The sequence below is a fragment of the Colossoma macropomum genome, unplaced genomic scaffold, assembly GCF_904425465.1.
Source record: "Colossoma macropomum unplaced genomic scaffold, Colossoma_macropomum, whole genome shotgun sequence".
Taxonomy (NCBI): domain Eukaryota; kingdom Metazoa; phylum Chordata; class Actinopteri; order Characiformes; family Serrasalmidae; genus Colossoma; species Colossoma macropomum.
The window spans coordinates 24,215,943-24,484,272 of NW_023494796.1; the positions used below are offsets into that span (position 1 = coordinate 24,215,943).

At 38.7% G+C, this 268,330-nt stretch overlaps 4 protein-coding genes and 1 long non-coding RNA gene across 10 annotated transcripts in view; 2 read left to right on the plus strand and 3 right to left on the minus strand.

The window, feature by feature from the left end:
* Positions 1-42,600, minus strand: part of LOC118816661 (adhesion G protein-coupled receptor L3-like) — a 450,500-nt gene extending 407,900 nt beyond the window's left edge. Inside the window, exon 1 of the mRNA XM_036583171.1 lies at positions 42,301-42,600. The gene's annotated coding sequence lies outside the window, so the exon portion shown is untranslated. The remainder of the gene's footprint in view (positions 1-42,300) is intronic.
* Positions 42,601-73,562: 30,962 nt separating this feature from the next.
* Positions 73,563-148,659, plus strand: LOC118816662 (multiple PDZ domain protein). 5 transcript variants are annotated; one of them, XM_036583173.1, is made up of 48 exons: positions 73,563-73,650; positions 78,059-78,124; positions 83,332-83,501; positions 90,445-90,552; positions 91,828-91,967; positions 93,357-93,570; positions 94,224-94,352; positions 96,261-96,549; positions 97,311-97,399; positions 98,230-98,443; positions 99,839-99,922; positions 100,119-100,198; positions 101,018-101,164; positions 103,401-103,571; positions 104,176-104,349; positions 106,011-106,220; positions 107,247-107,357; positions 109,712-109,873; positions 113,100-113,444; positions 114,449-114,560; positions 115,193-115,391; positions 116,112-116,153; positions 118,845-118,940; positions 119,536-119,628; positions 120,477-120,654; positions 121,314-121,424; positions 126,061-126,123; positions 129,430-129,501; positions 133,217-133,385; positions 135,101-135,297; positions 135,878-135,969; positions 136,179-136,254; positions 137,037-137,117; positions 138,387-138,479; positions 138,676-138,750; positions 139,522-139,699; positions 140,564-140,709; positions 140,891-140,974; positions 141,554-141,747; positions 142,564-142,711; positions 143,027-143,113; positions 143,216-143,309; positions 143,403-143,440; positions 144,561-144,683; positions 145,477-145,581; positions 145,669-145,757; positions 146,036-146,159; positions 147,262-148,659. In XM_036583173.1, exons 2-48 carry the CDS (start codon positions 78,109-78,111, stop codon positions 147,406-147,408), a joined length of 6,159 nt encoding a protein of 2,052 aa, XP_036439066.1. In that variant the 5' UTR covers positions 73,563-73,650; positions 78,059-78,108; the 3' UTR covers positions 147,409-148,659. The 5 variants fall into 5 exon arrangements, with proteins under 5 accessions (XP_036439066.1, XP_036439067.1, XP_036439069.1 ...); XM_036583174.1 differs by having other exon boundaries at positions 99,842-99,922; XM_036583176.1 differs by lacking the exon at positions 129,430-129,501.
* A 51-nt stretch (positions 148,660-148,710) lies between these two features.
* On the minus strand, positions 148,711-177,448 carry LOC118816663 (equilibrative nucleoside transporter 2). Of its 2 annotated transcripts, none has more exons than XM_036583178.1 (13): positions 177,321-177,448; positions 167,744-167,796; positions 166,791-166,872; positions 165,438-165,583; positions 163,867-164,006; positions 162,443-162,577; positions 160,878-160,975; positions 160,215-160,293; positions 157,253-157,425; positions 156,930-157,032; positions 155,339-155,424; positions 154,609-154,808; positions 148,711-154,270 (listed from the first exon to the last, which is right to left on the minus strand). In XM_036583178.1, exons 2-13 carry the CDS (start codon positions 167,773-167,775, stop codon positions 154,159-154,161), a joined length of 1,386 nt encoding a protein of 461 aa, XP_036439071.1. In that variant the 5' UTR covers positions 167,776-167,796; positions 177,321-177,448; the 3' UTR covers positions 148,711-154,158. The 2 variants fall into 2 exon arrangements, with proteins under 2 accessions (XP_036439071.1, XP_036439072.1); XM_036583179.1 differs by lacking the exon at positions 177,321-177,448 and adding an exon at positions 171,116-171,218.
* A 1,819-nt stretch (positions 177,449-179,267) lies between these two features.
* LOC118816664 lies at positions 179,268-180,949 on the minus strand. Its single transcript, XR_005007893.1, has 3 exons — positions 180,907-180,949; positions 180,663-180,689; positions 179,268-179,488 (listed from the first exon to the last, which is right to left on the minus strand). It is a non-coding gene; the product is annotated as an uncharacterized LOC118816664 (long non-coding RNA).
* Positions 180,950-187,530: 6,581 nt separating this feature from the next.
* LOC118816665 (RAS guanyl-releasing protein 2-like) lies at positions 187,531-234,773 on the plus strand. The gene is made up of 17 exons (XM_036583180.1): positions 187,531-188,026; positions 209,707-209,867; positions 210,095-210,197; positions 210,769-210,825; positions 211,673-211,804; positions 213,330-213,480; positions 214,032-214,205; positions 218,928-219,044; positions 220,210-220,491; positions 225,458-225,538; positions 225,672-225,794; positions 226,152-226,267; positions 226,715-226,856; positions 228,218-228,254; positions 230,269-230,427; positions 232,860-232,923; positions 233,024-234,773. The coding sequence occupies exons 2-16, from the start codon at positions 209,801-209,803 to the stop codon at positions 232,916-232,918; spliced, it is 1,800 nt and encodes a 599-aa protein (XP_036439073.1). The 5' UTR covers positions 187,531-188,026; positions 209,707-209,800; the 3' UTR covers positions 232,919-232,923; positions 233,024-234,773.
* The last annotated feature ends 33,557 nt before the right edge of the window (positions 234,774-268,330 follow it).

The window sequence follows — 268,330 nt, forward strand, 5'->3', positions numbered from 1 at the left end:
CTAATCAGTTTTTTTTTTTTTTGTTTTTGCTTATTTTTGGCAACAATTTACTGTAGAGTACAATTCAAAAGGCTATAGGACACCTATATAAGCTTGTCATGACAACTGACATAACCATAAATGTTCAAAAATGCTTATGTCAATACGCAACATTTTTGTTGTATTTTATTTTTGTCCTTGAGGTCCATTTCTTATGTTTGTGTCGGTTTAGGTACCAAGTCAAAATTCCTTTTTATATGACCCCTTAGAATTTATCAGGCTGTAGCTGTTACTGTCTTTAAGACTGATATACATGTAAATGAGCTCTGTTCTGACAGGCTGCCTAATTTTATGTCTCAACATAAAATATATATTTATCTTATATATATATATATATATATATATATTTCAGAATAGGTTATTTAACATCAACATACACAGTATATATAATTTGCAGATGCCTACCTTGGCCTAATACAAAATCTGCCCACTGGCTTTTATTAGAATTGTATGTTCAGCCAATATGTCAGCTGTTATTTTCTGAGAAACTCAGTGAAGTTATTCTCTGTGGTAACTGACCGTCCACTACAGACGCATCAAACAGAGATTAGGTTGAAAAATGCTAAAGTATTCCTTTAAACGAACTTGACAAGAACAAGTCAAGGCCTTTAAGGGAGCTGATTCAATGAGTTCATTGGATTTAAATAATTCAATTAATTCAATGTGCAACTGAGGTGAACACAGTAAAGCTAAAAGTAGCTTTACAGAAGTAGCTTAATGAATAAAATAAAGAAAACCAGACTTCATTATACATCATGGGTTTCTCTGAGAACAATTTACAGCATTATCTGTGGGCAAGCGAGCTTTTTAGCCAAATCCTTGAAGAAGCACATCCTCCAAACTTACTGCTCTGAACTGCTCAAATCGGCACAGCTCAAATATACACAATATGACCTCCAATGCAATACAGGTGCTAATTAAAACTGTTGTTTTGCTGTCCAAACAAAGAAACTACCTCAACTTCCTCCAAATCTTGCTTTCTTCAGCTCAATCGTAACAAGATTCCCATCTGAGGTAGCCAAATTAGTAGCAGTCCATCAACCCCAGGGACCTCATTAGATCACTACGGAAGACTAAAGGGTCCTTCTGAGAAATATGCACTTGTTATACTCTTTAAAAACTTGGCCTTTTTGAATATATTCAAGTTTCAGAGTTACAGGGCAGATGCTGATTAAAACTTCTTCGCAGAGAGCCTATCATTTGGTCAGTTCATTGGGCATGAATGCTACTTTGTCCAGCTAGTCTTGGAGCTCAATCTCCCTCCCAACAGTTTCTATATTGATATCATTACATTATAAGAGCAAATAGCACATATTGGTTCATTTCATTTGATTTGTAATACTATAGCAGTGTTGTATATCCGTATATTCTACTTTTGCACACTTTACTGAACCTTGAGCTGTATTTCAATAGATGAAAAGTGCTGCACAACATGAATTAATATTGTTACTGTTGTTATTCTTCTATGAATGCCACAGTTTTTCCAAGACAAGCAACTTTTAAAGGGCTTGAATTGTGAAAAAAAAAAATTCCAGACTTTTTCACTGCATATGTATATGTCGACACATACATGGAAATTAAGCTTGTAAACAATAAAACCAGCTCATTTTGACTTCATGGTTTCAAAAAATCCAACAAATTTACATATCCGCCATTAGCCCTATTCTCACTGACATTATAAGGAGTGTTTCAGTACAGACTGTTTTTAAATGAGGCACAATACAGGCCTGCCAATCAGTCTTAAAGGAACAGCAAGAAAAACAACTTGTTTAATTCTGAAAAGGCTGGAAAATTATCATTCAAAAAAGTAGTTATGACTATTTTGAATTTATATTACACAATAGAATTTAAGGCCTTTAGTTAAAGGTAAAAAAAGTCAAATGCAAGAAAAAGTAGGATATGGGCCCTTTAAAGGAGAAGAAAAAATATTCTTAACAAAATGTTAATGCAACTTGCCAAAGTTTCTATTGATCCATTTGTTATGAAATGTCCCCACAATGCAAAGGGCAGCTGGTGATTTCAAATGGTGTAGAAATGTATCAAGTTCAGACTATCTACACTTATTTTGTCCTTGTGTTGACTGGAGTGGCCAGTTGTCAAGTGTTGTACCTGTTGAGTTGTATAGAGACTCTTCACTTTTTGCGTGATGTTTTGACAATGAATCAACCTGAATTGCTGTTTGCAACTATTATAATCACACCGATGTGTCCGGTCCGCTTCGGTGGAGATTTCCTGACTGAAGCGCTAAACTGTTCTCTCAGACAGCACTGAGAGATTTGAAGAGCGGAGCGTTAAGGATAAGAGAGCAATCTGTCGGAGTGTTGGAATGCCCTTTTTTCTTTTTTTTTCCCTCTCTGACATTTAGCTGGTGGAGGAGGTGAGAGGCTGCTCAGATCCCGCTGAGCTCCAGCTGCCTGCCGCCATACGCAGCACTGACAGGAGCAAAGCCCATCAACCTGCGACATTTCCTCATCTCTCTAACCCCTCACACTCCCATTCACACGCCATGCACTCTCTACTCACTTCACACACACAAAGGACGAAAAAAATACACAAATACGTTTACTTAAAAAAAACTTAAGGTGACAGTTTAGTGAAAATCTGTATCCCCCTTTAATGCAGTCGATTAGCTGAACCACAGTGGGCGTATAAAGTTTACCTCTTTGGTTATGCACTTCTACACTTAAGCTTCAAGGCTAAACAGAATCACCTTATTTTGCTGTTACACATATGCGGATTCTGTCTTAGTGAGTGCACACAAGTATGACATGTAACTAAGGTTGGGTGGTATAATGGTATATAATAAAATATACCACAGTATATTAAAAATGATGACTGTATTTCAATATTATGATATATCAAATTTCTATTTCACATCTGAACGGCCAAATAAACCCATTTATTTTTAGAGGGATCACTGACTGGTGGTGTGAGAGCTCACCAATAGGTTGGGCTGATAGAAAGAAGGGAAAACCAGGACCAGGGCCATAAAAAACCTCAGAAAAAACTAAGCATGACTGCAGCTCAACTTTACACACACCACTTAAACAGTTTAAGTTCAGCATTCTGTCACTCTAACAGCCGTCACCCGACTTCGCGCTCTCGGATATCCTCTAAACGGGTGTCACTTTAGCATTAGTTAGCTGGAACCAAGCCTGTGCTGTGGTATGTGGCACATCTGGCCTGCTAACTAAGCTCTCATTAGCTTAGCCAAAGCTCTACAGTCTCAAACACCACAGAATGGGTTTAATTTCAGCTTTCCGTCACTCTACCAACCAGTCACTCAACTTTTGCTCTCTCACACATCAGTCTTTAGCTCTCTAAACTTGTGTCAGCAGAAGCAGAACAGCAGGGCAGTCAGAGTCAAGCCTGTACAGTGGCATGGGGCAATGTTTGGGTCTGTAGCCTTATTGCTAAGCTAATGTAAGCATGGAACAGATCTAATTTATCCTTTCTGTCCCTTCAGCACCAGTTGCTTAACTTAACTCTCTCAGACTTGAATCGTTTTTGTTACTTTAGTTAGCCAGAATTGAAAATGTTCTGTGGTGAGCAGAGCTGTTTCTATGCTAGCTAGGCTAATGCTAACCAGCCCCTCTCTCCTAGTTATCAGCATTGTTTACAGCACTTTTAAGATGGATGGTTGGACATTTATTTAATGATAGCTTGAAAATCATGCACTGCGTTAACTTGTTTGGTGAGTGAATTAATTATTTTCATTTTTGAAATAATACAGGACAAGACAAAAAGTGACATAAATGCATAAATGCATCACTTAACTATCCTGATCAATATGTGTTGTTGATTTTCTAAGTGAAAATAAGTTAACACATGTACATTTAAATATCATCTGACCAGGGGTGTTCAAACTTGCATACAACTGTATATGAATATGTGCAAGATCTGAGGAAACATAAAAGCAAGTATTACTTACAATATATTAGGAATGACATCAACATTTTCACAGTTGTGCAAAGACACACAGGCACAGAGTGGAGCTACAGGCCACAATAAGTGCGCTTTGCAATGTTCCATTTATTGTGCGGGGTGTCCACTGTGGATAATGAGTGCCACAACCCCGGGGAAAAAGCTGTTAGCATGTCTAGTTGTGATGACCCTGAATCATCTACCAGAGGGAAGTGCTGGGAAGAGGTGCTGTCCATGTAGCTAACAAGTAGGTGCTGTTACAATTCATAATATTATGACACTGCAATGCAAAAATGTGACAGTGGACACTGTGGTGGTTGGACGTTGTATTTATTATGCCATCTAATGGCAATGTTCAGCTGCAATGTCTGAACACTAAAGTTTGTAAACAGTACATTCAATAATAACAACAACATCAATAAAGTCAACTTTCTTTTACAGTCTTCTTCACTCAAATTGTGCCCAAAATATTGTGAGAATGGTGGATCGTGAACCCAATATCGAAAATCAAATCGAATCGTGGGCAGAGTACATCGGTACACGTCTACTAACACAATGTAAGCTTACTGAAGACCATCAGCATGGTGCAAACTGCACACCTAAGGGGCTGTTTAAAAAAGATGCTTCTTAGGGGGCGGGTTATCCCATTTGATTGACAAGACAGCAGTCTGAGAGCAAATGGAAGACTGGTAATTTTGAAACTGCCACATATATAGTAATAAATAGAAAACCACTGTTCAGGTTCAGACTGTAGTATGTTTTATGTGGAGTGTTGTAAAGTGCTGGACAAACAACCTTTCCCCCATGTTAGATGAGTGTCTAGAGAGAAGGCATCTTTAATATTGACTGGTCAGCTGTGGTTGATGTTTGGCGCTCTACGTTGACGTTTTTTCAACTTAAACAGGCTGTTTAAAAATAGAAAGCTTGCTAGGCAGGCTAGATGAGTGCTTCTCAGATGCTTCAAACTGTGTCAGACCGACCCCTTAGCTCTGCCCGAAATGTGGTTTTCTTAGCAACTGTTGCTAGGTTGGACAAACATTACAGAACCTCTGCAAAAATCCCATTCTGCTTAAAGAGAAGCTCATTTGTTTGTCAAAATACCGAAATTCTAAATGGATATTTGTTTATATGATCATTTTGTAGGCATTTGGGAGATCACACTGTCAGGATAGACTGGCTTTTGCTGTTTTGTTGAGCTAATTTTAGCATACTAGCAACTTCACTGCTTCATTCTGCTTGCCTACAACACCACAGCTCTGCTCATTAGCGTAGCACTTTGAACTGGTATCTCAACATTAAACTCCAACCTCAAGGCTAAATGGAATTATTATGCTAAATTATGCTAAATGGAAATGTTTCCAGTGTTCTGAAAAGGTTTTCCAAACTCGCAAAAATCGCTAAAGAAAACATCTGTGAGTAGAGCATAGATAGGTCAGCTGTTAAGTAATGTCATAAACAATGGCTCATGCGGTTTCTGATGCTGACAGACGGGTAAAAGCAGAGACAAACTCAGGCTTCAAAACGTTCCAGTAAGTTCCAAACAACACAAAGATCAGACTGAACCCTCAGCTGAACAAACAGCATACGATCATACTATCAGTTAAAACACCTAATCATAGCACTGTATATGGACCTTTAAGGTAAATTCTGGCACTGTGTGTGTGTGTGTGTGTGTGTGTGTGTGTGGAGGACGAACACCCCACTGACACACTCTGTCAGGATCATGATGAATGAATGCAATATGGCACCAGTCACCCTACAGAGTCACTCAATAACACACAGAGAGAAAGTGTGGGGGGGGGGCAAGATGAAAAAGGAAGGGAAATAGAGAATAAAGAAAAAGAAAACCAAAAGTGAGAGAAGAGGTGAATATTCAAAGAAAATGTACAGAAACTACAGAAATGTAGAGAGAGAGAGAGAGAGAGAGAGAGCAGAAAGAAAAAGAAAGAAAAAAGAAAGAAAGAAAGAACAAAAGAAGAGTGAGCAAGAGAAAAGAGAGAGAGAAAGAAGGAAAAGAGAGGAAACAGAAAAAGAAGTGACAGCCAGATGAAGGAAAGGAGACAGAATAAACAAAGAGAAATGGAGGTGAAGATGCAGAGAAAAAAGAGGAGAGCGAGAGAGAGGTAAAGGATAAAAAAATAAAGAGCAAGAGATAAAAAGAGAGATTAGAGGCAGAGGGAGCAGAAATAACGAACGAAAGAAAATCAAGAGTGAGAGAAAGAGTGAAGAAACAACATAAAGAAAGAGAAAGAGAAAGAGAGAGATAGAAGAAAAGAAATCCAGAGAAAGAGAGGGAAAGAGAAACAGGGAGTCAGTGAACACTGGCGCAGATATGCAGCAGTAACAGTAACTGGATTCCCACTCATCCTCATCCTCACTGATGAAGAGTAACACAAGAACCAGTCTATACTTTTACGTCCACCATCCTTGAGACTCTACCACATAGTTATCAAGTAGAAATTAGGATTAAGACTGTTACAGACCGAATTTGTTTGCTGAAGGTTTTATGGCAGTTTCACACTGCACTGGGTAAAGTGCACCAAATTATGCTTATGGATGTTCTTGGATTGGTCAAACATTTTGAAAACAATGACTTCATTTTACTTACCATAAAGTCGCATGAAATGTGTCAAAATTAGAGCAGTCAACATAAAGCTTATTTGACCTCTATGACTGTTTAGTTCTAACTGACCTGTAATTAAACCAATCAGGGCGCTGATGCCTGGCCCCCATATCATAAATACATTCCATGGTCCACGTGACAAAATCAAATGCATCAATGGTCAGCGCCCCCGCTGGACCACCACAGAGCAGGTATTATTTGGATGGTGGGTGGTTCTCAGCACTGCAGTGACACTGACGTGGTGATGATATATTAGGAAGGGTTGCACTGGTATGAGACTACAAGTCTTTTTTTGGGATTTTCTAAGTGAAAATAATAATAAAAACACAACCTCTACAGAGAACCATGCACAACTACTGTTGCGTATTGGAAAAAATAAAACATAAAATGTGCCATAACGTTTGCACAGGCCACATGTTTTATGTTTTACATTTTTCCAATATGTTGCATTTAGCAAATAAATAGAAAGTGTGGACTACGTTTGTGACATCACAAAAACACTGAACTCACAACAGGCTGAGATTAGTCCATATATGGACTGAATGGACTGAGGAGGCAATGCTACGTTTTAAAATGTAAGCAATGTTTACGTAGTACTACGGAAGTCCAGAGAGGCCATAAGGTAGTTATAATTTTCTGGATTGTTTTCTTGAGATAACAAGTTAATTATCTTGTTATCTCAAGATAACAAAGTTGTTGTCTTGAAATAACAGGTTAGGTATCTTACTATCGCAGGATAACCAAAGTTGTTATCTTGAAATAATGAGTTAATTATCTTGTTATCTCAAATGATGAGTTAGTTATTTTGTTATGTCAAGATAAAAGTTATCTTGAGATAATTATCTTGTGACCTCAAGATAACAAAGTTGTTATCTTGAGATAAGAAGTTAATTAACTCATTATCTCAAGATAACAATCCAGAAAATTAAAGCAACAGCTAACGGCTTCTCTGGACTTCTGTATACTACAGCAAACTCTTATTTCAGAAAAGCAGGCAAAATTCTTTAATCAAAGATTTGGGCTCTTTACTGATGGCTTATACACACACACACACACACACACACACACACACACACACACACACACTCTCTCTCCCTGCCTGTTCCTGAGCTGATTGTAAGAGTGGCGTAGTCTCAGTGTGCGTGCTTCTGGGGTCCGTCCTGTATTCTGAAGGTGTGTCCGTCTTCCTGCCTGATCATTATTGACCCGAGCCTGCGACCAATCTGACATCATGACTGATTACCTTCTGTTGCCGCGGGAACCCTGCGAGGGCAGCTTGTCGCCAGGGGAGCGCCGAGACTGCCGTGCTCCAGCCCAATCACCACGGTAACCTGACACATGTGGCCCACATCGCCGCGGTTACCTGACAACTCGTCTGATGTCGGGGGCAACTGAGCGCTGAGTACAACTGAGGCAGGAAATGAGTGATCTATAGCAGAAATGTCTTCACTTCTCTCTCTCTCTCTCTCTCTTTCTATCTCCTCTTCCACTGCCCCGAAATCTGCCTTGCTCTCTTTCTGCCCCTTTCTCACCATCTTTTCTTTCGCTCTCTCTCTTCTTCCCTCACTCCTTGCTTTTCATTTTGAAAGTGCCCCTGTCCTTCCTTTCTTTGTTTTCCCTCCATCTCTTTCTCTATCCCACCATCCCCTTTGCTCTCTCGCTGAATTTGCCTTTTCCCATCCTATTAATGTCTCTCTCTCTCCCTTCCTTCTTTCCTTCTTCCTCCCCCTCAACCTGACTCTTTTTTCCCACTTTTTCTTTCCTCTCGCCCCCTTTCTCTCTCTCTCTCTCTCTCTCTCCCTCTCCCTCGCCCCCTTTCTCTCTCTCTCTCTCTCTCTCCCCCCTTTCTCTCTCTCTCTCTCTCTCTCTCTCTCTCTCTCTCTCTCTCCCTCTCCCCCTTTCTCTCTCTCTCCCTCTCCCCCTTTCTCTCTCTCTCCCTCTCCCCCTTTCTCTCTCTCTCTCTTCTCTTACCTCTTTCCCTCTCTTTTACTTTATATCTGACTTTCACTTCTGGACCTCTCTCTCTCTCTCTCTCTCTCTCTCTCTCTGGGCTGTAGACATTGAGAGATGAGTGCTGGTTCACTGTTCGTTTTATCAGAGCAGCTCATGGGGCATTTATGACTGTCACTCTGCTGACAACTGAACTAGCAAAGACAAATGGGCTTCTGAACACAGTGGACTGCGCCCGTGCGTTCTGTCGCTTCATACCCGCGTTTAGCCTAAACGCTCACAACAAGAGGACATTTATCTGAGCCTTCCGCGACATATCGAGTGTTCACTTACTTCCAGCTTCCATCACAACTGTCCGCTCTACCTTTCCTTAACCTTTACTGAAAACATGACAGCCCAATTCATTCATTCTCTCCGGGCTGGGAGAGGATGCAGCTCTTCGTCAGCCGCTTCCCTTCCTTCCCTTCCTTTAGTGATGGACACAATCCTTGCATGTCAGCGATTCTGAGTTGGCGTGAAGACAGTCAATTAAGTTCAAGGTGAAAGAAAGAGAGAGACACGTGTCATCGTTTTTAAACGCTCTCCGCCTCAGTGGACTGCCCCATCAATCCAAGCCTTGTTGGCCTGAGAAGCATTATTAGTGACTTTAAATGTCGCTGGCTGTGGAGGCGGCTACAAAGGCTGTAAACGGGGCAGATTTCTGAGGCCTATGCATTCTCTGTAGACCCCCTTCCATCTCCTGAAAATGTACGGACATAATTACAATAGCTACATATGAAGGTTGTAGCCTTATTGTAAGCCCCAATCAAAGTAAATTGCAGGAGATTCTAATTTAGTCATTTAAAGCTGCACGGTATCAGATTTGGGGATTTGGAGACCTCTCTGGTGGAAAAGTGTAACTGCATGTAAAAGCAAGCAGAAGAACTTTATGTAATGTGGGTTATGCTTCGAACCCCTTCAAGCAGCTAAATCTGATGCGAGCATGTTAAAATAGTGTTTTCAGAGAACTCTGTCATTAACCTGCTGGAGTTTTAATCAATTTGGAAAAATACTTTGAATGAAACAACACAGAGCACATTTTTAGTTGAGATGAAATAAGGCCATTTTAAAACCAATTCAAACCTCAAAACCACTTCAAATCAACTTCTGGCCTGTTTCACTTTTAACAAAGCATTGACTTCATCAGATTGGTGTTTTTATCCTGTATCAGTGCAGCAGGAAACAGCACGTCAAATTAGCACATGAACAAACTAGCACAGCTTTTTCCGCTGGCCACTGCCGTCCTTGCAGCTGTCAATGCTCAAAGTCCCTGTTGGCCAGGAGGGGGCTGAAGGGATTTAGCGAGGCAGATTATTGGTCGGTGATTTGGCCCGTTTTGGAGATCATTGGCCGTATCTGACCGATGATGGATTGAATTCGGATGCACCTTCCTTTAGCACATGCTAGAGCCTCCCTACGCAGATCCATCAGGCCGGGTGACTGCTCGGATCCTGCGGGACGAGCCGCTCGCTTTCCTGTTAATTCCAACTTCGCGCTATCGATTGGGCAAAAATCAATTGAGCCTAAGTCACTAAGCCAAGAGGGAGGCGGAGAGAGGTAAAAAAAAAAAATAAATAAATAAAAAAAATAGCGCACACAGAGACGCATCTCAGATTAAACGTCTACAATGAAGGAGGAAGAGACGGCTGCACCACTTTAATGCATACACAAGTGAGCATCTCTTAGATTACACCCTGAGATAGAAGGAGGAAGGTGGGAAGAAAAGGAAGAAGGGAGGAAAGAAAAAAGAAAGAAAAAGAAAGAGAAAGAAAGACAGAAGGAAATGAAGAAAGGAAAGAAAGATCTTTAGGGCAAAACTAAAGCACATAGATGAAATTCTTATATTCTTAGCCTTGTTTCATTCAGGTAATACTGAGCTCAATACCACCTGCACAAAAGCTACCACCTGCACTGTGGAAAAAATTATGGAAGCTCTAAACTGTACACAGCTTCAAACTTTCAAGAGCCAAGATTATTGTTTACAGTACTGGGCCAAAGCCAGAGACCACCATTTATTTTTTAATGTCCACTTAAAAAGGCTCTTAAGTGCATAAGTTAATTTTCAGAATCAAAAAAAGAAAAATCAAAAAACATTAACACAGAATTCCACAGAAGCCTCAACAAATAAACATCAACTTTTTCAGTATTTAGTGAGTTCACTGTTCTGCTTCAGATGTTTTGTTTTGGTTTAAATTTAGAGTTGTATGCAGTGTCTTTTTAAAGAACCCTTTACATTTTAGCCATACTTTGTTATTATTAATATTGATACCAGATTATTCATAATATCAGAATAATATTAATATTAGAAATGCTTATACAGAATGAAAATCAAATGTAAATGTAATTAATTACATAACTAACTATGTAATCATGTAATTGTATTTGGGAAATTCTAATTCATACTTAACGCATCACAAAACGACAATAACTCGACTTCTAAGGGTTAAAACCCAACTACACTCCTAATTTCACTTCGGAAAAAGAGCTAAAAGACATGAAGATTTGGGATTGTGATGTGATGGTCTGATTATAGAGGCTCAGAGCCTGCTGAGCCATTTCGGAGCGGCGTAATGCTTTATTTATGAGGATGTGCTTTGTTTAAACAGATAAATGATGAGGGGGAAGAATAGTGAGGCTTTGGAAATCTTTAGCATGCCAGAGACAGTGGAGGTGCAGCTGACCTCAACAGCCATCTCCACTCTCGAGCCTGTAATTGGAGAGTTAGCTGGTGCTGCGGCACTTCAGACTGTTCCCTCCGCAGCAGAGGCTGCTACAGACCTTGCAGTGCAGAGTGTTTAGGCCGTAGCAGCACGTCCAGTTCTTTGCCATCCATCCAGGTCATCCTTCCTTTTCCGAAGCGTTCAATAACACGGGACGGAAATAGAACTACTCGAGGAGCTAGAGGATCTAAACCGATTTGTCTCAAATTTCGCACAACAGTGCAGACCACTCTGTTCGATACGAGAGCTGAAGAGATCTAATGCGAAAAGAGGGAAAAAGAGGAAAATCGTTGTAAATCCCAGCACGGTCTAAAAACTATGCTACACTTGCTTTTAAAATGAATAGTTTGGCCAAAAAACTAGTTTACTGATCGGCGCTGCAGTCTACCGGCCTTGTCCACACAACCAGTTAAAGACCAACTGTCACTGACCGCGTGAATGACTAATATTTTCCAAATCTCAGTAGCACCTGACAGTAGATAGAACCATGATCTACACCCAAACTGTCACACATTTTTGACCATACCCTCTACTACTAGTCATGGGGTCATCAAAGGATGATACAGGGAACAACGAGGGGCCATTTTTTAAACACGAATGCGCTTGCTGTTGGCTAGGCCAGCCATAAACAGCTAATTAGCTAGCTAAGCCACCTGTGTAATGCAAACTTTTTTGAGAAGTCAGACTGTAGGATATATTTACTTTGTGAATAACTGCTTTGTCTGGTTTAAACGGGTCTCTGGTTTGAAACTGTCTTTCTTATTGTTGTTGCTAGCTGTGAAGCCCTTAGCAAACTAACTAGTAAGTTGTTAAAGCTACAAATCTACATCAGCAGGAATATGTAGATGAAGCACTTCACTACATCAAGCTGAGTTTGAAAATGGTCAATTAAGCATTATAGTTTTGAGGTATAACAGATTAAATGAGTGTTGCATCACATCACCATGATATCTGGGCAAGTTCTGGTCCTTAACAACTTGAAGAAACATGATTAAGGCAACAAGGTAACCATGTTCTGTTTCCCAGACTTCTCTTTCCAGAGCTCCTGTTACCTCTTCGTAATTTTGGAAAAAAACTCTTGTTCCCATGGCCCATCATGTTTCCTCAAGTTTTTCAGAAAATAAATGACCCTGGGAACATAGTTGTGACCCAGTTTTGACTATGCATCGTACTTTTGGTAATTTATATTGATAACAGCATGTCAGAAACAGTGTCAGAAACCACAAAAGCAAAGCTATTAGAGACTGCTTGGATGGAATCTGAGGCCAGTGTATGGTGATTTATGCATACACTTTGCACAATGCTAATCTGAATCTAAACGCGATATAAAAATTAATTACTTGTTAGCTACTTTTGTCTCACAAAAGTGAACAAAAGAAGCAGATTTGGTGACTCAGAAGGCTGGGTACTTTTGGGTAATTGGGGGAGGGGATGTGATTTTTCACTAAACTTGTCCTTTATAACAGAAATAACACTAGCTTATCTGAATGTGACATTGATTTAGTATTACAAACTCCCTGACATTTATCTTTACATTTACATCGAGGTGCACTGCTGATATTGGGTGCATTTACCGCCAATGGGTGCACGAGAAAAGCGCAGCAGACTGACATTTATATTCCAAGGTTTTAGGGGCTGGAGCTCACCACTGCAGTGGGGGACTGAGGACCAATTAGTGGTTCGATAGAGAGGCCTAGCAATGCTACTGTGTGTGTTAATCAGTATGCTACTGCAGGTGCATTGTTGCATTAGGTATTCAGGCTCGAACTCACTCTCCAAATGCGCCATAAATTAACTTCTCCAAGGCCTGCGACCCTCCGTGCACGGCCCTCTAAAAAGCAGCCTGCCTTGGAAAAGCAAAAAGGGTATGTTTAAAAAAAAAAAGGCAAAATAAAGCTGCATCTGTCAGAGAAAATCCAAAAAAAGACCTCTATAACTCAGAGCAAGAGTGGTGCAGGCATGAGGCGATAACTATAACCCAGCTGGACTGCAGCTTAGCTGGAACTCTATAAGCCAATCCGATTTCTGTCAGTAAATGCACTAAATTAGATCAACTATCCATAATAAACTCTCGAATTGGCATGAGTGCGGCTTAGCCAACTCTTTATACCTTCATTACGCGGAGCTGAACTGGCATGGCCACAGGCGGACGTGCCAAATCTCGTTCCTGCGGAGTTCGGACCGAGCGTGAGGTTGCGACTGGACCAAATGTCATTGGAAATAATGCGGGCACAGGTCACTACAACTGTTTTATTACGAGGGGCATAATTGCGAGGCTTGGCCGGGTACAGGCGAGTCCGCGACTGGCCACTGACTGAAGAGCGCTGTTAAATGAGCCATTGGCTAAGCCATCGCTGGTTTTACCGCAGTATCAATGAAGCATTGTGTCCCCAGCCCCTCACACAAACACACACACACACACACACACACACACACACACACACACACACAGTCTCTGTTTCTCTTTCACACTCAGGCACACAGTCTATCCCTCCATCTCTCTCACACATGCTCAACCATGCTATTAAAATCATGCCAAAGCAGCAAAAACCTGAAGGTAACTTTGTTTCCTTAGTTTTGCGCTGGAGCCACAAGCCTAATGTGGCTGACGAGTAATGGAAGCTTATACAAAACCGACTAGCATCGCACAAACTGCATGCATAAATCATCACACACTTCCCTCAAACTGTGTCGAGTTGTCAAAGGAGCCCAATATCACAGCTGAATGTTGTTCTAGCCTAAAACTACGGCTTAATATGTTATTTGTTGTACTGTTTTGCAGTACATTCTCATGCAGCATTGTGCCTCTCAGCCTCACTGGATCACAGAATTCACATTTTATTTTATTTTTTCCATGTTTTCATTCATCAACGTTCTCTCACTACAACACTCAACATGCATTACGCAAAACATCGTACATCCACTTCAGTGTTAAACAACTGCTAGCCAAGCCACTGATCTATAGGTTGCTAAATACAACCAAGCTAGCATTAGTGCAAGTCTTACCTCAGTCATCAAAGAAATTATTTAAGAAAGAGGTGACTCTTTATTTATCTAGCTCCACATTAAAGTTACCCCTTTTCAGCCAAAGAAAAGAAGAAAACTGAGGTGAGATATCAAGATAGTCAGGTAGCTTCCTTGCTAACTTTAGCTTTAAGCTTGCTGTCCTCCTCATCTCTCGAGTCATGTCCGCCATTTGAGTAATCCATTCTCTCCACTACCTTCAAGATTTGTCATCAGAAGGGGCTTTTGCCTTTTCCTGAAACCAGAATATCTCAATCTGGTGACTACTGCAGCACAGCTGTATGAGGAGAGTTAGCATGTTCACCACAGATGTAGGAGGAGAGTTAGCATGTTCACCACAGATGTAGGAGGAGAGTTAGCATGTTCACCACAGATGTAGGAGGAGAGTTAGCATGTTTACCTCAGATGTATCTATGGATTTTTTTTTACTTGCTTAAATGGTTTCTAACACTGTATGAGATACTGTTATCTATAAAAATAAATAAAAGCACATAGTTACTGTTTTTAGCTTTGCAATGTATGCAAAATTTGTCGATAAGACTGCCACAATGCTAATTAGTGGGATATAAGATTACTTGTTAGCTGCAGTGGCCTAGTACAAAACTAAAGAAGCAAACTACAGAAACATGTCTTGGCTGACTGACTGCATTTGGGGTAAGGAGCGAACTGTGCAAATTAGAATTTTTGCTGAACTATCGCTTCATGTCTCTAATATGGGTGCAACACATGGCCTTATTCCCTTCTGCATTCATATCACTGGTTTCAGCAACACATTTTGGCTAGAGCACAGTACTCTGTGCCAGCCTTTTCTCAATCCAGTCCTTGAGGACCCCAGGTGGTCCACGTTTTTACCTCAATTCCAGACTAACACACCTGGGGGGGTATTTCACAAAGCAGGATTTCTCAGTTAGCCAGTTAATTTAGGCCCAAAAGCCAAACCTGTCCACAAAAGGACGTTCCTGTTGGAGTCTTCACTTTTGGCTTAAGTTATGAAGCTAATTGACAAACACTGCTTAGGGAAATACCCACCAGAACCAAGAAATCAACAGTACAAAACAAAGAATACTTGGCACAGCTGTGCTGGAAGCAGATAGAGTCAACATGTGTACCAGCTGGTGGTCTCGGAGGCCTGTAAGATAAAACACTATCTAAACGAAGATCATTTCTTATTATGAAGTGGATTGCTCTGGTTCTAAAATCTGACTGGCTGAGCCACGTTCAAAACTGCTGTAGAATACTCTATATGCACACATAGAACCGCACATATCAGTTGAATTCGGTGTTAAAACAAGATAATGAAAACCACTGTGCTATTCTTGGAATAATCTTGTTATACTGGCAACTAAATATCTAAATCAAACCAAACCGTGTCAAAATTTCATGACAAACGGACCAACAGTAACGCTCCAAAAGCATCTGGAATAAAATCTTGTTACATTAAATTACATTAAAGGTTAAGATTGTGTCTTCCTTCTCCTGTAAATTTACTTTGTTCAAAAAAATAAATTTTGCGCCAATATTTGTGCCAATATGTGCCAAGATTTTGTTATTAATAAATGAAAAATAAAATGTACTGATGTGAAAATAAGTTTAGCATTTTTCTGTAAATTTTAGCACACAGTTTAACAAATTGGAAAAAGTTAAAAAATACAATGCACATTAATTTTTGCACATATTTTATGTTTTATTTTTTCCCCCAATATGTTAAATTCAGCAAGTAAACAGCAATTGTGCAGCTGTTTTCTATAGACGACGTATTTATTTTCACTTAAAAAAAATAAATGTATTTACAGCTGTAATCTATCACATAAAGGGGCATGTATAGCCATATATCAGGCATTCATATGAGAAATGGTGAATTTTATCACATTGTATTTTGTCTGTAAGAAACAAGCATCTTGTGATTTCACCAGGGTTAAGGGGTGTTCTTTGCCACAGAGTAGAGAAAACCCTTTTTTAACCACAAAAATCACTGTAATGCACGGCCTCACGATTACTTTATTATAATACTGTCTCTTTCAGGATGGTCACCGTGTTCCCCGTCTGTCATGCCATCCAGGCGATGTAATGTTCACTGATTCGGGTAAGATGAATGCTGAGATGCTAAGATGAATGGCGTGCTGGTCAGCCAATGACCGTATGGATCAGCGGAGGGGGTGGAGCCTATTATGGTGTATTTTTTGTGCTTTTTTGTTCAGTGTAGGTCAGCTCATAGAAAAACAATTACGACAGAAGAGCAGTGTAGTCTTTCATTCAAACGCTACACTGAGCAAACGACACAGTTTAAATGCATTAGAAAGAAAACAGCAGGGTCATAAAACACAAACACGCACACACACATAGACACACTCACCACAAGCTAAATGTTAGCCCCAAGCTAAAACACTAGCCCAAAGCTAAAATTCTAGTCACAATGCATTGCAATACAATACAATCACAATACTGTACGTTGCAATACAATTTGATACAGTACAGCAATGTATTGCTACGTCCCTGAGTCTGACTGATATGAGCATTTTGTGGCTGATATCACTACCAATTTTAAGGGGTTAAGACATTTTATATTTATATTTTAATTTTTTACTGTAATATTTGTATTTAAAAGCAGTGCTTTTCTGTCAGCTGTGAATTGTGAAATATGACAGTCAGTTCTCAATAGTCACACTTCATAAATAATCAGCAGAAATTTGGTTTTAATAATATTAAAGCACTGGGTGCAGGACTTCACAGTTTTGGTTTCTGTTATCGCTCGCTGCTCATTTTTCAGTTCTCTTCCTGCTAAAGGTCAGGTTTGGATACATTTCACATGCTTCTGTTATAAATGATTGTCTTTTATGTTTAAATTTCCCATGGCCCCGTTTCCCAAAAGCATCTTAACTGGTAGAGTATGTGTTTAGTGTGATGCTTGCTCTACCATTTAAGAATTTTCTTTGTGCTAAGATGCTTTTGGGAAACTCAGCCCAGTTCAGTCTGTACTGTGGTCATATAATTCAAAGGGGGCTGACTCTGTATTTTGGGGTCTGGTGATGCTGTGACAAAAGAAAAGTGCAGCAACATTTACGTTCATAGCGATAAAACAATGGGTTGTCAGTATCGTCCAGTGTTTCAGTTAGGGTTCTAACACACACACACACAGTCAAAAACCAAGCTGACAGCTGTGCACAAACACAAACTCAAACACACATGCATTTCCACCAACTATGGGAAAGGCACCTGGTCACTGAAACTAGTCATTGCTCGGGGTGCAGTACCCTTCCAGTATTTGCGCAAAGCTTGAGGAAAGTCGTGGCGTGAAACTGCAGAGTACAGTCTGCAAACAGCTGTTATATTAAAACTGCATTTAACAACTGGAAAACAGTAGGGATTTTAAGTATGCAAATGAAAAAAAAAATTTCATTTGAACATATCTTTCAAGGACACATGTCTAATTTAATCGTCCTCATTTTCCTGCTATATAGTATACTCAACATTACAAGAGACATTTTCCTTACTTTCTTGAAACAAAAGAGTCTGATGTAAACACTGTTAGAGTTTCAAAACATACCATTCACTGTCCTTATACTGAAACTAAACTGCCAAAACAGCCTATTACAAATTCACTGTTTCTGTGATGTCACAAAAACTCATTTACATATAGTCACCTATTTTAGCCTGAAACCATAAGGAGTGTTTCAGCCTACTAAACAAACCTGTTTGATTTAGGGGATGAAGAGAGTTTAGAAAATGACTGTTTTGGTGTATAAAACCACAAACATATTGGGCCTCAGGGGGAAAAAATAAAATACAAGACAAATGATGCTGTAATTGTGTAACTTTAGGTTAGTGTAGCATAATGAAAACAGAATCAATTGGTAATAGCTGAAATATATTCATGTCAGATGTCCAAAATCAAACCTTTTATTGAATTAGGACAGAAAAGTTCAGCTAACTTTCCCTTCATATATATGAATTTTGCATTTATCAGATTATACAAGAAGGAAAACAGTGCAGCTGTTTCTGTTATCCCGGGCCTGCTGTGCTCTCTAGCGCGTGCGTGTGCAGCAGCAGCAGTGTATAAGTGGTTTGACCCCGAGGGCCGTGTTAACGATGTGGGAATATGGAGGAAGCTCGGGGCGCATTAGGGAGAGTGTGTGTGAGTGTTTCTGTGAATGTACGCGAGGGTCTGAGAAGTGGCTGTGCGTGTTCGTTTTGGCGCGCAGCTCCTGTATCATGCCCTCTCAAGCTCTTATTCAAATTGGACGCATAAATTACAGAGTTAAACCTGTAATGACGCGGCTCAGGAAATGCCCTGCAGATTCCTTTTACAGCTATTGTTCTCCATCTGTCCATCTCCTGGGGCAACAGGCCCGAGTCGAATTGATTGATTAACTTGTGCCATTCAGACTAATTTTTAACAATTACAAACTCTTTGAATTTGTTGTAGTTGTTCCTTTTTATGCTGATGCAGGATTTGCAACAAAAAGGGTTCTGTGAGCGATGCCACAGAAGAACCATTTTCGGCTCCCTAGACAACTATGTTTGAAAATACACATTCATGAAAGTGAAGAATTTTCACAAGTAAATGTGTATACATTCTATACCAATTAACAGGTTCTTAATAGACCTACATTATATGTAAGTTACTTACAAACATGCTTTTTTAAAGAATCATTAATTGGAAGATATTTTAGGGAACCCTAAGAGTGTAGTTCTCAACATTAACCTTTAGAAGTCTTATTCCAGTTACTGTTGTTTTGCTATACTTTTTAACTATAAAATATTTGCATATTAATGATAGAGTGACATTTACATTTAATTTACATTCTGTATCGAGACAGTATTCTAACTTTTTTCCCCCCTTTCAATGTTGACAAACTGACAAACATGTGTCAGTAATTGTTTCTGGGAAACAAGACGATGCACAATAACTTTTCATCAAAGTCAGAATTTCTCCACTTGTTTCAGCGAGCTACATGTGAGAAATGACTAATCTAATTACAACACGCTTTGTTATCAACACAGAACTGTAAAGTGGGTTCCTTCCCACCATCATCCAGCTTCCGGACAGTGGAAGGACTCTTTGATCAGATAGTGGCCTGTTGCTATGGGAGACAGAGATATGGTGACACATCCCAACCCACTAGTTCCAGCTCCCAGTCTTAGAGACCCCATGCTCATTTTTCTCCAATCTAGCACATCTGAATGAACTGAAGGAGCAGAGAAATTATGACTTAAAAAAAAATACTTCTTGGAATAAGAGAGAACTGCAGCACAGAATTGGTTTGGTTTTATGGGCTCAGATGCCTTTTGCTTTTGCAGAGCTGAAAACATCATTCAAGCCTAAAATTGAGCATTAGGTAGTGCATATATGCATTTACATTAAGAAAAAAACAATAACTGTCTATATCCGTTGGTATAGCATATTGTGTAAAACTGCTGAGGTTTGATTCCCAGGAGCTCATCTGATTCCACAGTTTAATGAGTTGGTCTCGATCTGATCATGTGTGCTCCTGCTTTGTTGGAATGAAAACCCACAGCCGCATCAGATTAGACTGGACATGCTGGCTTTGCATCACATGGAGGCTCATTATATTTCAAAAAGGTTCTTCATACCCACACCTCATGGTTCTTTAAAGAATTATCATCGAAAGGTTTTTGGGGAACCAAAATTGGTTATTCTATGTTAGGAGCAGTGAAATAGATCAGTCAGGCACAGTTTGTTGATTTTCCTGCTCAAACAAATATATCTACTTAAGCAACTAACAAAGGTGTTGAATCAGGTGTGATGGAGCAGGGAAATCTCCAAATTGAGCTGGACACCAGCCCTCCAGGACCAGAGGACCTCTGTTTAATGGCATCGCTCCAAAGAATCCTTTTGAAGAGAAATCTGGCCACAGAGCAGCCTAAATTAACTGATTCCCATCAACCTTAGCCCTGCAAATAGCGGAAAGACGCTCCAGTCCCATTCAGGCCTGCCGCTATTAAAGATACAGCTAGCTCTGCAGCTAATAACAATTCTTAAAATCGATTATTAATTAAATACTTGACTAATCAAAATTATGATGCCATTTCTGTTTACTTCACCCAGTCACAGCACCCCCGTTGGTTAATGTTCTGACTGCACAACAAGCAATTTCTTCTTTTATGGTTCAACAAGACAACCAAAGATGTATCCCTCTCTACACTTCCTGACATCACAGTCTGTCATACTACTAGCATTTATCTGTTATTTGTCATATAATGTGCTGTTCTATAGCACAGCCTTATTGTTTTTGTCGAACTCCTGATTCTGCGTTTTTGTCCATGTTCTCTCACTACAATAACCAGCATGCACTGCTCAAAGATGTCAAATAAGTGCACGGATGTAGATATTCGGCTTCCTACCAGTAACGTTAGCCATCTGGCTACCTCCAGCATCAGCCAGCTAATTTTAAACAGCCCACCCTCAAAGAAACACCCCAAAGCACTTGCAGCTTTCAAAGTTCTTTTGACTTTCTAGTTACATAATTCGTCTTTAAGCTGTAAAATCTCATTTCTTAAGACTATGCGTATTTACAGATGAAGCACTGGTTAAATTTTCCACTTTGGTTGGAGTGCCCCTTTAAAGGGGATTTTCAAAAATTCAGAATATTTCAGTCCACGAGATGCAAACAGATTCATTCAGAGTGGTTTGATATGAGACGGTTCATTGTAGAGAATCTAAGACTCAGATTTGTTCACAGTGGTGGTGATAGGAACCAGGAGTCATGATGTCTACAACACTAATATAACTATTTTATTTACTATCCAAAACCACCAGTGAATTTACACGTGTTTGAGTTTTTATACGTAATGTCAAAGATGGTAAAATAAGTTCTCTTTGGGGACTACTTTGCCTTATAATGCCCTGCATGTACTCCTCCACCAAAAATGGATTATAATAAATAAATTAAAATATATTTAAGCCAAAACTTTATCACAAAACTATCATAACACAATGTATCAGGCACCAGGCAGTGTATTCATTACCATTTCCATGGTACCATTACCATGGAATAACTGTCTGTGAGGGACCTTTTAGAGGTATTAAACGTTTCAGAACAATTCTGACACGGCAAGTTTGTCTAGAACGGGGGATTTCAAACAAACCACTATGAATGACTGATAACATCTCAACCATTTAATTAGTTCGCTAATGGAGAGCTTTTGTTTTTAAGCAAATAAGTTGACTTCTTTACATTAAAATTAAAAGTGTAGTCACAGTCATTATCAACAATAAATCTAAAAAAAAAAAGTTGCTGACTAAAAGTTGCAGCCAAGTCATCCTAAGTTTGTTACAAATAAAACACAAAAACATTCAAGGACTGGAACAGTAAAGTGACAACCCCTAAAAGACTTTCCAAAACTGGTCTCAGAACAGGCCAGATGGGCTTCTTTCACCAGCATCCTCCAAACTCCTCACTAGATATGAGAGATTGACTCAGTGTTTGCCTAGCTGGGGCTCAGCAGGCACGGGCCTGGGCCCAGGCCCAGCCCGAATGTTTCCACCACGTCAGCCCTTTCTCTGCCTGTCGGCAAAACCGTAACGCCCCACGGCTGAGGGGGTAAATCCCCGTCTGGCAGTGCCGGCAGTGGGCCGAACCCCATCCCGGTGTAATTGGGGGCGGATGTGCGGTGAGCAAGCGGAGCTGGAATTGATTCGCTAATCCGCTTCATTATGGAGCGACAGCACGGGGGTTAGCACCTCACACAAAAGGGGGGTTAGAAAACGGGAGGGTCGGGGGGGATGAGTGTCGTCTTTCTTTTCATCCACGCGCTTCCACGCCAGGCCTTCTCTGCATTCCTCCCACGTGGTGTTATTCATCCCACCATCCCTCTCTACTACCCCCCGCCCAACCGAGACGAACAAACGACAGAGAAAAGATGACAGCGTGACTCACCCGGCCAAATGACTCTGGAGCGTCCTGCTGCTTTGGCTTCTTTTCCTTTTTATTTCTCCCTTTTCCCCGCCAATTTGGTTGAACCACTTAAAGGCTTAACTGCCTCTTCTTTCTTCTTTCTCTCTATTTCTTACTCTATTTCTCCTTCTTCCTCCTTTGTGGTGCTCAGCAAGGAGGGAAGAAGCACTCTACTTAAACCAAAACAAAACTCCACTTCTAGAAAAGACAAAAAAAATAAATAAAAATCTTCCATGACCTTCATACCAGAACAATAGAGTGGTACTTTAGCCTTGAGTAACTTCTGGCTTTGCCCCTGTAAGCAATACTCAGATATCCAGATATCCCTACTTGACCTCCCTCCTGGAGCGTTAGCATCTTTTTGTTTTTATGGTCCTCAGTTTATCTAAGGAAGTTGTAAAAAGCTGGCTCTGGCCCTGAGCTGACATTAGAAAGAGAGAGCTGAGCCGTTGGGTCCTTTAGCTGAACATTTGGTTGCTTTCGCAACCAGTTGTGTTCACTGACATGCTGATGCCACTGGACAAATTACAAAAACTATCTAGATAGTTAGCTAAGCTAGCTCTGTTCTGTTTAGTAGCCAGCGCATACTGCACCACACAAACTCACCAGTGTGCTGTTTTGGACAAAAAGGGGAAAAATTTAGTTTTTGTTTGAAGTCTATAGCCAGTATAAATCCAACAATACAATTTAAACCACTGCAGTAAGAACACACTTCTGCATCACTAGTTTCCTTTTGCACAGCAACATGCAACAGAAAACTAGAAGTCAGTTAGCTTGGCTAGCTAACAAAGTCATGTATAATAAGATACAAGCAAAGTGATTTCTTTTCTTGTAATAGCATAAAATAAACACTTATTCAACACTTTCTCCTTACAAATAATGCATACCCATGCTGGTTTAGCTGGTCACCCAGCACAGCCATACTGGTTGACCAGCATACCAGCATCCAAAACATAAAACATGCTAGTTTTGGTGGTGACCAGCCATGCTAGTCCATGCTGGTTTTTCTAGCAGGGTATTGTAAACATAGCCTAGGAATGCTGGTAAAGCTGATATACTTCAAACAATATATCTACAAAAAAAATCAACCCACTGCTGAACATGATAGTGTAAGTATTACTAAAAATGTACTCTGTGTACATCTTTGACATTCTGCAGCACTAGAAGCCTGCGCTGTGTTTGAAATAGCCTGCAACATATCACTGACTTACTGATTCTGCCCAGAAGTAGCAAGTAGTATGCAGTATGTGACCAACATGTATTTCCCCAATACATTAACAGATTCAATATTCTGTCCTGCTGGTCTTGAGGTGGGTTCACTTTGTCTATTTGATTAACTTACTGCATAGAGAATGTGGTTAAAACAGTAGGTTAACAGGAACTTTATAAAGTTTGTCTCAACCATACAATCCGCTCAGCGTCTGCTTTTCAGGCTCCTGTGAGTCGCTGCCTATTATTCAGTCAAATTAGCTCATATTGCCAACTACAAATGTAAAAAAATGAAATGACTCGCAAACAGAGGAAAACAGGTGTGACTGAAAACCACACAGGTTTACCACACAGACGAATCCAAAGCTGGATTTTTTTTAAAGTTTATCTGTGGCTTTGGAGATGAGTAGAAGGCAAAACCCTCTGCTCTGTCATGGTATCATTGTAAAATGGTTGCAAAATTCAGCAGGTGCATCTCTTCTCCAAAATACATCCACCTAAAAAGAACTGTAAAGCAGCAATGGCTGCTAAGGTGTGAAATAAGAGCTGTGGAAAAGAGAGCTGGGTTTTGAGATGGTCCTGAGTCCTGGTTAAGTCCCGGATCTTGGCCGTCTAGTCACGGCCCTTTCCTGTGGTTTGGTCGTGTACTGCATACTGTACTGTATACTACTGTGAAGAGTAGCGTGCAGTATGTAGTACAGTCATATGCCATTTCAAACACAGCCCCACTCTCTGCTGTCAGAGGACGGTCTCAACAATGAACAAACAGTGCGGTGATTAGGGCCAATCAGGAGTTGTGTTTAGCCGTCGGTACACACTGCAGCATAAAAATTCAAACTACTGCATCATTTTGAACAAAAAAGAAGCCATTTTAGCCACTTAAAGTATGCAGTCAAAGCACACTTCAACATCACTGCTTTCATTTTATGCAACAACATGTAGCAGGCATGGCTAGTAACTCAGCTAATGTAATGTGGCTAAACAAAACTTGCAGGGTCCCAGTATCACAGTACCATTTAGGGACTAGCAATGGGAGCCAGAATGCTACACAATAGCTAGCTAAGTATTTCTATCATTAAACTGGCTGTAGTCCTGGCCAGACTGCAGAAGAAGAGCGCTAGACCAGTGAGTTTTTAAGCTGAGCATTTGGTTGCCTCTACTGGGCTGCATGAGGGCTAAGCAGGCTAAACGAGAGCGTTTGATATGATCCTGAGAGAACTCGGAGAGATCGGATGGTCATTTGGCTGGGAGCGTGTTTAGCTCCCGAGATTTCTCTGATGCACCATCTCCACCACTTCAAGGTCTGTGTTCTCGGAGAGCCGCAGAGTGGAGTGGAGAGAGGAGGGAGAGAGCGAGTTTACTGAGTGTCAATCTAAAATTCATCTCCTCACAGACCTGCTCTCTTACTCAGACACATCATCTGCTGCTGTTGTGCATTTCTCGCTCTCTCTCCCTCTCTCTGTCTCTCTCTCTCTCTTTCTTGTTTTTCTGTTCTTTGCTCTCCCACTCCCCTTCACTCTTTCCTCCTCTCTGCCCAGCTCTCTTCCTTCTCTCTCTCTCTCTCCTTCTTTCTCTGTCCTCCCTTTCCCTTTCTGTTCTTCTCTCCCGCTTGCTCCCTTCACTGGTACTCTCTCTCTCACCCCCTTTCTCTTTCTCTCCTGCCTCTCTCTCTTTGTTCTCTCTCTCTTCCTTCTTCCCCACCTTATTTCTAACTCCCTCTTTCTCACCCTCTCCCTCACACCCTCCCTCGCACTCTATCCCTCGCTCTTTTTTGTCTTTATTTCTCCCACTCCCCTATCTCTCTCCCTTTCTCTCTTTTTCTTCCTCTCCCTCTCTACCTCCCTCCCCTCTCATTTTATCTACTTCTCTCTCTCTCTCCTTTCTCTCTTTTCTCCCTCTCCCTCCCTCCCTTTCTCCCCATTTTCTTCCTCTCCTTCTCTACCTCCGTGCCCTCATTCCATCTACCTCTATCTCTCTTCTCTTGCTCGCACACCTTTCTCTTTTCTCCTTATCCCTCCCTCCCTCCCTCCCTCTCTCTCTCTCTACCTCCCTCCCCTCTCATTCTATCTACTTCATTCTCTCTTCTCTCATTTGCTCTCCTTTCTCTCTCTTTTCTCCTCCCTCCCTTTCTCTTCCTCTTCCTCTCTTCCTCCACCCTTTCATTTTCTCTACCCCTCTCTCCCACCTCTTTCTCTCCCTCTTCTTCTCTCAGGCTCTCTCCTTTCTCTCCCTCTTTCTCTCTATCTCTCTCTCTTTCGATCGCTCTCTCCTTTCTCTCCCTTTTCTTCTGTCTTGCTCTCTTCTTTCTCTTTTCTCCCTCTCCCTCCTTCCCCTCTCTCTCCTTTTCTTCATCCCCTATCATTTTTTCTGCCTCTCCCTACTCCCTTTCTTTTCCCTTCTTTCTCTCCTCTTCTCTCCCTCTCCTTCCCTCCATTTTCCTCTCCCTCCCTCCCTTCTGCCCTTTGTCTCTCCCCTCCCTTTCTCCATCCCCTCTCATTTCTTCTACCTTTCCCTACTCCCTTTCTTTTCCCTTCTTTCTCTCCTTTTCTCTCTCCCTTCTCTTCCTCTCCCTCCCTCCATTTCCCCCCCCTCCCTCCCTTTCTCTCTCCCTCCTTCCTTCCCCTTTCTTTCTTTCCCTCATTTTTTCAACTCCTTCTCCCTCCCTCTCTCCCCTCTCATTTTCTTCCTCCTCTCACCCCTCATTTTTTTATACATTTTTATACCTTTTATACCTCTTCTTCCCTCTCTCCTTTCCTTCTCTCCCTCCTCTCTCATTTTTCTACCTCTACTCACTCCCTTTCTCTTCCTTTCTTCCTCTCCTCCTCTCTCTCTCCCTTCTCTCCCTTCCTCCATTTTCCTCTCCCTCCCTCCCTTGCTTCCTTTCTTCCTTTCTCTATCTCTCTCTCTCTCTCTCTCTCTCTGACTGTAGACAGGGGTACAGAGCTTTTCAGTCAGATAGTCAGGTACAAAGTGTTACAGCAATGGGACTGAAGCAATTTTATGCTAGGGAAAAACTCATATGTTGCTCTCCATCTAGAAGTCTCTCTCTCTCTCCCTCTCTCTTTCTATTTTATGTTCCTGTCACACACAAGCCCCCTTAGGGGTTCAGCATTGTCACCTTACAGGTGCGACTGCACTGATGCAGCCCTGGAGACTTCTAAAGCTATGGGCATCTCATGCAGAGAGAGAAACAGAGGGCGAGAGAGAAAGAGAGAGAGAACTCGAGAGAGAAAGGGAGATAGATTGCCGCACTGGGGCATCCAGATGGTATCTATCAGCAGTAGTTACAGTTGGTGCGTATGCTGGTGAGTAGTCAAGTAGGCTAAGGCCTGCATGCATCACACAGTGTAACAATGCTGACACAATCACAGCTTATATACTCATAAGACTATTATACTATGTACCTAATAACATCAACATCCATTACAGTAAATGCAGTACAGTGTACGTCAAAAAGTTTACAGAGGCCTACTCAAGGCTATTTACAGTGAGTTATTCCCCCTTTGCTGCAGCCTCTACTCTTCTGAGAAGCCTGTACAATAGATGCTGTGTGGATTTGATTGCACTCAGCCACAAGAACATTAGTGAGGTCAGGTACTGATGTTGGATAATTAATTCTGGATCACTCCAACTCATCTCAGTTTCATCACTTTAGAGAAGTGATGTTCCACAGCCCAATGCTGGAGGCTTTATATCCCTCTAAATGACACTGAGCACTGGGCACGGTGACCTTAGGCTGCTCCTGAGCGTCCCATTCTACTGTACTCGCAATGCTTTTCTATGGAAACGCCTGTGTCAGCAATGGGTGCACATTAAAATAGCTGAATGCACATCTTTATTGTACATTGGTGCCTCTGCATTCTGTACAAAACTGCACATAATCTTAAAAATGTTTAACTTCTAAAATTGTCACAGTCTGTTTTGAGTATAAACTGCAAATGGCAAGGACTATTACATTATCTTTGGTTTTTGAATGAAATTTTTAAAACAATTTCATCTTGACATTAAATTTAAATTTATTAGTTATAAGCACTACAGTAAGGACATGCACAAAATACAAAAATATGATATTTTCTTTGCTTTTCTGCAAATCCAGGAACGACTAGATTACGTTTTCCACACTTTTGTCCACATGCTCTTTAGCTAAGTTTCCATTCAAAGTGGTGCTAAATGTTATTTTGGTCAGTGCCATGGTCAGGACATATATGTGTGTTGGATATATTTATAGATAAAAATGACAAATGACAGACCAAAAACAGTGTTAATTTAAAAATGTTTCGATTTAATGTTTATACAATGCAAAGTTTCAACTAAAAGGGTTTTTTTGTATATTTGAAGACTGAAGTCACAGATGTGGACCATGAATAAAACTGGCATGTGGACCCAGGTATGCCTCATAAATAAACACGAATGTGACAGGAATAAAATATTTCAGTAACACTTAAATGAAGGGCAGTGTTCGAAAAGCTACATGGCACTTACATAAGGCTTCCATGACAACTGACCTCAACTCCTTATAAACGTTAACAAAGTCTTATTCCAACAAACATCAGCTGTCACAAGGTCTACTTTTGTCAGTTTGGTTTGTATGTTGTTTCATCTCAGCAAGTGTTATATATTTTCTACAAATGCTGGTCTCCTGATATTCACACACAACAGTCTCTAAAGTAAAGAAAGACATCCAGTGAGTGGCAGTTCTGTGGACACAAATGCCTTATTGATAAGACTACCTCCGTCCCCTCTCATTCTATCTAACTCCATCTCTCTTCTGTTGCTCTCCTTTCTCTTTTCTCCTTATCCCTCCCTCCAGACTAGTTCGAGCTGAACTACAGAAAGACAGAAAGGCTATGGCAACTCAGATAAACTCTCTCTACAATTGTGGTGAGCAGAAAATGCACAACGTCAACCTTGAGATGGATGGGCTACAACAGCAGAAGACCACGTCGGGTTCCAATTCTGTCAGACAAGAACTGAAAGCTGAGGCTGCAGAGGGCACAGGCTCGCCAACACTGGACAGTTGAAGGCTAGAAAAATTTAGCCTGGTCTGATAATTCTTGATTTCTGCTGAGACACACAGATAGTAGGGTCAGATATTAATGCCAACAGCATGAATCCATGGACCCAACCAGCCTTTGGTCAACGGTCCAGGGTGGTGGAGGTGGTGTAACAGTGTGGGGAACGTTTTTTTGGCACATTTCGGCATGTTTGAGTATTTTTGCTGACTGTGTGCATCCCTTCATCTTCTAATGGCTACTTCCAGCATGTTAATGCACCATGCCACAAAGCAAAAGTCTTCTCAAACTGGTTACATAAAACATGACACCAAGTTTAGTGATCTTCACTGGCCTTCCCAGCCACCAGATCCAAATCCAACACAACACCTTTAGGAAGTGGTGGAATGGGAGAGCCGCAGTGTGAAAGTGCACCTGAAAAATCTACAGGACTTGCAGGATACAATCATATCAATATGTATAAGAATCTTAAAGGAATGTTTCCAACATGTTGTGGAATCCAGGAATCTGGAATTGAGGCTGCTTTGAGAGCAAAGAGAAGCCCAGTATTAGTATAGTGTTCTTAATGAAGTGCTCAGTAAGTGTAGGTTTATGTCATGAAAGGCTTATGTAGGTGCTGTGTAGCCTAAGCATTATTTCCTATGCTTTATGCCAATTTCTGCACAGTTCCTAACCTGTTAACTGTTCCATAAAAATGCTTGCGTTTTAACCCAAAAAGACAGACATGAAACAACACAACAAAGCAAACAAAGGCTAATGGGTACACAGGAGCACCCCCACCAACACACACGCACAAACAAGTAGGTAGATGTGTGGGACACACACATTCACATTGCAATTTGCAGCAGGTGCTGCTGCTGGCGCCTCCTCCCTTCTCTAATTGTTTTCCTGGCTTGGGTAAGAAATTAATTTTGCTAATTAAACAGAATATATGTGGAAGGCGCCGTGAACAAATGGCTGCACTGCGCGCCAGAGCAGCTGAGCTGACGCCATTCGCGCCTAACGTTCCAGGCAATCTCGCTCATCCGTCAACGCGCAAACACACTCGGCCTGCAGCCACGCGGCTGCGTTCGCTGTGTACTAAATAGCGTGTCACCCTTTTTTGTAGAGAAGCTGTAATTTACAGTAAAATTCTCTGCCTATATATCTCGTTCCTAAAAGATCCAAAATGTGCTGCAAACTGTAGTGGCTATCAAGTTAGCTTGCTGACCACTGGCTAGCTAAAACACCCTAAAGCATTTTAGGATTGGAAGAACAAAGCAACACACTAGCTAAGCTAAGCATTCTGGTTAGTCACTTGGCTAACATCGATATTAACAAAAGAGCTACTTAAGCTGAAGTGACATAAGTCTGACTTTACAGAAAGGCAATATTTTACTGAAAGGCAGTGTTCATAAGGCTACATTACCTACATAAACATTTTTTGGAACTGGCTGGTGAAGGAAGATGCTATGCTACAAGCCAGGATGCACAAAGTAGGTAAAAGACGTTTTGTTCATTACGTCATGATTTGAAAACCATAAAGTTTGGTTAGTGCAGTCACAGCTTAAACCCAAACCCCGTTTACATCACAGCCATTGGCTTATAAAGCACCAAACGCTGCCATTTTATTGGCTACCTACTAAAACATCTGCATGAATTGGGAGCGGTTAATGTAAATAATATGGCAAAGAGGTACTGATGGGTTGCTGCTTGATCGCACACACTTAAGTAGATTCATCACTTGCGCTTAAATCTCCACTTGACAGTTTTATGAATGAGACACAGTAGTTTGTAGGTGACTGATGGTGTCATATCTGCACTCTTTTTTATGCATGTAAGTAACAGCTATTATGTAGCATTATGCAGCATTAATACAGCATTATGATTCTATAACATACACTGAGCTACAAAGTCAGTTGTCATAATATGCTGTGTCATTTACCCCAGAAATTGTCATGACAACCCAAAAAAAAAGATGACAAAGTTGACAAAAGCAGCTTTAATGACAGATGAATTTATGTTGATTTATGAGGGACTTATACAGGTGTCATGTAGCCTTAAGAACACTGCCTTAAAGTAATACATTACCAATTTATCTAATTTCAGGGATATAAATGGTGTCATTTACGCTTATTTTTATATAACAGGCCTTTAGCTATGCCAAAAATGTTACCACCTTTGTGCATCTCAGATTGTGGTGTCCCAATCAGCATCTTGCTTCATTGGCCAGTTCCCTACACAGATATTCCTGACTGAGCAATTATGAACACAGCCTAAGCCTAGGAGCTGCAAAGGTTCAGAAACAGAGCAATGTCCATGTTTACAGAGAAAACAGCTTTATAAAACACTTTCTAACTCCATCTCCTGCATCTTTAATGTCTCAACTTGAGAGCTAACAGTGTTTAAAATGAGCAAATAAGTGATGATTGAGACTCGTAGCTAAATCACTATGGCTTAGATTTGTCTTTTTGTACAGTGGGTGATTATGGTCTCCTGTAAATTAGCCTTAATGGACGATTTTTATCCATTTAATTGAACGGTACCAGTTTTTCCAGCTCAAATGGTGGAGAAGTTCATGAGTTCAAAAACGAAGAGCGACTAAGCCTTTATTTTAGGTAAGAAGATTTCAGTTCCTCCCCTGAAGAAGCAAGACTCTTTAATTTGAGTTTAAGAACGTGACTCACGCTGGATTTGCTCGCGATGCAGCTAAACTGAAAACTGACAAGGGCACGTTCCATTGTTTCAGAATAGTTTCATGAAAAATAAAGAAAATCACAAAGCTGTCTTAGTGCGGTGCAGAAACGAATGATGTGGAAAACCAGCCTATTATAAATTAAATCATTTTATTCCACCACTTCTGAGGGAGAAGAAGCTCTGGCTGAGGTTACAGCTTGAGTGTGGGAAAAACAGCACCATTGTTGTTGTCTCACTGTGTGGGAGAACATCATCGTGAGAAAGGATTTCTCACTTATATCAGCTAAACCGCGACCAGATTGAGGTTTCTGTCTTATAACAGAGAAGGTCAGGATATGAGTGTGGGAAGCTGACTCGGGATCAGCTGTTGTAACTCATGTATCTGTACGCGTGTGTCTTTGCAGGAGGAGAGTGTTTCACCTTCACGTCGTGCCACGGCCTTGAGCTGCAGCTGGTAGGAGGAGAGCAGATTGTAAACTTCATTATCGCTGACCTCAGACCAGCAGCAACACTAAACCGTAGCTGAACTGACCCTACGCACTCAAATCCTTGGAGAGTCAAGGATTGCTGACCCAGGATCAGCTTTCTGTATGACTATAGAAAAGGGCCCAGATTTGACATTTTTCTTGCAATGATATGCAAATTGGCCTTGTACTGTGCCTGGTTCTCAAAGCAGTCCAGGCTGAGACTTAAGTTCTGGTAGCTAACGATAGCATTGCATTGGGCTAGCTTGTTTTGCTTAGGTTGGACTAAACTGCATTAGGCTGAACTAACATATCTAAATATTTTGGTTTTTGTGACATCACAAAAACAACATAAACAGGCATTTTTGCAGAATGACTTCCATATAGACTGCATAGACTGAAACATTAACAGTGTTTGCATGCATATGGGTGGGCTAAACTGTTGTAGGCCGATCTGGCATATGTAAATATGTTGGTTTTTATGACATCACAAAAAAACAGCTCTCTCCGCAAGACTACACAACATTTGATTATTTTCCCCTGAGATTCCACTCCAATAACTCTTCTACAGACTGTCTGCAATAACTTCAACATGAGTGGATGGGACTAACCTGCTGTAGGCTTAATGGCTGGCGGTATAGAAATGTGTTCATTGTTGTGACATCATAACCCTGTTGAATTTCAACTGGGCTGTTTTTACAGCTCAGCTTCCATACATGGCACAGGTTGAAATGATGTTTACAGTTGTACACAAAACACAATAAAAAGCAAGGATATTTTTTGAGGATATGGGCTTTTTAAGTCTGATATGCTTGATATGCAGCCTGCGACCAGCGCAACAAACCTGCTATGAGAAACTTCAGGCAATGCTGCTCTAAAAACACTCCTGGCTATCTGTCTCATTAAAACAGACAGAGAGCCACTGCTTTATTAAATCAAGTTTCTCTGGAGGAAGGCTGACTGATTCCTCCCTCCTTCAGGCAGCAGTTCTGGTATTTTGAGAACTCACCCCAGACAGAATTAGTAAAATAAGAGAATAACACTGTTTCCTCTGCTCCAGGCCACGCTCTCACTCCCATTAGCTTTGGGACGGAGCTGGAGCCCGCCATGCTGACTTGATGAAGCTAATTGAGGAGCTACATGCTTCGTTTGATATTGGAAAGTGGGAAAGAAGTGAAAAAAATTCATCCTGTAGTGAAATAACGTCAGAGGATCAAAAAAAGGGAATATTTCTGGTTAGACTGCGGATAATGTGGCCATAGGTGAATAAATCCTAAGGACATGACCAATTCTTTCTTAATGCCTTTTTATATATTCTGGACAGAGTTACAGCCATATCTCTTTGTTGTTGGTTTATCTTTATTCCGGACTCAATAAACCCAAAGAAGACAACAACAGCTAAAAGGCCAGAGTAATCAAACATCAGCCACTCTGACAATCCTGAACCTTCTGCAAAATTTTAGGAATTAATAGTGTGTAAAAAAGTGTGATTCTGTCACACAGTGCCAATTAGGCCTGAGTATTAGCAGTAGCTTCTGTCAAAAAGCAGCAGAACAAGATGCGCAGAACAGCATAGTGGATATAACTGACAATATTTAATTAAAGGGCTCTTATCCTACTTTTTTCCCCTCTCAAGTCCACTCATAACTATGATTGTATGCACCAAAAATAGTTCTTATTGTGTGTGTGTGTGTGTGTGTGTACGTATGTATATGTGTGTGTGTACGTATGTATATGTGTATGTATACGTATATATATATATATATATATATATATATATATATATATATATATATATGTATATGTATGTGTATACATACACATATACATACATACACACATACATACATATATATATATATATATATATATGTACGTATGTACGTATGTATATATATATATATATATATATATATGTGCACACATATATATCTATCAACTCATATATATGTATATATATATATATATATATATATATATATATATATATATATATCCATCACAAAAGCAGTATGGGGGTTTCTACGCACTGTATAGACTGAGGAGCAAATGGCATGTTTTGAACTTTTAGTAATATTTACACATTACTTACATTTATTTTTAATTCCTTTTTTAATACACACTCAGGCCTAATTGGCACTGTGTGACAGAATCACATTTTTTACACACTATTAATTCCTAAAATTTTGCAGAAGGTTCAGGATTGTCAGAGGGGCTGATGTTTGATTACTCTGGCCTTTTAGCTGTTGTTGCTCTTCTTTTGATTTGTTGAGTATAAAAATGTATTAAAAATAAACAGTTTGTTGTCCATATAAAGCCTAGGTAAAAGTAGAATCACAAATATAGAATCACAATACAGATTCCACAAGATTTGATGCCATTTATAACAGACAATCTGATTGAACAGCTTGCTTTTAAGCTTAAACATATTAATTTAACGCTCTTTGATAATATGGTATGTTAGGATATTTAAGAATGTGTGTATTTTCACATGCCTGTATGACTATATTTGCGGTTCCAACTCAAATATTACTAAATAAAAGATGTTTAATATTAAACTTTTGCCATGCTTAAACAAATCTGTTTCCACATTAACACTACAAATATATATATTTAATTTAGAAACGTTCATTTTGAGAAAAAAAAGTAATAACCTTTGCTTTGCATTGAGATGTAAAAAAAGATGCAAGTTATTCATAGCGTTTTGAAGTGAAAGAGAACTGTAGTAATCTGATGGGAACCAGAGGTCACAATGTCCACACCAATTATAGCCATTTGATTTACTATCCAAAACCAAGTCTTCTGAGCTTGATATGTAATGTTGATGGTAAAATAGTGGTACATCTGAAACATTTTCTTTAGGCACAATTTTGCCTTACAGCACCGTGCATGTACCTCTCCACCATAAATGTATTTTTAATAAGCCAAAAACCTTATTACAAAAAAAAAAAAACAGGCAGTATATTCATAATCATTTTGTAGAAAAACTTTCTCTGATGTAGCTCTTAGAAACAATAAACACTTCAGATACGTGATTCCCATCGCCACCTAGAATGGAGAACTTCACATAAGAAAGATGTCTGAATGATTTTTTTTGCATTTCAATAATTAATGCAGACTTTCTTAAAAAATCCCCCTTAAGTAACATGATAAAGAGTAAATGGCATCATTTAAGATTTTGTTCAAAAGCTGGTAAGTTTTACTTCTATTTAACATCAATCTCATGTTTTCCACTGACAGGATCTGTCAATCGTAACATCCACCCCATCACAAAAATGTACAGAGAAATGTTTTTTGTTCTCAAAATTTTGTGATATTCACAGAAAAGTCAAGTAATTAACTGTTTAAACTAACTCAAAAGGATGTTAGAAGGTCTAACCTTGAGAACTGAGAGAGGGGTGCTAGTTTAGCCTGAAATGTTCCACCCCGTCACAACTTCACTATGATGGGGTTGTACTTCTTAGTGTTATTTGGAAAAGTTATCACAGAGGGAGAAACTGAGCAATATATTATTGAAACTATGGAGTCCTTTAGATGATATAATGTCAAAATAACGTGTATTTGGCACCAATCTCACAGAATGACGCTCAAATGAATGCAGACTGCTCTGTGTGGGCCACAAACACTGCAGGCCGAGAATAGAACTGTCAAGAAAGAAAGAAGGCCAATGAGAAGGCTCCATATGGAAACAGTCAGGACAGCTTTAACGAATCACGGCGCATGGTCTCCGAAGGTTTCAAATTAACCTGCACGGTTATAAATCGGCCTCATTAGGAGGGAAAATCGTGCGGCAGCCAATGGAAGCAGAGCTAAATCATGTGGCAGAGTGTGTGGGGGGTAAATGTAAACACACACTCGTGCGCGCACACACACACACACACACACACACACACACACACACACACACACACACACTCCCTGAAGACACGACCGGGACAGGGAATTCATCTTTAGCTCCTGGAGGATCTAGCAACCCTCTCCGGCATGTCATACAGGCCTAGAAGCTGAGCAGGAGAGACTATGTGCATTTTGCAGGGTGAGATTTCAGCTGACAACAAGACAAAAAAAAAAACAGATAAGGAAAAAAAGGCAATATCTCAACTGCCCTTCAGCGAGGCTTTCCACAAAGGAAAGCATCAGTTCAGATATTCAGGGGATTGGCAACAGGACACAGTGCTTAGAACACTTCAGCACACGGATATTGAAGCCCTCACTATCGATTTTTTTAGTAACATCTTAATTATTTTAATGATTACAGTAATTGGAGGTTTTAAAAAGGCCGAAGGATATAAATAGATTTAAAACTGCCCAAACCTAGCATTTACTTGTTATTTTGCAGTATTTTGTACAGTTTTTCATATCCCCACTATAGTACACCAGCATGCGTAACACAAATATATCATACACGCCCCGCTGCAGTAAAGAAATCCTGACTGCTAACATAGCCTGACATAGAGGCTAACAAGTACAGACATTATATTCAGCTTCCTAACAGCAAAATTTGCTATCTGGCTGCACTAGCCAGACAGTGGTGGTGGTGGGGGGGGGGATCAAACAGCCCAGCTTCAGGTATGCTCCCTAAGCAGTTTAGTTTTTCAACAGTTCCTCCCACCATCAAGATACGTCATCAGAAAGAGGTTTTCCTACTTTTCAAACCAGAAAGTCTCACTCTAGAGACTACTGCGGCACCACTGTAGAAGGTGAGTAGGCATGTTTACGACAGATGAAGCAATGGCTACATTTTGCATTTTGGTGAGAGTGCCTCTTTAACTCAACAATTCCAAATGTATGACCTTTAAAAGATGCAAAAACACTTATCTGGGAAAACTGTTTGGAAAAATATTTACCACGAAGCCTTCAAAAACACTGCATTTAAACTAAAACATCAAAACTGTGGCAAGAACTGTATATAATGCTCATCCGTCTTTAATTATTACTTTCATTGTTTACTTTAATTATTACTTACCACCCTGCAAACTGCCAACTAATAAATACAGGTGGTTTCCTAGCAGGAATCTGGCTTTTCCTGCATTAGTCAACTAGGGGGGATTTCACACAGCCTAGTTTCAAGCAACCACCCTAAAACAGCTGTAGCTGCATTTCCTCCCACCTTCAAGATACATCATCAGAAGGGGGGGGCTTCCTAGTCTTTTAACTAGAAAATCCCACTTTAGAGACTACTGGGGCACGGCCTTAGGAGGTGAATAAGCATGTCTAAAATACACACAAACACACAAATACAATGGTTACATGTATCATTTTGGCTGGCGTGTCCCTTTAACTGAACAATTACAAACATACGGCCTTTTTAAAAGATGCAAAAATACTGCAAGCTTTTAAACACATAAAATATAAAAAACCTTTTCCTCCATAGTTTTTGTCTATCAGGCTCTACTTTCTTTCCACTATGCAGATTACAAATTTGTCAACAATACAATCTGTAATCAGATCTTTTCTTTTTTAAATTGAATAATCAAGATTAACTGAGTAATCATGACAGCCCTCGCAGATACAGGCCCTGGCAGGTAGTGAGCGAGAGATTTTCTGCTGTATGTGGGGCATTCCTGTCTGGATGATTTCCGTAGAGCGCAATCTGTTCATCGGACTTTGGTCACAGTGTGACACTTCCTGATCTCTATTTCACTCTCACAGATACACACACTCACACACGCACGGCACAGGCGTCCACCTCCTCGGATAAGGCCCCCTGACCCAATAATCATTGATTAGTGCGACCCGCTGATTCAATTTGAGAGCAGATGGGGTCAAAGGGCCAATCAATCAGAACATGAAAAAAGCAGAGGCTGGGAAAAAATGAACCATGATGCGAGTGATTAGGAGCGTATTCATGCTCCAATACTGGGTTTATTTAAAACTAAACCAGCTACACAGTTACTCATTCCGAACACGATTTTCTTTCTAGCCGACAGATCAAGTGACTCAGTGCACGGCCCAAAAGAGGAATGGAAAAGGATCAATCACTTTACTGGCCACCTGCATGTATAACAGTGCTGTATGGAAAAAATACTAACATTTTGTTTACATTTCTACACACTGTGATACACCTGGTGGTAAAATGTTAAAAAGCACCAACAAAGTGACACGGTTAAAGAGTGTTTTGACCAGTGGGTGCAGAATGACTGGCCAAAGCCCACCCACTTTCATCACTGGCCAGTGTAAGACGTTTTGTTCATTTAACATTTTATTCTTTTCAGCGGTCGTAATTTGAACAGCATATGGTTTGGTCAGTGGGGCACTCACTGCTTGACCTCAAATTCTGCTTATGAGCCCAGTCATTGGCTGCCTAACACTTTCCTTAATGGGCTCCGTACTGAAACACCTGCATTAATTGGGGCGTGTTTCATGTACATGCTATGTAAATGAGATGCTGGTGGGTTGGCGCTTGATTTCATGCACTTAGGTTGATTCCTCATTTGCTCTCAAATCTCCGCTTGTTTCAACATCTGCACCAATGTTCATTAATCAGATCCAGAGTAGTTTGCACATCATTAAATGCAGGCCGATCTGCGCTCTTTTCGAACACATCTTTGATTCATTTTTTTGATTGATTAATAAGGGCCACTGTAATTGGGTAGAGGGCTCATTTGCATATTGCAGCCTTCAGTGTCAGAACTGCAAAGACCAACACTGCAATAATTGTGCTTCCCTATAATGATCCCTCAGCCTACACTGTAAAAATAGTTAGATCAACCTAATAAAATGACTTCAGTACAGTAACAAGCAATGAAACTAATTTAATTCGACTTGAATAAAATACTATGACTGAAATAATGATTCATTCAAAGCATTTGAGTTGACTGGAACTAGTTACATGCTGCCATATTAAGCTGTATTTTCAGGTTGAACTGACAAACCATTTTTACCAGCGTACAGATCAGGTGTGTGTCCCAAATACAGACGACAATCACTTTAATGGCCAAATGCCTGTATACATACAATACAGACAAAATACCTCTTATCCTTCTGCTTTATCAGTACTGCAAAGGTCAATATCGTGATAACAATTAGCAAGCCATATATACTGCAGCCCTATCAGCCCTATCCTATAGCCCCCAGCCCTATAGCCCTGTGATGTCCTGCATTACGGACCGGGTATAGTTTAACGGCTAAGATTCGGCGGTCATTTCTGAGAGGCATTAACAGCTCACACTCCGACAGTTAACCACTCAGTGCAGCAGGGCCGAGGTCAACAGCTCTCTACGCAATCAAAGGACACAAACCCACACAGACGCGTACACGCACACAGAAAGATATTATATCCGCCGTACGGGAACCAATATTGAGCGAGAAAAACAGCAGAGCGGACAAGTCACACTGGAAACAAAACATACGCTGACAGCCAATTAGAGAGAAAGCATGTTGCTCCAACCGCTCTCGGCCCCCGGCCTGGTTCGGTCTGTCAGAGACCAAGCTGGTGTGAGTTGAATCACTGTTTTCAGTAATACATAAATAACATAAAGCCATTTTAGATACAAGTATAAAATGACTAAAGGTGAAGTCCACCAATTTTTCTAAATTTCTGAATAAATAATGGTTAGACATAAAAGTCATTCGGAGTGGTTTAATGTGGAATGCTCTGTTCCAGAGAAGTGGTAGTTATAGGAACCAGACGTCTGAAGAATTTAGTACCTCTGAAAGCTCTCTCACACAAAGTTATGAAAATGGGTATGAAAAATGTACATTTTTAAACATATTAATGGTGGAGGGGTACATGATTTTCCACTATTTTACCATCATCAACTTTACATATAAAACTCAGAATAAACTGGTAATTAAAATGGCTATATTTGTGTTACATCATGATTTTAGTTGCTACGTTTCTCAACACTGAACCATTTCAACACAAACCACTCTGAATGATCTCAACCATGGAATCGTGCACAAATAAAAAAAAAATCCCCTTTAAAATGATGCCATTGCTAAATAAAGGAAGCAGTAAAAGGTTGCGCCCAGAATGATGAACAGGGCTGCGGATTCTAAAACGACTGAGAAAGCATAATCACATCATAAATGAAGTTATAATACAATCAATATCCAAAACGACTCATATTTGAAAAGCACTGGTCAAATCTCAAGGCAGATAACATCGCAAGAAACATATTATAACCCACATAACTGTTAGTTCTATGATGTGTTGCTGTTTCTGTGGTATTTCATTTATTTTATTGTTTTGTTTTATGTATTATGCCTTGCCCTTCAGCGTTAACAAATGTCCCATTGACTGTCTGAAGCTACTATGAAAATATAATTAGCATACATTATTTATCATTTAAAGTAGCCATATCCAATATTTCCCGTTTTTGTTCTCCAATGTCCACTTATAGCACTAGTGTGGTTTTATGAACCAAAAACAGCCATAATTCATTTTTACATTAACCTCTCTTTAGAAGTAAGCAGGCTGTTTTTGTTACTGATATGTAAATAGGTTCTGTTCTGATTGGCTGTACTGTGAAAGCTGTCCAGACTGAAACACTCCTTACAGCTTCAGGGTGAGTGGGCAGAGCTAAACTGCCATAGGCTGAGTAGCTGTATGTATAGAAATGTGTCGGTTTTTGTGACATCACAAAAACAAATAATTCAAAATGGGCACCTTAGCTTCCAAATAGGGGATGTATTGACTGGGGAGTGAATGGTATATTCTAAAACAGTGTTTACATCACACTCCTATTTCAAAATGTGAGAAAACGTTATTTTACCATGATATGGGCCCTTTAATCGCTTACTGAAGAACATACCAATTGACAAGTGTTTCCAAACTTTTGAATGACAGCTGAAAGTTACAAAACCCACAATGACACCCGGACATCTAGAGCCTTCTCCTCCCTTTCTGAGCCACATTCACGCATTCTCAATGACTGAAGAACGCTCTCGTTTGCAATTTCAAAGCTCCTGTTTCGTTAGATGAGTCTGATCAGCAATCTTATCTCAGCCTTCGCTTCTTTTGAACTTGAAGGAGCACCCCCCCTTTCCTCGTGGATTTGCTTTCTCTGGCATCTCGCAGAGGAATGAGTCTATGAAAAGCAATGAATGAATGAATATATGAATATCTGATCGCCTCCCTCCCTCCGCCTATCTGTCTCCCTCAGCAGTAAATATGTGGTAGCTGCACTTCAGACACATTGTTGTGCATTTAAAAAAACAACAACAGCAACGCAGGGACAGCGATTTCACCTTGAGAAGTCTCCAGGGAAAAGCTAGTCGTGGTAATGATTCATTTTTCTCCCCTCGGTGACACTAAATGTGCCCCGAATCCCAATAACATGAGGTTGGGTTGTACACACTTTAGTGAAAAATGATCCCAGGTGGCAATAAGAGATCTTGTCTGCCCACCTCTGGACGCGTACGGCACAGGATAAGAACGCTTCACGTGGTCGTGCGGACCAAGATTGCTCCACGCTGCGTCACTTACCTTCCATTCATCCAGTGAGATGCATCTGAATGCAACTCATCAGCATTTCCAATGGCCTCAATATCCAAATCCAATCCATTCAATTAGCCGCTAATAGGATTCTTTATTACTAAAATGAATTAGAGTGAAATTAATAATTTAGGGACAGCAGTCAGCCTCACTCGGAGAGCCGCTAACTAATCAATTAGGTTAATAAAAAGAGAGCCACTGCAATGTCCTACACTCATCTCCGTACATCCTCTGATGCATTATGTATGTGCTGTTTTGGAAAGCCAGTGCCTGCTTCCTTGGAAGAACATCCTTGGAAGAACAGACACTGTTAGCTTCCTCTCAGGGTGAATAGAACTGCCTTATAACACTGCAATGCAAGACTGCATTCAGACGAAGGCAAACCAGCCAGAGCCGCTCGATTCGAAACAGTGGCGGTCCTCACACGCTTCAGAGCTTCTCGCCTTGATGAATCGATTCACTGTTTCTGGCCGCTGGACCTGACCGGACTAGACTGGACCGGACCGTCCAGCTGCACGCGTGATGAAAATGAAGGACGCGATCTATGACTAATCGATGAATAATTAGTCATTAGAAGACAGGCATTAATTGCCTGTCACTCATATTAGCGATTATTCACACAGCAAATAATCATAGTACCTTAATTAATTGATGATTTATCAACCAATCACTATGGCACTAACACGAACTGATGACTAATCATATCACTGTGACACTGCTTAAGAGACGATATTAAGATTATAGAGATAGATCATTCTAAGAGTTCATTATCACACAACGATTAATCACTGATCACCTAGAGAGTCGATTAATCGGGTTAATCGATCACTGACACTCACATTAAATAATGAATAATCATGTCATTAAGACGCTGCTTAAGAGATGAGATCCAAGTTACACAGATTGATCATTCTAATAGTTAGTTACCACACCACGATTAATCGGTGCGCCCTAAAACTAACCACATCCTTAAGGGTCGATTAATCAGATTGATCGATCACTATGGCACTCATGTTAACTGATGAATAATCATATTAGTATGACACTACTTCACAGACAAGATCCAGATTATGCAGATCGATCATTCTAAGAGTTCATTATTGCCATAAAACTCCCCACATCCTCGAGAACCGATTAATCGGACTAATTGCCTCCCTTTTTTGCTGGAAACAGCCGCAACACCACAAACAACACAAACACTGCAAGAGGGGGAAAAAAAAGTCGATCAAAAATAAAACAATCGCCAGCGACAGTGATGCACCTACCGAGTGACCGTCGAGATCCAGCGGGGAAAAGCTCGCTCCACAGTCCCGCCGCCTCCTCCGCGCGCGCGCGCCACCGGCGATCCGGGGAGGCTAAAGCCAGTCTATCTGCCCCTGCTTCCAAATGCCACCTCGCGCTCCCGGAGGGTGCTGGGGGGTGATTTCTCCCTCAGTGCCCCCTGAGGGTGTAGGAAAGCGCGTCCGCGTATATCCCGTGCGTCCGTTTGTCTACGCGCGTCCTGGGGCAGATCCGCATCTCTCGCGCGCTCGCTCTCGTGCCATCACGCCTTCCTCTTCTGTCTCCTCTTTACCCCCCTCTTCCTTCCCACCCCCGGAGTCGGTGCACAGCGAGAAAGGAGGGAAAAAAAGAGAGGACAAAGAAAAACACGGTCGACAGTGAAGTAGCTGCTGTTCGTCCTTCTGCGTTTTTAAAGTGCAGGGAGAGCTCGAGCCATCGCTGCTGCTCGCTGACGATAAAAATACAGAAATGCCAGAGCAGCGCGAGCGCAGCGCAGGCTGAGGAACCGAGCGCAGGGTTGCCAGATGTTGCCTCCAGAGACACGCAAAAGTCTCTCGGCGGATTTTGTTGACTTCACGCCGCGTTGTCTTCGCTGTTCATGAATAAAACAGCGGTAGCACTGGTGGCTAAACCGTTTGAGGTCAGGATGAAAAAAATCATAGAAACCTTTAAAAGTTTCTGTAGGTGTCCAATTGTCAGTAACGGTATTTGTGGTTTCCTGATGTGTTTTCTTCAACAGGGAGCTCAGATGGAGCTCCTGGAGACTCCACCTCCAACCCCAAATCGTTAGCACCTGAAGATGATTGAAGGCCTTGATTAGCTAGGACAGGTGGGTTCTGAGTGCTGAGTGGATCTCCAAAAGTAGATTTGGTCCCACCTGATCTGTAGACCTCAAATGGTGGACATGTTCAACTTGTTTAATCTGTTTATTTGCCGTTTAAATGAGTTTGCATTGACACAATGCTAACGTGCGCTAACTCTTCATCTTCACAAATCACACATAACGCTACAAGCACAATATTTGTGTAACATTTACCTCTTTATTTGTGATCACAGCTTGAATTTGTATTAGCATTAGCTTAAACATGCCAGTTCTAACCTCTGGGTGAAAATGTTTGCATGAAAGCAATCAAAAGCGGCTACAGTTAAACTTCTTACGAACGTATGTGGCGTCAGACTCATGTACCACATCTATCGTGGAATCGTGTAATGACCAAATTGAATGAATTTGTTTCAAAAGAGTACAAAAAACATATTTCTGCTGGCGTTTGGCTCTCTGGACTTTGTGCCTCCTGCCCATATGTAGCTTACAAAAAGCCGCAGAAATCCAAAGGTTTACTTTCTGGGCCCAATCTGGCAACCCTGATTTGAAGCACAAGGTGGATTGAGCAGTAACTGCAGCAGCACTCACCACTGAAAGGTCACGAGTGCCCCCTAGCTGCAGTCAGTAGCATTGCTCTGCATTTCTGTCATGTTTAAGAGGCAGACAGTGAATCTTTAATCACTTTAAAATAAGTAGTTCTGCTGATATAGACAGGAGTTGTGATATGAGCCCCTAAATTAAAGTCACTTTTTATTTCCTTAGACTCAGACTCAAAGGATATTGGTGTCTGTCTAAGGAATAGGTAGAATTCTGGAGACCCTCCTTCGTGAAGAGTTGCAGTCATAGTCTACTACACCTGGTCCAGCTAGTTAATGACCTCAGAGGACCAGGACTGGTTAGACCAGGCAAGTTACTCATGGGGAAAAGGGTTGTGAAAGCTGTGTTCATTCCTTGTGAATATTCTTTTGTTTGTTTGTTTTTGATAAGCTAAAATAAAAAACACACAGAAAAGCATAGATTTTAGATACACGCATACTGAAATCGTCCTTAGTAGAGTGGTAATGGTAAAATAAGAAAGGGATGTAACGGAATACAAGTATTGGGAATATGTATTCAGAATACAGAAATTGTCTGGTTTCAGTCTAAGTTAGATTTTGTAAAAGCAGTATTTAGAATACAGTTATGTTATTTTTAAATAACACCTTTAGAATATTTACCTTCTAAATAAATAAAACAAACAGTATTTTAAAGAAATACCACTATTGCTTGTTTATTAACTTTGATCAGTTATTAATCTCAGTGTTACTAAGCTCTGCTAAAGCCTGAGTAGACTGATAAATCAATGTGAACAGTTATTAATCTCAGTGTTACTGAGCTCTGCTAAAGCCTGAGTAGACTGATAAATCTATGTGATGATCAGTTATTAATCTCAGTGTTACTGAGCTCTGCTAAAGCCTGAGTAGACTGATAAATCAATGTGATGATCAGCTATTAATCTCAGTGTTAATGAGCTCCGCTAAAGCCTGAGTAGACTGATAAATCAATGTGATGATCAGCTATTAATCTCAGTGTTAATGAGCTCTTTTAAGGAATAATTAATCTAATAATCTCCTCAGTAGTGGACAATGTTTGCGAGCAATAAGTTTAGCATCAGTGTTGTACCGGACAGTTCGGAGAATTGAGTGAGCAGCAGTGGACTGAAGCAGGCAGTAAGAAAAAAAATGTGAGGTTTCAGTTCTCACTTAAATTAGTGATTCCCAGTTAATTTTAATAGAAGCAATCATTACTAGTTTATTGTCATTGTCCAAACAAAACCTCATATTTCCAAAAAGGTAACTTTACAAGAGAAGGAATTAATATTTAATGGAAATGTCCAGGAAGGTTTTTCTTCAAGGGAACTTTTAGAGGCACTAAAGTCTTCAGACATCAGGTTTTCTTCAGACCTAATAGTGTTGGAATTCCCCTTCCACATAAAAATTATTTATGACAAGTAACGTTGGACTGTTTCTATTGGTTTATTCATCATAAAATTTTATTACAAAGGACAAATTAAAACATTGTCAAAAAATGAAACATTGACAAATGTAGACTCAAGGTTTTGTCTTGACAGCGATGAAATAGTACATTTTGAAAAGTCAAAATTCAATTTTCAAAAGGGCAAATAATATTTTGACATTTGAATTTCTTACAAATGAAAGTTTACTTAGCTAACATTTACATCCAACAATTTAATTCAATTCAAACAATGACCAACATTTTAAAAACTGAAAATTGAATTATCACTTTTGACCAAATTTATTTTAGACAGTAAAGAATGGTCCTTCTATTAAAATAAACTGGGAAAAGCTGTGAATCCTCAATAACGAGCGCTGTAATGTTGTGAATATTAGTCTTATTTTTTAGAATTGTTTGACTTTTATACATAAAATTTCAAAAATCTAATTTCACTGTATACTAGAAGTAATGGCACTTTTGCTTATTCAAATTAAATTTCTGATAAAATTGTGAATTAAAAGCTAAAACAGCTCTAGATACCACAAGAGTGTAAGTGTACCAGGTTTATGGTAAATATATCAGTGACACTTCGAGTTCTGTATTATGTTGTGCAAAAATGTTTGTAACTTTATGCCACTGAATAAATGTTACATAAAAGTAACATTTATGCTGGAAGTGGCTTGATTGGTCAGTCCCAGCAGATACAAACTGTTCACAGTGCTCTGAGTTAACGAGTTGACAAGGACCTTCAGACCGCACCTTGAGATCTGGATGAAGGTAGGAGGATTGGTGGATGGAGTAATCTCTTTTACAGTGATCTCGAGCCTGCCTCCTGGAGATATCTCCCTATAAAGTTTAATTCCAACCCTAATTAGCCATGCCTGCTCCAACTGTTTAATGTGTTCTCAGACGGTCTTTACAAGCTCGATTAGGAGAGCTGTTGTCTTTCGGAGTTTTGGAATAGACTAAACTTGGCAGCACAGTAGATCCCCAGGAGGAAGGTTGTTGACCCGTGCTCTATTGCATATAGTACAAGTAGATAAGAGTAGATTCTTACTGGGAAGAATTGCCATTGCAGACTCTGACAACAATCACAAAAACGAAACATCCTGAAGGGCATTTTCAGGGCTTCTGACTCCACTGCCAGAAGGGCAAAAAAGGTGTAGGACCCAGTAAGATCTCAGTGACCAAAATGGTCATGAATATTCACAATGGTATTGTTTCACAGTAGCACTGTCTCTACACTGAAAAGAAACGGTGTCTTGATTTTACACAATCCAAATGCATCAGTCGGTGAATAAAATGTGTCACATCAACACAATTCTCACCAAAAGCAAACTTGTTTTTGTGCAACTGATTCACACTTTGGTAGCAAAGCACCATTTTTTGTGGTGAACTTAAAGTGAGCTTATCTTGCATCCTCTATAGAGTGAAAGGTGCTAATTCGGCACACACTCAGCAGTTGCACCCACACAGATTTCATCCTTTTAGATGGGGTGAAATATTTCCAAAATGCTGTCACCTCCCTCTACATTGGAGTTTTTCACACTACAGTATATCATTAAAACTGATAACTGTCCCATCCCTACTGTAAAGCAGAAGCAGTACTGGGGTTATTATGCAAGTTTCCTATCAGTAATCCCTCACGGCAAGGGGAGGGTTACTGCATTAGGATCTAAACATGTAAATTTAGAGTTAGTTACAAATTTATTTTATTTTATTTTGTTTCTTTGTGAAGAGTCACATTGTTAGATTCAGCCTGCCAAGTGCTGAGTAGCCACAACAACAATTAGCTGTGGTGCAGCTCAATAGTGGAGCATTTTACACTTGAAACTTAATGTTACCAGTGTAAAGTTGTTGTCACAATTTCTCATTAGGTTAAATATGTTTAATTAGGCCCTGACAAAGTTCTGCAAAGCCATTCTGACGTAGAAACAGTTGAAAGAATGTATTTTGGTTTTGGAAAACGGATCGATTAGTTGCTAAGAACTTCTAATTACACAAATAAAGATCAGAAAGCATACATTTTAAGGCATCATGAAGCATCATGAAGGTGCACACACCATGTCTGATATTTGTCTTCAGTATGCGCTGCCACCTAGCGACTCCCCCAAATGTTTGTCTGCGCACCACAGTGTGGCACTCAGTGTTTTACTATTACTGCATTCAATTAAACCCAAAATGAGACCACAGAAATCAATGGTAGGTAACTTAAAATTTCCAGCAAGAATGGCAGTGAATCCAAAGTCAAATGCTAATGGTTACCTCAGCTAATGTTACCAGCTTATTCTTTTTCTTTGTTGTACATTTTGCTCAAAAGCAGTGATTTAGTGGTGAGTTAGTTTGCTGATACCAGACATGATAAATTCATTAAGTGATGTTGGAAGTTTTATTTGAGCTTGATGGACATTAGCCCTCACTCTGTGATGCCTTCCCTGTGGTATAACTGAGCTTTGTGCTATCTGCTACACGATAATATGCTAGCTTAGCGCAGCATGTCCGGTGTGCGACAGCCATTACTATTGAAGTTAGATACCAAATTTTGGTCAAAGTTCATCTTGATAGTCCCATGTAAGTACAAATGCTCAAATTGTTAAACTCTCTGGTGAAACGATTTTAGCATTAGGATTAGGTTTAGTTTTAGATTCAGTTTTGAGGTAAAATTAATGGAATCTTTTATGTTCATGTATAGATCATGTTTAACAGATATTTAATTGATTGTAAGTTAAAGTGGAATTTCACTGATTTGTCAGAATATCAGAATTCAGTCGCTGAGATGTAAACAAAATCATTGAGTGGTTTGTTGAGAAGTGGCTCATTGTAGAAAAACTCCTATATTATTTCCTTACAGAATTCTTCTGAGTGTTTAGATGTAACTTTTAGAGTGGTGAAATAGTGGTAAATCTGAAAAAATACATTTCACATACAATACATTTTGCCTTACAGTGCATCTCTACCATGAATGGATTTTGAAAAATATATTTGAGGCCAAATGCTTTTTGTAAACGTGTCAAAAACAGTGTCTCAGGCATCATGCAACTTATTTATAACAATTTTGTGTAATAACTTCCTGTGAGGGAGCTTTTAGAGGCGTTAAACTGTTGGTTCCTATCACCACCACTGTAAGTTGGTACGTTTCTCTAGAAGGGAGCATTTCACACCAAACCAGTTTGAATGACTTTGTTTACATCCTACTGAGTCAATTATGCAGACATTTTGAAAAAGTCATAGAAATCCACAAGTCAAGGTGAGTGTATAAATAAAGGACTCACAAAATAATGTGTTACCGAAATGCTTGGCAAAGTTCACCAGATGCAGAACTCCAGAGACGATGCTGGGGTCCTGGCTATTGGGGTCAAATGTCTCAAAGCCTCAGTCAGGACCATTCGAATATTGATTCTTTTCTGGGCTTTTGAAGTCATCGTAGGCCTTACTGTTCCTTCACACTTCATGTTTCTCGAAGCACATTTGTAACAGAAGCACTGTCATCTTGGGTTTCTTCAGAAGCTGACTGCCTCAGAGTTATTGGAATGAGCCAGGAGATTTTTTTGTTGCCATAGTGGATCTATTTTATTGATATTTGAAATCTGATAATGGTTCACAAAGGTCAGTTTAAATGGATCTAGGAATTTAATTGAGTAATAGACACTATCTACACTCTTAAAAAGGATGGTTCTTTAGTAAAGAAAGTGGTTCTATATAGAACCATGAACCATTAACCCTCTGTGCATGATTAAAAGGGTTCTTTGCATTGTGAGAGGGCTCTTCAGATTGATGAGTTGTAGATGGTTCTTTACAGAACCCTTATTTGAAAAGGGTTCTAAACAGCACCAAAAAGGGTTCTACTATTGTTACAAAGCCAAATAACCTTATTTGGGGACTATAAAGAATGAATTTTGCTAAGAGTGTATATATAAGAACATTTTATATTCTTGTTTTGTGAGTTAGTACCATGACTTCAATGGTTGTAGTATGAGAAGAAATTCTATGACTGTACGAGGGAAAAAAAACTTGGGCTGCAGTTCTTCTGCTTTAAGCTAGAAGGCCGGAACCCCTGATGAACATTGATAGGGGTGAGGAACAGAGAGAGGATGTGGTGAGTGTAAAATCTCACAGAGAACATAAGATTAAGATGAAAATTTATGAGAAAGTTAGAGAAGGAAGAGAATTCTCCTTCCAAACTTTATTTATCTCACAACTCCATTCCATACTTATGTTATTGAATGTTAATGCAGCTGATAATCAATATCACAAATGAGTCCACATGAGTAAAATGTATTACATTAAATGTAGTTATTCTATAACTGAAGTTTGAGGGGAGGAGCATGGCTGAAACCCCTCCTTCTTTTAATCTAATGCCCCATAAATTGACATCCTCACCTTCCGTTGGCGTGACGACGTGTTCGCAATCCTTCCTCATACTACCACCCCATGTTGAAGGCATGGTCTGAACTCACACACACAAAATTGTGCTTAAAAATGCTTCAACTGCTTCATATCCACATGTCCATATTCAAGGATTCAAGCATGAGGCCCAAGCATCACTTTAGACCTGAAAAACTTTATGAAACAGCTCACAGTAAGCTTTAAGCAGCACTGGAAAATATGTAAAATAAACAAAATCATTCAGTTTATGTAAAATAGCCTGTTGTTTCCTGCTCCAATACACATTTTGAGGGAAAAAAATAAAATTATGTATTGAAAATAAGTTAACATAACCTCTACAGGCAACAAACTTAAACATGGCATTTTTCTGCAGTTTTCAGTGTGAAATTTCTATTTGTTTGCTGAGTTTACCATAGTGGAAAAACTAGCACAGACCACGTCTATATTAATTTTTTTTCTCAGTGTGTTAAATGTGCAGAGGCATGTTCTCTGTAGAGGATGTGTTAACATATTTCCACTTAGAAAATAAAGAAAACATCAGCTTCCCAAACTTTTGCTTACAACTGTATGTCGTCACTTTTTGGCATTAGGGCTTTTAATTATTTTAAAATTGGCTGGGTGTGGGCTGATGGACTTTTATTTAATTTATTTAGTCATTGCATAATAGTCATTGTAAGGGCTCATTGTTCATCTCATTTTTGCATCTGCAGAGGGCTGTCCGCAGTCTTTGAGCCCCTCAGGCTTTGTGGTCTGAGGCCCCCTGAGGCCTCTGGCAGTCACAGGCCCCTGGGCGCTGTCCCCACTGGCCCGGTCAGTAATCCATCCCTGTCCGTATTGAGCTGAATAGTGTGCCTAGCCTTCCAAAAGCGATTCAATCAGACTCCTTGCTTTGTATGCCAAACATAGGCACATTGCAGTAGCTGAAACTAATGCAGAAGCCCAGTTGAGTTTGGGATAAGAGAAAAATTAGAGTAGATCGTAGATGACTTCATGAGGGTTGTGGAATTTTGAGATGGCTATGAACTGACATGCTCTCAAATGTCCTTGTAATTTCTTTTTTTCTTACGTTCTTTCTTTCTTTCTTTCTTTCTTAACAAAATCACTGTCACCCATTGAAGAAAGCAGTATATTATGCCCTTTCAGGCTCAAATTCTAATGCTGCGTTGGCATATTTTTGTTGAAAAAGCCATCATTCATGCTCCTTCACTCATAGTGGTATGCAACCAGTGGCGAGATGAAGCCATGCAATGCTGTTATAGTGACATTGTTACCAGCAAAAATGGAATATGCAATCCAGAGGTTTTCTGGAATTCAACACTGAGATGTTTGGCATCCATGGTTCCCTAAAAAATCAACACCTGGAGGTCAAAGACAAAAGTTGCTGAAACATTTTGCTTACTGTGATCTGCAAAGCACTGCAGCTGGTGGTGGCAGAATTTTCTGTCGCAGATCCATTGACAACAATGGAATATCTGGTTTGCTGTTGTCCATCTACCACAAACATATGAATGCAGCCTAAGTAGCACAGCTTAACATACACTACATAAAAACGTATGTAGACACTTATCCACCATGACTAAATGAGCTTGCTGGACATTCCATTCAAATCATGGGAATTAATGTGGAGTGTCACCCTCCCACCCTCCTACCCTTAACAGCCTCCACTTTTCTGGGAAGGCTTTACATAAGATTTTGAGCACGTCTGTGGGAATTTGTGGCCATTTAGTCAAGTGAGCATTTGTTACAGTCATGCTGGAACAAGAAAGAACCTTTCCCAAACTGTTGCCTCAAAGTGGAAAGCGTATACTTGTCTTAAATGTCTTTGCATGCTGTAGCATTAACATTAACCTTCATTGGAACCAAAGGGCTAAACTCAAACCCTGCAAAACAGCCCCAGCCCATTATCCCTACTCCACCAAACTTTGCTGTTGGCACTATGCATTCCAATAGGTAGAATTCTCCTGGCATCTGCCAAACCCTTCCCAAACCCAAACACTTATCCATCAGACTTCCTGATAGTGAAGCATAATTCATCTCTCCAGAGTTTCTCCTGCTTCAGTGGTGGCATGCTTTACACCACTCCATCCAACATTTGGCATTACACATAGTGATCTTAGGCTTTTCAGTCCCAGTCGTGAGGCCTCACCTGCACAGCCTTTTCCTGTGTTTGCGCTGCTCTATCACACCTCATTCATCTCATGAAGGATTTGGTATTTAACTTGCAAAAAATGTACCAGGCCCCAGGCCTCAGGCCTCCTCTCACTTTACGGCTAAGGACACATTTAAAATGGACCGCTGAGCAACCGAGTGCACAAAAAACGCCGGGGAGGGGGAAAAAAGTCTTTCCTCGCCGCAGCCGTTAGTCAATCACGCTGATTGATCCGTCTCCGGCAAAAGGTATTCTCAGGCTAATTGCGAGGGATTTAACAGAGATGGTGATACTTACGGGTTCAGGTCCGAGCGGTTAGGCTGTCATCTATCCATTAGCAGCCGATTATGTCCACGAAAACTGGCACTTTGACATCATATCCAAAATAATGGCACTACTTAAGCACTTATATCCAGAAACTCATTTTCTCGCGCCATCAGCGATGTGTCTTCCAATACCTTTAGGTGCTAAACTTGTGTGACAAAGGCACACAAGTGAATCTTTCCATGAAAGGGCAAAGAGACCACCCAAGTAGAGTCAACTTTTTTATTATAGACAGTGTATAATAGGGATGTATTTTAACTGTGATCACCATTTGTTGCTTCCTCGATTATTTAAACACAATCAACTGTGATATCGGTGACCTCAGCTAACGTTTGCTGAGTTAGATACTGTGTTTTACTGCCATTAAATCATATCGTACTGTATATGAGAACAATGTAATTGTCATTTCTGTCATTGGATGTGTACTGTGGTGATATGTTGTGATGGCCTTATTAAGAAGACCTTAAGGATCTTATTAGATTTATCCACTTGAAAAATATAGGCTTACAATGTATACTGGGAAAAACATTGTTTCTGATTCAGCTGAATGGTAAAGGGAAGTGTTGGTTTGGACTATTTGAATCCAGTCAGTTAATATTCTTTCTATTATTTTGAATCAGCTTGGGAATTGTGTCTACCAAGGTGACCTGCCCGCTTTTTCACAGGCCTACCCAAAAATCTTTTACTATGCCACTGATCTGTTTTGCAGGTTTAAAATGTGGCCTGTTTGGAACCAGGCAAAGCTCTTTCGACTTGCTTTTGTTCCATTGTTTTCTTTTAGTTCTTGTTTGTCTTCTGCAGTTCATGCTTCAGCTCTGCCTCTCGGGGGGTAATTCGGAGAGTTCAGGAAGCTGCAGAGTTTGCTGACCAACCCCAAAATTCTTTTTCTTTTCCTCTTTTATTGTTGAGGATGTTGCCTCACCATGCAGTTATGCTGCAAGCAGCTGAACACTTTTTGTACATTTGTTCTCCTATGGTGGCTGGACTGGTTGAATCAATTTAGAATTGCAATCCTAAATCCTTTTCTGCTGACCTGAGAGTTAGTTTGGGTTTTCTCTTCTGTTCGTTTTGTGTCTGTTACTGTACACTGCTACTTAGAACGTAGCTATACGCTCCTATGTTACATAGTTTTGACATTTTTAATGGAAATTTAATGGAAAAAGGGAATTTAGGTTATTTAAATCATAAGGATGCAAACAATGTCATTCAGAGTGGTTTGATGTTAAATACACCATTCTAGAGAAACTTAAAGAGTATGAATTGTTCACAGTGGTAGTGTTAGGAACCAGATGTCTAACGAGTTTAATGGCTAAAAACTATATCACAAAAGTTATTAGACATTGCTATGAATACACTATTTGATGTCTGAAACATTGTTTTGCAATTGTTTTAGGTAAGCTTTTGGTCGAAAACGCATATTTCTATCATTTCTTGAATCCATTCATGGCATTGCAGGATGTTATAAGGTAAAATTGTACACAAACTTAAAGAAGAACTAAAATTTTAATCAGAAGACACATGTAGGTACAGTGCTTTGTTATGAATAGTAAATAAAAGTGTTATATTAGCCTTATAACCATTGTGACTGCTGTTAATAAATCCAGGTCACTAACTTTCTTTACCACTTAATATGACTTTGTACAGACTTTAATGACTGAACTATGCTGGAATTTGAAAAAAGCTGTAAAAGCTTCTGATTCTGATTCTAAACTAAAATAAAGGTGCCAAAATAGGTTTTTTGGAGCAATGTCATAGAAGAACCACTTTTGGTTCCTTGGTCAATGGGCATCTCCTTAAAGAAGCATTTTTAAGATGTGCAAATGTGAAGAACCTTAGGAAACCACTACACAATGAACAGGTTCCATATCACACAAAGGCTTTTCCTAGAACTGTATGTCCAAGCCAAGAAACATTTATGAACCCTTAAAACCTTTATTTTTAAGAATGTAGAATATTTTGTTTGTGTAGCGAGAACTAATCCTAGAGCATATTTTGAACTTCTGCTTGAAGGTAAATCATCTCAGGGCCAACAACAATTGCCCCACTTGTTATCCAGCATGGCCTTGTAAACCGGCCTGCTCGGAATACATTTGGTTTCTTTGGTAAGATCATACTCATAGTTTAGCCTCATCTATTATATCCCCCAAGGTGTACTGTAAAAGAGAAATAAACACATCTGCCTTCCCCTTTCAGTGTTAAATGGAGGTGCTATCGCATTACTGAGAGGTATCAGGCATGAGCTCTGGACTGAAATAGTAAATAACAAGGTGATGCAGTATTACAGAGAAAAAAGGATTCGGAGCGCCAGCGCTATTAAGAGGCTGCAGGGAACATTCAGCCAGATTTGATACAATTTTGTGGAATAAAGCCCAAGTGTCGAGAGATTCTGGACAGAAAACGCTCATTATAACCAGTTTTTTTTTTTTTTTTATTTATCTGAGAATGAGGAATAGCATCTCTTATAGTCTTCTACTAAGTTTTGTTGACTTTATTTGATTCAGTGCAGTTTGATTCCTAACAGGTGAACAACTAATAATATGCAAACAGAGTGCTGTGCAAAAATCAGAGACCACCCACAAAACATATATATTTAACAGAAAATTACACACAAGTCTCAGTGATGAAATATATATAATACTATAATATTCACCCTTTGCCTTTATTACAGCTTCTATTCTTTTCGGGAGATATGCTTTCATTTTTTTGCATTTTCTGATTCTCACAATTCAAGTAATCCCAACTACAAATTTAGATTTATTATTCTATATCAGTCCATCTGCCTATGTACATAAATAGACAGACAATATATGCAGTGCTGTGAAAAAGAGTTTGCCCCTTTCCCAGTGTCTTCTTTGTTTCGATATTTGTCACACTTGAATCTTTCAGATTACCAAACTTCTTTTAATATTAGAAAAAGAAAACCCAAATAAACGTAAAACATTGTTTTTAAATGATGAATTCATTTATTTAAGGACAAATGCTGTTCAGCTCGACCTGGCCCTATGTGAAAAAGTAATTGACCCCTTAGGTACTAAAGCAACCCGTTAACCGAATTCAATTGACCATTGGGTTCAGTTTCACGAGCCACAGCCAGACATGATTTCTGTCAGACCTGTTGAATCTAAACATCAATTAAATACCACTTAAATATCACTGAAGCCTGTCTGGCGATGTGAAGCAGGCTAAAAGGTCTCAAAAAAGCAGCACATGAAGCGACTTGTCATAATTGATAAAACCATGAATTCTGCTGTCTAACAGAAAATTTAGAAGGAGAGTGTCCGCCTGTCGGTTTGTTACCTAAAGCTCAAGCGCATTTGGGTTATGCAGCAGAGCAATGATCTGAAGCACACAAGCAAGTCCACCTTTGAATGGCTCGAAAGAAACGAGATTCAGGTTTTGTAGTGGTCAAGTCAAAGTACTGTTTTAAACTACACTGAGATTCTGTAGCAAAAACCTTAGACAGGCAGTTCTTGCTCAGTAATTATCCAATTTAGTCAAATTAAAATAATTCTGCAACGAAGAGAGGGTCAGAATTCCTCCACAGCAATGCAAAAGACTCATCGCAAGATGTGTGTATATATATATATATATATATATATATATATATATACATATATATGCTGTGGTGCTGAACTGAAAAATAGTAACATGAGGCCAAATTTTATACGCTTTTTTATATAATTATTAATTATAAAATTATTAATGCTTGCTGTGCTAAGTCTGAGCTAGACTATTAATTTATTCATTATTACTGATTTGTGTAAATCTAGCTAGTCAAGCAACGTTAGTTAAAAACTACAGAGCGTTAATTAGCTAACGTATCTAGCTTACTCATTAGATTACCATTAGTGAGATATTAGCTGTGTTCACTACTGTGCCACGACTTCAAGACACTAAGATTATTTATGGGTGGCACAATTGCTCCTGCTTAAGACTGTTAGCCAAGACAAAAATATTATATAGAAAATCTCAACTATATGTTTTGAACATCATACTCTGTCACTGCTGAATCACTAATTGTATTGTACTGTTATAGACACTCAGATGCTTGCTCACTTGCTCTGCATATTCAAATCTCACAGAAAAAAGTGTGGCACTCTTTTAGGAAAGGTTGATATAATACATGAAAAAGTAATTTTGTTAAAGTTGTTCTCATTTCTGATGAGAATGAATTGAACAAGCTGAGTTGCGATGAGTTGAACCATTTAAAATGAAAGTCAAGTTTTTTTCTGTCTTTCTTTCCATGACCAAATTTCTCATGTGTGAAAACGTGATTGGCTAACAAAACAAAAATGACCATTTCCCTGCATTGTCTGTAACCATGCCTACTTTTCAGTCTATGCAATTACCCTCAATAAACAGAAGGGCTGGTGCGGAAGAGCTCAGGCCGTAATTGGAATTCTAGCACTGCAAGCTGGTGTTCACTACAGCATATTAAAATGTGCTGAAAGAAGAAGTTAGAAGCTGCGAGTTAAAGGATGTGAAGCTTTGTAGAGATGGCCTAGCGCTCATTCAGCCGCAGAACAACTGATCTCAGGCCCCAGATGGAGTTTTTTTATGAGGTACACTTGCAGTCACTTACGTGTAGCCTGCAATTGAGCAGCCGCCACTCTTAGAGACGTAGAAAACCTGGATCTAGTGCTGAAGGAGCAGAACGAGAAAGTCTGACACTTCTTTTTTCTCTCTCCTTTCTTTCCAGTTCCTCACACGCAATAGATCATCCAATTTTCGGCTTCTATGATGTCTTGCCCGGAGCCGATCGATATTTCCAGTCTTGTTCTCTGTGTTATATTGTCTTGAGGATGGACCTGGATGGACTTGGTCAAGCCTGTACTTGTTGTGCAGGCACCATATATCCAGGATATTTCACTCCTAAAGCATTGCAGAGAGCTCCTGATGTAACAGAGGTTTCTCAGCATATCAACACCTCTAATAAGCTGAACTGATGGAGGTGATGGAAGGTAACAATGCAGAGAAGTTACATGAAGGCTAACTCTGCAGAAATGGCTGATCTTTCTGCTAGGGTGTGATGGCTTCTGCAACACTAAGTGGGTCTGTTGCAATGGCTACTGTGGAACTTACTTACTATTGGAACTTACTCCTAGTCCTTAGTAAATGACTCACAGGTCCACTTGGATTAGAAGAAAATTTGGATTAGAAAAAAGAATACAATTAGAAATGGCACTGAGCTTTAAAATGAGCTACGTTCAATTGAAGCACTTCACTTAAAGCCCCATCAACATGGTTTCAAACGTTAAAAAAATAATGTTTCAATAGTTAAGATATGCTGTGGAAAAAGAATTCACAAAATATATATAAATTAATACAATTTAATGTTAGATTATCGCTGTCTGCTCACAACTGTGTGGGCATGTCAGAACATATAATCATTGACAATGATGTCTCCCTAGCGATGTGAACAACTTGGCGCCAGTGGCCGTGGTGTCAATTAGATCACGAACACATCAAATCCTTTATTTCAACTCTTGGCGTTAATGTTATATCCGTAACCTACAGATAGCATTTGATTGATGTTGCACCTGTCGCTGCCACCATACTGTTGACATACCACCGGTCAATGTGGCATTGACAGCGGCGCACGTAATCTAGCTATTTATATCTAGGCCTCTGTGTGCTTTTAACTCCTGCTAATGTAGACTGATGCAGTATTTACAAGGTATAGATGTCTGAATATGTTATCATGGGCAACAATGCATTATTAGGATTAAAAAATAATTTGCTGCAGATCAACAACCAAACTGACTGTTGCCAATACTGTCTATAGCTTGCTAGCTAACTGCTGGACTGTGCTGACACAGAGGTTCTGTTCTCAGGTGCCTTATACGCCATGCCTGTAAAGAACCATTGCAGGGAAATACTGTGAGCCTTGATGTTGGGAGTGTAGCTAACGCAATTCTAAGGTAACATACAGGGATGGGGGAGTAGCTAAGTAGCGCGCTACTTTTTGTAGCTAACTACAAATTTTTGTAGCTAATAGCTGTAGCACCTACAAATTTTTGTGCAGCTATAGCGATAATTTTCACTACAATTTCGCTACAGGCTTCTGGCAATCCATGCAAAATGTGAACCATAGAACGTGGTTGTTAACTAGGCTAGTGGCGATCCTGCAATCCTGACTGAGCCCGGACAGTGCGAGCAAATGGTCACGCGCTGGCCCCACGCAGTACTAGTAGGTGTAGCTCAGGGGTCGGCAACCCAAATGTTAAGAAGAGCCATTTCGTCCTTTCCGCAAAAATAAAAACAACTTGGGAGCCACAATATTTTATTTCCGTTCTACCATCTTGGCTGTAAGTATGTCTCAATGTGTGCTGATGTACTAGTACAGGCTAAAAATATAGCTAATATAAACACAAACGCAGACTTACTTTGCTCTGCTTGAAGCTTTAGCTTAGCTGTAGCTGCTTTTCTCACATCTCAGGAAACATTTCCGCAAAAATAGCTAGAGTTTCTTGTAAAATGTCTCTCAATTTTCGACTTTTTATGAGGCTGAAGTCGCTTCTCATTCTCCAGATCTTCGTTCGAATTTTCCCGTTCCACCTTAAATGGTGCTTGAGGCACCAGAATGTACTGCTGCGCCATTTAAAGTGGAACAGGAAATTCGAATGAGAAGCTAGGGAATGAGAAGCGACTTCAGCCTCGTGACTTTTTTCTTATACATGCAAATAAGTTCATTCATCTGCAAATTATCGATGTTTGTCTTAAATCTTTCTCTTTGCCTTTTCGTTACCGTTTCGCACATGACTAAATGCAGTGTCTTGTTCACACTTGGGCTTGTTTGGTGTGTCAGGTGGAGATTTACAAACATTGACAATCGTGCTTTGAAAGTAGCTAAAATGTAGTGCACTACTTTTCAAAAAGTAGCTAAAAAGTAGCCACTACTTTTTCTCTTTACACTGTGCATTTCCATGTGTCTCTAATGCGTCTCCAGTGACCACTTATTACCAAATGGGTACTGTGCACCTTTTTATTACATCAATCTCTCTCTGCATTTGCTGTCAGACTAAAATGTCCCATGAGTACATGTGCGAGCTGTTACAAAGGTTTGGACCACATGGACTAACATAACTTATTTAAAAAATAGGAAAGGAGATGAAGAAAGAAGCTTTGCGGCTGCTTTCGTCTCAGCTGTGTTGACACAGCGATTAGGCGGTACTTCATTGCTGTCAGAGATGCGTCAGACCCTTTATTGTTCACACTACAAATGTTATATCATATGCATCCTGACCACCTCAGAAAGTGGTTAAAATGATTCAATCACAATGCGTCTCCAAGACTCAGTGGTCCCCGTTCGCACCTGTGTTGGGTTACTCGAGACATATGTTAACGTCAGTTGTTACTTATTAGTTTAGCCAACAAAAGTCGCTAACTGTTTTGTCCCACTCACACTTGGGTCTTGTTCAAACAGGATTTTAGCAGGACAGATTTTCTGCAGTATGAACAGCAAAAAATCACAGGAAATCTGACATTCCTCAGTTGGATTCGAGACACATTAGCAGGTGGTTTCAGATCACATTCACATACATCCAATTTCTGTATTTGTGACTCAGTCACTTTTTTTTTGTCTGATGGACTTCCTGGTTGTATCCAGAAACCCTGAAAGTTACTGCTTCTTCCTACTGATTCTCCTTCTCTCCTTCATGACCTAGTGATGCCACCTTACCAGCTGTCTGAATACTGGAGGAGAGGAGAGAAGCTGTTTCCAATGGAGGATACACAAGAGTTCGCTACCTAGGAAGTTTTTCAAAGATTTTAGAGTGGCATGCAAGTGAGAAGAAAACCACAAATACAAATTAGCTGGCTCTGTGTAGCAGCTGTGATTAGATTTAGGGATGCACTATTGAGCAAACGTTGCGATAGGCTCAGTTCATCAATACTCAACTTCAAAATTAATGATATTAAAGGGAATCAGCTGCCCAATTTCTCCAATTTCTGCTCGTTCTCTCTATTCTTCTTGCTCCTTTCCTCTCCTCGATTCCCTCTTGTTCTTCCAGAGTAGGAGTAGTAGGAAAGGAGGGAGAGGAGAAGAGCAGTAGCAAAAGTTTCTGGATGCAGCCCATGTGTTTCTTTTTGGTCATTTAGGACGCAGCAGTTCATGATGTCAGAATGTGTGACAAGAAGATCAGTGGTGCATATTCACATATTACATCTTAAAAACAGAGTAGAAGCTTTTAAGGGCACTTTCACAACTACCTTGTTTGGTGTGAATCACTCAAACTCTTTAGTTTGGTCCATTCTGACAGGTGTGAACACTCCACCCATACTCGAGTGCGTACTAGAAAAATGAACCATGGTCTAGCAAAACATCACAGGTCTCGGTTCACTTCCAGTTGAGCCCTGACACTAACGTCTGACACTTGCTCATATCGTTCTGCTAATAATGGCAGATGAGCAATAAGATAACAGCAAAGCAATGCATTTGATTTTGGCACATCAATTATAGAATGTATGAGTGACTCGACTGATTCAATTCAAATCGACAAACGGATCATAAAGAGGCAGATATCAAGTAAGGTTTAGTTTTATTGCTTTGACTGTGACACATAAGCCATTAAACATCTCCATTTTCAGTCATAGTATGAGTTTTATGGCTCAAAAGGTAGCAAATGGAAGATGAAAGCCCTGTTATCCCTGTAAAATTTCTGGACTGTAAACAAGCCCTCAGTTTTTTGTTGCAGTCTGCGACCAAGCAAACCAAATAAAAATAATACAATATCACAAAAAAAACTCTTTTTCAGGACTTTAGTAAACAAACTAGGTGTGAAAACATCTCAACAGACATGTAGGTAACATATTTTTTACTTTGTACACTGTAGTTTATAGTGACTACTTCATTAAGAGGTTTAAACTTAAAGCCTGTCTCTCAACATTACTGCTACAGCCTATAGCCCCTATAGCTTATGTGAAATATATAGCATGATTTTTCTATTTTATTATTGTTGTTGGAAGAAAACCTCATATCTCCAAAATGGTAACTTTACAGAAGAAGGAAAAAACCTACTTTACTTTTAATGTACGTCAATGGAACCAGACATTTTTCCAAGGAATTTTGGGTCATTTCTTTTGATCAATTCTTCATGAAATTTTGAAATTTACCCACAATGTAAAGGGCAAGAGGTATGAGGAGCTACAAGGTTTTCCCCCAAAGGCAGAAATATATATATATATATATGTATATATATATATATATATATTAATGTGGAAATAATGCCTGCTAATGCTGTGAAGAAACCCTTTAGTGGACCATTAGGTCTGGGATTAAAAAACAAACAAATAAATAAACAACAACAAAAAATTAAAAAATTATTTCTGGTATTTTTTGGTCGTTGCCTAATTCCATATGTTATATATTTTAGTTCTGATCCTTTCAGGAGTGTTCTAAAATGTATAAGATGGCAAAAATATGGAAAAACCCTACTGTAAGAAGGACTGGCTGGTACTCATATATTAATGAAAAAAACAACCAAGAAAACAGAAGAAGACCCAAATGTACATTAAATCCAAAATAAAAGACAACAGCTATGCAAATATGGCTCAAACATGCACATACATCACACTTGATGATTATTGTTGAAAGACAACACACTCAAAACGATGGTTCTTCAAGGGCTCTTAAGTAAAGGGAATGGTTCTATTTAAAACAATGAGTTCTATACAGAATCATTTGCATGCTTAAATGGTTCTTTGCATAGTAAAATCATTCTTCAGATTGATAGAGAATGTGTTGTTCATGGTTCTATATAGAAGCCCTTTGAAAATGGTTCTATATAGCTCCAGAAAGGGTTCTTCTATTGTTACAAGTCTTACACCACAACAATAGCAGAACTCTCTTTGGTGCTATATAGAACCATTTTAAAATAGTTTCCATGAAGAACCATATACAACATATTATTCATCAATCTGAAGAAATATTTTACCATGCAAAGAACCATGAAATGGTTCTACATAGAACTCAGGGTTTAAATAGAACCATTCTCTTAGAACCATTGAAGGGCCTTCTTTTTTAAGAGTGTACCATCTTGCAAATAGTGATATTTCCTACATGAAAATATGTAGAAAACACGTTACATTTGGTTTTCAAATGAGATCACACATCAGAAGTGTTTCGTTAACATTACACGGTGAAGATCCACATGAATATTGCTTCATGTAGCAGAAACATTTCAGAAAATAAGGATTAGAGGAAATCTGTGGAAGGATATGATGATGAAAGAAGACATGTTTCTCCTTCTGCTCATCATTTCTGGCAACAGAAGCTGGTTTGCTGGGTTATGTCAAATCTGGCCTGCATGTTGCCTCATAGCTGTCAGTTCTAAGTTGTCTACTGTTACACAGATACTACATGGGACAGGGTAAATAGAAGAATATTGTGGTCTGCAAAGTTCACTATATTTAATCATTGTTCAAAAATGTTCTTATTTAGTTTTGATCGTATCCATTTCCATCATTTGACAAATGAAATGGGGCAATAAATCTGTTTTTGAGTGTAATATTTATGACTTCATATATAGAAATATAGCCATACTGTTAAATCATCACCAATCACTCATAAACCATTAAATTATCCCAACAGGTATAGTTTTTTAATTTAAATGGTATTTAACCACAGTGATGTAGTTTAGGTTCTAGTGTTTATGGTAGTTGTAGTCCATCAGGTAGTTCAAACACAATAGAACAAATTCAAATGTTGGTAAACAGCAGGTTTTGCGACATACAGATTTTGGCTGAAAGGCCTTATGTAAAGCCAGAAATAACTTTACTGCCTGATTTTATTCTTTGTCTGCTGAAAAAAGCAAGCCAGGCCAATGTCTTTGGACTTGGACACTGCAACTTTTCTAGCATCAGTGCTACCAGCTTGAAAAGTTTACATACAGCCCTCTGATATGCAATTATGTGGTTACAATACCCACAATAATATGCTCAGGAAAGCTTAATATGGCATAATTTATTGTCATAATTATATATCTTTTGGCATTTCACATTTCAGTTTGCATCATTTTTGCTGTGTTAAAATACCTACAGTGCAGGCTTTAAAATTAGACTTACAGTTCTTCCAGAAAGGAGTGCCTACAGCTTTAAAAAGCTGGTACTAATAGTTCAAATCAGTTTACAGCAGAAACAGAATTTCATTAAGGTGGATGGTTGCAAGTTGGGAAGGCCAGCTAGCAAGCATTATGAGAAACATCACTGTAGTGAGACTGACTATCGCCAACTAGCCTACTTTATTGTAGTCACTATAAAATTACCATAACCAGAAAAAATGAACTGTTTGTCTATTGTGGAGATGCTTTACTATGTCTGTACACCAACCTGATTTGCACAGGAGTGCAGGTACATTTCCCATGTTCATTTTTAGTAGACTCAGCAGTTAGTTGATTTATTGGGTGCTTAAGATGCAATGTTAATAATACAGATAGGCTATTAATAATAATATTATGTATGCATGCATGCATATCTGTAAAAGTGCATGATAAAGGGGCGAGAGAAAGAGAGAGAGAGAAAGAGAGAGAAAGCAATGTGTGACTTTATCACTAATGAGTCTATGGTAACTTACAAAGTCTGACAAACACTTTTTAATAAGTCTGAATATTAAATAAAAACTTCATAAAAGTGTTACAGTTCATATTTAGAGTCTCTATTTTAAGACCTGCTGCTAATTAACTCTAAAGGCCAAATTTCAGATTCAAGCTCATGTCCTTACCCTTTTAAAAATACAGATTCCTAGATTATTCACGGCTTGGATATACAGTTCTGCTGTGGTGCTGCTCTGAAGAGAGCTTTAAGAGTTTAGTGTTGAGTGTTATTTCTTGCTGGGACTGGAATCAATTATAAAATAAGTCTAAATGAGCATCGGCAGGTTGCTTCCTGCACCCTTCTCCCGCACCGTCCGCTTCAGTGATCGGCAAAAGCCTCCGAAATCCAATCTGCCCAGACGCAACACCCGCCGCATCAAAAACTGAACAAAGCCAGCAAATGTCACATCAATATTTTACAAAGCCAAGCCGCGCCTGTCAATAGAAGTCCCGCTGTAAATATTGACCATACAAACATCCACCACACACACACACACACATTCACACCTGCTATAGTCCAAGTGCCGTGTGTCGTTTATTCTGTTTTCTGTTCAGTGAATCAAAAATTACAAAGTGCAGCACAGTGTCAAAGCCAAACACTTTTTATTTATTATATCATCACTGTGATATATACATATACACATATATATATATATATATATATTTATATAAATATATATATATATATAGTTTAGTCATAGATCTCAAGAAATTTATCTGGTTATCTTAGGAGATTTTTTTGAGATGTTAAAGTTTTCATTAGTTTGAGATCTTAGGAAAATGATCCGGTTCTCTGGGGAGAACAAAGTTTTGTTCTTATTTTTTAGACATGAAATTATCTATCATGTTATCATGGGAAAACAAATTTATATTCTTTCAATCTCAAGAAAATTATCTGGTTATTTTGAAAAGACAGCATTTTTATATATAGAAATATTTATGTCATTGTCTTAGGAAAACAAATTTACGTCAGAACCATGAATGTAGCCGTTAGTTCTCTGAAGGTTGTGTGGTGGTCACATAATTTCTCAAGCGAAACAATAGCAAGAATAGGGGAGTTTCGAGTTCTTGTTGTCTTGTCAGAGCCAGATCATCAAGTTATCAGACCCTTGGCACAAATATCTGGTGGGCCCTATTGGCTACCTATGGGGATGGTCAGTTAATTGTTTTTTTATGATATCACCACAGGTAGTACAATGATGCCAGCATATGAAACGCACTGTTGGGCACATCTCCTCTATAAGCACTTTTTTTTTAAATCGAGGCAAAACAATAGCAAGATTACACATGAACGAGACCACAGACGAACATAAACCCAATAACAAATGCACACTTCCTTGTTAAACAAGCGTTCACTCTTCACAAGGAATACATTTACAACAATGAAAATGACACAAATAAAAATCTGTTTAAAGCATACTGCTGCTGCGGTCATGGAAATTGTTTTTACCATTTAGATGTTATCTCTGATAACAGTTTGCAGATCACTGCCGACAAGGCCAGTGCAATGTTTTTCTTTTACTCAGGCTGACATTTTAAAATTTGGCTTTGGAAATGGGCATCCTCTACTCTGTGGAAGCATCAGTCTCACCTTTACAGGTACATCTTTTGAATATTCTAGACCATCAAATTTAAATTTAGGGCATCCATACACAGTGTGTGAGGGGCACGGATTCAGATTTTTTGCATCCTGATCACCATGTCAGAACAGAGAATGTCAAACGTTTGATTATTACTATTAATTAATTAGTTATTATTTTTAAGTGACCCTTATTGGTCCCACAACGGGGGACCTCCGCATTTAACCCATCCTTGCAGTGAAACACCACATACACACTGGTGAACACACACACTAGGGGGGCAGTGAGCACATTTGCCTGGAGCAGTGGGCAGCCCTGTCCACGGCGCCAGAGTAGCAGTTGGGGGTTGGGTGCCTTGCTCAAGGGCACTTCAGTCACATACTATCAGCTCAGGGGATCGAATCGGTGACCTTTCAGTCACAGGGCTCGTTCTCGCTGTTTTCCACCCAACTCTGGGCATATTCTAGTAGAGTATACTGGACAGCAACTCAATCTGAATAGACTCCTCCAACAGCAAAGGAAAACTAATAGCGCCAAAGGATACAGAAAGTAAAACAAACAAAATGGCAAAACCATATTCCATATTCTTTGTAGCGATGTTTTTTTTAATGCATGAGCACAATCAAGTGCATATACATCTAAAACTCTAAACACTACCATACTTATCATATCCTTACAATCATGACTTTCACGTAAATATGTGACTGTCAAGCATCTTGGCTAAAGCATACTGCCACAGCAGATGTGGAAATGTTGTTTTTCCATTTATATCTTACCTCTGATGACAGTTTGCAGATCACTGCTGACAATACAATGCAACTTTTTGTTAACTCTTTTATTGACTAACGTTTTAGATTTGGCTTTGGGAGTTTGGAGTTTCAAATTCAAAGCACATTCACAGAAATGCTAGGTCACTTCTAATAACCCTGAAAACCTGACTGAGGTAATAGTGGATAGCGCAACAGTTGCTAAGCAGTTATTGGAGGATAAAATTAAGCGAATGTTTAGGAAAGATGTGGAGAGAGCTGTGTTGCTAGTAAAGTTCCCACTGCGAGTCAAAACAGCTGTTTGAATTTTCTCATAACTGCTAGTGGGGCCCCCTAGTGGCTCGGGCCTCTGGGCATGTAAACTGAACTTGTTATCATGAGAAACATAGTAAACAACTATAGTAAACCACTATGGCTTTTTAGGGTATCCATACAAGACTGTGTCTGTAACTGTGACTTAATAACAGCAGTGTTATGAAATGAATGAGTAAGTCTATTAGGGCCGTCTCTCTGTCACTGTCCCGCTGGCAGACTGACACGGGCTGACAGCACCTACGTGATTACTCCCCGTCGTCTGAGGCAGTAATAATGGTGATCATGGCTATAATACCCTCTGCTTTGTCTTACTCCCAGCCGCTTCATCTGACTGCCGCCTCGTTCTGCTTTTGTCATGAATGCAGCAGGAGTGAGACGTAAGATCCCACCAGACTGAGTCAGCAGCCCAAATGCGCTTCTTTAATCTGCTATCTCAGAAGGCAAGAGAGCGGCCCAATTTTCCCGCACATTTTCCCCGTCTCCCATGCTGATTATCAGACAGATTTTCTCTGACTTGCATTTTAAGAGGATGAACTTTCAAAGAGAGAGTTCAAGAATCAAACTCACACAATTTTCTCACCTTACTCTAAAGGTACTTAACTAGGTCTGTACTCAGCAACAGTAATCCAAGTTACCACAGTAACATTCCCCAGTGACGGTAAAAACCCATTTACCCCAATTATGTTCATTTATTGATTTATTTCATACAAACCGACAACAAGACACTAATATTCCCACACATCTACATAACTAAACTTTTGAACACTGGGTGAATTGATATCCTACATTAATATCATATTTAGCGTACATAAAGCTGGGGTCATGCTACACCACTTAGACCCCGATTTTAGCCCTGATTCTTAGTCAGAAGTCTGTGCTGGTTGGCTCTAGTCTGCAGATTTTGGAGCAGTTGGGATCGAAAAGAAACTCAAGTAGTTTCTGTTTCTGACTGGTCAGAGTATATCTAACATGTTATGCCCAACTCTGGGCATAATCTAGGAGTGTATACTGGTTAGCGACTTAATCTGAATGGACTTTTCCTATAGCCAATGGAAACTGAGAGCGCAAAAGAAGAAAATATAGCAAGTAAAACAAATAAAATACCATAAAAACAGCCAAGCTTTTTAATAAGTTTAAGGCACAAGCACAATCGAGTGCTGGCACATCTAAAACTCTAAAATTTACCACACTAATCACATCTTTACACCAATGACCCTCATTTATATATGTTTACCTGTTGCTTCTTTACTGTTTCAGTTCAAATGGCAGCAAAAAACAGCTGCAGCAAGCTACTTCACGTTTCTTCATTCGTGTCTCCTAGCAACAGGAGAGCGCATGTTCACACGAGTTTGGTCAGTTTGGTTCAGTTCAGCAAAAACTTAAAAGTTGTGTAGTGTGTGATCCCAAGTCTTTTTATAATCTGCTAGGACTTTAAAGGTTGTGTAGTGTTACCGAGGCTTAACACAGATGAGATTTTTCTGTAAATACGGCTGTTGAGCTGCACTGGTTGAACAGGCTCGGAGCTGCAGGTAAATATCATGCCTGTATAAAAAGCCACCTCTATTGTATGTTGTGCATTTTAGGATGTCCTCAGATCACAGGGTCAGTTTTGAGACTGAAAAACAATTTCAGGTCATGTCTTAGCTCTTGTACATCAGCCTCAGGTGAAGTGGCTTCAGAGGAGAAGGCATCAGGCTAAGCTAAACAGCCTCAGATGGTAAAGTTTGTGTGGCATTCACAATTCTGCTCTTTATAACTAGATTAATTACAGTTTTTAAGCCAATTTAAATATAACAAGCTATTTGTTAAGTTCTTTTATTTCACAAAGATTAAGCTTCAGCTCAAACCTTCTGTGTTTAACTTACTCATGTACTTCAGGGTCAGGAACGATCCTAAAATTTCTGGAGGAAAAAGTGTTGCTGTTGTTAATTTATATTTATATTTATATATACATATTTATATTTTGCCTTATTGTTGTTTAACTGTTTCTGTTATTATCATTGTTTACAAAGCCATGCACATAAAATATCCTTTGTGGACGTTAAAAATAAATATACCTCTGCGTCAATCATCCCCGTCCCCCTACCCAGTTAAACAACAGCCAAGACATGTTTGGTGTCTGAAGTCCTCTTCTAGTTCAGCATAGGAGCTAAGAGTCTAAAGTAAGGTAATGAAAGCTAATGCACATCAGTTGGGATCCCAAATCATCACACTTGCCTCAAACTGTGTTATTAGAGTTAAAACGGCGAAGCACAGACAAAACATATTTTAAAATTGGCTGCTACCACTGTATTTAGCTTTATAACATACTTTTATTCATTTTAATAGATAACAGTACATCACACGGTGTTAGAAACCATGCAAAGAAGTCTATTACAGATTCTCAACACAGTTTGAGACAAGAAGTGATGATTAGCCATGCAGTTTGCACAATGCTTGTTAACGGAATTTCAGCTTCCATTTCTTGTTAGCTACATTAGCCCTGTACCACCAACACAAAACTAAAGAAACTTCAGACTCCAAACATGTCTTAGCTGATTGACTACATTTGAAGTCAATGCATGAAGAAAGATGCATGAATGTGCGTAAATTTGATTTGTTGACGAATTATTGCTTTAAATAGATAGCAAGCAGTGTATAAACTAAATAGCTTTGTTTGCAGCAGAGCATGACATAGCTAAGAGGTGGTGAGGTGGCTGGTGGTGTTTGAGTGTGTGTGTGTGTGTGTGTGTGTGTGTGTGAGTGTGGGCATTAAAGGGGTTGAAAGTAAAGGTGAGTTCATCTCTGTGTCCCCCTGTCTGCTGCAGAGGCAGTTTTTAACCGGCGCAGAGGGAGCGGGTGGTCCCTGCAGGATTGTGATACGTTTAACTTTGAGCTGTGTCACCAGTGCTTTGGCTAAATCAGATTTGATCAGCGAGGCACATCTGGCTCAAAGAGGAGCTCCTAATCCTATAAAACAACACACGCCAGGAATATATCCATCTCAAAGAGCTCGCCAACACCCTTCTCAAGGCCTCTGTGTGTGTGTGCGTATGTGTGTAAGTGTGGGTCACACATGCGGCCTCCTCAAACACAAAGACATGATTGATTTATTGGGTGTTTATAGTGAGGGGTAATGAAGGTTTAATAGTCTTGGTTATGTAAAATTCCATTTTAGGTACTATTTGGGTGGTGGATCATTCTCAGCACTGCAGTGACACTGACGTGGGGGTGGTGTGTTAGTGTGTGTTGTGCTGGTCTGAGTGGATCAGACACAGCAGTGCTGCTGGAGTTTTTAAACACCTCAGTGTCACTGCTGGACTGAGAATAGTCCACCAAATAAAAATATCCAGCCAACAGCGTCCTGTGGGCGGTGTCCTGTGACCACTGATGAAGGACTAGAGGATGACCAACACAAACTGTGCAGCAGCAGATGAGCTATCGTCTCTGACTTTACATCTACAAGGTGGACTGACAAGGTAGGAGTGTCTAATAGAGTGGACAGTGAGTGGACACAGTGTTTAAAAAAAGAGACAAGGAAACATGGAGAGAAAATAAAACTTTCAGAATGAGAGAGAGAGATTGTGTGCTGATCAATAGTTTATCAATAGTGAATTTTGCTTGTGTAACTAACACAGTCTGACAAACAGTTAATATTAAAAATCTCTCGTGGCAGGACTGCACCGCTGCAGAATAGCACGAGTGCCAATCTGCCGCTATTAATTCATAATTACCACTTCATGGCTTAAAATGAAAACTTCACATGTCCCATTTACCTTTTCCACACAAATTAACTAAACCAACCTAGGCTATTAAATAGAGTGCACTACAGTTCTTCTCTTTAACGGATTAAACACTCTTTCACTTCACATTTTCAGTACAAAAGAAAATCCACAAATCCAGACGACTTTCCAATAAACAAATCTGATAAATGGTCATCATGCAAATGTTACTTAACACTTTAACTATTTAAAGTAATCCAGTGTAAGACCTAGTTGGTCTATTCTATTTGTTTCGTCTGGTCAACTCCTAAAGCTACGGTCGACACAGACACTGTCGTTGACTTTGTTCTCATAAATATGACCCAAAAAGTATGCATGCATAAGCATAAGCAAAGGTATGTTTAAAAAAGTGAATTTAATAGGACAACAGGTATTCATATCTCACAAATAAATAACATTAGCACAAAGGCGAAGCCGCTGTGGTCAATTACAGCTTTGAGACGTCTGCAGTAAGAAGCAATTATCTTTTTGCAGCATCGTGTTTCAGTTTTGACCCTTTCCTTTTGGCAAACCATTTTAAGTTCTCAAGGTTATGAGGTTCCCACTGCTGGATGTGCTATTGCAAAATCATCTGTTCTTTTCCATTATGAGGAAATTCTACATGAGCACCTTCATCTTTTTCAGAAACCAGTGCTGTTTGCAAAGAAGCAGCCCCATGTGATGATGCTCCCACCTTCATGCTTTACTGTGGGTGTGGTGTTCTTGGGCTCATATGTGCAGCCCGTCTTTCTCCAAACATTTTCGATTTTTCTTTTGTCTGACCAGAGTACATTGTTCCAGAAGAGTTCTGATTTATTGAAATGCATGTGTGCAAATTTTAGACATCTTTGACATTTAGATGTCTGGGCTTCTTTCTTGTGGAGTTGTGTGAAGGACATGAGATGATTTCAGAGCAGTTTATTGCTAAGTGTTATCCATAGATCTGATGTTGCTGCTGCTTTCAGGTCATCCTCCAACTCTTTTCAGGTGACTGCAGGCTTCTCTCTTACCTTCCTGGTCATCAGTCTGAGAGCATGGAGCACCTGTCCTGGGATAATTAGTCATGGTTCCATGAACTTTCCACTTGCATATTATCGAACCAGTTGTACTGACAGGGCGACAGGGATTTTTAAGGTCCCAGCTGTGGATCTGTCTTTTTTTTGCCATTTAATAATGTTCTTCATGAGAATTTTAACAATCTATCTTAAATTTTTACCATTTAATAATGTTCTTCATGAGAACTTTAATCATCTATCTATCTTTAATTTTTTTGCCATTTAATAATGTTCTTCCTGAGAACTTTAGGAAGCTCCTTAACCTTTAGCATGATTGCTACTTGTTGTGTGAATTCTTCCCTAACATTGGCAATATTTTTTATAATGACACCAGTTGCTACTTGCACTAGACCTTTTTTTCATTACATTTTTTATTTACTTTTTATCTAGTACCTTGATTAATGGTTATGAACACATTTTTTTGTTCATATTCATAAGCATGAAGTCAAGACATTAGGAGTGTACATAATTCATCTGTGAGATTCAAAGTGGTTCTTTGTGGAGAAACCTACTGAACTCCGATTTCTTTGCAGTGGTGGTGATAAGAACCAGGAGTCCTGATGTCTACAATGCAAATATAGCTATTTTATTTATATAAAATGACCAGTGAACGTATACATATCTTCTGAGTTTTTCATAAGTAATGTTGATGATGGTGAAATAGTGGTAAATTTGAAAAAAAGAAAGAAAAAGTTTTCTTTGGGTATCATATTGCCTTACAACATTGTACAACACTGTGTACATATTAACTGTGAAAGTACATTTTAAGCCAAAAACTGATTACAAAATTATCATAAAACAGTGCCTCATGCATCAGAAGGCATATCTATCTATCTATCTATCTATCTATCTATCTATCTATCTATCTATCAATCAGTCTGTCTGTCTGTCTGTCTGTCTGTCTGTCTATCTATCAATCTGTCTGTTTAAATCTGTCTGTCTGTCAATCAATCAATCTATCTATCTATCTATCTATCTATCTATCAATCAGTCTGTCTGTCTGTCTGTCTGTCTGTCTATCTATCAATCTGTCTGTTTAAATCTGTCTGTCAATCAAGCAATCTATCTATCTATCTATCTATCTATTTATCTAAATATCTATCTATCAGTCAATCAGTCTGTCTGTCTGTCTGTCAGTCTATCTGTCTGTCTGTCTGTCTGTCTATCTATCTATCTATCTATCCATCCTGTAGATCTGCTCCATGCTCGCGGCTCCGCTGCCGCGCTCTACTTCACCCCCTCCAGCCCACTTCACATTGCTAAGGACCTTCGAGGGTTAGTTGTCATGGCAGCCAGCAAGCGGCGCGTGAGCGTTCATCAGAGCTCGAGTTCGCTGCTTAGCGATGGACGGGCATCTTGACTCGCTTAACTGATTCGATTCGTTCGATTCTTTCTTTCGAAACTACTTAGTTCCGATTCGAAAGGTTCAACAGGTCCTAAGTCAAAGTCGTCAATGGATTTATAATGAATAAAAATAAGTAAGTACAAAGAAGTAAAAACAGCTCCCAAAAGCCAAACGTCAGTAAAGTGCCAGGTCCAAAAAATCCTCAAGTACTAATCCAAGGGATTAAAGGGAAATTCACCGGTTTTTCAAATTTTTTGCATAATTCCATTGTTACGATTAAAACCAAAAAATTCAGAGTTGTCTGGTGTAAAATGTACAGAAGTTACCAACTCAGATTTATCTACAGTGATATTGATAGGAACCGGGGGGTTGTCATGTCTACACCACAAATTATAGCCATTTTATTTATTATCCAAAACCACCAGCGAACCTATATGTGCCTTGTAAGTTTTATATGTAATATTTATTAAAATAGTGGAAAATCTGAAAAAAAAAAAGTTTTTTGATACTATTTTGCTTCCCCAACCCCCTGCATGTACCCCTCTGCATAAATGAATTAAAATAAATAGATTAACATTTTAAGCCACTTTATCACAAAAGTATCATAAAACATTGTCTCATTGTGACATTAGGCAGTGTATTTATAACCATTACATGTAATAACTGTCTGTGAGGGACCTTTTAGCGACGTTAGACTCTTCAGACGTCTGGTTCCTATCAACACCACTGTGAACAATTCTGACTCAGTGTGTATCTGTAACGGAGTAACGGAGTACTTTACACCAAACCACTCTGATTACTTTCTTAACCATTTAATTATGTAGACTTTTTGAAAAATTGGTGGAGCTCCCCTTTAAGCCAAAGGACGCGAGATGTGATTCATTTGATTCGCCACCCAAAGTGGTTGATGTACCCACAGCCCAAACAAACCGGAATCAAAATTGTGCTTTTGCGCGTACATTGAAAAAATAGTTCATGATTCAAGTGGCTGCACACAAATAAACGTAATCTCATTCTTTAAGTTTAGTTGTTTGGCAATAAATGTGTTTCTTATGATACATATTATATTCATTTGCACCTGCTTGACTCGTTTGGGGCCAATTTTTCACAGTGGAAGCAGTTACGATTCATTCACTTTCGTGAATCGATTCGCTCGGCTCATATGAACGATTCGTTCGACAATTCCTGACAGTATTCCGTTAAACGGGAGCAGCGGGGACGGTCCCGTAACGAGATAACACACGGGACCAAAATTGGATCACAAGTAAGTTATCCTTTAAGACATTAACGTTAAGTCTGAACCCTTTAAGGTGGGCTTTCGTTATTTTCGAAGCTCAGGCTGAGTTTTTTCAGTCACTTTGTTGTAAAAACCCGGCTCGGCGGGTAGGAGATGTAGGTTAGCTTAGCTACAGCTAACGTAAACGCACAGAGGGCTGGGACGGAGTAATGGCTTATCTTTCTGCGGTTATAAAAACTATTCACCAAACTACCACACAGTTTTAGTTGCTTTTGACACCATTTCAGCCGTTGTTTGGGCTTCTTTCGAGGCGTGTTTATGGTCTTAGGTTGTTGAAAGTCTCGGCTGAATCGCCTGTTGCTTCCCCAGCAGGAGAGCTCAGGAAAGCGGATTGATGGCAGTCCTGCTGCTCGACTGCGGCGAGGGGAAAAACACAGACTCGGTTTAACTAAAACAGTAATCTTGCCCGAGTTGGTTATTTAAAGATAAATGTTATCACACTGTATTTCGAACAATTACCAGATAATAAACGACTTTCTGAGGTAAAAAGGATGCTTAAAGCGACAGCATCCGAATAACAGGCTAGCCCGCAGCTAGGCTGCAGGTCCTTGTGATGAAGCTACCCAGATCAGACAATGATAGATTAGCAATCACACCGTTCAGCCTGTAACCGCTGTTATTTGTATTATTTTACATCTATATCAAGGTGGTTATTTTTAAACGTGTACAGAACATGCATTTCAGGTAGGTGTGGTTGGCTCCAGTACGAACTTTTCTGCACAGTTTTGTGCTGTTACTTTTCTTTTTCCAGACATATAAAGGCTTTAATAATGGCTCAAACTAGACTCTGCGTTTTCATGGACATACGATGCAAGCTACGTACTGTTAATCTGGTGTGTTATGTGGTGTGAAGTTAGCAGAGATGACTAGTTACTTCAGTAAAATTGTGATTAAATAATATTGTTTCGAATAATATGCTGAAAAGTTTTTTTTTGCAGACGGTAATGCTTTTGCCTGCTGAGATTTGTGAGGAAACAAATGTTTAATTTTCAGTCCCTCACCTTGTGTTCTTAAAGGGTAATTCCACCAATTCTTCAAAATTAGGATACTTCAGTCCCTGAGATGTAAAAAAGTAATTCAGAGTGGTTTGATGTGAAGTGGCTCATTGTAGAGCAACCTACAGATTTCTTTACAGTGGTAGTGATAAGAACCAGGGGTCACAATGTATACATCACAATGTGTACAACACAGCCATTTAACTTACTATTCAAAACTACTAGTGAACCTACATATGCTTTCTGTGTTTTAATATGTAATGTTGATGATGTTGTAATAGTCAGTAATCTGAAAAATATGTTTTCTCTGGGTACTATTATGCCTCGTAATGCCCTTCCTGTACCCCTCCGCCATGAATTAATTTAAAAAAAATGGATTAAAATAGTTTTTTTTTATCACAAAACTATCATAAAACAATGTGTCAGACATCAGGCAGCATATATCTAACAGTTACCTGTATTATGTTTCTGTGAGGGAGCTTTTAGAGGCGTTAAATTCTTCAGATGTCTGGTTCCTATCACCACCATTGTGAACAATTCTGACTCAGTACGTTTCTCTAGAACGGAGCGTTTCACACCAAACCACTCTGAATGACTCATCCATTTCATTATGTACAATTTTTTTATTAGTGGAGTTCCCCTTTAATCCCTTTTCAATTCTGTTTCATGTCATTCTGTTGTGTGTGACTCTGACCAGTACTTGAGGAGTTTTTGGACCTGATACTTTACTTATGTTTGGCTTTTGGGAGCTGTTTGTACTTATTTGTACTCATTATTCCATTAAAGACTTTTACTTGGCTATGGTTTTAGGGTATTCAAGCCACCCCTCTAGGAATTTGACGAAGTCTTCTGTTTTTTTTTGGTATCTTACGCTCTAATTAACTGCAGTGTTAATTGCTAGTTATTGAGTGTTCAGTAATAACTCCACAATGACCGCTTTTGATTGTTGCAGGATATTTGGCACAGCTTTTAAAAGCTAGAAGCTTCTAGACACTGCAGAAAAGCCCAGTGTTGTTTGTAATTAGGGGTTACGTGACTTTGTTATTAAGGCTAGCCAGAAGCTGTATTTGATGATTTTTATGCCTGTGCTCAAGCTATGTAGTAACTAGAGAGTTTGTAGCCTAGTTTTCAGTCTAGTTCTACAAATAGACCTGTTCCTTGACTTGAATGTTAAAATATTTTGTCATTTAATTAATTATTTAATTCTATTTGTGTCACGCCCCTTTGAAGAATCCATGTTAACTGTAAATGTTGACATGACTCTATCACATTATTGTTTTTAAGAAAAGATAGAGCAACATTCCACAAGTACATCTATATTACATTGACACAGTGTTGCCTTTCAGTTTGCTGACTTTTGGCGTACAGTCGTGTGCAAGGGTTTTGATGCCCTGGTCAAATTACAAAGAGTTTTTGATTTTTTGAGTAAAAATAAGTTAACACATCCTCTACAGAGAACATGCTCCTGCACATTTTAATGCACAATTACTGTTTATTTGCTGAGAAAATAAAACATAAAATATGGCTTGTGCAAAAGTTATTGCACATTACATATTTTATGTTTTATTTTTTTTCCTATATGTTAAACTCAGCATAAAAAGAGAAATTATGCACTTAAATTTGCAGAACATGCCATATGCAAGTTTATGTTGCTGAGTTTAATATATTGGGAAAAAATGAAACATAAGTATGTGAAATACTAGGCCATAATTATGTTAAATGTGCAGAACTGTGTTCCCTGTAACTTATTTTCACTTAGCAAATCAACAAAATGTAATTTAACAGGGGGTATTCAAACTTTTGCATACAACTGTATGAAACCTTTACTTAACACTTACAGATTCTCATTGAGCTTATATGGAGTTATACTGCAGTAATGGTTTAAAATAAGGCCCTATTCACACCTGGCATTAACGTTCGCTTTAAGGGATGCAGTTAGTGGACAGCACTATGTACAGGTGTAAATGGGGTCCAAAGCAATCACTCAAGCCATTTTCAGAGGTGGTCAGGGATGCTTATGACCACATAACATTTGTAGTGTGAATGCAAGAGCATCTTGACCAGCAATGAAGGACTGCCTAAACAACATTGTCATCACAGCAGAGAAACTGTGAAGCTTCTTTCTATGTTTCCTCTACTGTTTGTTGCGTTAGCAGGCCATGTGGTCTAAACATTTGTAAAAGCTCGTACATTCACACAATGGAGCATTTCTGTCAGAAACCAAATATTCTAAGAAACCAAACATTCTAAGATGGATGTTAATACAAGGTATAAACAAAGCCTAAACCAGATTCTCTGCATCGCAAATATTTTGTTACTTGGCAAAATCATTTCTTTAGGAACTTTACTTGACTATGTTTTTAACTGTTGTGCCCACCTTTATTTATAACTAGAAGAATGCTCTCTCTGTACGCGGAAGTCTGTGTTGTAGATGTGACCGTGCCAGGTGGCAAAGTCAATTATTGTAGTCCAGGCTGACCGTATGCAAATGACAATCCTTTAGTAAGAGCATTAGTCCAATACAAAAGCAACAACAGCCCTCCATTAACTCTTAGAAGTTAAGAGTTATTATTGTCATTGTGCTAAAAATTTAAATGTAATTACATAATTACATGAATAATTACATAGTTATGTCATGAATTTCACTCACGTTTGATTAAGGTTCTGTATTGACAGGTTTGCATCTGCTTTCACAACATCATTTATCTGTTTGTTTTGATGTCAGTAACAAAAATGAGCCACAATTATAAAGAATAGTTTTCTTTCTGCAAAACGAGACTGTATACACAGTAGTGTCTCATCATATTCAAATCATAATACAATATATCTTCTTCTACTTACTGACACAAGTGTGGTATGGGTTAAAAATTCAGAATCTGCTGTTTCTACAGAATTTCTCCACTTGTCTCACTGAACTAAGAGTGAGAAGTTATTTTACTAGGTAGTAATTTATACAGTATCAAACCATACTTTAGTCATTGCAGGCAGTAACTGTGACCTCTAAGGATTAAATTGCCAGTTTAGAGGTTGTACCGCTTTGCTGTTTCTTCCGGAAAGTGATGTGAAAGTAGACATTACCAGACATCAGTGTGAGTGAGATTTTTGACAGGGCTGTCAAACTGTATGCCTGGAGTGCTAAAGCATTGGTTTAATGTTTTGCTTGCTCTTGTCCATCAGCCTTAAGTCAAGAAGTCCTGAATTCACTCAGGTATATGAATAGTGGAACTGGCCAAAAAATTAATAAATGCTTATGAATGAATCATAATCTAATGAAATCTCTTTTAAGTCATGCGAACCAACTACAAAATGTTTGTCAATTGAACATAGTTGGCTTTCAAGTGATTATTTAATTACAGTATTTATTTATGTATTTTTTATAGGGGTCTTTTGTGAGTTAGAAGATCAGCGAAGAGTGAAGACCAGATAAAAGATGATTGAATCAGTTGGTAAGTCTTAAATCATTTATCCTGCCCTGACTTCTGATTTGCTGTGGTTTACAGATTTTTATGTTTGTAAGGGAAACTGTTTAGAATTTTTGCATACAATTACAATACTATACAAAAACAGTACCAGCTCCTATTCATCCTTTGGAGCTTTTAGCTTCGCCCCTTGTTCTCGTATAAGTCAAAGCTAAGTGGCTACAGCTCTCTAAAGTCAGATAGATTAGTGGATTGCTCAGATAACTGGTTAGCTCTGATGTTTAGAGCTTTGCTGGTATTCTGATATCCATGTTTACTGTTGTTAGACAGCTCAGTGATTTGCAGCACTCGTTTTGGGTAACTCTCTAATAATAATCATTTTTTAGCAGAATATGTTTTCTTATGTCGTCCTTATATTCTGTGCTTTGTCATCTTGGTATTTCTTTTTTTACTCAAAGCCTAAGACAGTTTACATGAGCTTCTGGAGTTCATTCCTTGACACTGAAGAAAGATAAGCTCTGACACTTTCCAGATTTCCTAGATTTGGAAGTGTCAGCCACATGCTACTGATGGCTTGGCACCATGCAGAGTCTATGTCAGTCCTTTGACCCATGATTGTCACACAGGCTCGGAATCTGTCTAACAAAGATGAAAATGTAGCAGAAAACTGCCTCATACAGTCAGTGAGGTGGGTTTAAAGTGATAGCATGTTACATTTAGGCCTGTGCAGAAAAGTAAAACAACAACTGTCATTATTGACATAAATTACGTCATGCTTTCCTGAGCACATTGCAGGTCTCGTCAGTATGTCTGTAACAGTAGCTATTTGCATGCTTTATAAAAAAATATTTAGACCAGTTAGGGCAGAATAGGTTTCACACTGTGAAAACTGTTTAGTAAAAAGGAATTGATTGGACGTCATCCCATTATGCCATTATCTTATTTATTACATATTTTTATACATTTTTTTCCTCCTGTAGCTTATGTTGAATAAAATAAAAAACTGTAGTACATACATCATTTTTTAATTATTACTATTTAGTTGTTACTACTATTTTGCTGTGCACTGTGTCTGTTCCAACATCTTAGGAAACAATAGAAAAGATATAATGCTACGTATATCGTGAAAATGTCTTTAAGTATCACAATAAAACATTTTCGCCATATCACCAACTCTTACCAGAAACACTCTTTATTCGTAGCAGCTTGTAAGGGTGGTGATATGCCGAAAATGTGCGTTAGAAGAGAAACACAGTATGAATATATAGCAAGATAGCGGAAACACATTTACACAAGGTCACGAGAAGCTATGAAAATACCATGTAATGTGTTACAAGTGATAGTGAATGTGTGTACCCTACCCAACCACAAGCTCCCTAACTCCAACACCCCATACAATGATTTCTTTAAATTCAAAATGCAATGTAAGAAGGAACAAGAGGAAAAAACAAAGAAATGATAAAAAGAAATGAATAAAACCAAAATGATAATGGGCTGTTATCCAGTCAACTAGTTGTTAATATGCAGATACCATACACAGGTGGTTGTTGTTTTTGTTTTTGTTTACAGGCTGGTCTAAAAACCCATCATTTGTTGATTTATTTCATGCAAATGATAGCAAGACACTAAGACGCACGCATATAAACATAACTGAACTTTTAAACATGCTGGGTTATGTAATATCCTACAATAATATCATATTTATTGCGCCTAATGTAGATGAGATTGCTCTAGAAATGCAGCTGTTGAGCTGCACTGGTTAAACACACTTGGTGTTACAGGCAGATATCATGCCTGTACAAAAAGCCTCTTAAATGGTGCATTGTACATTTTAGTACGTCCTCAGACCATGAAACAAAACAGATTCATCTCACTGTCATGTACAGTGAAGCTAAGCTATGTAGTTACAAACACCACAGCACTGGATTGTGGAGTTCGTCTGAGACTTGCAATTCTGCTCCTAATTACTAGATTAATGACACTTTCATGGCCAAATTAAAGGTGACAGTAACAACAACCACAACTTTTACTGAACTGCGAGTGTTGTTTTGACCCAGCCTGTAACTCACATGCTATCACTTTTTTGCTCCAGCAGGATTCGACAAAGGTAAAGCTTAGGGTACGTCTTAAAATTACTGGAAGAAAAAGTGGTGCTATTATTATTTTTATTGTTATTAGCATTAGTAGTATCTCTGCTCTGAAATATCATGAAGTGTCAGAAAGACATGATTACAAATAATAGCCTATTAAGTTCTGTCTTAATGGCTCAGACAATAAAAAAAAACAAAAAACGTCTTGAGGCCAGACTTGAGTGCTACAACTTTACCAACCATCCCACCTGGACCGCAGTTTAACAGTTTAGTGGTTATTTTCCAAAAGGTTATCCAAATATCAATATCAGTCTGTCTACAGTAACAATAACGTATCGGCATGTTGCCCATCCATAGAAGCATGCATGTGGGCCGTGTTAGCATCCAGCAGGATCTCAACACAGCTTTCGCTTGCATTGCCCAGTCTTAGATCAATGTTTGAGAGTTATTTCTATCAAACAGTGTGACACTCTAATTGTTTACTTGAAACACTTTGTGCAGACAAAAGTAGAGATCACAGAGGACTCCAGGTTTGTTCGAACTGTGCATGTCCTCTGAGACTGCAGAGAGAGTTGTTGTTTGTTATTGGATTTCCTGTCATTGCTTTGTGAAGAGGGACTGTTTGAGATCACTGTTAAAGAGGTGCACACACACACACACACACACACACACACACACACACACACGGTTTGGATTCAGTCACGCTCCATGAGCACAGAACCGACCTCCACTGGTCCAGACTCTCCTGCAGTGCTGCGCTCACAGCATCTGCACATCAGAGTCAAGATTGAGGGGCTTAGCCACACACACAGGTTTGTTTTGTGCTAAAAATACTACTAATAATATATCCTATATATAATCTATATAGGTAAGTGTCTACATGTAATACAAATATATTCCACATGTAATATCTAGTTATATGTATGTATACCTAAATGTAATATATCCAATGTGTATCACATGTGACACTTATGTAACACATGCTATGTTTCTTGTTTAACAAGTGTCATTCAATTCAGTGCATGCATTAGATAGCCCAACTTATGCAAGATAATAATAATAATGGTAATAATATTTGACCTGTAGAAGAAGAGAGTGACAACAGGTCCAGATCAAATTTCGAACCTTTTGTTGCTCCTAAGCAACATTTTTGCTCGGCAGCTGTGACAGAACAACTAAACAAACTGAGAAAAAGTTCAGCAAACAAGATGGGCTGTGAAATGCTTCACAGTCTGACTGCATTCAAGTTATTCTGACAAAAAATGGAAAAAGTTGAGCTGAACCTAGTACTGTGACAGCTTTGTGGCTCTATCCGTATATCTGTAACATAATAATTGGTCCCATAGGATCATTCTGTGTACAGTAGTAAGCAAACATTTGGGTTAACTAGTCAAATGACATATTTTGTTAATATTTGTATGTTGAAATAAGTGGATATACCCTCTTCAGAGTACACACTTCTGAGAACTGTAATGCACAATTAATGCTCACTTACTGGATTTAATGTATTAGGAAAATAAAACATAAAAATTGACCTGGGCAAATGTAATGGTATGTTATATTTATTGATTTGTTTTTTTCAAAACTTTAAACTTAGCTTAGAAATAGAAACTTTGTACTAAAAATTGCAGAAAAAATGGCATATTTTAGTTTGTTCTCTGAGGATGTGCTAACTTATTTTCACCTAGAAAATCAACAAGCATGTTATTTGATATAAACAAAATATAGAGTTGCGTACGACTATATATTGTAGCTGTCGCAACAAATCTTGTATTTCCCATACAGTATCTGAATGTTGTAGAATTCCCTAAGTTTAACCCTGAACCTAATTCTAAGCTTAATCTCAGAAACCAAAAAGAATTAGTTTTGCTCTTTCAGTTCTCTTTCACTCACTCATACACACACACACACACACACACACGCAAACTTCTTTCCACTCATGACTTATCTTCCCTCCATCTTTCTCCTTCACACACACACATTCACACTGTAAAACAGAATTTACATTCTGAGGTCTTTTTCATTTTTCATTTTTTCCTCTCTGCTCAGCCTTAGAGCTCTGCTCTGTGGTATAAGGTGAGCTCCATTGGGCAGTGTTAGAGCTAGCCTAAACCCATGTGCTGCATCTCTCTCTCTCTCTCTCTCTCTCTCCATCAATCATTCACTCCATTCTTAGCTAAAGCGGGGTGGGTCGTGTTACCCAGGAGGCATCTCAGATTCTATTACTCCAGTCTGGAACAGAGCGTTCAGCAGCTACTGCACAAAAAATAAAACAATGACAGGACGCAGTGTTATTGTTCTTTTGCCGTTATTACTGGTGCCGGTGTTTATGTAGACATACAAATATGATCCAGCCAAGCATGTTGTGTTCCGGTACAAAAGAAATTAAACATATTTTTTCATAAGTGATATTGGTAGCTGTTTAAACAGTGTTTACAGCTTTATGAGAATGTATAAAATGAAAAGAGGAACAAGGATATTTCTCAAACCTACTTCAGAGTGTCTGGGCCTTTTTCTTTTCTTTCTTTCTTTCTTTCTTTTTTAACAAACCATATAAAAAGTAAATGTTCTTCGTCTAATAAAGTTTCTTTCATTCTACTGTGAGTAAAGTTAGAGGAGCATGTCAGTGGGTGAAGAAAAAGTAAGTGTATTAAAGCTGTAGTAGCTAATCAGTTGTAGTGTTTGTGTCTGACTAAGATTCTAAGGCAGCTGAGTAGTTTATTTTTTCTTTATTTCTGTATTTACTTGTCCACTAGAAGTTAATTTTAGTTAAAGCTGTATATATTTCTGCAAATGGAAGTTTGGATGACGTAGCTAGGGAGTGTACGTAGAAGTTATGCACTGCTCTGTTTTACTGAACTGATTATTTACATGCAATACTCTGCAGCTACTGAAGAAGCTTTAAAGGGCCCGTATTGTGGAAAAATGACACATTTACTGCTTACTATGCAGCAAAACAGCCAGTTTTTAATTCATTGTTTTTGTGATGAAAACCAACACATTTTCAAATATCCATCTGTTCAGCTTACAGCAGTTTAGGCCTGAAGTTATAAGGAACATTTTCAGTGTACAGTATTATAGGCTAAAGAGAGTAAAGGTTTGATTTATAAATACTGTATTCCTGAAGTGTGTGTCTCTCCTCAGACACCCAGCGCTGTCTGCAGGCAGTGGAGCGACTGCAGGCCCGTCTGAAGGAGAAGGGGGGCGACGTGCCCTCCGATGAGAAGCTGAGCCTGCTCAAGTCTGTTCTGCAGAGCCCTCTGTTCCACCAGATTCTTGCCCTACAGAAATCCGTACAGCACCTGAAGGAACAGGTAGGATAATTACGAGACCCACATTCCATTTCAGATTATGACATCTGTGCAGGTTAGGCAAAACTAAATGACAGGTGTGTAAATACTCTCAAAATGATCCAATTTAGTTATGATTCTATAGGAAATGATTCAATACATCATTAAATGTCAGATTTCACCACAGTTAAATTCAATTAATTTTTTTTTACCTGATTTAGAATTCTTTTTTAAAACACATCAAATACAACAAATCATGCTGCTAAAAAAAAAATGGATTCTGCTGTTTTTCCACACCAGCTGAACTTTACATTGTGTGGACCAAATGAAGCTAGGAAAAAATCTTATTACATTACTGGCATTAACAGTAAAGAAGGTTTTTGCTTTTTCCTGTAAAGTTACCACTTTGGAGATTCTTGTTTTTCTTGGACAGCCATGGAATGTGACCACACTAAAAATGTTGTTTTAAATTTACTGGATTCAATCGAGTACATTGGTTCCACATGAATGAAATATATTGAGTCAAGACAAGACAACCAATGCAACATGCTTGTTATTTTGGCCAAAAAATTGAATATTATTAGAATAATAATTATCAATGCCTCACAATGCGCTAATGCTGAAACACTTTAATAATGAAGTCAGAATTTCAAAGAGAGCAATTTTAATTAAAGCTTACATTATCAACACTGTTGTCTTAACAAGTTTCATATGGAGAAATTTAACCTAATAACACTCAGCTTGTGAAATGCCTGTAGATAAGTTAGACCAATAAGAAGCAACCAAGCAGCCATGTGTTGTGCACTTGACAAGGCAATCACAATCAACTGGCAGTCTGGTGCACTACCTTAAATGTTCAGGAAAAAGCTGATACGCTGGTCTTTTTGTGCTGATGATAGGGCCAGCGCTTAGACGGTTGCACAAAAAACAGCCCTCATTTCATAAAAATAATCTCAATTTAAATCATGATATTGGTTAAAAATATTGCACAAAATCTTTCAGTCTTATGCTCCTCAGTAGTACCATGTTGAGTTTTGCCCTAGTCTTTAAAGCATCTGAAGAAACCGAAAAGACAGCATTACTAATTCGGGCTGTGTTGTTAATAACCTGAATAAAATTGCAATTGAGGCTCTTTTAGTTAAGTGAGTCATTACTCATTAGAGAAAGATAGCAATTAATACATTACATAATAATATGCTCAGTGAATCTGATTCCTGTAACTAATGCAAATTGCTGCAGAAATGTGTACTGAATCATAAATTACAGCTACACAGTCTAGCAGTGACTATAAATCTAGTACTCAGAATGCACTGCAGTGTACTCATGTTCCTTGGCATGACCCACAATTTTTATACCTGGGTGACTTTGGCATGCAAAGTCACTCATTTGCTCAATATGGGGCTTTGAGCCACAGTGTAAAGTGTTCCAGTCTTCTAGTGTTTGGAGAAGCTTGTTATGACTCACTGTTCTGACTTTGTAAAACTTTAATCATCTTTAACCACGTCAGCGGTTCGTTCTTCTGCTAAACCACAGAATGTAAGTCAGAGGTTACATTTGCCAACTCTTACCGTAAGAGTGCAGATTTAGGATCAGTATTTGTGTCTTATGTAATGAATACTGTTACAGAGGGTCCGTAAGTAAGGAGTTTATGGTGTTTTGGCCCTGCGCTCCAGCACATTGAATTTAAAATGAAACAGTCACTATTAGGTTAAAGCCCAGAGTGTCAGCTTTAGTTTTAGTGTATTTACATCTACATTGGCTGAATCATGGGAAAGTAGATTAACTCTTAGAAGTCAAACGTTCTAACTTTTGTTTTGTTATACTATTCAGTTGTAATTATGCATTTACAGTTCTAATTAGAAAGTAAGTTACTTGACAAATTAAATTTACATTCGCGACAGGGTTGAGTTTGCAGTTCTGATCTCATTTGTTTCAAATGTTAAGAAATGACACATGAAGATATTTAAATCATAATGAAATGTCTCTTCTTCGGCTCACAAACACACACGTGGTATGGATTGAAAGTTTGTCTGATATAATACGATATAACAACAGCTAATATATTATTAGTCGATGACCAAAATATCAGTTGTAGCTGATTATCGTTCTGAAATTGGAATTACTGCTGATAATTATTTGGGACAATAGGTAGCATACAAATAAAAACAAAAAACTGTGATTTATAAATCTACTTCGACCTGTATTTAAACATAAACAGTACAAAGACAAGATATGGAATGTTTTACTGTATCTGCTTCATTGTTTTTCAATGTAAATATGCACTTAACACAGAAACTGATGTCTGCAGCATGATTCAAAAATGTTGGGGCAGGGGCAGTTTAAGACTAAGAATGTTGGAAAATGCTCAAAAAAACCATCATAAACAGGTGGTGCAATTATGCTTGGGTATAAAAGGAGCATCCAGCAAAGGCCTAGTCCTTTATGAACAAGATGGGTGAAGACTTACCATCTACCCAAAAAGACATCAGCAAAATCCAACAGTTATTTCACCTTTTACAGCATATAATATAATCAAAGGATACAGGGAATCCAGAGTGTAGCCACAAATCAATGCCCATGACCTTCGAACCCCTCAGATGGCGCTGCTACAAAAATTGGCATGTTTCTGTGATGGATGTCACCACATGGGCTTGGGAATACTTTAAAAAATGTCAATAAACATTGTCCATTGCCTTATCCACAAATGCAAATTAAGCCTGTACTATGCACAGCAGAAGTTATATGTCATCAGCACCCATAAATGATACTGGCTTCTATAGGCTCGAGCTCATCTGAAATGGACTGATGCACAGTGGAAACGTGTGCTGTGGTCTGACGAGTCATCCCTTCAGATTGTTTGTGGAAGTAATGAACGTTGTGTTCTCATGGCCAAAGAAGAAAATGACCATCCCTGACTGCATTTCCACAAAAACATCTTTGAGCAACCACTGTAGTTACTGAATAATAAGCTTTAGTATGTAATAAGCCTGGGATTTTAAGAGGTTAAGAGGGTCTGATCCTGAATCAGCACTATAATATGATGAATGAATATTTGGTGATTTTACCTTATAGTTTTTCTTGAAGTGTTGAACTGGTCACTGCGGTTTTGGTATCTTGGGCGTCTGAGTTCAACCTGAGTGAGTTTGTGGTGAAACTATGTGAGCTATGCCGGGGGAGGCTGGGATAGTGTAGGAATGGAGATTATCAAACGCCTGCATTCTCTCTCTCTCTCTCTCTCTCTCTCTCTCTCACCACCTCTCTTTCTGTCTTTAGTTTTCTTCTCTTGCTCTCTTTCTCCCTTTCCCTCTCTCTCTTGCTTTCACTAATGATTCTCCTCACTAATGAGTCTTCCTTGTTTTTTTCTCCCTCTCTCTCTCTCTCTCTCTCTCTTTCCCTCTCCCTGTCTCTCTCTCTCCTGTCTCCCTCTCCCCTTCTCTCTCTCCTTCTTATTTTCTCTCTCTCCTATTTCATTCTCCATGTCTCTCTCTCCTATCTTCTTCTCCATGTCTCTCCTTCTCCTTGTCTTTCTCTCATATTTCCCTCTCTCTGTCTCTCTCTCTTTGTCTCACTCCCTCTCCCTTTCTCTCTCACCCTCTTTTCTCTCTCCTGTCTCCCTCTCCAGTTTTCTCTCTCCTTTCTCTCTATCTCTCTCCCCTGTCTCTTTACTCTCCTCTATCTTTCTCACTCCCTCTCTTACTCACTCTGTCCTCTCTCTCTGTTTTCATTATTTTTCTTCTTTTACCTTCTTTTTCTCTGTCTCTCTCCCTAATTTTTTTCTCCCCCCTCCCCTCTCACCCCTCCTGCCCAGTTCTGTTCTTATGAGCCTGTAATGTCACTAATGACTCAAAAGGAATGAAGGCTGCTTTATTCAGCCGTGATTTGCCAATCAGTCACTGTGATAAATGCTAAATGGAGCTTTGCCAGCTCATATTTATGAAAGTTACAATTTCAGCTCACAGTCGAAACAGCTAAATTGAGACGTATGAACCTTTATCCTCAGACAGGAAGTGGAGTGAGAGAACACTGAGCCGGTAGTTTTGTCCTGAGGCACTTGGCACTCACACTGCACCTGAACAAAAACATCATCAGGGCCTTTATTTGTTTGTCCCGGAGCCTCCATTGGACCCTGGCTGTTTACAGCAACCAGTGGGCCAGGCTTTGTCTTTGTCCCCATGGTGACCAGACTGCAGAGGTGATGTGGGGCAGAAGCAATTTCTTAAATGTGCAAGAACCAAACTGGAACGCTAATCCTCTTAGCAACGCAAGCTAACGAACAACACGCACACTTGGTGCTAACGTAGCTTAGTGCATTCAGAAAGCTGCTCGCACATGACTGCTCTTCTTCTGAATGGGCTAAGCTCGGGTTAAGCTACATTTACAGCGGAGAGCACTTCATAGGGATTTAACGTGTACTAAACCAAACAAATGACACTGCAGTACGTAATCATTTAATGCAAAGTTACCTTCTAAATGCAACCAGCATTTGCTCCAATTTGACTGTACCCTACAAAAAATGTATATATATATATATATATATATTTGTATGTGTGTGTGTGTGTGTGTGTATATATATTTATATGTAATCATGGATGCAGCGCTGCTGTGTCTGGCCCACTCGTACCAGCACAACACACTCTGACACACCACCACATCAGTGCTGAGAAGGATCCACCACCCAAATAATACCTGCTCTGTAATGGTCCTGTGGAAGAACAGGGTGAAAGGGGGCTAACACACACACACACACACACACACACACACACACACACACACACACACACATGTGTGTGTACATATAAATCTTTGTATAAAGCTAGTTCTGTGTTTAATTTAGTCAAATGTAAAAGTTGGAACAGACCTGGTCTAATTGCATTTTTTGTTGATGTTCTCTGCCACAGAGAAAACTCTTAAACATGGCAATTCTGCAAATTGTAGTTCACATTTTCTGTTTATTTGCTGAGTAATAAAACACACAGTACAATATGTGCTATAACTTTTGCACAGACCACATTTTGTCCTGTTAAATTAAGCGCATAAATAGTACTTGTGCATTCAGTATGCATAAGTGTGTTCTCTGTAGAGGATGTGGTCACTGATTTTCATTTAGAAAATCAACAAAAAGTAATTTGACCAGGGTTGTGGTTGTAGTATATTTGTAATATATTTAATTTGCCAAGTAAACTGTTATTAGTCTAGTAATAAAGCACAGTCTAGTAATAAAGCACAGCCAATGCCAATTTTACCATCTTAGACAGCTTATCTCAGCCTGATATCTTCGTCTTTGAAGCCACTGTGCCTGAGGCAGTTTAAAACAGCCTGTTTAGTTTATATGTGAGAGAAGAGATGTGACCTGAAGCAGATTTTTAGTCTAAAACATGATGCTGTGGTCTGAGGCTGTATTAAAATGTACACTGTACACTGTGTCTTGCTGTGGACATTGAAATATGTTTGCAGCACAGAGTGTGTTCAACCAGCCCAGCTCAACAGCTGTGTTTACAAAACAATCTTGTCTGTGCTAGGTATGATACATTTGATATTAAGTATGTTCCTAGGTGGGAATGTGTTTTGTTATGTTTTGCATGAAAGAGATCAATTAATGTATAGCCTGGTTTTAAATTCTCGCTCAGAAACTGTCACAATGCAGCCAACCTTAAAGGCAGCATGAAGATTCTTTATATAGTGATAAAAACAATAGCACAAAGAAAGCTCAGGTTCCTTGTGCTGATCCATTTACTATGATCAATGTGGAAGTGCATGCATGCCAGCTACTCTGGGGGCAGAGAGGTAAAAGAGGGGACGCACAAACACTCTGAATGCATTGCTGTTCAGTTTGAAAGGGTTGATGAGAACATAATAGTTTCTCTTTGAGAGGATCGTCATGTTTTGCATGTTCCTAGACATTTTTTATGTATTTTCACCCTTGTGAAAATGTCTAGCATTTTCTAGCAAAAAATAATGGCTGACATTATTGTCAATTTGCTAAACATTTTTTTTAATTTATATTATTTTTAAATGTGAGTGCATTATTAATGAAGTAGCACATAATACACATTCAATATACATTCTGTATTGACGAGTTTGAGTGTTTCTTTCGAGTCTTTTAATATTTTTTGTTTGTTTTAATGTCAAGCAATGACAGAAACATGGAAAAACATAGTTGTATCTTTTTCTGCAAAACAGGACTGTACACACAACTGTACATTTTTATTTCCTTTTCTACTTACAAACATGGCATAAAAGCTTAGAATCTGCACTTTCCACCCTGTTTCATCTCTACAACGAGCTACAAGTGAGAAATAATTTATTTAAAATTACACACATACCTTTATCATCAGCAATTGCGACTTCTAAGAGTTAGGTAATCTCACTGAGTGATATCTTTCTCTGCTAGCAGATATTTTCCTTCAGGCATTTATTTCTTAAATCCTTATTTTTTCTTTCTTCTGAGAGGCATTTGAAGCAGTAAATTGCCTTTTCCACAAATTAATGTTTTACAAAACGTGCAGTACATCATGGATAAGAAATATATTTCACAAAACATCTTGAAGAGTCAAGTAATCGAGGTTGTATGTATCACCAGAGGCATCATAAAGTTCAACTGCACAGCTGTTTTCTGAGTCATATTCTGTCTTGATAATTGATGCAAAACATTTTGTACTTTATCAAGATCAGGGCAGGTGGGTAAATATGGAAGTTAATTAGGCAGTTGTGAGGTTTAATGAAGAACACATGTGGCCATATGGACCGAGAGGAGAAATGATCCTGGAATTATTAAAACTAATGTGTTTTTCTCTGCTTCAGAGCGACTGTTTATATTCTCAGATGATGAATAAATAAAAAGACAATTAAAGCCACCCATTGATCAGAGGAGTATTTCATTTTATCTAAACATATTTTCTATCTGTTTCTCACTCCCTCAAACTGTCTCTCTCTCCCTCTTTGTCTCTCTGTCGCTATCTTTTCTCAGGCTCCGTGTGTAAACTCAGATTACAATGGGGGATATGTTGACTTGTCTCAGATTAACGGACAGCCCTCACCGGAAGAACATGAGCGCATCATTCGGGCCATGGCACAGGTGACACACAAACACACACACACACTTGTTTTTCTTTAGTGTCAGGGTGTAAGTTCATACATATGAAACAGTGCTCAGAAGAGTCACATATGTATTATATATGCTAATAAACATTACGACCACCTGCCCAATATGCTGTTGGCCCACTGAATGCCACCAAAACAGCTCCGATCCGCCGAGGCATGGTCTGACCTCTGAAGGTGCCCTGTGATATCTGGCACCCAGATCCAGAGATTATCAGCAGAACATTATCTAGAGTGTTACATTCCCTACGCCAGCTTGTTTTCTTCCCACAGTGCATCTTGGTTCCATCACTTGCCCACTTGGCTAGCCATGCTCCAAAGTCCAGTTCTGACACTTGAATGCACATATATGTGCTTATGTTGGTGGACAGGGTTAGCTTGGGCACTCTGACTGGTCTGACTGGCTACGTAGCCCCAGACACAGCATAACCGCCTTTAAAATTTCTGTGACTTGGGCCACAGTAGCCTTTCTCTCGATGGGATAGCCTTTGTTGTCCTTGTGCATTGATAAGCCTTTGGCGTCCAGTAGCCTGTCCATGGTTCTTGGTTTGTCTCTCATACTCACCACTACTGACTAGGAGCAAGCCTTTTCATTTCAGAGATGCTCTGACCCAGGCGTCTGACCATAATGCTTTGGCCCTTTCAGATTTTCATGTCTGCCCATTTATCCTGCATCCATGATGTTGACTGTGAGAACCAACTGTTTGCTTACTGTCTAAAACATCCCAGACCTTGATATGTGCTGTCGTTATAACATAATCAATGTTTTTTGCATCCTCTATGGCCAGTCCTAATGTTTTATATGTGTATATGTAAAAACCGAACCCTGATCTTAACCTCAGAAATGTAAGAAATGATTTTGTTACATTAAAACAATAAAAACATGGAGCTTTTGTAAAAAATGCACTTTACAAGGCCAGGAGCATTTTGGTTTTTGTCCTGTTTTTCTCTGATTTTCTACAAAGCCAGGACATTTTTATTGTGATAATATAAAATACACACACATACGTGCAAAAATCTGATTTCTTCTGTATATTTTATCTGTCACTTTTAACTTTGCTTAATGAAGATAAACACATTGTGTTCTTTGAAGTGATTTAGCTACAAAGAGTTAAAAAGTGTAAAATCTAATATACTGATGTGATAGTTACACTTACACTTGTCTAATTTGTTTTATTTTTTGTGTTTATTGCTGTGTGTGTGTGTGTGTGTGTGTGTGTGTGTGTGTGTGTGTATGTGGTCTTTTACACAGGGTCGGTACGTCACTCATATTGAGCTGGTAAAGCCAGTATCTGGTGGTTTGGGTTTTAGCGTGGTGGGACTGCGAAATGAGAACCAAGGAGAGCTGGGCATTTTCATACAAGAGATACAGACAGGAAGTGTTGCATACTGGTAATGGAACACACACACGCATATACATATGAACACATACACATATACACCTACAGCATTGCAAAAAACACACCTGCACATACAAAAGCAGAAACTAAAGTGCAGTTCAGGTGTGCATGTACCGGCACAACTTCAGCCTCATTACTAAATGAATAATAGTAGGCTCTTTATAGCTAATTAACCCTGTTGAACCGAGTGTCTTGCTGGTAAAGTCCTCTTTACTTCGGCGCATGCATGTCCACATTGGGGAGAGTGGCACGTCAGTGTGTAACATCAGGCTTTCTGTATGCTATCATGTTTCTAACACTGTATAAAAGATATACAAGTATTCTTTTATGGATGGATGCACCACATTTCTGCAGAGCGAGTGCCCAAACTCATTCAGAGCACAGTCTGAATCAGTAAGAGCTTATTATTGATTTGTTTAATCAGAGTAATGATAAAACGCTGAGGTGTGACACTTTCTTGTTCTGTTCAACCTACTTTGTGACACAAACTGACTAAAAATATACAACATTTCATTTTTGTTAGATCATGTTCGTAAGGGTCTATCCAAATACCCCAAATAAAGTGGGGCCGTTAATTTTATTAAAATCGAATTCAATAAAAAATAATACATGAATTCTTGACCAGACTCTGCAGATATGGTTAATATGGTACCACATGATTCAGCCACCAAAATATCTGTTCGCTTACTTGCAGCCTAGTGATACAACACACACAAATGCCCACATTTAAAGAGGACCATGGATTTCTTGCTTGTCTTAAGAGAATATTTTTATACCTGGCTGCTATACTGAAGAAAGGAGCTCTTTATAGTGAACTGCTGACTGTCCTTAATTCCATAATATTTCTCTACATTTCAACGCTGCTGTTAAGCTGATAGAAAAGCATCAGACATGCAGCGATCGGACTCTGCAGCATTCTGAGTCCATTTTTAAGCTATAATATTTCTTTCACTTGTGTATCAGTGGTGGCTGATAAAGGATCGTGAAGATAAATAGTGACAGTGTATCTAGATTAGGAGATGCAGTGCTTTCTGAGTTCAGTTCTGGTTTCTACTTTCTATTTATGACAATAATGGTGAACAGAAAAAAAAGATATCAGACTTTGTCAGGAAATTACATACTAGTTATATCTTAAATGATCTGAGTTTACTCAGGGTCATGCATGCCTAGACTATATCACTATATCTTTGTCAGTATGTCTAGACTGGAATAACTTTACTTGATTCAAATCTGTACATCATTTTCAACCTGAAGGACACTACAGTTTTGTCTATTGATTTATTGTGTTGATGTAATGTAATATGTATTAAGTTGACTGACTCACTTTTTGCAGTGTAAGATGAAACTCTAACTTTATTAAACAGTCTGTCTTGTTTATCAGTGATGGCAACCTTAAGGAAGGAGATCAGATCCTGGCCATAAATGGACAGCCGCTGGACCAGAATGTCACCCATCAGCAGGCAGTTGCTCTGTTACAGAGAGCATCAGAGCGCGTACAGATCACAGTGGCCAGAGGACCCGTCCCTCAGCTGTCCAGCCCAGTAGTGTCCAGAACGCCCAGCGCTGCCAGCACACTGTCTGCACATTCTAGTGCGGTGAGACAGGACACGCTTACAGTACCATTTAAAAGTTTGGAATCACTGTTTTCACTAATGTGAATTCAGTGTAGTTCCAGATAGATGTTCACTGCTGTTGATCTAGTGATCAAATTGTGAGGTAGAAAAGCTGACTTAAAGTTATTGTAAATAGATAATGGCATTCTAGAATCTGCACTATATAATAACTCAAAATCTTTCAAATGTTGAATAAAACTTAAAGTATCTTTCGCTGTCTGTTTGCCCCAGTGGTCCACTTAAAATGTTGGTGTCGTTTTATGTACCAAAAACTGATTTTTACATGACCATTTTCCAAACTCTGTACTACTGTGCCTTTAAAGTTGATATATGTAAATGACCTGTATTGTACTTCACTCAAAAAGCAGTTTGGGCTGAAACTCTCCTTATAACTTCAGTGTAAATAGGCGGAGCTGAACTGCTCTAGGCTCAATAGCCAGATATATCTAAACTGCGTTGGTTTTTGTGACATCACAAGAACAGTGAATTCATATAAATGGTCTGTACTGAGAGAGTGAATGTCACCTTTTGAAACTTTACACTGTCAGTCTTTAACCCACCTATTTGTTTGTTCATTCATTCATTTATTCACCTCTCCATTTGTTAATGTTTTGTCCTGTGTCTGTCCTGTGCAGACTCACTGGACTCAGGTGGAGACTATAGAGCTGGTAAATGATGGCACTGGTCTGGGTTTTGGCATCGTCGGAGGAAAGACCACTGGAGTTATTGTCAAAACCATCCTGCCTGGTGGCATCGCAGACCAGGTGAGATATGGCTTCAAGTGTTAATTCAGCTTGTTTTAAAACAATAGCATGAAATAGAAGACTATAGCCCAACAATAGACAATACTACTATTACTTTTAGCTATGTGACCTACTCTTGTCGATTTGTTTAGATCACAGTATGTAATACAGTGTTATAAACCACATAAGCAAGTCTGTTTGAGATTACTTGACAACTAGATACGGTGATGATTTGAAAACGCATGATGATTTAGGCCTGCAGTTTGCACATTGCTAATTGGTGTGCATAAGCTGCTTTTAGTTGTTAACTATATTCGCCTCATAGCTCCAGTGAAAAACTAAAGAAGCGGACTTCAGATACCAAACATGTCTTGTCTGATCAACTAAATTTGGGATGGGGGGGAAACCAGATTTTTTTTTCCTGAGCTATTACTTTAATGCTGTCTGTGCTACTTGACATGGCTGAATGAATTGGTCAGCCTGCAGATGCTCTAGCATGAGCCTCATCCTTCATTAGCAGTAGCCCGTTTGCTGAGTGTTTAAACCAGAGAAGTGCTAGCTGCCAGTGTGCACTAGAATCCTCCAGAAGGTCTCTGTGTGTCTGTGTGGCTTTGGAGAGGAAGTGGGAGCTGGTCCTGTGGCTTACTGAGCCATGCAGGATAAAACTTTAATAAGAACATCAAGTCTGACCTGCTCACACTGTTCACAGATTCATGCACACCCACCAGCTAAGCCCTTTTTGAGAAGCATGGGAGATGTGTATGTTGTGATTCTTGCAGTGTTTTTGATAAAATTCAGATCATGTTATTTTACCATACAATTTGAACAGGTGTGAAGTGTGACTATTAGATCTTGGCCTTGATTTCACACATGTTAAATGTTAAAAACCAAAAGAAAAAATCTCTTAATACCAATGCTAATGGCAGTTCACAAAAACATTTTTTTAAATTAAACACAGACTTTTGAAGCGAAGACATTCTGTGTTTTATTTGAAACTTGTACAAGACATATTGACATATATATTTTAACTTTCATGTATATTTTACAGTAAATCTTTCAGTAAAGAGCTTGGACATAGAGCTGCCACCACTGTTTTCCACTTTTTACAACTGACTGAAAAACATTGGTCAAGCTGTCACTTGTATTGATAGTCAGTGATATATCTAGAACAGTTGTGCACAGTCCTGGCCTTGAAGATCTACCACCCCGCAGAGTTTAGCTCCAGCCCTAATCTCGTACACCTGATTCAAGTAACAAAGGCCTTCAGAAACATCTAAATAATAGAGCCAGAAGGGATGGATCTGGACTCTTCAGGGTAGTAGATCTCCAGGACTGAGTAGCCCTGACCTAGGACTTCCAGAAAGCCTAGAGTGCCCACCCATTGGAAATCAAAGTGATTGATTGATTTCACTGTCACTTCGTAACGATATAAGTAGTTAGTGACATGTTAGGCCTTCAGTTCAGCTCCTAAAGGCCTAAGCAATGGGTAAGCTTGCTTGGCTGTGTACCCCTACACGAAGGAAAAAATCTGATTGCAAAATTTTTTTTCTGTCCATTTTTTTAAAGAATTTAATCTTTTTGTTTCCAACCAAACTTAAAACTTAAAATTTAAGTTGCTTTTTATGTAATGAATATTAACATTGTTTACATTCTGTATTGACAGATTTGAGTCTGCATTTCTGATTTTTCCTTTTAGGTTCTGTGTCAAAGTATAATTAACATAAATTAGTACGCTTTTGTTAACTGTGTCTTAGTTCAGGTTAAACATTAAAAAGAAATATTAAACAAAAGATTGAATAGACAGATGAAAGGAATTGTTTCCAGGTCATATATATTAAATTTATTTACACTTGGCATTTTTCTTTTGACCCCTCCTTCTCTCTCTCACTCTCTCTCTCTCTCTCTCTCTCTCTCTCTCTCTCTCTGCAGGACGGTCGCTTGCGAAGTGGTGATCACATCTTGCGTATTGGTGAAACTGACCTGTATGGTTTGGGCAGTGAGCAGGTAGCCCAGGTGCTACGGCAATGTGGCAACAGAGTTAAACTGGTCATCAGCAGAGCAACAGTAGACGACACCCCATCTCTACCTGTAGCCCTACCAACGGTTACTGAGCAGGGTCACGAAGAAGAAGAGCCAGGGGCGTTTGATGTGAGTTTGACAAAAAATGCTCAGGGCCTCGGCATTACCATCGCGGGATACATAGGAGACAAAACTTCTGGTGAGATTTAGAGTTTGTTATTCTAGGTTTGGATGATATTACAGATTTGTATAATATTGCAATAAGCTACAAATATTTAAGAATCATACTGTCACTTTGCATTACAAAAATGGTGAATTTTGTCAGAAAAAATTAAACCCTTGATCCCCAAGAGTGTTACTCAGTTAGTCATTTTAATACTTGTTATTGAGTAACTACATGGAAGCATGGTGCTTTACATTTATATTGTTAAAATGTGTTGTTTGGTTGCTCATAAGTGAAGTAAGCGTAAAAACAGCAGTTGCGTTGATGTAACATATTCTATTTGTGACGCATTTGAGTCATAAAATGTATTTTAATGTGCTAAAACTATTGTGCATGTTATGTAGTTTAGAGTTTCCCCCCAATCCTTGAATGGCCAAATCTACGCTGATGAAATACAGGCATTAGGATGTAACTGACAGGCTAATGTTTGGTTCCCTTCATCTGTTTTTTGTTGTGTCATTTTCGCTGTGTAATAATTTTTTATTTTCTGTAAAAATCTGTTTTTAATGTATGCACTAAATTCAGACACAAGACCGACGCAAATCCGGCCATTGGTATAGCAGTATACTGTTGTGACTGTTGTGCTAAGCAGTTATCCATTACTTGTTATTCCCAACTCTCTATAGGTGATACAGTACAACTTGTTCTCTAGTGTATTTAATAGAATAATATCTTATTACAGTCTTTAACCTGATGATCTTTGCTTAACCTTCACTGTGTTTTGTTTCGTGTTGCAGAGCCTTCTGGGATATTTGTGAAAAGCATAACTACAGGAAGTGCTGTTGAGCAAGATGGCCGTATCCATGTCGGAGATCAGATTATTGCTGTGAGTGATTTACAGAGACTTCTCACTAAAATATCCAAATATGAGAATCAGATAAACACAAGATGGTTTTAATTAACATCAAAGGATGCTGTACTGTACTTAGAATAATTACAAATTATGTTTATAATCCCTTTTTCATTTAACTGTAAATCTTAAGGTACTACAAAATAAACTGTAAAATAATGCATCATGATACAAGCAATAATGTTAAAGCAATACCTAGTACATTAACCTTATGTCTAGTTCTGTTTGGATATGCAGGACTGGAAGTGATACTGAGCACTTCATATAGTTTGTTTCATTGTGTTGGTGAGGGCTTGTGGTGGGCAACGATGTGGTGGATGTGCGTGCATGTTTTGTGTCTGTCTTAGATTATCTGTCTGTAAAGCTGATATAAGCATTCCTCTATATTAACAAGTTCTTGCTGGGTCTACCATAGCATAAAAGAGTTTGTATATATTTGTAGGGCTATTGTGATAACTCATTTACTAAAAAAATAATCAGTTTTAAAAACAATCTCAATGAAGTATTTTAAATGCTTCTACTGCTCTCTTTCAAAGTAAGAAACACTCTTTTTACCACATATATTTTAATATATATTTTCAATAAATTCTTTTAAAAGGCTTTCTAGTATCTTTTTCTGGGAAAGTAATTTGTAATCTTTGACAAACTATGCATGGTTTAGTTAATTCCATTTTTATTGTTTGGCCCATTTTTAAAAACCGTGATTAATTGTAAAAATAATCAGAAATTACCAGATTTCTAATATAATGCAAAAGTAAGTCCTATATGTAACTTAAGTGTTTCTTGCTAATGTCTGCCCCCTGCAGGTAGATGGTATGGACATACAGGGCTTCACCAATCAACAGGCAGTAGAGGTACTACGACACACTGGCCAAACTGTCCATCTAAAACTCGTCCGCCGTGGCTTCAGGCCAGAGGACACACCCCTGCCAATCATGCCTGTCACCACAGAAACGAAACCTGCTCAAAATGTGTCCCAAGACTCAAGACTGGAATGTGTTGCCATAGACACTGCTCACGGTAACCGTGATATTAATAACTGGCAGAAACAGTAACAGTTAATTGTTGGTCAGTTGTTGATGCCGTGATGATTAAGAGCTGTCGGAAGCAATCATAATGTGCCAAGGAGCACAATCAGTAGTAATAATGTCTGTCATTAAGAGGCATTCAAAGGTCTTGGTGGAATTAAAGCTTCGGAGTTGGTCTTAACTCTTCACTGTTGGTTTGTAAAAAGGGATGAGGATGATTTTATTCTCTGAATGTGTGTGTGGTTGCTTGTTTCTGTACATTTTCAGGACAAAATCATCCTTTGGTAAAAAAAATGACAATGTCAAGACTTAAAAAGGCTTTTTGTTATAACTAACAGAGCAACAGCATTTCTTTTTGGTTAAGGTTAGAGTAAGGATTAGGATTAGAATCAGAAAATTCTTATTGCATATATTCATACGAGACATATTACTACATAAAGGTAACATAGATGTTTACTTATATAGTGACATAATTACGTATAGGTACTCATATACATAGGAAAATATGGAAAATATTATTACATGTAGGTACCTACATACACAGTACTATGCAAAAAAATAGAGACCACCCTCTATAGTTAATTTATTAATCAAAAAGGCCATTAAGTAGAAGTTATTAATTTTACAGAATCAGGAAGTATTCAAAAGTATTCAAAATAAATTTGCAGGAAATTTTTTCCTCTCAGTGATGTTGAGGTCTGGACACTTTAGTGACACAGGCAGCTTCTTTGTTTTCTTCTTTTTCAGTCTATTTCTTTTTCTCAGTAAGGGCTTCTTGACATCTACACTCCCCTACAGACCCATAGTGTTGAGCTGTCTTCTCACAGTGGAAGGTTCCTCTTCCTTTTGCCAGTGTATTAGCTTATGTCTAATCTCCTTAGAATCTCTGGAAAAATGGCTGTTTTGTCTAGAAGTTATATAAATGAAGAGCGGTCTCTGATATCCTCACAGTACTGTATATAATACATATGTATGATTACATGTAGGCTTCCATCACAAATGGAACATCTGTATGACCCTAAGTCCTGACATGGTACAAAAACAAGCATGTTTGTGTGTGCGTGTCTTGTTTCCATAATTACAGCACTCGATTTAGACTCGCAGCCAAACCTCTCCGCCCATCCCTGAGAGCACTCGTTCACTCATCCCTTCATCTTCACCTCTCCCTCTATCCCATCATTTTAACCAGCCTGTGATTACTGAGGGACAGGAGGAGAGGAAAAAAAACAACCCCATCACTTTAGATGAGGCAAAGCACAGGGTGTCTTCTTCTGAGAAAGAACGACAAGAAGAGTGAGAGAGGACAGAGACAAAACAGAGACTCTTGTGTGACGTGTATTGAAGGTCACATTTTAAAATGTGTATTTGTACATGTATGTGTGTTCAGAAGAAAGGTTCCATGTGGACGTATCAGAAGCTTCCAGAAGCACAGCTGATGCTGTTTCACCATGCACACCTGAACGAAAGAATGGTAAGTAAAAATCATTGTATTTTACCATTTCTTACAGGGAATTTGTAGTAATTATTTTGTATTATTTATCTAATATGTTTTTTGTGCCAGTTGCCTGTCCATGTATTTTATCTTTCCTTTAAGTTATTTTTAGCATGTTTATCAATTTGTTATGCTTATTAGTGCTAATTGTCACTGCACTATTGCTGTCTTGCAGGCATCAAACTAAGCACAGAGGAGGAAGAGGAGCTGATGAAGAAGTGGCAGAATGCTCTTGGCCCCAGCAATGAAGTCATTGTGAGTTTTTCATACAGTATAATAGATTACAGTGTATATAAAATCACCAGCCATAAAAATCAATAAAACAATTGTGTGTTGCCTAGGATACCTAGGATAATTCTTAGTATAGAATCGAATAGAATTGAATTGAATAGAACAGGAAAAGTGCCCAGGAATTTAGGAAAAACATACAGAGACTACTTTAACCTTGCAGTCATTCATTCAAAAAGGTGTCATTGCTGTATAAAAAGTCAGTGCAACATGTAATAGTGTTGGAATTTTGTTTATGAATGACAAGCTTGTTAATAACGTAAAATGATGGATTTTTTGCTTTGCCCAGTGTAGGCGTGTGAACCCTAGCTACTGTGATTGATATGCTTGTGCAGATAGTAATCTGCTGCAGTAATTATACACAGTACACTCACAGGGCCAGACAGAGCAGATGTGCTGTAAAAGGCTACACCGCAGCAGATGTGATATGATGAATCTCAATATTTTTAGATTTGTTTGTTGCAAATTGTTTAAAAGGCATTTGGTTAACCCCTCAAATACAGGCATGTTATTCAGTTAGTAAATTTTCATTTAGTAATTATTATTCAAATTCAGTCTCTACTAGACATTGTTCAGTAAATAATTTATATTATTCATGAAATTTCAGTAACTACAGTGTTTAAAAACTACAATGAATTATTCATTAACTATTGTGAAATGTTTATAAAGCAATGCAAGTTGTGAGAGTAAAAAAACTGAAGAGTGGACCATTCAAGTTTAAGTGGTTAAAGAATACATTTGCGTGTGTGTGTGTGTGTGTGTGTGTGTGTGTGTGTGAGAGAGTAGGTTGTACAGATAGAGAAGTTCAGTGAAAGTAGTGGATTGGGAATCAGTCTAGAGGCGAGTGCTGGTCACCACTACATACGCTCAGTTTTACCTGAGGGACCTGTTGGACGTTCTGGAAAACTCTACAGTGGAGACGAACTACTGGAGGTGCAGTGTGATCACACATAAACATATACACACGAGTATTGTACAAGTTTGTTTTTATACCTTGTCAGAATGAGATATGTGTCTGCATATGTATATACCTGATTTAAATTAAATGCATTAATGTTACCTAGCTTTTCTACATTAACTACCGTGCATTAAGTAGCAATGCAGTGGAGAAGAGTGGATTGTTTCTTTTTTCATTTTTATAGAAGTTCCTGAACTTCTGTATAGCTGTAATTAAAGCAGTCGCATTTTGAACCCCGATCTGCCTCTTTCAACAACAGTCTCTGTAGCACAGTGACAGCAGGAATCACATCCAAGGCTAATCCGAGGAGCTCACTTGTGGAGTTTTATGTCTGAAGTCTTTTGTTTGGCTCTTTGAGCTGTAGTTGAATATCCTCTGAAGCCAGATATTTCTTTGGTGACTCACACTGTAACTTTGAATAGTCTGCTGTGTACGAATAAACCCTAATATTTATATACTCACACTGTATGAAAATTCTAGGTCAATGCTAAGTGAATCGCAGCCCCTACAGACGGCTCTATCTATGAACAATTCGCTGTTTCATTCTAAATAACACACAGTGCACAGAGTACTGGGCAAACACAGAGAAACTGACGTATAGCAGTGCTGCTAACTTGTACCACACTGTACACTGAAACATACACAGTAGGACAACACGGTCTCCACACATCCTGTTTTGCAGCGAGAGTTTAAAAAATTAATGCTTATACCTCGCAGTTCTACTCAGTCAAAGAGAGTAGAGTCAGCATATATGGACTTTGATAGGACTATATATATGGCATAGAGCATGCATGGACTTTTTATCTCTGTTTTGTTAGCCTACACGCCTCCACCTGTGTAATTATGTTTGTGTGTGTTTAAAAATGGGCTAAAATCACACTATGTATTCCTGGTGGGAATATGCTAATGAAGAATGTTCAAAGTGACTGACAACTTTGTGTCTAACCTCCAAGGACTCAGTAACTCCTCTCTATGTGAGGGAGCTTGAGTCGTTTGTTCATTAGTGTGGAAGTGTACACTTGGCTTACATCACATGGTGTCAGCAGGTACCGTATGTTGGTATTGGTGATTGGAGTGGTTGGTATTTTTATAAGTACGAGTACATGAGCACAGTATCAGCCCAACAGCAGTATTGGTATGGATGCTTCCCTACAGTAATAAAAATATGTCCCACAAGCCTAAAATCAAGGATGGTTCTAAAATCTGATTGTGCTGCATTTAAAGCCATGGTAAAATACTTGACATATACAGTGTTAGGTGTGCACACATTGGCTGAATTCTGTATTAATATGTGTGGCCAGACATCAGCAAACCTTTTGTACAAACAAAGAGTTTACAAAATGACTGGAATAAACAGCTAGCTTTGGCTTATTGTACCACTTTCTCTTGGAGAACATGGATGAAATAGTTGTCTGTGTTATTGTTTGTGGATGTTTGTTTTTGGCCCAGTACAGCATTGTAGTTGTGCTGTCATGCGCTTGAAAAGTGGTCCTGAAAACCACTATTTTAAGCTGTGTGCTTGTTATTTTAGTAAGTATATCTAGCAGAATCAATTGCCTGTTGAGCCCTCATGCATACAATTCAAAAACGTTCTTCTACTCTTCTGCCTATTCAAATGGGAACTGTTCAAAATAATAATAAAATGTTACTTTTTTGGTCGTACCGTTGTAAACCTACCTGACAAAACCTGACAACCTAAAAAGACATGATTTTGCTGTTTTAATCATGACCAAAGTCATCTTCATTTTCATTGTTGTCGATGTGCATGTGTGAATGTAAGTATATGTGTGTATATTTATAGATCTCTGTTGTTTAGCAATCTAAGGACATTTGATATTAAAATCAAAAGGTATTAATCTAACCAAGTATGTCACTTATTTGCTGATAAGTTATTTAACCATTTCCAAGCCTCTCGTCAAGGCTGCCCAGTATTAATTGTAGTTATTATCCAATCCCTGGATGGCTTGGTTATGTTAAATCAGGTGTGCTGGTGGTGGAAATGAACAAATTTTAGCCTCCAAGATATCAACTAAGTTATTTTGAAACAAGAAATTATTGTCACATTTGAATGTATTTATGTTTATTTTCATCTATCAATGAGATATGGTCTTACTGCTGGCAAAATATACTTATTGCCAAGGTAAGTGGTTGTAAATAATGTGTGTAGGTGACTTTTACACAGTCCTGTATGTGTTTGTATATGTGCTATAGGTGAATGGTATATCTCTAAGAGGTGAGACTCATAAGGAGGTGGTGAGCATTCTGAAGGAGCTGCCCGTGTGTGTGTACATGGCTTGCTGTAGGCCTGCCCTCTTGCCCTCAAATGACAGCCAACCTGGCCAATCAGGACTGGAGGAGGTGCCTACAGAGTCCACAGAAAAGGTATGGCAAGCAATAATTGATCATGTTTATACAAATACCTGATCATGTTTGATGCTGGAAAATGGAGTTGGGGACCCCAATCTAAAACAGCCAAAATAGGACCAAAGATGTCTCAGGATTAGCACTGAATGTGCTAAAAGAACAAGGAGCCCTTAGTACATTTTTGTGTTTTGTATTATTCAAAGGCTTCTGAAAGCTGCTAAAAACTAGTCTGCATGTTGCAGCAATTCTTAATTGGTGCTTTAAATGAATTAATATTTCTTTTTTTAGTATTATTGCTTGCTTGTTTACTGTTGACTAAAAGCATGCTTGTCAAAGAGCTGTCAGATTTGCCCTCGTCTGGATTATGTCAGATTATGTTATGCAGGTGGACAGATATAATCCTAACCCCACTGCAGAGACGCTCAGACAGACAAAGGTGAACGGAGAAACGCTGTCACGCGACAGACTTTAGAGTTTTATTTCTGACACACAGGCTTTAAGGCCATGAAATCTGTTTCAGACTTTGTAGATATAAGAATAAATGTATTAGTTTGTTTTCACCTCTGGAGAATATATTAGTTCAGTGAAGACTTGACAGAGATTTTATGTTCTCTGCATCAAGGTCCTGGGTGATGTTGAGGACTTCCTTGCGTCAGACAAATCAGAGAAGAGGGTGAGAGATCATGTGACGGAGGAGGTGGCTGGAACCCCGTTGGCGATGTGGGAATCAGAGATTCAGGACATTGAGCTGGAGAAAGGAGAACGAGGGTTGGGCTTCAGTATCCTAGACTACCAGGTGAGAAGATGGACCGGTGGGCTAAGACTGCCAGATTTGAGGAGCAAATGTTTTCTGCCCAATGCATTCTTCCCAAAGAGCATGCATTTTATGTACAAAGCTGCCATGCTAACCTAAATGCACAGTTTACCCCCCATGTACACTCTTAAAAATATACGTTCAAAGGAAGTTTCTGGCTTAGATGGATGGTTCTTTACATTGTTTACAGGTTCCTTAAACTTTAAAAAGGTTCTTCACACATGCACATCTTATTTACGAAAATGTGTTTCCATAAACCATCTATTGAAATGTTCTTTAGGGGCCCATAAGTGTTTTTTCTGTGGAATTACTCCAAAGATTTCTTTTTGCCTTAATTTTTAAGAGTGTACATAGGAAAAGCAATGTTTCTCTCAGTCATACATATGCATTTGAGGGACAATTCTCTCCATTCTTAAAATCAGGTGCAAATTATCAATAATGTTTTAATGTTGATGGGAGATTTTTTTAACAATGGCAGCAGACATATCAACTAAATATACATCTGGCCCTCACTGTCCAGCTCAGGGTCAGGGATGGTCACAGACATGACTAACCTCAGCATACGTTATGTTATACCCACTAACCTCGTTGGAAATAAAACAAATCTGACCCTGTTAAAGTAACTAGGAATCTGAGAATAGAGGAGTGGATGTAGAAGTATTTTGGCATCTTGAAGGTTAAGGCTACCTTGGGGCGTAAAAGTATCAAGTGATGATAGGTAAGTGACATAAAGACCGGTGATAACAACTAGGGCTGAGTTCAGTACTTTTAATGTACTGACTGAATTACTAGTGCTACTAAATATTGAAAGACTGACATTTAGTACCAAATTTAAGTACCTAGAAAGTCAGTCTTAACAAACGGGTTCCAAATATCATGCTTGTTTTAATGTCTAAACTGCTGACTGGCTGTCTAAATTACACTCGGGATGCATGTAATTAACATCATCGCTTATTAATGCATTTTATAAGTTAGAAACAGTCAAAAAAGACAATAAAAAAACTGTCAGAAACTATGAATATGATAATTAAACATTCAATGTTTCAGACCTTGCATTGCACTAAAGGATTAAATAGGACTTATTATGCTGTGTTTGTAATGACACATGCATGTGTTAAGTGTTTTGTATGTACTCACAATATCCACAATATACTCAGAGATGCATATTGCGACATCAATTATCACATTAATGATAAAATATTGTCACATTGCCCACACCTACTCCAAGCCATCGAAATCAAACCTTATCAGACTCTCTCGACTCTTGAATCAGCAGCACAGACCCTTGCATGTTTACTGTTTGCTGCTCATCATACAGCAAAAAACTGAGTGTTGTTAGTTATTGCAGCCATGGACAGAGAAATAAATGTCTACGGCGGAAACTAAGGAGAGTAAGAACTCGTCTTGGTTTGTTAATGGGAGAGTTGAATACTGACGCAGGCTGATGATGAGAAAGTGTAAACAAAATCGTTCACCCCTAAATAACAGAACACTAATGAGGTAATAGAGAACCATTTTGGCCCCAGCCATAGAGCAATATTTGATTGATGCGCTGAATCGTTTCCAAAAGAATCGACTCGAATCATTATGAGCTCGGAGTTTTACACTTGTACTAATTTCCACGTCTCTTTGTTTGTATGCAGGACCCCATGGACCCAGATAAGACAGTAATAGTGATCCGGTCGTTGGTGCCGGAGGGTGTGGCAGAGCTGGATGGGCGATTGTTGCCAGGAGACCGGCTGATGTATGTAAACAACACCAACCTGGAGAGCGCCAGTCTGGAGGAGGCCGTGCAGGCGCTGAAGGGGGCCAACCTGGGCACAGTCCGCATTGGGGTGGCCAAGCCTCTTCCTGTAAGAAAACTGACATTTGTGACTAATAATAATAACAAAGTGCTTGTTTTTGTGTGTGCTTGTGAGTGTCTATTTCTGCATGTTTCTGTCTGCTAGTGAAGCCTGTGCTTCAGTAACCTGATTCCTCTACAGGTTCTTTAAATATTTCATGCTGTAGGCAAAGCCCTGCTTGTGTCTGAAGAAGTTTTTTAAAGCTGATAAAAATGTAACGTTTTTCAGTTGACTTTAGTTCTGTTTTATGAGGTTTTTATTCTGTATATTTTCTGTGGAAGATTTATATCTGGTATATTTGACAGCGGCTGGTTTATCTGTAGCTTTTCATCTCCTGAAGGCATGTATCGCTGCCGTATCGAATCATTCTGCATTGTGGGGAGTGCTGACACTTTTCTCTTTCTCTCTCTCTCTCTCTCTTTCTTTCTATCTGTCCTTCTCTCTCTTTCTCCCTCCCTTGATATTTCACTCTCTTTTTCTCTTTCTTTGCTTTCTCTCTCTTCCCCTCTCTTGCTATATCTCCCTCTCTTTCCCCCTATCATTCCCTCTCTGCCGTTTTTCTTTTCTCTTCCTCTCACGCCCCCCTTTCTGTCTCTTTCTCTCTCCCTCTTTCTCTCTCCCATGCACCGTTTTCTTGCTTTCTTGCTCTCTCACTCCTCTCCTCTCCTCCTCCCTTTTCTGATGTGTAGTTTATTGAAAGTCTTTCTATAACCACATTCACAGTAATGGAATTACATAACCGCTGAAGATGCAAATGATCATATGAGGTTTTGCAATAATCATTACCCAACAAATTATCTGCATGTAATGCATCCCAAAATTTCAAATCAAATTTAAAAAATCAGCTGTCAGTGATCATAATTAGAGTTAGCATCCTGCTAACACCCCTTGCACTACTAACTTGCTCAATCAAATTGTGGCTATTAATCGATTCACATCAAACCCAATCCAAAGCAGTTTAACCAGTTGGTTGCAACCGATTTTGTAACTGTCATCTTGAATGGTCTGTAGAGTTTCTCTGCACTGTCTTTACAGACTGAGGATGATGCTGCCTCTTCCTCCTCTATCTTCTCGGTTCTGGTGCAGAAGGAGAGAGATGAGGATGAGGAGGAGGAAGAAGTGATGTTCCGTGCTGAGCCAGCGCTGGTCAGTCAGTAATAAGACATGCTGCTACTCAAAAGAAAATACAAAACAAATGTTTTAATTTATGACTTATGGTCTCTGTAGCAAGTTACTAGTGCAAGGCACCAAATGCCAGGGAATGACAGCAAAAGACAAGTTTTGGATTTGTTTTAACCTTTAGTCTAGTCTAGAGTTATGACTGTCATGTTGCTGTACAAGATAATATGATCAATCACAATTAATTATTGTAATTGTTTGACGGCCCTAGTAGTTGCATAACTATACTTAAACAGTAGGGGTGGGAATCTTTAGGCACCTCGCGATTCGATTCGATTATGATTCAGAGGGCTGCGATGCGATTATAAAACAATTATCGATGCATCTTGATGCATCTTTTTTCTCTATACAGGATTTTTATCTTCCTACTGTCTGAGGACTTGGTAGTTTTAAAGCAAAGTATTTGTAATGATCTGTAATGTAAATGCATTATGGATCATTACAAATACCTTGCTTTAAATATCTAAAATATCTTTTATTAATAAATCAAATGGAAGTGATGTGGCAAGTGAACTAGAAGGCTCTCATTCAGAGACACTGCTGCCACTCATCTGCGATAAAATGCGCTGTTACCCTGAAATAAGATCCAGTGGTAATGGGGGTCCACGCTGCGCGTTACAGCCATCCTTCCCGTTTTCTTTAGTGATCTTATAACTTGGGTTTTGATCTCGTTGTAGAGAGTGGGGAGAGATTAAGACGAACATTTGGAGGACTTATTCGCATTTATAAGCAGCGCGGTTGGTTAAATCTGCAACGAGAGTTAAAAAAAAGTTGCGAAAATGAACTCGCTTCTCTTTCGAATTTTCCCGTTCCACCTTAAATGGTGCAGCAGTTACATTCGGCGCCTAAGGCAGAATTTAAGGTGAAACGGGAAAATTAGTGTGAGAAGCGAATGAGAAGCGACTTCAGCCTCATAAAACAGCCGGATGCTGAGACATTTTACAAGAAATTCTTCTAGTTTTGAAGAAAGGTTTTCTGGCGGAGTTGGAAGGAAAGCGGCTATAGCTAAAGCTTAAAGTAGAGCAAAGTAAATCTGCGCTCTCGTTTATATTTTTAGCCCATACTACGACATTAACACATACCGGACATTAAATGTTGCGGCTCCCAAGGTGGTTTGACTTTGTTGAAAAGCAAAATGTCTCTTCTTAACATTTGGGTTGTGACTCCTGATCTAACCTGGCTTTAATGCAGAGGGAGCCAGTCGGATTTCTCACTCATCCAGTTGTATTTTTGTTATGTGCCGTCACAGACTGTCCGGGCGCTGCACTTCCGCACTTCCAGTTCCGCCTTTTGCGTTCCGTCAACATTACGTTATAAATTAAACATTTAGAAAATCGATTTTTGACAATTGTGAATCGATTCAGAATCGTTCACGTCTGCATCGCGATGCATCTAAGAATCGAGTTTTTCCCGCACCCCTATTAAACAGTGTAGCAGAATGACAGCTGAAGGCAAGTTATAAATAGGTCTGCCATCTCTTCCATGAGCATCGTCTAGTGTTTTAGTCTGCTGTAGATGCCCTCTGATGATAATGTTATTGATATTACTGATATTGCAGGCTTGTGTTTTGCTCAAAAAAAGATACTTCAGATTCAATGTACAGTGATCACCATGGCAGCAGCTAGAAGTAACTTTAGTTTTTTCAAGAGAACCATCAATGAGACTTCATGGTGCTTAAAAGATGTATTAGAACAAAAAGACTACAGTCACAGAATCAGGCATTACAAATGAATGGTGTTAATAATTTATCATGTTTATGTATTAGCAACATAGAAACTTCGAGGCATAGTTGATACATAGTTAATCCATACATACATATATAGTGTGACATGACTTGTATTTAGTTTAAATTCCATATCACCCAGTTCGAGTCTAAAATTCTGCCTTTTTTATTTATTTTTCAATGTCAGTGTCAAAAACATAAAGGATGTTTTTGCTCTCTGCAAAACAACACTGAACACACAGCCATAGCTTTTCACCGGATTCAAATAAATAAATAAAACAATAAAATATCTCTTCCGATGCTTGTAAAAGGTGGTGTCAGCTGACAGTTTACTGATGACTGTGAATTCTGAGAATTAAAGTGAATAGAAACTTGAATGACAATAGAAAATCAGGCTTTAGACTAAAATTAAACCAAAATATAATTAATAATAGTAATTCAGCAGCAACCGTGCAAACTACTAATAATTTTTTGAAGTAACCGCAAAACTAGAACTGCTTGGCCTTCAGACCTTTTGAACTGTATGTTTATGGATGTATTGAACCTTGGAATAAATCCCACAGAATCAGATCTGATTAGCATGACTAACTGATTCCAGATCGACTCTAGTGATGTGGACTTGTCGGACGAGAAGGCATTCAATCGTCACTATGGCAACGAGGAAGACGACACATTTCAGGCGTCCATGATTGCCCTCCATGGTAGCACCTGCAGCGCTGATCTGACTTATCAGATGACCATGCAGGCCTCCACTCCTCAGGTATTCACAGCAAATCACACTGATTGGATGTACTATAACCACCAACTACATTTCACAGTGGTTCAATGTGAAGGCTAGAAGATACAGAAGGTCTCTGAATATTGTACTTATACCTCTAGCTTACTTTACAAACTTAGTTCACAAAAGTTCCTCTTACCATAAATGTAGCCAAGACATGTCGGGTGTCTGAAATGAAAGCTTGTACCACATCAATTAACACAGCATTAACTTTTGTGGTTGCTAACACTGAGTGACATACTGTTGTCTAGAAACATTGAGTACGTTACATAAATAAGCAGTAGTAGCAGCCATTGGCAAGCCAGTATTTTGTCTCTTATTTTGTCTGATTTTACAGATATAGAGTATAGTAGAAGTAGAGTAGAAGTACTAGACGATGTCGGAAACCACATAAATTAATCTGTTTTGAGATGACTTATTTCCACCCTTTGACTAGGAATAACCAAAGAAAATGCCCCCATAATTAGGAATTCCTACTTGAAAAGTTGGAAAGTATCAGTGTGAATGTGATGTCCTATCAACATGACTGTTCATACCATTAACAGTAATAAAGTACCATTTAACATACAGACCCACACTGTAAAACCTAATATGTTCGGTAAACTCGAGATGGTTTAAGGAAACCGATTGCAACTCTAGCCACTCAAGTTCAGATAACTCAGTTTCTTCCATTAAAAGCGAAACTATTTTTGACAAGAATGCCTGAAACAGTTTAACTTAATACTGTTTTGGACCATCTCGCCCAATACTGACAATACAGCCCAGAATGCAGAAGTGGTCTGAAGTGTTCAGAACCACACTCAGCAGATGGGGTCATGGCAGCTCAGCTTACTCAGCACTGATTTACAGTCAGCACTGACTGAAAGTAGACAAGCTCCCACAATTTAGAAAATAAATATGCACCCAAGGGAAGGTAGGCTGGGGAGAATGACTACACAGAGATGGTAGGTTAAACAAGGTGGAAAGACATGCCCACTATGCATGCTAACTAGAGCCAATAGGAATGATGCAAGTTTTACTCAAGGTTGCATTGACCAAGCTTTCATCAAGTAAAGCTGAGGAGTCTTAACAAACTAGACTAAACTGCAAGAGGTTGATTCAACTCAAAGATCCCATTTGAATGTCCAAAGTTCTCAAAAGTTACATGAAAAGCATGAGAAGTCCAAATCATTTGAATGTAAACGCAACCCTGTCTGTACCTACCTGTAAAGACAACTTAAATAAAAATAGTGAACATAAAACACTTGAATAAAGTTACATTAACTCAAAATATGCTAACAAATGATTTTTACTCAAAATGACTGAGTTACTATCTCAACAATTCGTTTTTGAATTGGTTTGAATGTGTCAGATTAAGTTACTCCAACTTTCTGTAGTATTTAAGTTGTGTTAACTTGGGCAGAATACTCTTTAGTCTGTAGGACTTCTGCAAATTAATTGATCTCAACTAACTTTACCTAAGTAACTAAGGATTATACAAGAAATAGTATGTGTTAACGGATTTGCATTAGTAAGTGTAACAGATGAGTAAAGTAAACCCAAAAAAATTAAGTGCAACTGTTACACTTTACAGTGCAGTAGTAGTTTGAGAAAGTCAGTACATCATGAACATTAATCACTCTAATGTAGCTTTAATGCTGCAACTGATGGAATTCTGAGCTCCTACTTCCCAGCATAAGCTTATATTACTTGTTAGCCACATAGTTACAATGCAGAACCAAAGAACCAAACTTCAGACACCAAACATACCTTGTCTGAAGGACTGTATTTGGTTAAAATTGTGTAGTTTTGGGCAGAAGGCAGGACACACCCTAGACAGGTCGCCAGTCCATCGCAGGGCAGACAGACAGACATACACAGTCACACACACACACACACACACCTAGGGGCAATTTTAGCATGCCCAATCAGCCTGACTGCATGTTTTTGGACTGTGGGAGGAAACCGGAGTACCCAGAGGAAACCCACGCAGACACCTAGGTGTGTGTGAGTGTGTATGTCTGTCTGTCTGCCCTGCGATGGACTGGCAACCTGTCCAGGGTGTGTCCTGCCTTCCGCCCAATGACAGCTGGGATAGGCTCCAGCACCCCACCGCGACCCAGAAGGATAAGCGGTTTAGATGATGTATGTATGTATGTATTTATGTGTAGTTTTGATCTTTTGCCCAACAGTTCCTTTTAAATCTGCCAATGTACCCACGTGCAAGATGTGTACGTGTATGTTTGTTGCATATTTAAATGCGTTTTATGAACTACCACTATGCACTTAATTTTTCTGTCGAACTTCAGAACAGAAATGAGAGAAACTGCTAATTTTGCTCATTTGGTTTTCAGTGTCTGCGATTTTGCAATAGTAGGCTGTCCATTCATCCTGTAGAGTCACAGCCTGATAATGCTGTGCCTTCCACTTGGTCCCCTGTAGTGCAGTTCAGCCTGTCTATCAGCAACCCCCCCCAAACCTTTCTATAAATTAGCTTTCTCCCACCCAAACAACTCTAATGCCCCACTGAGTGTCATTAGCTAAAGTAGCCCATTCCCACCGCCCATTCAGAGGAAACACTTCAACTTGCTGTTTCGTCTCCTGTATAATGGCTCTCTTTGCTGTCATTTGGGGCTGTATTGCAGCAAGGCCCATCAGCTCTGATTTTATTTGAGTTTTTATTGGTCCTAGCGGGTGCTGTTGCTGTTTGGATTCAGCGCAGGGCCTCTACTGAATCATTTAGAGAGATGGAGCCTTGTTATAGCAGTCTGAAGACCAACCACAGTCATGAATTGGGGAGTATGTGGTCTGTGTGATTATTATTGTCATTTATCCTCCATTGGTTTTGTGAACAAAGCTCACTAGATCATTGTTCTAAGAGCTGACCAGAATATTGTCTGGTCATATTTGTGGCCATAACATTTGTGATGTACTAGGGGTGGATAATGTGACAATGTTATCTTTATGATAAATTACAACACAATATGCTGCTCTAAAGATATCTTGGCTATCGTCAGTGGTTCTTGAACACTGAAGAGCTGCATCTATCATTGAAAAAGAGCAATTAGACTAACTAGTGCAAAAATATGTTTTATTTGTGTGTTGTGTCTGTTCCAGCGTGTTTGCAAGCCTCCGAAAAAAGAACCATTCTGATACATATTGTATTTCATGTAAATGCCACCTGTATGATGTAATATGAAGTAAATGTGGCAATGTTTGTCTTATCTAGAGAAACACTTGCCTGGACTCCTTCATGGAGTATCCCTTCCTGACGGCGTCCAGAATCGCAGATGATACCGAACCATTTTCTCCAGAGGAGGAAGTGGCCTCTCTGAGGCGTGAGGGAGGGTCATTAAGACTTGGCTCTGCCCACTCAGATCTGATCGTGGACCTCGGCTTAGAAGAAATGGAGACAGTGGATCCGTTGTTGTCCACGATTGGAATATCTAGAGCTAGCCCCACCTCCACTTCTAAAGAGGAGGAGCTTGTAAAGTTATTATATAAGGAGGCGGGGCCAGTCATGCCTGAGCTTCAAGTTCCTAAAAGCATTTACGTTGAGGATACTCAAGAGGAGGTAAAGAGTTCTATGTTATCTGGGAACATATGATCACTTGGATGTTTTCAGGAGGGAGAAGAAAAATTATAATGAAAGAATGAAATTTTTTATACGTTGGATATTGGTTGCTTAGTTATTTTGCACAGTATAGACTTGAAATACTGACCAAATATGGGGACAAAACAGGAGATCAACCCGCGTTTCAATAGTGTTTTTAACACGCTTTTGCTGACTTCACCTCACAATTTGGAATGTAGGACCTATATTGAACAAGTGGCCACTTACAAGACAAGGGAATGTGGGGATGGAGCTCTATAGGTTGCAAGCTTGTTAGCTAACTGTATAGACTTTGTAGTCCAGTCTGTTTGTTTAGAAGTTCCGTTGTAATGTACAGAGAAGGTAAATACATTGTGAACGTAAATGTATCACTTATATCTCTAACATTAATTGATCAGCATGTTGCTTGTAATAATTGCTTTCATGGACGTTTATGTGTTTCCTTCCCACTTTATAACTCAGATGATAAATTTGGCATAATGTGGCATTATAATTTGTATCCCTAAATAGCTAACTAGCAATGTAGTCAAGTTACATCAGCACACGTGGTGTTACACTATTAATTATTTCAAAGTATTTTATTTCTCCCACCAAATTTTTCCCATCATTTTCTGGGGGTTTGAGAAGGAATCCGGAGTGTCATCCAACAAACTCCTAATAAGCCAATACAGTATTGGAATGGCCTGTGGGGATTCCCCATGGAGAAATGACAGGGACATGTTAAAAGCAGTATTGGAACGGAGGGCAAATCTTCCCAGCGACCCAGGCATGCCTTTATTTTGAACCTCCGACCCTCTCTTATCCCGGCTCATCCCATTAGAAACTGTGGATAGGTACTGGTACTCTAGAGCCTTGCAGGTAGTTTTCACCTCTCTCCAGACTGTGTGCCCTTGCCTTGAGTGGTGACGCTTGTGTTTCTGGTGGTGTGATTTTATGTTTCTGTGCAAAACTGTGTCTCCTCGCAGGAAGGGGAATTCCCCGTGGTCAAAACTGCAGAAGAACTCGATCAAGCAGAAATGACTCCAGGGAGCAATTTCGAGAGGACCATCACTGTTGTCAAGGGCAACTCAAGTTTAGGTTTGTCATTTATCTGACAAAATATCACATATTGTACTACCTTGAGGTATAATTATTTAAAACTGTCGTATTTTATTATAAAATGGAAATATTTTTACTTGTATTTCCTTGTATGAAATTTGGTCTAATAGGTAGTTTAATATTATTTGCATATGATGAAGTAACACAGACAGTTATTTTGAAAGAAAAGAGAAAAAAGCATAGAACACATGATTCATAGCACACTAATATAAACCAGTATAATTAATTTTTACATGACCCTTTTCCAACCTTGCTTCATCTCAGAAATATACAGGCTGTTTTTGTTTCTGTGCCTTGAATGTAAGTGATTTATTATATCATAATAAATCATCAGGCTTATTATTCAGTAACTACAGGGACTTCAATGCAAACCGGTTGCGTTATAGAAGTCTGTAATAAAACTTGGCCTTGAAAGGGGTTGAGTACTGGGAAATTAGGACTACAGATGTGGTGATTTTCTAAAGTACTCCTTTAAAAAGTATACACCCATATTAAAAGTGTAAGTGTTGTATTTTTTTCAATTTATATTAATTGCGTTAGGGATACAACACAGATAATGCATGTTTTACATGCTGACACAGATTTATACTGATATGTTTCCTGTGTTACAGGTATGACCGTTAGTGCAGTGAAGGATGGTGTGGGTATGCTGATCCGAAGTATCATTCACGGAGGGTCTATCAGCAGAGACGGACGCTTAGGGGTTGGAGATCTAATATTGGCTATCAATGGAGAGCCAGCCGGGAACCTAACCAATGCACAGGCCCGGGCCATGCTGCGTAGACACTCACTCATTGGACCTGACATGGGGTAAGAGCGGGAGATGAACACACAACATGCAGATACATTTACATAAAAACACACACATGCTATGGATGATTTTAATGAAAGCTGAAGCAAACACAATCATGTCATTGCCTATTTGCACAGTATTTTGCTGTATTTTCTGCAATGTCATTATCATTTGCCCTAAGGATTTTGTGTTATTTTATGAGTAATAGAATATAATGTCCTTTGAGTGTGAGTATGACAGCAGTGACAGCAATTATAGGTTTTACAATTAGTACTGTACACATTTCTACTGTAAACAAAAATACTTGTATGAACTTAAAGTAATAATGTCACACAGGTCCATTATTTCAAATGAGTAAGGTCGGCATATAGAAACTTCAACATGAATTGCTACTGCAATTAATGTAAGTCAAACAACCGCCCTTGTTCTTGATTTTTGAGTGCAAGTTCTCTCTTGTTGTAACGGCAACATCTGTAAGGTAAGTCACCGTGGAATATTAGCCACATATACAAAAAAAACAGTCTGGCTTCATATCAAACCTTTTAAGCTTATCAGTGCCCAGTGGTGATACCACTAGATCCCACATGAACTTCAGATGGGAGAAACTTCCACTTGAACGGTTTCTGTGACTTTGCGAGAGGATTGGTTGAATTGGGGGCTAAGTGTAGTTGCTTGAGTGCTGCTAACTGAAATGCCTGTATCAGTAGCAGTGCGTAAACAAATCTCAACATTTCTAGATCTTCAGTTGCTCCAGAAGAGGAGCTCTGCCCCTTTTATATGTGAGTATCTCTAACTCGTACTCAGTGCGCCATCTTGATTCATTTGGGTTTGACTTGCACTGTCTGTTCCTTTCAGTTCATTCTTTCTGTGTGCACTTGCTCAAGTCTTGTTCATGCGGAGGATTATCCTTATATGTAGATCTATAGTTATACAAATCTTATTTTTATTATTTATAAGTATGTTATGCCAAATTCTAAGTGTTTGCCAAAAATGTTAATCGACAGTTTCAGGGAAGGTTAACAATTACTTTCCACTGGAAGTAGTAAATCTTTCAAAGCTACTGTACAGAAAAAAAACAACACTTAACACATAGCCAACCACTTTAAAACTATCTAATGAGAATCAACACATCAGTTACTTTACAGCAACCAATTGCCGGTGTTGTTCCAGATTTTTCTGCTTTTATAAAAGAAAAAAAAATGTTGCTGCCTGAAAAATCGATTTTTTATGGCTTTGCTCATGTCTTAACATGACCTTTACATTGATATTGAAAGGAAGATGACTGTTTAGAATAATTAGTCTCCTGAATTACTCATTATGGTCATGAACTATGTGCATTAAAAATTGTATTGTACCAAGACAGTGAATAAAGATGAGGCAAAGTTAAAGCAACCAAATTACCGCTTTATTTTAACTATCTAGGGCTGATAAAAGGCTACTGAATCAAAAATGCACTCAAATAGGTGTTTTCCCCATATTCAGAACAGTTCAGAGAGGGTCATGGTTATCAAATGTTGCTTAACGCGTGTGGCTGTAACATATGTCATTGAGTGATCAGATTTAAATCTGTTTTAAGTGCATGTGGATACTGGAACAACCTAATGTGAAAGACTGCTTTGGTTTTCGTGTGTGTGTTATAAAAAAAACTTTTTTTTTTTTTTTGCTGTACGCTTTGGCATCAAAACTTTGTCGCTCCCCGTGACACAAAAAGAAACTATCCTAGGTGTAGTGATGTGCAACTGTAACATAATGAAATAAAGGAAAAAATTGTATTTGACTATAATTTTCTCCTAATCTATCAATTCTACACAGTTGCTTATCATCCCAGCCCTAATGTAGCGCTGCTAGAGTGTGTGCCCAAGTTAGCATTTACATGATAAAGGACAGTTTACTGTATATTACTAATAAGGATGCACTGATATGGAAATAATGGGCTGATGCCGATATCTAATGTTTTCCATGTAGATGCTATCTGCCCATGCTAATACATAAACAGTTGAGACCTGCCTGGATTCACATTATAGACAAATATGAATTTTTTTTGTATTTGTATTTGTAGGATAACAAAGGCAGGGAAAAGTAAGTAAAATGTAGATATTTTAGTGTAGTAGCCTAGTAACACCTAAAAATTATATTTCCAGAATAAAATAAATACATTTTGAAATATTAGTTAAAGCTAACCATCTAACTAAAGCTGATATATGTTTTTTAAGCAATTATATGGCAAAACCAATACGATTCCAATATCATTGTGCATCCCTGCTTTCTGTATTTGGTTTTGTAAGTTGTATCATTTTTTATTTTTAAAGAACTTATTATTATTTCAGAAATTAGCAGTCATCCCCTTTAAACTCCTAATGTCCTAATGACATTAATTAACAATAAGTAAAAAAAAAACAATAAGCTTGTATAAAATGGGCATTACTATTGGATAAATAGAGGTACTTAGCAACTCTCCAGTGCTAATGGTGATCTGATCTTCAAAATAAAAGTTCCATTGTGTTAAATCTACTGCTCATATTTGGCTAATTCCTCCATGTGCCAAAAAAACACACTTGCCATACTCTAACCGGTGAAATCTCACTAACATTCTTACGTCACTAACATGCAGTGTCCTCATTACTGTCTTATTACTGTCATAATACTGTTTATCACTCAGTAACATCCCTGCTGACTCTCATAATCCGTGTAGTGTCTAGGTCAAGGCATAAGAATCTGAATCATTGCTGTTTAACTCACTGTTTGATCAGCTCTGATTCAGTCTGCTTGCCTTGACTACTGTGTTTGCATGCTGAACTGAACCGTTCGGATGAGATTTGATTCACTTCCATTAGATCTGTCATCTTCACTTATAATGAAAAGATTCAGAAACTTTTAATTTGAATGCTGAACCAAGTCCTCTTATCAAAGTGGCTCTCTCCACCAACAAATTCACAATCAAGATACTCAAACTTAGGCAATGTTTGCTGAAATTGGGCATGATATCAAATTTTGCTTGAGAAAAGCATTTCTAGCTATTTGGAACAGGCATTTGTTAAGATGGACAGAAAACATCTGATTTTTGCAGTGGTGTTGCAAGGTATTGCAAGACTTTATTAGCAATTTCACCTTGGGCTGTGATAGGCAGAAAACATTATATTGGAACTCATTAAATCTAGGCCTGCTCTCCAGAAAAACAACCAGGTCCCTGAATACTAATTAGTTTACAAGCTTAGAATTTCATCTCCGATACACTGTCTGTTCATATTCGCCCTGTGTCAGCGAGAGTTAATGGAATGCTATAACAAGCTGTTCACTTTGTCTTTTAAATAATGGCAATGCCATTTCTGGAGGTATTTGGAACTGTTTGGAGTGCTTTTTTAACTTGATGATGACACATCTAATAGGTGGAGGAAATATGAAATGTAGTACCTTTAGCTCATTAGAGGTGTGTGCGTGTGCATTTTTGTGTGCGTATGTGTGTTTTACAGTATCACCTATGTACCAGCGGAGTATTTAGAGGAATACAGAGCTAGTAAGCAAGCAAAGGAAGACATCTTTGCCATGGACGCGTCTAGTACCCAGAGGTAAAGGCATACACATTGTTAGAGCTTTGCTCAAGGACAGAGTACTAGTATAAGATGAAAATACATCAATTTTGGGAAAAAAATCAGTGGAATAGAATTTTCAGAAGAAGTGCAAAAGATATATATCTGGCAACTTTGTGAGAAAACCCTATCTTGTAGCTTCACCCTGCTGATGCAGTTGGAACACCTTCCCTCTGTTACAGACTGTAGCCCATTTATTCATGTACGGTTTGTGTTAGCCATCCTCTAGTCCTTCATCAGTGCTCAGTTTCTGACCACAGAACCACTCTTAGCTGGATGTTTTTGGGTGGATGACATAAATATCAGTCTAGAAGTCAGACTGACATATGTAAACACTGAGGGCCCTAATAAAAATAGCTGCTGTAGAAGCAGCAGCTAATGGGGTTCCCGATAAAGAAGGTTAAAAAAAGAATGGCCATTGACGAATGGTGTATAAAGAGGTTGACAGATACCTATAGGGTAGCTTGCGCTCATAAAGTGGCCAGTGACAGGGGTTTCATCTAAAGTGGACAGTGGACAACAAATTTAAACATGAAAGAGATGAATGTGTGTTATATATATTTGTGTGGGGCAGGTGTGTAGCAGAGCTTCCTGAGAGGGAGGATGGAGAAGGAGAAGAGAGTGAACTACAGACAGCAGCTTTCAGCAACTGGAACCAACCTAGAAAGTGAGTACACACAAACATATACACACTCACTTATACACTCACTGGCCATTGTATTACAGACACCTACCCTCTACTTCCACTCACTCACCACATTATTAGAAACACCTACCTTGTCAGTCCACTATATAGGTGCACAATTAAAGACTGCAGCCCATCTGTTTCTACACAGGTTGTCCGCTTCCCTCTAACCCATTCATCACTGATCAGTTTCTGGCCACAGGGCCACTGTTGACCAGATATTATTTGGGTGGTGAACCATTCTCAGCACAGCAGTTACATGGTAGTGGCCAGGTTGTGTGTCATGTCACATGACTGAGAGTCACTGATAGGTTGTGAGTGATCCGGCACCCAAAACAGTTCTTCCAAGAGCGGCTCAGTGGTCAGAAATGGGCCATTATTGGAGGACTTTTTATATGGCTATTGAATGTATATCAAAGTGGAATTCCACTGATTCTGTAAAAATTCTGCATAATTGACTCGTTAAGATGTAAACAAAGTCATCCATCTGAAGATCTCCTACAGAGTAGATTTGTTTACAGTGGTGGTCTTAGGAAGAGTCTTAAGACCTTAATGACTCTGAAACCCTCCTTTACAAAACATTATTACATGAAATGGTTATGAGTACATTATCCAATACCAGAGACATTGTTCTAACATAGTTTTCTACAATAAACCATTTTACATTAAACCACTCTGAATGACTTTGTTTACATTTCAAACAATGAGCTGTGCAGAAACTTCCCCTTAAGAGCACAGCAGAATCGAAAACGATACTTTCCAGGTAGTATATTATTCAAACTATGAGAAAACAATAAAAAACTGTAATATGTTTATATTTATATCTCTAGGGTGGAGCTCTACAGGGAAGCAGGAAAATCTTTAGGCATTAGCATTGTGGGTGGACGGGGCATGGGCAGCCGCCTCAGCAATGGCGAAGTAATGCGGGGAATCTTCATCAAACATATCCTGGAAGACAGTCCTGCAGGACGCAATGGAACTCTGAAAACTGGAGACAGAATCGTACAGGTACACACATGCACAGGGGTAGACACAATATTTTTGCACTGGCCACCAATACCAATTTTTGACCAGGTTTATAGAAACATGTTTATTGTATATACTGCATTTACAACAGTACCTAAACCAGACAGATTTTTTGCACTATGCTTGTGTTGAAAACTGCAGTTGTGCTTTTAAATTTTGTGTTTACTTAATGAGTTACGGTAAAGAATGAAACTGTCTGCCATGCTTGACAGAGCATCACATTGTTCTCAAAATCAAACTCCATCCACACAAATTCTTCTTCCACTCGATTTGATTTTTAATTAACCACACTGCCACTTGCAGTAAAGCCATGTTTTATTAACCCACCCAGTTCTAGAAACAAGTTGTCACTTGCTCTCACATTAACTGTTGCTGTTGTAACATAGAAGTTACTCTTGCCTAATTTTGCCAAATCCAAACAGGCTCTGGATCTCACACGTGTCAGGTGAAACAGTGGTTTTATTTTTATCATATGTGATGTGTGTGAAAATCTACAATGTTGTGGCCAAAGGCACCTGGTAATAGATAGTGTCGGCCACTGCACACGCATCACCTTCCTGAAAACAGACATCTTCTACGAATTTGAGACATAGAATAAAATAACTGTCATGTACGTGCTTGTGTGTTTATGTATGTTTCAGGTGGATGGTGTGGATCTAAGAGATGCCAGTCATGAGGAAGCTGTAGAGGCCATCCGTAAAGCTGGGAACCCTGTAGTGTTCCTGGTGCAGAGCATCATCAACAGGCCCAGGGTCAGTAAACAACACTGCTTAGTAGAGGCGGTGCATATGTGCCATTTACATACATTAATCCAAAATCAGTTCTTCCACTGAGCTCTCAGAATACACTCTTAGGTATACATATCTTAGGATACACTCTATGTATTCTGAGATATTGCTTAGTTTACTGTTTTCTCTGCTCTAATACGCTTAAAACCCAGTCGATCATCATCATAACACAGCTGTGTTAGAGTGGGAAAGAAAACAATGCAGAGCCAAGACACTTCAAAAGTTTCAAAACCCTACCTTAATTACACATAACCAGAGTACAAACATGTTCTGCCCTTGGACTAAGACTCTGAAACTGCTCACTTGCAGTCATGATGACTGGAGAGACCAACCAGTTATTTTTGGTTGGTTTACTATTTCAGACACTCTTGGCATTGAGGACATCCCTGCACAGTAACATCAATTATTGCAAATTTTAATTAATAAATAAGCAGAAAGTCTAAGATGTACATTAATCATACAAAATATACAGTAAGCAGTATATTCATATGCAGTAATGAAGTCATAGTCATTCTTCAGCTCACAGCTCAGCAGCTTCACACATACTGAATAAATAAATGTGATCAACGAGAGGTATTTGCCATATATACGAGTATGAACAATAAAAACAACTCATCATTAGGTTTAAAAATAGCCTGAGCCAAATAATGAGTCTTTGTTTAATATTATTATAATAGTTACAACTGACATTTCAAAATTGATGCAGCAGAATAGCCGCCTCCAGATCAATTCACTTTTACACCCTTGTGAAGTAAAAGTCTTTTGTCCAGAGGGAATGTCATGACCCCTAATTCGCTTATTCCACTAATGGACAAAGTTTGAGGGTCTTCCAAGCGTGGAGTGATCTAATGCCAGATAAACTAGGTGGTGTCGATGATTAAAATATGTTACACTGGAAGCACCTATCTCAGCCATCTCAGAAAGTCCTAAGAAATGTGTATTCAGCAAAATCTCAACCCATGATGATGTCATGGAGCAGCTTGAGATTCTGTGGCCATTTGGAACTTGTACTCTGGTTATGGAAAATGTATAGTAGTATATAAATAATGCAAGTTGATCATTCATGGTTAACATCTACACGAGATGCGCTTGGCATGGCAATGTCTCGCTTCTTTTGCCTCCTCTACAGTACTTTCTCCTGCCTGCTGCTGCATGTTGTAGGGATGGGCATTAGGGGCTTAACAACTATTTAATGCTAGTTACTCAAAATTAACTAGGAAGGAAAATAATTTGATGCCCATTCCTACTGTCACCTCTCTCTGAATCTCAGCTCATAACGCCATTACTCCATCTTCCCTGTAACATATTCTGCATGTTCGCCCTCTACCTCTCTCTCTCTTTCTCTCTCTCTCTCTTTTTTCGTGCATTCTCTCAGCCTTACTCTGTGCAAAGTCCTCCTTCATCTCCACGTGTAGAGAAACACGATGCTGCTCTTGAGCGCTTCCTGTGCCAGGTAATTTCAGTTCCGCTCTCTCAGCTCTCACCGCTTATCTCTCCTCGCAGACCCTTCCACCTCTCCACTCGTTCATCTGCATCTCTCATTCATCTCCGCTCCACTAAAGTGCTCTAAAAATGAGCCAACAAATTACTCCCGAGTGACTCCAGCAGCGAGAGAAGCAGAAAATCAAACCGTGGATTTAAACAAGTAGAACCCCTTAAAGAAGAGTGCTCCATCAGCTCTCTTAATGTCTCCCTTTTAAATTAAATGCTATATTACACTAGCATTTAAGACTTCAGAATCACGTCATATTAATAGTTGTTATTTCAAAGGGCCCAAACAAAGTTCCATGGTTTTACATAAACATTGTTAAAGTTTCACAGTGTTTTGTTTGTTCCCCATTCCATACAGTCGGTGTATGGAAACTAAACTGCAGAAACAGTCCATTTTGAAATCATTGTTTCTGTGATGTCATGAGAACCAACTCATCTACATATAGCCACCAATTCAGCCTACAGCAGTTTAGCCCCGCCCACACACGCTGATGTTATTATAAGGAGCGTTTCAGCTCTGAGTGCTTTTTGAATGAGGCCAAAGACTGGGCAGCCAGTAACCAAAGCTCATTTACATAGATCGGTCTTAAAGGCACAGTAATTCAAAAGGATACAGTGAAGTTGGAAAATGGTCATGTAAACACGAATTATGACCATTTTTTTACATAATAACACACCAGTGATATAAGTAGACCTCAATGAAAAAAAAAAAACACAAGAAAAGTATATGATATTGCCCTTTTAACAAGATAATAATAGCATTGTCAATAGTATCCTGTATGATGTAAATTGTAATATTATAAACTGAACACCAGAAAGTAATTTCAAATTTACGTTTTTTATACATTTTTAACCAAGAAGTTACAAATGGTCAGTAATCTACTGCAATGATCTATTTGTCTATTTATAGTTACAATTTCTTGTCAACTTTTCCACCCCCAAGATTTGGGCTATTCTGGATATCTATTCTGGAATTTAACAGTATTCTCAATGCTAAAGAACTTTCTCAGTCATTATGGAAGCATCTGCAGCTCTGTGCATCATTTTGGACATAATATTTCTCAACATTTTATACGTTTTGTAGTATTTAAAACATTGATTGAAAGAGAAGTGGTCCTGAGGTTTTGTTTTCATTTGTTTTCTGCTTCTGTGTTGAATGTGGGCACTTGTGGTGCAATTTGTTAATGCTGTAGGTCTGTATTAGTGTTGGAGATGCGTGTGTAGTAGTGCTTTAACACCTTGTGTTGTGCTTGTAGAAGCCTCCTGTTCCCTTTCTGCAGCTAAACAGCAGCAAGCCACCGCTCTTCTCTAACGCACCAGCCCGCTTTACACACACCTCACTGCAGGTTAGAGCAATCCTCAGTGTGTGTGTGATTGTGTGTATGTGTGTGTGTGTGTGTGTGTGTGTGTGTGTGTGTGTGTGAAATTCTGTTCTAGACTGATCTGTTGTGTACTTTCTTACGTGAATTCCGAAGTATATACAGTACCTTCCATTAAAAGCATTAGATTTCTTACAGCATTTTTAGCCTTAAGTGGTGAGTATTTTAAGCCCATTTTTAAGCAATTTGTTGGTTTTTCCTTAGTAGCTTCTTTAAATTTGTTAACAGTTATTCCTGGTTAACATTTAGTAGTTTGATAATATGTTTAATATACGATTAATTAATTTAGACTCATACACAATCAAAGCGTTAAGAAAAGTACAAAAAACAAACATCGTATCATGAAGTACAAAAAACAAGTATCGTAAAGAAAATTAGTTAGTGTTCACACAGTAGTAACACATTTGATCGCCGTGAAAACCATACCCCCTAGTGATTAAATTATAAAATGTATATTTTCAAATGAGATAAATTAGACCAATATACTTTTATATATAGTTACATTGTTATATTTAGATTTGTAGGCATTTATTTTATTTTATATGAACAATTATATTGTCTGTTGTGTTATTGAAATAAGACCTATTAGCAATTTTGAAAAATCTCCCAGCGCTATACATTTCTGAATGTTTATTATACGTTCATTTGGAAGGCCATTTCTGCCAGATATAGAAGTAAGTCACCTGTGTTTTTTCATTCTCTGTTTCTGGCACCACTGACTTATATCAAACATTTGACTTCTTATCTAAAAGCAATGACTTATTTTTACACATTAGTGAATTTTTATGTGAAAAGAGTGACTTATTTTCAAAAGTCAAAAAATGTGTGTAGTACTAGAAACAGAGATACTCTTCCAGTAGCTTCCATATATTTCTGTTCATAGAACGCAGTACTGTAAATCTCTATAGTATTACTATAGAAAATGCTGTGCAGTTTTAGCTACCCTTTGTGCTGTACCACCATGCTACGTCAACCCAACATTCTTGAACATATAGATGGAAATGATTGATTTTTAATGGTTGAATTTGGGTGTGAGAGTTGCATAAGAGCATTGAACATAATAAATACACATACTGCATACATATACACATATAGACAGTGCAGAGACATCAGTGCTCATTCACATTCTGGGGTGGGATGTGGGACATTGGGTTAATGAACCTGAACATTGTGAACTTGTTTGCAGGCCTTAGAACATTCTGGAAAGGAGCTTTTTTGTCTTTTCACGTAGAGTTAAGAGGAGAAGCTATTTCTCAACAACTCCAAACACTTGTATAGCGCATAGTTTCAGTGTGTATGGCAATATAAGGCCGGCGTAGCCTGGGTTTTATTTACATTATGTTTTGCAGTTTAATGCTCAGTGTAGGTCTCCCCGTCAGCTGCTTGTGAAGTCTCAGGCCAGATGTGCAGGCGGTGAGTCTTTCTTCGTCACGACACCCGCAGCTGTCTTAGTGCAGATGGCCACTAAAACTCCCTTTATTTGAACGCCTCTAAACAACAAGCATAAACCACCGGAGGCACTCAGTGCCAGCAGTCCACCATTAAAGAACGCTTTAATTATGGTGGTTTGGAGTATTATATACAGCTAGAGAGCTGCATTGATGGTGTTATTGCAGCAGTTATGAGTGAAGAATCTGTGTCTGTAGGTGCATTTCACCTCAAGTGTGTTTAATAAGTCATCTTGAAGCACTTTCAAAGTCTCTTTTTTAACATTTATGCTCATATGACAGACGTCGACGACAGACTCCACTGAGGACAGAACAGCACCCTCCACAAAGCCCAACAATGACAAGGTCAGTACTTTCAAATGTTAAGACAAAAGTGGTTTTCTAAGAGAGTAGGTTTAAAATGAGTAGTGTTGTACTGTGGCCGATTGACATGCACTGATTTCTTTTCATTTTTTTCTGTGCCAAAGATGCCAGTGGTTTCTTTTTGTACATAGTAATGCACTGTTTCAGTTAGACACGGGCCCTTGGAAAGGTCATATTTGCTTGAAGTCCTTGTGAAATGGATGTGAAATGGCATTTTGTTGTGTTTAAAGGGGCCATATCTTGGAAAAACAAATATCCCTCTATTTTCTGTAATGAAAGTGCTAGATGCACTATGTAAACACTAGGGGTGGGAATCTTTTGGCACCTCACGATTCGATTCGATTACGATTCAGAGGGCTGCGATGCGATTATAAAATGATTATCGATGCATCTCGATGCATCTTTTTTCTCTATACAGGATTTTTATCTTCCTACTGTCTGAGGACTTGGTAGTTTTAAAGCAAAGTATTTGTAATAATCTGTAATGTAAATGCATTATGGATCATTACAAATACCTTGCTTTAAATATCTAAAATATATTTTATTAATAAATCAAATGGAAGTGATCTGGCAAGTGAACTAGAAGGCTCTCATTCAGAGACACTGCTGCCACTCATCTGCGATAAAATGCGCTGTTACCCTGAAATAAGATCCAGTGGTAATGGGTGTCCACGTAGCACGTTACAGCCATCCTGCCCGTTTTCTTTAGTGATCTTATAACTTCGGTCTCCTTTTGGTCTCGTTGTAGAGAGTTGGGATTTTCGAGACTGGACGCTGAATCTCGGCTCCAAAGTGTGCAGCATGGCGCGAAAGCCCTGGTTCTCAACGACTGAGAACAGACAGCAGACAGCAGGTCACATAGCACTGAGGTCTGGCCTCGCCAGTAGCGAACGATAAAACAGAGATTAAGACGAACATTTGGAGGACTTATTCGCATTTATAAGCGGCGCGGTTGGTTAAATCTGCAACGAGAGTTAAAAAAAAGTTGCGAAAATGAACTCGCTTCTCTTTCGAATTTTCCTGTTCCACCTTAAATGGTGCAGCAGTTGCATTCGGCGCCTAAGGCAGAATTTAAGGTGAAACGGGAAAATTAGAACGAGAAGCTGGCGAATGAGAAGCGAGCTTCGTTTATATTTTTAGCCCATACTACGACATTAACACATACTGGACATTAAATGTTGCGGCTCCCAAGGTGGTTTGACTTTGTTGAAAGGACATAATGGCTCTTCTTAACATTTGGATTGTGACTCCTGATCTAACCTGGCTTTAATGCAGAGGGAGCCGGTCGCTCATCCATTGTGTTTTTGTTATGTGCCGCCACAGACTGTCCAGGCGCTGCACTTACCCACTTCCAAATTCCGCCTTTTGCGTTCCGTCAACATTACGTTATAAATTAAATATTTAGAAAATCGATTTTTGACATTTATGAATCGATTCAGAATCGTTCACGTCCGCATCGCGATGCATCTAAGAATCGAGTTTTTCCCGCACCCCTAGTAAACACTGTTAAATGTTCAAAGTGTTCACCGTACCATGGATACAGTCCATATATAGAAACTATGCTAAAAAAAAGCACATTTTGAATTTGCCGCGGTTATGATGTCACAGCCATGACACCATTTGTATATAAATGCCCTACACCAGTTTAGAATTTCAGTCAGAAAAAATAGTTTTGTCCGCTAACTTGTCCTGCAGTTTTGGAGATATTGACACCTAACCAGCTCCAAAAAGTCTGATTGTCAGAGATGTATAAAGTTTTTTTGACTGGATGTACAGTTTCTACAAAGCAACCATTCAAAAGTTTTTTCTGATTATTTCCTTTCTTATGTCACCATGCTCCAAGTCCATTAGTAGCACCCTAGCAACCACCTGGGATACCATAGCAACCACGCTATATCCAGTATCCTAGTGACCACATTAAAACACCATAGAGACCCCATTTGAAACACCTAGCAACCACCAGAGATAACAGCAACAGCCCCAGCAACCACCCCAGTGCCACAGCAAACAGTTAGCAGTAGTGATGTCTGAATACTAAATACACTGTCCTAATTGAACATATTCAGAATACATTTAAAGTACATTTACTGTACCTCTCGGTAAGGCAGATGGGAAAACATTTGCGCTATACATACTGTCCTCACTGTTACCGATTGGCGTTTTTCTTTATGTAACTATGCTGTTAATATGTTTAATGAAAAATTCCTTATCATTTAATTTTCTCTCTCTCATCACCTTTTCAGTCTACTGCTGCTCTCACAATCCCCTGAACAGACGTCCAGTACAATGTAGATGCTGAACTTATTACTTGCAAACATATCCACCACTGAGAATTAGTTTGATCATTCATTTAAAACAGCTCAGTAACAGTGAGTGTATGTTTCATCACATTGATTTACCAGTCTACTCAAGCTTTAGCAGGAACTTAAGTGTTTGTAAAGAGGCTCTTAACTGAGGTCCTCTTTAGAATTTGACTAGCAAGCATGTTTGCTACATGTTGTGATTCTAAAATAGTTCATAAGCAAACGTTGATTGTGTTTCTTTTGAATATTATATATTTTTATTATTTATTGTGTAAGCATTCTAAAAGTACTCTATTCAAAACATACAAAAGTAAGTGCATTCTGAATACTGCCTTTACAAACTGTAACTTGGACTGAATACAGATATTTAATTTTTGTATTCTGAATATGTATCCCAATACTTGTATTCCATTACATCCTAACCCTGGCAACACCCTAGTAGCCAACTAAAATACCAAAGCAACCACCTAACAAAAAAAAAAAGAAAATGCTTAAGCTGCACAATCACTTTGCATTTTCTTCAGGAAATGTGCTTTTGTTCTGGACATTTTGAATACAGGGACGCCAGTCAGAACAGAGGCAGTATAGATGTATCAGTCTTAAAAGCACAGTAACAAAAACAGGCTTTTTAATCAAGTAAGGAGAAGTTATAAAATGATCATGTTAAATTGTTTGTGATACCACAAATGCTGCCACAAATGCTATAACTGGCCTTCAGGGGAAGAATAAATTAAAAGAATATGGTCCCTTTAGAAACGTGTATAAAATATGAAATATTGGCCTAAATATCAGTATAAAATATAAGTGTGTTTGTTTAGTCGGACCTCTGTCTGTGGTCTGTGCTCTCTCTCTCTCTCTCTCTCTCTCTCTCTCTCTCTGTCTCTCTCTCTCTCTCTCTGTCTCTCTCTGGCCTTCTTTATCTCTCTCTCTTCTTTGTCTCTTTTCCTCACTGGTGCTGGTTGCTTTCTCTTTTTTTTCTCTGTAGGATGTTGAGAGTCACAGTAGACTTTTCCTCCGTCTCTCCCCAACTAACCCTTTCACCCCTACTCCGTTTAAGGTTTGTGCCTGTGTGTGCATGTTTAACATGTATGTGCTGTAATGAAAATAACTCATACAGTGTTTCATGTTGATTACACATACATGTGGTCCTAACAGCCCCCCTTTCCTATATGTGTGTGTATGTGTGTATGTGTGTGTATGTGTGTGTGTGTGTGTGTGTGTGTGTGTGTGTCAGTTTAATGCTCACAGCAAAATTATTTCAATAGATCTGGTTGCTTCTGTCACGTGCCAGATAAGGGGCAATTCCAGCCTTTCCAGAAACATTTGCCTTTTTACGGATACGCAGTGATTTTATAGCAATGATCTCCAACCCCATTTCCAAAAAGCTGGGACGCTGTGCAAAATGTAAATAAAAGCAAAATGCAATGATATGCAAATAATTTAAACACTAAATTTAATTGAAAATAGCACAAAGATAACATATCAAATGTTGAAACAGAGAAATTTTATTGTTTTTTGAAAAAGATATGCCCATTTAGAATATGATGCCAATAACACGCTCCAAAAAAGTTGGAGTGGGGGAACAAAGGGATGGTAAAGTTGTGTAATCTAAAAAAACACCTGGTGGTTGATTGGCAACAGGTCAGTAACATGATTGGGTATAAAAACAGTGTAACACTCTGTGTAAAGACTGTGAGCAAATAGAGCAACAATTCAAGAAAAATGTTTCTCAACATAAAGTAGCAAAGAACCTTTGCTTTTCATCATCTGTGGTACATCATAACATTAAAAGATTCAGAGTATCGGGAGAAATCTCTGCATGCAAGGGTCAAGGCAAAAAACAGTATTTGTTGGTCGTGATCTTTGGGCCCTCAGGCGGCACTGCATTAAAAACAGGCATGGTTCTGTAGTGGAAATCACTGCATGGGCTCAGGAACACTTCTGAAAACCACTGTCTGTGAAAACAGTTTGTCTCTGTATCCACAAATGCAAGTTAAAACCCAAAAATGCAAAGAAGAAACCAAATATAAACAGGATCCAGAAATGCTGCCACCTTCTCTGGGCCTGAGCTCATTTAAAATGGACTGAGGGGAAGTGGAAAAGTGTTCTGTTGTCCAACCAATCAACGTTTGAGATTCTTTTTGGAAATCATGGACACTTTGTCCATTAAAAGAGTCTGGGTGTTAATCTGGCCTGCCTGCAGTCCAGACCTGTCACCCACTGATAACATTTGGCGCATTATGACTTGAAAAATACGACAAAGGAGACCCTAATACTGCTGCAGCTGAAATCCTATATCAAACAAGAATGGAAAAACATTTCACTTTCAAAACTACAGCAGTGTCTCCTCAGTTCCCAGACGCTTACAGAGTGTTGTTAAAAGAAGAGGTGATGAAACACAGTGGTAAACATGCCCCCATCCCAACTTTTTTGGAACATGTTGTCAGCATCAAATTCAAAATGGGCGTAACTATAAAATTTCTCAGTTTCAACATTTGATAGGTTGTCTTTGTAGTGATTTGCATATCATTGCATCCTATTTATATTTACATTCTTCACAGCATCCTTTTTTGGAAATGGGGTTGTACATTTGTGTGCACATTTAACAGTGATGAGCAATAACTCACAGTGCTCCTTATCAAGATTTTAACCATTTTGTTTCCAACCAAATCTTAACAGTGGAATAAGAGTATTACTGCAATACTTGTGAAGTAACTGAGGGTTAATATAAAAACAATTCAGGTTATAATAGAACTCTAAAACATTCTGAAAATGAATGAGTCAACACAAATATGAATTATTTAAGTAAGTGAACACCCACTTTGTAAACTTATTGAATTTTAACTAGGCACAGGAAGAAGAAATAGTATGGTCAGTTAGTCAGGATTCATTACAGATCTAATTGGCGCCCAGCTGTGATCAGTTAGGAGGATTCTGATTAGCTCAGAATAAAGCAGCTGTTTCTGAAGGATTTCACTGCTTGAAGTGCATTTCAGAGCGAAACATCCATGATGAGCACAAAGACAATTTCAAAATAACTTTGAAATGCTTATCAACCTATTTTCTTGTTTTTGTTTCATTGGAATTTTGTGTTTTTTTACTTGAAATGCAAGGTTCAATTTGTAAATAAACCTTGAATTCTTGTCTTCTTGGTGAGCTTTGGGCCAACAAAAAGGGAAGATGTTTTTAAAATGAGTGGTGATGTACATATTAGGGATGCACATTTTAATACCTTTCATTAACAACCTTTCATCAGTAGTCATTTCTTTATGTATAATGTTAGTTCACCAATATAACTGAAAAGGTTGGATAATGCTGTATTTTTATGATTCCAGGCTCAGCAGGATTTCACTTGCATTCAAAACACATCAGACCAAATCACCCACCACCATATGAAAGCACGTAATAATATGTATTTAGAGGGCTGTTAAATCTGATTGAAAAAGAAGGACATTTAGAGAAGTCTCCTCCTTTTTGATAGCTACACTTAAAGTGTCTATTAAAAACAGTAGATGGAGCCCAAGGATGTAGACTTTTTATGTGTAGTAGTGCATGAAAGCTGTTTTGCCACAGAAGTAACAAAACTTTGTTGGCTTTTTTAATGTCCGCTTTTACATAAAATTTAATAATAAAATGTAACAATTAAAATAACTTTTTATCAGTCTGTTAATAGGCTGTTAATTGTAATTATTTCACTACATCTGATAGGAATCAGCCTTGTAAAATATTAAAAAACAGGAGTCCTTGAACTGAGATGATTAAAGACTAGCAAGTATTTTTGAGCAAAGAAAAAAAGGAAAAATAATACTCATCTAATGAAAATAAACAGATTTTAAACGGCAAGTATTGTGGTAATGATTAATAAACAGTGTACAGTGCAACCCTAGTCTGAAATAAAAAATGTGAAACTTTCAGCTGAATGCATACAGTGCCATTATTATGGAATTGCCCTTAATAGGCATGTCATAATGTTGCATCTAGATTTTGCTTTAAAAAGCTGGCTTGATTTGTTGGCTTTGACTAGTGAATCTTTCAAGCTGTTCAAATTAGCATTAATAATGATAACATTTCCTGCTTGATCTGTAGTTTTTAATTACAGCTCACATTAAAGGTAAGTTGAGCTTCAGTCTGCTGGCTTTAAACGTCTATGAATGATGTGGAGCTAAAGACTAAAGTTTTATGCTGAAAGTTAGATCAGTGCAATTTAGCAAGGGGAAATAAAGTATGACCATTTGATTGTGGTTCATATAACTTGGTGTGAATGATTTGGAAAGTGTTTACATGGAAGCATCAAGCAGGAGGACAGATTAAAGCACCACAGCTGTGCCAGAACTAGCTTAGCGTTTACTAACAGAGAGAATAATAGACGTGCAAATTGTATGATTCTGTTCTTTTTGTAGTACCAGAAATTGGCATGTGAGTTGCACAAATTTTCAATAGGGGCTTTAAACATGTATTTGATAAATGGGAGTAAAACTGATTATGTTTAAGACAGAAATATTAGTTTAAAGTGATACTCCAGTCTTTTGCAGCATGATGTCTGTCTGCCAAATCTATATCATATGATTTACCTCAGAAATAAATTTTGATATATTTTCCTGTGCTTAGTTAAAGAACAGAAAAACCTTTTAACTCAAAACGTACCTGTAGTAGAAACCAATGGGCGGATGCTATTTTAACCTAGTCAACATGAACAGGTAGTCTAGGTGAGTCTGTAGGACATTTATTATAGTTTTCCTCTTTCTAAATGTGTCCTCTGGTTGCCATGGCAGCTAAATCGGGAGCCAGGGAAAGTTTCCCCTACAACGTCATTCCTCTCGTTGCCGGTGGTCCCACATGTGGGTGAGACAGACACGGACACGCTGACGGAGATTCCTGACCGAATCGTTCTTCCTCATGACACTTCTGAGGAAGAGGAGGACGAGTTTGGCTACACCTGGAGTGAGTGATCTCATCTGCGTCTTTAAAGTTCATTTCACACATACCCATCAAGCCGAGACAGTAGTTTTAAAGAATATTACCACACGGTGCCAAAATATCTTCACTTAATTCAAATTCACAAGACTTGTTATTACCGTATTAAGCACAGTTTGAACTCCTCCGATGAGACTCCTTATAAAAAGGCAGATCAGTGTGAACCCTGTAGTTGTAGAAGACTGGATGCCAGAGTTTTCAAAAGTTTAATTTTTCGTTTTAGACCTTAAATCAACAAACAACCAATTTATTATTTTAACTTTGGCAGATTTATGTTGCAATTTTTTTAAGTAAATAATGTGAGCCAGGTAAGTTCACATGTGCTGTCTGTGAATGCTGTTGTTACACGTGTTAAAATGTCACAACATAATTTTGCAAGATGCATTGTCTTTTACTTTCAGTGTAGTACTTTATTTGATTCAGGTTATTTAAATAGGCACTGATTTAAAACTAGTAAATTTTAAATGCCAGTTTGGCCCAATAAAGAGGAAATAATGGTGCCTTTATTGCAAATTTTGCTGATAGTGAAAGAAATGTGCCACGTCACACGTCATTCATTCACCAAACATAGTGTGAGCTTTGGATGGAAAGAAGGATAACAAAAATCGTCAAACAAATCGGCCATCTGTCAATTTGGCTGCAAAGACATCGAAATCTGAATCGTCCATCAAAAATTCATAATCTGTGCGTACCTAGACAGTACATTTCATCAGTCCCTCATGGGCTAGCTTGCTCATTTGAACATTTTTCAAAACTTTTTGTGCTCTTTTGTGGACAAAGAGATTTTTGAAAATCGTTGCTGTACGAACAAAAACATGCCCCCAAAACAGTAACTTTACAGGAGAAAGCAAAAACTTTATAAACCTTTAATGTAAGTTAACATAAAGAGGTTCTAAGTGATTTTGTAGCATTTCTGTATGTCCATTTATCATGAAATTTTCACAAAATTTACAGCCACCTTGTTTCTAAAATAAAGCTTGACAAAAATGGAGATGCATGGTTTATGGATGTATGTTAAACTTTTTGAAACTCTGGTATCCAGTGTTACATAGAGAGTTCACACTAATCATACTGCTTGTCAATCAAACGTTCAGAAATCCCATGTCATCGAATGAGTGTAAACTGGACTTAATACTGTACTATCACATATCTCCACCGGAGGGCAGCATTATCTCATAATAATGAGGTTGTACCTCTGTCCTGCGTATTTTGGTGTATTTCCTGCTCCAGGACATCCCAGCTATACTCCAGAGCGTCATTACTCCAGAGTCAAGGCTGAAGAGCTGTTATAAGTGCAAATGACAGGGGTTCTTAATCCTGCTGCCCAGCAGTTTTTATGTTTAACAAACTTGATTCAGCTCCAGAAGGGCTTGGCAGTTAGCGGGTGAGCTGAATCAGCTATGTTAGAGCACTGGACTATACCCTGAACTGGGACTTAGAAGCACTGGGGCTTGATAATAAAGTACTTTTTTGCTGCATTGCTGTAGGGAAAGGTAGCAAGAAAGCACACTGTGGTACGTAAAAGAGTTCAAAGGTGCTAAAGGCACAGATATATGTAGTGTCAAGCTATTGTGCCTTAATTTATTTGTAAAATCTACTTTTAAAGGCAGTCCTTGTGTATTTGATATCTATTCCTGCAGTGATCATGTAATTCTTTTATGCGTTTGTGTTTGTGTGAGTAGAGAAGGTTGTGGACCGTTACGGGAGTTTGCCAGGTGTGCTGCATATGATCGAACTGGAGAAAGGCAGAAGCGGTCTGGGTCTCAGTCTAGCAGGGAATCGAGACCGATCCCGCATGAGCGTCTTCGTGGTGGGGATTGACCCCAGCGGCGCGGCTGGAAAGGATGGACGGATCGTCGTAGGAGATGAGCTGCTGGAGGTTAGCACACTGAACATGTTTCACTTGCCATCAGTGACATTTACTGGCAAAAGTCACCAAAGCAATTGTTTCAAGCCCTTTGTCTAAGCAGTGAGTGAGTTTTTGTTTGTAATTTTTAAAAATAAATACAAATAAGCATAAATTACAATTAATACCAGGCTGCCACAGAGATTTTGGAAATGGCTTAACAAAAACATTAACTAATAGAAAATCTCAACTAATTGTATTAATGTTATTTGTATTTATTCTAATATTTGTGTTTTGCTGAACAAAGTTTACTGCCCAGATAAATTATTTTTAAAACTAAATTTCTCAAAGTTTTGCACAATAATGTACATATGTAAAATGATTCTAATATGTTGGTCCTTGTACAACTTCATACGCTACATTGATAATTAGTAGGAAACTAGAAAGCTGTTTAAAAAAGAAATAGAGCTGTATCTGATTCTGTTGTCTGAGAAATGTATATAACATCAAGAATAACGTTATAATTAATGTTCACAGTGCCCCATGTTTCTAAAGTGGGGCAGTTCCACTCCATTTTGTTTAGGTCCTTAGTGGTTTTTCGTCCTCTTTGCAGATTAATGGTCAGATTCTGTACGGCCGCTCCCATCAAAACGCCTCCTCCATCATTAAGAGCGCCCCCTCCAAAGTCAAAATCATCTTCATAAGGTGAGGTCAAAATATTTAAATGAGTACTAAATCAGTAGTGAAGGAAATGCATTGTAAAGCCTGTTCAGTACTGAGTCAGGACCACCAGATGGCACCATTGGTCTTCAGTAGTCTGAAAGACTGAATTTAAATGAGGGCTTTGCCAAATGAAGCATGCTGGACTTCTGGAAAGCTTTCATTCTATTGAGCTGGGCGTATGTGTCTGTCAGGAACACGGATGCTCTGAGTCAGATGGCTGTTGGCCCAATGAAGGAGTTTGGAGACACCCTGGATACACAAATAGAGGTAAAAATGAGCATATATAATAATAATAATTAATAATATCTTTATTTATCGAGCACTTTTCATACTGGTGGCAGCTCAAAGTATTTGACAGACTGGTGATAATGTTTTACAGTAACAGACAAGACAATGACAGATCAAGTTAAAAAGAAAGAATTTCTCTCTAAGTTAAGCATAATAACTGAAGAAGAATCCTATTCACGGTTTCTGTATTTTCTGGAAGGTTTTTGCAGAAGACCCATGTCTGCAGATCTAAGATTATTTACTAGAACATAAACAGACAGACACTCTGTGATGTAAGCGGTGCTTTAAGGTCATTTAGAGCTTTAAAAACTAGGAGCAAACTTCAAAATCTATCCTCAAAGATATTGGTAGCCAGTGCAGTTTTTTTCAAAATAGGAGTGATAAGATTTCTCTCTTTTTGTTTTTGTTAGGGTCTGTGCTGCCACATTCTGTTTGAGTTGTAGAGGATGTATTGTTTTCTTAAGGAGCCCTGTAAGAAGACCATTACAGTAATCAATTCAGCTTGAAACAAATGCATGAACCAGTTTCTGTACCGTCGCTCAGAGATAGAAAAATCAGAACTTATTTTTCAAATGACAATATATAAATGAAAATATATAAAAAAAACAAGAGGTTGCTGAGATTTGGGCATCTGCAGTTTTCTTCAGTGTATATACAATTATTTTCACAAGTAATTAAAAAAAAAAAACTGATTCTGAAATTCTGTAAGATTCCTTTTGTTGTTAACATCTGTTTTTGCTTTACTTTAACTTTTCTATCAGCCTGAAACGTGCTCTTCTATCAGCCACTCGCTGTCAGATACGGACATGTCTAAAAGTGTTCAGCATATAATCCTACAAGTGGTAAGAAAAACTCTCTGTCTCTCCCTTTCTCTTTCTTTCTCTCTCTCATTCTCCCCCTCCCATTCCTTCCCTCCTTCTTCGGCACACAGACGTTTTTTTATTCACAGGAATGCATCCCACACTCATGCATTCACAGTTATGCATGCATGCATACTATCATCCATACACACACATTATGTATTTCTATACTAGTGGGGTTTGACATTGACTCCTCTGAAACTGTAACCTGGTGGAACTTTGTTTGGTAAAAAACATTTCTATTTAATAAATGCAATACGTTTATCTCTCAGCATAATCAAATTAATCTATTTTAGATTGTTTAAAGTGGTAAACATAAAATACAGGACAACCGTTACACCGTATGATGATCATTACAGAGTTTTAAGAATAAATAAGGTAAAAATTGAATGTCTAGTCCTGCTCAACCCTTGTTATTCGGGGGCCATATTACAAAATCTTCCTACTTTCATGACAAAATAAGATTTTTCACAAATTTGTATTGTAGAAGCAAAATTTATCTTCATTTAGGAATTCTATCTGATCTTACAGAATCTGAAGTTAAGAAATCCTACTCATAAATAATCGAGTTTTATGTCTGTTACCAAGCAATCGACAATACACACAGCTGAAAAATACTTAATCAAAATAGTGTTAAATTGTAAGTTACTTAGCTAGACGGCTACCAGTGTAAGGGGAATGTCAAAACTAAACTATAGTGTGATGAACCAGAAGTTTATAGGAAAACCTAGTAATACTGTGACACTACCCCTGCTGTTTAACAGGGCATTGCCGCTCCCTAGTTTCAGTTCCATGTCTCAAGACTTTAACCAGTGTGCGAGCTGCACTAACGTTTCTCCCCCTAGTAAACATCCACACGTTTAACTTAGCCTGCTCACTATTCTCCACCATCACTGTAATATTTTATTTGGTGAGTTTTGGAGTTAGGATGATAACAGAACTGTTATTCTGTAATAGCAGTTTTACTTAATTCAGTCCTCACTGAAAGTGTCATAGTAGCCAAAGAGATATGATTTCAGGATGTTTCTGTAATATGGCCCCTGCTTCAGTCCTGTAGTAGACTCCCAACAGCAGATTTTCTTTAGACAGACTAGTCTTTCAAGGGGATTGATATTGTGTATCACTTTGTGCCACTGGGTTAGGCTAAGGGGCACACACATAGTCCAAGTAACTATGATGCATAGTCTTGCAGCAGCAAAAAAGCCTCATATCAGTGAATCTTGTTCTCTTTCTTCTTTAATCGGAAAACAGGAGGAGAGTGGTGTGGGACTGGTCTTGATGGAGGAGGACAGCAGGAACGGCATGATCGTGCAGAGTATTATGGACGATGGAGCGGCCAGAAAGGTACAGGCCTCAAATTTGTTTAATATAATACAAGTTTATTGCTGTAATCTGTGTAGGGCCTGTGGTGCAATATATAGTCTGCATAGTGGTAAACATGTAGTAAAATAAGTCACAACTGAGCATTATATAAGAAATAAAAAAGGGACATTTACAAAGTTGTAAAAAAGTCAGACTTGTAAATGGTGTGTGTGTTCAGGAGGGCAGTATACAGGCAGGAGACAGACTGCTGGCAGTGGACGAAGAGATGGTGCTGGGCTTCTCTGAGGAAAAGGTAACAAACTCACACAGCACCTGACATTTATGTTATTCCAAACCTGCCCATGTATTGCTCAATGTCTTTTAAACAAATAAGAAACCGTTTTGATTTCCCTGTTGTTGTTTTTTTACTGGCATTTATTTTCTCATCCTTTTCCTTTTCCATTTTTTCCTTTTCATCCTTTTCCTTTTTTTCCACATAGATACAATATTGTGCAAAAGTATGTTATTTATTTGCTTTTACCATCTAATAGCTAGTTAATCTAATTAATTCTCTGTTAGATTAAATTATCTGTGCAGCAGATGCAATGCAATGGCTGGAGTGCACTGAGATGTTCCTGAATCTATTCTTCTAACTAAGCAATGTCCGATCTTATCCATAAAGCCCCAGTGTGGCTGCAGGTTTTCTTTCCAACAAAGCAGGACTGCACAGGATTAGTTGTTTGAAGGCTGAGCAATTGAGCTGCTCACTTGCAGCTACACCAGCCCTTTGTGGATAAGATTGGACACCCCAGCTCTAACTGTATTCCTCTAACCAAAATATTAATAATGTTTGTTTGTTTGTTTGTTTATTTATTTAAATGAAAATGTAAGGAGTCAGATGCTCGCAGATTAAAAACAGTTTTGAGCTTTTAATTAAAAAATGGAGATCCAAACTCATAGTGATTAAACAGGCGTAGGTCTAAACTGAGAAAGAGCAAACAAAAGCCAAAAGGGACATCCAGCAAAAGGTCAAAAACGTAAGACAAAGAATTATTATCCATGACATTGATTGTGTTTTTTGCAGGTGATGTCACTACTGAACAAACCAAAGAGCTCAGTGAAGCTCACCATCTGTAGGGATGACCCCGCTCCAATCTCAAACGTATCCAATCAGATGACCAGAGACTCAGACCCAGGGGCAGACACTTTAGCCAGCATGCCCCTGACTGTAGCAACGCCACCAGAAACAGAACCAGTCAGGAGTGAGTACACAGAGAGAAGATCAAACCATTGAGAATATTTTAGTAGTGATGTACCGACGTGTCATTTCTAGGCTGATAATGATAACAGATAACTAACATGTTGAAACGGATACTGAAACCAAGAACATTGAAAGTATAATCTGTACATGAAGTAAAAAATGTGACCAATACAGATACTGATTTTAAGGGGCTAAAATTTATATAAGCAATAACATCAGCTAATTAATTTAAAAAAGTTATTATTTTATGTTTATATTTTAGGTTTTAATGTTATACTTCAGTAGTTTTAGTTATAAAACAATATATGAATATGAAAATGATTGTTTAAACTGATATGTCATCTTCTGTTTGTGAAATTTCACTGTCAGTTTTCATTAATCAATAATTCATCAGAAACTCACAGTCTTAAATAAAATACTTTTTCTGGGGATATGTTACCCATAATTCATGGTATTTTTCATTATTCAGTTTTCTTCATACAATTATGTTTTTGTGTTATTCTTATGTTATTTTCATGCTAAAGATTAGCTTTTTGTTATTTAAACCATGCATGCATATTTCAAACATTACATTATTTCATTCAAAAATATATTCCTAATACTAAATTGCATTAAGCAAAAAAAGGCCATTTTAATACATTTTTCAATTTTACATATATTTCTTTACATATATTACTCGTAATTATCAGTTCAGTAATTGTGATTCCAGTATGAGGCTGATAATTACATTTTCCATTACTCTTGAATAATATCTCAGCCACTGCACCCTCATTCCTCACCATGCACCTCTCCTTTTAGTGTTGTCAACCTTGTTGTGTAGTTTATAGTTATTGATTATTTGACTGCAGTTTCCATGGTGTTTCAGGTTCCAGCAGGTCATCAACCCCTGCAACCTTGGTGTCTGACCCTGTGACCTGTCCCATCATCCCTGGCTGTGAGACCACCATCGAGATCTCTAAAGGGAGAACAGGACTCGGCCTCAGCATTGTGGGCGGCTGTGACACACTACTGGTAAATGGACTACAAATGTTAGTGTTTGTGTTTAAGAGAGAGAGAGAGAGAGAGAGAGAGAGAGAATCTTTACAAAAGATTTACACAAATTGTGAGTCGTCTTCTGTAGTACGTGACACACAAATACTCTAGCATTCACATACCTCCATCTACACAGTACTAATGTCAGTGTGTTTTACAGGGTGCTATAATAATCCATGAGGTGTATGAGGAGGGGGCTGCTTCTAAAGATGGCAGGCTGTGGGCTGGAGACCAGATTCTTGAGGTAAAATTCATCTACAATGTCTTTAACATTAAAACATCACCATTACATATCTATAGCTGTCAAACATCAGCATTATAGAAGTATAATAAAGCTGTCAAACATTTAAAATAATTAATTGTGGTTAGTTGCGTTCTTATATGTTTATATAACATATATCTCATATAGACTGTCCCGCACTTCTTCTCACTCTCATACTTCTGTTTTGAGGGGAGTTATAGTCTTCCACATTACTGTTGATTTTGTTAGTTTGCTGCTCTTTGATTTATCCATAGTTCTCCTATGATAACCGTTTAGTGTAGTCTGCTAAATTACTGATATTGCTGCATCAGTGATGTTTTTTGCTTGTTAATACTTGTAGTACAAGTTCTTCAGACTTCAAGAAACAAATTCATGACATTGCAGTAGTTGGAAGTAACTTTGGTTTAATCAAGAGAGCCATCATTTGATTATGCCTTTTAAAAAGTGTTTGAATGAGGGGGGCTGCAGTCATGAAACTAACAACTAACAGTTGTTACAATCACTAGCATATTTTGATTATTTAATGTGAACCTCTCTTTCTCTGTCTCTCTCTCTCTCCAGGTGAACGGTATAGACTTGCGTATGGCAACCCATGATGAGGCCATAAATGTGCTGAGGCAGACTCCTCAGAGAGTACGTCTTACCGTGTTCCGTGATGAAGGTCAGTATAAGGAGGAGGAGCTATGGGATGTTCTCACTGTGGAGCTGCAGAAGAAACCAGGCCAAAGCCTTGGACTCAGTATTGTTGGGAGAAGGTACCAGAATAAACCCAAATACTTGCATAATCATCTATATAGTCAACATATATAGTTCAGAGGTGTCCAATTTCAGTCTTGGAGGGCCGGAGTTCAGCATAGTTTGGTCATTTCTCTGCTTAAACACACATACTAAACTACACTACTGATAACTAACTGCTGAGATGAATCTGGACTCCGACCTACTAGGACTGGAACGGGAGACACTGATATAGCTATGAAACATTCTTTTGTCTGTTTTTATAGATAACATTGGTAGGAAGTCTAAATCTTAATTGTGAAAAGAGCTGTACAAATTAAACTGAATTAAAAGTGAATTGACAAGTAATGGAAGCTTAGAGACATCTATGGACAAAAGCAGACAAAATTCAGGGTAAAGGACGGCTGCCACTGCTAGCTTTTGCAGTTCAATGTGTTTTTGTCCATTTTTGTAGATAACAGAATGTCAACGTGTGAGAAACTACATAAGCAAGTCTGTTTGAGATTACTTAACAACTTGACATGGTTTGCCACAAAAGTGTGTTGATTTAAACATTCGTATTGCACAGTGGTAACCTGGTGGCTGTAAGCTTCCATCACTTATAAGCTATGTGGCTCATCAGCTACATTTAAGGTAGGAGGAAGAAATGTGTAAATTAAATTTTTGATCAAACCTCAACCCTAGGCTGCTACAGGGGAACCCCTTTCTCTACTTGACTGACGTACGCTTCTTTGGACAGACGTAGACAATAATGACACTTCAAAGAAATGACACTATTGTTTAATTAATAATGATGTATTAATGGTATGATTGATCATGTTCCCTCTTACCCGCAGGAACGATACAGGTGTGTTTGTGTCGGACATTGTTAAAGGTGGAGTTGTGGAGAGTGACGGGCGGCTCATGCAGGGAGATCAGATTCTGTCTGTTAACGATGAGGACGTCCGATCTGCGACACAGGAGTCCGTCGCCGCCCTGCTGAAAGTAAGCATACAAATAAGCTACGAAAACCACAAACGTGTGTATAAAACATTACACAGAATTTAAAAGTATCTTGAATCTGCTGTATAAATCAACAATTAATGAATGAATAAAAAAAGAGATATATGATGAGAAACATTTTCTTACCAAACACTTATTCATCCTGCATTACTTACTTCAACTTTAACTAGAATTTTTCTCTCCATGCAAATATTATCTTGCGGTATGAGCCAGTAATGTGTATACTATAGGTTTAATTTGATGCCAGATTATTTCAGTGAACTTTAGACAATCCTTATGCAATCTCTATCTTATTAGTGTTGCGTCGGTCCAGTCAAAGTGGAGGTGGGTCGTTTTAAGGCGGGGCCGTTCCACTCCGAGAGACGCATGTCTCAGGGTAGTCAGGTGGGCAGTGATTTTGGAAGAGTCTATTACACTTGGATCAATTTTGGCTAGTTTTACAGTGGTTTGGCCTCCAAACTGATGTACATATGTTTTTATGTGTAGATGAGTGAAGGTGGAAGCTGTAAGATCACCCAGCAGACTTTCACTGGTTCCGGTAGCCTGCAGGGAGACTTGGAAATCCGAAGGAGTCACGAATGTAAGCTTAGTATGCTGTTGCTTCGTAGTTCAAGTTGACTTATAAGGTGCAGAATTTTTATTTATTTAACATTCATTCTCTCTTCTCTCTCAGCACTGGACCAAGATTTCAGAACTGTTGAGCTGTCCAAGGTAAGATATGCTAAAGACTCATTCTTCAAATGTTACTGTTATTTAGAGTACTGTTGATCTACATGTTACGCTGTGTTTCATATGGCTCTGTCACACATACAGGTGTATGTACACTTATGGGCCACTTTATTAGACATTCGTACCTTGTTGGTACACCTTGTACTTAAATCTTTTTAGATGCGAAGCGCCTCATGTAGCTGGCACTCATGCACATTTGCGCCAGTAACAATCATATAGTGTTTGATGCTTCAGAAGAGCTGTGCTTCTCATTAATGACATTGTGTCCTTATTTCATGCACAATTTGTGTTATCGAAGGCATTATAAATGCCGTCTTTTTATGAGGAAAGTCAAAAAAAAGTTGTCAAAAAAAGAGCCAATCGGGTTGCTAGTAAAGCCGCAGCAAAGCGGGAAAAGCCCTCTGTCACTGTGAGGTTTTGTGCACGTGCAGCAACAACAACCTGAAAATTCTATTTTATTGTTTTTAGCAAACGCCACAAAATATTTATGCTATTTTGTCAGATTTTATCACTGACCTCAAATATGCATTTAAAGCATTAACACAACTTTCAGTTTCAGGTTTATAAGTCTCTTCCCATTTAAAATAGTAGGAGTCGGGTCTTGTATAAGTGGAAATAACTGTCCAGCATTGTCAAGATGGCCACTGAGTGAACAGACTTTCCTGTAAGAACTTTGGTGTTAGTCATCAACTAGCTCTTCATCAGTGACCAGTTTCTGACCACAGGACCAACTAGATATTTTGGTTGGTGGATTATTCTGAACTCTGCAGTGACACTGAGATGTTTAAAAACTCCAGCAACACTGCTGTGTCTGTTACACTCATACTGGCACAACACACACTACCATGTCAGTGTCACTGTTGCTCTAAGAATGATCCAACACCCAAATAATATCTGGTCAGTGGTGGTCCTATGGTGGCCTCCTTCCATAGATAAATTCTTTTGCAACAGATGAACTAAAATCTGTAATTGTGCACTTACAAAATGCGCCTATATGGTTGGTATTCCTGATAAAATGTACAGTGAGTGTAGTACAAGGTAGGTGGACTGAAAAAACTGACAACTCAGTGTGTGTATGTATGTTTGTGTCTGTGTGTTTCAGGAGCCGTCTGACTCCCTGGGCATCAGTATAGCAGGCGGTGTGGGCAGCCCTTTGGGAGATGTGCCTATATTCATCGCTATGATGAACCCTGCTGGTTTAGCTGCACAGACACAGAAACTCAGAGTGAGTTTGTCTTTGTGTGTATCATATTAATGTTAGTTCTCAGTAGGGCTGAACAATGAATTATTTGTATTTCTAAATAGCAATTGAAACAGGGCAATTTCCAAATTGCAAGAGAATTTTAATTGTATCCTACTACATTATTCAACATTATATGTTTTAAGTAAGAAAAATTTAGCCTCATAGTGCAGAGCTTATTAACTAAAAGTTTTCAGCATCAGTGTTCAAGCTACAATCCTCAAATTCAGAAAAACAGATGTGCTGCACTTCTTGGCAAACAAATGCCCTGAGCGGAATTTAAATCACTCTCTCTCTCTCTCTACTAACATTGCAGTCTAGTGGGTTAATAAGTGAGTTAATGTGCCTTTAAATCAAATGAAGTTTAACAGTACATCAGCCTCATTCACATTATGGGTTGGTGCAAGGTCACAGTGAATCAGTTCGCCTGAAATATATTACATATTTCTGCAGTAGCGAGAGGAACTTAAGCACAGCGGGATGAACAGTTGATCAGAGGAGGGTGAATGATGTTCATCTCAGCACAACATTTGGTTTATCAAGATCTGTCCATCAACTCAAGCACTTAGTAAACAAAGTGTCTGCAATACGCATTTCGTGCAAGCTGCTTGGAGTCAGGTTCTGGTTTCAAATTTAGCCGTGCCTGTTGGGCTGGGATGGGTCGGGTCTCATAGTTCTGGGCATGCTTCTGGCTTCAACTTCATGCTTGTGCAGACCACTAGTTAAAACTGTATTCTAATCTGCTGTAATCATTATTCTTGTTATCTCTCTCTCTCAGGTTGGTGATAGGATTATATCTATCTGTGGCACATCTACAGAAGGCATGGCTCATAGTCAAGCTGTATCACTGCTGAAAAACACCACAGGAACCATACAACTGCAGGTACACATAAACACAACAACACACAAACTCATTCAGTATCACTCTGTGATGTGCAGCATTCATTTTTTGGTTGATCTTTGTGTGTAGGTTGTAGCTGGTGATACTACAGTAACTGGTCCCCCACCAGATCAAACACCTGGACTGACCACAAGCAGTATCTTCCACGATGACCTGGGGTGTGTATCAGCTTACACACACATGGATACAGAGCTTTTTTGTCCAAATGTGCTAAAAATACGCCAATTTATTTTTTTTTGGTAAATTTGGCCCATTTCAGTGGACTATGGTCAATTTTATTCTAATATTCACACAAAACAGCAGGTTCAAATGATGTTAAAAAAATAGAAGGTTTTGATATGGCAGCAATGACATGGTACTTAAATATTGTTACTTGAGTTATATCAGAAAATCTAATTGTGTGTGTGTGTGTGTGTATACATTTGTGTCTCCACAGTCCTCCTCAGTGTAAGACGATTAGTTTGGAGAGAGGGCCGGACGGTCTGGGCTTCAGTATAGTGGGTGGCTTTGGCAGCCCCCATGGAGACCTGCCCATCTACGTCAAAACTGTGTTTGGAAAGGTAAAACGCTTTATTCTGAATTAATAATAATATTAATAACAATAATAATAATAATAATAATCTTTGTTTATATAGTACTTTTCATGCTGGTGGCGGCTCAAAGGGCTTTACAGACAGGTGATAAAGCTTAATAGTAATACAAAAAATATTGAGTACTAATTTAAAATCATTAGAAAATAACAGAGATCAAATAAAAAGATAAATGCCAACAGCCATACAGTTAATTATATGCTAAGTTAAAGAGATATGTTTTTAAATGTTTCCTAAAAGTGAGCACTGAGCTTGAATGTTTAATAGAAGGAGGAATTAAGTTCTACAGTTTAAAAGCCTAAATTCAAAGAGTCTCTCCATGTTGTCTGTATTTTTTAGAGGATATTTGCAGAAGGCCAGTATCTGCAGATCTAAGATCACATGCTAGAACATAAACAGACATTTTGTGATCTAAGTGGGTTCTTTGTCATTTAAAGCCTTAAAAACTAGTAGCAGAACTTTAAAATCTGTCCTGAAAGATACAGGCAGTCAGTGCAGTTCTTTCAAAATGGGATTGATATAATCTGTTTTGTTTTTGTTAGGAATTTAAACTCTCAGTGTATTTAATTCTGGATCATTCAGTTAATGTGTGAGAAAAAATAATACAACTTTGAAATAGAGTACTATTCAAAAATTTGGAGTTTTAACTCACATATAAAGCCAATTTTGTAACAGATACGTGTATAATACGATTCTTACATGATAATAGTACCGTATAACTTCATGTATATCAAATCATTTTAAGAAACTGAAAAAACAAAGAAATGTTAGAGATATTTAGAATGATAAACAGAGCTGTAGAAAACTCCATGAATCAGAAAGCTGTGTAGCATTGAGAAGTTATAATAAAATTGACACCCACTTGACAAAAATGACTGTAAATAGATAATTTTAGTATTACTGATCATCAATTTTAAAATGTGAAATATTGAACTAAGCCTCTAAAATGCCTTCTGGTGCCTTTTAATGTCTAATCTTCTTCGTTATTGAATAAAACAACTGTTTATTTCAGTTGATTCCAGATGTTTGAATATATATTCTATGTATCCTAATACATATTCGTTGTGTGCAGGGTGCAGCAGCGGAGGACGGGCGTCTGAAGCGCGGTGATCAGATCGTTGCTGTTAACGGTCAGAGTTTAGAGGGAGTTACGCACGAGGAAGCAGTTGGCATTCTGAAGAAAACCAAAGGCACCATCACTCTCACTGTGCTTTCATAGAGAGAGATTACACAGATGAAACACAGATGTAATTTCATGCCCACAACACAGTCATATACAACATTCTCACGAGACACTTCGACTTTTGCTCATACAAACCACATCCACATTGTCACTGTTGCACTCTGATTAAAATGGCCTGTGTGCTTTTATACAGACATGTATTAGCTCTTGTGATCTACAGAGACTCAAGCAGAGTCATTGGTAACACTGGCTCGAGCTGCCTACACACTGTGATCTTTATCATTGATGCTGTGGAAATGTTAAATGTACCCCAGACATTGTTTTCACTCTTATTAGTATGCTGTTTTAAATGTAAAACCCCTTCTAAAACTGTTGCTTTTGTCCTAAACTGTGCTAATAGCAGTACTGGGTAGTTGAGTAACCAAGTTACTGTTTACCCGCCACCTTTATCAGAAGCCTTTTTCCATTGATTAGTGAAACATCTTCATGAATACTTCTTACAGTCTGTGCAGTTTAAATTAGTTATGCCATTCTGCATGAATATCACTACTATGCTCATCTTCAGAGAGCAAATTTCCAGTTCAAATTTAGTGCTGCATCAGTTGAATGAGGAGACGTGACTTATTATTGATTAGGATATTATTCAGTGCTTAATGTTTTCTACAAGCTTGAAGGTAGTTAAGTACTTGCTTAACGTAGTTTTAATATAAAACTTTACCTACGTAACACCTTGTATTAATTTAGGTTGTTGTTTTGGATTATTTTCTTTTTTATTCTGTAAACATTTTAAGAAGTAAGTACTTTAGGCAATACTCTTAGTCCCAGACTGCAAAAAAAGGCTAGCCATGACTTTTGACTAGACTACGTGCTCTGAAAGACAATCTAACTGCTGGTTTTAGCGATCGTAATTATGTGAATGCTTTGAAGAGATACTCTATTGTACTAAGAAGTATGAAGTGGGAGAATTATTTAGCCATCCAAACTGTGTTATTTATGAACCAGAGAAACCGTTGAAGACATCTAAGTCTTAAGTATTAATGAGAAACAAATGGATTAACTCTGTTAAATATTTGTTAGATCTAGCTGCTGATTCACACCATGTCTTTATGAAATGCTATTTACAGTATTCATGCCAGTGTTCATCATGTGTCTGTCAGTGTGGATTATGTTACAGAGTTAGAGAAATGAATCTTTACACACAAGCAATTCTGAAACCCAGTATTGAGTTTTTTTCTGCAGCTAAATGAATAAAAGTGACCTTCAGTGGATTATGTCCGTCACCACAAATTTCTTTTACTTTGCTTGTATTTTTTTTTACAAAAAAAGAGCAATACATTCTTTTTAAAAAATGACACTTTATTTAAGTAGTTTCAATGCTGACAATGTTGATGAAAAAGAAAATCTTACAAATACACATGTACAAAGCCATGAATCACTCCCTTGTAACAGTGCAGTGCAGTATCATCAGCTGTACAGTCCTGAAGCCTTGGCATTCATTTAAAAATCATCGAAAAATAGACTAAATGGCACTGTAGGACATTCTTCACTACTGTAAAAGCTACGGCACTTCTGTTACAACTTTACTTACTTTTGTCACCAGGGGGCGAAATAGACTGGACATATATGATACTCTACCCTGAATCTTGTTTTTCTTGTTTCTCTGATCGAGAGAGATTAGGGTGGACGAAGCTGTTCCAATTCTAACAGTTTAAGGGAGTGTGTCAACATTTTTAACATAATCTCCTAATCTACCTGCAGCACCGACCGACCACTTCATTAAACACATTTCCTTCGTTCTACACTCACTGTCCATTTTATCAGCTCTGCTTACCATATAGATGCACTTTGTAGTTCTACAATTACAGACTGTACTTTATCTGTTTCTCTGCAGAATTTGTTAGCCCCCCTCTACCTCGCTCATCTATAGTCAGGAGCCCCACAGGACCATCACAGTGCAGGTATTATTTGGGTGGTGGATCTTCCTCAGCACTGCGGTGACACTGACGTGGTAGCATGTTAGTGTGTGTTGCGCACTCTGTCTAACAGAGTGGACAGTGGGTGGACACAGTGTTTGAAAATTGCAACAGCACTGCTGTGTCTGATCTACTCATACCAGTGCCACACACTTACACGCCACCACCACGTCAGTGTCACTGCATGAAGTGGCTGGTCGGTGTATACCAGACAATTATTTTACATAGTAAGCACATGTCGTTGGGCAGAGCCTGTGAAAACCCCGCCCACACTACTATGTTGCTTACAGATCCTCTCGTCATAACTGTGAAAAATGCACTGGAAAATAATACATGTTCACCGAAATGCACGTTTGGCATAAATGTTTATTAATAGAACTGCCCAATGGCTTCTATTATAAGTGTGTTCTGAGTCACCAGATTTTCTGTTTTTCTTTTTGTCTGTGCAGGAATCTCTTCAAAATTGTGGTCATCAACTGTACACAACAGGTACAGCAGAGATAGACATTAGGTTGAAAATGCTGGAGTACCTGTTTAAAAAGGCAGATCTCTCTCTTTAGTCTGGGTTCTACAATGGGAAAATATTGCAACTAAACAGAAAAAAAGATTCCCTGGAAAATTGTGTGCGAAAAATACACATTTACTGGCCAGAAGGGATTGCAGGCTGTGCACGCTTGCCTTTTTTTAGTCATTTTCTCTCCCCCTCTCTCTCTTTCTCTCTCTCTCTTTATACACATTTAACCTCGTTTAGAATCAGCAATCTTGCTGAACAGACATGGGACTTTTTCAAAAAGTAAAAAACAAATAATAATTACCAAAAGTATCATTAAAAAACAAAACATCTACATTCGTATCACTGCAAAAATAGAACTCCACAAGTTCCACCTTCAGGCTTAACAAAGAAAAAGCAGAGACAGAGCGGTGAATGAGTGGAGTGTATATTTTGTCATTTAGTCCACAGAAACTGTATCTACTGACTACATCAGAGAGAAAACAGAAAAAAAACTGAATTCTTTATTGACAAAAATACTAAATCTATCTACTAAACCAGAGTAGCATGGTAAACTATAAATAAAATAAAATGCTAAATAAGAACAATCCACAGCAAAATGTACAAGTACAGCTCAGCTAATAAACAAACTCCTGATGTTTTACAAATGGGGTTTTTCAGTTTTATTTCATGTAATACCTTAAGCAGAGGAAGAGGACAGAAGGCCATGGATTAGCAGTGCTGTTTTGTTTATATTGTTTGTTAAAGCAGAGAATTCCCCAGATTCAAACAGTCATTCAAAGTGGGTCAAGGTGAAATGCTCCATTCTTGAGATTCCAGATTCCTGCAGTTTGGAGATTTTTCCCTTCAAACACACCTGATCCAACTTACCAATGAATTGCCAGATTTATTTGGAATGTTAGAGCAGGGAATCAGCAAACAGTGCTGGACTCTAGCCCTCAGTTCCTCGGTTCTGGTTTAACCCATTAAAATCCCAGGGTTTTTACATACTAAGGTGTATTATTCAGTAACTACAGGGACCCAAACTGGTTCTGAGGTTATATAAGTGTGAAATAAAAGTTGTGCCCGCTCGTGGGCCATGGCCATGTAAGGGGTTAATGCGTCTAAAAGCTCTTTCATAGAAAGTTATCAGATGAAATGGCTATGAACATGACACTTGGTCAGACAAATATGCTGAAGACACATGCAGATTCACTAGTCGTTTGGATAGTAAATAAAATTGATGTACTGTTAACATTGCAACACTTGGTTCCAATCACGACCACTGTAAAGAAAGCCAAGTGGATCAATTTCTCTACAGTGAAGCATTTCACATCAAAGCACTCTGAATGACTTTATATCTCAACGACAGAATTATGTAGAGAATCTGTAAAATCTTGTGTCGTAATATTTGCTTGTGAAATACTGATATAATAGAATGCTATACATTGGAGAAACATTAATAATCGCCCAACTGCCTGAAGCAAGTAAAACTCCAAATTGGGACAGCAACTGAAAATCGTTTTCAATTCAGTGAACAGTGTACTTGATGTTGCTGTCTTTTGTTTTCATATGCAAACCCCCCCTCATTATGGAAAAAATGGTGTAATCCAATTGTTCAAAAAAGTTGGCCAAACGGGAGTGGGCAACAAAATGAGTAAGAAACTTTATTTCCGACCACATCAGACATTTCAGAAAAACGTCTGTGGGTGTTTCGATGAATTAAAGCATTAACATTGGTTGAAAAAATGTTGACTCTCATTAATCATGTCACATAAGGGGTTTACCAGTATGCTCTTTTATGCATTGCAGTATATCGCAATCATAATATCTCCCAATACAAATGCAATATGGTCAAGCCAAGCAGGTATTATGGCATATGAAAACAGGACCAGCAGTTGAGAGCATTACCAGCATCACCTAGCACGATTTTGCATGTTAACCAAAGCATTTGTGTAGTCAAGCTCTCTTTACTCTAGATACTTTGCATACACTAGAAGCTCTCTACAGCACAGAATCAAGGACAAGAAAAGTACTCTTTATCTGCTGTCGTCCTTTTAAATCCACTCCAGCTGCCTTCTCTTATGGTAAAGTACAGAGTAGGTCAGAGGACAGAACTGTTGTTACTCTAGTTGCTGACCTTGCAGAGTGCCTAAGCTAATTTATGATGCTGTAAATTACAGCGTCCAAAAGAAAATGGCCTGTAACTCAACAACAGGTCATTTCAACAAATGAAAAGTCGCTTTTCATTTAATGACATCAATCCCAACATGCACTGCTACACATCGAGTTCCTAAATGTATCAAAATAATTCGTCAGTTGAACAAGTCAGTTTAGATGAAATGAGAAATTTCATATGCATGCATATACATGTATACCGTCATTGCTGAAACAAAACACAATGGTAGCATTTACAAAGGCATAAGCTTTTAATGACAACTGACATAAAGTTGTATAAACATTTATAAAAGCTTTTTCTAACAAGTCTCAGTTGTCATAACATTGGCTGAGAGCAAGATCACATCACAATGGACAAAAGCAGCCTTTATGAGAGCTGACACTTGTAGGAATAAACATCTAAATAGCTTTACGTCAGTTGTCATTAAAGGGTTACGTAGGTGTCATGTAGCCTTATGAATCCTACCCTTTAGTTAAGTGTTACCGTACATGAGTTAATGTAATAACATTTTATTCCAGATAATTTTGGATCATTTCTACTAGTCCATTTGACATGTTCACACAATGTAAGAGGGCAGCTGCCTTTTTATAAATTATAGTAATAAAAATGGAGTTATGAGGTTTTGTTTCAACAGCAATTATATGAAACTGCCTGTTTTACATGACAGAGCTCTAATACTACAGTTCTTCAAAGAATAATGCTAGAAATACATACATCTTTTTCATTAATGATTTAAAGTCAAAACAGCCTCAGGATTAAATCAATCCATCACCCCCAATTATCATGATTTTTAGCATCACTGTTAATGCTCAGAAATGTTTTTCAGTTCAGTTATTGTTTCAAACTGACAAAAATAAATAAAATGTAACTAAATAAATATTTACAATGAGGTTTAAGTGACCCGATGAAAAGTGGCGTACTTGGCTATAGGCCTTTCAGCTTGGAACACTGTCCTAAATGTATCGTGTGGTCAGTAATGTTGTTCCCTTTTAGTTGTCAGAAGGTCACTGACATTGTGAGTGTTCATACCAGTATGAAATAAACAGCTTGGAGAAATTCATTCAGTTATAGTTAAAAAAACAAAAAGAAACTCAACAGGAGTTTCTGTTCCCTCCTCTTTCTCTCTTCCTCTTTCAGATGTGACACTGAAAACCAAAGTTTTGTCTTACTTTTCCTTCTTACATTGTAATTTCACAGATTGCAAATGTTCCTGAGCAGTTTGTGAAGTCACTGGTAACTCGTATTAGTGTTTCCCTTTCATTCTTCTTTTTTTTCTCATGACATACCTTCAAATTTTACCTTGGTTGCCATAGTGATGGCTACTGTGGCTATCCCTTTAAAGGCAACAGTATTGATCCATCCTGTCTGCTTTTAGCCCTCTGAGTAATGCTTTAGGCAAAAATGTCCTTCAGAAAATTCAAAATAATGGAAAAAAAAGAAACATCTACTGACCTTATAGACCAGCTTTAGGATTAGTCAGTTTTTTTTTTTTTACCTCTGAGATATTTTAATCAACTACATATGAGCTACACTCTTAAAAATAAAATTGTCTAAATAGTTCTTGGCTTGGACATAAGGTTCTGGGGAAAACCAGACAGTATGTGGAGGTTCTTAAAAAGCTAAAAAGGTCCTTCACACACACATCTAATTTTCAAAAAATAGTCCTTTAAACCTTCAACCATTTATTAAGAGGTTCATGAAGGAACTAAGTGGTTCTTCTATGGCATTGATCCATAGCTATTCTGACACCTTTATTTCTAGGAGTATTCTCAGAGGTGGCAGTGTTTTTGTTATCGTTCAAATTCATTTAAAGATGGTTTTAATGATGATGAGGTCTACATCCATCCCTTTAATTTAGTCTTCCTCACCATCTCCCTTTTCAAAGATTTTAATCTAGTACATGCTACTTAAAATTCTTTTTAAGCCACAGCACCCAAAAGAACATTAACGGCCCTTTCCTGCTCAGCCTTTCTTTTTTTCACCATGTAGATTCCTCCAGAATTCGATGACGAACGTTAAGGCCTTTTTTGTCCCAGAGCAGGCTGATTGACGATGGGGCATCTCACCTTTCAGATGGTGTTGGATGGAGGTTACAGCAGAAGACTTTTTGGACAGGGTTTTGGGTTAGATGAAGAAGTGCCTGGCTACACAAGTAAGCGCAGTGGGAAAGAGAAAGCAGCTCCCAGTGACAGACCCAATGCCAAGAAAAACGTCATCAAAGCTCCCGCTGTTTCTGCATCTTTTGGAACCACCAGCCTGGGAGAGAAATGGGGGATTTTCAGATTCTATAAATGTCAGCAGCTACAAAAGGCCTAAATCTTGTAAAGCTGCTTCTGTAGCTTCTGTAACCAGCTTGTGGCTTGCTACCTATTCACCATGGTGGAGGTACAACAAGCTCCTACAGCAATCAAGTCAAATGAGTAGACACATGAATAGATATCATCCAACTGAAATATTGGGATGCATCGTGTACAAAATAGTCATGTGTAAATTGCTGGGTGTATATTTCAGTCATTAAGAGAATAGAGAAGGATAAGGCTGAAACAGTGGGCAAAAAGTAAGACTGATAAAATAGTTATGGTGTGTAAACTCACTGGGGTGCATAAGACATGGAGAGGCAGACGCAGTATCCACTGGAGATGGAGAAGAGCATCATGATAATGACGAACAACACGTCATTAGAGAAGAACACAGGGAGGAAGCGGCGCTCCTGAACGTTACACAGCATCAGCAGAGGCACGAAGATCACCCGAAAAATCACCAACATCGGAAATAATCGACTTTCTTTAGGAGGCTAAGAGAAAAAGTGTGAGAGAGAGAGAGAGAGAGAGAGAGAGGTTTGTTAGCCTTGTAAATCCAACTTCTGGCTGTCGCCAGGGAGTCTAGTGGGTTTCGTCGCTCAACTGGCCAAGAACCTCGTACACAAAAACAAACCCACCAGAGAATGTTGTTCTTTGCATGATGTGCAAAATGAGAGACACTGTCAAAACGGTGCTACAGCAGAAGCACATAGAATGTGTCTCAGTGGAAACCAGGAGATGCAGTAAACTCTTGAATAACTTTTAAATACAGGATGTTATGAACTTCACAAATGCTTTGCAATCTAGGGACTATATCTTTCTCTGGAAAAGAAGAATCTGCAACTATTTTCTACTAAGGATTAGATAAGTAACTGCTGGGGGAGCCACTCAGTCTGAGACTAGAGATTAGCAAACAGCTTCTGGATACGTTGAAACGATTTAGCCCTGCTCTCTGAGAAAAAAAAACAGGAAAGATGAAAAGGTACGGAGAAGAAAAAGAAAATGGTTAATAATTTTCACTCACCCACTGCACAAGAGAAGTGACCGTTCTCCCAGTCCAGTCCATTACATTAAAGACCAGGAAGCAACATACAGGGATAAAATAGAGTTCTGAGAGAGAGAGAGAAACAGAGAGATATCTTTTTTAAGACCTCAGCGTAACATAATAAGCACTCGTTTATTTTAGCTAATACCTGATCGATTAAAATATGCCGGGGTCTGACATCCCTAAATTATAAGACTTACAACCCCTTTCCAAAAAAGTAGGGACTCACATTTTAAGGAAAAAATAAAATGCAATGATGTGCAAATCAATCATCAACTGAAAACAGTACAAAACCTATCAAATATTGAAACTGAGAATTTTATTGCTTTTTGAAAAATACATGCACATTTTAAATTTGATGCCAACAACACGTTCCAAAAAAGTTAGGAAAGGGGCCTGTTTACCACTGTGTTTCATCATCTCTTCTTTTAACAACACTCTCTAAGTGTTTGGGAACTGAGGAGACACTGCTTTTGTTCTGAAAGTGAAATGTTTTCTCATTCTTGCTTGGTGTAGGATTTCACCTCCACAACCAGTTCAGGGTCTCCTTTGTCATATTTTTGTTTCATAATGCGTGAAATGTTCTCAATACGTGACAGGTCTGGACTGCAGACAGGCCAGTTTAGCATGCTAACTCTATTTACGGAGCCATGCTGTTTTAATATATGGAGAATGTGGTTTGGATGAAGATATATATATATATAGTTCAGCATTAATGTTGCCTTCACAGGTGTGCAGGTCACCCATGACGTGCACTAATGCACCCCTATACCATCATGGACGTTGACTTTGGAACTGTGCACTGAAAACAAGCTGGGTGGTCTTTAGCCTGGAGGACACAGTGTCCATGATTTCCAAAAAGAATTTTAAATTTTGATTTGTCAGACCACAGGACACTTTTCCACTTCGCCTCAGTCCATCTTAAATGAGCTCAGGCCCAGAGAAGGTGGCAGTGTTTCTAGATCCAGTTTATATACATAGAGTTTTAACTTGCCTTTGTTTCTTTTAGCATTTAGCATATCAGCCTTTTGTTGCCTTGTCCTAACTTTTTTAAAATGTGTTCAAAATGGCCATATATTTTTCAAAAAACAATAACATTTCTCAGTTTCAACATCTGATATGCTGCCTTTGTACTTTCAACTTGTTTAAATATAGGGTTTAAATGATTTGCACATCATTGCATTCTGTGTTTTTTACATTTTGCACAGCCCAACCCCAAAAAGGGCTTGTATTTAAGGATCCGCAGAAAAACTTTGGTTTCGTGGGAGCTATTGAAAAATAGGCTTTATATATCTTTTTATATCTTTAACTGGTATTGATTAAGAATAACTTTTATTGTTGTTGAGGATTGTGAAAACTTTACTATTTACCATTAACATTTACCATTGTGTTCCCTAAATTTAATGGCTAGATTGTGACATACTGTCTAAGTGACATACTGTCTAATGAACAAGCAGGGGAGACATTTTTGTTGTGTAGGTTTCTAAAAAGTGTTTGGGATGTTGACTTATTTGGTTTGCTGAATAGTTCTTTATGCAGAGAAGCGTGTTGATGTACTCAGTGAACGTACCCCATTTCCCTGAGTAAACGGTCTTCACATCCACTGTGACGGCGGGGAAGACTGAGAGTGTGACCGTGAACACGAACGTTACACAAAACGCCATTACCCAGATCTATACAGAGAGAAAGAGAGAAAGAGAGAGAGAGAGAGATAAAATACAGTAATGTACAATAGTACAGCATGTTATACCATAGCTGAGCACCTTTCATTCTAATTCAAATCAAAGTGCACATATATGATGGGTGTTTCTGAGAAAGTGGCCAATGAAAATAAGTACAACGTAGGTGTTTCCAATAAACTAGCAACTCTTTGTACATCAAGCTGACACATACCTTTTTGAACACCTCCAGGACAGAGCTTTTTTTCTCTTTAGAATTAGCAGTCTCCAGACTGACAAAGGCTTGCCTGCCACCATCACCTTCCTCACTGGCCAAACCACTGGGGTTTTCTTTGGGCACTGAGCCATTAGCGTGACCGTTCAGCTCAAAGCTTTCCTGTGGGGTCTCTATCAGAGAAAGAGAGACTCAATCACACACTGAGAAAACAATCTAAATGTGGTGATTTATGATCTAAACTGACAGCAGTGAGACAACAGAGCCACACTGTTTCCCAGCTTGTGCAGAAACAAAGGTCGTCTTTTTTTTGCTTCTCCAGACGGCTGCTGGCTGGGCCGCTGCAAGCAGTCCCGCAGCTTGACTGGGACTGAGATAATGACATAATGAAAAGTAAACAAGCCCAAAGTGAATGAGTGCATTATGCCATGGTGCTTCTGCACTAGGAAGAAGCAGACTTTGCTTCCAGCTTTAAAATCTAGAAAAGTGCCAAAATGCTGGCAGTGTAGCTTCTATCTTCTTCTTTGCGCCTGCGTTCTAATTGATTTAAGAGGGGAACGCTCCCTTATACTCTGATAAATAAACAAACCTTGAAGTTGTGGTTGTTGTGCACTATGTTCATTCACAACAAACCCGACAGATACCTGGATTATTCATGGTTGTACTTTGCTGTAAAGAAAGGGTACCAAAATGGTTGTCCTGGGGGGGGCAAAGTGCAGTGTTTGTGGTGGGCCGAACACCCAAAAGACAAAATCATAAACATATAAGGAAGGCAGATTTCAACTCTTTTTTAAAAAAAAAAGTTTCTTTGGGCATTATGATGTAATGATTAAATTTGCACAATTTCCGCTTATGTGGTTGCTACAGTATTCCAGCTGGTTGCTAGGGCATAGCTAGGCAGTGGTTGCTTGGTGGTGTTAGGTGTAGTTCTTAGGTGGTTGCATGATGTCAGCATGATGTTAGTTATAATAACTAATTATAACAGTATAAGCTTCTGTAAATTCTGTACGATTATCCTCAAAGCAAACTCCAGATACCAAACATGTCTTAGCTGGCTGCCTTTGGGGTAAGGAGAGAATTTATAAGTTTAACTTTACACTAAACTATCCTTTTAAGTACACGTGCAGCAGTGGGTTCACACTGACAGTAGTAAGTTGGACTAAAGAGTAGATGCTCTTGTGCATTGTGAAGAAGTTTGCAATTCATTTTCAAAATAAAAAAGCCTTGATAAGACAGAGCATAGTTCAGCCATCTGAAACAAGCTCCCATAACCTTCCTGATAATCCATAATCTAATCTACATCAGTAATGACATGTTTCTCTGTTATCAATTATCAGGAGCTTACAACTGTTATAAACAAATGAAGTTCATCCACATGTAATCTTCACCCTGTTCCTTCTTCATTCCTTAGCATGGCTTTTGACTGCGTTCAAAGTGATGTTTTAACTATTGTAGATTGTTCTCTGTCAACAGGTGTTTTTCCAGACCCTTTTTTAGACTGCCTTTGTGAAGCCTCTGTTAAAAAAGAGTGGCATTGATCCTTCCATATTAAATCATATTAGATCAGTTTCAAACCTTCTTTTTTAAGTAAAGTCTTAGTAAAAGTTGTATTCAAACAATTTAATGCATATCTAATAAAAAACAAGTTATATGAGAAGTTTCAATCAAGATTTCGTTCTAACCATAGTACTTAGACAGCATTGGTTCGTGTTGTCAATGACCTTATGCTTAGCACGGATGCACAATATCCTGCTATTCTGGTCTTTCTAGATCTTTTGATGCCGGATTTTAATCCTCTGTCTTCGGGTACAGTTTTAGAATGTTTTAAATCACATTTAGTTAACAGATCATAGTTTCACTGGGAAATCATTAATGAAAAATTTCTTGTGGAGTCCCACAAGGTTCAGTTTTAGGGCCTTTGCTTTTCGCTTTGTACATGCTACATACATCTCTAAGTGATGCCATTGGGAAACATGAACTTTTATAGCTATGCTAATGAGACACAATAATACATTTACATTCTTTCTGATAATCAAAAAACACAGAAAAACTGAAATACTTATACTTGGTACTAAAATACTGATCCTTGGTACTAAAACTCAGAGAAGCTGCTCTATGAGAAGCTCAACTCTTCAGGTTTGGTATATGAAGCTAAAGTATGAAACCTGGGTGTGATCTTAGACTCCGAGTTCTGTTTTATCCCGCATGTAAACACAGACACTAAAGTAGAGCTCTATCATTTGAGAAATATCGCTAAAGTTTGGGCTTTTCTACGTCAGAGCAATGCAGAGAAACTTGTTAACTCATTTGTTACAAGCTGAGTTGATTGCTGTAATGCTTCCTTACTGGACTTCCTAAGAAAACAATACTTCCTCGACAATGTGTACAAAACGCAGCAGCGCACTTCCTAACAAAATTATAACGGAGAGATCACTCCCGTTTTAAAAGAACTGCACTGGCTACCTGTATCTTTCAGGACAGATTTTAAAGTTCAGATCCTTGTTTTTAAAGCTCTAACTGACCTTAAAGCACCACTTACATCACAGCGTGTCTGTCAGTCTATGTTCCAGCACATAATCTTAGATCTGCAGATACTGACCTCCTGCAAATACCTTTAGTACAATACAGAAAATGTGGAGCGACTCTTTCAGTTATTCTGCTTCTAAACTGTGGAATTCAATTCCACCATTTATTAGACAGTCAAGCTTAGTGCTCACTTTTAAAAACATTTAAAAAACGTCTCTCTTTAACGTACTGTTTAATTAAAACTATGTCTTGCAGTATTTATCTCTTTAATTTGATGTGTCATTGTCTTATATGATTTTAAATTAACACTCATGATTCTTCTATTACTGTTAAGCTTTGTCACCTGTCTGTAAAGCACTTTGAGCTGCATGAAAAGTGCTATTTATTTATTTATTTATTACTTATTATTATTATTATTATTATTACTGAATTTTACCTTTAGGCAGCAGTTGGTGGGAAGTTTCCAATTCATAGGTCTGACTTGTACTCTTATCCAGATAAAACCTAGCAAATTCCTGTGGAACAACAGAGAAAGAACTGTTTACTATACAAAACCATGACTTGCACCAATTGTAGAACTACAAAGTGAACATATATGGTAAGTGTTTCTGATTAAATGGCCAATAAGTGTGCATCCAGGGTAAACTGGCAATTCAGTGCATTTACAATTAATAAACATTTAGATTACTGATTCCATGAGATACATATTTTTATTCAGCATACAGTCTACAATATGCAAATGTTTGGGCCCCCCTGGTCAAAGTACATGTTTTGTTAATTTTAAGTGAAAATAAGTTCCTCTACAGAGAACTCACTTCTGCACATTTTAATGCACAAGCATGGTTTATTTGCTGAATTTAACACATTGGGGAAAAAACATGAAACGTGCCCTGTGGAAACTTTACGCCACATAAATTTTATGTTGTGTTATAGCAAATAAATAGAGATTGGGCACTACAACTTGCACACAAAATGCCATATTTAAGTGCGTTCTCTGTAGAGGACTTGTTAACCTGTCTTTACTTAGAAAGTCAACAAAATATGTAATTTGACCAGGCATATGATTGCAGCTGCCGCTAAAATAGCAACATATACACACCAGTTTGGGCAGCAGTAAGTAGCTGATGAGCGTTACTACAGTCCCCACACATGGAGCGATGAAATATCCCAGCGCTGCAGTCTTATCATCTGTTTCACCTGGTACAAGTACACAAACACAAGAACTGATGTAATATATAGCACTGTGCCTCAACAGCAGAGACAGTAATGAGCCTTTACTGTATCGATATTAACAATGACAACAGTGATGGCCATCTGACTGTCTGTGTGTGCATGCGTGAGTGAGAGTGTGTATATACACTCGCTCTCCACGCGCCTACATTGTGTCTGTACTCTCTGTCTCTGTCTTATTTTTTCAGGTCCACTTACAATATAGATGTACCTTGTATATCTACAATTATAGACTGTAGTCGTTCTGTTTTTCTGTATAATGTGTTAGGATGCTTTCACTATGCTCATCAATGGTCAGGACCCCCACTGGGCCACACTGCAGAGACACTGACATAGTAGTGACAGTGTGATATTGTGTGCTGCACACAGTATCACTTCTACATTGAGAACAGTCCACCACCCAGTGTTTTGTGGACAAAAGAACTTTATTATTAAGTACTGTCAAGTCATTTCCAACTCCTGGTGTTTCCCCAGAATATCCTGTCTTCTGTTTGAGTCTTCAGGCTTTTCAATGGCTTGTTTATAATTCCTTTGATTGTATCCGTCCACCTTGTAGCTGGTCATGTTCTTCCTCTGTAAACTTCAGCTCTTCCAAGCATAATAGTCTTTTCCAAAGAATTGGTTCTTAGAAAATATCGAAAGTAAGATGCTTCAGTTTGGTTATCTGGGCTTTGAGTGAAAGGTAAGGCTTGATTTGTACAAAGATCCTTTCGATTGTTCTCCTTGCTGTCCAGGGTGCTCTCAGAAGTCTTCACCAACACCAAAGTTCAAAGGCATCTATCTTTTTCTGTATTTTTAGTGTCCATAAAGAACCATACAGAAGACCAAGGCCTGGACAATTCTGATCTTCGTTTGCAGAGAATGTTCAATGCATTTCAAGATCTTTTCAAGCTTCTTCATCCTTGTTGTGCTGGATTTCAGCTTTTTTTATAGTGCTGCATCCTCTGTTGTTAATAGCTGATCCAAGCAGGCAAAAGCTGTCCACAATTTCCACATCTTCTCCATCAATGGTGGCATCTACAAGGTGGAGCAACAAGGTAGGAGTGTCTAATAGAGTGGACAGTGAGTGGACACAGTGTTTAAAAACTCCAGCAGCACTGCTGTGTCTGATCCACTCGTACCAGCTCGTACCACTCGTACAACACTTACTAACACACCACCACCACGCCAGTATATCGGCAGTGCTGAGAATCCAAATAAAACCTGCTTAGTGGTGGTCTGACGAATTAATCCCTTAACGAACAGGGCAAAAGTGGGCTACCAAATTATTTTAGAGAAACAGATGGACTACAGTCTGTAATTGCAGAACTACAAAGCGCACCTATGATTAGTGGAGCTGATAAAACGGACCCAATAAAGTGGCCAGTCAGCGTACGTCTGTGAGTGAGTGTTTGTAGGAATGCGTATGTCTGTCTGTCTGTACATGTGACTCACTTGCGATGGCTAAGAGCATGGCGATAGCAGCGAAGGTTCCACCCAGGCCCTGTCCACTCATAAACACTGCACTGTACTTCTGAGGCAGCAGTCCAACCAAACCAAAGAGACTGCCCTGCAGCACGGCCCCGAAAGCTACACAAACACAAGCACAAAACAGCCATTTTATTCAGACTGAAGTGCTGAAATTGGTAAGTTCATCCATAGACTATTTTCCTATTTTTTTGGCTTGGCTGTCAGAGTCTCTCGAAAGAAACTACTGCAAACTGTGGCAAACTGTTACAGCCTAGAAAGATTTAGTCACTGTTGCAACCAAACCTTGTATTTCTGAAATGGTAACAAGTTGAAGGAAAAACATTACTTTAACATATTTAATATAACATTAGATTATTCCAAGTAATTTTGGAATGTTTCTGTTGGTCCATTCATCATGAAATGTTCACACAATGTAAAGGACAGATGGCATTTTTAAATGGTGTAAAAAAAAAAAACTGCAGCAATATCTATATTTAGTGCAAGGTCATCCTGGTAAATTCATCCACAAACTGTTTTACTTTTGTCTTTTTTTTGTCTTGGCTATCACTGTCTCTCACATTAAACTAAGAAAAAAAACAATTGTTTCCAAGTAGGAATAAAAAGATTCTTAACTTTAAACGAACAACATGTAATATATTTATGTACTAAATCACAAAATCTAGTGTTTGCGTTTTGGCCTGTCACCCCACCCACTGCCCACTTCCCACTACCCATTTTGACACCCTGGGTTGCCAGATATGAAACAAATTGGCAGGCAAACACAGCATGCTTCAGCCATGGAAGCAAGCAAACAAACTGGATCTCAGCCTAAAAAAGCCTCTGCAGCCTTCTAAAGAGCTCCATGGCCAGAGACATACTAAAACCTGAGTAAATACCGGTGATGCATTTGGAAAAAATGGAGACAGCTTAGAGCCCTGAAGGTTTTTAAGATGGATGCTGAATTTGCTCATTTTTTCCTGAACAGGTAAACACTGAGCTTCAGCTAAGGTTAACTAATTTATTGCAGCTACTTGTAGGGATGGACATGTTCATGCTCTGTGCTGTGTGTGCAGCTGGGTTATCAAGGCAGACAGTGCTGGAGTTGGCTTTCTATCTACCAGCTTTATGCTCATTCTCCCATTCCACCTTATATGTTGCAGCAGTTATAAGAACAGGAAGATTTAAACAAAAATCTGGCGAATAGGCTGAAGCGCCAGAATGTAGCTCCTGTGTTGTGTGTTGTGAATTGTTACATGCTTTACACCTTAATGTTGATTTGCCATCATTTACAAACTCAGATAAAGGAATCCATTCTCATAGTAAATATATAATAAATAATATTAATAAATCAGGCCAGATTTGAAATAAAAGTGAATTTTGAAGAGAATTTTGTTGTCATCTTAACTCACAGTTGATGAACCAGATGGTCGCCATAGTGATGGAGAAGAAGCGGTCGTTTTCCATGGGAACCTTCACCAGGATGGCGGTGAGGATGAAGAGGATGAGGATGAAGACCAGGCTGCCTGCTATCCGCATCTTCTCCGAAACCCTGACAGAGACAGACCCGGGTCAAGGTACTAAGAAAGTAAGCTGATACTGAAGACTTTAATACTTTTGATACAAATCAAGAAAGTTCAGTGGCTGTTCAGAGGCTTAGGCACAACGGTTTCTATAAAATGGAGACAAAATATAAAGTATATAAAATACACCAATATATTCAATTAATAATTTAGTATTAACCCTTCGAACCCAAGGATTGTTATTCAGTTATCAATGAATTATCAGTCTAAATTTAATCTTCACAAACTACTAGAAATCATTCAATGACTACTAGTTGGTAACAATATTTTTCCACTGCTTTTACTTGGTAATACCAATTATTCAGTAACATCATTTAGTAACATTACTTACTCAGTAACTACTATGAATTATTCAGTAACTACTATTGTTTGGTAACAATGATTATTCAGTAACTACAACAAATTATTCAATAATCACTACAACTTCTATTGTTCGGTAATACTAATTAATCAGTATCTACTAATTAATCATTATCTTCTATTATTTGCTAGCAGTAACTGTTCAGTAACTACTATTATTTGGTAATTTACCAATTAATAAGTAACTACTATTGGTAATACTAATTATTCAGTAAATACCATAAATTATTCAATATCTAATATTATTTTGTAGTACTAATTAATGAGTAAATACTACAAATTATTCAATAACCACTACAAATTATTCTGTAACTTCTACTGTTTGGGGATTCTAATTAATCAATATCTACTAATTAATCATTAATCTCTATTATTTGTTAGCACTAATTATTTAGTTACTACTACTATTTATTTAACTACAATATATTATTCAGTAACTACTCTTGGTAGTTATTTACTAACATGGAGTATTTAATCACTACTGTTATTTATTCAGTAACTACTTACTGTAATACAAATTGTTTAGCTACTGCGATCTATAAATTATTCAGTAACTACTATGAATTACCTGCACAATAGTTAGTTATGTTATGGAGGTGAGAAGTAAAATGTGTACCCACGAACAGGGTTTAATGAGTATTTTACCATGGCTTGAACAAGCTTGATGATGACTAAAGAAAGAACAGAGCAGCAGTCTACAGCTGGCAGAGTGTATGTGAGCAAAAGGCTGCTAGGGACACAAGGTACTGTTGTTGAGTCAGCAGGAAGGAAGGAAGCACAAAGGAAGAACACACTGAAGTATTCTAGTGACTGCAATGATTTCTGCCAACTTAGTCCTCCCATAACTACATCACTGACATTTATTTCCATAGAAGTCACTAAATATTTTATAGCAGTTACTGAATAAAAAGTCTCAATAACAGGAACTGAATCATAACCTCTTAGGATGAACCTGCTGAGAGGTTTTATAAGTGAAAACGGTTTGCAGAAGAAACAACAGTAATAGTTGTGGCTGCTATGACTTCATTAGAGCCTCTCACCGCTGGTAGAGGATGGAGTTGAGCAGGGTGAAGAGCAGCAGTGGAAGCTGGGATAGCAAAGTCATCCAGTTGTTGAAATAGTACTCTTTCTTAGCAGTGACTGTTCCATTACTGTTCTCAGGCGTGTTCAGTCTGTTGTTGAAATACTACCAAAAAACAGACATAATTAGGTTTATTAATTCCAGCAACAACGTTGATACACTTATACCAAGCAACGTCCGTGTCAGTGTCAGTGCTGCGCTGAGAATGGTCCTGTGGTGGTCCTGTAGTGGTCCTATGGTGGTCCCTTTCCACTAGATAAACTGTGGAGCAACCGAAGGGCTGAAGTCTATAATCTAAAAACAGAGGCACCTCTATGGTAGGCGTTTCTGATGAAATGGCCACTGAGTGTAAGTACTGGTTAAATATTAATAATCACCAGTAATTATTATAAGAGAGAAAGATGAGCAGTTTGAATGGGATTATAATGTGATAAAATGACAGGAAGTAACCACAAAATTCAACTTGTGCATCTTTACACTGAACTATAAAAAAACTGAATATCATTGATGCTAGTCTTTTCTTGTTAAAGTTTAGTCTTGCAAGCCAGACTTCGTCAGAGACTCTAGTGCATGTTGTTGCTTAAGGTGGCCAAGAACCGCCTACTTTAACAGAAAAAGGCTGTTTGGCTGACATGCAGACTAACCAACCACAGACCACTGTTTTAGCATGACATAGGAGTGAGCAATATTTCAAAACGGGGCTGCAACCAAAACAAACCCTCAGGAAACAAAGGTGTCTGAGAAACACTGGTAAAAATTATATTGCCCCACCTCCTCACGTGAAACTAATCCCCTCCGAACAGAGCTTAGGTCACAGGACAAACTAAAATGACCAAAGCTGCTGCTTTAAAAACGTACAAAACACACGTTTGACATACTTAGGCCCATTGTACAACAGTAAAATCCCACAACCGCTGCAGATAAGCCCTTGACTAAGGTGCAATCCGTTAAAATACATCACACGGTCAACTTTTGGGGCTGAAACACGGAGGGACTTGGCAGGGATTAAGTAAAATCCCCTAGTCAGAAAAATGCTTGACCTTAGGAGGCAACAATCTCACTAATCCATAAAAACTGCAGGTGTCAGTCGATAAGCAGATGACCTCCTCTGACCACATTCATACAGAAAAAAGCAGGAAGCGTTTCTCAAAAAACAAGCCATGATTTTCTGCATCATTTGTCATGCAAAACAGGGTTTCTAAGTGCAAGAGTACAAGCATTTCTTAATACATCTGGCAAACCATGAAAGCCTACATTGTGGGGTTGGACTTTGACGTTGTTGTTGTTGTTAGATTGAAAAAACGTTTTTTACCATGGAGGCAGTCATGAAGAAATTCCACGGCAGCAGTGTTCCCAGGCCAAGGATAAAGAAAATGATTCCCACCAAATAGCCACTATTGAAGGAGACAAAAGGGTTAAAAGCATTACAGGAGTTAACGTAGCACTCCTACCATTCCCCAACAATACAAAATGGTCAGGTTGGCGATTTACAGTCATATGCAAAAGTCTAAGCAAAATAATAATGAAAACATTCTGTACAGAGAACACACTTCTGCACATTCAGGTTATTTGATAATTTTAAAATACTGGAATCAAAAAAGTTCCAATATGTTATGGGTGCAAAAGTTATGGTACATTATATATTAAATGTTTTATTTTTTCCAATATGTTAAACTCAGCAATTCTCATTCTGCACTACATTCTGGAGAAAAATGCCATGTTTAAGTGTGTTCCCTGTAAAGGATGTGTTCATTTAATTTCACTCAGAAAGTCAACAAAACACAAATACTCAAACTTGTGCATATAACTGTATGAGGATTTTGCTTAACCTTTAAAAGTCAGCGATAACAAAAGCATGATGTTACTTTTTTATTTTTCATAGCTCACCGAAACAAATAGAGAAATTCTGTGGAAAGTGCAGGTTGCAAACTTTCAATCCATCCCACATTTGTGTTTTTAAGTAGGAGATATTTAATGATGATCTGAATCTGTTGACATTTTTATTGTTGTGTGGAAAGAAAAAACATAATTTAAACCTCAAACCTGTCGGAATATGAATGGAGCAGAATTCATAATAAAACTACATAATTCGTTATGAAATAATGTAAATACAGTAGCAAAATGACAACAGTACTCTAGACTTCAAAGGGAAAAATGCTAAAACGTCACATCCTACAGTACAAAATAAATGAACTAATTTGCACTGCAGCCCTGTGAACACAGACTGTCAACTGGGTTCAGCAGAAAAAACAAAATGAAACTCACCGGTCCGTTGGTGCTTCTTCTTTAGTCCTCATAATTTATGTGAATGTGGTCAGCTGCAGGCAGAAACAAAAAGACGATTAATGCTTAACGTCATATAAAGCAAAGACAAAAGGTTCTCAAACAGCTGTAAAGATTCCAATGTGCAGGAGTTAAAAGCTCAGGTAGCAAACAGGGTTTTCTCTTCTACTGTAAAACAATATCGTAAGCAAGTCTTGATACGTTACCTTGTAAAAAACAGTGCTGACAGAAACGTCAGCACTCTACTGCGCTATCCTGACTGCAAACACACATAGATTACACATGCTACACTCGAGAAGCCTAAACCCAGCCTCTTTATCCATGGATACCAAACACACACACATACCTTTGGTTTCAAGTGGAGAACTTGGCCTTGTACATAACTTACTATGCAAAAGTCTTAGGTAGCTGGGAGATCGCCTTTTTATCTGGGCGGCAAGTGTTTATTTACTAATAAATTGATAGATTAATATTTGATCATAATAAATACAAATGGCATTACCACAATAAGTAATGGTTTTAAATATCAGATGAAAAACACACATGTTGCTGAGCTAAATGGCTGCTTTCAGTGGAAAATCTGCATTCAAAATCCTCTGTAGCTCAGGACTAGACTTAATACCTGTAGAACTTTCTCAAGTTAACTTTAAATCTAACCCTAACCTTAACTTCAGTAACCAAAAATAAAGGACTTTGCTCTGTAAGTTTTCAAAAGAATGTCATTTCCTCTCTGATGCAGGTGTTTGTGCTGTTATACTGGCGTCAACAGCAGACGAAGACAGGATCTGTAGGCCACCATTCCTTCATAATAAGAGAGAAGAAAACATTCAGCCAGGTGTCTCAGTTGCTTCCACCATTCTGCTGCTCCTTTAATCACTACAAGAAGTCAAGTGTAGTAATGAAGCAATGTTTTTAGCAAAAGTTTCCCAATGCACTTCTGCAAAAAACACCCAATCTCAATATAGCCTGCCCACAAAAGGCACTAAAGCACTGCCAGCTAATGCCACAGTCGACACATGGCCATTAAAATGAGAAGTGTAACCACATGGCCTTGTTTTCTGTACTACTCTTTGGTCTTCATCTGCTTTTTGGTCAAGAAGAGTTTATAAGCAACCTCAATTTACAACCACTTTTATTGGTTTTAGCAAACTAAACAAGAACTGTTTGACATACAACTAGGGATGCACTGATATGGACAGTCTGGGTCATTGCCAATATCCCCTTTTTTTTTGGAGACTAAATCCTACTGGATTAGCACTATACTTATTCAAGGAGGGTTCCAAATGCAGTAAAATGAATAAAATGGAGACAGTTTAGCAAAGTTCTGCTCGTTCAGAATACAAGAAAGAAGGATTCACTGATATTGGAATTCGAGCTGATGCTAATATTTTTCATATAAACATCTTCCAATGTCGAGACATAAACCTTTAGACTAGATCACAAGAAAAAGGTTTGATTTTTGTTAATATTTTGAATGAAAAAAATCAAAAGGATCAGCAAAAAGCATAAAGAATGTTTTTACTGTTTTGCTCATGTTTACCAGGGGTGCCAATATTTGTGCAGGGCACCGTGGTAATAATAAATGCGCTCATCCAAAATCATAGTAGACTGTATTTAAAATATGTTTACATTTGTTGTTTTGATTGCTGTGGTTCCCATGATGCTTTGTGCATGCTTAGCCAGACTTTATTTGGTTAAAAAAAGGGTAATTAAAGGTTTGTTCAGTAGGCCTGTTAATGTTTACAGCTTATGCAAACTGTTAAGCAGGTTGGGTAGGTACTGGGTTTGGGGAGTGTACGTTACTGTCACCCAGCTTTGTTTCCTTAATAATAATGCCAGGCAAGATTCCGTGGCTGACCACAGGCATGCCAGAGGTTTAAAGAGCATATTTCCTTCTCTGAAACGAGAGCGATTTTTCTCTCTTATATTCTGGCTGCCAAGTCAAAATAAAGCTGTGTTTGGGGCACGAATTTTGAGTTGTCTAGGCTTCCTCTGTGTACCCCCACGCTATGATATAAAATAATCCACTTGCACAAAGAAGGGGAGTGTCAAATGAAAATAAGTAAAACAAACAAGACAGAAGTTTGAAAAATTATTAAAAGAGGCAGAGAAAGGGGGGGTCCCAAGTGGTGCAACCGTCTAAGTGTTGGCCCTGTCATCAGGAAATCACCAGTCCCTAGTGATGCTATAGCCATCCATAACCAGGAGTCCAAGAGAGCACAATTGGTCTCGCTCTCTCTGGGTGGGTAGGATGGCCCCTCCTCTCCCCCAGTCACTCAGCGCAATGCTAGCCAGCACAGGTGTCTGTTAGCTGATGTAACAAGACTGGCAGTTGGTGCTTTCGGCTGTCCTGTGATGTTGTCTAATGTCCAGCTGTTGCGTTACCGGCAGTTTGAAAATATTCACAGGTCTTGGAGGAAGCCTGTGCTAGCTTTTGCCCTTAGTGCTGGTGCTGGTGGTATCACGTGATCCGGTGAGTCCTAACTGGGTGGGGGGGGTTGGGGGCGGTGGAATTGGATACATCCAAACTAAAAGGAGAAAATTACAAAAAGAAAGAAAAAAAGATGCAAAGAAAATGGGACTCCTACCAACCATGCAAGACGTGGTAAACCACCAAAAGGATGTGTAGCTGTCCCTTAGTAAGAAAAGGAAACAGATAAAACAGCAACATTTGAAAGCTGCTTGTGGTGAGAGCTGTGGTGACTGACCACAGAGTCCAGACCTCAACTTCACTGAATGTGTGTAGGGTTACTTGGATCATGAGAAGCAAAAAAAGCAAGTCTCTTGAAAAGAATGGAAGCTGTAATAAAGGCAAAGCGTGGACACACTAAATACTGAAAAAAATGAGTATCATATTTAGCTGTTGAGGCTTTTGTGCGACTTTCTGTTAAATCTGTTTTCTCCTTGTACTTAATGGCAGTTTTGACTGAAATGAAATAAAGAGCAGTCAGCAGCACTGTGTATGTGCGCTGTGTCCTGATCAGTCCATCTGTACTGGTCCTTGACATAAATCAGGTCCTGAGAACATATCTAGGGTCAGCACTGCTGCTCCGAGGTTGTTTATAAATACTAGCGCTGTTTTGTTTTGATGCTAGTTTCTAGCTTGCTAAGTTGAATGAGACCCCTGAGACAGCAAATAAACAAACCGTATCCTCTGTCAGTGACGTGAAATGCCTGGCAATTATGATAAGGTTTAGTCATGTAATGACTAACATACGACTCCCGCAGACAAAGAATACGCCGTGGCCTGGGGCAAATTACTCACTATGCTTACAGCATAACTGCAGCTCCTAGCACTTCACCTGACAGCGACAACTGTGTAAATGTACACACGTATGGCATTCACACGCTTACCTCCAGCGATTGTTTGACATCTCAATGGAAGAGACACATTAGTGATTACAGTGATTATTCTTCTTAGAAACACCCACTTGTTCTATAGGCAGCAGCCTAACGAGACTGAGCAAACGGGGCTTTCGTGAGGAGCTTTGTTCTGGGAGGGCTCCCTTAACCATGACGTCAGAGTGAAGTCGCACGATCAGGTAACAGTGAAGTGTCGCGTACAGGACGCTCTCTCTTTGTGCCACTGTTACTCAACAGGTTTGAGTCATCACTGCATGCATACACGAGGAAATTCATATCAGGTGGTGTCAGAACAAAAGGGCATGGTTTGAGAAACAGTTTGTGGCTTTCGAAGCGTAACAACTTTAATTAAAACAGAAGTCTTAAGTCAGCCAGGTAAAACTGCTTATTTGAGCAGTATTTGTGCAGTAGTATACATTGAGAAAAAATGTACGTTAAAAAGACTATCATCTGTATTTATTAATAAAAAAATTAACAGTTGTCGTATTAAATGGTGATACTGCATAATAAACACCCAGCATACCAGCTAATAGTGGGAAGAGCCCTAATACAATTCTGTTGTGTAATACACTAAATGAGATATGATATATTGTACTATATTGTCCCTTATTAAAAACCCTTGAGCCAGATATTTACTGCAAATAATTATTCTATTATTATAATGTTCAAGTTGCTTTAGTGTTTAACAGGTCTTTTAACTTGTTTTCGTATATTGCATATGCCAAGTTCCTCGAACAAACAATTAGGCCAGAGTAGAGCCAGAGGCCCAGTCACACATGAAAGATGCCTAGAAACACAAAACACAACTCCAGGGCGACATACCTTAGCCAAAGTCAACCAAAGTCAACAGTATTTCCAAAAGCGTTTTTCACAGCTGAGTAAAAAGCTGCTTCAATACACCCACTGTACTGAAGACTGACGCTGGTTTAGGTTTGATTTGTCACACTCATGAAGAATGTCTTTGAACACTGAAGAGAAAAAAATAACATGTTTAAACAGAAACTCAATTCAGTGTTTAGGACTAATACTGATTATGCACAGAGCATCAATCAAAGCCAATTACCAACCTACTTTGTTAAGAAGATCAGTCAAAACTGGTATAAAACACATAAGGTTAATGATGTCAACTATGCCTTACATAAGTAATTCAGAGCAATTCAACTGAAAACCTTCACCTACGTCACAAGTCAGTGCGTACCCTTTATAGGCCTACTTGTCTGGTGGCTCTCGAGCCAAAATACTAAGAAAGTTCATATAGATTAGGCTTGTATAAGTTGGTTGACTGGCCACCTGTGATAGAGGGCCTTTTGTACAGCTCAAAGCATGGTAACGAAAGAGGAGGCGTCGCCTAACAACTTAATCCTTTATACAAGCTGCGAGTTTTCAGACAGGCCAAACACTGGCTTCCTAATTCCACATCTTTACAGAAAACCCACGGTATTCCCTAGAATTCTTCTACTTAGTAGGCCTGAACTGTTTTTCTTCCACCAAAATCCACAAAAGCTCTGCAGTCACTACCTCATTCATCCTGCTGCTCTGATTGTCCACCTCCTCCTTTTCTACAGGCTGAATCTATTGCTTTCACCATGAGCTTTCTATATTGTTATGCACAGAATGCTGGAATGCTTGTAAGCAAAGTGCTTCTTGGTTCAGAACAGGCGTTTCCACATCATATGCAAATAAGGGGCATGGGAAACTCTACATGGTCAAACAGCTTAGAATCAACAACTCCATTCTGAGAGTAATAAAAATAAACTGCCCAGGTTTTTATAACTTGTAAGGGCTGAGTAATATATATCATCCCTGTCATATCAAATCCTTATTTTAACATCACTTGTTACATTTATCTTGTTACATTAATGTTCAGTATGGTGACAAAGTCAGAGACCAGCTTTAGTTTATTTAATTTCCAGTTATATTACAATTATTATTCATTCTTCAGGAGATATTTCTGAGGAGATAAGATATAAAATAATCCACTTGCATAAGGAAGATGAAAGTCAAAAATAAATAAGTGAAAAAACAGATTTTCCAAAAGAGGCAAGACCCTGGTAGACCACCAAAATTTTCCCCATCAGATAAACAGTACTTAAAGCTTTCATCTCTGAGAGAGAGGAGAAAATCAAACTCCACTTTTGATTCAGATCTGAAAAACATCCACAGGTGTTTCTGTCCAGAACATTTACAAATCAAACAAATCTGCTGGTGTTTTCAGAACGACAGACTGACCACCCCAGAATCCAGACCTCAGCATCACTTAATTTGTTAGGGATTACTTGGATTGTGAGAAACAGAAAATGCAACCAACTTCTACAACTGAACTTTGGAAATGTGGAAAAATATCCATGCAGATTTTTTTTTTAACTGAAAGCAAGTCACCCAAAATGAATGAAAGTTGTAATAAAGGCAAAGTGTGGATACACAAAATTAAAAGAAAAATATATTTAGTTCTTGAGGCTTAATTTTCTGTTAAATATGTGAAAAAAGGCTATTTTGAATGGAAATTAAATACATGAAGAGTGGTGTATGGCTTTTGCACAGCACTGTACATTATACATTTTTTCTCTCTTATAGAGATGCCACATTTTGTTACAACAGCAACAATGTGTGTGTGTGTGTGTGTATTTTCCCTTAATACAAATCAACTACAGCATCTTTTACCAGAGTCTAGAGATATGCTACATAAGTCAAGATAAAAAATAAAAAATACTTTGTAGAACTACTGCAGCACTGTAATCATATGTAGATCCTAATCCAACTGCAGTAAACATTCACTCTCTCTCACTCTCTCTCACACGCATGCACGCACACACACGCGCATGCGCACACACACATACACACACTAGCACATTTTTATCCACCCCCTCTCCTACAAATCTCCCACATAAAATCTTCCACTGCATTCGTGGAACGTGTCCTGAACACCTCTTTGGAGATGTATGGTAATGTGCAAGACAGTGACTGTGGCCAGAAATGTGTTGGTCTATGTAAAGACCAACAGTACTGACCTTGCTAAAACAGGACCACACATTACACCAGTGTGTCTGTATGTGTGGGGGTGGGAGAGGCTGCAATTTCAAATAAGTGTGTGAAAAGTAGAGCAAACATCACACCCCATAGCGAAACTGCGGCATGTACAAATGTGGACGTCCAGTGTTATAATTTGGCCTTACAGGAAACTATGAACGCCTTTAGTATAAACCAGTAAACATTATACACTGCCAGTTTATTATGTATACCTACAACACTGTGCAAAAGTCAGAGACTGCATTTCATTTATTTCAACTCAAAACAGCCATGAAGTTCAAGCTATTCCATCCATCAAGGGAAAGAAACCACCACAGGGCCCCGCTGACCAGCTAGTGGACCATTCTCAGCAGAGCAATGTTATCAACATGATAGTATAACATAGCATGTGTGGCGCTGGCATGAGTGTATCAGGCATGGTGACACTGCTGCATAACAACAGTCAGTAACTATAAACCTATGAAGTGCATCTAATATGGGATGTGTTTCCAATAAATGGCCAACGACTGTAGGAACAAAGTAAGTGAACCTAATAAACTTGCAACATGCCTGACTCATCTCATGGAGCTTAATTATTAGCTAGCTTTTTAATTAATCTTGTGTATTGGAGTGGAAAACACAATGTGTAAGATCTCTAGGACTAGAAGGGCTGGTCTAAGGCCGCTCTAGTACATATCGCACATTCTGACGGGTGCATTATGTCCAAAAGTGTCGAGACACTTCCTCATAATGAGTGACTTCAGCTATTTTAAGTTGCACCCATTGCGGACATACACATCTTATATAATCTCAATAGAAAAGCATTGACCTTAACCATTGATGGGATGCTGTGGAGCAGCCACACGTGAGCATACGCTCATCATACCCTGCCGAGAGATAAAGCTCCAGCCAAAACCTTTGGGATGAGTTGGAGTGACCCAGAACTAATCAATCATCCAACATCAGTGCCTGACCTCACTAATGCTCTTGTGCCTGCGGGGGGAACATTTGGATGTATAGTGTAGCACCAGCTACTCATTTGGTTATACATTTCATTTTGTCTCTCTAATGTATTAACAAGGTGTTAAAGACCTTTATATCACACAGCTCTGACAACTTAAGGTAATATCCCACAATATATGATTAGCACCAAATCGGCAGCTGGTTGGTTGCTAGTCACCTCAACGACTGACCCATTTGCCACTATGGGCCTCATTCCAAAATCGCCCTGACAGCAATGGCTAATCTACAGCCATTATCCTGTACTACACACAGCAATGGGTAATCATCCATTATCAGTAGCTTCAGGCCACCAGCGGGCTAATTTTATCCTCTATTAGGCTGGAACCACACACAGTAGCAGAAAGACAGACAGACAGACAGGCAGGTGTTCTCTCAGTCTAATCATTATTCTAGGTCATTCAGCGTATCCTCAATATCCAGATTTGGACGGCATCTGGTCTTCCAGATTAGTTCACAGATTACTGCCTGACAAAAAACAGCAACAAAGGCTGTATTCAAAATATTTAAGATCATTCCTAAAAGAATTCTTCCATTTTTTTTAATTTTGATAGTAAGCACACAAACAACATTATCTGCATATCAATACCACAGAAGGATTGGGGGGGGTCTTACATACATACATACATGCACACACATACATATACATCATACATTTATACACATTCAACAAAAGCAAGATGTCTTTGATTACAGATTCTTTATTAATTAATGGCCTCAGTCAAAAAGCGAATCGTTGCTGCCTTGGCATTGTGGAATCCGGCAGTTGCCCATTCTAGAATAAGAATATCCAGAAAATATCCACTGAGATAACTGAGATAAAGAAAGGTTAGGTTCAAACCAGGAATTCTAACATTTCATACCCCAGTATAGGATACAGTAAACTGTTAGACTGTACTAATATACTGTAGGCCTCACAGTACATACAGAAACAGTATTCATGATCTATATATTTTTCTTACTAATTCATGCCTCAGTGTCACTTTTTTGCACTACAGGTAATCAAATATTCCAAAAGAAGAGGAATGATGAAGTCCAGTCTGTCCCTCCTCATCCTGCCATCTGGTTAGTGACCTACTACCAAAACCTACTGCAGATATCCTGTCATCTGGCTAAAAATAATGACTATGGAAGAAAGTTCCTTTTAGCTACGTGCTGTAAAAGTTAAGGCCAACTTTCTTCCCTCCCCAAAAAGTAGTACACAAAGTTATACTTTAATTATCTCAATTTTTACAAACACCTTAGTCCAAAAACCCATGACTGAAGCAACTACTGGTCTAAAAGACTTTTATACAAAACCCTAACTAATTTGCTCCAGCATCTAAAGTAGAGTTGAAGGCCTCTAAGCTCTTTCATTAGCTTCATATTATGGATTATATGTTAAGCCACTTTGAGGGCAGTCTCATAGAGTAACGAGTAGAAATGAAATCAATCAATCAATCAATCAATCAATAAAGCCTTCTTTGTCTGGTTAAAAACAAAAAAAAACTTTTCTGTATATATATATATATATATATATATATATATATATATATATATATATATATATATATATATATTCATGTATACACACACACACGTATATATATATATATATATATATATATATATATATATATATATATATATACGTCGTTTCATTTACAAACCAAAACGTCAGTAAGATAGTTTTAGGAAGAAAAAGGCGGGGTGGCAGTTGGGCTAACGTTAACTAGCTGTGCCCATGTGTTCCCCCTGTGTTCAGATCTAAAGTAATCTCTCCCCAGGCCTGAATAAGAAATCCCAGCGAATAATAATAAATCAATGGCTGATTGTGAATCATCTCTATGAAGTGTCCTAAGTATCCTGACAGCTTGTAGGCCAGTTTAGTGTGTCCTCTATCTTCCCTCCCTGCCTCCCTCCCTCCCTGCCTCTCTTAGGGACAATGAAGGACACGAGGACAAAGATCACCACGGTAGACCTCAATTAGCAATACAACTGTCAAAATCACGATCACTAATAATGGAAACTGTAATTCAGCGGCTGTGTCAGTGATAATGAAAGAGCTGAGAGCGGAAGAGGCTCAAACAGTCCGCTCACATACAGTTAGATCAGGTTACATCCAGCAACACTACGACCATTACAGCCTCGGCTCGGCCCGCAGTGTGGATGAAAGCAGCTCTGTGCTCACCTCTCAAGGTCACTTCTTCATTCCTGCGTTCAGCTTTTCACGATCAGCCACCGAATCGCCGATCCGCTCACACCACGATGAGAGCAGCGCGGAGCCAAAGGGGGCTTTGCCACCCCTTTTTCCGGTAGCCCGGCCCTCGGCACCGTGATTGGCTGAAAAAAAGAGGCGTGGAGGATGGGAAAAGAAGGCATGGGAGCGAAAAGGGGATATAAATATGTAATAAATATTAATATAACATATTTAAAAAGAGGACGAATAGAAAAACACAAAATATTACGCACAGAGAAGCTGTACCAAAAATAAATAAATTAAAAATGTGTACATTTACAGCACCTCAGAAAATGCGCCAGAGACAGTCTTCTTCTTCAGGTGTGAGGTGAAGCGGCGCGTGACCGCGCACCGCGCCACCTACAGGGGAAAAACAACGACTACGACGATGCTGATGTTGATTTTGACTCATACAAACGTTTATCAGCTGCTCTTAGTGACGACTGGAGAACCTGAGAACTGAACAGAACAACACCGGAGACTGTTTTCAGTTTTTGCCTAAAAATGCTGAAAGAACAGTTTTAGAGGGGATTTAGACGAATTCACAATGTTTGCACGTTTGCAGTTAGCCCACTCTGGGCTGTAATTTGAGGGGGGGGGGCACACTGGACAATAATGCTGAGTGATGCAGTCCAAAAAAGAGTCCAGTGTTGTCGTGATAACAGTTTGTCGCACACCAGCACTTTGTGAAGCAAACTTTGTTGTTTCTTTGTTTGCGGACTGTGAAAACGACTGAGGTTTATATTTACAGCTGTGAGGCTGCAGGAAAGACCAGTGAGTCTGGAGGATTAACTTCTTCTTGTCAATAGTCCAGAAACATAAGATTTTTGGAGGAACATCTTTTTAGCTTCTTCTCACGTTTTGGGTTTTCCAGATGTAAAGCATTTAGAAAGTGAAATAAAAGGGAAAGAGCTTTAGGTAGGCAGGTATTGTCTTCCATGTCAGTGTTTCCTTCAAGGCTGATCACAGTGCTGGATGGTTTAATCTGCAGGTTACTGGGGTCTGGATTTTGGGCCGATCTCGCTGATCACAGAGAAAGTCTCATATGAATCCTGCATTCAGAAACACAAACACACAATAGCATAAAAAATCATGATCTTACAAAGCCAAACTATCAGTTTTTATAAAAGGCTATTTACTCACGCAAAAGAATAATGAACTTCACACTGACATCTATTATGGTTATTCTGATCAAAATAATATCAAAAGTAGCCTGAGCCCCTAACTCTGTTCTGAACGTAAGTAATGAGCATATATACAATCACTGGTCCTACTGCCCAACACCTGTTTGCTCTAGAGAAATAAATAGATATTACTAAGTTTTCATTGTTTTATGTGATACTTAATTCTACTTTTCTTTGAAATGTTCCTGTTTCTTAAAAGGGAGTTTTACTGATTTTTAATCATTTCTACAAAATTCAACTGATAAAATGTAAACAACATCATTCAAAGTGATTTAGTGTGAAATGCGCTGCACTAGAGAAATTTACCCAGTCAGAATAGTTCACAGTGGTGGTGATAGGAACCAGACGTCTGAAGACTTTAATGCCTCTGAAAGCCCCAACACAGAAAGTTATTACAGAAAATGGTTGAGTTTGCTACTCAATATCTTAGACATTGTTTAACATAGTTTTTAGCTAGGATTTTGGCATAAAACATAATTTTTAAAGCACAAGCATGGTAGAGGGATACAGAAGAGCAATGTGTAGCAGGAGCCTACAGCGCTCTGCGCTGCACTGATGTCCATCTAAAAGTAAATATTACAATGAGCTTGTGGCAAATAGTGATAGACTCTAAGGTAAAGAGTGAAATGGTAAATCAAAAGCCATCAAACAAACTATTTACACCGGAAACAAACAGCATGTGAACTGATAAGTGTTTAAGCTACACATATCCAACAGTTTGACTTGATGTTTTCCCACAGTTTATTTTAGTCAAAGTGAGATATTTATTTAGAGTATAAGTGCAGCTCTGTGCTCACCTCTGAAGATCACTTCTTCATTCCTGCTTTATCTTTTTCAGCATCAGCTCCAAAAACCCTGATCTACTCAAACCTCGATGTGAAAAAGGATTCATTTCAGAGCTCTTGTGCTGGTCACACCCTCCTGCGATGGGACTGGCTGCAACAGAAAAAGCGTGGGGCGAAACAGAGACGACAGAAAGTAGTGGGGCAAACTTCAGAAACTAGGAGGAACTGGAAATGAATAAAATAAATAAAACGTGAACGATAGAGAGAGAAAACACAAGAATCGATGAATCGTTTTGTGAGTGTGAGCCATATGATGTAAAGAATTATCCAGTCAAAGCGCGGATGGGCTCTTGCCATGAGCAGAGGAGATCAAGTGGACAGTCCTCACTTTAAGCTTAAGTTAAAGAAAAGAAAAATCTGACAGCTGCACACAGAGAAAACCCCATTTTTCATTAATAAGAACCACATTTTTACATCACCTACAAACCTTGTGTTTAGTCAGCTGAAAAAAGGAAACAGTATTACACGTTCACCCAGAAAGTAGAAGCATTACTGCTACAGAGAAGCTCATTGGCTGTTCGCGCTCACTGACGTCATGGACATACATGAGGCACTGTTTTAAATTGCTATCTCGAGTTTAAAAGCTCTTAAAAATATAACAGCAGTGTTAAAATGTTTTATGCTGTTATGTTCAGGAAATGATTGTATTCTTTCACATTAAAAATGTTGAAGCGTTTATAAACTGTGATTTTGCTCAAATGCTCCATATCAACCCATTCATTTTAGACTCACTTGGGAGCGCCCTCTAGCGTCTCAGAAAACCGGAACACATTGCAGAGTGGTTATAGTGGTCATGGAGCATATATACAATCATTGGTCCTACTGCCCAAAACCTATTTGGTGTAGAGAAAAGAGGAGACTACATTCCCAAAATGAAGGGATGCTCCTTTTCCTGTTTCTTAAAGTTATATTTCACTGATTTTTAATAATTTCTACACAGTTAAATTGTTAAAATGTAAACAATTCCTTAAATAAATTAATTCAAAGTGATTTAGTGTGAGATACGCTGTACTAGAAAAACTTACCCAGTCAGAATAGTTCACAGTGGTGAACACAGAAAGTTATTACAGAAAATGGTCATAGATATGCTACTCAATATGTAGGACACTGTTTTACGATAGTTTTGAGATAGCACAAGCATTGTGGAGGGCACAGTAGGGCAGAATAGTTTCTATAGAAAGCAAATATAACTATGTAATAATAAGAGAATGTGTCGCAGTACAGCATGTTGCATTGATGTCCATCTAAACATGAATGTAACTGACCTGCTACTCCCGCTAGTCCAGCAAACACTGAAAGGGACAAAACAAAACAGATACAGATGTTCAACTGTTCAATCAGTTATCAATGTGAGAGGCTGGCAATAAACACACAGAAATTACCCAAAGGTAACGAGAAAAATGGTAAATCAAATGACATCAGACAGGCCATTTACCTCAAAAACAAGACAGCATTTGAACTGATAAGCGTTTAAGGTATGTATGAGCATAAATGCAGCTCTGTGCTCACCTCTGACGTTCATTCCTGCTTTATCCTTTTCAGTATCAGCCCCAAAAATAATCTTATCTACTCACACCTCGATGTGAAAAAAGGGAAATGCAGAGCCTCAGGCGCCCTCCTTCTTATCCCGGCGTCCTGCGCTGATCCCACCCTGCTGCGATAAAGATTTTCATTTACTAGAAGTAGCTTCACATGAAATTACCATTTAATACGTGCAATACAGCCCTGATCCACAGACACTTAAACTCAATTTCAGATTTCAGTTGTCAGTCTATTGAATTAAACTGAGCACAGGCCTCTGTAAGGTAAATATATAAACATGTGGCAACTGCACAAAAAACAAAATCCCAGTCATTAATCAGTCAAAACCATTTGTTTTTACCTCACCTCCCAACCTTGTGTTTAGTCAGCTAAAAATGAATATAGCATAAAATAAAGTTTTCAGTAGCGCATGGTCCATGTTCACCAAAATATGCAATGATTCTTTCTTTTGACAGCAAAAAGAGTTCAACTACATTTTTTAATAATTTGTTGAAGCCCATGTGCAACCTAAGTATCCTAAAATAAACACAATCGACTACTCTAGTAGTCCAACTGAGAACTGGCAGGTTTGTATTTGTCCAGTAGTAAGTAAAGGGCGATTCACTTTCATATGTATCTGCCGCCCTCTGGTGGACAAAGCGGGGAAACGCACCGCGCTCACTTGTATACTCGTCCCTCTCGAGATTAATAAGATCTGTTAGAGCAGGAAAACAAACTACAGGAGGTATGCAGGCTAATACTGAAATTTAAAGGGAAACTCCACCAATTTTTCAAAATGTCTGCATAATTGAGCAGTTAAGATGTAAAGTAATTCAAAATGATTCAATGTGAAATGCTTCGTTCTAAACCTAGGGAGTCAGAACTGTTTACAGTGGTGGTGATAGGAACCAGACGTCTGAAGAGTTTAATGGCTCTAAAAGCTCCCTCACTTAAAGTTATTACACGAAAACAGTTATGAATCCATTGTGCCTCAAACATTGCTTTACAATACTTTTGAGATAGGACTTTGGCTTAAAACATATTTTTAAAGACATTTATGGAGGACAGGAACATGCAGGATGTTACAAGGCAAAATAGTCCACCCCAAAAACTTTTTTTTCCAGATTTTCCACTATTTTACCATCACCAGAAGGTGGTGGCTTAGAATAGTAAACAAAACGGTCATATTTGTATTGTAAGCTGTAAGAAATTTGAGTCTGTAATTTCTTCTACAAAGAACCTTTTCACACCAAACCACTCTGAATGATCTGTTTACATCTCAGAGATTAAATTATGTGATTTTTTTTAAAACTCACTGACCTCTTCACATCCAACAACTAAATTTATAATGATAAGGAAGAATGCTACGGAACTCCTTCTCTTTGGTCTAAAGTGGTAAAGTGTTGTGTAACTGTGCCTACCTTGGATGAACATCTAAAATCGAGACTTTTTTACTTCATTAAATCAGAGATTTCACCAGATATGAATTTAATATGATAAATAAATTTAATATGATAAATCACTTTTTGGCCTTTTTTTTAAGTTTGTGCTTTGACAAGCTCAGAGAACACATAGACCAAAGAAAATGTAAAGATTTACGTTTGATTTTATGAGGGTGGGGGTAATAACACAAAAATAAACAAGGCTGTGCTTAACCCATTCATGTCCAACAGATAAATGCAATATTATTAGGAAGCAATGCCACAAAGCCTGTTCTGACAGGTGTACAATGATAAACTTTTCTATACTTATACCTTGGAAGCACATCTAACAGTGCTGAATACACGTAATTGTTACATGTTTCTTCACAATAAAATTTGAATCTCTGTGACCAAAAGACTGAATTTAATACGACAAAAAAACACTTTTTATCTAAAAATGTAACGGTTCTTTAGGCAAGCTCAGAGAACATACGGACCAAATGACCTTTAAAAATTCACATATGGACATTAATGGGTTAATAAAGGACTCACGCTGCTTCGTGGGGAAAAATAAGCCCTCAAGCAACATGAATCTTGCATTGTTATGGCTGCCAGTTTCAGCAGGTATCAGCAGTGCTGAGATACTTTACATGTTGAAACAGAGCTCAGGAGTTTCTGTGCTGATATTTACTGAGCTCCTTCAAAGAGATCACTGTGAAGCAGGCTGTGATAAAAACCTACACTCTTAAAAAGATGGTTCTTCAAGGGTTCTTTATTGAAGAAAATAGTTCTATATAGAACCATTAACACTGAAAGAACCCTTTGCATGATTAAAGGGTTCTTGGCATCGTGAATAGGTTTTTCAGATTGATGGAGAAGCTGCTGTGGATGGTTCTATACAGTTACATTGTTCTAGTGACATCATAACAATAGCATAACCCTTTTTGATGCTATAGAACTCTCTTAAAAAAGATTTATATAGAACAATCTACAGCACATTCTCCATCAGTCTGAAGAACCCTTTCTCAAAGCAAGGAACCCTTTGATCATGCAAAGGGTTCTTTGAGTGTTCATGGTTCTATACAGAAATATGTTTTTTACTAAAGAACCCTTGAAGTACCATCTTTTTTAAATGCAGTGTTACTTTTTTTAAGTATAGTGGTTTTGCCTGCATCGCACAAGTTACTTTATTTTATTTATGTTTTTTTTTTTGTATATCTAATCTGCCATATTGTTTTTCATAACATACAAGTGGTCACTTGCTTATGTCATTCACTTTTTTTTGTTTTGTGTCTACTTGTAAATTTGTGCTTCTTTGTAAATTCAGTCTTCATTCTTTAAATGTTTTATTCATTTTTTTTATTTTTTCCTTGGCAGTTAAAACAGTGTTTTACAAAAGTCCAATTTGAATGCAGTAAATTAAATTATTTCATTTTTTGATAATTTACATTTTATGAATATCAACAGCTTTGGTGTTTTGAAAAAGAAAACAGATGGCGATTCTTTTTTACATTTATTTTTATTAAGCATCTTATTAAATTCACATTGTAAGGGGTTTCAGTACTTTCATTTTTAGCATCTGACATCATCATCAACATGGATGCTTAAAAAAGAAAATAGTGTGTTTTAAAACACAGGAAAGGCAAACATGCCACAAACCAAAACCTCCCCATGAGCACTACCTTATCACAGACAAAGCATGTTAATGGACTGTTACTGGACTGTTAAATGTGACCACAATCTCTTTGGAGATAAGAAACCAAAAGGTTTCAGATCTTTTTAGATTGACTAAGTTTGTCCCTCGGCATATGCCTGATTCTCTCCAGGTGAAGTGTATTTGTTAGCTTTGCAAGCCACTGTCTCATTGAAGGCCTTTCCAGAATTTGAGAATAAGTTTCTTAGCAATAAATAAGCCAAAGGAAATGAGTTGCTGCTGAGCTGACCTACGTCTTAACAGAGTTTCAGATACTTCTACTAAAGTAGAGACTTGAGTTTGGCCAGCAAAGGGTAGAATTTAGCTTGGAACATGGGAGAATACTTTGTTAGCTCAATTTCCTGGTAGGGGTTTGAAATAAACATCAGCATACAAAGAAGTTTTGTCAATTGTGTCCTTAGTATTGTATTCAAAATCCTTGGGGGAGCTCAGACAGATTCAGCAAGACGCTCAATGGCCAATGCGAATAATAGAGGGAACAAACAGAACAGCCTTGTTTTGTACCTCTGTACCACCACCACGTCAGTGTTACTGCAGTGCTGAGAATGATACCCCATTCAAATAGTACCTGCTCTGTGAGGGTCCATGGGGGTCCTGACCACTGAAGAACAGGGTAAAAGGGGGCAAACAAAGTATGTAGAGAAACAGATGGACTACAGTCTGTGATTGTAGAACTACAAAGTAAGTGGAGCTGATAAAATGGACAATGAGTGTAGAAACAAGGAGGTGGTCATAATGTTATGCCTGATCAGTGTAAGGTATAAATTTAGCATCAATTAGAAAGTCATCAATTCTTGTGTAGACATTATGGACTTTTGAATGGAAGGAATATTCTCTGCCAGTAGGATTAAGGCTTTACATTAAACATGCACGAATTATTCATAAATGTCCCCAAAAATTCACTGGAGTTAGAAAAGGCAGTTTTTATAATTGAGGATTTATCCAGGTATTAGTCTAGGGCACAACTGAAGTCACCCCATTTATCAGATTAGAATTTGAAATATCAGGTATTGTATTTGAAACCTTTTAGTCAAGACTGTCATAACTTGGCCCAGACATTCAGTAATGTCATGGGTAAAGAGAGGTCTGCTTTGCCTGTCCACAACTGATGAGTGATATTTAAATGGAACTCCTTTGTGAATGAGAACGGCAGTAGGCTACCTCCAGCTTTGGCAGAGAAAGTGGAATAATATGTCTGTCCCAACCAATTATACACTGTAATCTAACATAAAATTCTTTCTTAAGATGTGTTTCTTGTAGAAAAATTATATCTGATGATAAAGATTTAATTGAGCAAGAATCCCCCCTCCTAACTGGCCCCCCTCTCACATTCTAACAATCACCCCCTTCCTACTGGATCATCAGATGCCATTTCTATTTTCCATTCTAATTTTATCTGCTCATCTCCGTTCAACTCATTAACGTTTACTTATCATTTTTTTTTGTTTGATTTCTTTCTGATATGTTGATTAAAGCAGTAAGGTTGCTTCTTTTCACTTTGGAACTTCTTTTTTATTTTAGATGAAGAGTGCATCAAAAAGATCAGCAGAGCCTAACAAAATTCAGCTCTTTGGTGGCGTATACCGGGGGTGTCAAACCCAACCACTAAAAGGGCCAGTTTAGGAAATCTCAGCAGATCCGTGGGCCAGCTGTACAACAAAAGACGTGTTTTTATTTCATTTTTACTTAAACTTTTGCCATGACCCAAACTAGGCCATTGCTCATTCAAAATATGCCAGCGCAAAATTGGTATTGAATAGTTAAAATAATAGTAAAAATAATTCTAAATAAAAATATTTTTTTTAAAAACTGCCTAGACATTACGATGCAGTTCTGGTGCTCTTGTACTTCGATTTATCCAAGTTATTATTGGTAAGGTGCTTTTATTTCTTATTGAGCCATTATTTCATTGAAGTATCAATACTTTTACTGGTATATAGTATATATAGGCTATGTGGTTGTTTATGATAATGGGTATCAGATTAACCCTGTCATACTAAGATGCATTTATTCACTTAACAAAGTCTTTTTACTTATTTCTTTGTGGTTTCATGTGGTTCAATTAGCTCTTTAACAGGACAGCGGTAGATACGCACTCAGCTGCAGCCCACGCGCACAATCTCAATTCAAATTCAAATTCCAACGGAAATTTAACGGTCGAGTCCGACCCACTGCCGTTTATTCTGCTAAAGCCGGGGCGAATGATGTTCAATTTTTCTTGCTGAGTTTTTCTTAGAATTATTATCTTGAGGCTTATCAACAGACTTGTAATAATGTGTCCTTAATCAGGTCATTTTGACAGTCAACTTTAGCGCATGTTCATGTATTGACCTACTTTACGTCTTCCTTATCAGTTTAAGTAGCTGAACCCGCTGGCCAGCTAGCCCAGCACAGTTCCTAACGAGATAATGTACGTAAAGTATGGTTACTTTTCTGTTACGTGTTGTCGGTGAGGTCCAATAGCAAACTCTGCGAGTGGTTAGTTTGCTGTTAAACTCTGTTGGCATTGTTACAGCTAGCTAATTAGCTAACATAGCATGTTAGCTTCAACCTGTGTTGAGTGATGCGAGTTAACGGTAACGGTAGCTAGCTCGCTAGGTAAGTCAGTATGTCGCTTAGCTGGCATGTAGCCTGCATGTTATGCTATACTCCCCTATATCAGTTTTCAGTTATGTCTCTGCTGAAGAAGAAACATTGGGATTAAAACCTAATGGTTTTGCTTTCTAATTGGAAATTGCTTAATGGTTTCCAACTCAGACCGCTGTTTTTTTTTTAATGTAGAATACCTGCTGATCCTACTGGGGAACCAAATACCTTTAGACTCAGCCATAGGTCACCTGTTAAATCATCTGGATCCTTTACAAAAGCCAAAACGGATTACAAAACCAAACAAAACAATTATTTTTATGGCGTTTTTCAGCAGGGCTTTTGACGCTTTGCCAGTGCCAGTGTTTCCCCAAAACGGCAGCACAGAGCCATGGGTATTGTAGTTAGCTAGTTCAGCTGTATTTTAAATTTCAGTAGGCCTCAGCAAAATATTCTGCTGTGTTCGTAGCTGTTGTGATTGTATGACTGCTTCACAAAAGTTTCACCTTTGGGAGATTTAGATCTATTATCAAAGATTTCCTTATAGGAAAATGAGTGGCGATTCAAAATGTTTCAAACGCGACCAGCAGATGGCGCCCTCCGCACTTTCTTTTTCCATGTCTAATGCTCTCTTACAGGGGGTGCTCCGAGATGCTTTGGGCGTGTATAGCGGTTATATGGAGCTGGTCTGTATTTTTTGCAAGTGAGTCACATTAGGCTGAGAGCCACGAACCCAACAAACTGTACCACAATAATGAGTTGATACTCTGTCTGTAAATCGCATATAGTAATTAAGTGCAAACCTCTTCAGCATGTATGCAGATCACTGACCTCGACTGCTTTTCTGTTTGTCTGTTGACATAAAGGAGAAGTGGAGAGGCCAGGCGGGCGAGGGAATGTTAAAAACATCAGTAAAACTGCCCCAGATGTTTAGGGCAGAAAAGGACCTCCAGCGGCACGTCGTGGTTGGAAAGGGTACTGCAGCCAGCAGAAGACCTTAAATGAGTTGACTGGAAGACACATGCAGCAGTGAGAGACCACAGCAGCGCAGCAACAGGCAGTCAGCAGTGAGTTAGCGAATACAGAGCAGCGCGAGTGAGTGAGTGAAAACGACGGAAACGCGTCGATTGGGTGTGAAATTTGAAGTTTTTTCTTCCACATTCAACAGGCGCTGTGCAGATGTCACTTGTGGCTTAGGGTGTCCGTTTTGGCGTGGTAGAGCAGAGCCAAGACCAGCCTGCACTGCCAAACAGACTCAAAGAGGCTTGAATTTCTGCTTTGCTGCTGTTTTCACTCGTCAGCCCCTGATATCCGACTTTGGTGTGCTCGTGTATTCACTGGACGAGATCCCTGCATTGCGCCTGACTGAGCTAGCCAAACTTTCAAGGTAAGGCACAGAGGCTTGTGAGTAAGTATTCGCTGAGGAGATGTCATGCGTTTGCTATGTGTATGTGTGGTTGCTGTGTAATGCTGCCTCGTCAAAAAGACGCAGTGTAAGGTTGGGTGGCAAACGCAGGCTTATGGCACAGCATTCCTTTACGCGTTGTTGTTTGTTTATTTGCTTCCTTTACGACGTAGCCTTTGAACGATGTGGATAGTGCGCGCACAGTACAAAGCTAAACGCACACACATCGTGTCTGTGCCAAGTACTAATATACGCGCAAAAGAGAGAGAGTGAGTGTGTCTCTCTCACACGTGCACACTCAGATATATGCATTTTCACACTGATGAGTCTTCACGCCCATCACGCTTAAGTTTGGTTAGTGAGATTTATAGCTCATCACCATGCTGTGCGTGTGCTGGTTTGCGTCATTGAACCCAGTGCAAAGCCTTAAGTGTAGCCAGACGCAGCGCAGATACTGGCTGAGCATCTGCCACAGCTTGTGCATGAGCTTACAGTCCATAAAAATCCAGAGGTGAGGCTGAACCATCTGTTGCACCAAACCTGCAGCAGATGATCTCCATCCTTTACCTCTTCAGCACTGGACAGTTTAGTCATTTATGATTCTGAAAGGCAGTATAGTACATAATAGCCCAAAGCACCTGCGTGTGTTCTGGGCTCAGTCCGAGGGGAGATGCCAAAAGATGCCCCCTCAATCCCCCGTTCAGTGCCTTCTGCATTAATGTCATTGGTTAACATGTCTGTTGTCAGTACTTCGTAGTATATCCTGAAGTGCTACAATTTCTCATTATGTTGAGTGGTATTTTTGCCAGCCTTCACTAAATTTTGTTAATAATGGTAACAGTTTAAATGAAAGAACACAGTTGTAGCTGGAGCATGGGTAGGTCAAGATTCAAGAGCTTTATTGTCTTATGCACAGTAATACAGACTGTAACACTGTGCAGTGAAATTCTTTCCTTGCTAATCCTTGTTTCACAAAAAAGAAAGGTAAGACATGATGAGTAAGTAAAGTTAGTAATAAAAGTTACTTGTGCAGTACTGTGCAAAGAGTCTGAAAGTTGCATGTGCAGTATTATGCAAAGAGCAGAGAACAGCAGTCGTAAAGTGACAGAGGGCAGCAGACATAAAATGCATTTTATGTGCATTATTTTAAATAACAGTGTAATGACAGCAGCCAATTCCATCCATATCTAAAATTTACACACAATTTTGTTCTGGATATGTGAAAAGTACCAGAGCCCACAAAAACAACACAAAAGCAGTGTATGTTTTTTAGAGGTTTTTTAGAGTTTATGTTCATAGTCGAAAATCCAGTAACACTTTATTAAAATAAAACACTCTAAGATGAGAATTGCAAAGTTTTCTTGCAGTAAGGGTAGCTACTATTTATAACTGGCTCTGTTGAACCCGTTTCACACAACTTGACCATTGCATATGTTCCTCTTTACTTGCTTTCTGTGCAGTGCACATTATGAACAGTCTAGACTGCAAGATATGGATCAAAACAGTGTAGAGTTTCAGTGCTAAGGTGCTGGCCGACTGTGTCTCGTTGGAGACAGGCGGGGGGGTCAGGGAAGGCTCATTCAGTTTTGTATTGATTGGCCCCCACTTCATTAGGGCCTCTGAAGTCACCTAAAATAAGGAACGTGGAGGAGGTGCATTCCTTACGATGCATGTGTAGCCTCTGGGGGAGATCAGAAAAGGCTCTGCGGGATCAGTTCTGCTTCATGATTTTGAATAGGATGGCATGCAATCCTGTAGAGCTAAATGTAACTACATGTACATCTGTAGGTGGTCATTTAACATGGCACCATCTCTTTTTTCTTTTCAAATTACGTTTTAAAGCTACACTGTTTTTTAAAATGCATTTAGTCTGTAATTACTCTTCTATTTTTTTATTACATTGTGAGCAAGGTAAGGAAAAGGAAAAACATTTTGATTGCATTGTTTACAAACATGGATAAGGTAAACTGAGCAGCAAGAATACCAACGTATCTTTCTTCACATCATTACAGGCTGGTGTCCCAGACATGGATAAAGTGTAGTCTGGAGTAAATTGCAGTGCCAGTGGTGAATCACCATTGAAACTTTGTTGTAGTCTAGGCCTAGGTTTATTTTAGGTCATGGAAACTGTCCTTATTTGTTGTTTCTAAAGCACTTGTTTACAAGAAAAAAATAATGTTGGAAACAGCGTGTGGAAATTTAAAACTCTGTATTTTCTGGAGGTCTTTAATTTACTGTCTTCCATGGAAATCACTGTCAGTGATCAAAACTAAGCATTTGGGTTCATCCTATTGGAGTAAAGTGGATGAGGAAGAAGGGCTTATGCAATGTATACACCCACACTCAAACGACTGGGCTTTGTTCCGAAGTTACAGTGTTCCCCACAGGATTTTTTGGGACTATGATGGGCGGGTTACATGGGTATCAATGGTGATGACACAGCGAAAAGCGTTCTAAAGAAGTTTAACAGTTCACAAATGGTCAAAACAAAGAATGACTAGAGCTTACATAGCACAAAGTTTAAAACAGTAGCGTTAACTTTAACTCGATTAATTAACATTACAAATAGCATAACATTACATGAAGAGCCACCTTGCTCCTTAGAGCATGTGCATGATATAATGTTGTATGTTTGCAGCCGCTTTGGCTGCGGCAAAAACCTTAACACCGAATAACATTTCAGAACTCGCTCAAATATTACAACAGCTCTGTTTGAAGAATGCTGTTGTATTTTGAAAGATGAAAAAACACTACCAGATGTGTTAGCACCATTGATGTCAACTTTTCTAGCTCAAAAACAAGCTAAAACGCTGCAAATTCAAACTGTTTTAAGGTGAGGAGACAAGAGTCACTTGTCATGAACATTTCCTAACTAAGCTACAGTTATGTTAACGTTATCAGTGAGCATTGACTTTACCTGTTAGCTGTCTTACATTGATAATAAGATTATGTTCGGACTAGTGGATAACTGCAGTGGATACCGTAAAGGTAACTGTACTTACCTCAAATCAAATGATGTTGTGTCCTCGAAATGCCTCATGTCTCACATGTAGCCAGGTGACAAGATGCAATTTTTGATGCAAGTTTATGAGAATAGAATAGTTTGTAGTAATACTCTGTATTTGAGAACTGATATTTCTCTTAGCTGAAACAGTCTGTAGTACATAAATAAAGCTCTATAGTATGAAGATGCTTGAACACATAAACTATCGTAATATAGAATCCATTGAATCTTGACCTCAGGAGCGGTGGTCATATCGAACCTAAAAATTTGTGTTACACCCCTAATGAGTACCTCTTTGCCTTTGCATCAGGAAAATTGATCAGTTTTTAGTTTAGCAATTACAGATGGTAAGTTTAGGAATGCACATGTGATATGTAGTGTGAATGTGGCTCTGGATGGCGGTCATACTCTTAAAGCCTTTCCCCTTTCTGTTGTCTCTTCTTTGACTATGAGTGTATTGTTGGTGTTTGTCGTCTGTTTGTGAATTAGAAATGGTGGCTTTTAGCTTTGATCATCTTTGAGCCTCCATGTCTCAGCATTTGATGAGGTGAGCAGGGATCAGGCCTAAATCTGAACCTGCTCTTATCTAAGGCTCTTGATGTACTGCACAGGCTCACAGGAATCTGCTTCTAATGTCAACCTCGGCCTTCAACCAAATCTCCTCTATTTTCTGCGGATGAGCTCAAACGTGTTTTAGCTTTGTGTTCTTAGAACTGTAGTAAATCCTCTGAAAGCCTTGGAGAGAAAAAGTCTGGGGGGAAATCCCTCTTTAATGGGGTTTGTGACCCCTGACCTATGGCTAGGACTGGTCATAATGATTTATATAGGTATTGTTTTGTGTAAACAGCCCTTTCAGCCCCCTTTCTTACTAGTTGGTGAGTGCATCATAAGAATATGCTTTTGAAAAGATTGAGATATTGAGATGTAGAAGATATAGTAGTTTTGCCATATCGAGAGACCCTAACCCCTAAGCATGGTCCTAAATCAGCTAGGACACCAATAGGGCACATAGCGGTCTTAATGAAATTGAGTTCCAGCTCAGGAATCAGTTTGTGTTTAATCTGCAGATTTACTAAGAGACAGTGTTTTTTTATTATCAGAAAGTTTTATTATAAGAAAGTGTAGTTTTCATTCACTATGTTCAGATTGTACTTTTTCAGATATTTGCAGAAAGTAATTTGTATCAGTTTTCATTATGCAGTCTTTGGTTTAGTGGCAATCATATTCTGGGGCAGAGATGGTCATGATATTACATAAACCAATCAATATATTGATCGCTGCTCTGTTACTGACACAAACTTTTACAAGCACAGAGGCTGTATAGGACGGTGTTAAGCATACATACATACATTTCATGTCTCACACATTAGCAAAACTGAGCTTTCACCTGCAGCCCCCTGTAATAGGCACCACAGCGGCATGCGAATGCATTGTAGAGTCTCTTTTTTAATTGGAGCTTTTTTTAGTGACTCATTCATGCTGAACAAACAAATCTGGTTCAGGAGGGAGCACTGTGGCTTGGCCAGTGCAGAAAGGAAAAATCAATCCTACCGGCACGCAAGAGAAAGAGGCAGAGACAGACAGACAGACAGACAGACAGAAAGAAAGAGGTGTCTGCTAACAAAGGAAAGTAATTACTGCGAGCTTCATTGTACAGACAGGGGAAGTGATTGGTGGAGAACGTGTGATTTAGTGAGTCCCGATAATGCTGGAGAGGTAGTGAAGTGTGTATAAGTGCAGTCAGTCAGCTGCTTTCTAATTGCCTTACACTTACCACAACATTGAGAGACTTCAGCTGTGAGAGTGAGGGACACATAGTAATGCACAGATACAATATGCTTTGATACTGTTCCTCTTAGTTGTGGTCATTGTGAAACCTTGACACATCCTAAAAAGAGTGGTGCATTATATTACACTATCTACTGCCATCTTCTGTATATTTTTTGTGTTATTGCTACAATGCAGTGCAACCTAATGCCTCACTGGGGGTCCGTTCATAGTCTTTGTCTTTGATGAAGTTCTATACGCCTGATTTTAAAAGGTGGAAGAAAATTAATGTAAAACTGTAGTATGTCCACCCACATTTTGCACGGCCCTCCCTCAGCTGCAAATGCATGAGGAAGAGAAGTGCATTTTGCCGTTTACCATAAACTGCACTGCGATTGACTTGCGTCTGGAACTGACACAAAATAAAAAGCAGTACATTGGGAGAGAGACTGAAAGATAGAGGCATGCAAGGACAAACTGACCCAGGAAAAGAATTCATGTAAGGAGACAGAGAGTTAAAGATATCTGAAAAGGAACTAGTATGTTACTGTTCCTGAATGTAAGAACACATCTGCTGATAGACCTCCTGTCCTTCAACTGATTATATGATAGATGACGAACTAGAACATTTCATGGAGGTCAGGTCTGGTTTGAGCTGCAGGGTAAAATCATTCATGACCTCACTGCTAATGAGCTACAAGGTGAGGACGAGGGGCCACTGAATGACTCGCATCTCGCTTCAAAAAGATGAGCTGCTAGGAGAGAATTTTCAGTGTCGCCTTGTGAAAGCACATAGGGTCACTTCTACAAAGACAGTGCTAATTGGTAAACCATTACCTGGCATCTTTTAAGGGAGATGTTGATTAGCTATTTCAGCGTCTTGCAAGTTGATTGGCTTGGTGACATGATTAGAAAAGAGGGCCTTGAAAGAGTCTGTGCTGGTGTGTGGAAACAAGCTCCAGAGTGAGTCATTTGGGAGAGACTGAAGGATCGGATAGCACCTGCACACAGCAGGCTTATGGTAATATTAGCAAGTCTGTAAAAATGCTTGGCGTTCCACACGATCAAATTATGCAAGCGTTCTCATGAAAAAGCTTCTAGTATCCACATATCTCGCTTTACATACGGGAATGAGTCACTGATAGAAAGAAAGAGAAGGGGTTGAGAGAGAGAGAGAGAGAGAGAAGTGAGCCAACATGCAAATGTTGCCAGGCTATGTTTAGGATTTTCTCTTTCCTGATCCTCTGCATGGAGCTATGGCCTTATCTCTGGCATCATCACAGTCAAAACACAGGAAGCTGTGCTTGACCTCTGACCTTCTCAAGGCCTGTGTTGAAAAGACGGATAAACAGGAAGCTGTTGGTTCTACTGCTAAGCGTAATGAACGTGTTTCAGGATGACACACATCTGTTTTAGAGCTGACAGGCTGGTAGGATCTCTGGGATCTCTAATCTAAATAGGAACCGCATGAGACATCAACAGTGAAAGTGTGAGTAAAGGTATCCTGCCATCCTGCCAAAATCTCCATGTTGTATAAGTTTATGTAGCGACCTTTAATACAGTAAACAAATACTACAATGAGTGAAGAAAATGTAAGAGATGGGAGACATTATAAACAATAAATGGAAACATCTTTCGTATGGGCATGAATTGGATTACCTAAGATGATTGGAGACGTACCAGTACAGCATATTGCATCTAAAGCAAGGAGTAAGTCTCACTGTTAGTGGTTGGGGTTTTCTCATTGGCCTGTAGGGACTAGAAAGTACCAACATTTGCATTTCTGGTTTAATGATTGGCTGGTTTCAGTGTGCTCATTCATAGTAAGTGAAAGTTTTATGAGTATAACCAGACAAAGAAGCTTCTGAAAGAGAAGAGAGAGAATAATCTCCCTTCAGTCTGTCTCTGAGGCCATTGCTTTTCTCTCACTCTCTCTCCCTTCAGTCTGTCTCTGAGGCTATTGCTTTTTCTATCACTCTCTCTCTCTTGCTCTCTCTCCTGTATCATTTTTGAATTGTAGGAAGAGTTGGCATTCCTCCAACACTGACTCTTTTGCTCTTTCTCTGTCTCAGCCACTCACTCTCCTTTTCTTTTTAAGCATTTGCCTTCTATCTGAAGGTACCAACTAAAATTCCTGTGCAGGAAGGATAACTGTAACAGAGAACAACAGAAGTGATCTTTCCCTGTAGCTCTGCACCTCTAACTGCACTGCTTGCTATAAGTGAGGTCATGTCTGAGAAGTGGAGGTAAGAGATGCTGGAGGGTAGACCAGTCAGATGAGAGAAGCTCAGAAGGGTCCCAAAGCTTCATTTGACTGCTTTTAAGGTTTGTGTAATATATTTTTTGCACCATCACCTTGCCTCGCTCTTTCGTTCCATTCCTGTCTGTTACTCCTTTCCTTTACTCTCACTTTTACAAACACTCACACACACACAACATGACATCCGCCGTTTGTTGTGCCCTCAGTTTTTTTCTAATCTGCAAAAGAACAGAAGCAGAACAGGAAACATCTGCCCAATTGAAAATAAAAATGAAAAGAAAACAGTGACACTGATATGGTTGATCGCTTCCTTTAGCTTCACATGAAGCAAATTACAGGTTTCTGTGTCTTTACACAACATTCTTTTAGGGCTGGGCAGTATGTCGATATGTTATTTACTGCCACAGTAAATTGTATCTTGTGGGTATTGTCAGTATAATTAAAGGTTGATTTCAATCATGATTTTAAATCCCAAAGATGCTGAAAGTCCAGAAGAGCAATATAGTGATACACAGTGTGTGAAAAATTTAATAAAAAAAAATTACTTTTAAGTTTTTCATAGCATTTTTTGTGAAACTGCTGTCTTTCTGGTGCATTTTATTTTTTCCAACTTCTGAAATTTAATGGAAAAAGTGGTAACTGTTTATTTGGAAGCTACTTACATAGGCACTTAAGGGCATATGCATATGCATTGAATAACATATTTAAAAGCAATACTTGTGCTGCTTCTTGCAAGCAGCTTATGTCACCATTCACAAAAGCCATCAATTCAGTACAAGCCCTTATATCAAATTTCATCTCAAAAATGTTGACTTAAATTGTTCATAAATAACCAAGAATTGCATACAATGCTTATGTGCTTTACAGAGTTGCTGTGTAGGTATGCATATTGTGTATCATTCCTCCAATGCAGTATTACACATGCTTACACATCCACATCCACACATGTGTACACACAGTCTGCATGTATGTGCTTGCTGAATCAACTCCCTCCTCCAGGGAAGAGTCTAATCTGGGTAAGCTAGTTCCTCTGTGTCCGTAAGATATGGCAGGGAGAGACAGGCGTAGGAAGCCCTGATACACACATTCACATACACACTGCTGCAAGACTAAAATAGCTACCATCAGACGCAAGAAATTCTAAAGGTCCAAATTAGCCTTAAACAGGAGGCAGAAGCACAAACACATGTGTGCGAGTCCTTGCAAATACACAAATGCTACTACCACCTGTATTCCACACAATCTATAAATTGTGTTTTTGAACTACTGCAGTTAGAAGAATTAAAAATTCCCTTGTCACTTGTTTTTGCATAACTACATTTTTATTAATGTAATCCCTAGATCAGGGGTTGGCAGCCCAAATGTTAAGAAGAGCCATTTTGTCCTTTCAATAAAAATCCACCACCTTGGGAGCCACAACATTTTTATGTCCATTTATCATCTTGGCTGTAAATATGTCTCAGTATGTGCTAATGTTCTAGTAAATGCTAAAATATGATATAAACAAAAACACAGGCTTGCTATGCTCGGCTTTAAGCTTTAGCTCAGCTATAGCTGCTTTTCTCGCATCCTGTCCTCAGAAGTATAACGGTGTCTTGTAAAATGTCTCTCAATGTTTGACTTTTACAAGGCTGAAGTTAGCGTCCAGTTTTAAATTTTTCCATTCCACTTTAAATGGTGCAGCAGTTACATTCCGGCTCCTCAGACACCATTCAAGGTGGAACGGGAAATTTTGAATGAGAAACTGACCTGAGCTTTGTGTTTGACAGTTTCTCGTTGCGGGTTAAGTGTTTAAAATGTGTCCATTTGTCTCCAAATTATCGATGTTTGTCTTATATCTTGCTTGTCTTTGCCTTTTTGTTAGCTAGGCGAGACTGTCGTCTGTGCGTCTCATGCGTGTTTAGTGGTGCAAAAAAAGCCGCCCACAAAACTCAGACACAACAAACCGTTATCAGAATGAAAAGAACGTGAGAACTTTTGCTGAAATTAATACACGTGCAAGTGCAATCTTGACATTAAGTACAAAGAAAATAGTTAGTTTTTACACAGTGGAGACAGTTTCTTTGAAAAATATTAGAGGTCAATTTGACCACCCACTGTAGGAAACCCATTGTAGCTAAATTATAAAATCTGTATTATGTAGGGATTTTACTAAGTATATACATTATTTCCCTAACCTTCTCTTCCTCATGAGAGTGCACTAGCATTTTAATAGTTTTTTTATGTGCATGTTTGGAAATATATAAACATTACATGTCTGTTAACGTGTGGTTCTCAGGTGGAGCCTGTGTTACAGACCACCAAAACACTGAACAAACCTCCTGCATTACATATCATAAAACATATTGTATTTTCTTTAGTTGGTGATCTAAGGATTTTAAATTGTTCATTAGTTGGCTGTATAATGGTTTTTATGGAAATTTCTTATTTAGATCATATAGAGCAAGGAATGCTGTCGTAGGTAATAGAGTAATAGAGAGAGACCAGTTGTTGCACATAAATTGGAGCTAGACTGCAGCTGCCAGAGCAGTCATTAACGCTATGCCAAAATCACGAGTGATTGATTGGGCATGCACGCGTGTGTGTATTGGAGTGGGATGTGGTGCCAGTTGTTAACTGAATGGATGCTCTCCCTTTGCTGCTGACTATGATATACACCCAGCATCAGTATTGATTCTTTGTCTAATTAGTGTTTGTCTTTGCTACTTCCCCTATGAGGCTAATGTGTCCTTTTTTAGAATCTCAATCACCACACATTCATTGACTTGTTTGAGTGGAGCGATCGGTGATCTGTTTTCCTGTGACCAAGTGTAAGTGACGACATAAGTGGCGAAACTGTACTGGGCAGCAAACTTCTATTCTAACATCCTAACAAGCTTTAGCAGCATTAAAGCACGTCTGCTCCACACAACTACGGTGCTGTTACAGTGCTCAGTCATATTTTAGTGTTAGTGCGTTCTCAAGCAAAAAAAGTGAAACTAAGAAGTGGGTTCATGCAAGTTATAGCCCTGATTTAAACGAAAGTAAACTGAGGATGCGATGCTTTGTGTTGCATTGGAGAGTGCGAGAACGCTAGCTGTTTTTTAGCAGCTGGGTAACTTGAGGCAGCACCCTGTCACTTGCACAACGCGCTGAATTCATGTTACTGTAGATCAAACAAGACAAAAGCACTGATTTCGGTTTAAACGTACCTAAAAGAAGGACTCTGTTTGTTTAGTGTAATTCTTTTACACAGTGAGCATCAGATGTATTGCGGTTCATCCAACCCTCAAACTACTATGATAGAATAGAGAAATCCAAATGTCTGCAAGCTGGTGTTTGAATACTGTGATATGACATGGATGTGCTAGGAGTGATTGCAGTAAGGTGGTGTGATCCATCACTGACCTACCGAGCCAGCTAATGCTTGCTGTTCGTATTAAGCTGACGTTGTTGAGAAACTAAACAGTTTAGCGCTTGTAACCAGATAGCCTAGCACTTGTCACCAGACAGCTAAAAATAATTTGTTTTCTTTCTTAAATTATAAATATTACAAAAATTGCAGCCATGCTTTTCCAGCTGGTAAAAACAGCTGACCAGAAACTTCCTCCCACTATCCCATGACAGATTTGTGAAATGTTCCATTGTTCTCCAAGTGTTTGTCATGTTCTGACCATAAAGGATAGTTTAAGCAACTACCCAAACACACATTAGCTGCCTTACAAATTCTTTCTTATGTGCATCTGAATGACTGAAGGAGATTTTTATGAGGAGATCAGATTTCCATTTGCATAAGAAAGGGAAGTTTCAAAGGAAATTAAGTGAGAAAACAGAAATTTCCAAAACTGAAGTTAAAAAACCATGCAAGACCTGGTAGAAACGGACACCATGAGATAAAAAATACATCAAGCTTTCATGTTTTTTGGAGATGCAATTCACTGCTATGTCTGAAAGGATGTGTAGGTGTCAGAAACTCTGAGAAATGGAATTAGACAAAAACAGACATTTTCACTACACTGAAACACTGAAAATAGGCATCTGAGATACAGAGTGACGTTTTATGACCTGATGAGTCTAAATTTATAACTGGGAAAACTTGGTTTCTGAGAAGCATAAAATACAACCAACATCTAAGACAGAACTTCAGATGTGTGTAAAAATATCTGCAGATTTCTTTGCAAAACTAACAGCAAGTGTCCCGAAAATAATGGAAGTTAAAAACGGGGAACACTAATTAAATACTCAAAATGCAGTATTCTGATATTGAATGTAATGTCCTGATATTGTTTTTAAAAACCTTTGTGTGTGTGTGTGTGTGTGTGTGCTCACGTTCAGTAAAATGTGTGGGAGAGCTGTGTGCCATCTTCTGCTGAAAATATACTTATCTGAATGTAGGTGCTGTCAGACAGACAGCTGAAGTGACCGGTGTAAAGGCTAGTGTGGGCGAAAGGGGCAACTAGTAGAGTGATGGCATTTACACTCACTATAGATTTTTCTGTAACTGCTAAAGAAAGAACTCACTCAACCTGCAGTTCATTTCTCTGCTCTGATAGCCTTATTGGGGCAGCCAGATGGAATAATCAATAGCCACGTTGTCGATTGTGGCACATATACACATACACGTGAACTCTCTCACATACACACACACACCAAGACCCTGGAAGGATCAATAGTGCTAGGTCTGTGTCACCAGGCAACAGCAGTTTTGCTGCCACACAGCTTAGCGATCCTATACACATTGTATGAGAGGAACAGCAAGAGAGAGAAAGACAGGCAGAAGGGGCCAATAGGCACATGGCAGAAAACACAGTTGTTCACCAGGGGGAGAATTCTCATTAGTGAGTGTCGAGGGCAGAAGGAGAAGAGTGAGGCCGTAAAGGGCGAGAGAGTCAGGAATGAGTGAAATGTTTTGTCCAGCTTAAGGTTGTGAAACTATTTTTCATCTGAGAAGTTCATGCTGTGACTAAGCAAATAGTAAACAAAGAATGGAGTTTGTAAGGACGAGGAAATGCTCCCCTTAGCGATGTGTCCTTGGTGTTGCCTGAATTACCGAAGGTTACACCATGAGACACAACGACAACATGCAGGCTTTCGCTTGGCTCGGCTGACCTGTCAACACAGTGCTGATGCCATTTTCAGACTGATTGATTTTCCCCTAGGAGGGCAAACACTTGATCCTTTTGAATTGCTCACACCCTGTCTCTTTCTCACACACACATACTTTCTTGCAGAGGTACAGTTCTGAGGTCTTTTATATAATTCTGCGCTGAGGCTTAACTACAAGAGGGAGGGCTATACCACATACATTTGGCCTCGCGCCTGTGACCGCAGCACACCAGTGCATCATTAACAATGAGACAATTAAGACAATGATGACACTCAAGGTGATCAACTGATTCATCTGCACTCCATGATGTATTGCATTGTGTCACAAAAAACCTTTACACTGTAAACGTCGTCAGAACGTAAATAAACGAAGAGCTCAAGGCTTGCTATACTTTTTGTATTTGTGTAATTCATTTAAATGCAAAATCAGTCAGTAGTCTCCGTATCAGCAGGACTAACAGGTTAAAAAAATGTTGGTATAACTAACAGAAACTCAATTATTTTACAGCTGCAGATCTTTACTGGCATGTATATGGCCCTGGCACAGTTGACCATTAGCCTCTGGTTATGTATAAATACTGCCCCTGTGATGTCTTCAAGCCTCAGGCATTCGGCTTTCATATCCTCCTTTTTTTTTAATGACTTTGCTGGAGCTCTTTTTCTCATTCTGGATTACACAGAGTTAGTATATTAGGAACACAAGCCTTGTAGCTACACTATTTGGCCATTTTATCATAAACACTGACCATATGGGTGCACTTTTTAATGTTTACAGTTGTTGGATGTAGTTTATTGCTGCACAGTGTATCAACTCACCCCTACCCTACCACTGCTGACCATATATTTGAATAGTGGACCATTCTCAGCACAGCAGTTACACTGACATGGGAGTGGCATAATTGTATGAGTTGCTCTGATTTGAGTACATCGAGCACTGATATACAGCTCATCTTTTCCCTGCACAATGTGTTTGCCATAGGGTCCATGCTGGCTGGATTTTTGTTTTTTTTGATCTGGCAGACTTCTTAACGCAGCTGTGGCCCTGGGCAATGCTGCTGTTCTTCATACACTTTACAAGGCCCACATACACCTTGTGTATGTGTCAATATCTCTGTTGTGCTAATAATAATAATATATGGACAGTGGTCCTGTGGAGATCCTTGTCACTTGCGATTGTGTGGTACATAAATTTGAAGCAGCAGTTGGTCTACAGTCTGTAACTGTAAACCTGCAAAAGGCACCTACATGGTATATGTTTCTGCTAAAGTTTTTTTAGGTTGTAGTAGTCACTAGGTAGGTATTTCAGCTTGGTGTTTGACAGTAAAGGAGACCACAGACCGCTTTTTTGTTTTTTTTTATCCTGTACAATGTGTAGGTTATTGAACATGCAGGACTATAACATCTTGGTTTTGGGTGTTCCTAAGAGAGTGTGTGCTAGGGTACACTGAGTACACAGCCAGCCCATCAGAGCTTGGACTAATGCATATTCTGACATTACCTCTCTCTCCCTCTGTCTACTTCCTGACTGTTCCAGCTCTCTCTGTTTCTCACTGTCTTCATGTCTCTCTCGCGCTCTCTCTCTCTCTCTCTCTCAGTATTTCTTTTTGTCTCTCTCTCTGTCTGTTATCTCTCTCTCACTCTCTCTCTCCCTCTCTTTTCTCTCTCTCTCTCTCTTTCTATCTCTCTCTCATTCTGAGGGCTGTAATTGAGTGTGTCCACCCACCTCTCTGCAGCACAGAGACAATAAGGGAAGGGGGCTTTGTTATACACATAGAGTTGTGCGCACACACACACACTACACACTACTGCAGTGCCTCCTCTCCATCACCACACAAAGAAGAGCCATAAAAAGAAATGGTGCAGTGAGAGGGGGAGATGTGTCTAAAGAAAAAATGCTTGTGTGTGTGTGTGGTTGTATATAAGTGTATATATAATGTTTATTTATATAGTTTGTTAGCACCCCCAGCAGTAGAGCTTGGGATGGGGGCATGTTAACCACTGTGTTTCATCACCTCTTCTTTTAACAACACTCTGTAAGTGTTTGGTAACTGAGGAGACCGACTGCTGCAGTTGTGAAAGTGAATTGTTTTCCCATTCTTGCTTGATATAGGATTTCAACTGCTCAACAGTTTGGGGTCTCCTTTGTCATATATTTCCTTTCATAATGCGCCAAATATTCAGTGGTGACAGGTCTGGACTGCAGGCAGGCTGGTTTAGCACCTGGACTCTTGGCATTGTCTTGCTAAAATAAGCAAGGCTTTCCCTAAAAAAGACGTCATCTGGATGGCAGCATATGTTGCCAAAGCATGTATTTATCATTCAGCATTAATGGCGCCTTTACAGATGTGCACGTCACCCATGCCATGTGCACTAATGCACCCCCCATACCATCATGAATACTGGCTTTTTAACTGTGCACTGATAACAAGCTGAGTTGTTTTTAGCCCGGAGAACACTGCGCCCATGGTTTCCAGAAAGAAATTCAGATTTTGATTTGTCAGACCACAGGACACTTTTTCACTTCCACTCAATCCATTTTAAATGAGCTCAGGCCCAGAGAAGGTGGCAGCATTTCTGGATCCTGTTTACATGTGGTTCCTTCTTTGCGTTTTAGAGTTTGAACTTGCATTTGTGGATGCAGCGACAAACTGTTTTCAGACAGTGGTTTTCAGAAGTCTGTTTTTAATGCAGTGCCACCTGAGGGCCCAAAGATCATGGCCAGCAAATACTGGTTTTTGGCCTTGTCCCTTGCATACAGAGATTACTCCAGATTCTCTGAATCTTTTAATGTTATGATGTACCACAGGTGATGAAAAGCAAAAGTTCTTTGCCATTTTATGTTGAGAAACATTGTTTCTGATTGTTGCACTATTTGATTGTGCAGTCTTTCACAGAGTGGTGAACTCCTCATCTTTACTTTTGAACGACTCAGTCTCTCTGGGATGCTCTTTTTATACACAATCATGTTACTGACCTGTTGCCAATCAACCACCAGGTGTTTCTTTAAGTATTACAACTTCACCAGCCTTTTGTTGCCACCGGCATAACATTATGACCACCTCCTTGTTTTTACGCTCATTGTCCATTTTATCAGTTCCACTTACTATATAGGTGCACTTTGTAGTTCTACAATTACAGACTGTAGTCCATCTGTTTCTCTGCGTACTTTGTTAGCCCCCTTTTACCGTGTTCTTCAGTGGTCAGGACCCCCATGGACCCTCACAGAACAGGTACTGTTTGGGTGGTGGATCATTCTCAGCATTGCAGTAACACTGATGTGGTGGTGGTGTGTAAGTGTGTGTTGCGCTGGTCTGAGTGGATCAGACAGCAGTGCTGCTGGAGTTTTTAAACACTGTGTCCACTCACTGTCCACTCTATGTAGTATACTACATACATACATTTGTGTGTATTTTATATATATATATATATATATATATATGTGTGTGTGTGTGTGTGTGTGTATATATATGTGTGTATATATATATATATATATGTGTGTGTGTGTGTGTGTGTGTGTATATATATATATATATATATGTGTGTGTGTGTGTGTGTGTGTATATATATATATATATATATATATATGTGTGTGTGTGTGTGTGTGTGGGTGTATATATATATATATATATATATATATATATATATATATATATATATGTGTGCGTGTGTGTGTGTATTCAAATGTAAAATTTGGAAACGTGGGATTTTTTTTTTATTACCTGGTGTAATAACATATGCATGTGCATACAGCTGAGCTTTGTGTCTTGCTGAGTAATTTTGGCATGGGTGCATGTTCCTGTATATCTGTGTGTGCATGTGTGTGAGGACCGCATGAACCACATTCAGTTACTATAAACTCACACGCTACATCTGACAGTCTGACAGGTGAGCTTTCTAATACCAGTAGTGCTAACTTTCAGCTACTAAAGAACATGACAATTCACTTATGTTGTTTGTGGTTTAATTACAATATAGTAAATTAATTCAGAGGTCATTGAATTATTTAAAACAGTTACATTCTTTAAGCCATTTACCAGTTACTGCATGTATGTGTGCTTGAATTACGAAACAGTGATCCAATCCAGCAACCATTTAAAAGATCTCTTAAAACATTCTGTTGCTGTTTTTGTGTATTTCTTCTAACTTTGGTGCATTTTTAACCCAGATGACACAGTAAAAGTGAAGCTGCTTTCTTGAAATATACATGATAACAACTTCATGTGTTTGTTTTAATTTGCTCCGGTGTGCTGTAAGTATATTCCATGCTGTGTGTGGGGCTGTTACCATGGTTTCCTGCCCTGCAACTTACTAACATAAAATACAGAGAGAGCACAGTGCTAATGCAGACAAAGAGCGGCAGCCTGAATAATGACTTGTATCTGTGCAGGAAATGGTGGATTGTGGTTTTTGTGCTAGACGGTTATGACATGACAGTGTGTCAGTTATTTTGTGTATGTATGTATGTGTTTTTTGATTTGCATATGCTGTGGCCCTCTGAGACCATGGCTGATCTCTACAAATGTTTGGTCTCAATGGGTCAGATCTGTCACAACATTTTATTAATGTTTTATGCACATATTTTGTTTATATGCAGCTACTGTTCAAAGGTATTTGACAATAGTAGTCCTGGTAAGTTCAAAATGGCAACTTCTGAGTCTGAGAGTGTTTACTCACACACAGCTACACAGCTCTTTCTACACATAAATACCACCTCCACCCCCTAAAATATATTCCAGTTACCATTGATGGTGTCTTTATCAGTGTCTTTACCAGCTGTCATTGCATCCATCATTATTCACAAGAGAGTTAATAAAAGGTTTAGAGTTGATTCCAGATGTGACATTCATCAATAGAGTCTGGCTGCAGACATGCACTCTCAGACAGATGCAGTCTCAGCCTCAGTGACGTCACATGCACATGCACTCTCTGCCACAATGGCTGAAGCAGCTCATTCGTACTCTGACTTCTGGCTGCTTCTGCTTAGCGATATCATCACTCAATCCATTTTTTGTCCATAACACAGCTATAGCATATTTAATTACTATATTATTGGTACGACAACGTTAATATATGTTCAGAGTAACTCTTGTTGGCCAACAGTATGTGGTTCACTGTTTTTACTCATAAAACTGACAAAAAGCAGAGCGTGCACTGAGGTCATTAACAGGCTGGCGGTGCATGTCAGGCTGAGGGTGCATGTCTGCAGTAAGACCCTTCTCACATTTACATGTGAAGTCTGTTGCTGTTGCTCAATATGAAGATCACATAAGTAACACAGGCCACAGTAGTGGATAAATAGTGAGTACATTCAATCATGGAAAAAAAAAATGTTGAACAGATTGTAGGCAGATATGTGTCAAAGATTTCTAGAAAAGAAAAGAGAAGTACACAAGCCTGTTACAGATGTTTTACCTCAAAACACAAACAGCTGGTAAACCTCAACAGAAAGGCCAGGTTAATGTTTGTTTTGGAAAAAAAAAAGCCTGTAGAGTTCTGTCACAAAGTCCTATATACAAATGAGACAAAGATTATCCTGTACCTGAATAATCGAAAGAGGAAATTTTGGAGAAAAAAAGGAACTGCTCGTGATTCAAAGCAAACCACCTCATCTGTGAAACAAGGTGGCGTTGGCATGTAATGTCATTTGTCTTCATTGATGATGTCACTAATACTGGCTGCAGCGGTACGATGAATTCTGAAGTGAACAGCATTTTTTCAGCTCCTCCAGTGCAGCCAACAGATCGAGCCCCAACACTTGACCCAAAGCAGTTCTGCAGTTTTTCAGGGCCAAAAAGTGAAATGCTCTTCACTGGCCAAGTCAGTCACCCGACCTAAATGCCACTGAGTAGCATTTCACTTGCTGAAGAGAAGTCTGGAGGCAAAAAAAAGTCGCTGAAAAAAGCAGGAAAACCAAGATACTGAGATGGTAAAGGATTTGCAACCAAATACTGAACATGACCATTTTATTTAAAAAATATGTTGATCTGACTTTTTACTGTATGAAAAATCCTATATAGTTTATCAAATATTGATGTTCTTGATTAGAAGCTGACATTCTGCTACTTATAGTCATTAATTTTTTTTTTGTATGCAGGAGTGCCAAGCAAAAACAATACATTATTGGTTTATAACTATTCCTAGCAGTGAATGCTATGGGTGTGTAAATGTTAAAATTGAGTGTAATCCAAATTGTGTAGTCATTCACACAATACCACACAAAACCACAGTATTTCATTTACATTTTGCATGTAAAACCATGTAAAAGTATTTATATAGCAAAAGTGTATATCTTGAGAAAGCAATGAGTATACTTCATAGATATGGTGACCATGTTTTTTTTAAACTGCACAGATGGTATGTGACTGCTCCTTATCTTGACTTCTTGTGAAATGTTTAGGTGCAGAAAAACTTACATACTGCTTCTACTAGATGAGTATCATTGGGATTTTATCGGTATTGATATTGAAACTGAAGCTGCTTATCGATATTTAACTTATTGATACTCTTATTGATACTACCTTCCATAATTTTGTTGCAAAAAAAACAGACATGTCATGAAAAGACGTGAAAATTCAAAATGAAAAGATGTAAAAGAGCTGTGGTCATTTCCCTACATTTAAAAACATTAACAACCATAAGCAATACAAAATTAGTTTCCCCAGTTTTCAGGACAGCTCACCCTAGGTTCAAACTCCTCGCAGTTAGCAATTTTCTGCTATGCTAACTTTTGGCTTGCGAATTTTAAGTAATTAATATTACCTCTTCCCTTGGAAAAGTTGATTTAGGCTATCAAAATATCCTAATTATTCTTTTAATGCTGGTAACATTTTCTGGACTTTCATGGACTTTCAGACCATCAAACTATCCTACCTGTATTTTTAATACAAGGCTGAAATTGGCTTCTTATTGGCCACCTTCTTATTCAGATTTTTCCATTTTATCTTAAATGGTGCAGCAGTTATTATAACGCCTGCAGACCTGACAACCTGTACGAATTTAGCATAGCAGGTACGCATTTAACATGAAAGTACAGTTGTGCACCTGCAGTACTCAAATCGAACAGCAAGAGGCAGCAGTGTCTAGCCTTCCGAAAAAAATAAGGAAGAAGAGTTTGACCAATCATAGCATTCGGTTAATTCCCCCAAATATCGAGCGGGGTTGACAGATGCATAATGTCAGTCATTTGAATAGGCTGCAAATCAACAGCAACACGAAATAGTTTTTATCCCTCTTGTTCGCCCTCCTCACTCCGTCGTGCTAGTTCTACAAGTGAGGATGGTGCATTTAACTTCTTTCCTAAGGTAAACAAGCTGGTTTGGATGTGGAAAGTTGAAATTGTGAATTTAGTTAAAATTAATGCACACCTGCCAACATTAAGCTAACATTATTTACGTTAAATAATGTCACGTAATTTGCAAGCTACCACGCATTTCAGTTGGCCATGTGTCGCAGTACGGTATGGTATGGTATTCATAGTTATTATTGCAGCCAAACCTGTAATTGTAATGAGCAGCTCATGGCAGGTTGAGAAAAGCGACCGCATGTGCCGCAGAAATAACATTATCTACTAAAATGTGAAAGATTTTGATGCAATGTTTTCAGATCAAAACTACACACACTGGATGCGATGTGCCTCATGTCCATTCTGGAAAAGTGAATGTAGCATGAAGATCTTCGTCACTTTATTCAGAAGCTGAAACAGCTGAGTGCTTGCACACAGGATATAATTTAGTTCATAGTTCAGTTTGAGCTCCATTTGAGCAGCTTTTGGATATTCTGAACGTTTTAGCATTTTTTGCGAAAAGGTTCTATAACCTGGAACACAGCTGCCCTATCATCTTGGTTGTTGTCATGCCAACAGCAGAGGCGACTGTGACTTTTTGACACTGGAGAAAGTTTACAAAAATCTGAATAAAGTAATGTTGCATTTTTACCATCCAAATAAACACGTGTTTGGCATGTGTTTATACACGTGCTAAAATTAATTTACTGTCATCCAGAAAATCACGTTCAGTGTGTAAAGGCCTTGACGGTGGAGAGAGAGAGCGTCAGACCCTGTTGGATAACTAAATTTGATTACATGGCTGTGAGTGGGGAAATGACCAAGGTTTTTTTTTTATAGCTATTGGGCTGCACAGTATGTTTTCCTAAGGTTGGCAGGTGTGTCTCAGATGCCAGCATGTAGCTGCTTCACCATCTAAAGTGGAAAGAAATTTAATAAGAAGCTGGCAAATAAGAAGCTGACATCAGCTTTGTAGTTTTAATGCTGGTAGTGGTTTTGATTAGGTGATTTAAACTATCAAAATATCCTGCCTAGTGTTTAGGGAACTACCTATAAATATGCACTACAGTAGGACATATCAACAAGGTAGCACAATTCATCACAACACTGGGAGGTTGCACTGAAGACATAAGTGCAACAGCTGCTTTGCTAAAGCAAACACACTGTACTGCTTTAGATTCATAGAATGTTGTAGTTGTGTTTCATGAGATTGCTGGTGTTACCCCCCTTTTACATGCGACTACCATTTTACATATTGCATTTAACTGCATTAACATTAAATTTGTAAAGCAAACCCACACTTTTAAGTGTCTTAGCCTTTTAGCCATGACTGGAGCACAGATGATTCTCAGCATACTTGATGGTTAACGTAGTCAAAGGCTTGCGAATGCTTTCGTCACACGGAGCAGAGCAATCCTCATGCTGATCCAATGTCCATCAATCATTTGAAAATACCAGCTATGTAGAATGCATTAATGATACATAATTATCAGTAGCAGCACTATTTGTCCAAGAACTTGTCGATATTTTGGTATTGACCAGTCAGAAATGGGTACCAATTTAGTACCAATTCTTGATACCTACACATCAGAAAGCAAAGATTATGGTAAATGAAAGAACCTTTTAGAGTGAAGATGAAAATGCTTTATTTTTATACATTCTGGTCAAAGAAGCTTGATGTATGTCATGAGAAAAAGTGTTTTTAATCTACAAGTGACACTGATACTTTCATGAAAGTCACCTCTCCTTCATTTTGCGCTCATTCTGAAAACTTTTCAGGGTTTTGTAATACATCTTGTTCCACAAAATAGCATTAAAACATTAAAAAAATGATGAACACAGTACTATATTCAGATCTTTCTCCCTTAGTTCTTAAAAAAAAAAACCAGTCCCTAAGTTGAGATAATTTTCTGGTTTAAGGCACGAAGGCCTTGGTTCATCTGAATGGCCCCTCTTAATTTATTTGTGTGTATTGCAGTGATTGCATGCTTGCAATAACTACAAGAAATTTTCAGTTAAGCTTTAAACATTAAAACAATAAATGTATTCATAATAATCTGAAATGATATTGCCTTTAAAATCTCATTTTAACTCTGTATTCCTGTTGTTTTTTTCTGCCGCGTATTAGCATTGTAAACGATGGAACGTGTAATTATGGCCGCTTTAAAAACAAAAGGTCAGGTTTTCTTGGTCACGCACAAAAGACAAGCAAAATGAATATTTATGAAAAGCCCTCCATTTAGCTTCTTACTCTCCTTTTTTAGGGAACAGAGGAGTAGTGGCCAAAAAGGAAGAAACAGTGGAGTGGTGTAAGAGAAGAGAGTGAGAGAGAAGGTGAAAGAGAGAGTGACGAGAGAGATGGATTCGCTACCAATGGAGTCAGCCACGGTAGATGAGTTGGTGGACGCCTGCATCCAAGCTTTTGGTCAGTCTGTACAATGATCCCAAATTTTTTCAAAACTTTTCAGTCTAATCTACGCTGCTTTAGTTATTCATTGTTAGCATTTGTTTTTCCTCTCCAAGATAATGTCTGTTGGTTGTTTTGTTTTTACTGACTTTTTTATTTGAAACCTTCTACTTTTGCTCCTTCAGACAGTCAAAGGCTATTAATTAATGCCATATTTCTCTGGTGTGCTGTGTGCTTTTCTCTAGATGTTACAGGGAAATTAAAAGACCCGTCTTTAGTCCGGATGTTTCTGATGATGCACCCCTGGTACCTGCCCTCTACCGAACTTGCTAAGAAACTACTGCTCAAGTATCTTTTCCTAATATTTACTTATATACACTTTCACAGAAAATAAGCCTAGATATATTTAGACCATGTGTTTGTTGTGTACACACTGAGAAGTTAAATCAAATCAAAGTTGATGTCAAAGTGCTTTGTAGTCTTTATACCAGTATACCAGTATTGGTGTTGCACAGTGATACTAATGTAGTATTAGATAACAAAACTCACAATACAGTACTACGATACAATACAATAAAATACAATACTATGTATTTCTATGAGAAGAAAACAATCCAAACAAGCTATGCCAGGGTTGTAGGACATGGTTTTAGCATACAGTAACAGCACTCAGGAAGCATGTCTTCATCCTTATTGATATTATGATATATTTGGAAAATATCCTGATATTGAACTTTTGCTATAATGGCCAGCACAACTGAAAAGGTTATTTTAGTTTAATTTAGTTTACTGACCTCATCCTAGCATTAGTTCTTCCCTATTTCAAATGTGCACTACAATGAAGTTATCTTTATGTCAAATAAACAGTAATTCTTCCACACTGACTGAAGGGGTGTTAATGATCTTAATTAAACTCCAGATCTCAGGAGGACGGCTGTACTGCAGACCTCAGGAGCAGAATCTGTCATCTAGTCAAGTAAGAGCTCATGAGAGTGTATGCATGTTTGATGGAGTGAAAAAAAGTCAGCCGTTGTTGTACTTGCACCAAGTACAAACATGCACAAAAGTATGTCAAGCACAAAGGAAATTTTTAACCCTTTGAAGAAAGTTGATATAAATATTTCAAACGATTGACAGATTTTTCTGCTATTTAGAATATAAGCAATATCATCTCACAGGATATTTAAAAAAATCATTTAAAAAAATGAATATCGCCCAACCGTGGCTCATGTCACTTTAATGTATGAAAATCTTTTTCTCTCTCTCACTCGCTCATCTCCTGGTTACTCTGTCTCAGCTCTTTCAACTTATATACTTGGTCTATTTTCAGTTCTTCATCCACTCGTCTCCATCTCTCCCTCGTCTTTGCACTGATCTATTTGCTTTTTGCCTCCTATTTTATGTCTGAAACCTATCATCCATCCGCCCATCTTTCTCTGTCCTCAAGAAGAGGTTATGTGTTTTTCTAATCAAAGTTTGCTGATAAAATCTCTTTCCCTCGCCCTGTCTCCTTCTCCCTTTCCCTTTTTGTCTCCCTCTCTCTATCTTTGTGCTCTACTTTTTTATACATCTGTCTTTCTTATTTTTATCTCTTTGTGTCTGAAACCTCTGAAGCCTGTCATCCATCTACCCATCTTTCTGTCCTCAAGAAATGGTTACACGTTATTGCATTTTTTATCAGTTTGCTCATAATCTCTGTCTCTCTCTCTCTCTCTCTCTCTCTCTCTCTCTCTTTCTCTCTCTGTCTCTCTCTCTCTCTCTCTCTCTCTCTCTCTGTTTCCCTCTGGGTCCCTCTCTCTATCTCTCTCTTTCTATCTCTGAAGGTACTGGATCTCAGAGTTTCCTGTCGAGTTTAATCTTAATCCTGCTTTAGCTGAACAGATTAGAGATTTGAGGGAGCAACTCAACACAGAGGGCAACGAGCGGGAGAGCCAACTCATCGACGTAGAGAGTGTGTAAGTGTACACACGCACCCACACACACACACATCTCTTATGTGTACACAAACCCAAGTCTTTAAAACTCACTCCTCCCATAGTTGATTCCAAGGCACAAATGACATGGTATTATTCATATTAACTTGTAAGCTTAAGAGGTAGTTGTTAAAAAAGGAAACGTTATAATTAAGCAATAGAACACATAATGGTGCATCATGAGTAGCATCATGGCTGTGAGCCGAAGGCTGGAGATCATAACGACCTGTTATTTGTGATAACACCCTACCTTAAGTGTTCTATTGGTTAATTGTTGTTACTTAGCAACCAGTGGTCAGCAGATACAGGTATGGTGGAAATGAGCTGTTATCTAGGGCTGGCATGAATAATTTCAATACACAAGTATTCTTTTGTTACAGTGGACCTCATTTTTTATGTAGTAATCATCAACTTATTAAAAAAAGCTTGTTTAATTGAATTAAACTGCGGTGGTTTCCATGTGGCAACTAAAGCTGAAATAGTAGAGATTCTCACATGCGTGGGGGCATTAAATTATGATGATAAGAAAAAGGCTCAGTGCAAAATGTGCAATAAAAGTATATAAGTATACTGAGTATGTACCACTTAGTAGAATATACCTTGAATTCACACCATACACAGCACATGTTTCAGCGTCCAAATGTCACTGTCTTAGCTAACTTGGCTACATCACATAACCATTTCAGACTGTAAAATGACCTCCTTTTTTCCTCCTTTTCTTTTCTAATTAAACACAGCAGATTTAAAACTTGACAGTATAAAAAAATGATCTGGGTTAAATTTCCCAAAAGCATCTTAGTGTTAAAATTATCATCAAGTTTGAGCAAGGGTTTAGTGTGATGCTCGTTCTACCAACTTAAAATCATTTTTGTGCGAATATACCCAGCCCTGTTTATCGACGAAATCACAAGTTTTTTACCAGTGTCTGAAAAGAGTAGCATCTGCATGCTGTTAGACCAGTGCAAGCGCTTATCTGCAAATACTGAGTCATCTAGATCAACACATTTTAGTATGTTATGGTTTTAAATATTGTTTAGAATGCTATAGAAAGTGAGTCTGTGATTTGGCAGGATCTCTACAGAGCTTATGCTCCACGTAACTCCACACTTGAAAACACAACAGGTGAGAATAGCTCACATTGTAACTGACATCTAACACAGCCGGCGTGGACTAAAAAAAACAGTTACAGTGAGAGCATGTCTGTTCCATCAGACGTGCGATAATAAAATGCTTCAGGTATTTTTTTATTTTTTTTTTTGTGATTTTAAATGTTCAGGTACTCAATTGGAAATATCAAGCAGTATTTGAAGATAAAAACTTATTCGAAGATAAAAGTTACAGTTATCAGATAAAAGATATGGGCGGAACTTTGTGTTCCACACTTTGTGATCAGAACTAACTGATGTATAATGCATCATGCATCAGAAAGGTTTGAAGATATTCCATAATCAGATATTTTCTTTAAAGCTAATTTTTGGTTCTCTAAGATGCTGTTTGTCCCTCACAGGCCCTCATATAAGTGGAAGCGTCAGGTGACTCAACGTGTTCCATCTGTGTCGAAGAAGAGGAAAATGTCTCTTCTATTTGATCATCTCGATTCCTCCGAACTGGCTGAACATCTTACCTACCTGGAGTACAAGTCTTTCTGCAAGATACTGGTGTGTGTGTGTGTGTGTGCGTGCGCATGGTGTTACTGTTTATCTTCTGGCTGTCTCTTCACTGTCCCTTTTGTTCTTTTTCATGTCTGTGTAGCATTTGTTTAGTCTGTAAGTGTAGCATCAATGCGTCCATCCATCTGTTGTGTACATTGATATATGCAGCAGCAGCATATTTGCTGTCTTGCATTGGCTACACAAAATATTGTGTCTGTTGGGTGTTATTGCCAGTGGACCCTTGGTCCTCATAATGTAAGACTGTTGTTTTCTTTACAGCACGTTTCCATGAGTTACAGCACACTTTTAGGCAGCAGAATCCAATTCAGTTAAGCCTTTTACGTCTTGAAACCACCACTTATTTCTCTGGCCTTGGTGAGGCAGAACACTGATAGTTTTTGTGTTGCTGGAATCATAACATGGAGCAAAAAAAGTGGTCTTTTATTGTGAGACGTTTTTAGTTATTTGTTTAGGTGACAAAATTTTAGTTTTTCATATTTTGGTGTACTGTGTGTCTAGAATAAACTGGGCCTTTTTTGTTTTTTGTGTTTGTGCAGTTCCAGGACTACCACAGCTTTGTCAGACATGGCTGCACAGTGGATAACCCCATCCTGGAACGTTTCATCACCCTTTTCAACAGTGTCTCCCAGTGGATCCAGCTCATGGTTCTTAGCAAGCCCACGGCTCAGCAACGTGCTGCTGTCATAACCCACTTTCTCCGTGTAGCGCAGGTTAGTTATAATTATGTAACTTTAATTATGAGTAGGTTTACAAGCCATATAAGTGTGTTATAAGGCTGATCAAAGCACACACTGTATAAAAACATATAAAAACATGCAGTTACTTTTAATGGCAAAATATTAAAAAACGTGAGAAATGTATTTATGCCAGCTTTAGAAGCCCCAAAAAACTGATATCCACTCCACACCTTTTAAGTGTGACATTGTTATACTTCAGATGGCTTAAATCTGTTTAGACAGAGTAACATTAAATACATTATTTCATAGTGCTTTCATCTCTTAACAGCCCTTGTTCTTTTTCCTGTGATCTAATAACTTCTCATAGTGGCTGTGTGTCAAAGTGGCTGTTTATCACACTTTAGAATTTACACCTTTCAACTCACACACACTATCTCTCCCACACAAAATCACTCACAGAAATGTGGGAGCGTTTTTGTCGAGGGAGTGTTTCCAATGTCTTGTTTCTAATGTAACCTCTAAGCACACTAAAGCCCCAGATGATTAGTGGTTCTTTCAAAGCAAACAGGGCCCAGTTTCCCAAAAGCATTTTAGTGTGAAGGTCATCATAACTGGTACAGAATGTGTTCAGTATGATGTTTGCTCTATCATTTAAGAATCATCTTTGTGCTAAGTTGCCTTTGGGAAACCTAGCCTTGATCTCTGGTGTACAGAGGATTTAGTGGTTTCATACTCATATAGCAATCTTAATGAGGACTATAAAGCACATTAGGCCAGATGTGTATTCAGTGCAATTATGTGAATGCAAATGACAACGCTTGGCCAACGCGTTGCAGACACGCCGTCTTGCTGTACAAACTCACTGTGCGTCCCTACGTTACTGTGGCAGTTAAAACACTTAAGTACATAATTGGACAATAGAGTACAGGTCAGTATATCTTTAAATGGGTTCTGATGTTATTCCAACTGGCACAAAAGCTAAACATGTTGATAGTACTTTTAGAATGAAAAGTAAACCAGTTCTGCAAGAGACTCGTTGAACTGCTGGTATGCCAAGACCAAAAAATCACACTGGCAGTACAAGACATCTTAGGTGTCTCCATTGTGCTCCTTGTGGCAAGGCTTAGAATGCAGCTTGCATTGTGAATTGCATTATGGCACATTTTAGAATGCAACAATGCACGAAGCTCGAAGCATTTGCATTCATATACTATATTTGATTTTGGCCAGTCTCTACCTGTTCACATCTAACCCTCCATGACCAATATGTATGTATATCGGTCACTGTTGCTTAGGCAGCATTCGACTGCTGGCAGGCTGGCACATTTGAGTGGACTGTGTGATCATGCAATAAACTAAATGTTCTAAAGCATGGGAGCCACTTTCACCCAGTGTTTAGCCAGGCTATGTTTATTAATTAACATCACTTGAGAAAAATATTTGTATGCGGATATCAAATTGAAAATAACATATTCATAGTATTTCACTTCTCAGCTTTTCTTCGTCTAGTTTACACTTCAGCTGACCAGAAATGCTTAGTAGCCTAAACAGTTTTGCTCACTTTGTTAATGCTTGACCATGGGTGACCTGCATATGTCTCAGGAAAGCAGATTTTATAGGTTATTATCCATAAAACAAAACAGTTAACTTAGTGAACTAAGTTTCATTGTTGTGATCATCATTACAAAATCAGAAGATACTTTCTCCTACCATACCTTATTTTTTATTAAGATCCTGCAGTACTGCAAACACTGCTTTCCTTCCATTTGCAGCACATTTTCATCAAGATCCAAGGTCAGTTCAGAGAGTTACGTGGGACATGAGAACATCTTTTTTGTTTGGACTCACAGCCCCGCATGACTGCTTGTTTGCATAAAGTTGAGCATTGCTTGCTTCATATGCCCAACAGTTGCTCTGATGCTCACCACTGGCTCTCATTCACAATAAATAACCAGGGTTCAGCCCTAATTATTGCCTGAATGCCTGGGGCAGGTTAAACGCGACGTCGGGACAACAGCACAAAAAAAAATCTCTTGTCCGCTTGGGCAAGTTCCTGTTGGGGTCGGGGGACACATGTTAACAGAACAGCGCATCCGAGGCCAAACTCAATTCACTTGAGTATTTAATGCCTCATCATGCAAAAATGTTCTTATCCATTTGCGCCTTGAAACAAAGTTGAAACAAACCAGTGGTATTATTTGTTGACAAACAACAGAGTGAGGCATGCAGTAAAATGTTAGTGAAGTGCAAATATGAAGCAGCTGGGTAGGTCAGCAGCTCAGTCCCTCATGGAAAACTCATGGGTTGATTTTGTCTCATTTGTACCTGAGAAGTTCAGGTATTTAAATTACAAATGGACTGGAACTTAGTAGGCGTTAATACAACAGTATGCAGGTTAAAAGAGCAGTACAGACCAGACTGGTACAGCTGAACACAAACTACAGCCATTTTATTTGAGACTGTGAGTTTTTGCTGATTATTTAATGTTAAAAAATGTGATAGTTAAAAAATGACACTTTTACTGACAGTCATTTTAGTCAGTAAAGCACTGTTTAAGTAAAACTGTTAGAGACGATGTAATTTTTTACCACATTAAATCATTTTGTCTGACATGATCAGTTACTGCAATTTCTAAAATCAGTATTGGTGTCGAAAAAACAAAATATTCGTACTTAATGGGCCCTAAAAAGGCTCTATAAAGTCATTATTTTTTAATGTTCCTCAAGCTGGGAAACTTCCCTCCACTTTTCCTCTTTATGGACTCAAGTGCAACAGGTTTTGGAGAGAAGTTCACAGCTCGCAGCCAGGCACAAATGTAGCACCTGTGTCCAGCTGAGGTGGAGTTGCCCTAAAATTGCTTTCCCAAGGGTTCTGTTCATTATTACTTGTGAGTGTTAAATACAGCAGGTTTGGAAATGTTGAAATATTGATGTTCTGTTTCGGTTTGCTGCCCAAATGTTTTTTTTAAAGACCCATAGGGTGTCCTGTAGTAGTTGCACTGCAGGACACTGCCACCCCCTGCTTGTCTTCTTCCTGATCCCTCGTTCTTCCCTCCTCCTTCCCAAGAGAGCTCATCTCCTCTCCAAAAACCACCAGCTGAGTGCTGTTCTCTTCCCACCTCTCTCTCCCTCTCTTTTTCTCTCTCTCTCTCTCTTTCTCTCTCAGGTGCCGTGGCTGGTTTTTATGAGACACTAATAATACAGTAACATTAATAGGCTCTGTCACCGAAGCCCTCTCATGTTATTAGCCACTTTACTTTCCGTTCTGTTGAGTGCTTTGTACAAGGAGCGGATTCATTGAGGCTGATATTTGGCCACAATAAAAATGTCTGCTGCGTGTTGGAGCAGCTGGAGCTGGATTGATTTTTGCAGTGTGTGTGGGTTGAAGGGCAGAGGATGTCTCCCATAGAGCCTCATTCACAAAGACATACTGTGGCTTTCATACACTCGCTACCACATTCCATGCGGCCTCTGAAACAATGAAACAATACGGCCTCTGAGAGAGCCCAGCCATATTAATGCTGTTTATTATTATATGTTTGTGTGCTTGTTTTAATACATTTTTAGAACCAGAGAAAAACTGGGACAATACAGCACCAGGCACTTGTAAAGTGCTTTTTACAGAAACTCTGTTTCACTTTTTTTAAACTGAAATATTAATCATTTATTTTTACTGAGGTTAAGGTTAGGGTTAAGTTTAGGGCTAGACTTAGAAAGTTTTTACTACACATAGGCACTGACCTATATATAAGACATACGGGACATATTACATATGGTTTAGTAAAAAATCAATACTGTGCGAAAGTCGAAGAGCACCTGTTATTTATTTAATTTCCAGTTAAAACAGCCATTAAGCAGAAGTGGCAGGATGGTCAGAACACCTGTGGATGTTTTCAGATCTCAAGCAGAATTGGAGCTTGATGTTTTTTCCTCTCAAAGATGACTGCTCTGTATTTGTTTTCTTTATTTTTATCTGTTTTTCCAGCTCTTCCTTCCTCTGCATCATTGCAACCCCCCAGACTGCCAAGCTAATACCTCTACACCCACATATTGTCTCTAAGTCTCTCTCTCTCTCTGTTTCTCTGCGTAGCCTAAATCTTTTCCTAATCCATTTTATCCAGTTTTATCTATTTCGTCCTGCTCCTTTTCCCTCTTTCTGATGAATCATTATCTTTCAGTGAACCCCTCTTCCATCTGAACTGCTTTTCTTTTCTTCCCTCTGGCCTTACACTCATTCTCTTTAACCTCATCCATCCATCCCACTAGCGCTAAATTGTAATGATCTGAATCTTAGTAAGATGTTTCTGTTTTTCTACAAACCCATTTCTTGCTGTGTTTCTATCAGAGTTTCTCTGCTTTTAAGAATGAGGTTTGTAGATTTAGACGGCAGATGTACAGAGCATGGTTTTCCAAAGAATGGTTTCCTGTTAGTTTTGTTGTGGACTGCACAAAGCAATATTATTGGATTATTGGCAACGTTAAATAATAATCTAGGCATCATTTATTGTGATGTTTTCTTGTTTGATTAAATGTGCAAGTCTGATCTTTTTCACATGGCTAATGGAGTATATAATAGATGCATGTGTAAGTTGTGTGTCAGAGTGTGTCTGTGTGTGTGTGAGACCGTGAAAGGAATCACTGCAATTTATAGGTCAGTTTTTAGTCTTTTAATCTCTCCTGATGATTTTTCCTCTATATTTGTGTGCATGTCTCTCTCTCTCTCTCTCTCTCTCTCTCTCTCTCTCTCTCTCTGTAGAAACTGCTGCAGCTGCAGAACTTCAACACTCTGATGGCAGTGGTTGGAGGCCTCAGTAACAGTTCCATCTCCAGGCTGAAAGATACACAGACACACATCAGTAACGACACCAACAAGGTTCTCACCAGAGCACTTTTCATTAGTGGTGAATGCACTGTACAAAATAAAAAGTCAAGTCAAACTTCTGCATAGCTTTTTTACATTTTCTCAACTTAAAGTTCTCCTTTTATAAAACTCACATTTTAAGTACTAAAGTTATGTCAACACAATGGTTTAAGTTGAGTTCACTCAAAAACACAAAACCTACAAAGGTAAATTTAGTTGCCTCTTTAAAAGCTGAAATTGTTTACATTTTTTTGGTAAGTTTTCCTCAGTTCCTCTTTCTCACGGGCTACTTTCACACAATGTCCTCACCCTGGTTGTTGTGGACTTCCTTTTCCACTTAGACTATGAAGGGTTGGGTTGTCACTGGGATTCAAACTCATGATCTCTTGGTGATTAGGCAGTTTGACAGTAGTCAGGAGCCACATTGTTGCTTACGTTTCTGTGTCAAAGAAAGAATAAAAAGGTAACTTAACTCAGGGCAGTGTAATCCGTGCATAATTTGTTCCTCATGCTCATGCTCAGATTTCATGAGATCTGCAATCAGAGACCCCCCCCAGGCTGTGGACCCTGTGTGATGGGGGGGGATCATAGCCTGTGGATGGGAACGGACAATGACTAAATTAAGGGAAGAGACTCCAACAAACAAATTATTTCAGATTATAAGGAGTCAGCTGTGTTAACTTTTTTTATGAGTAAGCTCAAACCGTATTTTGTGGCATCAGAGCAATCAGAGCAAGTTTTATCAAAGCTAACGTTGAGAAAATGAACAAAAGCTATGCAGAAGGTTGACCTGAGTTTTAATTTTTTACAGTGGATCAGAAACATCCATGATCAGATTAATTTCTGCTTTGACCAATCTTTGTAATGATTTTATAGCATAAATAATGAGTATGCATGCTGTATTTGAATGCTGTGCTCACACATCCATGCATCTGTTATACCTTCTCATGAGCCTATATGCTTCAGTGTGCTAATTTAGCTTGCAAACTGAGACACAGAAAATAGACAGTCTTATTTTTGTTGATTAAAATAAAGAAGGCTTTGGCTAATGAAAAAGTTCAAACATTGAAAGCATCGAGATTCATAATGCATTAATTTATTTTCTAACAAATTGTAAACAAATAAAATTATTGAGGGATTAGTAATTAACTCTCTTACTTTCTCTCTTGTCCTTCAGATTTTCAACAGTCTGATAGAACTGGTGACTTCATGTGGAAACTACAGTCAGTACCGGCGCCGTTTTGCAGACTGTTCTGGGTTCAAGTTCCCCATACTGGGCGTCCACCTGAAGGATTTGATTGCGGTGCATGTGGCGCTGCCAGACTGGACTAACCCAGAGAAGACATGTGTCAACCTAGCTAAGACCCAGCAGCTTTACGCCATACTGCAGGAGCTTGCACTTGTACAGACCACACCACCTAATGTAGAGGCCAACACTGATCTACTCAACCTACTCACGGTGAGATTTTGTGGCTGTGTGTATGAATGCGTGTCTGTGGATATGTGGTATGGTACTTTATTATCAGAGGCTGTTAGGGTGCGTGTGTGTGTGTGTGTGTGTGTGTGTGTGCGTTTGTGTTTATGTGTGTGTTAAAGAGAATGAGTAGTAATAATCTCCCATCCAGGGCGAAGAGCTATGTCTACGTGAAGGGCTTTTTGCTCTACCCTTGAAAGACTGGAAAAGAAATACAATATGGCAGTAGGGTTGGTGCAGGGACAAATTTGCAACACAGCAGTGTTTACAACCTTGCCTCTATGAATGAAGCAATTTCAATACAGTATTAAAATGAAAGAAACAAATGCTAAAAAGTGTGTTGAAATTTAAAACAGTACTGCCGATACACCATTTAGTCTTTTCTAAGAGTCTCTCATTAATTGTCTTTCATGGAAACCACTGTCAATTATCGAACTAGATATATATAACTAGAGCTCTGTTGAATCAAATTATTTTTAACACATAAAATTTCAAAAATCAAATTGAATTTTGACTTCAGAATTGAAAATCATATCAAATCTGAAAATATGTGTATTATTACACCCCTACAGACTACCGCACTATGCAGTACCACTGCCATAAGCTGGGGATGGAGGGAGCAGATTTTTGAAGTGTTTTATGATCAGTATATCTTGTCGTGTGTCAGGGCCATAGTCAAGCAAACTTTCCTGCAAGACGTAGACTCTCTAAACAGTTTTATGTGGACAGTGGCTTGTACAGTTTTATGTGGAAACTTGCTTGTACTTTAGCGACACGCCCCCACAGCAGCCACACTTTGGCAAGCGAAGCTCTTAGCTTAGTTGTTTTGAAAATGCAGCTCACTTTACCCAGCTGACTCTGGCAGGCTGGAGTCAGTTATTTATAATGTTTAATTTAGACAGTCTTCTTTTAATTTCTGTGCCACAAACCCCACACTTTGCATCATTTAGAACATGAAAAATGGAAAAATTGGAAAGCAGTTATGGTGGTGACATGCCCGAGCTTGCAGTCATCGTGCTACTATCTCCTATGAATGCAGGAGGAAAGAGCTGTGAGATGTATTTGTTGTGTTCATAATTCAGTGTTCCATCCATGACAAACTGCATTAGGAAGATCCTTGACTTGGATTTTGATGGGGAAGCACAAGTCTTCTTTTGTTCTCCGCTCTTTTGAGTCGTGTTACGTTACTTTCCTTCAATTTGATCTCAGTCAATATTTATGGTATTTTCTAGGTAAACAAACCATGAATATTGATAATCTCACCCATCCCCCTTACCCTAGATCAAATACACATGGTCCACTGCAGCTTTCACATAGTTTCAGTTGTATTTTTAGTGTTTATGCTTTTTTGAGCATTAACTGTTTCAATGAAAATCTTTAATAAAATCACAATTCAAGCAATATGAAACTAAGTAACCAGAAGCCACACTTAAGCTGGCACAGAAAAAAACACATTTTACTCATGTCGTATGTGGTAGCCTCCAGGTGAGAGCTAACTTAGCTGCTCTAGGGTAGTCACTTCAGCTCTACTGCAGCAAGTTACTTGGAGGCAAGCTTATGTTTATGTAAAGTAAGAAAGGGGAAGCTGTGCAGTAAAGCTAGCATTACAGTGCATAGCAGAGAGAACCAGACAGCTTCTTAACCCTGCCTTAACAAATGTGTGGTGCACACTTCTTACACATAAACCCGTTTCCAAACATATTGTAGAGATTTCAGAAAATGTTTACATGTTTATTCTGGGTTATCTGTTCTGCAGAAGGTGTTCTCTGGGTTTATTTCTAAAGGACTCTTATTGTGAAGCCTTCTTTCATTTCATTTCCATGTGTTGTTGCTTAGTTCAGGAAGAGAGTGTCAGCTTTATTGCTGGCAGCCAAGCAAATTAGCTAGAGGTAGTGAGGCTGAAAGCGAAGGAAGAACCATTCCTTGTGTAAGGCTGGAGCCAAATACAGCCTGAAATAAAGCTCAATGGTTTGTGTGGAAACCACTTTATCTTCTTCTGTAGCGTAAAACGCTGCAATATTTACAAGCTGTTTAACGGTATATTCGTCCTCTCTAGTTCTCTCTCTGTTCTTTTCCCATTGGGTTACCAATCCATCATTGACGATATCCAATTACATTGCCCTATCACCCAGGCCTACATTGCATACTATTTTTCTTTACAATGCCCTGCATGTACCTGTTGGCCATGCATGTATGTGTTAGGCCAAAAGCTTTTAGCAAAACAATGTCTCAGGGCTTTGGCAGCATACTTGGATCCATTTAGTGGAATAACTCTATAGATTTTAGAGGCATTAAGCTTTTCAGACATTTTGTTCCTATCACCCCCACTTTAAAAAATTTTGGCTTGGCAAGTTTCTCTAAAATGTTACATCAGTCCACTCTAAATCAATTTATTTTTTTACATCTTAACAATTTAATAATGCCAAAATTGGTGGAATTCCCCTTTAAGGTTCAATTGTGGATTGTGCAGGTGTGTCTCCAAATGGTGTATTTTTATATTTAGTTATCAAAGCTGAACCAGCAAAGTTTTAGTGTCTAAATAAATAAACAAATCCAATATATTCTCAATCCCTCTCTGCATTGGTAGTTCTAACTGAAGAGATGTTTTTTTTTCATGGGAAGCTCTTTCCTGGAGATTGATCATTCACTTCTTACTCCAGGTGTTCATGAGAGATACCAGTGCTGCCTAATTTTCTGGGAAAGTTGGAGATAACTCTTTTTATGGTGCAGAGTTGAAGGGCACAAGGAAGTCTTGCCGATCAATATTCAATTTTCTCACATTGGGAAGGGGGACAAAATCTGTTTATGTCAGGCAAGGGATTGATGTTTGTATTCAGGCAGAAGGGCATTGCGCAGCGAAATGTGATTTGAAATATTGAGAGTGTTTCTCTGAACTGGCCTTCAGAAGGTCTTTAGTATAACTCAGGCTGAAGTCAGTAAAGGACAGTCTTTATTCATTAACAAGCTTTCAGTGGCGCTGTATTAACTTGTTACTCAGCTCAGGCTATTCAGATTAGACTAATTATTATTCATCCATTTATCTTTACAAATCTGAGGCAAGCAGGTGAATAGTGTTAATCGTTCTGATGTCTGACTGCAATTATGAGGAATGAAAAACAGCTGGTCAGTAAAATCAGTCAAATGTTGATCATTTTAAAGCTCATTTTTCTTTAAAGTGAAGCAATTCAGGCTCAATTATGAGCCACATGCATGCTCAGCATCTCAGGAAATCTTTTTAAGACTTAGAAAAGTGAAGCGAGTATGATTATCTCAGAAATAATCATACTTTTGTGAGCTAACCCTTACTCTGTTCAGACTAGTGCTGGACAAAGGATTGTTTGTTGATGGTTATCGTGAGACTGGCTTTTGCAGTTCTGCAGGCTATTGCAGGCTACAGTATGCAAATGAGCCCTCTAACCAATCACAGTGTTTTTTTTTGTTTTCTGTTGGACTTGTGTGCTGTGAGCGTCCTGACCAGTCACAGTTCCATTTGAGTGTTTCAGTGGATGTTTTGATGACATTTTTTAGTGTCACTGCAGTATTTTGCAGGGTCTCCCAATATATAGCAATATAATCGCAAGATATTTGTCCATAACATACAGCTCGAGTTCAGAGGGGTGCTGGCAGGGAGGAGGAGATTGTCTTTGAGTGAAAAAACAAATAGTGTATGGAAAGTGTGCTTGAATGGCTGAAATGGCACCCTTTGACCCCGGCACATATCCTGTACCTGTTTTTTGTTTCTCCCTAAGCATATTTTCCCCTTAGTGAACAGTCTGTGGTGCAAACTGTCAGTCCTCATGGGAAGCATTTACCATATTTACACAAGTACAGTTCTGGGAATTATGACCAGAGCATATCGGAGAAAAGCACCCTTCCTGTCCTCCCTCTTTTGCTGAGGGATCCCACCTGTTAACACGCGCACACACACACATACCAGTGGAGGTAATAGGAGGACACCACAAACAATATATGCAATATCTCATATCAGCTGAGTTAAAAAATTTGACTATACACACAAAAACTAAATGTTATATACACTGGAGCATTTGTGCACCAGTCCTGTGTTGACAAGGGTGCATTAGAGGAAGAAGCCTGAACTATACTATGTAAATGATTCTTTATGGTTCACGGCACTTTTTGGGTCATGAGTAAAATGATTTTAATATGGCATCAGATGTAACTTCTACCTCCTTCCACTGGCCACCCACACAGATAAAGAGAGAGAGATGCCCAGCTCCAGGGTAAAGACCATGGCTTATGAAACCTGTCTGCAGTAGACACATGCATTCATTTCAAACCCATTAACCTTTTTGTGACAGCATCAACATTCTACAAATTGGCTTTTCTGTAAATTGCCCATTCTCAAGAGACGTTACTGTTCGTCAGTCTTCAACAGCGAATTTATGTGGCCTGGAAATTCACCTTTTCTCCAAACAGGATAGACGCAGGAACACCCATTAGCAAGAGTGAGCTTATGCACCTGTATCATATAGACCCACAGGACATTTTGGGGCGGATGACTTAAACATTTGTACCAAAACATCTTTGCTTTATGATACCACTGTTATGGGTTTCTGTCGTTATGTTCAAATTTCTATTAATAAAAAAAAACTAATGAAACAGGTTTAGGAGACTTGAGTTCTATCTGCAAGCATTTTGTCTTCTCTTGTGTGTTGTTAAAAAGTGTTTCAACAACACTTAGAAGTATATTTGCTCATCAGAAATATGGGTAATGCAACAATCATCATCTTATGTTGGACAAGTATTTTACGAGACCTAAATTAACATTATGAGCTTAGGCCTGTGCAGATATTGTTTATCACATTAGTTCAAAAACATTCTCGTTGTTTTAAATTCTGTGATCATATGTGGTCTGAATGCAGTATGCAGTATGTGGTCTAAATGAATGCAGTATGCAGTATTTTTTTATAATGTGCCTGTGTTTGGGTAGGTTTCACTGGACCAGTATCATACAGAAGATGAGATATATCAGCTGTCTCTACAGAGGGAGCCACGAAGCACTAAACCAGCAGTGAGTTGAGAGTAGCAACCAATAGAATATGTTCTTCTGTCATCATCTTGTCCATGACTGTCAAAATGTTTAAGGCTGTTAAACAAACTTTGCTTCAAGCATCTAACATGGTTGTTTGTGACCTCCTGATCAGAACTCAAGCCCCACTCCCAGTCCAGCGCCAAAGCGACCGTCAATGATTGATGAGTGGGCAGCATCGGTGAAGCCTAAAGCAGATCCTGCCATCATCACCAAACACATCGAAAAGATGGTTGATGTATGGAAAAAAAGCTTTCTTATATTGAAGTTCCTGCACGTAATCTGCAGTTACAGTTTCTTATGCCTTGGATTTGCCCACTTTAAAGGCTAAGTTTCATTTATTGCTGCTAAATACAGAAAACAATATTATTCAGGCATTGGATGAAAGCATACAGAATGTTTTATAGACTCTGTTTAACAGAAGTGTTTTAGAGAGTTGATTAATATAGTACTTCATACACTTTTAATTTTATTATTTTATTTATTTAATTTGTCATGAAGCATGGAATTGTACTGAACGAAATAATCTGCCGACCGTAGATGCATGCCTGTTTAAATTCATAGTGAGCAGTCTGAAATGTTTCTGTGGTTGCAGTCTGTGTTCAAGAATTTCGACACGGATGGAGATGGTCATATTTCCCGTGAGGAGTTTGAGAGCATTAGGAATAACTTCCCATATCTCAGCAAGTTTGGAGAGCTGGATACCAATCAGTGAGTTATTTGCACACAGCAGTGTCCACAGTTAGCACCCACTACTTTGTGGTTAGCATTTACTACTTTACAGACAGGAATGTCAGTTAGGACAGACTACATTTAGAAATCAATGCTTTATGGTTCACATCACTGACTTCTTAACTGGCTTCATTGTCTTCGTTATGGGCAGCACTGACTACATCACACAATCTCAACCTCAGTGATTATTTTATGAATAGCACTTCTTTACGAACAGCACTCATTACTTCATAGTTAGCACTGACTGCTTTACGGTTGTCAGTGGCTGCTTTGCAGTCAACAGAGAATGTTTAATGATTCTCTCTCATATTGTTTCTTTTGTTCTTTTGTCCTGCCATCTGTTTCCTTTTTCACTCCAGGCATCCTGTTCCTCACATTCATTCTGTTTAACAGGCACATTTCTCTCTCTGTGTCTCTTTTTTTCAGGGATGGAAAGATCAGCAGGGAGGAGATGATAGATTACTTCATGAAGGCCAGCTCTCTGCTTAACTGCAAGATGGGTTTCATACACACTTTCACTGAGACCACTTATGTGAAGCCCACCTTTTGTGAACACTGTACTGGCTTTGTGAGTGTATCTACTGCACTTTCTATGCATGGGGGGATGGATCTCCAAAACGCTGTGTTTTCACAAGTATTAACCAATCTGGGGAGTAGAAGAATTCCTTGGTCTGAACTCTCTGAGAATGACCGTCAGCTCTCACCCTGTCTTGCTCTCTCTTTTTCCCTCCCTCCCTATTTTTTCTTTTGGCTCTTGCCCTAGACAAAATACTTTTGATTTTTTGAACACTGTGTATTTGATAGCGCTCCAAATACAGAACCCAAAAACTCCTCCACACATTCTGCCATTCTGCTGCTCATTCTACACTGTGTGTGTGCGTGTGTGTGTGTGTGTGAATTAGCTACTAGCCACAACTTGTACCGTTCAAGGCAAAAGTGTTACATTCATGATATTTTAATATAAAACTGTCTTCTTTTTGTAAAGAAGACAAGTACTAACCCAGTGAAATATAAAATATGTGACATACTGCACATTTTGCTCTGAGCATTTTTCTTTTTGCTTTATAATTAAACTGCTCTCACACATGATTTCTCAGACATCCCTGCTCTTTAAGCTTCAATAGACAGGTGGAAAGTGACACAGTTTGTTGTGCTCTGAGGTCAGATGATGTGGATGTCTGAACTAAACCAGCTATAATTTATTTACTTTCAGTGTTTTCCATATAATAAGCCACTGTCCTTTTTAAAGGCCTTTGCTGATGAAATGTGTTGTAGTTGTAATTCCTAAATATACAGTCAAGTACCAACATAACAAACAGATACTCGATTTCTTTGAATCGTTCAGGTCAACCCTACTTATTTTACTTAAAAAAAAATGTTGCAAGACCAAGCACTGTCTGTGCATATGTGTTCTGGCATGAGAAAGTTTGGGAACCTCTGATATACCAGATGCTGCATGATAAGTTGGATTGTAGGACGGAGATTGGGAATTGGAGGGGGGGGAGTGTAGTGGCATAGAAGGTTCTTCTGTAGCACAGTGGCACAGCTGAGTGTGTTTGTTGCTTTGCACTGTCACTGTGGGCGAGTGTTTTTTTTGTGTGAGAGTCTTTTTTGTGTGTGAAAGGCATGTATGTGGGTGGGCACGTGTGTTTGAATGAGTGTGTGTGTGTGATGTTCTGGTCAGTCCTTTCATGTATTGTTCCCGTGCTGTGATCACTTCTCTCTCTTGATCCTATCCCCACCCTTTGCACAGTTCCTTTATCTGTTTATCCCTTTCTGTACCTTTGTCCTCTCCATCCCTTGCTTTGCTCTCCTCAAATTAATAAAACACAATTCAGTTTAAATGTACTCTCTGTTTGACCGTTTTTTAAATAAAAAAATTCATTAATTACTGCAAGAAAATCAGTTAAGTTCTTCTTTTCTTCCTAGATATGGGGCTTTTATAAGCAAGGATACAAGTGTAAAGGTAAGAGAGACAGTACATTGTCCGAAACATAACTGCGAAGATTAACCGTGAGACTTCTGAACGAACTGTTGCTTCCCTAGCTTTATTAAGCCTCTCTCTCTTTTTCTCTTTCTGACTCACCTGCTCTCTGTGTCTATAATAAGCAGTGTGCGTGCTGACATAGGCACACTGTGCCTTCCCCATTAGCAGTACTGAGAGAGACAGACAAGCTCATTTAAAAAGGGTTCAGCCCAGAGTAGACTGTCCTCAACAAATTTAGTCTTAGTGTGTGCAAATGCAGACGAGCTAGAATAGCTGATGTTGACATTTCACTGACTACAGAAATGAGTATGCATTACTATATAAGTATGCATGACTTTGTAGAAAGAGTATAATTGACCTATTCATGCTCCACACACAAATGAATGTATTCATAGCTACTGTTGCTAGGTTGGAAAGCTTTACAAAATGTTGGGACAAATTCCATTCAGCAGAATGAGAAATTGTATCACCATACATAAAAACTTAACATCTTTTGGAATTCGCCAGTTTAACTAATAAATAAGCTATTCACATGAGTTGTAGATTTGAAGAGCACAGCAGCAGTTCTTGGTCATTATTCAGCCAATCCACGTAGCATTTTGATTTCTATGAGCCAGTCAGAACTAACATAATATCTGCAGTGTCTTCTTGAATATTTCAAGCAGGTATTCATGTACCCTGATTTTTGTCAGATGACAGAATGAGTTTATTTCTGTATTGAAGTAGAACGTGTTGATTTCTTTGGCTGAGCTGCTAAGGAACGGTCAACAAATTGAGTTTCAGTACAGTACACCTGCAAGCGCAAATCATCAAGGTCAAAGCACAACATGTAAATATTTAGTAATAGGATACTTATGAGCAAGCATAGGCCTTTATTCTGAATATAGAATGCAAATGATAGGCAGTCAGTTTTTTGAATGACCTCAATTTATAATGATTGTTTATGAGAGTTCTTAAAAGATGTTGTCTACCAGATGTTGTACTGATCTTCTGTACTTGATAGGGTAAGCAAAAGATTTGTAACAAATATATCACAATGCATAAAAGGTGCAACATTTTCTCACATGCATTATGTTTTGTAGTATTTTGGTTTTAGTATACAAGATTGCTTAGTTTTCATTAATGTTTTCTCCTGGGGACAATGTATCATTTATTTAAAATTTTATTTATTTTGTATGCATGTGAAAGGTCATGCTGTTGAAATTACTTGTAGTAATTTTTTGGTTCAGTAATTGAGTGAATGTAGGCATGATGACAAATGGGTCCTTGCAGTTTGCTGTCTGCCTAGTTTTGATTAGTTACAACATAATCCTGCTCAGTAGTGTTGCACTTAAAACTGGACACTCAACTTTAAGTGGTGGCCCTCAACGAAGATCACTTCAGTTTTCATTAGATAAAATTTGTATTGTAAAGCTTGTCTAAGCTTGTGCAACAGTTGCTATGAAAACAGTTGTGGGCGGAGCATGCTGCTTTTTTGTGTGTTCAATATTTACATTTTCATTTCACTTTCCTCAGCCTGTTATCTCTACTCATCTCACAATCTTCCATCCTCCACTTTCTTTCCTTCATTTTTCTCAGGCTCTCCCTCCATCTCCAAACTCATGCTGGTGTCCATTACGCTAGGTGTGTGTGTGTGCCAGTGTGCATGCATCTGCCGTGTGTGTAAAAGCACATTCCTTTCTCCAGTACTTCTGGACTTCTGCCCCACGTTTCTGCGTGCGCTGGTGCCTTCATCACTCCCTCGTTCTTCCTCTCATCTTCCCCCTCTTCGTGCACCTATCCATCTCTTTCCTTTTGTCTCTCCTCCATCTCTGCATTAAATTTTCTACGTTCCCCCTTTTCTCTCCTCATCACACCATTTAGCTGTCCATGTTAAACCTCTTATCCTCTCTACCTTTTCCTCTCTCTTTCCCCTCTCTCCTCGTGGTTCTGTTCCTCCAACACCCACTCCCCACTCCCTCCCTCGTTATGCCCCTCTGCTCCCCTTCTTCAGTATGTGGTGTGAACTGTCACAAGGCATGTCGCTCGCGATTGGCAGTGGAGTGTCGAAAAAGGACGAAAAGCATCAGTCACGAAACTCCACCTGCACTACAAGCTCGGTCTTACAGCTTCCCACCTCCATCTAACACACCAGTCAATCTTCAGAACACAGGTATGTGCAAACACACACACACACACACACATTCTCACATGTACACTACTGTTCAAAGGTTTGGAACCACTAGTCGTAATAATCTTTAAAATCAATAGTAACCTCCACAATATGGATTGAAATATTGTATTAGGAGTGTAATAATACATGAAACCTTGTATCTCCTTTTATTTCATGATGAATGGACCAGTAGAAATAGTCCAAAATAACAGAATTTGGTATCATTAAATAAACTTATTTTAAAAAATAAGAATCCTTTTTTAGAATCATCTGCAGCTACAGTCCTTATTTTCACAGCTTCACTTATTCGAAACCCATGATGTTCATCATATTAGAATTACTTTCTTGTTTTATCTGCAATAACGTTGGTTTCATATTATTGAAAACAGTGATTCCAGTCTTTTGAATGGTTGCACACATGCAGATGTATACACACACAAACTTTTACATGCTTACACACATATTCATACATGCTTATAATTATGGACACACATACCGACACATGCACAAAACATACACACAACAAACATACAGTCGCACTAGAGATGGCACAGTACCACTTTTTTTCACTTAAGATGAGCTTTTAAATGTAGGCTATCATGCTGGGACCATTCAAACACTCTACTACCCCACAAGAAGAAACTCACAGCTAATATCAGCACATCACACAGTGTGAGTGATTTGCTATTTTAGGATAGGATTTGTTACAGGATTGGATCACATTCATTCATTATCTCCCATATCCAATCCAGCATTTTCTGCTGATGTCAGCCTGGTGCCTGGTATTGGATCAGTGCCACATTGTAAAGAATTGCTGTAAATTTACAGTGGAAACACTGCAGTGACATACTGTATTCCTTAAATACAGCCGATTGCTGTAAAATTGTCCAGAAAGTAAAAATTTAGATTTTACACTAATAGGCTGTTTGCAGAGCATGTTAGGAAAATGGGCTGTACTTTGTTAGTTAGTATTTCGGTTTTGTTATTTTTTTCTTAATTAAATTTTATTTCTTTATCTACAGTTAGTTTCGCATGATTTTATTTTTTATTTAATATGTTATTCTTACCCCAAAGATACATTTGAATTTATTTTATGTTTTGTTATTCCCACCATGATAGTGTTTTTCTTTTACTGAACTAGACCTTCGTGATAGGGCAGTGTAATCGGATATTGTTGGTGATTGACAGTTAACTCGATGCCGATGTCCAGACAGGTTAGGGTAGTTTTTAAAAGATGTTTGTGTACTCAGCATTATATTACGTTTCATTAATACAGACAATTAAAAAAAAAGCATATAAACTAAAAATAGAATAGAAAGAGGGTCAGAGCTGCAGCGGAATGCGTGGTTGGGGGCGATATAATCGTCAATCTTTTTTTTTTAACTAGAAAGTACTGTGCTAATTATTTTAGATATCGCTTAGGCCTACACCCAACTAAATCATCCTATCCTTTCCTGTATAATTGAAAGGTATTTTGGCCAAATAGGACAAAAAAAATGATGTTTTGTGTCACACACATTGCACCCACATATACAAGCCACAGATACACAGGCCTGTAGGAGCTGTCAAGACACAGGTGATTCAGTATGTTTAATTGCTTCCTTGTCCTTGTATGAGGGTTGACTATGTGTGTTTGTGTGTGTGTGGGTGTGTGGGTGTGTCTGTAAATTGGCTCCAGAAAGTTTCCTATCACCCAGCAACAGCTAGCTTCATCTGTCACCCACAAGATCCTCTTTCTATTTCCAGCTAGCTTCTCATCAGCCTAGCTTCATGTCAAATTAGTGGTTTAGCTGTACGCTCCTGTACAACAGATAACGCCAGCAGTGTGACAAAGCAGTACAATAAGATGGTTCATTATGCAGTTGTGGCTCATCTCGTACATTCTCTTGCGGTTTGTGAGAGCGATTCAGGAAAGGCAACAACAGTGTGAAGGTAATCCAAATAGATATTTACATTGAGCTTGACAATAGAGGCTGGTATCATCAGTAATAATAAAAGCATGCTGTAATTTTATATAGTTTCTCAGCTCACTGAAACAAGCAGAGAAATTCTATGGAAAATGGGGATTCTAGACTTTAAATTTGCAAATACAAGAGATAATTTATTACGATTATTGTTGTCGGTAGTCTTGTTTTGTGGAAAGATAGGCCATTCTTCTGTTTTTGCCACATTTTTTTATCATTTCCTTTATCAAAACAAGTGTAAAAAGGTCAGCAGTGCAAAGTCAAACCTTTCGATACAGGATTTGTTGGTAACTGGTTACATAATTTGATGTCATTCATAAGAAAGGTATTGCAGAATGACAGTAATAACACGACTTCAAAGGGTTAACAGAGAAAATAGGTGAACAGTCATGCACTGGTTGAGTCTCTCTCTCTCCCTCTCTCTCTCTCTCTCTCTCTCTCTCTCTCTCTCTCTCTCTCTCTCTCTAGTGATTGCAGAGGAGGATATGGAGGCAGCGGGGGAAGGAGGGTTTGATGTTCACCTATAATCCGGGTACATTACACTTTCCACAGTTTCATAGATGTCTAATGCAGACATCTTTTGTGCCTGTGCACTACGTGCTGTGTTAACCATTTCATTCATTTGATTGCAGATGTGCAGCATAGCATCATGTAAACAAGCAACAACAAACCAAGGAACAACCACTAACCCCCAGTGCACTGACAGAATGCTCAGTTAGCATGCTAGATGTTTAGGGGTTTAGCTTAATCAGGGTTTGTGGTTTCTAGGTTGGCCGAAGATTTACAGCGAAAAAGGCTCAGCCTCTGCAACTTCAAACTTGATCTTTATCATCCTGAGAACATGTAAAACGGTGAGAAAAAAAAACGAACATTGACCTGACGTGGGTACAAGGGACATTTCCATCACAGTTGGTCTGTTAGTAGTTAGGCTTTGGCATGCAATTCCTTCACGATGAAGAGAGTTTAAGTGTCCATCAGCTCCACACACAGAATCTCCAACACAAGACATCCGCATGCTGCCATCTTCTGGATGAAAACTGCAAGTGAAGTACAGACCAGGTGCTCATCCCTCACTCGTCCTTTCCCTTGAATGTGATCTCTCAATATTTTTAAATACGTTATCTAGTTGTTATTTGCATTGCTGTGCAAAGTTGCATCTCCTTTTCAACTCTTTTATATTTCAAGTTTAAAAAATGCTGTGGACTGTAAAAGTCTGTTTAATCTAGTGGAAGACAGTGGGCTAAGCCCATTTACTAAATAAACAGAAGGCTGTCTCTAATTTGTGGTCTTGTTGAAAGATGTCAGTAAATTTCTGTATATTAGGGGGAAAATCCTTTAATTGTACGTCACTTTAGAACTCCCAAGGTGCTGAGATATTCAGAGCTTGATGTTTAAACTGCTCAGCTTGTGTTTTGTAATTGTGAGTCACTGTTGACTGTATTTGTGATTTTTTTTTTTGTGCAGGAAAATGCAAAACGTATATATATTTAAAACCAGCTGTGTAAAAAAACAAATCAAGTTAGTGTAAAACAATAAGTTAGTGTAATATAGACATTTTAACAAGTCGAAGCACATTTTAGAAAGACCACTGTAGCCTATGTGAAAGTCTGAATGATATTTTTAAGGTTTATCTTGATATAGCTGTATATTTTCTATTAGTTGTCATAAGATTAACATATGAAAACGCTTCCAGAACTCTTCCAATAACTGAACCATGAATGTAGAAAACCCAGTTGATATTGTCCTGAGAAATGTGTTTCTGTAAATATTAAGTATATTGTATCTTTTTCACGTTTGTGTTGTAACCCTGTTGTATTTCAAGTGCACTGATATTGCCAAATATGCTAAATGTTAAATGTCTGTTTTTCTTTTCTTTGGGCATGCACAACAAGCATTTTTATACCACTAATATTAATCTACAGTGCTGTGCATTTATGTAATTTTCAGTCAAAGCAGCCAGAAAGTACTGCTTACTCATCTTTCAGCTTCAGGAAACATGTTTAACAGAAAATTACAGAGAAGCCTCAACAACTAATTACAGTATCCAGTTTTTCAATATTATTTGTGTCCACCCTTGACCTTATTATCGCTTCCATTCTTTTCAGGAGACTTGCTTTCAGTTTTTCTAAGAAATCTGCAGGGATATTTTTCCACACCTCCAAAGTTCAGCCTTAGAACTTGGTTGTGTTTTTTGCTTCTCAAAATCCAAGGAATCCCAAATGCATTCAGTGATGTTGATGTCTGGACTCTGGGGTGGTCAGTTAGTTCCACGAACTCCAGTGGCTTCTGTATTTGATTTGCAAATGTTCCTCCTTTTTTGTCTATTTCCTTTTTTCAGTAACGGCTTCTTGACTACTACACATCCTTTCAGCATTGAGTTGTCTTCTCACAGTGGAAAGATGGACAGAAACGCCTGTGGACTTTTTCTCTGTCTTTTAGTAAACTCCAGTTTTGGAAATTGTTGTTTTTCACCTATTTTTCTTTGACTTTTCCCTTCCTTGTGCAAGTACTTACTTAGAGTACTTTATGACCAATTTCTGAAAATTAAATAAATGACATGTGGCTGCACAGTAGTATTCATACATATATAAACTAACTGGCCCCTTCACTAAGTACACTTCCTTGTATTTACACTCTTTGTCCATTTTACAAGCATATAGGTGCACTTTTAGTTCTACAGTTACAGACTGTAGTTTATCTGTTTCTGTGCATACTATGTTAGACCCACTTTACCCTGTTCTTCAGTGATCAGAGCCCCCACAGTACCCACAGAGCAGATATTCTATGGGTGATGCATTCAGAGGATGCCTTTGAGTGAATGTTTTTGGTTAGTCGACTATTCTCAGTCCAGCAGTGACACAGAGGTGTTTAAAAACTTCAGCAGCACTGCTGTGTCTGATCCACTCGTACCAGCACAACACACAGTAAGACATCACCAGCACATCAGTGTCACTGCAGTACTGAGAATGATCCACCACCCAAATAATACCTGCTCTGTGGTGGTCCTGTGGGGGTCCTGACCCTTGATGAATGGGTTTGTGGAAGCTAACAAATTGGAGAAAACTGTGGACAGCCATCTGTAATTGTAGAACTACAAGGTGAATGTGTGTATCTGTGATGTTTTAATGACGTGCTTTCTGCAGTGTCTTGCTCTGGTAATGACAGAACTTAAGATGCTGTTATTGTATTCTGTTCAGATGTTCGTTTTGTCTCAATAGGTGAGATGTCCAACTTAAAAATGAATGGTCAGCTCAGTCAGGTGCTGTTATCTTCCGCTCTCTCTTTTTCACATATATAAACAGGTAAAAAAAAACTGCAGGCACATCTAGCACATTAGGCCTACACGTATTGTTTTATTGCTGCAATGCAGCTTGGAAAAATGTATTTCCATAACCACAGAGTAATTTCTTTTAATGACAAGGACCTCATGCTCTGCCTTAATGACTGATTAATTATAGATTTGTGCATAAAGGGCACAGTTAGTACTCAAAAGGTACATTCCACTTTCTCGAAACAGTGATTTGTTTCAAGGAAAAAAGTACAAAGCATTGCAGGAATATAAAATAGCCAATGAATTACTCTTTAGTTTATAGTAGTCAATTAACAAAGCCAAGCCACTGCTTAGTCTAATGTGAGTGTGACTGATGAAAGCTACTCTCATGCTGACTTAAATGGAGAGTTTGTCTGTTTTATAAGTCAAATCGTTAAAGCTTTGTAAGCAGAAGGCGCAACCTAGCAATGCAGTAATGGCACTGCATGAATTTCAAAGCACTAAGTGGGTTTGAATACATTATGTACTCCTGTAAGCTATTCATTCCTTTATTTTTGTCCGCCTATTCAGTTTCTGTAAAAACATTGTTGACTGTCAGCTGTTGCAAACGCACCTTCATGTTTGGAGAATGTGAATCAGACTAATGAATGGATAAACTGCAGAATAAACACCCATTAAAGATCCATTAATTCAGGCCTTTAAAGCACCACATCGATATTTATTTCGTTCTAAATGCATGTTTATCTTTTGGATGGTTCTGATACAGCTCGCTCTTTTTTTATTGCTGAGATTCATTAAAGTGCTCCAGTTTTTGAATTCTTTCACCCTTGCTGCCTTCCCGCCGACATTTAGCTGCTGCATTGAACGACGCTCTATTGATTTGAATAGGCCGAAAGGAGGCAGATCGAAGAATAATTCAGCTAATTATGTGATGAATACAAGACGAAGTTCACGTCGGATTGTTAGAGTCGGAACGGTGCAACCTTGATGGGAGTCTGTTTGCTAAGGACAGTGAGAATAGCTCCTTTAAAAGCTTGGCTCGAAAAAGACTTGCTTGTGGGCCTTTGAGAGCGCTATGTCCAGACGTCTTTAACTGCAGGTTTATTTTACAGTTGTTAGTCATAAAGAAATATGTGGCACAAATAAGCTAATATGGCTAATGGTGAATGGAAGTTAGTATGTAGCAATTAGCATCATGTTATTTGCATGATGCTAATTGGTAGCTGTTTTTATTTAGTGTTAGCGACATTAGCTTTTTTAACCTTTCTTTTAAATTGTAGAATTCAGTAGCCTCTGAATTATCTGGTAATTACTATGAGACTAATGCATGAAATTTGTAGCAGCCACCAGTTAGCATGATCTGATATCCTGAATGCTAATTGGTGGTTTTTCTGACTTCTCCTTTAAATTCACTGTGGAATTGGGTGAATGTCTGTGTAACAATGCATGTTTCTTTCACCAGCATTCAGAGCAGCCTGATTGGATGAAAAGAATGTATCACCACCATCAGAACATTCCTCTGTGCACTCTGGGAAGAGGCCTTTGATAGAACCTGATTGTCTCAGCGCAGTAGACTCCTCTGGGGAGATGACGCTTACTCCAGTTGAGTTATTCCTGTTCACATCTTTATCCCTTTCAGAATGTATCGATTCATATTGCACAGTCGTCTCATGAACCTGTTGGAGCTTCCTTGATATGCCATCACTGTCTTAAGCTGAATTACAGCCAGTGCACTTTTATCAGTACACTTTTGGTGGTGCTGTTGAGCTTCAAGAAATGTGATGGCGACAAATCAGTGATGTCAGTTCTTTTGTAACCTTGCAATTATCTGAGATCCCCTTGCAGAAACGTCAGGCAAATAACAGACAAATGGGTGAATGTTCTCTCACATAGACAGAAAGGCAGGGATTCGAAGGAACGCTTAAAGCATAAGTGAAACATATCTATTATAATCTCTATTATGACTAAATCTGCTTTCTTGACTGCGTATGGTGACAGTCTGATAACACAGTCAACTCTAAAATATTAATATTAAACTCAAGATCAAAGTTGTTTTAATTAAAGACTTTGTCATAATGTAGCATTAGTCTGAGAAGTACTTCTTGCAACATGCACATACATCGTTGCACCTAAAATGAACTGTTTTTCCGTTCAAAGCGCAATATAATCCAGACAGGACTGTTATACAAATTCTTTCTCTTATAGTCACAGACATGTACTCTATTCAGTGGCCTAATTATTTTTTTTTTGTGACATGACTCATATACTCCAGTGACTAATAGTTCGCTGTTGGTGATCTGTAGCCTATGCCTTAGATCACTATACTAACACTACAAATGAGAATAGCAGCTTTTAACATGCAGGGAAGCATGTTGGCTATATGGCTGATGTTTTTCAGTATGTGATTTTGTAAGAATAGTGTAGGGCTTTTTAACTTATTTCAAGACATTATTGCTTATAGTTAGTCAGCTTATCAAGTAAAATGTGAAATTACTTTACTGGCACTCTGCTAAAAATAATATCTTGGCAATGTTGTAGGCAATTTAGCTATTATGTCTCAATATTAAATTGTGGAGTATTGATTATTCACCCATTCCTATTTTTACTTATTTTGAGTAATTCCATGAAGTGAAATTATCTTACTGCACTGACAACTTTGTTTCAGGAAATAATGCTTGAAGGAAGCAAATTGATTGCTGGATTGGTCTTATAATAGAATTATAACCATCTCATATTGGGAAAAATCAAATACATTGCCTACATTTGACATATTTTCATTTTTTAGCACAAGTCAAAAAGGGAAACATTACGATGGTTTTAGGTCAAATCAATGTCACATCATTTGATCAACAGCCAGCAGATACTAAGACTGATGCCTGAGGCTAACAGAGTAAGACATTTGTGCTTGCCTTGACTTGGTTGCCATACAGCGGTCAAAAATAAGCACCCTGGAGTGCAGGCATGACTCTCCATTGTCATGACAACACCCTGCCCCATGTCCAATGGCATCGTGAGTTGTAAAGTGTCGACGTGATTTGTGATGGCCACATCTCGCAATCAGTCCACACACACACAGTGAGCTAGAGCCATGCCCGCTGGTTATCATTGAACTTAAAGCAGTAGAGTGGCATGATAAAATATTAATACCCAGCAAGTCCATTTCAGTAAATCTGTTATCATTTCATGTCATTTACTGGCATCTCTAATGATATGTCAGCTTCACGCTGTGTGTGGAGTAAGTTTGCCACTTGCCATAGCACGGCATAAATAGTGGTATGTGTTAACACACCCTGCATGTAGTATAACTGGTAGAAGTTTTACAACCTCAATTAAATAATTAAATAATTGATTTTTTCATATATAACATAACTGTTTATTACAGCCTCCATTATTCCATTTTTTCAAAGAAATCTGCAGGTATATTCTTCCTCCAAAGTTCAGTCTTAGAAGTTGCTTACATTTTCTGCTTCTCACAGTCCAAGTAATCCCAAACCAGTTTAAGTATTGTTTATCTAATGGGGACAGTTTTGGTGGTCAACCATGTTTTTGCACGGTTCTTAAGAGTCTCATTTTACTCTATATCCTTTAATACTTGCATCTAATGGTACTTTTTGGTTGGAAATTAAATAAATGAAGGCATTCATCACTCATATTCTGCACAGCAGTTTGGTTTGACCACACCAAGCACAACAAAATGTATAGAATTAATGGGTGAATTCAGAAACAGACTTTTGAGCATGGGTGCATGAAGAGCATATATTTTTCAGGTTTAAAGGTTAGGAACCCCCTACCTCCCTTCTGATGATGTGTGAGGAACTTTTGAGAAAGTGCAAGCACTTTCAGGTGGATACCTGAAGGCGAGCTGCTTGAAATGTTAGCTGGCTAATGCAGAAAGGAAACAGATAGCCAGTGGGACTGTTAGGAAGCTGAATATCACATCTGTGTTTATTAGCCTATACATGGCTCCATACCTCTATGATAGCATTCAGGATTTCTTGACCCCTTAAATGGCCAGGGCCCACCAGCAGGCCCAAAGCTTTTAAACACTTCTATAACCTAAGAATATCTTAGTCAGTTTGCACTGAAGTCCCTGTAGTTACTGAATAATAACCCTTAGTATGTAATAGGCCTGGACTTTTATGGGGTTAATCGTGATAAAGGTGTTCCCAGTGGCTGTATTTGTGTAATGCATGATTGGTATTGTAGTGAGAAAACATTGATAGACAAAAACACAAAAAGGATACAAAATCATGAATTCTGTCAAAGCAATGTAGCTTAGGGAAGCAATGCTGCACTACAAGATACTGCACAGAGCAACATGTAACTTGAGTGCTAGTTTTATGCTGCAATGCTCCTTGAATTGAAAATGTCACATATACTTTTGTTTTTGCTGACATTCAAACCTTTACATTTTGATCAATTCTCAATTTCAATTCAAAATTGTCCACCACTAAGTATAACAGACTCGGGTTCTCCTTTTGCAATGATCCACCTTCTTTTCCATTTTTGTTGAGTATTAAAAAGCTTCTATTTCTGCCCAGAGGTTCAAGCACTCATATTTCAGTTTTCTAGCCTTTCATCAGTCAGGACATTTATAATCACTGTGTTTAACCAACCCAAGCCTGCAAGTATAGCTCTCTGTTTCCAACCTCTGACCAGAAAAAGAGAGAGAAAGAAGGAGAGAGCGAGAGAAAGTAGGCAGCTGTTGCAGAAGGCAGAAAATGATACTCTGCTGGTGCCTCAGAGAGGAATGACACTTAATCAATGCAGAATCCTGCCAGGCAGGAACACTGCACATATTTAATATTCCTGTGGATGGAGGGAGGAAGGGAGGGACGGGTAGAGGGAAGAAAGGAAGGAAGAGAACGAGTGAGAATGTGCAGCAGCCCAGGGTTTGAGTGGCAGGTGGGTAGATTGCATCTCCTGAGAGAGAGAGGGATCTTTGATAGCGCAGCCGCAGTTATCTATTTACAGCCCTGCTACAGGCTCACATACAGACTTAGAGAGGGAGCGATGAGTGATGGTTGCTTCAAGGTGAATATAATAGATTTCTTGAGATTTTAATACAATCAGATTTATTGTCATCAGATCAAAATAAAGGTTCCTGACTCTTGGCTTGGGTGTGTGGTTCTTAGAAGTAAAACATTTAATGCAGTACAGTGCATTAAAACACCCCTGTAATGCACTTATCAAGCCTTAATAAGCCAATAGCAGATAATTATCAGGAGGCTTATTACTATGTTATAACTGGTAACTATGACTTTGGTATGTTGAGAGAACCTTTATATGCATATTATATATCATAATCGTCAGCACAAAATGTCAGTCTTCCATTTATGATGCTTGTATTAAGCCTTAAAAAGCCAGCAACTGGAAATAAACTTAACAAGCCAACTTTAACTTAGCTAGTGGCCCATTACTAACGTATTAAGCAGGATTTAAGCTTTTTCCAGAGCACATTTAATTTGCTCTTATTAAGCCTTATTGAGACCGGGAAAGAGTCTCAATATTAAGGAATACCAAGGAAAAGTAAAGATTTGATGTTTCTTTGTAGTTCGGTTCACATACATTATACATTATAATAATAATTAATGTATAATATAAGCCTATCAACCTGTCTTAGTTCAACTGTGCATTTTGACTTTTGGAAGCAAATGGTGGCTTATTACCTATGACTGCCTCAATAAGGCTTAATCAAAGCATCACAAGCTCTTTGAAGTTCACCTAATTCTCCCTAGTTATTGCTTAATAATGTAATATTAAGCAGCTGTTTTTAATTATCAGCTACTGATTTGTCGAATCTTAATAATTGCATTATAAGGGTATTATAATGTTCTCCTTTACTGATGTGCTGCCAAACATTTCATATTTTGTATATTTTCATATACATTTGATATGTATAGAATCTTTGCATATTGTAAAGACTTCTTAACACATCTACATCCACCCACTAAAAGGTTTTTTAGGGCATCAAAAGTGGTTCTTCTGTGGTATCACTCTAGAACCAATTTTGGCACTTTTATTTTTAAGAGTATAACAATATACTGTACATTATCTGTGAAAAATTACATACTGTGAGAAATTTAAATCTATTGTAATGCTACTATACATCCTGAACATCTATTTCTAGGCTTATGATAATGAAAAAGGGTTCTGCCCTCATGTACTCATAGCGTGTGAATCAGTAGTGGGGTATACTGACCACAGCTGTTGGAATTTTGCCAGTTGATTGGTTATCCACATGTCTATGGGTATGCACTTCTGTGCAACAGGCCTGATGGAAAACTTGTGAATGCTTTGCGAACCCTGACTGAGTCTTGAGGAGCAAGAAATAGTCTCTGAACTATCTCCGGAAAAAAGTTCAAAGCATTACATCATTAAAAAACATTCAATCGTTTTCCTTGAAGCATTTCATACCTTTTAATTAAGATATTCTTGTATGTTTGCCAACACATTCTAAATTTGTGGTGAGAGGGTTTGTTTTGGTTGTAGCCAAAAAAGGTTGACTTACCTTACACATCATGCTAACATGACATCAGTCTGGTTGGTTATTTTGCATATGAAACAGGCCATTCCTGTTAAAGTTGGTGGTTCTTGGCCACGTTAAGAGACAAAACCCACCAGACTCACTGACAGTAAACACAGTGTTATATTGTACAGCATTAGTGGATCCTCTGTTTTTCTATTAATATTTCTAATCAATATCAAAATCCATTAAATTGGATAAAAAAGAAATCTAAGAAGAAAGCAATACTTTATTTACTTGAAATCAAAAAACCAAAAAGTTAAATCAACTTGTGTTCAACGTTTTAATTTATGCCAGCTCAAGTTTTTGTTACACAGTTTTTAAGTTAATTTAACTTATCCAGACTTACAGTGTATTGTTAGCTTCCGTAAGGTTATTGCAATTTCAGCAGCTTCAACAGATCATAAAAATGTGAATGGTCAAAATAGACTGTTGTGATTTAAAACTGTATCACTAATATGCCTCTTAGTCTCTTTCAGAGGGTCTCTTATTTCCCATCTTATGTGGAAGCCGCTATCAAACAAAATTAATTAATCAGTTAATTCAGATGTGAATGTTTCAAAACGTTGTAAGAGTAACTTAGTTACAGTCAATGCTTACTGTCAGACTCTGCCTTGTGTTTGACTGTTGATATTGATATTTCAATTCTGGGGGCTTGAAGACATGCAGGTTAAGATTTTTGTATTGTTTACAGCTCAGTTGCCACACCAACCTGTGCAGTATTTAATTAGACCTCTGAAGAATCATGACTGTTTAACATTTTTTTTTCAGATTACTTTTGACAAAAATTGTGCCATCGTAAAATATTTGATTCATGTAGAAACTATAAACACATTAAGTAAATTCAGCACATTACTTTGTCTGTGTAGATTTGTCCAGTGTGTGCAGTGATGGTCATCTCCATCAAAATCCAATACGGCAAAGGGTCAGAAACCTTGACTTATTTAATTTCCAGTTAAACTGCCATTATGTAGTAAGTAATCAATTAAGTTATTCATTTCTCAGGAGCTTTTTCTGAAGAGATTGGATATGAGATGATCCACTTGAACGATGAAGGGGACACTCAATGGAAGATAAATAAAAACAGGACTTTCCTTGACTCCTAACAACGTGGTAGACCACCAAAACTGTCCCCATCATATAAACAGCACTGAAGAGAGAGAGGAGAAAATCAAGCTCTAGTCTTGATTCAGATCTAAAAAACATCCACAGGTGTTTCTGTACATCCTTCCACTGTGAGAAGACACTCAATGAGTCTGAAAGGATGTGTAGCTGTCAAGAAGATCTTACTGAGAAAAGGAAATCAGAAACCGCTGGTGTTTTCAGAACAGTGGGCTGACCACCTCAGAGTCCAGACCTCAGCATCACTGGATGTGTTTGTGTTTGGGATTGCTTGGATTGTAGGAAGCAGAAAATGCAACCACATTCTAAGACTGAACTTTGGAAATTCAAGGAACACCTATATTTGCAACTCATACTTGATTACTGTGTGTGTGTGTGTGTATATATATATATATATATATATATACACACCCACACAATATTATTATTTTCAGTGTGGTAGTATCTGTGGTTTGGCAGACAGTGGACCTCACTCCATCTCTGTATGGAACAGCTCTGCACAACTCGTGAGTTGTTTTGACGGAAAGCGAAGTGCGACAGAAGCGTATCTAGCTGCGGCAGAGGCCGTGGTCTTTTCCTATTTGTGATGGTGTCAGCCGAGGTTGAGTGAATTTTCCCAGACGTGCCTGTGCGGTAACTCTTCACCCCTGAGAGAGCTGTACATGGGGAACCTCTCCCTCAGGTACCAGAGCCATTCACCAGCCAAGACGACACTTCCGATAAGCTGCTAGCACAGGCCACACACATCCTGCATTGTGCAGCTCAGAAAAACATTATCTACTGGCTAAAAATGAGGTTCCTCCTTTAGTCTAACTGACTCCATCACTGTGGTTTTATTTCGAAATTTTAATGTGCCAACCTCGCCTAATACAAGACATCACATAAAAGATGCCAGAAAGGACTTCAGTTCAATTAGCTACAACAACATAATCCAGCTCATTAGAGTAGCATTTTAAAACTGAAAACTTTGGCAACTCGAAACTCCGAAGTCCTAGTATTGCAGCCAGGCTACAGTTTTTTTATGTAACTCCTTAAAATCTTAGGCTTATTACATACTAAGGCTTATTATCCGGTAACTACAGGGACTTCAATGCAAATTAGTTGAGCTATTATTAAATTATAGAAGTGTGTAATAAAGCTTTGGACCCACCAAATAACATAAAAAAATATATGGCCTAAAATCAGTTCAACTTTGCATTATAACTGAAAGCAACAGTGATGTTTTTCTCTTTCTTCTCTAAAATTTGTTCAGAATGGCTATCTAAAATCAATTGAACATAAACCAAACAACATGCATCCATTTTTATTCTTAAATGAAACATGGTAATAATAACATTTGGTCTGCCCTCAGAAGGTGCTTGAATTTTGGAACCAATGAACATCAGCAAACAATTCTCAGTTAAACTGTCCTGAAAAGAATCATTCAGATTCTCAATGAGCAGCAGACAGATTTATTTAAACATGTACAGCAGGTTTTCAGCCTGTAGGCTGCAGCCCCCCAGTGGGCCGTGGTGGTTCTGCTAGGGCGCCATTAGAACTCATCAATGTAGATTCAAATATGACAAATATTATTGATTATTTGCAAAAATAAAATGCTAGTTATGTTTTATTAAGTGCAAGTATACCCAAAATGAAGGAAATATAGCAGTCAATACATAGTGCTGGGCTTCACCTGCATTCAAACTGAAAATGAGTAACTAACACTCTGTGCAAATGAAGCTTTGAAACCCAATAATTTACATCATCACTTAGAGACTAAACATAGGAAATAAGTACCTGAGCCAGAGCTCCGTTTTAAAACTTTCCTCTCTTCAGCCTCTGACATCCAACACTCGGTAGCTGCCAACCAAAATCAGCCATCTCATTGGGTGAGTCAGAAAAAGATGATCTGTGCCTCGGAAGCCTTTTTGGTCGTTTGTGTGGGTCGCAATTTGCAAAAGTTCGGGAACCCCTGAGAAAGAACTGTTTCATTCTCTTTTAAGGTACTGTTGAGTTCCAGTTACCTCAGACAGAGGCATTGCACTTGGCTGGTCTTGACAGCAATTTCCGAATCCACCTTACCCCAAGACCGAGTCAAAATGATGTCAAGACTAAGATGAGACCAAGACCGCTAATTTATGGTCTTCAGCTGATCTCAAGACCAAGACCAGACTTTAGTACTACAACACTATCAGTAGGTGGGCCAAACATGGAATTTCTCTCTTGCGGACAAGGGATACAATCATGTAGTAATTAGGTGTTAAAGGCTAAAGGCTACTGTACACTGGACAAAAGTTCAAAATTACTGTTTTTAATGAAGGTGCACACATTACTGCTAATTTTGTATAGCTATTTGCCATGCTATTCATGGATATTTCTTGTGGACAGTGATTGCATTCTTGCTTTTATGCTGTTTGCAGTTACAATGCTGTATAGCATTATTGGTTGAACTGTGATTTCTCCCCAGTTTAATCTTGGCCAGTTGTCACCCATTAGTTGGGTCTCCCACAATCAAGGGGAGGGTAAGGAGTAGCACTTGCTTCTCAGACATGTGAAGCACCTCCACGTGTTTCCACATCGCTGCTAATACAGCATCATTGCACAGCACAGGAGAATGCTAACTTCCAATTCTGTTACATCAGCTAAAAGACGCCTGCATTGGCGTTTTGCTAAGTGAAGGTGGGAGAGGGAGGGCCATCCAACCCACCCAGAGAGAGCAAAGCTCTCTTGGACCCCAAGCCACGGATGGCTGTGGCATCACCAGGGATCAAACCCACAGTCTCCTGATGAAAGGGCCAATGCTTAGGCAGTTATGACACAAAGTGTTTTATAAAGCATGCCCAACCTTATCACAGTTGCTACAAAAGAATGCCTTAGTGGGTGGGGCATGCATTATGGACAGAGAGTTGGCACATGTATCAGAAAACACACTGACCATTGTCTCTTATCCATCACTCTTTGTACATAGTCTTGTGTAACACACCTTGAGCGTGGACAGGGACTTGCAAAGCAGTGGAACTAACGCATCACAATGCTTGTCACTTTAAGACTAGTGCTTATAACTTATTCACTGAAGTTGGCATCTTTTTTCATGCTCTTGTGTTTCACCTCATGAGATCTCTCTCCTGTTAATGTAATCATAAAGGTGCTGAGTGATTTTGAAGACCTGGGCGGTTGGGCCCAAGGGAAACCCCCCTGTCAGGTTGGAGCTGAGTAAAGAAAAAAGCTGCATCTAAAATTGTTCTATATTTTTTAAGTGACACACTATTTCATGTGTCACACTTTTTATAGGGACGTATAAATTCTCAGTGGCCAAGTTTGATGCCATGGAATAACTGTATGCATCAAAATACCCCGCAAATAGTGCGCAAGTGTACATGGCTACAGATGTAACGCTGTAGAATGCAATCATCCTGCATGGTGGCCTAATTTGTGTAGATAGGCTAGGAGTCATCACACCTCCTTTAGAAAGTATACTAAGCTTTGGTCATTGAAAAAGCTTATATTTTCATGTACATATTAGTGAAGTCATAGCTGTAGTATTTGCTAGATGCCAGAAGATAACTTGTGCACTTGTAGTAGTAATGGCACATGGTGGTATAACATGTAAAAAGTACATGGTGGTAAAAAGTAAAGTTTTAAAGTATTTTATTGTTTCCTTACTAGTTTACCAGCATTGCATTTGGATATAGGCTGTAAGAAACAAGGAGCAGCCCAGGTCATGCTATGTCAGCAAAAGGGTTTCCAAACTTTTTGTCTTGGGGAGCTGAAGTGCTGTGTTTGTGGTGGACTGAATTGAATAAATGAATATAGAATAAAAATGTTCTCTTATTTGGTGTAGGATCACGTTCTGGAGGGCCAAATCAAACCTCCTTACCTCCTCTGTGGGCTTCACTTCATGCAGTCCTAAGTTAGCATGTGTCCCATTTAAATGTGACTCCATTTGAATCAGTTTATGATAATACAGACAAGGCAACTCACCCATGACACAATGGATAACAGACATCTGCATTGTTACACTGTTTGGGCAGAGTTTCAGTGGAGTAAAGTGCTTAATTTTAAACTGAGCTCACCTTGTCATGTGTTGACAAGACATGCTAAACTGCAAAAGTAAATATGTTGCTTATTTACCAATAAAATATACAGTATAGTAATTACATTGCCATTTAAGAATGAGTAGTCCGAACTTGACCTGAGCCTGACCAGAACCAGATCAGTAGGTTTTGAGTCCGAACCCACACCAAGGTTGACTTGAGCCTGACCCGGCCCAACCCAAACCACATCATCGAGTTTTGAACCTGAACCCTAACTTGAGCCCAACACACACTGAACCACATCATCTACTATTGAATCAGAACCCAAGCTGAGCTTGACAAACTTTTGTGTGAACGTGATCCAACCACATCTTCAAGTTTTGGGTTTAAGGACAACAAAGTTCTGTCTGGAACAGACCCAGATTGGCCCATGATCATTCAAAAGTGCTGAATAAAACCCAATACAGCTGGTTAAATCACTGCGTTTTGTCAAGAATGCCCATTATTACAGATCATAGATCAATACAACCAAAAATATATAGAATAATATAATATATATAAAAAAATAGTTAGTAAATTAGGTTTAAATTCAGCTTTAATAAATGTATTCATGAACAACATCCCAACGTTTTTTAATCTGGAAAAACTTTCCATAGTGCTCTGTGCAGAAAGATGTTAGCCTTCACCTGGTTAATAGTAAAAACTGTATAAGATGAAACATATTACATGAAGCAATATTTAACATAGAAAATCTATTTTGGCCAAACATATTAAATATAAATGTCTTTTGGCTGCACTAAAGTCTTCTTTCCTAAATTAATTTGCTGATTTTTTTCTGTGCATTTATTTTATTACAAGTGTGGGCCTCATGGACCTTGGTGCTAAATTCATGCCACATGATTATAAACACATGTAAGCCTCAATATGGTGTACATGTGCAGTACTGTTGAAATATGCTGTAAAATTAAGCAAAATACTTTTTTTTATTAAAAATAGACAAAATGCCTCTACTACTACTAGGTTGCTATTTTTGTTGTTTCGATTAGCTGCTTCCACTTGTCCACTGAGTGAGGAACAGTGAGCTGAAAGTATAATTTAACTCAAATATATCAAAACTGCCAATAGAATAGGGTTCATAGTCCATTTTAGGCAGGTGAAAGGTTTGTCCCCTTATGATAGTGATTCTTAAGTGCACCATTTAAAAGACAACCACATGTACGTATTAGCTATTCATTCTTTCAGACATTACGAGCTCAGATGAGCCTCACTTTGGCAGGTAGAGAGGCCACTTTAGCGCTTCATAAACACAGAACTAGATGAATGGCCATTAGCATCTGTTTTACATGCTAGCAGACACCTCTGATGCAGGGTTTTATTTCACTAAGCTTTATTGGGCTCTTAGGCATTATAATGGACATTAGAGGCATTAAGCGCTCAACAGAACATGTGAACACAATGCATCTTAAAGCGCTCACACTGATAACCCATTACTGCTCACAGCACAGGCTTCTCCTTAGGAGAGACCAGCTGCTGTTAACTAGCCCACTGCACCCACAACCGATTCCACAGGGGTGACAATGTGCAAAAGTAGGATTGTATACTTTTGTATACCTTTTAGCAAAAAGGGTTTAATATAGTACCAAAAAATGTTCTATGGCAATAGCGCCACCTGTTTTGGTGCCATGGGTAGAACTTTTTTTTAAGACTTTTTAAAGAACCATAGTCACTATTTCTTCATTATGGATAAGAGATATGATTCAAATTGTTGTGTAAGCTGTGATGGGTCTATATATAAAGTCTTTGATGTTATTAAAGAACCCTTGAAGAACTACCTTTTTAAGGAAAGACACTATAGACTGTCAGAAATGACAATTTTGGTTCCATCAATCATTTACAGTATTCAAAAAATGTCAAAACTCATCATGAATTTATTTCAATATGTTCATTCAATTCATGTCCACTTTTGTCTAATTGCGTTTTCCAAAAGCCCACACTGGCCACAAACACTGTCATATATAACTGAAAGGTTTGTTAGGACACACACATATATATATATATATATGTATTGGGGAAAAAACAGGGGAAAAACTAAATATTCAAATTCAACAAAAAACAGTAATTGTGTATTAAAATGTGTAGAAGTGTGTTCCCTGTAGACGATGTGTTTCACTTGGAAAATCAACTAAACATGTAACATGAAATACATACGACTGAGGAAACATATCAGGTGTCTTAAAATCAGTGTTTTTACTGTTAGCTGTTTAGCTTAGCCATGGGGTTCAACCCTGGCCAGATAGCCACAGCAGCAGGCTGCTATCACTTAGCAAGAGCAAAACCACAGCTTCAACATATGGGCCATGTTAGCCTGCAGGGGTTTTCTTAGCACTTACTGCTGGATCATAACCCCAGAGGGTGGCTTCCTGACCCAGGCGAGATTAAACTCTAGCCCCTGGTCTCTGTGGCCTACACAGGCTCAGCAGTTTGTAGGAGCGTGCTGGGCTAGCCTAATACGACACAGCTAGTTTCATAGCTCGACTTTAATTGCTTTGAGGCTCAGGGCCGGCCATTGGGAGGCCAACTGCACGATGTACAGTGCTTCTGAGAGTCAGCCATTAATAAATAATAGCGCTGTGCTCTTAACCTCTCTCGGAGCCAAGTGGGGTAGACAGACCACACTGCCGCTATTCCACAAGTCTCTTCTGGGAAAGGAGGTGAGAAAAAATGGCAGGAGGGAATCATGGTCGCTAAGCAATGGATATGAAAGCTGATTTGAGTACCATTTGTCCAGCAGGGCATGCTGGAAGGAGGGGATTGTTTAAAATTGTTTTTCAAGATACTGCAAAATTTTAAATCCACTGTGAAATTGCAGCACACAGCTCAGTTTTCATACAAAGATACTTGATTTCAAGTGATGTTAATTTTATAATTTTGTTTTTAGGATATGTAGTATTTTAGCTGTATAAACAATCAGCATTAGGTAGCAACTCTAACACTGCATTAATATGTTGGCTGTAGGCAGTCGAGAGCAAACTGGATATCCCATTGTTTTCAATAGAACGGCAATGGAAAATTCAGCCATCACCAGTGAAGACCTGAAGTGGTCAACAGAACGTCCCATCAAGTGTTCAACATTTGCTGTTAACTGTGGCAGTGAAACAAACTGGATGTTAATTTTTTTGGGAACCACAGACACCAAATGTCTCATTGTTGAAGTCCAGGCACACCAGTTTTATATAACCTTATAACATTATATAACATTACATAGCATTTGCTAAAGCTCTCCTCTGAAAGTCTTCCGGTAATGTTGTCACCATGCCAACATTTGCATGGCTTTACAGCGCTGTCGCTTGCAAACTGCTATGAAACATGCAACGACGGGTTTCTCAATGCCAACATGTAAACACAGCATAAGATTATTACAATGTCTCATTAGCTTAACTGCCATTTTTACCAACATTATATAAAGCTGCTCCAACTTAACTACAATTCCTTTGAAAAAAATGCACGTGTGGATGGAGCATGGATACGCCAATACAGGCTGTTTTTGTGTTATTTGTTGTTTATCAATGCAGCATATTTGTACTGTGATTACACTTTTGCCAATAATTTTTCCAGAGTTGTTACCATGCCCTGTTGCTGGCTTTCATTTTTCAGTGTCTAGGAGAGATGCCAATAGTGTACTAATGCTCATTAGAAAAGCTATGTTCAGCCATTGTCCTGCTGTCACCTGCACTTTCCAATCACATCTTTATAAAAGCTTGTTTTCCAATTTCTGTACAAGCTTCACCTTCAGATTTGGCTGCCTGTGACTGTGACATTGGGTAATGAACTGCTGCACTGCTTAGTCTTTGAGGTTAATAAATATGCTGCTCAACTGCAATTTCACATATACTCTCACTTTAAAAACCAAATATCCTGCATATCCTTATTAGCAGCAGCTTTCAATTGCCAGAACTTTAACAAGTTGTCTCCAAATGTATATTATCATCACAAGATATTTATGTTTTATATTTTCTCCAATATGTTAAAATTAACATGGAAATACCATATAAAAGTCTGCTGCCTGTAGTGGATGGGCTCACCTATTTTTACTTCAGTCATTCAGTCATTAGTAGTAGCGCCTATTCATTTCACTAGGTTTTGCACAAGCACATTTGTTTTTTTTGTTTTTTGGATTTTTCCCCAATTTTCTCCCCCGTTTAGTTGTATCCCATTCCACCCACTAGTTAGGACTCCCACAGTCACACAATACCACCGGCGCTAGGAGAGCGAAGGCTGGCACAGGCTTTCTGTGAAGCAGCATCACATCTTTTAGAACTGCCGCTAACGCAACATCAGCTGAACGCGCTCAGAGAAAAGCACCAACTTCCAGGTGTGTTACGTCAGCTAACAGACACCTGCACTGACTAGCATCGCATTTGAGTAATGGGGGGAGGGAGCGGGCATCCTACCCACCCAGAGAGTGAGGCCAATTGTGCTCTCTTGGACTCCCGGCCACGGATGGCTGTAGCATCAAAATGTGGGATCAAACTGGTGATCTCCTGATGACAGGGCCAACGCTTAGACAGTTGTGCCACTCTGGAGCACATTGGGAACTTCTGGCAAACAAATTTCATGTGAGCATGCCAGAAACACAGAGAATTGGCATGCTAAAGACTGGCTGATGGAATGCAATGACAAGAAAGCCAGGAGACAAGGTAAAATAGACTGCTTTTGGTGCTTCAAGTGCCTCAGAAATACTAAAACATTGCATGGAAGGAGAAGTGTTTTGTCAGAGAAACAAGACATGAATAGAACTGACGACTTGAATCAAAGTCTATGGATGAGCATGGTTTTTGAGTCAAGACAAGATTCATGCCAGGTTTGGATTTCATTAAGTTTAGATTTTGGACAGGAAATAACCATTCCCCACCAGGGGGCAGTGGCTACTGTGGCTGTGGTCAAAGAATTAAAGAGTTCCAGGTGTAACACCAAAGACTTTGATGAGGTAGAACATCTGAGACAATGTGGGAGAGAGAACATCTCTCACTTTTCTCCAGACTAACCTTCACAACAGAAAAAGGAATGGCCGGGATAGGACTAGCCGAAGATTGTGTTTGACCCTCTTGGAGATGCTTTCAGCTTTGAGGTAAGCTAGTGGCTCCCTGGATGGTCGTCTTATAGATATAGTAAGATATTTCCTATCTCATTGGATCAGGTGAGCAAAGCATCAAGTTAAACTGTAGTTCTGTTGGTATGATAGGCCTGGATCATATATTAGACAATAGAAATGTATACAGACCAATTGTAGCTTTAGTTCCTGCTTCAGTGCAGGAACAGTGCTGCTCTGTTATTGCCATGTTTTTTCATGTCATCTACACAGACTGCGACTCAATAAGGTCTCTCAAGTTTTGACTGTAGTTTGCAGGCTCCTTTTAGCACTAGTAGGCTGCTGAAAGGTCACAATGTTATTTATTAAGCTTTCACATGCACAGTGGAGACCTTTCTATCTAGGCCTTCGAGAGGTTTTACATGATAACTAAGAATTACTAAGAATTTCACAGGCTTATTCGTTTACCTTTGCCATCGAAAACCTTACATTAAGTCAGACCTAGCAATAGTATCTAAAAATGGCATTCAACCACAAGCATTTTCCATTTGCTTCCTTGCACACTTGTCCATGCTGCAGCTGTACAGTGGGGTGTTGTATATGCGTACTGAAGTAGATGTCATCTATTTCTTCTGCCTGAATGTTCTCACATCACTCAGTCAAAGAAACGTGGCGATTTTTCTGGTTTGATTACTGTACACAGGGTATGTAAATTGACCTACATTCACATGTGTCAGTTCTCAAACATGCATGTATGTACTGAACATCTTGTACACACACACACCATCTAAACTGCTTATCTTTCTGGGTCGCGGTGGGGTGCTGGAGCCTATCCCAGCTGTCACTGGGCGGAAGGCAGGATACACCCTGGACAGGTCGCCAGTCCATCGCAGGGCAGACAGACAGACACACTCACTCACACCTAGGGGCAATTTAGCACATCCAATTGGCCTGACTGCATGTTTTTGGACTGTGGGAGGAAACCGGAGTACCCAGAGGAAACCCACGCAGACACGGGGAGAACATGCAAACTCCACACAGAAACGACCCTGGTCACCCAGCCGGGAATTGAACCCAGGCCATTTTTGCTGTGAGGCGACAGCGCTACCCACCGCGCCACCTTGAACATCTTGTAAAGGCATAAATGAAAATGTTTCAAATGTTCTCTGATAGTAGAAGAAGCACAACTGATGCCAGGTAGCCTGGGCAGAAAATTTAACAGACCTTGCTACAGTAACTACAGCAGATGGGGTCATAAAGTAAGAATATAAAATAGGCCAACCATGACCTGGGGATGAGGCTTAAAAAAATCCTTGTTATTTTAAATAATCACGACAATAGACAATAACCGCCATTTTTAATGCAAGTAAATTTCAGAATAGATCGTTTAACATCACCAAATACATCTAATTTGCATTTTGATTGGGCCCTTGGCTCATGGGTGCCCTAGCCAGCTGGTGGCAGTAAATGAGCCTGAAATATCAGACTAAGAAATGTGAAAATGTGTTACTGGGGAGCTTGTAGGCTACACTTTATCTGGGTTACTGTATTTGCAAAGACCCATTTTGATATAAATAATCTTGCACAACAATGTTAAGATCAGTTAGCTAGCTGAGTTATCTTTTCTTAGCTTAGCTGCTGATATATGCTGGCAGGTTAGTAAATTAGCCAGATTAAACATGACAGTGCTCACATTTGCTATTAAAATAATCAGTTTGAAGATACAGATATGCTCTCGTATGTGTGCATTCTTTGACATTCTGGCCAGTCACACACATTTAAACAGTCACGTGACCTTGTTCTATTCACATTCACGTTTACATTATCTATTTGGCAAATGCATTTCCAATCACGTTTCTCTTCACGGGCCATAGAATTATCCACCTCAACTGAGCGAGCAAACCTTTATGTTGATTTTAGTCAATACGTATTTTTTCCATCAACCTTTTTTTCATTTTATATGTCAATTTGTGTAAAGAAACACTGATGGGCAATCATTGTGTGGGTAATCATGAAAATACAGATATCGCAAAAGCCTACAACATATAAATGAGCCCTTTATCCAATCAGTGTTTTTTATAGCATGTTCTGAGTATCCTGAACAACGTCAGATGTTCCAGAGTTCTGCTTCTCTCCTCGAAACTCCACTAAAATGACTTTTATTACATGTGATCAAAACAGAGAGCCTAATTATTATTCTAATTAAAACTGACCCTGCCTGCTTGGAAAAAAAAAAGCATGCAGCTTCAGTGTTTCCTTTTCATTTTCCTTTCACTCTGTGTTCTGCCTGTAATGAACAGCGTCATAGAGGCAGATAATACATCTCAGCGCCGGACGCAACAGGGCCCCCTGCGCCACTTTCATGTCCCCTGATGTCCATTTATGTTCTTAAGTGCTGCACAAAGGCGATAAAACAAATGAGACTGGCAGGATTACAAGCAGAAGGTTTGCGTGATGCCTTACACGGCCCAACCTCGCTGCTTTTCTTGTGTTTTAAGGGTACCTAATCTCTGTCCTCAAGGACACATTAGACAGAGACAGTAGCCCACTAATTACCCTCCTTCTAATAAAGCCGACAGTGTGAATTTACCTTGAATAGAACAGACTTTTTTAGTATGTTGCTGTTGTCTGGTCATGTCTCTCTGTCAGAGTCGGACAGTACAGAGTAGAGAGATAATAGACAGTAGCGCACAACAAAACAATGTTTGCATAGTTGCCTACTGTAAGCAGACTACATTACTTGGAGGAAAAGTTTTGTGATGTATTGTTAATAATAAAATAAACAAGGAAAGTTCTTAAATGAATTTTAAGCAGATTTAAAGCGGTTGCAGAACACCTGACAGTTTTTGATTATTTAATTGAGTTTATATAGTCATTCCAGGTAGTTGCTGTGGTTTTGCTATGAGGTTGCTATGGCATTCCAGCTTGTTGTTAGGATGTTGTCTGGTAGGTGGCTTTTGAAGTGTTGCAAGGCTGTTGCTGTGGTATCCCAGGTGATTGTTAAGGTGTTGATAGGTCGTTGCTATGATAATCTAGGTGGTCGCTAGATTGTTGCTAAGCCATTGCCATGATAACTGAAGTTGTTGCTAGGCCACTGCAATAGTATCTCAGATGGTTGCTAAGGTGTCCCATGTAGTTGCTAAGTTGTTGCAAGGCTGTTGCTATGGTGTTCCAGTTGGTTGTGAAGGGATTCTAGATTGTTGATAATCTAGTTGTTTGTTGCTAGGCCATTGTAATGGTATTTTAGGTGTTTGTGAAGATGCTAGGTTGTTGCGATACTAACCTGGTTTTTGGCTTGGCCATTGCAGTAGTATTTCAGACATTTGTTAAGGTGGTGCTAGGTTGTTGCTATGGTGTCCCAGGTGGTTGCTAAGGTTTTGCTATATCATTGCTTCGGTATCCCAGGTGGTTGCTAAGGTGTTGCAATGCTGTTGTTATGGTATTCCAGTTGGTTGTTAAGGTGTTGCTAAGTCATTGCTATAATAACCTAGGTGGTCGCTAAATTGTTGCGAAGCCGTTGCTATGCTAACTGAAGTTGCTAGGCCATTGCAATAGTATCTCAGGTGGTCGCTAAGGTGTTGCTTTGTGATTGCTGTGGTATCCCAGGTGGTTGCTAAGGTGTTGCTAGGCTGTTGCTATGGCACCCATAGCACTCGCTAATGTGTGTGTATATTTGTGTGCTAATATCTGAGTTTGTATGTCATGTCTATGAGAGTCAGTTTCCTTTGTGACTTCATTTGAGGCAGAAATTTCTGAACATTCCACTATTCATTTTTTTATTCATTATTCATCCCCCCCCCCATGAATCCATTATTCATAGGGGGAAAAAGGTCTCTGAATCAATACTGTATGAAAGCCATATACCCGATTGGTTTAAAAAAGCACCAGCAACATATTTGGGTATAGGTTCTATGAACCTGCAAACTTCAAGCTCTAGCTTGAAAGCTGTAGGAGGAGTAGTGTTGCAAATTTTCAATTATAGAATAATAATAATAAGAAGAAAACAAAGAACAGTATGTTGTTTTTTCTGGCCAACTTGATTACTTATTAAACATCAGGGTATTTCATTGTTTTGTATTTTGTTGTTTTTTTTAAAGACTGAAAGTCTGTGCATTAGATTGATTTGACCTCAGTTTAGGGAGTACTCTGCTTTGCACCATGCCAGCAACAGCCCTTGACTGTGGAAAATACACTGTAACACATGGCCTCTCATGGCTTATTGCTTTATTTAAATATGGATTAAAATCATAAAGACCTGGTTATAGGAAATAAAGACATTAAATACATAAAAACCTGTGAGAAATCCATCCGTTATATTCTATCCTCCATAGGCTGTCTAATAAAGCAGCATCGTCTGCTGGCGTTTAGGGGGTTGTAATTTGGAGAGTGGAGACAGATTGAGCTGTAAGTGTAGCAGAAATGGATCTGGCCTCCAGATTGTGAGCTGATGAGTTTTGGTAATGGGGACAAATGTGAAATAGACAGAGAGAGAAATGAGAGTGGAAACCAATGTGTCTGATTAACGAGAAGGAGAGCGAGCAAGCACGAGAGAGAGAGAGAGAGAGAGAGAGAGAGAGAGAGAGAGACGGAGACGATAAGTGTGGAGAGATGAGGCCAGAAAGACAAAGTGGGAATGAAATAATGAAAGTGAGAAAGTAACAGTGAATTGATAGTGAATTTAAGCAGACAAATACAGGCCACTTATGGTCCATAATTCATCTTATTGGGCTGTAGGTTATATTTCAAAACGTGCAATAGCCATATGCAATGCAGAGCACACCTTCACATACTGAGGGGATTGAAATGTCAAAATGTGAAGACACTAGCCTGGGTAAAAAAAAAAAATCAATTGCATGCTGTTAACACTCGTATGGCTGCTGCAAAGGCAGCTCACGCCAAGCACAGACAGAAAAGGCAAGCAGAACACATGTCAGACATATCCTCAGATTAAGGAGAGAGAGAGGGAAAGAGAAGCTGTTATCTATGCATCTCTGTCAGTTTGGCTGTCTGAGGATCCATCATTAGACTTCAGTGGTGGGATTGTATGTTCTAGTTGTCTTTTAGTTGACAGCATCATTTGAGTAGACAGTAGTAATAAGCCATTTCAGTACTATAATAGAGTTTGTGTGTTGTTGGTATGGCAGCATGAACCACTATGATGGAATTATGAGTTATAGTCCAATACAAAAGTCACCTATACCCGCTGTCATATTAAAACCTTACAACTAAATTTTTCTTTGTTTCTTAATGAAGAAGAGCTCAGCATTTCATGATGACTGGACCAATAGAAAATAATACAAAATTCAAAATTAGAATTTAATCTTGTTGCAGAAATTCATAAATTAGAGTTATTACAGAATTAAAGAATGTTTGTTTTTTCCAGTACGAGGTGTTTATATACTCCAGTATGCTGTGCTAGTATGGTTTAGTATACTACAATATGATAGAGATGAAAGAGAAAGCTGTTATCTATGTATCTCTGTCAATTTGAGGCTTCATTATTAGACTTCATTAGTAGAATTACACCTGTTAGATAGGATTAAGTAGACAGTAATGAGCCATTTGCAGCACTGTAAAGGAATTGTATGCGCTGGAATGCTATAACATAGCTGTAGGAGTTAATATGCTCCACTGTAATGGGTTTGTATGTGCTAGTATGCTTTAGGATGATGGAATTGCATGTGCCAGTGTGCTCCACTATAATTGAGTAGTATGTATTGGTTTGCGCAATTATAATGGAATCCTACGTGTGCTATATGACGGCCAAACCTTTCAACTACATTATCTGTTGTTTGTCTTCATGATAAACATTTCAATATTTCTTAAATGGACAAATATCCATAATGTTTCCAGACTTACTTGGCATTATTTGCTGTACTAATAAAGGTTAAGGTTTTTTTCTTTTTCTATAATATTCAGAGTTTTTATATACTGATATACTCCATTATGTTTGGTTGTCTAAGGCTTTCTTATGAGACTTAATTAGTAGGATTACAGGTGCTAGATGTGTTTAGATTGACAGCATTGAGTAATGAGCCGTATTCAGCACTATAATGGAGTTGCATATGTTGGCATGCTAAACTATAATGGAGTTGTATGTCCTTGTATGCTCCACAGTTATGGAATTGTATGTGCTATTATGCTCCACTATAATTAAGTTTTATGTGCTAATCTGTTCTGTATAATGTAATTGTGTGTTAGTATGTTCCACTATAATGGAATTGTGTGTGCTACTATGCCTCTACCAATTAATTATACTCAGATAAGATCCACTTGTTTCAGAATGCTCCACTATAATGGAGTATTGTACATACCTATTGGTCTATTTAGCTGCAGTAGTATATTTATGTTTGTCCATAGGAAACTAGGTTGTATGTTTGAGAATAAAACATATAAAATGGAAAGGAAAAACATATAAATTTCACATTGTTATACCAGCAAATGTGCAAGTACTTTTCAGAATTTTGTCATTTCATCTTTCATATATGTTAGAGAAGTTTTCCCGGGGTCTAGTTCTGTATTCCAGTGGAGCATGCACAGTTCAGTGTTTTCCTGCTCTGACACACCTGATTCACCTCCAGATGGACTTAATCATTAGCTAATGATGGTGCAGGGAAGCATAACACAGTGCAGGGCAGGTGGACTATGAGTCTTGAGCTGAAGAATGCTTTCAGCAAACTGAGGCTTGACTTTCATTACTTTTTAGTCAAGTCCTAAAAAAGAAAGCACAGTGTTCTGTAGGGGCAACCGGAAACACAGCACAGCAGTTCTAAGGAAAGGCATTAAATTAATATTATCCTTTACCAGCTATGTGCAGTCAGTTTTCTGCATTCAGTAGTTTGGAAATGCCAGCACGCGCTCATCTCAGTGGTGTTAGCAATAGCAATCAGCAGAGGAAACAGCCGATTCTGCTAGCGACTAGCATGATAATTATGCAAGGCTTATAGCCTACTTTCACCCCTCAATACATTGGCCTTATTTTAATTCTGTATCTCAGACAGCAGGGGATGGTGGAGTCATTATCCTGACGTTTTATAAGTTGTTGAAGTGCTTTCTCACATTGAGCACTTTCCTTTGCTAGCCTTTTATAACTGAAGTGGAAACCCAGCATTCTCCAAGTGTAAGTGTTCGGGAATCATTTTTAATTGTAATTTTAAAAGGGCCTATAAAAGCATAGAACAAAATCATTATGTAAAGTCTGGGAATTGAGATGAAAAACAGTGTTTCCACCAGTTAGCTACTGACAGCCTCTTCAGCCAGCTTAGATAGCTGTTTGGTGTTTGTGCTAGCTATCTTGCTTTGTAAAGAGACAATTGAGAACTGTCAGATTAAACCTTCTTTTGGACAGGCGAATTTTATGTAGTAATGACTTTATATTGAACAGACAAGTTGCTGAATTTGGTAAGGTTATTTATTGGCATTGGATGTGTAAAGAATTCAATTACAAAGGAAAAATTACATCTGTGATGATTGTTTCCCCATTGTTTAAGACTTCTGGAGCCAGACTGCAGACCTTGTTGGAATAACCAACAATATTACTGGAAAGTGATAGTTGAATCAACCTATCCCATTTAGTTTTCCAATTGGTAGGACCAATTTTGGGAGGAAAAATTTTAATGTTGGCCTTATGAAAGTCATCATTTGTCCTTGACCAGGAACACAAGTCATAATATAACCAGTTAAATGGGGAGAAAAAAGCAAAACAGTGGTCGCAGCTCTATCCAAATGCTCTTTTCTAAAACAGCCATTATAAAATTCAAGTAAAATGTTTAGAATTACAAGATTAAATAGAACTTTTACAAGCTTCAAAAGACAATATTTAATCTAAAATTTTCAAATAACATTATGTGCACCAGTGCTAACTTAGTACTAACATAGTTTTTGAAATCCTTTAGGGATACTATCAAAAATTAGCATTGAAGAGGTGTTTATTTTTCCTGATTTATTGACCAAGTTTGGTGCTTTATCCAACAACTGAAAATCTAGCTCTAATAGTTGTTGTTCAACACTGCATGCATGGCATTGAAGGTAATAGTGCAGAGTGTCTAGCCTGCAATTTAATTAAAATCACCAGAAGGCTTCAAATGTGAATGACTTAAATTTAGCCTCCTGTTACACTTGGGCTAAAGTGTGGGTCTTATCCCCACACTGGGTGTCGCCAATATCCCATTCTTCCAGAATAAATCTGCCAGTCTGTTTAGTTCCAAGTAGGCCAAGAACAAGACCACCAAACATCTTTGAAGCCAACTTTAGAGAAAAAAAGTGCTGCTAATCTCTTATTCTCCATGTTTTTTTTCATATGGGAAACCTTTCCCAAAAAAGATTCTGAGGATTAGAATAATGCCATGTGTGTGCATTGTAAAAAGCTAGTAAATCTTCATTGGTCACATCTGACCTCTATTTTGCTAATGACAAAGTGTAAAAAAAAAAAAAAAGTGTGTTGTATCTACAGAGAGAAAGAGCAACAGACAGAGATATCATCTGCCGAAAGCACACACAGGAGAGACGCAGAGTGCGGATGTGTGTGAGTAAAGTAAAATTCGTAATCCTTCCTTTGTCACTGCTGCAGCTGCTAATCTTTTTGATATGGGCAAAATGTTCCCTTGGAGTGGAATCAAAAGGTCTATTTGCATGTATTTAATGGCTGAGGTTTCTAATTTGCCTGACTGTGTGGATTAGCGCGACTCAAAGCGCCTCGCAAACCAAAGATGGCAATCGCTCTTTACTCCGCTGTTTGTTGTTGTTGTTTGTGCTTCCTGACGAAAACGAGATCGTTACAAATTAATATAGAGGCTTTGTCTTCACCCGGCTCGCTTGCACCAAATTACACTGGGATGGATTAACATTCCATCCAATTTATTATGCAAATCTGCCACACGAATACATTTGCATGAGAAATGGGTGAATGGGGTGTGGGCTAGGCTAGGCCTGCTAAATGGTGTCAAGACCTGTTTGAGCCTTTAAAAGGCAAACATTGCCAGGCAGCCAGAGAGAATTAGAGTGTTTCTATGTAGGGGTATTGGAGGTGAATGGAGAGTGGAATTTGATTGGCTAGTCATTATCATTTGTCCACAGTAATAATTCTGACTGGAATTAGCAACAGCCAACGATTTAGTCTCTTGCTGCATTGCTTTTGGTAGTGGGCCCAGGATGGCATAGACGCATAGAAAGTAATCACTAATTTTTAGCATAAAAGGTGGTCCACATGTTATCTTGACCATAACTAGCTATGAGGACGCCGTGGTCTGGACAAGAGTCGTTTTAGGAAGGTTTTTTGTCTCATATCTCCAGCCATGAGATTTGGCGTGCAAACAGAACATGTCCCAGAAAACCTTGCATCCCAAGACTACCCAACTGGTGATATGATTGGTTCTCAACAGCTGTGGTTTAACGTGAAATGTTTAGGCCTGCACCAGACACTATACCCAGAGTAACTTGGATTTTTTTGAGTTGTTTATGTACACAACATACATACTATATAATCGCTATGGAAACATCTATCTGTATTTGTCCTCTATTCAAAGTAAGACTGTTTTTCTTCTTCTTCTATAAACTTAGCATTTTGGAAATTCAGGGGTTTGTGAGTGTTTATGTGGACACGCGTGATATCGTAAAACCCTTTTTTTTTTTTAGACTCCTTCATACATTGCTAGCTAAATTTACAGGCTATATCCTTGTTACAGTAGCTGCTCAGTTTAGACTACAAGCCCTGAAATTTGCTATATCAGCTATACGTAGGTTATAGGCTATATTATGTCTCATTAACTGTATGTGTAGACTACTAGCCAGGCCCATACACCTTTTGGGAGGCAGGGGCTCAAAGGAAAAAAGGGCACCCTGAATGTTAATGAAATTCCATTTCATATATCATCCATCCATCCATCCATCCATCATCTAAACCGCTTATCCTTCTGGGTCGCGGTGGGGTGCTGGAGCCTATCCCAGCTGTCATTGGGCGGAAGGCAGGATACACCCTGGACAGATCGCCAGTCCATCACAGGGCATCATATATCATTCATTTCATATTTGTATTCCTATGACGTGCTTCAGAAGAAGGCAAAAGCAGTGTTTGGATTCTCATCCCAAAGGACTCTTATAGACAGCCTACAATTGCATTACACACTGACATGAGAATGTTTTCAGCAGAGGAGGGCACTGAACTGGCATCCTCCTGTTGTCAGAACCGTACTCTGTTTGGATTTGTTTTTAATTAAACAGAATGTGGCCTGTGCAAAGCACGCAAACACACGCTTTATTTTTATGTTTCTTCTTCCAGTATATTAAGCTCAGCAATTACATAGTTGTGCACTGTAATTGTATATTTAAATATGTTCTGTGTAGAGGATGTGTTAACTTTAAAAAAATCAACAAAACATACCATTTGACCGTAGGTGTTAAGATTTTGCCTGTGTATATATATTTTTTTAAGTATTTGAATCAGGCACTCGTCACTCTACAGCAGTAAATTATTCTGCTGCTACATAAAATTCCACTGTTTGACTGGCTATAAATCTTATAAAACACTTGCCAATGTTAACTTGTTTGATTTTAAGGCTGAGATGAGCTGATATTAGCATTAACCACGAGATCAAGTCAAGTCAAGCCTCACAGTTAATCACACAGTTAAATTAAACCTTTGAGGAACAAAAGCACAAAAGAAAGGAAAAACTCGATGGGTAAAGTTGGTTTCACAAAATGCCTTTTAAACTCATTGTACGCTGATTTTTGTGGTGTGTCGAGTTTTTAAATGATTATTGGGATCCACGCATGATGTACCAATGTGAAGCCTTAATAGCCAGTAAAGACCTTTTGGCAGATAGAACACAATTGTTGGTCAAAGTTTTTTTTAATGGCACCAATTTATAATAATTTTAATAAGAAGTCTATAAAGATCAACCAAGTTATGTACAGATTGACCTTTTGACCTTGGCATAGTAAGCAATACATTTTGAACAAATAAAGCAAAATATGTTTTAGGCCAAAATCTTGTATCAAAACTATCAGAAAACATCATGTCGGTCATCAGCCTGTGTATTCATAATCATATCATGTAATAATTTTCTGTGATGTAGCTTTTAGCGGCATTAAACTCCTCAGACGTCTGGATCCTATCACCACCACTGTGATCAGTTTTGATATGATGAGTTTCTCTAGAATGTAGCATTTCACATTAAACCACTCTGAACGACTTTGCTTACATTTTAATTATATTATTATGCAGAAACTTTGAAAATCTGAAAAAGATTCTCCTTTTAATATAATAATTCTTTGGATTAGGTTATACATTATATTTTTTAACAGGTTATCAGTAATTTGTACTGAAATACATTTTTAAAATGAGGAAATATTAATTAAAATGTTCGTATTTTCCATCATACCTGTCCAGGGTGTTTCCTGCCTTCCACCCAGTAACTGCTGGGACAGGCTCCAGCTCCCCCTGTGATCCAGAAGGATAAGCAGCTTAGAAGTGTGTGTGTGTGTGTGTGTGTGTGTGTGTGTGTGTGTGTGTGTGTGTGTGTGGGTGTGTGTATTTTCCATCATTTTGGAGATGCTTGTTCCCTATAAAGAGCAAAAAACATGTCCACACTCACACAATTTATTCCTGTTGACTCATATTGACTCATCCTTTCTCGTACAAGGGCAACAGGACACATCTGCTTTCTTACGTTCTCCTGTGCCTTATATTTACACCACAGTAGCATTTCCACTCTCAACACTTTCTTAACATAATGTCATAACATAATGTTGGGCTATATTTCAATGCAGCTGGTGTTTCACCATTACACATTCTATTTGGGGTTTAGGTGCAATCTGTGTCTGGGGAAGGAGCCCCTTAGTATACAGTACACTCATTTCAAAGGCTGTTTAGTCCAAATGGCTAACCATGAAGTGTTATTGTGACTCAGGAGCTTGAAGTTAAAGCCCTGCCATTTAAAACCTTTCTGGAGAGCAAAAGTTTGAAAAATAGCCATGCTTTAAGGTTGGAGTCCTCATTTTCCCTCCCTCTTCTAGCCATTGCTGGATTTGTGGAAAGTTTTGCCCATGAGGATGATCTGTTTTTCTTAACAGAGGAAAAGTAACAGAGAAAAAATAATGAAGTGAAAAAGGGAGAGCAGTGTGTCCTAGTGTGTTTCAGTTCGGCTGTGTGTGTTTGTGTGTTTCTGCTATTCTTTTCAGTTATAACTTTCAGTGATGGAAATGTCATAAACTAGATAGTGAAATACACTTAGAGACTTTATTATTATTATTATTATTATTATTATTATTATTATTATTATTATTATTGTTAATGTCTACCAAAAATAATATTGTGTATTATACTTACATTATTACACTTTATGCTAATTACTTCTTATTACATTTGTAATATATTTGTACAAAAAAAATCCAGTATTTTGTCTGTGATTGTGCAGCACTGATCTACAGCAAAGTTGATCTTCTAATATTAAAAACAGCATAAATGAAAGAAGAATCTCTCTCTCTCTCTCTCTCTCTCTCTCTCTTTCTTCTCTGTATTATCCTTTCCTCCTCTTTTTATTCTATCTTCTCTTTTTCTTGTTTTTTTGCTCGTTTTGTTGTCTTCGCTCTCTCTCTCGCTCTCTCTCTGCATCTGTCTGTCTCACAGCTGCTCTATCTTTGACTCTTTTACGTATCTTCAACAACATATTTTCTTATGCTCTCTCTCTCATGCGCTCTCTCTCTCTCTCTCTCTCTCTCATGCGCTCTCTCTCTCTCTCTCTCTCTCTCTCTCTCTCTCTGAGTCCATACAGCCTGGAGCTAAACTAATTAAATTTTTCTAAGTGAGCCGGCTGGCCGCGCTTGCCTGGGTCTACAGCGGGAAAAGGTCAGCAAGGACCCCCCCCGACCCCTCCCACTCCCCCTCGCTCACAAACACACACACGCACTGCACTTGTTTCTCCAGCTTGAAATTTAGCAGATTGTTAATTATCAGATTACAAGTTGGTTCTTTAAAGGGCACTGCACTGCCCCAAGTCTGATAGATGCAGTGTGTGTGTGTGTGTGTGTGTGTGTGTGTGTGTGTGTGTGTGTGTGTGTTTCGAAGGGGTTGGATTCAGAGAGTGAGTCAGGTTTCTGATTGGTCCCTGAGGAAATGGAGATGAAGTGACTGAAGCTCTAGTGCATTCTTCCCTACAGCAATTCATAACTATTGAGAGAGAGAGAGAGAGAGAGAGAGAGAGAGAGACAGACAGACAGACAGACAGACAGACAGAGAGGCTTTACCACATATGGATGACCATAGACCCCATTAGTTTTGATGGAACCACAACAAAATGCCAAGTGCAATGCAGATATTCAGGATTCCTCTGTCAGTATGTAACATTGTTGTTGCAGTGTGGGTGAAGGTGAATAGGATTTGCTTATAAACCCTTTATAAGGGTAGTCTTATTATAATATAATATCTTTGTGTTTTTATAAATGATTAAAAAAATAACAACAATAATAATAATAATAATTATTATTATTATTATTATTATTATTATTATTAGTAGTAGTAGTAGTAGTAGTAATATATTTCTTTTCATATTGTGTACAGTTTTTGCCTGAAATATTCAAAATCTCAAATACTATTCCAGTGCATACCATCTTAAAACATTGGGAATATTTTATGTGAACTACTTTAAAATAATTTCAATTTTACACAGTAATGCAACATTAAATTCAATTTCAATTCAATCAATTTTCACTAATAATGTACACTAACATTACATTAATAATAATGCCATGTTAATTACAAGTACATATTAGTAACAAGTATAACATTACAATTGTTACAATATAACAATTAGTTAATAACAGTAAATCTTTTCTAACTTATTTTTTGAGATACTCAGATGAAAGTATACTGTAAAAATGGATCAAATTATCTGGCTTGTTTTGTTTTGCTTCATTTTAATCAAAGGATGTACTGAATGACATGACGTACATTTTATAGACTGAGCGACAAGACGTAGCGTTTTGTTTTCGTTGTTCTCTTCTCCTCTCCCTATAGATGCAGGTGTGGGGTTTACATGGGATGAACAGCAGCACTGACATTTAGAGGGCTCTCTCCTGTGATTCTGGGCCTATTGATCCAGTCTGAGCCTGTGTGTGTGTGTGAGTGTGCTGTAGACTCTGTAACGGTCAGGAAACGGATCATAACGCAGCCCGCCTGACAGCCTGCTCCGCCTCATTAAGAGCGTTTGTGTGCTGAATGGGATTCTCAGTAGTGTCTGCTCTTTCTGTGGGACTGCAGTTGTGGTTCAGAACACTGAGGCTTTTCTCAGCATTCAAATAGAAGCACAGCCAGTCTTCAAATATTTACTCCGTCCTCCCTCTGACATTTCCTTTAACCTCACTTTGTTGAGGGACAAACCTGGAAATGAAAGGTTCTAATCAGGTTCTCCAATAATGTTGGTGCTCTTCATTTAATCAGTACCATTCATGTTTTATCCCTGGCTAAACATTCATCATGTGTCTTCAGTCTCAAGTCCAAGTTGAGCTGGTGTTCTGTTGACTGATTCACAGAATACTCCACAAAAACCTGCAAACTTTGTCAAATATTGTAGTGAAGTTGTTTTGTCTAAAGTTTAAGTAGCAGCTGGTATTCTATTATACATACATATAGATATTATATTCTTAACATATAGTTACAGACTTCCGTTCATGTGACATATCAGTTTGCAGGGCCATTGGCTGACTTGTAGCATGGCTGAAGCATTATTTATATATAGGCTCCTTATTGACCTCAGAATTCACGTTCTGGACAAAAGTGTACACAGGACAAAACATGTTCGTAGTGATGTCAAGACCCCTTGAGGCAAGTCCAAGTCAAGACCAAGACCTGGGCACATCAAGTCCAAGACTTTGTAGTAGTTGAGTTTAAGAATCGTTTAGAATATAAAAATAAAATAATAATAATATATTTTATGCAGTATAACATTAAGTAATATAAATGAAATCCTTTTTCTCTACAGCATCTTCTAAATTCCTGAAGTCAGCTAAATATAACCCAAACAGCATACATCCATTTTTTTTTTATTATTAAATGAAACATTCTGATCTGTCCAGTTAAGCCATCATGGAAAGGATCAATTAGGTCCTCAACTGGTAGTGAACAGTATTGTATGTAGAGAAGGGGGTATCAAACTCACATTCCCCTGTGGCCACTAGCCAGGTGGTCTCTTCCAATGGGGGCCAGTTGAACAAGTGTTGGGGAAAAAGTGTCCTGTATATTTTTTTCTAATTGTTTGATAAAAGTGGACAAATGCAGGGACAAAATTCAGGATTCAAGATGTCTGAATATGCTACCAGCTATGTGATGTCATACAGTGTCAAAACCAACATAAGCTCATAAGGAGGTGGCAAAAGGCTCTACCATTACTTTAGTCTCGGTGGCATTTTCGATTCCTGACAATGCCACAGCCAAAACAGCGTAATTGGGCACTCTGGGTGGGTGACGGCTGTTCCTCTCCTCCCATCACTCAGCCCAATGGTAGCTGAGGACAGGTGTCTGTTAACTGTTGTAATTGGCAGTTAGTGTTCTCCTCCAGGCGTGTTGAGCTGTCTGATGATGTTAGCAGCGTTTAACGATGTATCTCAAAGGAAGAAAGTGCTTGCCTTCACCTTCCCATTCCCTTCTCTTATTCAAATCCCAATTTGGCTGACTGACTACATTTGGTGTAAGGAGGAAAACTGTATAAATCTTATATGACATTTAGCATGTCTTACATTTTACACTTTCTAATTAAAGTATCCAGCTTTTTGGGAGCAACATGTGAGGAGCAAATGTCCCCACAAACAAAGTCTAAATACATTACACAAAAATACAAACAAGCAAACAATACCATCATCCACTGAAAGAAGTATATTAGCTTCCTCCATAACTATTTTCTACCTCTCTCTCTCTCTCTCTCTCTC

What these genes read in the sequence shown, in the direction of transcription:
- LOC118816662 (XM_036583173.1), top strand. An exon ending in CTGGAGACAGAATCGTACAG is followed by an intron (nt 120,655 to 121,313) that starts GTACACACATGC and finishes TGTATGTTTCAG; the next exon opens with GTGGATGGTGTGGATCTAAG. An exon ending in TCACCCCTACTCCGTTTAAG is followed by an intron (nt 129,502 to 133,216) that starts GTTTGTGCCTGT and finishes TTGCCATGGCAG; the next exon opens with CTAAATCGGGAGCCAGGGAA.
- LOC118816663 (XM_036583178.1), bottom strand. Translation starts at nt 167,775, where the DNA reads ATGAGGACTAAAGAAGAAGCACCAACGGACCG. An exon ending in GAAGAAGCACCAACGGACCG is followed by an intron (nt 166,873 to 167,743) that starts GTGAGTTTCATT and finishes CTCCTTCAATAG; the next exon opens with TGGCTATTTGGTGGGAATCA. An exon ending in TCCTGGAGGTGTTCAAAAAG is followed by an intron (nt 157,033 to 157,252) that starts GTATGTGTCAGC and finishes CTCTCTGTATAG; the next exon opens with ATCTGGGTAATGGCGTTTTG.
- LOC118816665 (XM_036583180.1), top strand. Translation starts at nt 209,801, where the DNA reads ATGGATTCGCTACCAATGGAGTCAGCCACGGTAGATGAGTTGGTGGAC. An exon ending in CGCCTGCATCCAAGCTTTTG is followed by an intron (nt 209,868 to 210,094) that starts GTCAGTCTGTAC and finishes GCTTTTCTCTAG; the next exon opens with ATGTTACAGGGAAATTAAAA. An exon ending in GCAAGGATACAAGTGTAAAG is followed by an intron (nt 228,255 to 230,268) that starts GTAAGAGAGACA and finishes CCCCTTCTTCAG; the next exon opens with TATGTGGTGTGAACTGTCAC.